The sequence below is a fragment of the Grus americana genome, chromosome 3 (assembly GCF_028858705.1).
Source record: "Grus americana isolate bGruAme1 chromosome 3, bGruAme1.mat, whole genome shotgun sequence".
NCBI lineage: Eukaryota > Metazoa > Chordata > Aves > Gruiformes > Gruidae > Grus > Grus americana.
In genome coordinates, this window is record NC_072854.1 from 120,364,158 (window position 1) to 120,601,022 (window position 236,865).

Consider the following 236,865-nt stretch of genomic DNA (forward strand, 5'->3'; position numbering starts at 1 on the left):
TGTTGAAAGGCAGCAGCTTGGTCCTGCTCCCTTGGTGCTCGTCACAGCCACGTCCCAACTCCTGGGCGAGGAGTTGCTGGGAAACCCCAGCAGTGGTGACGGTGACAGCGTTGAGCTCCAGTACCGTGAGGGCTTGGGGTTACGCCAGCCACTGGGTCCCAAATAAAACCTGAGCCTACTCACCAGCCACAGGAAGCTGACAGTCATGGCCGTATGGGCGCACAAAAATAGGTTTGGTTTGTACTTTTTGATTGTATTTATTACTTTAAGCTACTGGAAGAGTGAAATGCTGCTGTCCAGCTATAATTTTCCAAATTAAGAAGGTAGGAGTAAGACCTCAAAAAAAGAACATCTCAGTGTCAATACATTTTTCATGCACAATCACTGCATGACCACCTATGATAAACTACAGGCCATGCTTGAGGTTGTGATTGTGCATCTACCCAAAATGAAGAAGATAAAAAAAAAAAAGACTTAACAGTTGTCCCAAGCACATCAGACTTAACAAACGAGGACCAACAGGCTGGAAGAGGCAAAAGAGCCCCCACATGACTGAAGAAGAAAAAAAAAAAAAAATCATCTTTAATTTGCCATAAGGAAGAAAGTGCAAAGGCTTAGGGTGTGGCAAAACCAGGCAGCCTATGAGCTAAATACCCTAAATACATCACCAGATACCCCCCAAAGTGAGGGGAAAAATAATGGGAAGAAATAATCATTCAAATCCATATCATCAGCCTTTGCAAAACCCTTGACATGGGGGACTGACTGGGTTTCTCCCTGGGAGCTTCCCACCCGTGAAGAGGCCTGATCAGGCCCAGAGCACCCATTTGTCATGTACCAGCTTCCCCTCTTCTCTTTGCACAAAAAGAAATTTTCTCCCAACAGAAATCACCAGTGTGGTTTGTCAGGCTGCAGCAAATGATGTAGTTAGAGAAATATTAAATACTAATTTCAACCCAAGATACCGTGACTCAGCCATTCCAAGAGCCCCCCCCAACCACACACCCACACACCCACACACACACAAACTTACGTTAGAAAAATACACACCTTCTCTACACACAGAAAAAAAACCAACCACCTTTCATGGCTCAACACGAGTTGGCAATGCTGGCACTTGAAAGAAACACAGACATCCCATTGTGGTCATATAGTACAGTAAATTTTGAGAAGTGAATAGTGCACCCATACAGCTCCACTTCTGAAGTACTCCAGAAAGCCCATACCTGCTGAAACATCTCCACCTTCCTTTCCCTGTCCCCCCCTAAATAATCCCTTTTTTTTTACTTCCCCTTACTTCCATTTTTGGCTCATAACCAGTCAGCTCTCATGTCTACTGAAATCATTCCGCCCGGGCTTCCCAGTAGCATCATCAGTCAGCTAACGAGTCTACAATATTACTTGCTCTCTTAAGCAGCCTCAAGTCTTATAAATGAGGCATTTTATTACTTTTGGTTGCTGACATCAGTAAATGCTTCAAAACGCATTAGCCATCACTCAGAACAAAACCAGCTTAGCTTTGGCTGTTTCACCCATAGAACTTCAAATAAAGCCAGAGCCAGGCAAAAACGCAGGGAATAACCACGGGCTGTTACCTTGGGCTACACGGTTGACTGAGCCATGTTCATCACCCTCCCTGCAAATTTGTTCCCTGGGTAACCTCCACAGGGTCTTCCCAGGTTTCGTCTCCTGCAACCCAATGGCTCTCGAGCCCTTATCCTGGTCCCTGCGGTGCCTGCACTGCAGAAGCCGTTTCCTCCATCACTGTCACCTTGTGGGCTGTGCAGTCTTGCCCTTGTTGGGCAGCTCAGCAAAAAAATACACTCTTTAGTTTTAGGTTTTTAGATACCAGATGTTGGGAGCATCCATTCACCCAGAAGACGTCTTCATCTGCTGCACCGGCTGAGGCTGAGCTCCGCATATGGCCGTTACTCCAATGCATTTATTCCCGCCTGTCACTAAGGGATGATGGTTTTTTCCTGAGGTCACCAGTTCCAAAAGTATGCACAAATACTCATAATTTTAGTAGCAGAGGCCAGGTCATTTACTGGCTACGTAACTCCCCTCCTCAGCAATACATCAATAATTTATAATTAAAGTTCTAAACATAAGTGCTTTGTAAGTCATTAACAGCTGCTTTAGTAAGTGCTTAATTATTACAGGTCCTTACAGAGCTCAGTAGGTTGATAAGTTTCTTGTATTTATCCACCTTCTACTAGTGTGTTCATAAACATCTATAAAGCAAAGTGTTCAGGTTTGCAGCTAGCTCATGATAAGCTGTCGATGAATGAAAGCTAAATATAAAATGAAGTCACACTAAAAGTGCTGCCATCCTCAAGATGCTGCTGTAGTTTGACGGGCAAGAGGGAAGTTGGGTGGCTTTTTTATTCTCCCTCATAAATAATTTTTCAAAAACAGGCTTGGAAAACTTAAATCAATGGAAAATTCAGATCAAATTCAGTAAATAATTGTTAGCAAAAAGATGGAAAGAATTGAAAGATTCAAAAGGTTTTCTTTCAACATCTTAAATAACTTTTTCTTTAAACAAGATACATCAGTCTGGGGCACAATGCAAACTGTCACTGAGCTAAAATTAGTGTTTCTGTATCCTTTCTTCCCCAAAAAAGAGAGAAAAACCATTTCAGTCCAGCAAGAAGTTATTTTCTATCTTAATTCAGAAAGCCAAGAAATTAATTACTGTATTCATGCAACTCTGTTCCTGATAGCTTACAGACATGTTCAACCTGAAGGTGATGCTGAGCACTAGCTAAGGGAAACCTCTATCACCCGACATGAAAAGCAGAAGGTATGTGGGCATAGCCTTGCCAAGAGCTGCGTCAGCTTTCGGGGGGGTTGTCCTCTCGTCAGATGGCCGTTGCCACCACTTCAATGCATTGGCCAGTGCTCAAGCAGTGGGATCACTCAAGGACAGTTTCCTATGAGCAGTGAAGACAATGTTCTCCTTGCGCCCATCTGCTATGACTGCCCCTACAGGGTCGCTGCAGGTTGAATTAAAATCAGTTTGCAAAGTCCACCATAACTTAGCATTTTTTTCCCCATCTCAAATACATGTACATGTTTGAGAGAGTCTGTTACACCAGGTGGGTCTTGCCTTCTGAAAAGGAAGAAGCAACAACATGACCTACAAGGGGCTAAAACCCACCAGCAGCTTTACTTGAACAAGACACAACAAACTCCAGCTGCTCCAAAAAACCAGTCTGGAGATTCGTTCAGTCAGCGGCTCCATCCACCAGCCACTGCCTCTCCTAACTGTACCACTAAGGCAGCTAAGCCAAGCCCCAGGTTTTGTTGCCTTCAAACAGTTCCATGTAAACCCTAAACAGCAGCTTCCAAGGGAGGCTAAGAAAGCTTAAGTGTAGCCCGTCAAATGCTGCAGGGGTGCAGAGCGGTGGGCTTCCCATCTCCTGCTCCCGTTTTGAGAATTATCTGCCAACCCCTTACCAGCTACGGATGATCCTTCCTGCCTCTAAACCCACTCCGCAAAGTATGATTTCTGCAGAATATAAGAAACTATAGTGCAAATGGGATTGCCACTGATGGCTTGTGTGAGGAGCTGTCACATGAAGCAAAAGCAGGAGGCCAAGAGGAAGGAGCATGAAGACTTTGCTCAGTTGCGTATTTTGGAATACTCCGCAGCTACCCTGCCCCGCCACCAGCTATGCGTTGGCCTTGGTGCAAAGCTGGATGCACTCACAGGTCATGGAAAGTAGCTGAGACGTGCAAGTCCACTACTGGTATGGTCACCCCTTCTTCACGGGGTTAAAAAATTTTGGGGAGGGGAAATCAGAAATCAAAAACACACATAAAAATGCTGCGATGCGCATTTCCTTATCTCTGGAAAGCTCCTACTAAAGGCAAGTGGAAGGGAAGTAGCTTTTTTTTGTGTCACTCATTTAAAATTTTGATATCCAAATGGATATGCAATGAACTCAAGTTTCGCAAGAAAGAAAAAAAGAAAAAAGAAAAGGAGGGATAGATGCTGATGAATGTGAAAAGAGGGAGGAAAAAAAAAAAAGCCCTACTGCGTTGTCCTAGAGAAACCCACGGCAAAGAGGAAAAACACGATTCTCTTCCTTCTTTCCAGGCACAAAATCCTTCTCTTGCCTCATTTTTCATAGACAACCTCCCGACTCTTTTATATGTCTAATTATACTCAACTGAACCAGCAGAAATTCCTCCTACTGCCACCAAAGACCTGCAGCTCATCGGGAAGAAACCAGCCGGGCGGGGAGCAGCCTCTTATTGACTGGGATGTCTCCAGTTTGGTGCAATTTCCATTCCATCCTGTCACCGTGTCCTGCCCCACCACTGCTCAGCTGCACAACCGTGCCATCCCGACGGCTTGTTCCTGCAGCCACCTTGCCGAAACATGCCGAGAAGAAGACAAATGACAACAGAGGGGCTCCTCTGGTATCAGTAGTTCAGCTGTTTGCTTCCTTTTTTATTTTATTTTCTTTTTTTGGATGTCAAATACAGGAGCAGATGCTCCAGGCTGATGGGAGCTGGCTGGGAGAGCCTTTCGGCTGGAGGGCAGGCAAGAGCAAGGCAGGACAAAGCCGATAACTATGGCCCCTCTCTATTAAGGATGAACCTTTAATCCTTTTATTCACCCTCCTGCTACCTATGGCTTTTTCTGGCTGTCTCTAAAAGAACCTTTTTTTTTTTTTCTTAAATAATAATCAGCAGTGCGGTGGCACTTGGTCAGCCTAAAGCCCGCCCAGGACACTTTTGCTGGAGTTTTAAAAGAAAAGGGCAAAGCCATAAGCATCATTAGTGCCATAATTTTGCTTCTTACATCCAAATGAGAAAACAAAAAGGCAAACTTAACATAGAAATGAGACCAGGATGATGAGACAGGACTAAAGGAAGGCTCTTGCTGCATCCACCTTGGTTTTCACCCTTGACAAGAACAACTCATCAATTTTTGGAGGAGGCTGCAGCATTAAAAAGCTGTTAAGTTTCTCCTCTTCCACTTCCCAACATTGAAATTACTATTTTTCTTGGTCTATTATTCTGTTTTAAACTGAAGGGGGACAGTTTGTACGAGTCCCTGTTTGGATCAAATCAGTTCAAGAAGAGCAAACTCTCTTGTTGTGATAACACCGGAGGCAAGGGAAGTCAAAGGTTTCAGTGGGAACCAGACAGGACCAGAGTGAAAGGTGCCATTCCCCACAAAACACGTAAGAAAGAAATAGCTGAGAGATTAAAAAAAAAAATATTAGAAATAGCCGACAAATCACAGAATACTGAGCCACCATCATGTCTTCACCAAACCATCTGCACCAAAATACCGCTAGAATCAATCCTACATTTAACATCCATTCAGGCTATGTATTTGTGCACCAGTTCCATGAGATATCATACAGTTAGTAAAAAGCATTACATCATTTCAAAATAAGGCGGCAAATCATGTATTATATATGTACATGTTTTAATTCATTTTAAAAATGGTCTACATTTAAGGACAGATTTCAAGGGTTTCCTTATATTTTTTTCTGTTACATTAGATTACACCTGAATAATCTGCATAGTAACTTTAACATTTCTGTTTTCTTTTTTTGTTTTGTTTTGTTTCTTTGTGGAAAATACCAGTTGCAGGTAGCAATGTAACATCTCAACAACAATCACAATACGTGCAGGATGTCCAGCCAGAAGCATTTCTCGGTTGACTTGCAGTAGCATGGCACTTTATAATTGGTGTATCAATACTCTATTATTTTATTTTTTATTTTTAAGTTTAGCTCAGGTGTGGCTCAAGAAGCAAAAACAAACTTTCCTCGCTCAGCCTCGAGTGTGGGGTCAGCTCCTCAGCTGGCTGCGATCTGCTGCGCTGGAGTTACTCCAGTTTATACCAGCTTGAGGTTCTGGCCCTTATTTTAGTTTTTCAGACACACCTGTATTGCCTTCATGCTTTCCTTAACATGAGTGCAAACTCCAGGGATGTGGTCTGAGTCCCTTCAGCAGAGGACCTTTAGTGAAGCCTGCGCAATGGCTCTGTCCCCCAGCCCTGCTCCCTGCACAGACGTGAACGGAGAGGGCTGAACGCTGCCAAGAGCGGCGTGCTGGGGAGCTAAGAATCCCGGGGGGGGGAAGGAAAATAACTTAAATAACAAGCTAATTTTGCCCCCAGTGTTAAACGTTGATAAGTGAAGCATTTCTGTCTGCAGATGCCGGGCCCAGCGGTTAAGAAGGTATTCATACCACCTCCTGCCCCAGCCTCCTACAACCAGCTGCTGAGTCTCTTGCAGAGACAGCAATGTCTCCGCACTGACCGTACCAAAGCCTAACCTTACCGTGTGTATCCCCACAAAATACCCACGATCAGGTGTTGTGAATACCGTCTTTTGCCCCCCCCCCCCCCTTAACATTTCCTCACCCTTAGAAAAAAGTGCTTTTGCTTTTTCTACCTGATAAATATTCGGGCTGCTCGATCCTGTCCCCTAGCCCATATGTTTGTACTGAGATCTGTCGCGAGGAATTTGCACCTGGTTGGCTGTCAGCTTGTGGTGGATATGGTAAACGCAGAGGGTTATCACGATAACCAACCCCAGTATCAGGCCCAAAATCAGAGGCAGGGTTTCTTCTAACTGCTCCCTCTGGTCCACCGGGCACTTGTGTTCTGCAGAAAAAGAACGAAAAGGAAAGAGAGAAAAAGAGAAGTGAACGAGATGTTGCAAATCTGAACTCCTGCTGCAGTAGCGAACCGACCTCCCCGGAGTCACGGCTCAGCATCGGGGGTCCCTGCGCAGCAAAAAATAGCGGCAGCGGCAAGGAGAGACAGCAACTGTCATCGGAGTCCCAGGGAGAAAATCAATCGCTTTGGAGGAAAGTGAAATCACAGTCACAACGCAGGGTTTGGAGGGAGAGGCATCTTCTGTCAAACCAGCCGACGCGGTGGGACAAGAACGCTTTCATGCCCGTCAGCTCCTCTTCAGGCCTCTCTGCCACACCAGCACAGCAACGGCCTTGGTGGGAATGGGACAGCACACGTACAAAATAACATCACGAGCCCTCAATGTCAGGAAGTTTTTAATCCTGCATCAGCCTCACCCTGCTCATCGTTAAAAGGTTTTTCCCCTTTACCTGCAAGTTGCCAGAGATCCAACAGCACCTCGGCCCCGTCTCCGGCAGCTCCCCGAGGGGAGTTTACCAGCGCTGGCAGAGCACGTGTGTGTTTGTGGCCAAACAGCACCCTGGCACCCCGTGGGCTTTGTCAAACACGGCAAAGGATGAGCAGAAGCAACACGAGCCTCCCCGGGGTCTTACTCTCTGGCCTACGAGTCCCCGTCACAGGCTGATAACCCCCTAGAAAATAATGACAACCACCACAGCTACAGTGGGAAAACACTTTTCCATCTCGCTTGCAAAGGCACAGCCGCCGAGGGCAGGAACCACGTTACGCTGGCAATCCCGGTTCAGCTCCCTTACACTTCCAGAGTCTACCGCAGGCCTGACTGGCAGGAGCACGATTTGGTTTTCCCGCCCACAGGACTGTTGCTTATCCGTGCTGACGGACAGGCGGAGCCGATGCTGCTGAGATGGGGCTGCCAGACCAAAAAGAAGAAAAATGCCAACTCCGGAACAAAAAAATAATAAAAGGTTATGGAGTACAGGAGGGACAGTGCTCTGGCCCCTGGATCATCATCTTCACAGTACTAGAATTGTGCTGAAAACAATGAAAACAGCAATTACTTAAAAAGAAAAAAAAGGTAAAAAAAAAAAAGCTGCATGTTAGATGAGCAAATACAAAGGGCACCACTAATTTCTCCCATCGCTAAAGACCGTCCAGATGGGTTCCCCAGGCAGCTGACTGCAAGATGCAGAGATCTGCTATAACCACGAACGGCACACGCTCTGCAAATCAAAGGGCATGTGGCAAAGAACAGGCAAAACTCAGAGACCCCCCAGGCCCAGGCAGGAGGTGACAGCAGGGACGTATCTCCAGCGGTGCCGGCACCTCCGGGAGCTCCGTCACCTCCCAGCACGGAGCCCTCCTCCCAGCACCGGGCTCGCAGAGATGCCATCGGGAAACATTTTGAGCTGTAAATGAAGTGAAACAAAAAAGCAAAAGTGAGATGTAGTCTAACAAAAAAAAAAAAAAAAAAAAAAAAAAGTCCTTTTCGGTTCCATTTGCTCACTGTTTCACCAGAGGAGTGATTAATCACCAGGACTGTGTTACAGGCGATTCAGCAATTGCTGCAATGCAGGGGTTTTGTTTGTTTGTATTAAGGAGAAAGGCAAAAAAACCCCTCCTGATTATTATTTAGCTCCCCAAATTGGGTTTCTAGAGCTTTATGGAATTCTTCCCAGTTTAGGATGCTAAGGCCTGACCAGAGTCGCAGCGCCAAGGCAGAGACGCAGCGGCAGGTTGGCATCTCCAGACCTGACTGTGGGAAAAGCCGCGCACGGGGCAGTGCCGTGGGGCCAGGGATGCTCCGACCCCGCTGCCCACGTGCCGGCACAAAGCAGCACCCCTCCTACGGGAAGGATCCGTGCCAGAGGAGCTCCGGTGCGCTCACCACGCGGCTGCAGCACCCGACAGGCTGGGGCGTGCTGATGTGCCAGTTAGCAGTGGTTTAGTCCAGCCGCCGCAATCTCCTCCCGCGAGCACTAATTTTTGCTTTGAAAGCGGTTTAGCTTAAACCCCACAGAAAATTGAAACGGTTCTGCTGTAAACCTGACTGAGGGCGTTCGCTCAAACACGGCAGGTTTGCGCATGCGCCTTTCCTTAAACGAGAAGGATGTTGCGTTTGCAGGAGAATGGGGCGAATGCAAGGGTCTGCAGCCAGCGGAGAGGGCAAAACTAAAAGCACCAGTGCTGCCACGCAGAGGGCTCACCCAGCTCTAACACACCTGCTTGCGATATTTGAATTCCCATCTTTTGCCAAAGCAAACCTCCTGCAGAGCACAAAACGTGCCAGGGGACACGGGCAAAGCGCCGGTGCCCACAGAAAGCCGCGGCTGTATTTAAGTTTCTGACTCACAACTCAAAAAGGCGTCAATTCTTGCAAGCAGCCAGGAAAGATAGTTCTTTATCCTGACACTTTTTAAAGAGGATTAAAAGGGAAAAAAAAGCAGCCCACAGGAAAGAAAAGAAAAAAGAATAAAATCAAAGCAAAGCTCACAGTGTCCAGCAGCAGAGCCACAAACCGCGCTGCTCCCCCAGCTGCACTCTGCCCCGGGCACAAAGGCAGCCTGGCAGAGCAGCCGCCTCCTGCCTTACCAGCACCCTCTCCTCGCCAGACACATCCATTTTTCTCCTTTTGGAGCAGACTGCCAAAGTCTGGGCTCTCTGGCGAGCGTAGGGGGAAGGGGAACGGCGCTGTGGGGGACCCAGCATGGAGACGCAGGCAAGTGCTGAGCACAAACACGTTTGCAGTGCAACTAAGGCCCTCCAGATGCTGGCTGCTAGGAGGATGAATTTTGTATTTGAACATTAATATAATGTTAAAACACATCATTTTATAACAAAAATATTTTCCCATTTGTAACAATGTACTTTAACATTTAGACAGCATTTTTCAGCCCAAGAGTTCAAAGCATTGCGTAGGCACTGAGGTCCACGACACCGCGGGGAGGTAGGTAACCGGTATCGCTGCTGGTCCACCAGCAAAGGAAGGTGCCGAGGGGGAGCAGAGGGGAGCAGGCTTTGCATGAAGTCCACGACAGACACAAATTCAGACACTCAACCCCATCAAGCACGGAGCGGGCAGGTGGGCTGGTTGCTGTATGACACACCATCGCACTGGGAACTGCCAGCTATTTTAAATCAATGGCTTCTGCAGGAAAACAGCACCTTCCATCAAATTTTCCGGAGTATTTTGTCTCAGGTCACAGGAATCTCAGCATTTGCCCAAATCACTGGGTTTTACCCTCAGTGCAGTAAAGCAAAAAAGGTCCCTGGCAAATTTTAACTCTGTGAAAAGTTCAGGTGACGCTGGGAGTTTTGCTGCATCGCGGACCCGGCGGGGTCACCCCTCTGCCAGAGAGGCGCCACCCCGCAGCCCCAGTCCTGGCCCCGTCGACCAAAGACTGCGGGCGGATACAAAGGAGGCATTTAGGTACGGTCCGCATTGTTCTTTTGTGCTGTGCTTCCTCGACACCGCGCAGCACCCAGGCTCACGTACCGCCACGGTTTCTATGGTGAGTGCTCGTCCAATTTCAGTATTAGGCCACGAAACCGCCCGACAGGCCCATTTTCTTGTTTCAGCATCCTTCTGCAGAACAAATAGCAGCAAGGCAAAAAAAAAAAAATCAGCGGTTTCCCGCAGTCACGACGGCAAGCCTGAGGACCGGTGCAGGGGCTGTTCAAAGGGACGGAAAACCAGCCCAGTTGCATCTGGCATGATAGGATGGATTTTTTGAGATTTTGAGATGGGCGTTGATAAGTGATGAGCTTAAAAAAGCAAGGAAAAATTCAAGACTCAATGCTTTTTTAAATGTGGCCACACAGCTTGCAAAGAAGAGCTACTCGGTGCCAAGGACCCTTGAGGAGATGTGGCCCTCGTCTGGGGTGGCCCAGAGGGAGAGGAGACCTCCCAGGATCCTGGTCCTTAATTCTCAGCCTTTGTATCCCCTTCAGTATTTTCCATTATTTGGATTAAAATCAAAAGAGCTGACAATTTCTGTGGTGCTCTTTCACCAATTTAAATGTTCTCCTTGCACCCTCTTGATTGAACTCTCTTTTTACTGATCTTTTAAGCTGAAAAATGTAGACACCTTTTCCCTATTAAAAAAAATAAATTTCCCAAGCTCTGAATGAAAAAAAATGTTCCGCTGCTTCTGTATTGAAAGAGGTAAATATATGTATTTATGTATATTTGTATATATATATGTATTTGTAAGGGCTGGAAGCAGTGTCTTAAAAAAAAAAAAAAAAAAGAAAAAAGATATTCTAGCATACGAGTTTAAGCACTCAAAAAAATAAAAGCAATCCAATCACTCCCTACAAGCTTTTCGATCTACCCCAGACAGGACAGTGTCAGGACTAACGACAAAACCTTTCCTGCCATTTCTTTGTGGTAAAAGGGCCCTGACCCTCCTGCGTCCCGGCGATTCGTCTGCTCTAGCAGGTCTCCTTCTCTACTCTAAAATATTTTAAAATGTTCTGTAGCTTGTTCATAATTAATAGGAATTTTACCTAATGGGAAATTAATGAGCCAAAAAGGAGAAGGCTAATTACTGTAATTTAAGATTGGCAGTGATTCTCAGACCCCACAAAGGATCATGTTTTGCCACGCATGTGCCGAGGACACGCTGGGCTGCAGGGCTGGTGGGGACGTGCCGCTGGGCGAAGCGGCAGAGCCCCGTGTGAAGCGTCACTGATCCATGACCTCGCGGGCATTTCTGACCATACTTTCCAGGTGCTCTTTGCTATTTAATGTCCAGTGGAATCCAACAAAAATAAGCGTCATTGAATCGCGAAAGCGACAACAAAAAACCAGAAAGCTTGACAAAGAAAGAAACTGTGCTTTCCACAGAAGGACAAATCCCACGCACGCGTTTAAAGATTGCTAAACCAACTGGGGACTCCTCACGTCCTGGAGAAAAAAAAAAAATCCAAACTACAACAACAAAGGGGGGGGGGGGGGAAAAGTACTGCCTGATATGAAAGAGCGTATCATGAAAAAGGCAGGCAGAGCCCTTTGGCAACGAACGCCGAGTTTGGTTGTTTTAACCGTGAGCTCTCGGACTTGACGAGTTTGGGGTGACAGAGACCCAGCAGCTAAAACTGAGCCCAGACTTCCATATTTTAATTACGCTTTTCCCAGCCTCCAAGGTCTGCCCAGCCAAACACTGAGTGCAGGAAGCCTGGATCCACAGGAGGGAGAGGATAAAGACGTGCCAGCAAAAAATGATAGGAACCTATTAAATTCTACCTTTTTCTCCCTGTAACCAATGCAAAATTTGGTACTACTACGATAGAAAGAAAAAAAAAAAAGATTTTTTTGTGCCAACAGTAGGATAAAACCTACTCCGTGCTACACTGGCCTTGCCATGAGTAATTCAGCCACGCAGAGCTCTGCCAGAGCCAGCGTACATAATAGCATGTATTTACTACATCAGTTAGAGGAATGTGAGTCATGAGCGTAAGTGCTCGGCTCCGTAGTCAGCGCTGGATTTTTATTGTGTTCTAAAATATTTCCCACATGCAAAATAATAAAGCCCCACATTGTTAATGCTAGGCTTGAAAATAACACCACCATTTTCTAGCTCATTATTAAAAGATTTGGCTATTACAAATATTATTTGCATCTTGTTACAGTAACGGAGTTAACCAATTTGCTGAGACGGCACTATGAAAAAGGGACTAGTCTTGAAGCCCTAATTCAGGTGAGCATGTTTTACACTCCCTCATTCAACCTGACGGAAAAGGCAGAGGGAAGTCACGGAGGAGGAGGAGCACCACGGGTTCCTCAGGATAAAGGCAGGCAAAATCTGCAGGAATCCTGCCCCATGGCAGTATTGCTGCTGACTTCGGTACAACCCTTTGATAGGAACAGCACGTGTCAACGCACATTTTCTTTTATCCACAATTAACATTAAAGCAACCTAGGAGGAGGAACAGCATCCCGTGTGTTTGGCGCTCAAGGCGCCTCACTGAAGTCCCTGTTACGCTTCCTTCACCCTTGCAATGAACGTTAATCAAACCGAAGCCAGCAATGCGCGTTGCAAGTATTTCCTGCCACCGCAGCCCCAAGCTTTCCTCAGCGCGCAGCGGCCCCACAAAGCCCTGGAGCTGTACCGAAGCACCTGCTGTGCCGCAGGAGAGACGCCTAAATGTTGGAGGGCTCCCCAGGGACCAGGCAGTTCTGGGGCCTCCTGGCAACCTAGCTAGAGGAGTCCTTACAGAAGCCACTGTACATGGAACGATAGCCCATGTTTTGACCAAATAGCAGCTGGGTTGAATTTGTAAAGGCTTTCGGGGGACCACAGAGGCAGGCAATGGGTTGGAGGGACCGCAGGGAACACTGACAACCCGCTGGAGGAAGTGGAAGGTGCTCTGATAAAGGCGGGACCCAAATTCCTTCAGTACATTGTGACACCCCCAAAGGCGGTGGCAGCGTCAGCATCTTGGGGATGCAGGACATGCCATCACCCTGCACCTTACCTTCACTGAAGACAAAATCCGCAGTGATGTCAAAGGGCTGGATGCGCACTTCCGACAGCAGAAGCTGCACAGACTTCTGGTGGTCACTGGAGATGAGGGAGATGGTCTGCTGCGCCTGGCACTCGTAGGACTTCCCAGCCGGGGTGACCAGGGCAGAGAGCCGGTGGGAGTTGGCCGTGTGCTTCCCGGCTGGCCAAGGGGCAGAAACAGCAGAGGTCAAGTCCCATCTCTGGTGGACCAATGTGACTTTATTAACAACGCTAATGAATTGAACACAAGGGTATGCAGGCGGTGTGCAATGCAGCGGCTGCACGCTCCACTGCTCTTAAAGCAGCATTTTCTCCTGGGCTGGGACCGTGCTTTTGGCACGACGCCCCCCCGTACCCTGGGCAGTTCCCTCACTGGGGTCGCCTTCTCGCGCGCAGAAATGGATGGCTGCACCGCACGGTCCTGCCCGCACGAAGGGGAGAGCTGGCTCTGCTGCTGCCAGATATGCTCGTGTCACAGGACGTGAAGTCCATAAAGTCAGGGGAATGGTTTCTATTGATGTATATGCAGCCTTCAGCCTCGGGCTGTGCTCGTACTCCCTACATTTGGGAAATAGCAATTCCTGCGGCTACACTTGAGCTCTGAATTCAGGTGGGAAGGAGCAATGCAATTTGGCGACCTCACTACAAAGCAAAATGGGCCATAACATCTTTCCTGAAAATACAGTGTGACCATTTCACCCAAGTATAGATTATGAGAAGATATTTTCCCATCACATCAAGCTTGTTTTATAAACGAAGGGCGAATGTGGCTCGGCAAGGTGGAACAAGGGATGCCGTCCACCTCCCGCTCTTCTGCAGCCCTTTGTTCCCCTCTGGCAGCACAGAAAGGCAATCAGCGGTTTGCATTTGTGGAGGGTGATGAGGCATGGCCACCACCGTGTTTTGGGGACACAAACAGTAGAAACACCAGTGGGAAAAATAGCTCCACATCCAGCGTGTCTTATGCCACAAAGTCTAATTGCACCATTCACTGGAGTTTGAAAATCTTGTGGAAGATCAACTCGCAAATGACAGTATTTCAATTTTCAGTACAAGACAACTCATTTCTGAGCAGAGATGAAATAAAAATAAAATGAAAGCCAAAAGAAAGAAAACCCAGTGAGAAAAGAGGAAGCTGTTAGGTGTGGAGGCGTGCAGGGGTATGGATATTGATGTCGATATCATCATTATCTTGGGAAACCGCTGCTTTTCCACCTATTCAACCATCGTCACAACCGAGGAGATAAGTAACCTTAAAAAACATCTCCTGCAGGAAAGGAGATGATTTTTTCCAGACCAGGGGGACCCTGCCCGACTGCCCACCCCCTTGGGCTCCTGGGTCCCGCCTGGAGGGCGCGGGGCAGCGCAGCAAACGGGCAGAGGTTGGGCTCTCACGGCAACTGCGGTGATTGAAGAACAAGAAACAAGAATAAAAAGCGGGGGGGGGGGGGAGAAATAACACGCTGTTTAAAACTGGCACCTGATCCCGGCTTTGTCGGGTGGGTTTGCGGTTTCTTTTTTCCCCCGTTAAACTGCATTCAGGCGAGTAGCCCGCGGGGTGCTCATCGCCCCGTTCCTGCCCCCTCAGCTCCGAGCTCGCCAGACCCCAGGGATCCGCTTAAAATCCCGTCCCCCCGGGGCGCTTACGGCTGACGGCGTCCTTGAAGTAGGTGCGCTCGGTGGTGTCATAGGTGAACTGGATCCGGCTGAGCCTCCAGAAAGCCTCGGGGCCCCGGGACGTGTTGTGTCCCTCCTGCCGAGACAGGAGCCGGTCAGAACCCCGGCAATACCGCCGCGCACCGCCCCCCCCCCAGCTCCCGGGCGTGCGGGGGGACCCCCGTACCTTCAGGAAGAAGAGTTTGAGGGTGTACGCTTGCTCCAGCCAGGAGATCTCCAGCTCCGACTCGTTGGTGCCGCACTTGCCCTTCATCTCGGCTCCCCGCGACAGCGGAATATCGGCTTGCTCCGTGATCAGCTGGAAACGGGGAGCGGGGCTCAGACGGGCGGCCCCGGCGCCCCCCTCGACGCCCACAGCCCTCTCAAAGTCCCGGCTCAATATCCTCGGAGGGGATAAAGGACTTTCCAAAACTACCGGCGGATTTCCTCCTCCCCCCTCCCGCCGCCACCGGTCCTGCCGTGACAACGTGCAGCGGCTCCGCGGCTGCAGCGCTGCACACCCGAGCCCCGGCCGCCCTCCGGGCCGCGCCGCAGCTCCCCCGGGCCCCCGTGTCCCGTCCCCCCCGCCCCTGAACCCCACACTCACATCCACGTAGTTGCTGGCCCACACGTCGTAGGGGACGATGAACTTGGCGGCGAATTCCGCCATGAGACACGTCGTCCGGTTTTCCCGCACCACGAAAATGTCCTTTTCGGGGTTAGGGGAGAGCCCGGAGAGATTTTCAACTTCTTGCTCGGCAGCCAGGCGAGCCGCGGCGTCTGCGGGCAGAGAGGCGCTGAGCGGCGGCAGCACCCGGGGCCTTTTGCCCTAAGCCTCTGCCGGCTCACCTTAACACACACCCCCGAGCCCGCTGGAGTTAAGCTCCTCTGTCGCGACGGGGCGTCCCCGTCGCGATAGAGAGGGCAGTAGAGATGGGGCAGCCGGTGGCGGTGAAGCAGGAGCGGTGCTCTAACAGCGCTGAGTCTGTCTCGGCGCCAGTGGCTACCTCATCGCGACAGGGCTCCGTGTCGCGACTCGCCGCCGCTGTACTCACGCAAGAGGAAGAGCAGTCCCGGGAGGCGCCCCCCGGCCATCCTCCCTGCTTGGCCCCGGCGTGTCCGCGGCTGCTGCTGCTCCTCCGAAAGGGTCTGCTCCAGAGGAAAGAGAGAGAGAAAAAAAAATTAAAAAAAAAAAGGAGGAGAAAAAAAAAAAGCTGAAACACCTCCTTTCACCTCCTTTCTCACGAGCTGCACAGGCTGCAAAAGCACGCTGCTGCGGAGTGGCGGGGAGGAGGGATGGGGAAGAGTGTGTGGGTGTGTGGGGAGGGGGAGGGGAGATGCCGGCGGAGCTGATGGAGGCGCCCACGCCGAGGGACGGGGCGTACGCGGAGGCCGGGCGGGGAGGAGGGATTCCCCCCCTCCTCCGGTGTTGGGGGGCCCTGCCGACCCCCGCGGAAGGGCTCTCGGGGATCCCCGCGGGGATGCTGGCGGAGAGCGTGGACCTCGGAGGAGGGAACCGGGGGACCCCTGGCCAGCCGGGCCGCCCCGACGTGCCGCTGGAGCGGGGCCGAACCGTAACGAGCGCTCCCCGCTTCCCCCGGGCAGGAGAGGGGCTGGGAGCGGGGCCGCACCGCGGGGTGAGCCCTGCAACGGGCTTTGCCGGGGCACGGCGTGGGGCTGGGTCCCCCTTACTCGGGGGTCCTGCCACCCCCCCATCTCCCCCCCCTTCCCTCCCTGTCGGTGCCGCGCCAGGCGGCTGATCCCCGGGCAGCACCAGCGCCACCGGAGGGACAAACGAACCGCTAAACCGGGACAGCAGAGGGGATGGAGGAGGGGTTATCTAGTCCAGCGCCGGCTGCTCACGGAGCATCAGTAATTTCGGTGAAGGCAAACAGCTGCTTCGTGGTTTAATTTAGAAAGAAACGTGCAGCTATTTTTGTGTGGCAAGGTCAGCAGCAAACCCGGCACCCTTTTGTAAACGGCCATCAACACACCTGAGCTCTTAAAATACCACGGCAAACCATAAAACATAGCTTAATGTAAAAGATACCATCCCGCAGCAAGGGGAGCGGTCCCGACAGCACCGGGAAGGTGCATTCAAACAATAAAGGCCGCGTCCGTGCGGAGCGTTATTGGGGGGGGGCACACTCGGAGGTGCGACACGGACGAGCTGTGCCAGGGCGCTGAGTTTTGTCCCCGCCAGGCTCGGGGCTGTGGGGCGCGCAGGTACCGCGGCCCGGCGCTGAGGGCGCCTGGGAGAGAAGGGGCTGCAAGGCGGGGTGAAGAAAAGCAGCCCCGGGGCGTGCAGTGCTGCGGAGTCCCGAGCCGGGCGATCCCCTTTATTCTCTGTGCAGCCGCCGCCTGCGTTTCCTTCCCTCGCAAGCCGTGGGTGTGAAATGTCGGCAGAGGGGTCTCCGGGAGGAGCAGGCGTGTTCCCAGCCCAGAGCGCCCGGGTGAGCCGCCGCTTTCCCCCGGGGGGTGCGAGGCGACGGCCGGCACCGCCAGCGGGAGACGGGACCGAGCTGCGCGCTCCGCCGCCCGCTCCCGGGGCAGCGCTGGCCCCACCGACCCCCCCGGGAGCCCCCCCGGGCACCCGCGGGTTCGCCTTTCCCTTTTGCCGGGCCATGCGACATTAAAATATTTTTCCGCCTTTCATTGGGAGTTTTTATGGTCCACCCTCGACCCATCCGAAGAGCACATCCGAATATTTATAATTTCCAGAGACACGAGTCCCAGGAGCGGCGGGGAACGGGAGCCTACTACCAAGGATATTGTTTTTGCAAAAAGCCAAAGGCACGGCAGCTATTTGACGTGTGTGGCGTTACACGGATTCACTAGCAATTCGTATTTCTAGTTCAGGAAAAGGAGTCTGGAGGAAACGGTCCACGGTTTTGCAAAGCAAGGTATCACAAGGTGAGTTTTGATTGTGGGAAGCTGCCCTTTCTCTGCCAGGGCACGCCTGCAGAGAGGGGTTTTCTTGCTGGGAAATAGTTCCTTAAAAATAAAAGCAGATACTGAAGGCACACACTGAATTTTCTAACTATTCAGCTGAAATTCCTTTCCTGTTTGCTGTACATATTAAATACTATATTCTGACCATTTCTTCTCTCTCCTGTTTTGTGACAGAGTCATTCCTGCCCCCCAAAATAGAGCCAGACCTGTGTCAGTTGTGAAACTAGGATTAACCTGCAGATAATAGTTTCAGGGGACTGTATAAAGGGGAAAAGAAAAATCTGTATGAGGCTCTGACTACAACAGACTGCATTTCTGTTGTGATTTTATTGCCTTACTTCCTCAGGTCTTTCACTGATGACCTCAGTATTTAACTAGCCTCTATTTCCTCCTCTAGCCCCCTATTTAATTTCCAGGTTTTTGAGGTTTCCAGATAGCGTCTAAGTTTCCAAATAAATATATGATCCTGAGCATCTGCCCCTGCATCCAGCCCGTGTAGGAGGGTACCACAGGGAGCTACTGGGAGAGAGCAGCTGTGTTAGAGATGGGGACAAGCCTGACCTCCAGCCCCCTGAGCCCCACGGCACAGAACTGCGCTCTCCCGACACTCGCCAGCTGCACAGCACAACAAAAAAAGCCTTCAGCTCTGGCGACAATCCCCACTTCCAGCCTACAGAGCCGTGTTTATCCTGCTCTCCATGGCAAAAAAGGGAAAGGCCTAAGATTTCCTACCACCGACCCCCAAAACATGGACAGAGCAAGAAAGATCTCACCTGAGGGAGCCAGTGCAGCATTAGCTGACCTGAAATACTCTGACTAGGGCCAATTTATGGTCACAGATTGGATCACCTGGAGCCAGGCCTCCAACCTGCCCTTACCCCCAGCTGTGGAGACTGCCTGTGTATCGCCAAAGGCTGAATCCCCCCGTTCCAACTACCAGACAGCAATAACTCCTACCAGCCTCCTCGCAGGGAGCATGCAGCGCAGGGACCACTGCTGGTGCGTCCCTAGGAGCAGGGGGTTTCGGCCGAGCGGCTCTGGGATGTGTCTGCTGCTGGCAGCCAGTGGGCGACGGCCTGTGGAGTCTGCAAGGGAATCAGCCCCTGAGGGGTATTTTGGGTGTCCAGCAATGCAGTTTGCACTTGAGTGGGGCAGGGGGTAAACAGATCCCCACTCGGAAACAGTCAAGTTAACGACCAACCCCCAAATCACTGGGAGCAAAAGAACAGTTGGCTGTGAGGCAAGGGTGTTATGACCCTCCCCATCACAGCTGTGCTGAATTTATCTGAAGAGATTCAGAGAGGGAGAATCTGCCACTTCCCTCCATGAAATTTCACTGAAGTGGAATCCATCACCCCGGTGGAGAATGACATTTTAAACTGCTGTAACTCAGTATCAATGTTCGAATTGATTAGTCTACTTCATCTCAATGGAAATTCTCACCTCATTACATTAGCGGCCAAACTTCAAATAATTTTTGAATCAAATACTACTTAAACACTATTTCAAAATACTTAGCTGACAAAATTCATCACTTAATTTCAAATTACTGTCTGTGTTTTATGCTAAATTGTCAATGGATGAAATACGTAACAGTTCTGGGAGCTGAGCCTGGAAGCCGAGGCTACCCAGGCTCTGCGGTTTCACAGCAGCACATTTTCTCTCTGACTTGATAAATGTCTCGCTCCTGGCTGAGCAGCGAGCACAGACTCAAAAGGATGCTATGGACGGTATTTTCTAGCCTTCCAGAACCAGCGTATTCTCTGATGCCAGGGAATTAAGACAAGCAGGTTTGATTTTCCTCAGAGAGGGATGTGAGCTGAACCCACGTCCTCCATTTCCAGTTATTTCTCTAACAGGTAGGGCAGTGGTTTGCAGCCAGGCTGGAAGCGAGCCTAAGAAAACTAGCAACGGTCAAAGCTTCACCATCCAGTTCCCTCCGTATCTGGTCTGTCATTCGTTTCTCCTTACTGGCTAGAAACCACTGTGGTGGGCAACAAGGTGAAATTCCAGCTCACAGCACTGTCTCTGCCAGCTGTGTTTTAGAAGACATTTTTAAGTAAAAAAAAAAAATAAAAAATCACTGCTTTGTTCGAGATGCCGGATCCTGTCCGGCATGGTCTGAAAATGCCGCTGCTCCCAGCTCCCTCCAGCACTCGAGCCAAGCTCAGAGAACTGGGAGAGCTGCTCCCAGTACAACTTGTCTTTAAAACATTATGGATCATAAGGAGCAGGAGATGCCTCCGTAGGTTAAGCAGCATCAGAATGGAAATTCTGAACAGGCATCACAAGTTTGTTTAAATCCTGTCTTAAACGCCTACAGACTTCACTGACCTCTGTCTCGGTTGCATTCTCAAGGTAGTGCTGCTACACTGTACTCGGGCTGCTGCATCTCACGGTAACGCTGCTACACTGTGCTCAGGTAGTTCTGTGCTGCTGCAAGGACTGATGCTGCACAATTCTTCTATCACTTAAAAGAAATAAGACTCCTTTGAATAAGCAAGCTGTGATAGAAATATATTTACACTATGCACATTTTTACAGGAAATACAACTTACTAAAAATTTTTTTGGAAGTAATAATACCACCACCCTACAATTCACTAAAGTCAAAACTAAAGGTTTTGAATTTTTAACATTTTTATTAGAGAAGTTGAAAGTTTCATCTCAGGACTGACAATAACATAATTATCTCTTTTCATTTATTTTGTTTATAGGAATATGTAGAATTTGTTTGTACAAGCATATACAACAAAGTAATTGGTGCTTAGTACATTGAAATCAGGAATCTGATTTGTTCTAAACTACCAGTTTTCCATGCAGTCATCTTTGAAATGGCAGCATGGACAAATTCCGAGCGGAATGCTTACATGCATTGTTTTGCGATATAACTACAGCAAGCTCTGGAAACATGCAAATTAACACATTAGCAAATTGGGTTTATATCTCATGGACATAAAAAGGTTAATCCTGATATGAAATTCTGAAAATCTGCATAAATACTTCTGTGTAAAATTAAATTAGTTATGTACTTTTCTTTTACTACAAGTATCAAGAATGCCCACGTAATTAATATACACACATATATATATAGACCTTGTTATGCTAAAAGTCTTTTTTTAATTAATCAAACAATATTCTGTGCCATACATTTATTCAGTATTTACCAGCTAGTAGAATGACTGTGGTCATATAGTAGGCATCGCAGTCTTAGTAGCATTTGTATCACATGCAAACATACTCTTAGCATTTCTTTTTACTAATTTTATCACGTGGCAACATGTATGTGATTTTCTACAATGCTGTGGTTCTGAAGTGTATAAATACTTTTTACATTTTCACAGTTACAAACTTTTTGCCAAAAGCCATTTAAACAATCTTTTAAGTTACAATGAACTGTAGTATCTGGGATCTGCAGCAACGGGATCAAAATGCAATTTCTATACAAGCAATGTAGGATGTAAACTTCCCTTAAAGTGCCTAATACGTAATTCCTTAGAGCACTGATCAGTTTTGGCACAAATACACTGTATTTCCCTCACGCTAACCATCGCAGTAACTTTTACAGGATATCGGCTTCTTTTGGACATGAGAGAGTTGACGTGGCACTTGTGAATGACGTCACTGGACTGCAGAAATACCCTGTCAAGTTACTGTCACAGTTGAAAAATTTGGCCGATGACTTTGTACATATTGTACTTTTGAATACAGGCAGTTAACTTTCAACTGCCTATTAACTGTATGCTGCCTGCAAAATACTTTGAAATAGAATCGAAAATTGCCCAAACTCAGCTCCTTACTATACTGATTATTACGGTGACTTAGCAGAAAATCCAGTTCAGCGGGCTCGATGACATCAGGTGCCCAGCATCTGACGAGCTCTTGCTTGTCGGGATCTGGCAGCAGGGGGTTTTCTACACAATATATCACAGGTGAGAACACAAATGGTAAATAACATGACTACAGTTTCGTTGCCATTTGAGATGATGTTAAAAATATCTGTTGTGTTTCGAGGCTCTGATTGAGTAATCCTGATGCAGGCAAGCTGCCTGTTGAGATACAGAAAGGAATACAGGACTGGGTTTAAAAACTGTCTTCATCTTCCAATTAGTGTTTTTCTGAACAAAGGAAATTCTTATCATGGAAATCCAACAAAGGAAATTCAGTGCCCAGTGTTAAAAAAGAAATAACGCAAACCTTAAGACTTGGTGGTCCGTAGCTACACTTTACATATTAAAAACAAAAAAACCAAACCAACCCCCCCCCCAAAACACAACAAACAACCAAAGCAAAAAGCCCACTTTTCAACCTCAGCAATGTTATTTTGAATTTTGCTCTCATTTTAAGGATGCTGCGTTCTCCAACTTCAATTTGCTTGTTGAGGCTTTAGACCACTGTTGCTGGCCTGCGATCCATCTCTGCTTCCAGCTTCACCATCTGCTGCATCTCCTTTGCCTGCGATCCAAAATAACCGCGCGAAGCGTTGCGTTAGACCTTTTGTTCAAAATGACGCACGTGTTTTATATGATAGTGTCTGAGTGAAATACAGGCAAAACACACGGAAGAGATATGTAATAACATTATGTTTAACACACACCTCCCCCCCGGTGTCATTCTGTTTTCAAAATGTAACGTACTCCAAAATGATGTAATTCTTATCTCTACGCACTCTTGGGAAATATTTTGATCCTATTCCAAGACCCATGGGTGGACTTTCTGAAGATATGTATGGTAAAATGCAGAAGCTCTAATTTTGGGGAGGAAAACCAGGGAGATGCCGATTTGACTGTTTTTCCTGGAGGAACTGTCTTTGGGAACGTATGCTTCCCCGCTGCTGTGCGAGTACCGCCATGCGTTACTCCCCGAAACGTTCTCGGAGTTCATACGTGATCTGGACTCGTTTCTTTTATAAAAAGACAACGAATGACAAAAATCCACCAGTGTAACATCTTCCTTGCAGTAGGCGAGATTTTTTTTAAGTAATAATTTTTTAAATCATATACATTTTTTTAAATAATCTCCAGCTGGCCCGGAGATCCTTGTGACTACAGCCGTGGTGGTTTTTACCTCAGGATTAGACTACTGCTATCTGCTCCATGGGATCGCACACGCTGAATCCACCTGACACTGTATCCAAACGTGTTGTGCAGAAGAGAGCAACGAACGCATGCCAGATCTCCTATGACCTCCGCATGCCTCGGGCTTTGCAAGCGGAGTTAAAGCACTGTACGTAAATGCTAACTGGCCTGGGAATCCCCTGCTTAGAGAGCACTGTTTTAATTCCCTTCTCTCTCACCCAAACACGCAAATTTACTCCTCCTGTGGCTCGGTTACAGAGTAGAAGTTGCGCTTTGGTTTGAAACTCTGCAGTTTAAAGGACCTGGGAGTCACCATCTCTTCATTTTCTCTGAAGGCTCTCAATCTGGGAAGTTATTTAATTCCATAACCCAAAGGCCTCTAAGTTGACCCAGAGGGCAAGATAACCCATCTACCTTTACATCCAAGCTCCTGAGGATTAGGACAGGTGTAGGAAGAGGCAAGCCAAGCTAGTATTTTCTTTGGTGTAACTGCTTTGTGTCCATCATGCAGGGAAGAGTGGTTACTGGACTTGATGTACGTGAACTATGTTCCTCACTAAGTTGTAAATGGTGCTTAGACAAGGAACTTCCTTATGCAAGCTCCTACTTAAGGAGTCACCTCTTCTGGATGTGCAAACACATATTTGCATGTGTGAAAATGGGCAGATGTAGATCTAAAGTAATGAGATGCACAGCTATTCATTTTGCAAGGTAAATGTGGGTTTGTGCAGATGGGCTATACATGCCTTCCTGAAAAATCTAGCCCTGTACTTTCATCATCATCATCATCTTGGGGGAAAAAGTAATTATGATAATAGCAAAGCAACTGTCATAAATATGATTAAAAATTAATCAACGCTCTCCATTTAAATGAGTTAAAAGCTTGAAAGTAATGAAGAAATAATTTTAACATGAAAATATGGAAACATAATAAATAAATCAATATGTACAACCTCTTCTGAAATGTTGGCTGGATTTTGCCTCTGTGTGAAATGAAATTCCAGATAAAACAAAACCCTGCGTTTGTTTCTCAGTGACTCACACATTTCACATTTTAAACTTGTGACTTAACTATGGGTGCATAGTGTCCTAGAAATATTCTGCATGCCAATATATGCCGTACGGCATCGTTTTAGAGATAACTTGGTTTCAAAGAACACCTTAGCATAGGACCCAGATGCCCAGTTGTGCTAGTCTGAGCCTGGTTCAGACGGTGCGTTCTGACGTGAACACACAAGCACTTGGTGACGAGCCTTCTGGAAGGCAGCGCGGAAGCTTCGTGAAGTGAGTGGCAGCTAACGGACTCTGCTTTCAAGATGCTTCTCTTTAGTGAGATCTAAGACAGGCTAAGAACTATATACAGTAAAAGAATATTTTTTTCCCCTAGCCTAATGAATGCTTTTTCCCCTCATTATATGTCTAGAAATAAATGTTGTTAAAGCGGGTGCTGTCAGCCTGGGTGGTGCAAGATACAAGTATGTTATCAAGTCAGGAACATACTTCCGATCAGGGAATACTGCAAAACTGGATGTTCAAGCCTAATACAACTATTGCCCTTGGTAAGGCAAGGGTTAACAGAGATTTCGTGTGAGTAACGATTATTTAGGAAGCCACGGCAGCACAGCCACATGGTAAATGTAATTGCCATACCTTGGAATGTCTTGGATTTTGAAGTGAATTTCGAAGCGCTGGAAGCCTCTCTTCTTTAGACACTAAAAAGCTATTTCTAGCCACCTGTTCTATATTTTGCTATTCTTAGTGTCGAATTACTTATTTTATTACCATATTGATATACGTGGATACTCTTTGTCTGCCTATCAGCGTTAGCAGTTAATCATATGAACGTTAACACTAAAATAGTGTTCTTACATCAACAGACACCGCTCAGTCACAGTTTAGAACTCTAAGCGTTATCTTTCAGTAATGGTAGGTAATGTACAATACAAGTTAATCTCTAAATAGTTCCTCTGCACATCACTGCTCATATGCATCTGAATTTGGGATGCTAAAGCACAAAATACTGTTAATATTGTGTCAGGCTCAAATATCCGTGTGCAAACAAGATTAACATTGTGTTCACTATGTCAATGGTACTTCCCAATGGTTGCATTTACAAGGAGGGCTCCAATGACAATGATTTAATTTAGAAGGAAAGCACACTGAAATAATAGTTTGCTTATTATACGTCCATCCTACCTTGTGTTTGAGACACTGCATGACAGGATTTCAAAAGCTGTTTGTACAAAAATAATAATGTCAAAATTGAGGATTACAACAAGAAGCAAATTAAATTAATGAAAACTGAAGTGAGATTGAAAAATTAATGCAAGAAAAACATACATAAACCAAAATAAATTTAAATTCATAACAGTTTGTATTGAAGGCTGTTTCCACCCATAATTCTACTTTTTGACATTGTATATTTGGATGAAAAAAATTCTTCTCTTGTTTGATCAGGAAAAAAAAACCCCCACTCTTTGAAATTCTCATTAAACAAATACCACCTTTATCTTGGTCCAACTAGCTTTCATACATCAACGTGCGTAACAAGGAAAGCTGACCCAGCTGGGGGTTTGCACTGGTGCACTTTCGGGGCTCAAAGGAAGTGGTCAGAACGGCAGGGATGAAAATATATGCTCTGATGGATCAAATTAGAGGGAGTTAAAAAGCCGTTAAGGACTACCGCTGTGGTGGAGGCCACCGCAGCCCACACAAACGTGGTAACCAGCACGTGAATGATCTTACTCCATTTAATCACCAACGGTTTAAGGTGGCTTCATCTCTGCACTGAAATGGAGGATAAGCAAGCTCAGGTAGGCTGTTACCATCTCTCAGCTGCGGCCCCAGGTGAGGGCAGTCTCTAATTGCTGAAAAAGGTGACTCCTTTAACAACTCACGCTTATTTCCCAGCAACCTCCCTCCCTTATACACAAGGTGTTTATCGCATTGTGGTGAAAAGCACAACTATTATCTTTTCCTCTTGTCCTTATGTTTTTAAAAAAATGGATCCAAAGCCCTCTGAAGCTTTGAAATTGAAAGAAACCCCGATAACTCCTATCTCTGGATGAAGCCATCCGGTTTTTGCCAGCGAGCGCAGTTTACAGGCAGTTCTCTGTCGTGCTCTCTACAGTGACGCTACGGATCCGCTGGAGCCCAACTGCCTCCCCGGGTACGTGCCTCCCCTGCCTTTTGGTTACGTGCGGGTAGTGCTCAGGGGCAGACTGACTGACAGATCCATTCCTGCTGGATGTTAGAGACAGCGTCTACAGAAACCCTGCGAGGGAACAGACTGGGAATTTTGGTTGTTGTCCAGAAGGGAGGTGGGGAATGGGAAGACAGAGCCACGTGGCTGGGGCTCAGTGGTAGCAGCTGCCTGCCATCCCACGTGCCGTCACCTCCCTGGCAGTTAACTAGGCTGCAGCTTTTGGGGCTGTAGGACTCTGCCGACAGTGGAAATATTTGATTTGCGTGTGCTCTTCCCTTCCCTCCTGCTCTGCAAGACGGCTTCAAGTCATACTATAATGTCTGTCAGAGAGTTCAAGTTCTGAACATTTAGTAACAAAGTAGTACATAACCCTTGAAAGTAATGAGTATTAAATGCACCCCTCCTCTCTCATCTCACTGAACTGCTGGGTATATTCCCCTTGCAGTTGACGTTTGTGCAAGTGCAGTACCGCAAGCCTGTGCAATTATGACAGCTCTGCTGGCTCAACCTTCCAGCAAGGGAACCACTCAGAACGTAGCAGTGCTTCCACCAGAAATAAGATTGGAATTTTCCTTTCCTTGCCAAGTAGTTTTTCAATTAAAACAAAAAAAAAAAGCAGCTTATAAACTAGCAGAAAATAATAAGGTATTTTAATTAGGAAAGGGTGTACTAGTACAGATAAAACTCCCCATGCTACTATACATCTCTAGAATTCAAGTCCATCCTAACTGTCTCTTAGAGTTCAGAGATGCTCTGTGCAGATGTTTCGCCTCTACTTTCCAATCAGCACTAGAAATGTGAGCTCCAAAATGAAGGAAACCGATTTGCTTGAAGTGCTTTATGGGAGTAATTAAAATGGATATGCTGGGCCTTTTATGACTGTCGCATCTAGCTAACGAGTACCAACATGGCTGAACAGCTGAAAGGATGGATGCTGGCTAAGCAGCCAAGCTTTCACATGCTTATCTGGAACAAATCTGGTTCTCTACCATTATTTAAGTCACCTCACCTCTTCATTTTAACTCCCCAAGTGGGTGAGTGACCACGAACGAGGTCATTTTCCCAAGTTCGGTAATGACCTACATTTAGAAGCATTCTACTCAGCCTGATCCTGGTTACTGTTTTCACTAGCTTGCTTTTCTTTTAAGCCTTTAAAATAAGATACCTGCTCATTCTGCTTCTCCAAGACTTCTAAATGTTCAAGCTGAACTTTTTTCAACTGATCCATTTCTTTTGACTGCTTCATTGCCAGCTGTAAGCAAGAGAAAATAACGGGGGGAAATGTAACACCTTATTAACAAGCAAAATAAAAACTTACTTGAAATATATACATATATACACTGTCTTGCCCCATTGGAATGGCACAAAACATTACAGGAGGCTTATATCACTCAATCTTAAGAAGAGCTATTAATAAAATATTTATATTATACATATTATATATATTACATAAAAGTAGCAAATACACAACAATGAATAGTAATTTTATTCATTTAAAATAGCTTCCTCCTATATAGATACTAGATCTTTGCCACTACAAGTATGCGGAAAAAAGCAAGGACAAACATCTGTTTGTTTACTACAGCTGGATTCTCAACACAGAGAAATGAAAATGAATATCCAGAAATAGTGCCCAGTGACTTTGTCAAGGTCATAGTTACCCTTTTTCTCTCTTCCAGGAACTTTTTTGTGTTGCTGCTGTTCAGTTCTCTGACTCGCCTAAAAAAAAAAAAAAATAACGCAAATGTTGTCTGTGAAGACTCACTGGAAAAAAAGAAACCCCAAAGCAACAATAGAGAGAATCACAAACTCGTAAGGTGTATTTTGGTTTCTGATCATCTGTACCATGGGGGACTAATGGCAAACTGAACACTCCTCTGGCTATGCACCTTTACACTTAAAAGTTTCCAAGTACACTGACGGTACCATTGAAGACCTGACAAAAAAAACAGACCATGACTGTTGTGAATGAAGTTTGCTTTTTCCCTTACTCAAGAGTGGTGGACAGAACTTTAAAAAAATGTTTAATTCGTTTGTGTACCCCTTACTGCACTCTGCCCTCCATTTATTTTGGTATATAAAAAGTGCTACGTCTCTTCACAGTGGTAATGGCAATATCATCTGATGATCATAAGAAAAGTTACAGCTTACTAATGCTTTAAGGTTCTTAAAGCTGTTACTTACGCAAAAAGATAAGCATACAATTAATATTTACATAAAATACCTAACTGCAAAGTGTTTCTTCCTAAGATTTCCATCATGAAATATACCAAAAATAGTTCAAAGAACTGAAGCAGACTAATTGCAAAGCCTGAACTGCGTTCAGCCTGCTTTCAAATCTGGGAACAGATTTATCTCCGAGTCATTAGCGGAGGTCTTACATTAACTAAGCATCCAGTTACCAAGGGCTCCAACAACTCGTCTTCCCGATGAGCTAGGAGTCTGTAACACTCAAGGAACTTAAGTTCAGCAAGAACAAGTACGAGCCTTTTGACCAATATAAAAGAGGAAAGAATGAGCCAGATGGCAAGCCCAAAGCGAAGGGGAAACCCTGAAGGCTTGTCATCATGCAGATGTCATCATGCAGACGCTGCTTTTATCTATTGAGTTGGAAACTTTTAGGATAAATAGAAGAAACTTAAAATAGCTATAATGCAGATCAATCCTCCAGAAAGTCTCAGTAGCTGGTCCTGGCAAGTGTCTCTCTAGGCTCTCGAGTCACTTAAGGCTGTCACCCCCACAGGCGCTGTGAACAACCCAGTGGTGCCAGTGCAGCAGCGCCCTTGGTGTGCTGAGCCCGGACGCTGGCCACGTCATAACGGGAGAGAGACGCACTTCAGTTCAGAGTGGAGAAGCAACACGCGTGCTGTTGTACCGTGTATCTCCTGCTGCTTCACTCCTACCTTCCATCACCCTCTCCACGGATTATCATCACTTCTAGCACTCCCTCCTTCTGTTCCACCTCTCCTCTGTGTTATCAGTAGATGAAGGAGAAAGCCTTTCACCGGCATCACCTCCTGTGTTTGCAGTGGTGGTGCCTCTCCAGTTACTCTAACTCCAGCTAGAACCAAAGCTCAGCCTCCCTTTTCAGCATAGCCCTCATTTCATTTAAAAAGCAACAGCAAAAAAAATAATGCATTCTAAGTACAATCATTAAAAGTCTTACAGATGTGTTTCAATTTAATAGTGTGATTAGACCTACAGCAGTCAGTCACAGCTGATGAGTATGAAGTTAAGGACCTTTTTATTTCCCTGATCAAGGCATTACATGTATTAAAAGGACAGATACAAGAAAAGCAACATTTTTCCTAAAATAGCAATCTAAAATAAATCCAGCACAATCATTAGACATTGTTTCCATAAATAAAAGCACGATTTTAACAGAATTAATGCACGAGTTCACCTATCGGCCTTTGACAGCATTCTTCCCTTCTCCAGAGGGGAGAGCTGATACTTACCTCTCTCTTTCAGCTTTATTTTTGATAGACTTGTCCTGGCTTATGGCTTTGCTGTTCTCCATAGATATTTTAGCCTGGTTGGCACGCATTTCCTTGCTTTCCCTAGGCAAAACCAAACAAAGTCATCAATGCCTGAAATGCAACTGTCGTTGAGGGTGGTTTCCTGGTATTACTCTACGCCATGGTTAATTTTGTCCTGGAGGCATTAAGGAAGAGGAAAGAACAAACCATATGACAATTGCCTTCCTCTGGGGGGACTTTAATACAATCTGAGCAAGCATTCAGAAATCTCCATTTGTTCCAGAGAATATAATCTGAAGGATCAGTTTTAAGCATTTTTACACTTTGAATGTTATAAAAGGGTATAAAAGCCTCACTTTTCTCCCTACCATATAAGAGTTGTCCAAGTACGTGCTACCATCAGTCATTTAGAAAATGTGATTTGTCTTTTAAAATTGCTTAGTAAATTTACAAATCCTGCACTCAGAACATGACTGCGATATGAATAGTAATCATATTTGCTAGTTGTGGTATGAGCTGACAGACTTCCTTTTAAGACTTGTACTTTGGGCCTGAAGAGAGCCCCGTGGTTTAGCCCACGGTCAGACTTGCGTTTGGTTTCTCGTTCTGGTCTTGTGAACCTCGTAGCCTTCTCTGTGAAGCGAGATAGTTTCAGCTAGCGTAGTAGAAAACCAGAAAATAAGCAAATAAATACCCTGCTGTTGTAAAAAGAAAGAGATCGTGATTCTTTGTTGGGAGTAACAGCATAGACGCTGACTTTCAGCAATGGCTTATGAACTGTGAGCGAGCGGAAGGCTTTTTGTCACACACAAGCCAGGCAAGCTCCAAAAAGGCTGTCCCTGAAGGCTAGCTCTTGCTTTCCGCTTGCTTAGCGTTCCAGCTCTTGCAGCTCCTGATCTTCAGTGCTTATTTAAACAGAAATTATATATGGAAATCAGGCAGCGAAGAACAGATTGTAAAGTCCCCAGTAGTGCATAAGCAGCTCAAAGTTACCCGTCGCAAGCCACGGCAGCACCTTCGTCTCTTTTTCTGGACATGATCTTAAGTAGAGCGCTAAACGATTATTGCACTTATTAACTCCAAATTCTAAGTATTTTGTATGCACAGAAGAATTCATAAGGTGAAACATTTCCTGAACACAGATTTAAAAGCAGTGGTATCACAGCAGAAATTAGACTGGGTTCTAAAAAATGTTGTGTCGAGAGCACATTTCATTCCAACAGTCCTTTCTCCAAATAAAAGCTTTTATTTTCTGTACTGAATTTGAAGTAATTTTCAAGAACACTCTCTTAAGAGCAGTCCTGAAATAATTAATTTTTATTACTGTGCTCCAGGATATAAAAAAAGTTAAGTGTAGGTGTTCAAACTGATTTAGCCTATTTGCATAAGATACCATTTTAGAGTGAAAGAAGTTAAGAGGATTAGAGGACTACTGCACATCACCGATGATTTCAAAATGAGACTTTGGCCATGGATATGGCTGGAAGAGCCAACGCATCCATACGCAACTGTTTCCTTCTTGTGCGAACTATGCTCTAGCTCTGACTTGCGCTGCTGCTAGGTCTTTCTGCGTGTGGCGGGTTTTCAGCGCTTGCAATAAATAAAAGGCATTAACAGACAAAATGAAAAATCTTATCTTCTTTTTAAGATCACCAAGAAGCACTTGGAGGGACCACTACTTGACCCTGAAACAGCACTTCTCAAAGAGGGGGCCAAAGTTCTAGTGTCAGCTCGCTGCTCGAGCACCGGGCACGGGGCTCTATGTTGAGTGTCCAGTTCAGCCCGTGCTGCCCTGGCTGGCAGTGCCACGCCACCGTTACAGAACGGCCTCCCGCTCACAAGCGGTGCTGACGCCTGTAGCCAGAGTTAACTGGAAGAAGTAGATAAGCCAGAAGGGTACAGAAAAAAAAGATTCTGCAAAACATGCCACATGAACTGCAAGATTTAACTGCTGATCGCCTACTGTACCGTGCTGACTGCAACTCTGAAATTTATCCAAACGTGTCTTTTAAAGGAATACTTAACTTCAAGCATGTAAGGCTGTCCTTGGAATTTTTACATATATTTAGATGACATTAAAGTGCATTAGCATTTCATTTTATGTCACCAGTATTGTTTGAATGACTAAAAATCTCTTTTGTTATTATAAAATCCAACAAGACTACACAATTTTTCTTTCTCTCCCATGTTATTTTACCTGGAGCACGTAACGCTTGCGAATAACAGCTTCACGTCCCCAGTTTCTGAAATGCTGCAAGCAACGTCCCAGTCAGTCAAGCTAACCCAGTCTGGGGAGGCAGGGGGCACGGCACCCCTGCAGTTCAATAAGCTTCAGATTTTTTAGTAGTATCTGCTGCCTTCTGCTTTGTTGTTAAATGAGCTCAAAGCACAAACCGTAATTGCTTTTTGTACTGCACGCGGAGGGAAAGTATCTACCCTACAGCAGATAACTACATCATTTTAGATTACTGATCTTTCCCGCTACCCCTGTGTCCTCTGTTGCGATAGCTAACTCATTTCCTCAGCTTGCAGAGAGGGAAGTGGCGAGAACAGCATGCTGAGAGCACGGCCCACCTCCCACGCTGCTCTCAGATAGATCCTTTTTTTCTTATCGTTACCCGAGTTGTCTCTCAGCTATCACATACACCTATACAGATAAATGCATATGTATTCCTACACACAATATATTCTATTAAAAAGTTTACAAATTAAGTCTCTTTGGGGCATTATTATTCACTTTTCAATATTTCGCATTCCAAATTCTTCTGAAATATTCATAGATTCAGACCCAGTCTTAAATTTGTTTTAAACAGGAAAGTCTCCAGTCTGCAAATTTGGGGGTTACACACAAATTCCCAAATAAGCGGAAATACACTCATTGCAATGAATAAAGCCAAATTTTAAAGGTTATTAACTCCTAGGACAGCTGAGAAAAAAAAAAAAGTTCTCAGTATTTATCAGGATGTAGATTTTGGGGTCTGGTTCTTAGCAGCTCTGAAAATAGAACAATACATGGACTGAACACAAGTTATTTCTGATAAGAGAGCAAGATCTATTAATAAGAATATAAGAACCATTTACAAGAAATTATATAGGGCTGTTTAAATAATGTAGAGATACAGGAATTCTCAACCTAAAGACAAAAACTATGAGAAAAAAGCTTAAAAACCCCCAAACCAAACCTTGTCCTAGTGTAGCTATAAGAGCTGCCTACAATGACAGCCTTTAGTTAGGAGAATAAGAGATGTACAGAAAAGAAAACAAAAACCTACTTTCAAAAAGATGAGGGGGGGAAAAAAAAAGTCTTATTCCACAAGCAGGCTATACTTTAGTAAATTCTCTTCTAAGCATTGTAGTGAATTTCAAACAGGACAGAAAACACGATTCTTAAAAACAAAGTGATGGGATTTCTCCAGGCTGATGCAGTCGGGTACAATTTAGAGATACAGTACCAAGGACTGCACCTTCCTCTAGCTAGTATCTTTTGAATGATGCATTTGCATTATAATTTAACAATTTTTGGACTTCATTTTTGGACCGGGTATTTATTGCAGGACAGCTTGAATATATGGGTTAACGCAGAGATTAACATGAAGATGAGCTCACTAAAAGCCTTTTGCTGGGACAATTCTCTGTTGGATGGAAAGCTTGCAGGTCCCAGCATGTGTTCTCTCTGATGCAAAGATAAGCTGTTTTTTCACTCAGGAATTTAAAAAAATCATTTCAATTCCTTCTTCAAATGCAATTTATTTATTCCTTTCCCCCCATGCTTTTTATGTGAAAGATGCTGAAGACAATTACATATGAATATATATATATGTATGAATATATATGTATGCACACACACATTTTGCATTCACGTGCTTTTAGGCTGCTTTGCATAATAGATCGCAGCATAAAAAAATGATTCTTCTACGTACTGCCATTTTTAACACTGTGCATACGACGTGTATTTAATTTTATTTAATTTCAAATGGGCAGGATGGTTAATTACAAAAGCAACAAGACAGTAGTGTCATGCACTATCTTCTGTCTTCCCAGTGATTACGACGGGATATTGTATGAAGATAATACGTCAGTTTAATGTAGCTTATCCCACTACCCATTGTTTTTATGATCTTACTTTTCATAGATCTTTCTTATAATCACCAATGCTATAAACACTTGCGTCTGCAACCGCTAGCAGCTCCAAAGGGTATTTCCATATTGGATACTTCTCAGCTTCCAGCCTCTGAATTGAAGTTCCTGGGTGAAGTCTAAGCATCCACAGTTGATGCAAACTATCATCAAAACTATCATCAAAAACTATCATCGCATCCGCTGCCTTTAATGAAGTTCAGATAATCTAAACCAGCTACGCCGCCCATTCCTGCATCTACCTAAACCTTGTCTGATCACTTCTTTTACTTTTACCATGCACGCGGTATCTTTGACAGCAGTACAGGAGCTATCAACACAAGAAACTAAAACATTATACAAAGCAGACATAACCCACCCTTTGTCACCAGGTAGCGCTGCCCCGCTCACCTGTCATGGGAAAATTTTAGCTGCTGGGTTTGCTGTTCATGAGCGTTAATCAGCAGTTTCTTCAGTAGTTCACACTGTTGGTTCAAGTGTAAATCACGGATTTCTTGCTCTTCGGCACTGTGCGTATTGATCATCTCAGACCACTCTTTAGTGTGCTGCGCCACAATCTCTTTGACCTGTAGAGAAGTAACGGCAGCTTTGCTAGAGGTTCTCAGCTAGGTTTGGAGATCAACTATTACTACTGCTGAAGATGATGTAAAGACAATTGTAAAAAAAGATTATAAAGAATGTAGCTAAATTGTGAAAAATGAAGTTACACAAAAGCAGTTGCTTCACAGGGTAACAAAGCCGCTGAGGACACTACAGTATATTACAAAACCAGATGTAAAACAACCTCGACTATTAGGACTCTATTATCTAAAGTGCCCTGAATAAATTGGCTGCATTTATGCTCTTGACTGTACTACTCTTATTTTAAAACCTTCTCTAACACTGAGTTCATAATAAAACGGTTTCACATTTTTGGTTGCCAAGAAAAAATATATATTAGAAAGTACTGAAATTAACAATGGAAAAAACCTAGCGAGCAGGATTTCTCTGAGGGCTTAAATACAGTCCTTGATTTTGCAGAGACACTTTTACAAACACAGGCGGTTTACAGAGAAATCCTGCATTTAATACAACCTGATGGGCTACGTATCTTTGTTTTATATTCATTAAGGCAGCAGGGAATCTGACAAGTATTCTTCTCTTGCTTATCTCCCAAGACTCACAAGAATAATGAGATTAAAGTTTTGGAAAGTTCCCAAGAGACAATATGAAGAAGTCTAAAATCACCAGAGCTGTTATTGTAAGAATATACTGCACTCAATGATTTAGAAAAGAAGCTAATAGAAAGCTATATTTTCTTATCCTTTAATAATTATCTTTGGGTATTTTGCCAAGCTATCCTACTTTTCCATAAATGGTCTACAAAATATGCCTCAATAAACCTATTTTCAGGGAGTCATTTCAACTGCTACTATGGTAACTAATAGCATCTGGGTCATCTTCCACGAAAGGTAAATCTTATTGTTCAAATCAAAAATTGCCACCATGTTGCTCAGAAAGCGAGAGGCCAATGCCAGTATTTGAGGTGTAAGGGATTTGCCAGTATTTGAGGTGTGGGCTCTGCATAATGCCGAACAGACTCTCCTACACACACAGATGATGGTGAAAGAAGAGGGGACCTTAACACCCCCATCTCCATTCTGCCCTGGAGAGGCTCCTCTGAAGGCCCTCCTACACAAAGCTCATGTTGTGTAATAAAGCTGGACTCCTAATGAAGAAAAAAAAGCAAAAAAAGCAAGTAATTCAAGTGATTTTGTAACAGATCAGGGTGACTACCACTACCTGAAAGCCAGACTTGCATTTAACTACAGTTAAATAGTGGTGCAATATCGAAACAGGTAGGATTGGAGGCAGAAGCAGCTGACAGAGAGCTACCTGGAGTCTTCTGCAGCTGTCAGAAAAAAACAAAAGCATTTTGAGGCAGGACGACTAATATAGTTCTAATTTATCAGGGTGTTTAAGAGTGAGTGTACCTCCAGCAAAATGAGCCGTGCTTATTTTTGTGCGTGTGGGTAAGCGTACTACTGAGCCAGAGCCTATCAACTCTGAAGTGATAAATACACTGAAGGATGTGGAACAGTTAGTGGGAGCAGTATCTTTAATAAGATGTTCATAAAGCAGTACTGCCTTCGGAGCCAGAAAACCACGAGGATTCGGTTTTAAAATGGGTCGGAATAAATGCTTGGATGTTGGTAAGGAAGAGATGCTCACTTTTCAGATGGAGTCTTTGGAAGGTTGAGGGGCGGACACTCCAGCTCACCTCTGGCACCCACCTAAGGCACTGAAGTTAGGACCAAGTTTAGTCCAAGCTCCTTGTATTGCTGATGCAAAAAGGTGAGCAGCTTCAAAGCAGGATTTATCACACTGAAACACTGCCTGGAGATGCCCCTCTCATATCTACAGCAACTAGATGCTTCAGTTAGGTTGCATCTCTTCTCAACAGTGACCCCACCTGGCTTATCAACCCCCAGGGAGAACTAGAGTGGACTTCAGGGGAGCTAAAAGCAAGTCATGGCTGAAGTTCTTGGGAAAACCCATTCCTTATGTATTTATTTTCAATGCAGATGGAGTCAGCTCCATCCACAATTTGGAGACAAAAGGTACAGGTAGATCCAAAGTCCTGAGTAAGTGGGTGTAACTGGGACCACAGCAGAAGAGGGACCACATACTCAGAAAACTTCTATGGTCACCACGTTAGACAATATTAATTTTTCAGAAAGAAAGACAAGTGTCATTATGTGGCCCAGGAAGCAGGCAGAGCCAGCAGCAAATCACGCCTGTGTACCATGCATTTTGGTACAGGAGCCCACGCCTGGTTCCTGACGCAGATTTATGATTCAAATTCCCTTCCTGCTTTGACTGGGCTTTGCCACCTTTCAAACACCAGTAAAATTGTAGTGGGAACTGTGACAGAGCTGACCGAGCATTCTCCTCCACCACTTGCTGCTGTGCAACTCTTCCATACAGTCTGCCGGTTTTAGGACTGGATTTCAGGCTAATCTGAAGTATCAGAAAGTGCAGGAGATATTATCATAGGAGATCTGATTCCTAGGCACACAAAGAGTGTTTTACATTGCCCCGAAAGGACAGGCAAGCATTCCAGTAAACAAGAAAAGAGTTTGCTTTTATTTAAAACTTCCCGAGGCTGCAGAGGAAATGCAAAACAATCTTTGCATAAAAAAAGAATTGTGACTTAATAAAATAGTGAAACAAGTGTATAAATAGCGGAAGCCACGATGAAAGTGAGAATTTATGACTTAACTGCAAAGAGCGTTTACAAAGCCCACACAAATGCAGAGAGACAAAGACTGAATGGCCCCTTTGAAATGAATAATGTGATCACTGGTTTTAAACGGTTAATGTTACGCACTACAGAGGAACAGGAAGACAGGAATCCTGTATCTCAGAACATTGACAGCAGAGAATCACAGAGTATCTCGAGTTGGAAGGGACCCATAAGGATCATCGATTCCAACTCCCAAAGAAGAAACCTGCAAGGAGACTTAAGCATGGCAGCACTTTAAGTATTTAATCTGGGAAGATCGGAAGTAAGAATCATAAAAACCTGCCTGAGTTCATGGACGGATGTGCTAGTGATGTGCTACTAATTTCAAAATCAGCATGCAGTCGAAGCAGCAGGTACAGCTCCTCGTAAAACAAGGTTTTCTCTAGGGGTGGGAGAGAAATGGAAGATTTCTTTTCTTAAATATCCTGCAAGCTAGAAGTCTCATTTCAGGTAGAGCAAGATATAACCTGATGAGGAGGATGTAAGGGATTTGCCAAACACCAGTTACGAGACTTGAAATACCCAATTTGATTCAGATTCAGATGACCTTAGAACCCGAGACCATTAAATCATCTGAAACCCAATTTTGCTGCAGATCTGCGATACACTTCAAAGCCCAGATGTGGTAAATTCAGTGTACATCCCTGCTTTTCTCCATGTTATTAGCATCATAGTTACAATAACTATTTCATTTGCACTGGGCTGTGCTCTTGTCCTACTTTCCCCTATTAAGGCAGCGTTGCTTATCCAAAAGGATAAGAAAAATAACCATTAGCTAGCTTCTTGCTTTCCTGTTCTACAGCCTGTGTTTGCAATCCTGTCCTTTCATCTGTTCCTACGCCGGGCCTAAGAGACTAATTAAAATCGTGATAAGGAACTTACTTTTGCAAGGCATATATGCAAGATGTTTGTTTAGTCACTAAGTTCAAGCAGGAATAATCTCTGAAGTAATCTTTCCTTTTTTTCTTTTCATCCTCTGCCTGCTTGGTATTGGGACCTACTTTTCTAATGCAGGGGAGTAATTTGCATCTGCTAGGTTAATTGTGTGTGAAGTACACATGGGGACATTCGGATCTAATTTAAATATTTTATGCCAAACTTGGGCTGGATGTTTCCTCGTGACAGGAAGACTTTCGTAGATGAAAAGGTCTCTTTGGTGCTAATAGTGCACATGCACATTATGACACTGAGCTGCACTGGAGGACGTGAGCTGTAATTAAAGCTGAATTATGGTACATTCTGATATCAAAATTGGTGGGCCAAATGCTGAGAAATGCTGAACAACTGTTAATTAATCAAACTCCCACTATATCAGTGTAATGCATTCAGCATCTCAGAATTTAATCTAATTTAATTGCACCTACCTCCATCTAGGAGAAAAGTTAATTTCCCTATGGTCTTGAGCACTGTTTTCCAACCTGCTGCTTGCAAACCTTTGAATGATCTCCAGGAATAATTCAAGGGTCCACGCATGGCAATTGAAACAAAAGAAGTCTGTGAGGATACTACAATCGGTACGTAATCCCGACAATTTTGATGGAACCACAGTGAGCAAGATACTGAAAATCACTGACCTAGAGAAAACCACAGAGGTAGATGACTTGCAGAGGAGTTCTTCAGGAATTAGCCAGCACACAGAGGCTTGGCATTTCAAAGGAGCTTACATTTAAGTCTCCTTTGGAAATGCCATCCTAAAACCTGACACGGGAGTGGACAAAAATCAATCTCTTTTCCAGGTATGGATTAAATTGAAGGGAACCAGTTTGAAAGTAGGATTTTAAAAGGAACAGAGCTCAGAAACTGCATACATTTGTGGAAAGGGAAAACATGAGTCATATTTATTGGATTTGGAAGATTAATGAACGCTTGGATGTCCCTTGTGTACAGATCACACCTCTCAACTCCAGACTGCGGTGAGAAGCAGAGATCACAGCAAAGAATTTTCTACACAATCTACCTTCCAATGAGTTTTGGAGCTTATGTCCGGATGACAGGGAGCTAGTGCTCCTCAGAGAGTTTATTTCACTAAGAAATGAATGAATTATCTTTTTAATAAGTTGTCAACAAATTTACTTTTATTTAAGGAAACAGATCTGGACTTTTCATAGGACAAGGAGATAGGGAGATAAGACAGTACACTAGGTTTGATTCCTGGGCATTTTCCTACATCTTTGGCTGAGCACACAGCAACAAGAAAGAAACCTTGTTTAGAAAGCCAGGATCTTCTCCACATGAAATAATGACACCAAAGAATAAAATTAGGAGAAGAAAAGATGGAAATCACCTTATTCTAGTCTCAAAGATGTGGCTGCTTTTGTTTGTATTTTCTATACTTGTCTGATTCTTTTCACAGGTTTCAGCTTTTACAGTAACTCTCCCGTACTGCGGTCAGCCTCTGGGACTCCTCTCCCTCCAGATCATTCTGTACGTGGATGGGTCTTCCAGTGTACCTGCCACCCTCCAGTTTGGGTATCTTTCAGAAACTGGAAACCGTATCAACAGGTGGCAGATAAAACTTTCAAAGGAAATATGAAGTTGGTGAGCGTAATAGTGGAACAGAAGTACAGAGGAAGCAGCTTTAACGACTCAATGTGAACCACGAATCACAGCTTGAGAACAGCTTTTTCAAATGAACTGAGGCTGAGTTTCAGAGCACTTTTATTCTCCAGCACCTTGGAGAAAATGACGCAACAAAGCAATGGAGAAAAAAAAAAATATGAGAAATGAGAAGGCACTTGGTTCAAGAGTGACTTGGAAACCTCATTCCCTAAGAGACAGACTAGCAAGCGTTATTCATGTTGACAATGAGGGAAAATGAAAAAGAAACTTCTTTATGTATGTATTTTGAGACAGTATTTAGCATCCAAGTTTCACACAGAATATATTCGTCTCTTTGTTTAGCTAGAACTGACACAAATGACCAGTTTAGTTTCATGAGGCATGAATACGGCCCTTTCTTCAATAATTTGAAAAGGGCAGGAAATTGACGTTGCTTTTTAAAATTTTTTTTAAGAAACACTTTTAGACACTCAATTAATTCCATTCTTGTCAACATATTATTATTGCTGAAAATCATTCATATGCTTCCAAGAAAAGTAACTACCACTTGGGTCTCAAAATCTCTCTTTCAGATGTTGCATGTGTTAAAATTGGCTGTTTGCTTACCTTAGATTTGTGATCTGATGTTAGCGTCTGAATTTTAATTTCCGTTTCTTTCTTCAATTCAAGACAATTGCTTCCTCTAAAAAAAGGAAAATTGCAAATGTGTGCCACAAGTTAAACATCTTCCCATTTAGTCAGCTCTTACTAATTAAAACGTTAATCAAAGTTGAAGTGCTGTAGCGTATTGGAATGAAATTATTTCTTCTGGCAATTTATTCACAACTTACAAAATATTGTTGGATTAGTGATCATTCAATTCAAACACCACATGATTAATTCTAGATTGGCCCAGCAATTACTGAGTTGCTGAGGATGTGTCAAGCATCTCCATTTATGGTACTTGGCTCCTTTTCCAGGCTTAAAATACCTTGCCAAGAAAAAACCAGTGTCTGCCCGAAAACTTACAGGCATATGCGTTGCCTTGCCATGATTTTATCCTCCGGTTTAAAAGAAATTTTTGCTACTTATTTTTAGTTTGAGGCAGAGAAAAAGAAGTCATTTGAATAACTACCTCGCAGGGCAATTTGGGCATACTAAATTTGAACACCTATTGAACGTGGAAGTTCCCCTCTCTGAGAAAACGGAATTGGATGGGTTGCAAAGAAGGGGGCCACATTACCCCTGCAGACCACACCAACCCACGTGGACGAATCCAAGCCATTGGACACCTTACATGACTCGGAAAGCAACAAATGTTGAAGCCAGCCCACACTCCTGTAATAAGCTGAATACGGCATGGCCTTTGTGCTTGGGGAAAGTTAATGGGGTTGAATGCAAGTTGCAAAGCTTAACACCGCAGGAGCGCGGGATTCTAAGGAACGGGCTGGTAAAACGCCTGCAGAGGGCCCATGCTGAAGCTCCCCTGACGTGCCTGTGGGTTAGGAGATGGATGACCTCTCTCTCACCCACAGAATTTCCTTCACTAAGCCCAATTACTTGGGCCACACGCTGCATGGGACAGATGTACAGAAAAACTATTCCATTGCAGCTACAACAGCAATTTCAATTACTCTCTCACCCAAGTCAATAAATTTTTGAAGGCTGACAAGCTCCATCTTTACCAATCTTCTAGCTCCCTTCTTTGCAGTGAAGCGTTTTTACAACAGAATACAAATTCACACATTGGAAGTCTCTGGGGTTTTTTTTGGTTTGGTTTTTCTTTTTTGAATAATACAGTATATTGAGAAGAGTCTATTTTAACATGACTGTAATATTTCTGTGTCGGATCATCCTCTGATGTAAAATGGCGTAACGCCACTGAGTGGATGGAGCCACATTCATTTCATCATCTGAAACCAGGCCTAATAAGAATGGTTACTGCTTGACTGCAGTAACATTAATCCATGTTTGCTCTAGAAAAGGAGATTTATGAAACTCGTAACAAGTTTAAATCCTATTTTAATATCAAAGTACTGCTAAACTTAGGGAAATTAGCAGAAAATTTTATCATCAAACAGTACCACGAAAGCCCTCACTGAAAGCAGTAGTGTGATGTGCCTTGTGTTCCCAAGGGCCACCAGAAGGACTAGTCATTTAATTTCTAGTCATGGCAAGGAAATCTCTGTAAATATTTCTAACACTCTTTTGACACTTTGGAAGTGATATAAAGGCATAGAGACAGGTTCTGACCACTGTTATCTCTGCCTGGGTAGCTGGAATTGGAGTCTGGCTATAAATTGATATATGATTTGTCATACACTGTGAAAGAGACTGCTGCTTAGGTGAATCAAACATATTTTATCCCAAATTAGTCTAATTGGTTCAGTCACTGGACTTTTCAAAATCCCAGACATGAAAACCACCAGTTGATCACTTCTCTGGAAATGCAGCTTTATTGTATCTCAAGGCACCTTCCAGCCAGGCTGGACACAATGAGAATTGTCCCCAGCTGCAGTGACACAGTCCGTGGTTAAACCATCGAGTCACGGTTGGGAACAAATACCCAGGGACAGCCCAACCCAATGTCACATGTCCATGCTCATGCACACACATACACTTGAATTTCTGGACAGTCTTGATAAATCAGAAGGATCTTTATGTGCCCTCAACTCCATTTCAGAGTGGGAACACGAGCATTCATATTCCTATAAGCCCCTCTGAGATTTGTAAGCATTTGAAGTGTACAACAGAAATAGCACAGGGAGCAAAATCCTGTCCATCTGTCAGTGAATTAGCATGTGATTAAAAAATTCTACTTTGCTGAACAATATACAGTTGACATTTGTCACACCATGTGGCAGAAATGGACCATGAAAAACTGCACAACAAAATCAGAAGAGAAAGCCTTCTATACACCTATCAGAAAGCCCTTTTCTTTTCAGGAAGTATCTGACAATTTCAATATGAATGCCTTGAAAACACATTTTACATGTTCTTTTACACCTTTTGTTGCTTGTAAAAGTTCCAAAATGATAGCCAAGGAAATGGAGCACGTCCTGTACTCACTGATCCCAGGACCCCTTATTCATCAGATCGTTTCAGTTCAATAAAGTCTTTAAGTCTCAACCAGTGCGCTCACGTTTAAGCACGTCCTTAAATATACTGCACAGCTGGGGTGAAGTCTGCGTGTAAGCACCTTGCTGTGGGCTTTCAGGGCTGCATACGCAACGATCCTCAAGGAAGCCCTTCAAACACTTTGTTACAGAATTTAAAAAGGGTTTTCACAGAAAGTCTGTGCTGATACTGGATTGGATTTCGCTGTTAATTAGATACCGATAGTTATTCTCGTAACACTGAAGAGCCAGCAGATGACTGAGAGCTCGGGAGTCCATGGAACGTACGGAGTCACAGCGAGGAACAGTGTTTGGCTGTGTATTGAATCTGCTTCTGGAGTAGTCATTTCCAACTTTGTTTTGTTTTTTTTTTTTTTAAACCTTTTATGATAATTTAAAACTATCACAAAGGCTTTGGCATCCATAAGAGAACTGTTACAAAATTAAAAGACAAGACACTGTAAGTAGACAATGAAGTGATCTCAAACTGGGTATCAAATTCTTTGTGCCATGTGGGGTTACCCTGGACAGCACTGCTACCCAGCGCTTTCCATTATTTCCTGCACAGAGACAGCCATTACCACCTTTAACTGTCTGACACACCTGCATTTGCTGCTTTGCCTAGGCAGGGAGAGGCACCGGCTTCTTCTCAGGCCGCAGGAATACTGATTCATTCCTCTTCTGATACGAGATTCTTACATACCAGAGCACAGGGAAGCCTTTCTCCCTCCACAATAATTCTGGTGCAATGTCCAGGGCTTAGTTCACTGCCACTGTAGTAAATACCCTGACTGTAACTATAAATCCAGCTGTATCAATAGCCTTCTGCTGTGTTATATTCAATGGAAATTGAATCAAAACCACATTAAATTAAATAGTCCTGTAGTTGTTCCCTCTCTGTTTGGAGAAGTAGTAATTTTCTGGAAGGAACTACTTCGATGAGAAGTATTTGGGTGCTTACAGTTCTCCGTTCTTGGACACAAAACCAAAACATGAGCTTTTTAAAGAGTTTGTGAGCTTTTAATAATTTAGTGAGGAAAATTCTCCTTGCCTTGTTTACTTCTGACATTTTGATTTCTGTTCCGTTGCAAGTTTATAACGTGCACACTCAAAACCCACTGCCATTCCAAACAAATCATAAAACAAAAAGTATTCGTGGAAGAATCCAATGCCAAAGAGGCATCTATGTTCAATATTCAGCGAGCTGGTTGCGAGTTGTTGTTGCCAGATGACAACAATATGAAATTATTGGCTAATTATTGGCATAGCTTGACGCAGAACTAAATAAAGTAATTCCTGCTTTAGGTCACGGTATTATAGTATAAACCGCTGTGCCTCAATGAAATGCCAGTCATAGCGTGAAAGGTGGAGAGGAGAAATTGCCGCCAGATTACACGATGGCAGCAAGGCAACAGCAAGTCCTGCTACACAATTCCAAATGGGACTGAGAGGGGGACATTTTATTAAAGTCACCAGTATCTTCCAGGAACTTTTCGGGGACAACTGAGAGAGTCACACAGATAATGTCCCAGGCCACCAGCTAGTGCAAACCAAAACAGCTTAGCTCAAGTCAGAGGAGTAATACTGATTTATCCCAGCTGAGGATCTGAAGGCTTTATTGTTAAAAAAGAAACTTCAACTTGACAGGAAGGCAAAACTCCACTATTCTAAAACGTTCAGGATTTAGCAGCCAGCTTTTTCCCTGAAAACAAATCATTGCTACTTTCCGGTCGTTAGAGCTACTGAGGACATTAGTCCGCTCTCACTGAACACAATAGTGATGTTCCCTGGGGAATAAAGTGGGACTAGATCAGACTACAGAAATAAAAATTTGAGGCAACTCCTTTGCTTTTACTTTTAAAACTCAGATAGTAGATCACCAGAGAAAGGCAAAGTGAGTACAACATTTATGGCCCGTTGCTAGAGCCTTCAAGCAGCTCACGCTGTTTGATGTATGATGCTGGTTCCAGCTGCAATTCATCCATCTGAATGACCTTTTTATGAATGTTTTATTCCAGACCACAAAAGCATAAAAACTTTAAGTCTAAAAAAAAATTAAAATAATATCTTACCCCTTCTTCTTGACTGCCTTCTCTAACATTTTCTCGTATGATACCTTTTCTTTATCATACTGTGCCACTATTTTGTCAATTTGTGTGCAGTGCAACTTCTGCATAGCGCTGTGCTCCTGGAAAACAGTAGGACCTTACAATTAGGTTGCTGGATTTTTTAATGCTTAGTTTTCTTACAGTGTAAAAATATCAGTGCATGGATAACTTTGACAATGGAATTTAATCTAGTTTAGCCATCTGGTGTTAAAGGTTCCAGATATTCCACCATAAGCACTAAACCATTTCTTGTTTGAAAAATGAAAATCTGTAGTGGACCTTAAAAATATGGTCTAGCTTAAAGCAAAAGAATGATGGGTAAAGACTTCATCTATTTGAATAAATGTCCATTTAAGCACAATGTAAAAAATCAGATTTACAAGCTCAGATCGTATCATTCAAAGTTTCTGAATGCAGAAGAGAATAAAACTCAATCTGATCCCCCCTTCCTCTACATATCTCATACTGAACACAGCGCTAGCCCCTTGGCCCCTGCAAATCAAATAGCTCCAACTCCAAACATGAGCTAAAAACCAAATCATTAACAACAGACATTCTGAAGATCTGGACTGTGACCACTAATGACAGCAGCAATCTCATCATTAAGAATTTCCACTTCATTGCACATTCGCAAGTGGTAGTAAGCTGTGCAACGCGACTTTCAGCTACACGTAACTGCAAATGACCATCGCCCCGTTTCCCCCCCCCCCGACAATACAGCACATGCTGATACACCGGGCATCCAGGGCTACCTGGGGAGTACGAGACATCAATGCTAACCCGTTGTCACTGCTGTAGTTACGCGGCTTACGTTGGTGAAGTGGCAGAGGAGGTTATCTATGGAAGGGGAGGAAAAAACTGTTCCTATGCCAAAAAGATGAATCATTAATGCATCTGACACACTTGGGTCTACCACACAGACGGTTCCTTTCCATTACAATGGAATACCAGAAATGACACGCTTCACTTCGTGCTTACATGTAGACTTTGTTATTGAACTTGAATTCATATTCTCCTTTATCGGAACAGCTGCTCATAATGATGCTAATATTTAACTACCACAGAGAGCACTAAATATTAAATTTACATTGCAATAGGAAAAATTGTTCTTAAATTACATTAATTAATTAATTTCCATCCACATTTTATCTAATCGTGACAAAAAGCCTTGCATTAATTAATATGGCCTCTTCCAGGACTTTATCTCTATTTTGTTTTATAGCTCATTTTGCCTTTATTCTACCCTCACTATTCTATTGCTCTTTCTTATTATTTTCTATACACCTGTGTTTGCCTTATCACTGTTTCTTCCTCTAAAAATACTAATTAAAGACTTTTACATTCACTTTTACCAAAACTTTAATATAAATGTTGTGATGCTTTTAAAAATCTAGCCCTGGGCTGTAACCAAGCACTCCGACATCTGCCAAGCACTTCCCCGGGGAACGCGCACCGCTTCCAAATTTTCTATTTAGAGTGGGGAACTGAATTTTCTGTTCTACAGAGGATTTAAAGGGAAACAAATAGACTCTGTCAACGTTAAAACACGCCAGCTTCACCAGGGAGTATTTACACTGACTAACCAGGTAGGAAAAAATACGGCCAGTGAAAAGAATGCCATAAGCTTGACAGCACCAGCCAGCCACAGGTGAAGTGGCTGAGAGCATCCCTCAAAGTACCCACTCTCCCCCAGAAGAACAGAACAATACAATCCTTGCTATAAAAGATGAAGCGCAAACACAGTTCAGTCTATTGAAGAGAAGAGGAAGTAAGCTCCTATCATACAAACTCTTATTCCTGCCTGGTATCTCCCTAAAGCAACACAAATACTCCTGTGTACAACTGAAAACTGAAGTCTAGAGGATTCTCATTATGGAATACAAAAATGAGGAAATAAAAAAAACCCCCAAACTATAATTTCCAAATCAACAATCCATTTTGCAGAACTTTATTAATCTAGAGTCCCATAGTCTTTTGTACTGTTGCTTTTGCATTTTGAAATGGAGATTTTTTTAATGTTTCTTTTTTTCTTAGGCTTTATTTCAAACAGTACATATATTCAATGTCAATATAAATGTGTAGGAGATGAATTCTGGGATTTATATTTTTGGGTGGTAATTATGCCATTCTGGTTACTGTCTCTGGCCATATTAAATTCCTTAAGGGGGCATTTGTGAGTATCACTGTTTTGTCTGAAACCGCTAGAACTACATACCACAATCATCTGTTCTGCTGCTGACTGTTAGAGAATATATCAAGATAATCCCTCACTATCCTTCCTCTTCTAACCCAAGAAGCACAAAAACTACGTGACAGCCCTGCAAAACATTAAACTTCAGTCGGGGCTCATAGAAGCAGGCTGCTAAGAAATGCAATCAGTGACTGAGACTCATATATGCACATCTCCTTGTCTTTGTAGCCCATCTACCTGCAGTGCCACCCCAGATCATTTACCTAAACAGTACTCAAGATCTAACTCGATCAAAAAAAAAAAAAAAAAAACATATAAACCAACAGACAACATTCAGACACATCAGCCATTCTGCAGTTGCACAGTAACATTCATACTGGGAGATGAAAGTTACATACAGGAATGTAGGCAGGAAATACTGTATTTTAAAAACTGCCCAGTGCAGGTGTTTTTATGAATGCATTGGTTAAAGACAAACATTACTGCAATATGCACAAGTGGCTGGACACGTTATTTTAAAATCACCAAGGCACATGTTACCAGACCTAAGATTCACGAGAAAGTTATTCCTAACGCAAATTATTTTTTTGAAAAATGGTGATCATCACATTAATTTGCCATTGTTTTTCAAAGTCAAACAAAAGGAAAACTACAGCATCAGAGGCTGATAGCTCGCAAAATAAGTGCCACTACAACAGTATTCTGTTTTGTTTGTTGGCAGCCCTGTCTCCTGGCATCAAAAAGGAACATTTTACCTAGATTGGCCTGGATTTTAAACAGACCCGTGAAGGACAGAACATCTTCGTTGCTTTCTGTACTTTTGAAGATCTTGCCGCTACTGCCTTACTGTCCCCTTAAATAATGTCAGTATTATAGACACTACAAAAGAACACCATCCATCCATGGGCAACAGTTTCAAACTCCTCACAGCAGCTGCTAATCCAGTTTAAAGTGACGGAACGTGACCGTGATGAAATCTGTCACGTAGACAAGATCCCAGGGGCCTGCTCTTTCTGGTACCAGCTTCTCGGATCCCACCGATTCTTGTGGCGCCTCAATATTCTCAGGCAAGAAGATAATGCTGACAGTCGTTTCTTTAGAAGTGATGTTTCTTCCAAATTCCCTCTGTGAATGTGAGGATTCTTAAGAAAGCTCACTCATTTCTTGACAGGGCACTTACTCATTTTTGACCCTCCCTGTCCCAGCCACATACGCTATTAGTTCTCTACACTGGGTGGATGCTGTCAGTTCTGCTGTCGTCTTCCTTAGCTAGCTCTGCCCAGGGCTACCAGGTTAGCTTCTACATCGCTTAGGTCAGAGCTCCTTCCTATCACCCTGCTCTCTCTTCCACACTTGCATGCATTCATTTTCCATAACATATTTTCCAAGGCCAACTTTAGATGGAAAAGTATGAGACTTTTCTTTCTTCAAACAACATGAACAATTGCCTTCTGTTTACTTCTCCAGATCTCTGGAGTGTCTACGGCTAAACGAGAGCCAACCTATTTCTGGAACTTTTAAGTTCAGTCTGCTTAATACAGAGGCTTCCTCAAGCTGATCGTGGATAACTACCTGCATAGCTCTCCTGCTCCGTCGCAGCTAATAAAACGCATTCAAAACAGCGATGAGTACACCGAGCACTTCCCTAAGATCACCTGTGAGCTAATACGGCCACACTTTTCTACTCAGATCTCCTCTCCAAATTCCAGAAGCTGCCCTCACTGAAGCCTTCAGCAAGGCATGCTCCAGACAGGCACTTTCTTCTTAGGACAGACTTGCACTCTGTACTGAAGACCAGCAGGACACAGGCTGGCTCAGACCTAAAATAGCTGTGCTTGAGCTCATGCTGAAAGCCCTTCTGAGTGCACAGCACTTTTCGACTGCGGCTGGTAATTTTTTTTCCTCAGATTAGAAGAAGCAAGTGCAAGCCCGAACAGATGGATCAATTTTTTAACATTAGCAAGCGCAGTCTTGGCTAAGATATCCGTACACTACTGTGGGTCACAGGTATCGGGGTCAGAGACCATTGAGTATGGCTGGGTTTTATGTAACCATGGTACCATTGTCGTTTGCAAAAAGCTGCTCCACCAAGCTGCTGGGTGTTGTCCAATGAATGAGAAAATAAACAGCTCCCTAAAAGATCAACCCTATGAAGGTCTAGAAACTGTCCATGCCCACAAGTGTGGATGACACATTTTTTCACAGGCTTTGAACACAACACTCAAATGGAGAAATCCTTCATTTCCCTTCTGCATAGTGTCAGCAAGGAGTCTGAAATGCAACTATTTAATTTGCTTATACTACTTTTGATACTAAGAGCTCCACAAAAGTGCCAATTATTGAAAGTAGTTTCTTCATACTTTGTTGTACAGACATAGAGTCGCACGCCCAAACAACAGTCATGAAAATAAAGACTGATATTAAAAATGCCCAGGCAACTACATTACATCAGATCTGCAATGAAACCTGCAATCAAAGAGAGCAAGGGAATAACTGCCCCAAAAGCCCAGAATGGATTTGTATGAATTGCCAAAATTCAGAACTTAAGATACTTTCTTCACTTGTTATGCCTCCTTCTGTAACAAGAGGAATGGTTTTCTAACGATAAAGGGCCCGAGAAAATTGGCTGTGTTTTTCTAATGTAAAATATATTTGTGATAACGTTGTACGTATTTGGGACATCACTGCCAACAGGACCAAGGAAAAAGATGACTATAAAGTGGTTAACATAGATATAAGCGAGGAGGAATAGGGCGTTTTATTTTTCAATTACACATTCCAGTTCTCTTCGGCAATTTTGCAGTTTCTCCAGTGCCTGTCTTCGATGCAGCACCCTCTCGCATCTCTACTGCCTTTTTTTTCCAAGCTGCCTGTCAATATGTCATGCAAGAGAGGAGCTAGAGAAAATCATTACCTGAAAAAGGTGAGCTTTGGATGCTTATATGGGTCCAACAAATGTGCACCGAAACTCAGGCAGACATACAAAGGGTTCTAACGGGAAAATTTGCTCACTGGAGCATGTTTCAGTACATTTAAAACACATATGCCTTTCTTGGTGGTCCAACTACTGTTCCTTAGTTTTGCCGTACAATTTAATTAGGAGCTGTCTGTTAGTGAGGGCGGCAACTTTTTTCAATTGGAGCCTGTTGCTCAGAGAGGTCTTAATGATCATACCTTTGCATGTTTCTTCTTTAAGGCATTCAGCTCCTTCTGCTGTTTCTTTAAATGCTTTATATAAGCCTACAAAAAGAGAAGTTGGATCAATTCTTCTCTGGTCATATTGACTCTAACCAGATAAAATCCTGGCTAATTAAAACAAATAATTAGGAACACATCTTGAAAAGCTTGTGTCTATACTTACCTTCATTTGCTTTAAATCTTCTATCTTCACTTGAGGAATAAGGTCTATACCTAGGAAGGTATTGATACAGTTTATCTAAAACTTCACGCATACTAGGATATCTCATACTTTTAAATTTGAGTTTTACCACAGAAACCTACATTTAAGTTAGCAATTAATTAATGTTTTTTACCACATAAAAATGGTCATAGGTTAATGAGAAAATTATTCATCAAGATATAGCTAAGATACAGTTAATCTCCTTTTCAAATCACTACTCAATCAAGTGCCAAAGCACTGCTTAATCAATTGCCTTGTGAAGAAAGAAATGAATCAATGAGTGTATTTTAATCCCTTACAATTCTGGACTGAAGTGTTAAAACACAGCAATCTAAGTATTGAAAAAGTTCCTTTTCTGAAAACACAGCAACCCGTTTATGTACATTAAAACTGAACCACATAAACTTCAGAATTTTGGTCCATAGCTGGAGATTGCTTTGGCACCGCTCGTTTCGGGGGGGAGGCTTCTTGGGTAAGCTTCTACATGACTACATAAAGGGTTAATGGAGGCTAGGTATAACTAATTCTCCTCAATTTAAAACACAAAAATTATAGGAGTGAAAATTTACCTGTAGCCTGTATGTCAATGGAGGTAAAAATGTGCATTTTGGTTAATACCAGGCTATTAGAAAAGGAGCAACAGTACACTCCAAGAATAAAGGAGAGTTGAAAATGGAGGAGAAACACAAAGTTGTAAATGAAAATTCTAATGAAAATTCAATACAACAAGCAAATCTATCATACAAGACTAACAGTACTATTTAGATGAATGAAAATATATTTTGATCACCTTAACTGCAATGCAAACAAAACCAAATCTCATTTCATCTTTATGCTTTAATAAATGTTTTGTGACATGATTCTTTTTAAACTACTAAGCACATCCTGCATGTAATCATTAATAAAAACATCAGTACGATGCCATGAGAATTGCATATGTCTTTTTCTGAATTTTTACAGGAAAATGTTCGCCTGTACATAAACACACTGCAAACGTATTTAGGTAACCGCTCTTAGTCTGTGGGCTATAAGATTCCCCCTGCCTTGAAAAAAACTTTTTGCCTTTTAAGATTAATTTAAGTGGAAAATACTCAGGTGCTGTAAAAGAAAAAAAAAAAAGGGAGGGGAGTGGGAGGAAGGTAGGCAATCTCCTTAGGGAACACAATTTTTTTTATTTTCTTAGAAGCGTAAGATTCTGCTCAATTATATGGTATTAACATTAGTCTAGTAAATGAGACCGGAACAAATTTAGGTACAGATAGAAGCTTAAGTTTTCAAAAACACAAATCACTTAACTATTCCTGAAAGTCAGAGAACAAAACTCCCCAACATTCTTGTGTATTTGAAAGCCTTCCCCAGACACCTTATCTTGCTGGATACTTTCTAATAGTAAAGTGAGTTGTATACTGTAACAACGGTAGAATGATTCAGATCTTAAAAGATCATAGAGATAAGTAATATAAATGGATTGTTACATGGGATATAAAAATAAACAGCTCTATTTTAACATGCAAGAACATGGATAAAAATGGTTGCAGACAAGAATGTGTAAGTACTGAAATCTCAGTTTAAGACCAGGGCCGCCTCAGGCATGCTTTGTTCTAAACAAACTTCCTCAGGATTTTATTTATAAACACAGACTCATGTACTTTGTTCACCAGGTCTGACTCCATGGCAACCAGGAATGAGTTGCCAACCCCAGCAAATTTCATGCTTAATTAATGCACGATAAAGCTAATACTTGTCTATCTCGGTGATGATACATGAAATATGAAAACACCTCACTGCATAAAATAATCTGGGTTTTACACCAGGGGAGAACTTTGAAAGAGTTCAGGTGCCAGAGAGGACCTGTTTTATTGCCAAAAAGTGACTCCAGAGACATGGCATCTTGTTTCTCAAGAGATCCCTTCACGTGTGTGTATTCAGCCGTGTCTGCTTAAGTTTAAGAACAAGAGCAGTCAGTGCTCCTTTTCACTCCTATCAATCCCTTTGGGCTAAGGTGGATGAAAAAGAGTGAATCAGATTCTAATTCTTCTGGCCCATTAACAGAAACATTTATTGTGTTTCATTCAGCCGCACAAATTTGTTTTCTCACTTAATCTTCATTACCTATGATACGTGAGAAATAAATAATCCCATTTGACTCTGTAAGATGATTTTGTAGAGTGAATGGTGAACAGTGAGGAAAAATTACATATTTATAAATGAGCATTTAATAGGGGTATCTTTTACAACAAACATGCCATTTCCATAATCACTATTCAGAGTAAAACCACACATTGAAAACATTTCTAATTGTTGGGAAATCTCTACAGAATCCAATGAATTCTAAATACCTTTAATTACTTAAATCTGCAGCTCTGCCAAGGGATTTGTGGAGGGAGGAAAAAAAAAAGCAGAAGAGTTTCTGTGGAGTATACCAGAAAATAGTCATTCCTATTGATGTTCCTCCAGCAGATCTTTAGTAAACTACTCCCAGAGTCATGCAAGTTACTACTGTTGCCAGTAGGTGTACAGCTATGTGAAGAGGCCACTTAGTAAAATGAAGCTGTATTGGCTTTATATAGCCATTTTAGTAATATACAAAATTTATTTGCAATTAGACAAAGACCACTCTCAACAGCAAAAGTTGTTACCTTCTAAAAGGGAAAGAATGAATAGAACTGCGAAACAAAAACTGAGTAATGAGTACTTCTCTGTGACTTTCTGAATCACTTCAGAACCGAGGGAGTGGCACGGGATTTTTTTTCTACCTTTTTTAGCATCGGTCCCAGATCCAAAGCCTGCAGTGGTACTTGGTCGAAGTTCAGAGCTACTCTGAGGCGTTACGTTGGCTTTGGCATTATTGGCTTTTCCTTTTCTATCGTTCTTTGAAGTGTCATTTGGTACATCGGCTATATCACTCTGAAAGAAACATTCACATCATAATAAATTAATTGTGGTTTACTTGTAGTATAAAAGTTGGGCTATGGAAAATTTCTGAACTTGCTTACTTTAAACATAATTAAGAAAATTGAAACATACTTTCATACAACACTATATTCAGTAAAGTATTTGTAGGCTATTTTAAATGGCTACCTACTAAAATACGGCTCCTTTCCTGTTTCTTAAAATTTCTACTTCTAAAGGATGTGTTAGTATGATCCATGAAAAGTCAGTGAATAGTATTTCAGTACCTTAACTAACATAAGCCAATGTATTTCAGAGCAGGACAAAGAGGCTTATATTTCAAAATGAGAAATAATAGGTAACATGCATTGATTGGAGAAGGACCAGTTTACTTTAAAAAAGAGCACAGCATGAACATAAATGGGCTGTTTGTCATTAAGTTCTACTTACAGTTTCGATACCCATAGCTCTCATTTGGTCTGCTCTTTTTTCTGTGATAGATAAAAATTTCTTTGGATCTGATAAAGCATCCACAATATCTGTAAAAACAAACAAACAAAACCCCACAACAATTTTTTATGATCTTCAGAGGCATTTGGAGATTAATCTTTTACAAGACTTTTATTTTACCCCTCTTGTTACGAGCCACGGCTTGCAACAATAGTCCAACTTCCCATAGTGAACTTGGCAGGACTGAAAGTGGTCATGGCCACAACACCTGAACACGCTAGAACATGAATCAGTTTATACCGCAGCAAGGGACTGGTATTAATCCAGGTACGTTATTTAGGGAAAAACCACTGACTCCATCAGACCGATGTTACCCTAACTTACTCCCACTTGATGATACTAGAATTTGAGACCAGAATGGGATCTCCTGAGCCACAAAGCACTAACAAGTTTGTCTCTTGGTTATTCGAGGGGGTGCTGACTGACTTGCTACTGCAGGAAATTGTAGGAAATGCTGTTATATTTCTTAGCTAAATAGGAGTTTCAGATGGGTGGCTAAAGCAATCGGGGAAATCTGTTCTCCCTCGCCTTTGTGATGCTTCATGTCTGGAACATGACAGGCTGTGAAATGGCTTTTCTGTGGACCCTCATGACCAATATTTGAATCTTGCACATGATACAGCACCATTAGTGGTATCATAGCACTACCCTGCACCGGATACCATACAGACTATTGAATGTGTTTTCCATATGCAGTGATAAATGTGCAAGTATAGTTTTACAGGAAGACAAAGACACATGAATCTGCACCCGCATATTGAATAATCCCTTTCCATGCTTAATTTCAACAGTCAAAGAATTCACAAACAGCAAAGGAGGCACTCCACACAGCAAGAAATGATTTTACAAATTAACCTGATCCAGCACCTACAATAACAATACATTCAGAGACCGCGGCTTTTAATCTGTTTTGATGATCCCTCTGAAACTTTAACTTCAGTATTATAGAGAAAAGAGTCGCTGGTCTCAGTTAATAAACCTTCCTTGTCAGAGCAGTAACTTAAGAAAGGAAGTCTGAACGCTGCAGCCCGACTGACTCATCATTCCCTACGCAACATTGTCCTTTAATGAACTCCGGGTTTTTGCCAGGACCGGTGGCAGGACCCTGGACAGCGCTTCACTCGCAAGGGAGCTGCTGCGTTGTGGAGCGCGGCAACGCCCTGGGTTTGGCCGCTTACGACTACAAGACAAATGCTTTTGTACCCTTATGTTCTAGATAGTCTAGATATACTAGCATAATAGGCCATTATATCTGCACTGACAGTTCTAACGCTCGTGGGTTTCATCATCATTTGAATTTTGCCCGCATTTCATGTCATCTCTTCAGCCATTTTCCAAGTTAGCTTACAATGATGCACGACAGAGAAGGTGGTCCATTGACCAGATCTGTAAAAATATCCAACCCATCAAAAGCTTTGGTAAGAAATTTGCTATCCTTCTTGTGCAAAGTAGGGGTTGGACTATATCATCTCCCTTCCAACCTAAGTTCTTCTATGAAATATTCCTCTGAAGTCACCAGATGCATTTCTCAAGCAAGAAAAGCACAGACAGGGCTCCCATTCTAAAAAAGGTTCTATTAAATACATAGCAGTACCCTTGACAGCTCTGTTTAGCTACACAAATACATTGTCTCCAACATGTCTTCTGAAATTTACTTCACATAGACAAAAAACATGTAAAATTTATTTTCAGCCATAACAGTGGCCTTGCAGCTCAGCACCGACTGTATCCCCTTTCCCTAACTTAGTAAGCACGTCTTTTTGTCCTTAGCACGGACCCTCCAGTGAAAATCCAGGACTACCCTGCTAACACGATGCGTCATTTGAAAATGGCACCTGATTATCATGCGCTTCAAGGTAAAAATGACTAACATGTTTGGGAGAGCGAGACCTTTGTAGATTGTATTACTAACCATAGAAGCACATCACCAAAGGCTCAGCGTTTCTACAAGGGGGATGTGACTCACCACAGCTTCTCACATTGTCATTTGTCCTCTGCTTACGTTTTTCTTTCTCCTCAGTGAGGTAAGGGGGGGGGAATAGCATTTTGTAGAAGAATCACAATTAAATCTAAAACTAGGAAAATCACTGGAAGAGTACATTACAGTGGACTCTAACCACTAACCTAAGTAGCCATGCTTATTTACGTACAGACTTCTATTATAGAAGCTTCTCTTCGGAGAATGCTACTTCATTTGCATAAATTTGTGTCAGTATTGTGTTTTATTGGGAACAGAGTAGCTGATGCAAATAAACCACAAGAAATTACTAAGTTATTTGAAAAATAAAATTATGCATCTTTTAAAGCCTACAATACATTACCCATTCTAGCAATTATTTGGTGCAAGTTTCTAAATCTTACTCATACAGGTTAAAAAAAAGAAGTAAAAAAAAAAGTAGGCAGCTATCGAATTGAGCTATACCTTCCTACAAGTTTGCTAAAACAACCATGGAGATCCTAATGACAGCTCATAAAACAATGAGAGGTTCACTGCAAATGATAAGTAATTAAAAAACACATGCCAACAGAATACTAATGATTCCACCCGAGTACAGAAAGTTATTTCCCAGTTGTTCATCATGCTGCTGTTCTGTAGCCATGAGAAAAATAGATGAGAGACATCAAAACTATCTCGGAAGGGAGAGGAGAACTAATAATTGGACTCATTTAATTCACGTTAATATGGAGTCTGTTTTTCCAAACAGTGACAGTCCCTACTTTAGAAAATATTTTAACCGAGTCATTTACTGTCAAAAGCTTAAGTTCAGGAAAGAATTAAAGCACATGCTTAAACACATCCCTTAGATTCATAGTTCGATTACTGCCTCGAGAATCAAAAGCTTAAGCAGAAGCTTACATCTGTCGTGAGACAAAGTCCCTGAAGTTAAATACTGTAGATGAAACTTGCTGCATAAAGGCATGGTAGTGCTTCAGGACCTGTGGCAAAACTCCAGCTGACCTGCAGCAACCAGGATTTCACATACGAACACCACAAACGCTTCTATAAATGCTTAACTTTTGCCACGAAATATTGTTACTGAAGTCCAGGCCTTTTTAAATCCTGGATAAATACCAGCAAACAGACTTGAAGATACACGATCTATTATGTTAGGTAAGCCTTCCCCTCCTCCAGAAACGACACTCAGAAAAGCGGCAGTAATTCTTTGCATAGACAGCTGGTTTGAAACAATTTTTGCAAAGAGCAAAACATTATCTTTATCAATAACATTTCGCCAATCAACTCAAAGGTGAACTTCACTTTGCTGCAGAGTCAGAGCACTAACTTTTAGCACAATTTCTATCTTACAGTTTTAAATCGTTTACATATTGCCTAACGTCTAAGCGAATTTAATCGGCAGTGAAGAAAACATTTCCCAGAGGTACACCCTCAGGGTGAACTTACCCATTACACTGATTTAAGTGGTGTAATGATTGTTCTCAGCTGTTTGTTCCTATCCACATGTGGCAATTTGCCACCGCTCAGTATAAACGACCATGGCCCTGCCAACCCGGTCATGGACATGGCTCGCATTAAAAAATACTTTCCTGAAAACCCAGAAATAATTAAACCACACTAAAACCATGTAAAATTGGGAGAGAAAAATGCAAAAAGGTTTTGGATGCTAAATTATTTCACTGTCCATTTTTAACAATATGCCAATATTCTCAAGAATACAAAAGTGATTCTGTTTAAAAAAACACGTCTAGATTCTGCATGAATTGTTTATACCTACAGGCCAAACAATATCCCTAAAGTACATGCTAACCTTACAAATATTTGTGTCAGAAAAAAATATAATTAAAAAAATTTAAAAGACGACTCTTCCTAAATGTCAACAGAGAAAAATCAAATTAGTATTAGCTTATTTCCAATATTATTTTGTCATGTAACAGATGCTTGTCATTAGCACTAAGGCAGGCACTTGGTCTGAAAGCTGATTTGAATACGCAGGGTTTCCAAGCAGTTAAAATAATAAATCTTTCCAATCCTCCAGCATTGCATGTTTGCTTCTGGCTGCCACACTGACACCGCAGTACCTCAGTACTTCCACGACACCACTCAAAATCTACAGCACAGGTTTATCTCACCTCCAAACCCGTCAGGCACGTATGTTTTAAGCACAATGTTGCAGAAAACCGTTGGGAGAGAGAGTGGTTTGTTGCCCTCGTTCCGAAGGGAAATGTGTCTGTAACCTGCTTGCAGACCATCCAGAGGCAGGATCCTCTGACCGATCAGCTTATTATTGTCATCATACACTGCTATTCTCAGGACAGCAAGATCAGGGAGAATAACCTGGAAAGTCATAAAATGAAGATACTCAATGACTCTAATACAGTAGCACCCTCCCCGCCTCCCGTGTTTGAACCATTCACTTTGTATGCCAGAAACAGACTATTATCACTGTAAGATAATGTCATTCCCTGCAAACTGCACACTTTAAGATTAATCTTTCCTAGAAATGCTTTTTTTTCCACCCTAAATAATGGTAGATTTCAGAATATGCAAATCCTGCAGCTTACAGTTAGACTGGCTAAATATTTTGGTTATTTTTTTTTCATTACTGAAGACCAGTGACATCGATAAGGCGGCAGGTAAATACTACCTGGGAAATGACAGATACACTGGCAATCAAAGGGTAGATAGTGCCAAATCAGGAGGAACCATGACAGAAAGATGGGATTTGGGATGTATCCAAAAAGGCAGTGAAGAACGGAAAGAGTACAAGCACAAGCTGATGGGGATGTACGCTGAACTACGGGTTCTGCAAAGGGGAGAAGCAGACAGAGGAGGTCAGGACAGGGCGACAGACCTGCCAAAATGGCGTGCTGCCAGCAGAAGTGGGTGCGCCGTGCTCATGACATGAAGGGTACATGGTACACATGGTGGGCAGGGATGCTGCCAGCTATCTGCATCTGTCAGCCCCCATCTGGACCACCGAAACAGTAACAAAAAAATTCCCTGCTTTTCCTGGAACAAAGATGCTGCCTCTGTGTACAGAGCAGTGAGGTACAGACAGCCTAACCGAGAGGTGTGCCCTCTCTGCCAGCTTGAAAAGGTCTTCCCACTCCTTCTCCACCTGGCTCTATTCATTAATGCTTACAGGACAAAAGGAAAGACCTAAGTAAAACTGCATCTACTATCTGCTGTAGCCTTTCTCCCTGCCACTTTCATTTTCAGTCTTAGAGGGCACAAAATAAAGTACGCTTTCGGTCTCTGAACCCACTGGAGCTATTCACTGACATGCTGCTCCACTTGATGATAACTTAGCACTCCCAGGAAAGGTTCCCACCAGCACTCACCCCCCCTTCCCCTCACACAACAGAGTGACAACACAGAACTCGGGTTAGAATGACCGAAGCTTTATTTTACTGAAAATAAAAACAAGAAACATGACAGAAGACCAATCAGGCATGTTACCTGAGAGCAACTGTGTAGGATTAAATATCAGCTTGAGGAGAACACTGCAGCCCAAACAGGGCAGGCAAGATCTCTCCTCTGCAGGCCGCAGATCAGCACATCTTTCATTACATGATGGGCTCAGATATAGATTTACTAGGGAGCAGGAGTGGGGACTAAGTTTACCGTTCCCCCTCCACTAATTTGTTCTCAGGTATGACGGTAGGCACTTCCACCCTCACAACCTTTTAGCGCTGTACACCCCACGCCTTCATTCCCTCCAGCTAGAGGAATTGTTCCTGCTGTGTTTATGTCACTCATTTGCTTGGTCATCAATGTATGTCTTGATTACAATGTTAAGCCTGATATCATAAGGGCCTGAAAGGAAGAAAAATAATCTCTTGGCTGACTTACAGTACGAGTTATTCAAAAGAATGTGCGACCATGTCATTGTTCATTGCACAGTAGAGCAGAAAGTCTGAAGAATATTGGCATCAGCCACTGTAGCCATGCCACGGTACACAAGTACCCCCCTTTTAGACCGAAGCTGTACGCATCCTGAAGGTTATGGGCCTTTTGGTTTAAGAAATCAGAAAGCAGCAGATGCTGGCCATACGGCCAGCAAGCCACGGGCAGCATGATTGCCTGTCATTGTACCTAAGCATCTTCCCTGTGCCTCCTCATACACAGAGAAAAGCCCTTGAAGTCACATTCATTCCAGAATATATTGGAGTCCAGAAAAAACTCTTCTGCATTAACTACATTTCTATTAAAAACTGGTTATACTCTTAAAAAAGCAGATTATGTGTGTAATATACCCAAGTGTGAAGTGTTATCACCACTTGGCAAAGTCTGTCACTTGGGAATAAAAGAGCAACAATTGTGCATGACAACAAAACAGGTGTAAGCAAAACAGACGTTATCAAAGACGGCACTGCTAACACATGTGGTCTGGATGAAACTCCAGTCAACAGAAAAAAATAAAAATAAAAATATATATATGTGTATCATATATATAAAGACTGAGAGATAAAAAATGAACATGGACGACTGATCTCTCTCTTTAAATCCCCCATACCAAGAAAAAAAGGTTTGTTTTTCTTTTGTTATTAAAAAAAATGAAAAAAGGTACACGATGCACATGGACTACTGGAGGAGGGAGCTGGCAACACGTCTGAGGAACACAGCACCCTTCCGACTTTTCCATGTAATAACATTGACCTTAGCTTTGGATGCAGCATCTCACCTGCCCTCTGGGCTGAAGGAACAGTGCAAGATAGCAGCCACTGCCAGGGCAGGGAAGAAGAAATCTCCAAGGAATGATGGTCTCCACCAGCGGGGGCTCATTCTGAGCAGACTGCATACCTTGAACACAGGCATGGCCACGGAGGAGGTGGCTGCCTCCAAGTGGGAGGAGGAAGCAAAGGGGAGGGAAAAGCCAAACAGAAACAAAACAAAAAAAATAATCATGTGACAGCTACAGAGGTTATCCATTAGAAAAATAAACCAAAGCAAAATTAAAAAAAAAAAAAAAAAACCAAAAACCAACAACCTCTTGAAAGCTTCTTTCAGCTTTAGATTGTTTACTGTAGTAAACAGGCACCCTACAAACCCTTTTTCATGGGAGCAGTACTTATTCATGTGAGCAGTCAGACTGAAGCAGGGAGGGGTGGCTCAAGTGAGCAAGGACGCTCAAGTGCAAAAGGGCTGGCAACCGCAAACTGTGCTTTCTAAATATCCTACCTTTCGGAATACAAATGATTCTTCATTGTAAACAGGGTTCAGACCATTGTTCATCACCATGCGTGTTCGAAATTCTTTACGTATCGTGTCCGTGGGTAAACCATACATATCCACTTCTACATACGTACCGATTTTTTTGTCTGATAAGAACTGACCAGATATTACCTGCAACATAATAAAAGAGCAGTAAGGAAAAGCAATACAAAGTACAAAGCATTTTATGAATAATGGAAATATTGATCTTTTTTTATTGACAGCAGTCTGAAAAATGCTTTATACAGAACAGATATATTTATTTCATCATATGAAAATGGTATATTTAGTGCTAAAACTGTGCTTCTTCAGAAAAGCTGTTGTGATAAGACCTAAAATATATCCTTAACTGGAAATGACTGCGCTCATTGTGCTATGGTATTACCAGTTGTAAGTCAGTCAGCCCAATTAGCTGACGTCTCACAGATGCGTTCACAATATTACTGAAAACCACTGATTGAAACAACCAAGATTGGCACTGCTATTCTGTGACTTTAAACTTTCTGTTCAGAAGTAGTAATCTATTCTATGTCTTGACTACAAAGAGGTGAAAGGAAGCTATTGCTCTGCTTTCACTTAAAGGTTTTAAACTAATCACATGTCAGTCTGACTCCGTATTACGTGTCTGGGAAATGCTCACAAAGCAAACAAACAAAAACCCCACACGAGTCCTCTATATTGTTATGTATATGAAGATTTGTTGCAATTTGGCTCTAAGTCATACTCCAAGTCAAGATTAATCTAGCCACAGCAGGTCATTATTCCAGGGAAAATTTTTATTCCATCAAGATGATCTACTACTTAAAAATACAGCTAAGGTTTTCATTACTATGATCAAGGAAGGAAAAAAAAAACCAAAAACCACTGAAACACGATTTAAGCTCATTTCAAGTCCTTTTCTTTTCATGATCTAACATTCTTCCAGGGAACACTCTGGATAACAAATCTGAAAAGTTATGTGGCTGAGGGGTACCATCACCGGCTTCAGTCCACTCAACTCCTTTATATCAGAATTTATAGGGAATTTTATACTAGTTTTAGTCACACAAGAAGAGCAAGTGACAAAATACATGATCTAAGAACTACCTCTAGTGATACCTCGAACTTATGTTCTCACCACCAGATCCCACTTCCATCTTGGAGGGACTGTACTATCGTTAACATTAAAGAAAAAACATTAATAAAAAGTTTTTGTTCTTCTGGAGGTGCAAATGAAACTTAGTTGTATGTCTAGAATGCACAACAAGCCCTTGGTGGGAGAGTTGGAAACTTCCATTCTGCACGTAGAAGGTGGTAACTGAAAGCTTCAGTCTTTTGTTAAGCTACAGATAGGGTATTTGAGCAAAGAGAGTAAAGTCACAGAACAGGTTTTACAATTGTCAGCCTCCTTCCAAAACGTGATGCCTAACCATGCTTTAGAACTACAACAGAAGTTTTATGGACTTTGTTACTCATTGATAACTCCAAAGTAATGGCCTTCATCACATCAACTGTTCTTCTCTACTTATTTTGAAAATATCCTGTCCCTGTGTGCCCATGTTCCTCCTTGCTCTTTGGTGACAAGTGATGTTTGCATAATTTCATACTGTCCACAGAAATTGACTTCATTTATTCATTTGTGCAAATCAAAGTGTAATTTTGATGTAATTCAAAAAGAGCACGAGGGGGGTCAAAATTAAGTGATAACGTATTTTTACAAACCGTTTCTAACCAACTCAGATCAAGTAAGCATAGATGTCTTAGCCAGCAACAAAAAAATAAAACCACAATGGAAACAAATTGACAAAATCCACACAATCCAAACACATCTGTAGATATCCTGTTTCTATTGACATTCAAATGTGATTTTGGATGTGATAAGATGACGGAAGTTTGTTTATTGCTGTTTTACCTGTACAGAACATGTTGCAGCAATTACACCATCTACAGGAGTTTCAGAGAAAGGGTCAAATGTTCGATCTGGTCGTCGCATGAAATCTGGTTTAAGTAGATACCTTATTTCAAGAAAAAGAAGAAGAAAATTATTCTTGTGTGGAAATTAAAATTGTATTAAATACAAATGAAATGGATGTTTGAGCTTTAACCAATGAGCTCTCCTACAGCACTGTAAAATACAGACTATCACTCTAGCTGCAAGTGTGAGGACGTAAAAGGAAATATCTCGGTTGTCCAGAGTACAGATAAACGTTAATCTTAATTTTGAACTGCCAGCTACTGAGAGGTGAAATCAACCCTGAATTTCAAGATGAAAAGAAATGTAATATAATCAAGAACATTTCAAAATAATTTAATAATACATTTTAAAAATACAGTGAGTTATCGCATAATAAAAAGTAGATGCTCTCATTTGTTTTAATTCTTTAACACTTTGGAAAAATACAGAGGGCTTATTCAAATTTATGTTTTCAAATGAAGCAGTTCCACAGAGTCAAGATTCATACAATAAATTTCAGCTTGAAGCTCATTTTTTCATCTCGGTTATAAAACCTTGGGGGAAACAGCTGATAATGTCAGTGCTGACAGATTGTTAATTATAGTAGCATGAAAGGTACTACCATAATAACACTTACAATACATCCCTGAGGACTATACCCTGGATCAACATATCAATGAAGCCGATACGTGCTCTGATGAATCAAAACCCAAGGATTCTGCCACCAAAATGAAATAGCGGTTGATCACAGAAATGACAGGGGTTCTCTTCCACTGGTGGATGGAAACATGTAACGGGAGTCATCTTGCTAATTCTGCAGCCCTGACAGACAACAGCTGCTAGAAGGTCATTTTTTTATCCCCCCTTAGTCTCTCTAGTGAATCACTGGTACACAATGTTAATAAAGGCCTAGACGGAATTCAGAAATAATTAAAAAATGCTGGAAAAATTCCAATGGAGAGAATGTCAATGATTTCCCCCATTTTTTCATAATGTGGCTTCTGTTTAGGAAAGTAATATTCCTCATTTTTCTGACATTATAAATGTGTGTGATTTCATAATATTTTATTAAAATAGGTTATGGGCAGAAGGGAGCTATCAGAAACATCCTTAGCCTCTGCTTCAGGCCTGCTGAAATAAAAAACGCTGAAGCTAGAGTGACTCCATCTTATTTCACCAGCATGAAAACTGTAAATCAGAGAAAAAAAGGAGTACAGAGAGAAGGAAATGTATTTTTTCATTGCCCTGCATGTTTTCTGTGACTGAAACAGCGCTACAATTACAATGCATATAAAAATATACCACTCTATAATACCAGAAGACTGACATAAGGATCAAGTAATTTAGTCGATAATGATGCCTGTCCTTCAGAGCATTTGGCAATAGTGAATATGTGCTCTTTCACTAGACGTGTGGGTCAAACAAGGAAGGAATCATACTCTGACAAAAAAACAACTTTGGTTTTCTTCTGGTTTTGCTATTCTGACTGAAATGACCAGAGACTGCACTTCTGTCAAACCCAACAGCCTCTATCTGAAGAGTTCAGAACTGAAGTCAAGGCATGGAGTGGCAAAACACTATGCTGCCTATTCTGCAGATGAGGAATTTTACCAAGCTTCATCTTCTCAGATTTTCTTTCTGAATAAGATTTGCATTTGTTTTTTCCCAGGATGAGTTTGCAGATTTTAATGTGATTCTGGACTGTAATTTCCTATAATTCATCAAAATTCTCCTTTCTTGTGATGTTAACGATCAGCCTATCCTATTAAGGTATAAACTCAACATTTCAGAAAAATCTGTCAACGTCACTTGAGCATCCTTTTTCATGCAAAAGTCATGGGTAAGAACTAAAGAGACATGAAACACTTCAGGATGCTCTGTGAAATCTGCTCTACAACTAAAGTACACAGATTAAAAAAACGTTGCCTACGTATTAAGGCTCAGCTTGTCCAAGTAAATTTGGCAATTCTGTGAACTGTGCAATGAATCTCCATTCTGAGGCGTATCTTCAAAGAAAGCTTGTGAACAGAAGATGAAGATGTATTTAAATAACTGTGTATGGTATCCATGATCATCTTCATAATTTGCACACAAATCCCTTTCTAGCTCATCTTTAAAAACTGGGCATAATTAAAAAGCATATTCGTCACAATACCTCCTTGCAGGGGATAATTCTCCCTGAATTCTACTAATTTCTACTCTTCACCTAACATCCCATTTTTCTTCTGTAACACATAATTAATAGTGACAAAATTTTATTAAAACCATAGTAAAGGATTCTGATAGACAGTGACAACAGTTTAAATCATATCACTCACCCGCATGATCCATTATATTCAAATTTTCCTTGATTCAACTGCATTGCTAAATCTGTCACGAGAGAAAAAAAATTACTTTCCTTCTGATTAATGCAGATCATGAACAATCCTTTTTAGAAAAGAAAATAAGTTTGTCCAGAATAATCAGTTTAAATAAAAATTAAATTTAATGCATATAAAACAGACACATTAAGAAATAAAAGGAAGCAATAGGAAAACTTCGGATTTCTTCACAGTATTAACAGCTTTATTAACCCAGCTGAAGTCTACACTGTGCTTCGAAAACACAGTCTCTCCCTGAATTCAAACACACTTGGTAGGCAGAGAAGCATCAGATTGTGGTCGTGTGAAGTGCCTGGGATGGGATTTCCATCATCTCACTTTTGGTATCTACTGTATAGGTGTCTCCATTTCCGCTAGCGAGCTAGAATCACTTTGAGTAACGGAGGGATACGAGCACTTAAACAGTGCAATTAATCTTAGTCTAAGGCAGACATATAAAGCATACTTGATGAGACATCCTAGAAGTATGTATTTCTCTACGATGATCACAGACAACTACTTCCGATGAAGCTGTCTGTATTCTGATGTCTTACAGAAGGTGAGATATCACACTGGTTTTCTACGGGCTTAACTGAATAAAATACCACAAAAAAGCAACCACAAAGATCACAGCAGCATTGCCTAGTTTCAACATTTAAAGCATCTGAGGTTTACTCAAATGCATTATTACGGCACTTGTATATACAAGACAGATTGTAAACACATAATAAGCCCCCTCCCACCAAAACCTCTCCCAAACTTTGTAAAAAATAAAATGTTTTCTTGCAGGTTTCCAGTTACACTAGAATACAATATCCTTGTTTAGCAATAACATGGGTATTTTCTTGCCCAACAGACTCTACCTTCAAAAAGGAACAAAATCTTTTCTGTATGTTCTCTGTTACACAAAATATAAGATTCTCATATGCTCATTATTATTTGCTTTACTGGACAGCCTTAACTTGTATTTCCTCAATTATTCTTCAGCCTGATACCACAGCTGGATCATAGACGACTAACACAGGAGAGTTGCTCACTTTGATTATACAATTACCACTCTTATTATATAAAGGGGTTGAGAACGACATGCAGTGGGCAGAAGCAGTGCTGGGAGAAGACTGAAGCTTGCATATCTGCTCCAACCTCCGTATCGGGTCCAGTGGAGCGCTTTACGAGCAGTGTATTCCAGGACAGTCTTCCCTTGCCTCCTCAGCTAGTGAACTCGGTGCAAAGCTTTGCAGGACAAAACTCGCGGAATTACCATTAGGAGTGTCTGCAGTACCACAGACAATTTTTGGGGGGGGTGTGTGCGCGAGTGTGTAAAAAAAAATGGAAGCACAAAAGCACTATCGCAGCTAGAAAAAGAAAATGGAAAAACTGGTCTGTTACATACATGACTGAAAACACTCCTAGATTAATTAAAAAAAACCTAAAATAAACCAAAAAACCCTAGCCTGTTATACTCACACTTTCACTGAACAGGAACAATACATCTCCTCCCAGTTTACGCTGTGGAGAAGCATTTACATTCCCTGCCATCATTCTCTCAGCTGGGATCTCAGACCCCATTCTCCGATGCTGAACACGACTTTTTAACACTTCACAATAACTGGTCTAGAAATGCATTTGGCGCACAGTCATTACTTTTTATCATCTTAATTTGTACACTCCATCTTTACTTTGCAGACACGCACCCAACTGTGCCAAGCTGTGTTTTGTGAAAACAGTGATTTCCCTGTAATTAATACTTTTTATTAATAAAACATTATCATTTATGTGAAAAGTTACAACAGTCTATTATTTTTCCATGAAAGGGGACTGAATTTTCCTTCTATGTACGGCGCTTTTATTGCTCCTTTTCTTACGCTTCCACAATTCCACCCCACTGTATTATTTAGCCATATGTCTGTTTCCTCAAAAAATGCCAGAAGCAAATCCATGGCATCTGTTTGAGAGTTCCTGCCCAAGCCATTCTTTAGGATTGAGGTTCACTGGTCGTTGCTGCCTACCTGGGGTCTGATAGTTCAGTGAGACCATCTGGCAGCCAGCGTTCCAGAAAATCTGAGGCATGTAATTACTGGAATCCACTCGGCCTCCCTTTGGGTATATCCGACTCATTTGTCGTTTATTATAACTGTATAATTCATCAAGGAAAATGAGATAAAAACATCATAGAAATGGATGGTCGTCTCCTGGTATCTTCAATATTTCTTACATTAATCTTACTGTTTCTCATCCTACGACCTACTTTCCCTTTTCCTTTACAGACGCGGAACACTGTAAATCTAGAAAGGTACGCTTATTGTTTATCTGTAGCATTAGTAGAGAAGTGGTATGAGGAGGTGAAAGGATACTTCACAAACTCAATAGCATGGGTCTTCAAATACCCTAGTCCGACTGATTCATTGAAAGAGGACATATTATGATGAATATTACGTTCTAGAAAGAAAAGACAAGACATTTTAAAATACTTCTGTAATGACAAATCCAAATTCAAAATCATGCACTATATGTAATAGCAGCATATAGCAAATTCTGGTCTCTTTCCCCATTATCTGTCACTCATAGAATCAAATTATACTGAAGACAAATTTCATAATATTTCTGACTTTCCTTTTTCTTTCACTTCCTGGGAAATCAACAAAACTTTTTTTTTTTTAAGGACAAAATTGTTGTTCAAAGTCTGTGTTGTATGGCTAGATAAGGCAAAAAAACACGATAAACGGTCTAGTGTGCAACATGAAAGCATCAGCTAACTGCTGACCACTGTGACGATCACGCTAACCTTACTTTACAGAAAGATGAACTAAAAAAGGCAGTTTAAACGGAAAGGCATATAGAATAGAATCAACCTCAACCTCAACAGCTTCGTATTCTCCCAGTAATTTAGTGACTCCGTGTGGATGACCAACGGAATAACATGCTACTTTTACATCCAAGAAAACAGATCTAAAAATGTACTGATGATGGTCATTAAACTATAAAAGTCTTACACCACTTCTACACTCAGGAAATGTAGAGATTAAAAAAACTACCTAGAATAAGCAGACAAATACTTTTATTTCATTCAACCTTTTATGTTACCTTCTGCTACATCGAAACCTTGAAATTTTACAGGTTGAGCATAGTTGACCATTGTTGATAAATATGGATGTATATTGGTTGTGGCACCTACATATTTGTAAGATGCCATCCATGCTTGTTCATCTTCAACAGTTACTAAACCCTGAAAACAGACATTAAAAAGATTAATCACTATTTGTGCGTGCAAACACTATTGTTGGAATTTTCAAGTGTGATACACAATTACACCCAAATCTGAAGAAAGTTAAACAAAGTGCAAATTAATAAAAGTAGAAATTCAATGTCACAAATTAAGATTTATTTTCTTCCTGATATAGGCACCAAACACTCTCAATGTTACAGGATGCATGCAAGAGGACTGATGATAGAAAAGCTCCTAAGCAGTGGGTAAATATTACGTGATGTTAGTGGGACAGCTTTGGGATAAAAGATAAATATTTCAACAAACTGAACAATGGTGGGAGATAATGATCTACCTTTGCCAAATAAACTTCTAAGAATTGTGATTTAATACAAATTTTCTCATAGCAACTGCGGTGGGGTAATGCCTACTTGGTACCAAGTAGAACCTTCTCAACGTTAAAACACAAATAGGTTCAACTGCTAAACTTTACTAATAAAAGTAGACCAAAATATAGGGATTACAGCCTTCACTGGACAAACAGATATCACAAGACCAACAGCAGACAAAGTACCAAGCTCATATTCCTGGACATTAAAATGATAAAAATCTGAATCCATCATTCACATGAAGATACACTGTATTTATGAGAGAACTGCAAAAGTTTTCTACGACTATCTCATCTGCTAGAAACCCACAATAGGAAGCACTTCCCATGTGGATCTACCTGTCCAACTTTTTCCCTTCCCTAAACCAGGTCGAAACACATTCTTTTCACTGAAAGAAAGGAAAGAAAAAGAAAGATCTCTGTCAATCTAAGCAAACTCCGCAAGGCTTACTGTTCACGGCATTTTTCCGACAAATATTTTTGCTTGTTCTCCTATCAGTGAACCAGTTACCAAAAAAAAAAAAATCTAACCTACTGTAGACTGACAGTGAACTTCTGCAAGAAAGTACTAATTATATTCCAAAATTCTTACAGTACAGCTTTTTATTTTCAGAATGCAACCTGTGTTTGTCAGAAAGTTCTCCTCCATTTTTCTATCGGGGTAACCGGAAGCACTGCAAAGTCCTTTCTTGGGCAGTAAGCCTCAGCATGTCTAACAGCATCAGCATTAAAGCATGGAAGACAAATGCAGTACACAGTACCTACACTACTGCAACTCATTTACTCAGGACACGGGAGAGGAAAGGAAATGTGAAACTACTTGCCAGTATTACGGGCATGTGCCTCTACCTCCTATATAGTGTGGACCCATTTGAAAAAATGAATTCCATGTGAACTGAAACAATGTACGCCTTGATATAAGATGATTATAGTCACAAGGAACATCATTTTCTGACTGCATGAAATAGCTGAGTTATCAGAATGAGTCCAGGTGCACATGGTTTTATGTGCGTTTTAGACTGAATGAACCTTCCAGTGGTCCATGAAATTTTAATGCTGATCACCAGGGCTCAACACAACTGCTTTTCAGGAATCCACATACTGGGGATTCACAGATCTGTTCCCTAAATATGCCAAATGGTACACCCCTTTATTAGTAGAATACAGGCATTTGTTTGTTACTAGGTCAATATTTGTTAAGAGAGTTTAGATCAAATTAAGGCTACACTTCTTCAAAGGACCTAGTCCTTTCCAGTGTCTTCATTTTGGGAAGACCAATAATTCAGGGAGAACTGACCACTCATCTTCTAAAAACCAGGCTCCTTCAATGTGCCTCTTGTGGAACGCTCAGAATTGTTAATCGTATTTTACTATCTTGGTCCATAAATGTCTAAGTAAAAGGAAAGTCAAAGGGGATTATCTGTGCCTTAGCGCCAAGGCAACAGTACCCTGCAGACTATAGCTGTATGACTGCACTACTGACATACTAGCTGCAAGACAATCTACACGTTATGGATTTTATCTTATTTACCTGCAGACCCATATTTTTTAGAATAAATAGGCTCTACTCTTTGCAGCGTTCACAACTTTAAAACTATGAATTAGAAAGGGGTAAGGCTGGAATGTTTCTTAAAAGCCTAGAGAAACGAAGGAATGGTTACAACAGCGCATGACCCTTTTAAGGGCTAGAGAAAACAAAGGGGGAAAGTTGATCTCTCTAGGTTATTTATATATCCCCACCCCTCAAGAAAAGTAGCAGAACCCACTTAGAAAACAACACAGACTGAAACAAAGTGTGGTTAGGAACAGGAGCAGCTTTAATGAGAGAAGAGAAGGAAGAAGAGTGGAAGGAGGTGGGAAGAGTCTTACAGAAGGGATTCCTGAGAGAAGATAAATGCAGAAGTCCCAAGGGAAAGCAAAAGGAGGAAAAAGAGAGAGGAAAACAAAGTGCAGTCAGGGTAAGGGAAGAGGGGAAAAAAAAAGAAGCAGGGATGATACATCTCAACACCATTCAAAGAACTGCTATTTCCCAGTGCCTCGCATTGGAGACTGAGATCAGACACTTCTAAGGAGGCAAAAGTCATGCACTCCTGTCTGTCCCCAAATTTTCTGACAGCCCTAACCCCAGGATAAAAGTACAGCAGAAGAAACCCTAGAGAAGAAAAGGAGGTAGAGTCACTTTCAAAAATACTCTGTAGGTGCAGTGAAACTGTGCATAAAATTGTTAAACCACTAAGAATGCATGGTAAGTAATGTGTGTTATATATAAAGCAATAAAACAAACTACATAACATCCTATGTGTCACCTTTTTATTGTTTTCTTGCTCAGAATCTTCAACAGCCTAAGGGAAAAAAATATATATACATTACCCAAAGAAAAAGCAATAGGAAACACTCACAGTAAGAAAAAAAAAATCCTCAAAAATTTATGCATTTAGCAAAAAGTATACCGTTTTCCACCTTCCTTTGTGGCTCATCTGTCCCATACATTTGCAAATATTTGCAGTTTCTTTCAAATCCGGGTACACAAGATATGAAATTCAACAGCTCACTAGCAATGGGACTAGGACGGAGGATGCCAGACAGTTAAGCCCAAACCAGCGCTATCACTAGATGCTGGGGACAGGAAGTTTCAAAGAACGAAAGAATGACACACCCAGACAACACAAAAAATCATCTGATCTGGATATGCAAACCGGCCAGGCTCTGAAAACTTGCGGGTTAAGACTGCTGTAAACTGTGCTTTATATGTCCACATTTGGAAAAGGTCTATCTCAAGATGTTATTTGCAGCGGGACAGTCTGCTGTCTGTCTTCGATTACAAGCTGCCACTACTGAGAAACTTGGACAGATAAATGTTGACTTGGCACTGACTGTACATTCCTAAAGAATAAGGATCAAGTCACTGATCAGCAAAGAAACAGAGAAGTTACCCAAGGGCATGTGCTGAGGATGAGTGACTAATCTGACAAAAAAAAACCCCAACAACAAACCAAACCCCAAAGCACTCAGGTAGTTAAGGACCAGCTGACTTAGTAAGTGAAACCGGCCCTAGAGCAAAGAAGTTAAACAACACTTCAGTGGGAGGATTCGTAAAAGTCCTGAAGAAGTAAAGATGTCGACATGAAGAGATACCAAGAAGGCAGGTCTGATGTCTCAGTGATCTAGTAGCTAGAAACATACTGCCAAGGGGAATCTGTGCAAGGAAAGATTTTCCATACCTCTACTTCTATCTGGAGTAAGATCCAAGGTAGCCAAGCAGGAGAAAAGAAGTGGCTAAAATACTTGAGCGACAGAGGAGCGTGATGTGATAAGGTACCTTAGCACTCACATGTGGGGTTTTTTCTGTAGCAAGCAGTAATAATGCCTTCAGTGCCAGAGCAGCCTTAGTTCCGAATTCCAATATTCTGTACCTACTATCAAGTAACACTCAAGTTACTGAGCACAGACTGACAAACTGTACTAAATCACGTATGAGTGGAATAAAGGGGACTCTTACCCTGTCTGCCAGCTGGCTCTCTGGTAGAGCCCCACTGCCATACCACCCCACTGCCATACCACCCCACTGCCGAACGATCGTCGTATTTCTCCTTCATTACTGCAGGTGGAAGGGAGAATCTATCCTGAGAGTTAACAATCAAAAATGACCCAGGGAATCCCTACAATGAAGACAAAGGATGCAACCTTCCAAAAAAAATCACTGAACGAGGAAGCTGATATTCCACCTCGTATTAGGGCTCTGCAACTGAGACGCCAAGTGAAATATCAGAGGCAGGAGCAGGAAACTGCTCGCTGCCTTTAATTAGCATTTTTGATCAAATCCTCCACTCCTTGTATATTCTTTCCCTACATACTGATTCTGTTTCCTCAATGAGTATTCTACCTGAAAAAGCAGAGAGTATCTTCAGCTACAAAATTTTGTCTTCTCATGACCCTAAAGGTTAGAAATCTGGTGAAGATCTCATGTTTGACTCTTCTGACAACATGTGCTGTTATGTTTCCACAAAACACAGTGTCTTTTACACCCACCTCTGTGGAAAGCTTCTAAAGAAATATATTTAAGAAGCAATCCCACCTTTTTGACGCTGATGGCAACAGCTTCTTTTTGACTGTAATCATCTACAGTAAGGTCACTTCCAAATTTGTACTCTGGATGAGCTTCTTCTTCCTGGTCAGCTGCAAAGAAAAGAAAGAAGGATCAGTGCAAAAAACCACAGCAACTGCTGGTTTCGTGAGAGACATGAAACAACTGACAGCTGAATACATAGCTTTGGTTTTGGTATTTTTTAAAAACAGAAGTAAACCCCAGGGGTTCAGATTTCCAAGCATTAGTAGTAAATTACAGCTAAGGCATGAGATTCTTATGGCTTTGACGTGGTTAGTAAGAGAAATTTTATTTAGTGTAGTTTTGAAGGAATCAGCAATTTGCTTAGCAAAAGTGTAAAAAAAACCCAATAGGCTTGGGGAAATAACAAGAAATGAAGACAGAGATCTTTAAATAAAGATGTAAGAAGTTGCTGGTGTCCAGACTTCTCATGCGCATTGTTAGAGTCTCCTTACTGTCTTCCCTATTATAGGGAATAATTTTCCTTGGCTTTTAAGGTGATTTTCTGTTAGAACCTAGTGTACTCAAAGAATCTAGAAAGTTCTCTTACAAAAAATCATTAATCACATTATTCATATGGATTTAAAAAACAATTTTAGAAAATAATTATTTGAGCCTCTTGGTAGTCTAGCATATAATTTATAAACACAGCACAATAAAAGCCCTATTAGAAATAAGCATTCCAATGGAAATCAGCCTGCAAAATAACAGAATCTCATCTGTGCTCCTTGAGCACCTGAAGAAAGATACTGAGGGCTCTCCAAAAATTGTTGTACTTCAGTCTTTTTTAGCATTGCAAGGACAGATACTGGATTTGGATCACAAAGAATATCTGTCATGAGGACCTTTACTGACAGCAACAGCAGTGGCTTTGTGCTAGTGGGAAAAAAAATAAAAAAAAAAAAATCAAGGAGAGGACCAAGGTGTAGGCTAAAGCCAGAACGTTCAGTATGACAGGGGTCACAGGCCAGTACCTTGGTACAGACACTTGCAGACAATGCATGATTTACCTCTTCTGATGGTGGACATTTAAAACAGACAAGGTGAATCACACACTAAATATGTCTATTTTTCTCTGTTGGCCATAAACACATTCTACATCACTGGCTCAGTTCTAAATGTTTACACTCAAGATATCTGAAGTTTGGCAAGAAAAATCCTATCCCTCGTTTTTTCCTTATAAAGTATAATGCAATAATCCAATCTGATGTTGACACAAATATTAAAAATAGTGACAAAATGTGTTTTCAAAGCAAAGATCACAGCTTCCCAGACTCTCTCACACACACAGTGAAAATCTCACTTGGTTGCTGTGCCTATAAGACTTCTACACAGTAAGTGGAAGTTAAAAATTACCACTAGTACCAGCAACGGCGCTCACGTTCCTACCACAGTCTGTCCCGGAGCTGTGTATCCAGACAAGATGCTAAGGCTGGAGGTCTGTATAAATGGTCCTGCACTGAGCACAGACTTACGGCCGCTGCCACAGATTGCGGGCACGTGAGTAACGTGCATACTAGCTGCTCATGCTGGCCTACTCATTTACCACAGGCAATGTTTGAGAGCCCTTCTCTATGAAATCCTCACCACTTTCTATTTCTTCTTCATTATCATCCTCTAAGATATTTACAGGAGCAGCAGTTTCCCCAGCCTCCATCATCTTTTTCAGAGCGTCAAGCTGTTCTGTTAATAAGAAAAATAAAAATAAATTAGTCATGACATGAACAGTTTGTAGCACAAAGAAATAAATGAAAACAATTATAATTGATTCTCTAATCCCGAGAGCTACTTTTATTTAATGGGTTCTCTAAGATTAAGTTTTCAGTTAGCAATAAAATTTTAGAGAGTAAGAACATCTTTAGACATAAACTGTTGTTAGATCTAAAAAGCAGTCAGTAAGGGCTGTATCCAAAGCTCACTGAAGTTAAGAAAAATATTTCCATGGACTTAAAACATCTTTGGAGCAAGCATATTACTTCTTCAAAGAACGGACAGCTCTCTCTTTGGTGCCTGATCTATGCAAATGGAGGCAAAGTGCTTGGATTTTCAGTTGTGTTCCCACGTGCATTTCGGTTAGACGGTATGAACACAATCATGTATGACTCAAGTCAGTGGAAGGTCAGTACACTTATCTTTGAATGGAGAAGGACCAGGGTTTATCACTACAGCCATACTGGAAACTAATAGAGCAACATTATTATTACTGAAAGAAGATAAATATCAGAACTGGCAATAATACCAAGAGCAGCAATTTGAAATTCCATTTCATTTTATGCTTATCCTGGAAAAACAGAGCACTGCAAACATACTAGTGCAGGCAGACTTTACAAGAGATTCTATCTGTGTTATATTTTAGCTCAAACAGCAATCTGATACAAGTCCCAGGATTACATTTCTAGGTCTATCTATGCCTAATGCTATATGCTGATATCAAGGCCTAGGCTCTGGCATTCAGACAAAACACAAGGGCAAAGTGTCATTTCCATGTAATTCATATTGTTCCAACACTAAAGTACAGGCAATTTGGAAAATTTAGTAACAAAGCCTATTCATACCAATGTGGACTTTTGTTTAATTTAATACTCGACAAGCTTTACTTACTTTTTTCTACCTCAGGTTTCAGCCTTTTATTCTTGATGAGAATCTTTCTTTTGAGGTCATTAGGGGAAGGTAAGGCTTTACCTGCATCAAGCTGTAAAATAATTTAAAGAAAAGGCTTAACAACAGCTGTTTGGCCTCTTTGTATCCCTATTTGGGATTTTGACTTTAGGACAGCAATGGTAAGGGGCGGTGAACAAGCAGTGCCACCTCAGGCACAACCCTGAGAGGTAGTGTGACTGCAGTTATATTGTCTCCTCTGCTTCCTCCCTGTCCCACGGGAAAGCTGTGCTCAGATAAATGTTGCTGGCTGAAGCCAGCATGTTGGTCTCCAGCCTACGTCATCCTCAGCTGCACTGGTCAAAACGTCTCCCCCTCTCCTGCCTAGCAGTGGGCACAGCTGTGACCTTGCAACTCTTCATGGGAGGACCTGCTACCTTCCCTCTCCCTGTGGTTCACACGCACTCCAAGTCACAGTTTAGCCCATTATCATTTGATCTCTAAATAAGTCACCTTTTACGGTCCCTTCAAGCTGTAATAAGGCAAGCAAGGCAGCCCACACATAGAATCGTTTTGGTTGGAAAAGACCTTTAAGGTCGTCCGTACAGAGTAGAAATGGGCAGGCACTGGTGAATGGAACACCACCCAGTCCTTAGCGAGGTAACGAGGACTGTTTCTGCCAGTAGGGCTACAGGGTCCCATCTTCGGTATTTGTGAAAGGCTAATGGCAAGTTTCACATACGCAAGGAAGTACTACTAAAAGGTTTGTTCCAGTTTGGGGAAGGAGAAAAAGTGTTATTGAGGAAAGAGAAAAAGTGCAAAATCCTTTGATTTAAGCCCCATCACATCATTGAGGCTAAGAAACAGGGATTTGGGAATGGTAATTAGCACACTCTCCACCTCAGGCTGGCTAAGAATATCACGCAGGGAGTTGCTGCTATAATGGACTGCGGTTTCCAGTGAACCGCAAGTGATATATGAGTAGAAAACATTTCCAGGGCCAGTAAAAATTCTTAGAAGAAATATTCAGATAGTCTTATCCTTAAATCCATCTCTGAGTTATGCAGAAGCAGCATTCTAGATGAAGAAACACAGGAACAAAGCACCGCAACTTGAAACCAAATAGAAGCAGCAGAGGTGACAAGTAACAATCCAGCAAAAGAAACCAAATCAACCCAACTCAGCCCCACAACAATGGGTGCAAACCTCCTTGCGGGAGGGTAATGGTTATCCACAACCACCAGGCTAGCTGTCATGGGAGTTTCAGCATGTTGGATGAAGAAAAAACACAATTGTCTCTGAGCGCGCTTGGGTTGTAATTCCACTAGATGTCAGTGCCGCAGAGCTCATTTATCCCCAGGCTTCCAGGATGCCAGCCTGCATCCTCAAGCACACGGCACAGCTGGATGCCCATTTGGACAAATATTTGCTTTTACTTAAAACCAAATCTGCTTCCCCCAGTGCCAGGTCTCTCTCAAGTCTGTCCTCAGTCAGTCGCGGTACCAGAAACCAAACACTCATAAAATACACGTTTCAAGCTCCTCCTGCCGTTTCCGCAACGTTTGCTTTGTGAGTAGCTGGGGTCTGAATTCGCCCATGAGGTAGCAGCATGGCAGCCTTTGGCCAGCTCTATTTTAGGCTTCCCTGAAAGCTGCTGGAAGGTGCCTTTTGTGAGGAATGTGGCAGGGTGCTACACACATTACAGGAGAACACTATAGATTTCATTCTCTGGTATGCACTTTTCAGGGCAACAACCTGATATTCACCAAGCCTTGTGCGTTGCTGTCCCTGCAACATGTGAGGGAAGCCAAGAACAGCACAGCTCTAGAGATGGTAATGCCAGGAGCCCCCTTTGCTGGGACCACATGGACAGGAGCTGAAAGGTAAGGCACGGTCCTCTCTTCCGTGGTCCCCCACAGCACTGAAGACCATCTGCAGGTTTTGGGTGTCTGCTGGCAGACAGTGAGCACATTGCTCAGGAGAGTAAGGAAGGCCGGGAGGAGTAGCTGCAAGCAGTGGGTAACAAGCTATTAAATTCTCAAATATTGTGTTTGTGAAGGAGTGTCTGTTGTTATCTCCTGCCACACAGGACAGTGAAGTGCATGCAGATTACGGTGCACTTGATAGTCCAAATGAGACTGCAGGGAACTCTTCATGCTTAATTTAATTCTTAATGCAGTAGTGGGGGATACCTAGACTGCAGGACCTGATCTGGAGCATGCAAAGTGCAGTCGAAAGAAGAGGTTTCCTCAGCTGAGACCATGCAATTCATAATTAATTGGTTTTCAACAGCGTCTGGCAATTTCAGAGTTATGTATGATCTGCAAATACAATGTATGTGGTGTATTTTATATAGGTGCTGATATTACGTCACACATCGAGGGGATGGATTTCCCCAGGCTGCTCACCAGAGCCCTGCACAGAAGAGATTAAACAAATCAGATAAGGACCAAAAAGCGTAGACAACCAAAAACCACTAGTCATTTTTGAAAGCCCAGGGCTGGCAGTGAACAGCACTATAGGTGATATGATCCCAGTTTATCATCTCTATTAAATATAGGTAATATTAAAAAAATTAGAAGACTGGCAGAGTATAACATACGGGATGTGTTTCTAAAGGCTGCTTCAACAGGAGATCTCCAAAAAGATCTTCACAGTATTTTGACATCTTGTACTGTTGATATTTGCTGGAAAAGATGATGTTGGTTAATTTTTAAATATAAAAAAAGAAATCACTATTACTCAGCAAAACAGACTAATACTAAGTAATGTAGACATCCCAAATGATATACTGCCTACTTTCTCTCAACTGAGAAGTATTACTTCACTATAATTAAACTGTCAATAAAAGTCTATGATCTGACATAGATGAATTTAGTAAGACCAAAAAAGTAGATTAACAGAATCCCACACAACTAATGGAACATCCAAATACATTTCACAGATTTACCACAGTTAAAAATATTGGCATTATTAAGCTAGCTAAAGATTAACTAGATATTAAAGTATAGTCTCTTCCAAGTGACATTTAGTATACCTGCATGTCCCTACACAGTTTTCAAGTGAACTCAAATTACAGCATTTTTGAGCTGTATCATCTCTCTCACATATTGCACTATTATTAAAAAAAAAAAAAGGGCACTATATACCTGCAATGATTTTCAAATGAAAGAATGACAGGATACTCTGACGTAACAAATGCTGTTTCCTTAATGGCTTGAATTACATCCTTTAAAATGCAATAATAGGATTCAAATTAAAACAGATCAAATTACAATCATAATGAAAGAGGTTTTTTGTTCTCACCCCACCTTCAGAAACACAGAGCTGAGACTCAAACGTGCCAAGTGAAGCCAAAACTAGAACAAAGTGTATGCACATTCTTCCCTGTTCCCCCCAACAACCCGGACCCAGCACCCAAGAGGTGCCTCACAGCACCTGCAGCAGTGATGGCAGCTTCACCCAGAACCCATCAATGCTACCCCTGGATCTGCTCCCATCTGCTCTTGCCAGGGAGGATTTCTACTCCCACAATAACTCCTGCATCTTCAGGCTGTTTCCGTAGCTAAGGAACTTCTCAGACAATGGAGAAGTGCCAAGAGCCACAGGATGTGAAAATATGGGGCAAAAGAAGCAAGTCTACTCCCTGCAGTTTCTGTGGAAAGGCAGACATAACACAGGGGTGTATGATGCAAGTCAGAAATGAGCCCTAAGACCTGGGGCAAGGAACGGTGCCTATGCGATTTGTTAGTCTGTCACAAGGGAGCAGCGTCTGGGTGCTGAGGAGGGGAGGGTGCCCTGCATGGATTCTTGTCCAGGGGCTCTGCTGCATTTACCTTGAAAAGAATATCTGTACACATTGCTTTTCCATGCGTTATTATTGGTTCTTGGTCTTCACCTTTGCCATCCCAACAGTCCAGCTCAACACACCTAAAGACCCAAGAAAAATGATGTCACCTTCCTTGGTGTTTCATTACAGGCGAGCTACTTGGGACAAGTTCTGAGCAGCGATGTTCAGAGCAGTAAGTTAAAAAGCTGTTTTGGGCATTACACAATTCATTTTAAGCTGTAATTTCAGACTGCTTTTATGACTTTGGGTATACTGCCTTAAATATAGTATGTGTGAGTCAATATATTTACACCTGAGCAATAATGTTTTTAGCACTGTAACACACTTCTAATTTATTCTCTTACTCAGTTAACTGTGACACATTCTAGTATGTCAAGAAATTAAGCAGAAAATCATAAACTGATTCTCATTTACATATAAAAATCTTAATTACAAAGCAGAAAGCCCTCTGAAATTCTTTAGCTGTCATTTTGAGATCAAACTTCTGTTATCTTTCTCACAAACTCTCTCTTGACATTAATTTCTACATTCCCACTGCCTTCCAACGTTTTTGTAAGAAAGTGTCTTAAATATGTATATTTTCATTTACCACACTAATCAATTTATACATTCAATTATGCAATATATCACCACAAAGGTATGTTATCTAGGTTTAAAGTATTAGATACACAAATATTAAAGGCTGTTATCTCCTGCTTCCAACCTGCATCCAGCCAATAGCACTTGTCTGTACATCTCCACCGAAGACTTGCCACCAAACTGCCTGCCTGTTAAATATGTATTGTGAGAGGAACTGATGAAATAATGAGCCAAAGGATGGTCCATTTCTTGATATAATTCCAAACGGTCTAGGAAAACTGGGGCATTTTCATCTGACATCAAGTATCTGCAAAACCCATCACTTGATATGACACCTAGAAGGAAGCAGAAAGTAGGGTAAATTACTACTAGAAATTTATAGCGGGCAGGAATCAAACTGTCTCACAGAGCAGGAATCTTAGCACAAAAGCTATGTTTATCTAGGCTTCTGCAAGCAAAGAGAAGCTCTCCCCTTCCAGTGCACCAAGCTGACCAGCAACTGCGTCCCTGGTGCAAAACCTGATGCTGAGGTCCCAGGTAACAAAAGAAAAAAATCAGGGGCCCACCTAGCTCAATATCCTACATCCAACACTCACCATTAGCAGACCTAAGCCATCAAGAGGATGTGAAGGTGGCAAATAAGTAGTGATATCTCCTCAGAATACTCCTAATAATTTTAGGCTCTGGGACTTTGTGAGCCAGAAATTGTGAGCTTGCACGTACCAGTCTTCTATGGTACGTTGCTCCCCTCTTTCCTATTTAGTCCTGCCCTGCCTGTGCTACATCAGTGTTAGTCAGCTTGCAGCATGTGCAGAGACTGTTCCCCACTGACAAAAACAAGTGGAGGTGTACCTGAAAACGTTTGCACGTGTTCATTTGCAAAGTATTAGGAAAATGTAAGATATCTTCAAGTTTACTCTTTGAAATACAGGTTTATTCCTTTATAACAAAAAGCAAACCATTTTCTACAATGAACATGGGACATACAGTAATTCAGAGGACAGAATTTCTCTTATTTCTCTGCTGTTATATGCTTCATAAAGTATAAAAATTATAAATCGAGGGATACATTTTAATGAAAACAAAGTAAGAATAATCAGTACTGCAATATCGGTTTTAAAGTGGCCAAGAGACTGAAAAAGGATCTGTGGTAGGGAAGAAGGGATTACTTACAAAGAGCCACTGCAGAGAATAGTTTTCTGGCACTAATTTGGAGATTGCTTTCCCTAAAGTCATATATGAGCACGCAGTTACTGTTAAGGTACAGGTTGCAGCAGTCCTACTTTTATTTTAAGACAACTCTTCTCTTATACAGAGAAGTCCGGTAATCCTGCTTCTCATTCTGCTCCTAGCTTTCTGAAAAAATCCTCTGCTGAAGCTTAGATTTTTCCATGCTTTGTGTCAGCCAGAGGTGAACTGTTCTGGAATGTCTTATTCGAATCCTCTCAGCTGATTCTGAGTTTTAGAAGGGTGGAAAAAGGAGGCGAAATGGAATTTTCAACTTTAAGATTTTTTTTTATTTTGTTAATCACTGAGAACTTAAAAGCAGCAGCACAAAATATCGCAGATGATACGTGCTTCTACTGCATCATCTAGTGGGAAAAAGTCACAAGTGAGCAGGCGTCCTAGACAAACAATGGTTGAGACTTCAGCAACTTAAGAGCTCTATGTGCTCACCAGACTGGCCGTTGTATTTTTAAGGCATTGACCAGGTGGAAGAACCTGCTTTTGTAGTGTTCCTGAGCAGACTCGGGTTACTAAACTGCACAGCATTAACTTGTTCAGCTTTACCTACTCCTTCTGTTACTGAAATGTAACTGAGGAAGAGTCAGCTGCTTATTGCTACTGTCTTTGTTGTACATCAGCCTTCTTTCTTAAACTACGTGATTTAGCAAAAAAAAGATGTTGAGCTGCATTATATATTTTGCTCAACTGCAAAGCTGTAGCTAAGAAGGGAAAAGAGACTGCAGAGAACATCCACTGTTGAGATAAATTCTTGCCGCCTTTACATGCTAAGGTTCAAGACGTTATATGAAATCATCTCTATCCTACTGACTGCATTGGGATAAAATCTGCATCAGTGAATACGATCAATGGAGGAACACTGTAAGAGGACACTACTGCTGTTCAGCTGTTACTCTCCATAACCCTATCCCTGCAGGAAGTTTACCAGATTTATTTAAAATCTGTTTGAAATATAAATCAAAGAAAGAAGCTAAATGATGAGCCAAGATTCAATTATCGGCTAAAAGAATAAGCCAATATAATTTCCTTGCTATAGCCTGGTGCTTGCAAAATCCTCCTCTGTGTGAATTACTGAACATTGTTTTCCAGTTCTAGATTAATTTCCACCTTCAGAAAACAGGTTTTTGCATCTTCCATCCTAAGCAGGTGGCAGCTACGTTAGTACACCTTCCTCATTTTGGAAAATATGTAAAATACACTGGCATCAAGAGGAATCACAGATGAATGCTTTTAAAAAAAAAATAAAAAGGACAGAGGTGCCTAAAATCAAGTAATTAATACTTGGATAATTCTACTGCATGCAGAGAGGAAGAGAAATAAGCTACACTGCTTGTGAGTGGAAAATCCTCGTAACGTTTATCAATGACTCCTAGATGAGAAATATCTCCCTCTCTCCCAGGTGATTCCTGGAGAGTCCATGTTTTCACAGAACTAAAAGAGCAATACTAACTCAGCACACAATGCAGCGGCTGGAGTAGCATGCACAGTCTGAGCTCTTCCTCTAGCCATTTGGTCAAAAGGACTCCAGTAGGATAAGGAATGGTGAAAGCTACACACCCAGCTACAGAAGGATTCCTTAAATTTACAGACTGAGGAAGACAACCGTAAACTCTTCTCAACCACTGGCCCAGAGAAAGTGAAAGGGGCAGGTATTGCTGTGGAAGGCACCGTCGGTGTCAACGCCTGTGGTGATAAAGCAGCATAAAGGCACACATGGAACCCAACAAGGCTGCAGCACCGAGCGAGAGCTGCCTCGGGCTTTATTGAAGCCGTTTAAGATATTGCCACCTCCTGTTGTCTGCTGTGTGCACCCTCCATCTGCAGGGGCAGCACTAGCGGATGTGTAAAAGCTATTCAGCTTCTCCAGTGCTAGCTTGGTCCATTAGCCTAAATGTCTAGTGAAAGTGGCCTCCTGTCAGGGTGCCTGAAGGTCTATGGGCTTTGCAAGGCTGCAGTCTCCTCCTCTGCATGCTAGGATGACAGTAATTTCCAGCAAAAGGGCAAGGAGGACAGACAGGGACGGCAACAGTTTTGATTTCTGCAGTTGATCCCAACACAGCTATTTCAGAAGAATGGAAAAGAGCTGGAAGCCAAGTTCCACCACTTACACCTCCAACACCCATAGCAGCTCAGGACACGAGCAGTCCAAGAACGGCTTGGAGACACTCCTGCAATCTTCTTGCTCAGAGAGAACTTTTTTCACTGCACCCATGTAAAATACCCTGTTCTAAGCTAGGCTGCTACCCTCAAGCACTATACAGATTATAAGAAGGTGGATGCATATCCAATAGCGCACATTATTTTAAAAAAAAAATTATTTTTACACAGTATCTGTACAGCTTTGCAGTCTCTCTGAAACCTTGGCCATAGCCACATGCATGTTGTCTTGTTACTAGGAGTCTCCATGTTGACCCCTGTTTACTCAGTCCTAGCCTCTCCCATTTTCTATCAGGATGGCTGTCTTTGCAGCCACACTGTGCCCTGGATCAGGGAAATAATCCTTCTAAAAAAATCACTAGTTTTGAGGGGGGAAATATTTTTCAGCAGATCGGTTTCCTGATCTAGTTCACTGGGTGGCCACACAAGTGCTCGCCCCCCGACCACAAGGACTGTAAGCTCCCTTTTAAAAGTTTGGATGCTTCGGAACAAATTCCCCAAATGCCTAAAACCAGTGAATACTGAATTCCCTCCCACATTTACCTTTACTCTTCAAGTCTTCATCTGGCTCATATGTCTCAATTATCTGCATTGCTCTTTTTGTGTCATAAAAGGGAAATAAAATTTCATTGAGCCGAGGGTCTCGTTGATGCTAAGGTTAGAAAACAACGGAATTCAGCAAAACAATATAGTGCATGGCTATCATCCAAGAGCATTTCATTACTGCAGATGAGAAAGAAAGAAGTGGACATTTAAAAGAAAAAAAAAAAAAAGAGCCCTAAAACTTACAGACTATTCAGTAGTAACTTTAGCTTTAGACAGAAAACGAACCGTATCTATCATAAGAAACCTAGGCAGCTTGATTATAAAAATATTTCAAAAACACCCCAAACAAACCAGTATAACTGGTCTTACTCTTGCTTGTTGATGAAAACAATGGCTGCACGTGGTATACGTGCAAATGAAATGTTGTAAACAAATAGCTAAATCTCTCTTCTTTGTAACTTCTCTCTCTTCCTAATCTTTTTTGTAGGTCATGTAAATTGATAGACTTGACTGATGGCACTGTAATCACCTCTGCAAAAAATGCATGTCTTCAGCAATATCTACCGCTAAAGTAAAAATTAAAACTAAAATAAAGCTATACTATAAATACAGAATTTGAACATCAAATTTAGAAATATGCAACTACTGATGTTTATTTGTGAATCATGGAAACACTGTGTTATTAACTATTCAAAAAACAGCGTAGGTTCTTAGAAGAAATATGTACAACTTAAGAGCTTCACGGTATCATCTCTTCAATTCACAGTAATTTACAATATTAGGATTTCATAATATATGTAATATTGAGATACAATTTAGCAGTGATTTCTAAAACACTACTAAAACTCAGAGTTTTTAAGTTTTCACTTAATAGTGTGCTATGTAATTTTTATTTCTCTCCATGCTGGATTAGAGCTGCACACTGTGTGCCTGATTCTCCATTAAAAGAAAATTAAAAACAGAATTGAACGGAGTAGTGGCATGTAAGCAGATGCAATAAAACATAAAGAAATAAATATGACTGTGAAAACACTCTTTTACCCCAGTAGGTGCATAGTTTTCAAGCTTTAGTTTAAGCAGAATTCAGAAATGTAACAGGCCACCCCCATATTGGTGATCAATAATTTGGAGTGGACAGGATGGTGTTGATATGGCTCGGCACAGCACTGTCAGCATTTGCTGTAATTCCTTATGTGTAAACTTTTGGACATTTTTTCATGGAAAAAAAGCAATATCCAATCAAAAATAGGCACTTGATCTATTTTCTTATAACCAATACATTGGTGCATGTGCTTAATCAATTCCAAGAAATTACAACCAATGCCAACTTAATCATGCAATTAAGAAGGGATCTTTCAAGTAATGGTACTGACAGTCTGCAGCATCTAAAATATAGCAGTTTCATTCACTACAGATCGGCTGTCTGGATATCTAAGTAAAACTCAGATGAAATACGGTATGAGAGCAGATGGATGCAGGACATAACTTGCTAAGCAGTACACAACAGCAACGCAACACTGGCATGCAACAGCACAGTCTACTGTGACAAATGACGAGCTTTATACCATTAGTGACAATACACCACTTCAAAAAATTGTAAGAAACCATAGGGAAGGTTCTTAACTCAAGAAAAGTGCTCTTCCCCACTCTCTCTCTTCTACAGTTAGTCATAAGCAAACAGAAGAAAATAAATGGGATAAAGCAAAAAAGTCTCCTCTTGAGAAAGAGTCTCAGAGTTATCGGAAGGAGCTAAGAGCAAAATATTCTTCTTGCAGCAATGATCATCGCTCATTATTGGTTTTCCATTTGAACAAAAGCATGTCTTTATATTTCCTTAGATTAAAAAATAAAGCAAAAGTGACAACTGACAAAGTTTTACTTTAAAAAAGGAAGAACGCTTACTGGTCTCTCTTGAGGAAACATTCTGCACTACTGAGCTTCGTGGCACAGGAAAGTTGTAACACAAAAGCTGACCAAAACTAAAAGCATGACGTTTCCTCTAGAAAGACAACATGCCCCAGGCCTAGTTTTGTATGTCCAACAAAGTTGCACTTGATTGTTCTAGTTATCATATTAGACACCCTTATACCAGATGTTCTTAACCATAGGAGGGTGTACCATCTAAAAGTATGGGGAGAAAGAACGTCTGTTTGGTTCCGCAAAGAGAGAAGGATCATTTAGCCTCCCCAACCTGGCCTCCGGTCTCCTCTTTGACAACAGTTAATAATGTGCTGGAATCAATTTTGCCTCTTGAATTTGTCCTGTGCAGCAGCGAGAAGGGTGTCCTTTTGTGGAGATGAAACATAGAGGGGGATAGAAAGAGCAAGTGAGAGAACGGGAAGGAGGGAAGAGGAGCGAGCAAGTGAGTGGAAGGGAAGGAGCGAGGAAGAGCAAGAAAGTGGGAAAGAGCAGGGGGCAGTGGGAAAGAGAGGAACAGAAAAGGATCTCCTCATACCTCCTTCCCAGGAGAAAGGATGAGTCCTGGTCAGACTACTGAATTTCCATTTTGACAGTTATGTGGGCTTATTAATTTATTGCTGCAAATTAATGGCAGGAGCAAATCTCAATAGTAGTGATGCCAGTTCTTTTTCTACCACATTTTCTTTTTTCAAAATTTGACTTTAAAAAAAGAAGACCTAGACAAAATACTCAGTGCCTGACAATAATTAAATTTCTAAAATCTTCCCAGAAGCTTTAGTACTGATACACAATTAAATCAGCTGTCAGCCAGCAGCATTTAAAAGTCAAATAGAGACAGCAGTTTGGAAGAACTCCAGGAAAGCAGCTCACTCTCTACTCATACCCAGTAACGTATCCTCATGCTTCCTTAAAAACCTGTAACACTTAGAGCTTGTGCAGCATGCCTTGGACATTACTGAATTCAAAATAATTTAGGTTAAAGACTCTCATGAAGAATTGCTCTGCCAAGTAACTCCCCTCTCCTATATAATGATAATAATCTTTTTATATTTTCCAGCATTAAACACCACTGCTAATTGCAGTGTTGGCCAGCTGTCAAGGAGACAGAAATGATCACTTCAGGAGGGAGATTCTTGATCATTTAGTGCCTTTCAAAGCATGACCAAAACTTTAAACTCTATCTGGAGACCTAAAGACCTTCAGCACAGAGCCAAAGGCATTAGTTTCAGTCATCGAAATGAATGTCCTGCTCTATACAACCACTTGACTAATACTTCCCAGCTCTGGGCACCAACTAAAGAGCCAACTACACGATTTCCAATTGCAAAATGTGTTGTGGCAATAAGAACGTAGCCAACAAGATGCATCTTTCTCCAATACTGCCCATAAAATAAGGCTTCTAATTCTGTAAAAAGAACTGCTAAAACAATACAAAACTGAGAGTACAACAATTGAATTTTAATTTCTTAATCAGTTACTGGAGATAGCTAGGAAGTTCTTACAATTGCTGACAGCTCTTCTTCAGAAGTTTGGGCTTCAAGGAAGCACACTTTAAACTAAAACAATTACAGAGATAATTTTAAAATAATGACAAAATAGTAATTTACTGAAAAATGAGGATTAACACTAAAAAAAAATCAGAAGCTAATATGGCTCAAGGTGAGGACAGGGCTGTGTGCTTCAAGCGGTGAGGTGTATCTATCACTACAAGTGACTGGGGGGACTGAGGTACTTTAAGGGGATAATTTATAATTTAAATCACGTTATCCTTTCTCTCTTTGATGCAGAAGAAAAAATGACATGCCTTAGCTATGACCCCAGTCCTGCAAACATTTAGACACTGAACTTTGTAAATAGCTGTGAGAAAAGAACATCTCACAGTAGTAAGATTAAGCATGTGCTCCAATTTGCTAATAGAGAGAACTATGTGGATATGAATTAAGGCCCCAGGTATGTAACTATTAGTCCTGAATCTTCATATAGCTGTATTGGATAAATAAATAAAATAGATTGAGAACCAGTAAAATAATTTTAGATGGAGAGATTTTTGGTAATGCATCCAGTCCCTAAAAGATCATGCAGAGAGGTAAAGCAGTTATCCATGTTCCAGATGACAAGAATCTACTGGTACAAAACCAAGTAGAATGTGCCTATTTTCCATGTGTGTATTCTTATCAAAACTACGCAGTGCATTTATTGTTGCAATTCTGAAGGAATCAGTCTCCTATAACTTACTGTGCTTTAGGAATAGAAAAAAACCCCAACAATCCTGCACTGTTTATTGAACATTCATGATATTTTTAAGAAATACTAAATACTCTTGCCAACAACTGTATTCTGGAAATATAGCAATAAAAATATTTCCTCTCATTCTGCACACATATTATTTTAAAAATCATATACAAACTCTTAAAATATCCTCTTAGCTCTTATGATTTGTAATAGATTGAAATAATACTGTCGAGAAGAATCAAACCACTGTTTATAAAAGCCTACTTCATTTTTTCTATTATTCAGAAGGATTAGCGGATATATTTAGCTGTGGCCTACGGGTAAAATAATTGCTTCTCATAAAATACTGGGTGTATTTTAGTTGAAACTGCATTGAATGTAACAGTATAAAATGTATAAAACATCCATAACACACAACATAACACAACAGCAAGTAATCAACAGATGCAATCTGCAAAGCCAACATGTAGAAAGCACAACAACATACAAGGCTGGAGCTGATTTTTGCACCTGGATGTTACCATAATGGAAAGATCAGCGGATCAAAAGCATAGCAAATAATGGCATGATTCATGCAATGGAAAGACTGGAAGAAGCAAGCCACTGCAGACAGACTTGTATGGTAGTTAATGTATGAAAAAGCTTACTTCATTTAGAAAGCTCACTAATTGGTCTACCGTTAAATAATCAGTTTTGTCTCCATTGCTGAAAAGAAATTTATTAGAGAATGTAAGTTTTCATATACGATGCTACAGTAGGTATGATTTACATGTTGACATTGTTGATACTTTTAAACCCTTCTACTTTTCTACCTGAAGTAGTTCTATAATCTCAAAATGAACACAGAAAACATGCTAACTGTCTATGCTTGGCACACTATATATCTCCCGTACCTCCTATAACTTAACCAACATTACTTCATAAAACAACATGTAAGTCCTCCAGCTGAGAATAAATTGAGTGAAGAAACTTTTAAAACTTCAAATTTCTTATTTAATTTAGTTAGTTCACATACTGTGTTAATCACCTAAAGTAGCAAGTTACAATTACCGTAGTTAGTAAAGCCAATGCAAAAAAAAAAAGTTCCAGGTGCTTCCTCTAACTCATGTAAAAGTTGCTCTAAAATACAGAGTGAACTTTTACATTAACAATCTGAGAAGGAAGGAAGGGGAAAAAAACATAGACTTGAGTTTGTCTTAAAATACTGCTGATGCTACTAGGATTCAAGGTTAGATAATCTTAGTGTTCTGTCACTATTAGATATGGAGTAAAAATACAGCAAAATTAGTTTAAAGCAAGATTATACTAAATTTGAACTTACATCTTCTTAAAGAGGTCCTCTATGTCAGTTCGGGGACATATCTTTTGGGTGAGCTCATAAAATTTCTCGTAAGTAAATGCTGCAGGCTCAATTTCATCATTCTGCAACAAAATGCAAAGGTACATTTATCCAGCAAAAGAGAGCTTATATGCTCTTTCCCCAAGAGCATCTCTTACATCAGAAAAAGCAACTGAGAACTGGTTTAGCTCTTTACCTAGTATAATTTACCTAGTTTCTTTTGTATTTTCTGAAAACAGTTTTTAATTCATCTTTATCATAGATCTGATGTGCTTATATTCTGACCTCACTGTAACAGTTCTACATAAACACAGAACTGGAAAACAGTGTTTTTTCTCTGAAGCTTAAAAAACCCAAAAAAGTCCAAAATACCGTACAAACTTCAGGATCTTTATACTGAAGCCAAGGAATATTGACAAAAAGTCCCGCATTTGGTGCAGTGGTTTTAAAAAGCAAAGCGGCTCTCATACAGGTACATGTAAAATGTCCATGAGCTGACACATTCAGTATCACGTCCTCCTCCGAACAAGATGAGCGTTGCAGCAGTGCGGAAAAATTTAATCTCGGGTGCCAGGCACTGCTATGGCTGGGGATTCATGTCTTTCTAGACCCCCTCTCCCCAGCCAGAGACAGCGAGCTGCTGAGCTTGCAGGGCTGCCCCTCACCAGCCTCTGGCTGCTGTCACGCCAGGAACCAAGGGCTGGAGTCTCCGAAATCATAGAAGGGAGACTGGGCAGGGAGTAAAGCCGAAAAAACCAACTGCAACTGCAACCAGCCATCATCTCTCTGGCAGGGGCTCCCGCTGGAAGCAGGATAGAGCTGGACAGCAGTTCTCCAATGGAAGGGAGCAAATAGCTGGAGGAGTCCAAGAAATGCAACTGAGAGGACAGCATGCAACAAAAAAAAAGTATTATGTGCATATTCTGTGCTCATATACTTCATGTAAATGAATGAAAGGTAGTCTGTTACAGAAAAGAAGGGAAGCGTCATCTAAGAGGTTTAAGGACCACTATGTCACACAGACTTAATGACATTTTGGTTTTAGTAAACAACCTACAGTGATTAATAAGTTACTCATGAACAACAGGCATGTTTTTATGTGATGCAAATGACTTAGATCACAGCTACAAATGTGAATGATTCATCAATTTATTAGTATACAAAAAAGTTATTCAAAACCACTAAATACCTTTCCACTGGGAAGACCTAATTCCTTAAGTGCCTGAAAGATCACTTTTTCTGTTTTACCTGATGCAAAGGTTCTGGTAATGCTAAAACAAAAAAGAGTGGGGGGGAAAAAAAAGGAGAAATATTAGTCACTTTATAAACAATCAGTTCTCTCTCTCTTGCTTTTACTGCCAACATTTTCCTCTGGCTTCAACTGATGAATGTAAGCATCTTCCAAGTAATAGTGCAGTTGAAAAAGTGCTCTAAGCTTCACAGAGTAGCACAGATAGCTCTGCCTGCAAGCTATCCATTAGAAAATATATCAAAATAATGAACCACAAAAAGAACAAGAGGGGTTTTTTGTAATACAGTGGGACAGAGCCATGCAAAGCATTATTCCGTTGGCTCTTTTAAACTCTATGCATAGATAGCTAACTGTGTTTAAAAAATAGCGGATTCTACAAGCAAGGAGACTCACATCTCCAGCTGTTCCTGGGTGTTGTGACTTCCCTTTCTTTCCTAGCACTAACCTGTGCCTCCCAGGTCACCAGAAAGGTAGGCATGAACCATTCCCAACGGCAGCTTCCTTCCTCTTTCCTTTTCAAGCAGCCAGTGCTAGTAAGCAGCTCCCAACCGCACACCAAATCTCGGTCCCTGCTCCCTCACCAGCTGCAGTGCTCGCTCCTCCCTTCGAACGCTCCCCCCCCCTACAGCCATTAGGAATATCCCTGTTCTAGACGTACTATGCATAACTATTTAGGTAGGTCTCAGCTGCTACTGAAATATTTCCACCAAACTGATTAACATCCTCTTCCTGCCACAAAACAGGGGTGATTTCACCATGCGTGCGACTGACAAACTGGTTTTACTTGAAATGAAATAAATCCCATTAAAGCTTAGCCATTTGGTATGATTAATGTGAAAGCGTATGGTCTACTTCTGTTTCCATTTGAGATGAGTTTGAATAATCTCTAACTCTGGAAAAGTAAGATCCAAACTTCACAGCTCTCTCCTTCTGTTTAGGGTCTAAGCTAAAATGATGCGGCCTACAACCCCTTGATTTTGGTATCTCAGTCTGGAGAGAAAAACTGAAGCCTGTACATTGGGAAAGACTCTATAGTTGCCTGATAAGAACACGCTGCACTTTATCACCAAGTGAGACGAACATTTGCTGAGACTTTTCGTTAATCTCACGCATACTAAATAATTTCACGTGGTGAAGGATGGCGAAACAAACTGTTGCTGTTATTTGTTGCCATAGCAATTCACAGTTGTTTTACTCTCCAAAACACTCTAAACTGCCTATGTAAATATTTTCATAATAATAAAATTAAGATCAGGAGGTGAAAGATCTAAATGATAAAAATAATATTTTAACAGATCTTGGCCCCCCTTTTTTTTTTTACTGGATTCTTACAACAGTTAGATTTCTATGTCCCTGTTTAGGCACCTATATAAGTTATTTGATTTTCCAAAGCTGATAAGTACCAAGATGTTTTCACTAAAATATAGACTCAGTTTAACTTCAGGCACTTGTTTCTTAAAAAAAAAATCTCAGGCGTCTATTTTTCTGCTAATTCTAAAACACAGAGTAATGTGCTCTACAATTTACAACCTATCTCCAGCCCTGTAAAAAATTCTATGTCTGTTCTAATGAACTGGGCCCCAATAATAAATGTCATGTAAAATGTGTAATATTGGCATAAGTAATTAATCAGAAATTGTAAGCCAAGATTCCATGCCTGCAGGGAGCTTATTTTTTATGCCAAACTATTTTTGATTTCACCAAAGATGACAGCAAACAGCAGTGATTTGTAATGAGAGCAGCAGTCTAGAAAACACTGCATGAATCAAAGATTATAAAAATACAGCATGATACTTTCATTTTGTTAAGAAGAAATAAAAATAAATAAAGCTATTCCCTCTAGCAGAAGAGACCTCATCCTAGCAGGTTTACATTCACCTTGTCGTACAGCTTGGAAGAAAACTGGGCTACCTCAGATGCAGGGAAGTTACTGGTCAACAGATACGTACAGGGGTTTACTCCTCATGTTCTACAGTGGTTTGGGGCTTTTTATGGTAACATGTCAAGGCGCTTCCTCATAAATATTTAAAATACGTCCCAAATCTGGGACTGAGGGGTATGAGTCTATCGTGCCTGTTGATGGATTGAATGACTTGGTTACTTCAGACCTTCACCACTTCCAATAACTTCAAAAATCAAGCTAACACATAAACAGTTCAAATCAATTTTATATTATGGCTCCGCTGAATTTATCAGTTTGGCAAGAACTGGAAGTGCCTATTCTGTACAAGACATTATCTAAAACTATGATTTCTAACCATCATTTAAGTATTGAAACAGATTTATTTCTTCCAGGCACTCTGGAGTAATCGATACAAAACATATTTAGTAAAAAAGCAGAATTTCAAATTAACTTAATTACACCACTGTAAAACAGATGCAAGCCTCATTTTTCATAGTTTAGCTTTTTCATTTTTATATATTTTCATAGTTAGGAGCTAAATTAGCTTAAATCCTTTTAAATGTAGTTATACAAGGGATAAGCATAGATTGAGCAAAGCTAATTTGCAAACAGGCTCTAGCTGAACAGGTGCAACTTGCACATGTACAAATCCATTTTCTGCAAACCGAAAGCTGCAGAAACCAAGCAGTTTGCTTTTTCAACAAACACTGACTTTTTTAGTCATCTTTTACAGTAGTGTTAAAATCTGAAAATACAAAATATCTTACCAAATGCCCTGGCCTTGTAAGATCTGTAGATATAGTTCTAGACTCAGACTGCTAAAATTTGTTAAAGCCCAAAAGACAAATCTGGTGCTCTCCTAAGGTTTTCGCACTATGAACTGCCAGAATTTCTTCTCTCCCAAACACAACAGTTTGATAGTGATAGATATACGCCCCACAGTACATTAAAATCTAAAAGTAGTTGAGAAGAATCTTCATGACTTCTGAAACCCCCACCTGCACTAAGGAGGAGTCACTCAGGGCTCATCATGTGCTAGCTGCAAAAATCTGCCTTAAACCTGAAAAGAAACACAAGGAACTCTGATTTCCCAGGTGAGATTTTTTTTTCTCAGTGTTTTACTGCACTTCTGTGTAAGAATGAAATAAAGGTGATCTTGTGACACACATTCCTACAGCTTAACAGATCTGCTGGGTATTCTGAGAGAATAACCTTCCCATCTGTATCCCCAGAGCTACGGCAATTGCTGCAGGGGTCCCTGAGCAGTGGGAGGAGGGAAGCAATGAAGTCCCCCACATCCCAGGCTGCCCAGTGCTGAGACATCCAGGTGCCTGTCCCACTTCATTCCTGTTGCTGGATCAGGCTGATCTCATGATCTTGCCATCCTCCATCAGGGCTCGGATTCAGACTGATTTTATTTTTTTTTAACTTTCATTCACATTCCTCCTCTACAACTTTCCTCCAGCCTCTCAGTGACCTCTCTCCTAGCCATTTCAGCAGGCGATACACTGCTTCCTGGATGAGCCCCCAAAAGTTGCCACGTTTCACCCACAGCAGCATAGCGCATTCCTTGGAGCATCCAGACGTAAAGAAGATTCAGCTTCCCTCTGCACAGCATAGAATACTAGATGCCTTACAAATTTATAAGCAAACTACTTTTGAAATAAATTAAACTGCTAGAGACCGATTTGTAACAACCTGGAAATAGCGCAAATTTGAATGTAAAGGTTTAATACGCTGGAACCAGTGGACTGGACTCTCTTCAGCAATAAGCAGGCTTGTCTGCATATGCAAATCAGTGTGCTGTAGCACAACAGACAGAATTTATGCCTTGCTAAATGAGAGGTAAAATATTTCAAGGTAGAAACAGTTTCAGACAAGCTAGCACACCATAAATTCATACTAAGGAATAAAGCTCTATGTTCAGACACAGGCGTAAAGCTCTAAAGTCTTGAAAATGAATTTGCCCCCGTAGTATTGTTCCCTCATCTTTACACTTCACTTGATATTCCTCATGGGACTTCTGCACAGAACGTGCCTCACAGCAGTTTAGTTCAAGTCTGAGAAATAAGCAGGGGCTTGGCAATGCGAAAGTCAAAAGATTAATACACTGAAGCAGCCTTAACACTGTCGAGGTGTCACTTGAATCATGAAACTAAAGGAACCTGGAAGGCAGTATGGCAGGCCCTTTGTCTTCCTGCAGATTCTACAGATCCAAACCCCTCTCTTCCCCTTGAAAAAAATCTGTGAGGCTTATCTTACAAAGTCCTCCTTCTTGCTCCCTTCTGGGAGTTTCTGTTTATGAAAAAACAGCATGCCCCAAGAGAGAAAAAACAGCATGCCCCTCTTCCTGCATGAAGAGGAAAAAAGCTCAATGTATCAGCAAGAATTAACTTCCAGAGCAGGAGGGGGGAGAACTACTGCCTAGGCAGAGAAGACTGAAAATCAGTGACTGGTAATAGTTAATAGCTGTACAGAAAGAAATACGCTGTTCTAGCTTTTCTGTTACTGACAACAACTAACCCAACAATTCCTTTACAATGTGGAGAGGACCAAATATTATCCTGGGGGTTCCTATAAAAGCAGAAGTATTTTTGGCAAAGCTATATCTATCTCTTTTACAAGGAACTACATTTTAAAACATACCTTTGTGTCCTCTGCTTAACTGGCCTGCAAGTTTTTATGGTTCTTTTGATAAGTATTTTATGAAATTTTACAACTGAAAAACCCATCCCAGAGTTTGAGGAGTTTTACACTGAGAAAACCGATGCTCTTAGCTCTAAATGACTTTGAAAACAGTTACAAGCACTCATATTATCATTACAGCGGACTAAGGAAATACTTACTAGGCTGATGATAAGTCCTGCCTAGTTTACCAAGGAGGTATGGAACTCAGCTAAGTAGGTCTAGTTCTGTAATTATTTTTACATATGTATTAGTAATAAAATTGATATTATATTTCATTATTAAGCCACAGAATTTTATTAACATTATACAACCAGCACCTGATAAAAACTTGAATTCCCAGTTGTGCTTACCTCCGAACTGGAATTTTCCCATTTGTGTTTGTTAGAAAGGCCAACTTCATCCAGCTGAAATTAAGAATGAAATATTTTCAAAATACTCTTTAGTAAAATTGCTATCTAGACACTTATATTTAGACTAAGATTATTGCCATGTCCGTGAAATGAGTACAAACAAATAATTGTTCTGTAATAAAAACATTTTTCTGTAACCTTTTAGTGCTTGAGGCAGAGCAGTTCTGTAAGTGTAAAGGCAAAAAGCAGCCCAAAAGAATCAGTACATCAATTAACATGAGTGTGAAGACAAGAAAGACTTGTGGGATTGTTTCACATGCATCAGTGAAAGAACAAACCAGACAATAATTAAAACATACGATATCAATAAACCAAATGAACAGTTATAAATTCTCTTATAATCTCTCCTGGGCAGGTGCCAGACATAGACTTGAGACCTCTTCTGGTCACAATGAAAGATAAAACCTAAACTAATTTTCTTTATTATGCTGTTTTGTGATTGCACATGTTGTGAATGCAAACTATGGAAAACAAAACATTTTTTAAAAAAAATCCAAGGAGGAAAATACAAGGACAGAAAAATAAAGGAGAGAGGGGAGGGAAGAAAGATAACTTACTGTTTCTTGAGACATGTCATTGGACTGACATTGTTAGCCCTAAAGTTATGTATGATGGATCCAAGCCCTTCTACCCATTGCTGAAAAACACGAAAATACAGAAACACCAAATCAGGAAAACTGAGGAGGGAAAAAGTAGGAAACTTTGTCATGGGGGAAGCCTCTTCGTCCTTGCAGCTGTGGATAACGTTAATAACCTGAGCTGAGGAAAAAACCTGCCCCCTTCACAGCCTATAACATCATGGCAAAGTCCAGCCCCATTTTACCATTACTGTTTCAGCCTTCATGAAACAGAGTGATTGTGCTTCCCATTCTTCCAAGTACTAGAGGTATAGCATCAGCGGTGCTATTAAAACAGTTTATTGCCAGCATAGACAAGCGGTCCAATGATTGATTTATTAAGCCTTCTATTTATGGCCCATATAAACATATGCCTCCCTTTCAGTTGCGGCTGGCAATATTAGCTATTACCAGGCAACGTTATACAATATGTATTTTAACTGGTCCAGTTTTAGAAAAGGCATGAAACAAAATATTAATAAGCTAGAGCAAACCACAGGGAGACACAACAATTGTTCTGTGACGCTGACCTCATCTAACACCCTCTTACGTATTCACGTCCTGCTTGCTTTCTGGCTTTCATCCTTAAAAAGCAAAACATTCCAGCAATCATCAGGATGACTTTCAGCCAACAGCAGCATTACAGCACGCACTTAGGTAATTCCTTTTTATGGGTATATTTTTCTACCATATCTTCTACCTAGACTTTGCAGTACTGTATAGAAGAAGCTTAAGGATTAGGCCCTAACATGAACGCTCATTGATTTCAGCAAGAATCCTGGCAGGATAAAGCTATAGGAAGAGAAAAAAAAAATGACAGCACTACAAGCCAAGTTTGATCTCAATTATGCCATTGTAATGCTAGGATTACTCAACAGATAATTTACACTGTGGAACTGAGACGGGATTTGGTCCATTGCTTAACATGAACCTTATGAATAAAGAAGCTTCTTGCTTTCGGCCAAATTCTGTGCATGCAGCTTGAACTGACTTGGGCAGGATCCAAAATTTGACACTTATAAATAGATGCAGATGAGTATATTTTTCTTTTCATGAATGAGTGCTGTACATCTGCAAAACAGATGAAAAAAAATCATCATTTATAGAGGAGGAATACTAACATCTTTGGAAAATGGCATATTGTAAACTGCAAGCAGTAAATCCCTATGGCTAAAACAAGGTGTAAGGTGTCAGGTCAGCAGATAAACACACTTAAGCAGACCCTTGGACTCATGACACATTACGAGCACATCACAAACTTCTTTTTAAACAAGAAATTGTTAATCAGACTCCCTTAAAAATGGATCTTATAAATCTATTTTGTTTTAGGAAAAGTAGCCATTAAGGCATTTATTAATATTTAAATATGCCTTTTCAAATTATCCTTTTGAAGAAGTACTGCATAAAATATGCATACAAATAGAATAAGTGTGTATCTGAGTATAATTTGAAAATAGAAGTCTAACTTCTGAGAAAAGCTAGCATTTGGGGTTTTCTCAGGTGTATTTTTGTGCTTGAAAACAACCCACTGGTAACAGTCTGCCCTCCCATTTCTCTCTTCCCAACTGCATGAATAAGATGACTTAGTAGTCATAGTATGGCTGTGCTGTCTAGGGATATAAAGCAAGCAAGGTTCATGTGGAGAGATAATATTATTTATTGGAAATGATATAACTGGAAGCCATTGACAGACTTAGGAAATGCTCATCTTTTCTTATCTCTCACCTTAGATGATACAGGAGTAGTGCTTGTGATAATTTCGGGATAAATGCCTGAACAAGTTTTATGTATATTCTGATCTCCTACAACTGTCGAAATTCAACTATCGTCATTCAATTATCACCAACTATCTATGTTGGGGTTTTTGCGGTTTGTTTCATTTTGTTTTTAAACACTAAAATGTAACATTACTGTAGCATTAACACTGTCACAGCTATACAAAAGTTTATCCTTGTATGATCTGGATTAGTCTGTAGTCCCTTAAAAGCTCCTCAACCTTTCGACACTGACCCGTACGGTAAAATGACACATGCACTGCAAATAAAAGACCCTTGCAAAATTAAATTATGTGAAATGCATGTTGTGAATAAGCTTCAGTCTTTCAAAACTCCCATTTTTTTCCTGCTAAAAAAAGACATTGGTGCAGTACTGGCAATGTCACCATTTCAACAGGAAATAAACACAGAGATCCATTCTGATTTGAAGGTAATCGATTGCAACTCCACCAGCTATAACAAAATCTAACATTTAAAAGTAAGGTTACCCAGCACTCAGTTCCGAAGTTACTTCTGTACATCAAGAACAGCTGCCAAAAAGGAACACTGCTAGGAAAAAAAACCCAAGCGTATAGAGAAATCAATCGACTAACCACTTAAGAAGTAATTTATTTGCAGGAGTTGTCCTGATGTTCCCACTTCAGAGGACTCCCTAATCTTTTTTCAATGATAATGTGCTGTCCTGATAGGGATGCCAAATCAGGAACCGCATTCTCTTACACCAAAAGACCACAGAACTACAGCCAAACACTGATAAGCCCCAAAAGCATCACATCTCTGCTGGCATCAAGCAGGCGAGTAACCTAAGAGTCTCTGTCCATCTATGAATCATCTTTACATTGGCACGATGTCCCCTGGGCAAGACATGGCAGTTCGAGAGACACACGTGCCTATCTGTTCCACACCACGCAGCTGCACGACAATGGAGCATCTGGCTGCCTGCACTTCAGCTTGGGGCTAAAGCAGTTTCTGGAGCATTTCATCAGATATTCCCCACGGTTACCAGCTGGCTCCAAATTAACTAGGAATAAGAGAGCTAAGGAAAAAATATGCTTCTCGATTGTGAACATACTATATAGAAGCAAAATGACATAAAATGAAAAGATTTCCTCATCCATAGATTATAAAGGCTCACTGCAACACAGAATAGTCTCCAAATAATGACTATCTTCATAATCACTTTTAAGGCACTGTAAGCCAGTGCAGATATTCACAAAATATCCAAAGCCTGAATAGTCTGACAATGTCAAGCTGGCAATATATTGCTTTCCTGACAATAAACCATTCCCAGATTTAATGTACACTTGTCTGATGACCTTGTGGGAGGGATGAAAGAGCAGCTCAGATTTTTCTCAGCTAAAATGCTATGAAGAATATAGCAGCAGCCTTGCTTGGATGCTATGACAGCACTCCTTACAGACAAAGCTGAAAGACCTGTAAACCTATGTAAGTAAACAGGGATAAAGATCCTCAATTCTCTTCTTTCGTGCTCAGCATTTCCAAATCACCACCTCTCCAAAGAAGGAAAATCCTGTAACAAGATGAAATCCTGAAATGAGGTATATAGGAAACACTTGATTCTTACAGAAAGCAGAGTTACAAAATGTTTTTTGATAGAAATACAGGATGTGTTTGATTCTTACTGATGCTAGTGCTAAATATTTTCAAAATATGGCTCAGTACCTTTAATCTGTCACTGTAACTCCTGAATGGCGCTCTATATACCAAGAATTATTCCAGATTCATATAAAAGAGGAATCTGGGCCCTGCTATCAAATCCTAGAGAAACACCACCCATGAAAAGAAACAAAAACAAAACCAAAGACAAGTGCAGCTTAAACACAGACTCTTAGGCTGACACAAGAGGCCAAAATCTAAGTACGCTGCAGGCTGCAATAAGCAGACTTTGTTGTTTTTCTCTAACAAGATCTAACATTGCAGACTATAAAGGAGAAGGTGCAAGAAAAATTGATTGAAGAAGCACTCTCTCAGCTTTTGCTGTAGCACTCAAACACTTCTGAGGCACTTAGTGACCTTGCGTTAGCCGGGGTTCATCGATGAAACACAGGCAGCAGTGGCAGGGCACACAGATAAGTTTGACCTCTCAGCAATCTTTTACACACCAACCTTTCATTTAGAAGGGTTAAAAAGGGCAAAAATTATAAAAGGCTAAAAATCACTGTAACCTACAGCTCATGAAATTCTAGACAAGGTCATCCATGGCTTATTTAGAGATGAGGTCAGTATTACCCAGACCTCTTGAGATTTTACCTTCACTTTTTCAGTGCAGTCTCTCCACCGATGCACTCAACTTAATTCAAGCATCGGGAAAGCTGGGGAGGCAAGGAGGCACTGCCCTCTGATTTTGGTTGTCAGAGTCAAGGGCATGATAGCTTGAAGGTTCAGGAAATCCACGGAGAATAGAACCATGTTTCCCAATTCTTACCAAGACCGACAGGGCCTGGCAGGATTCCCCGGTACCTGCCACCATTCAGCGATGCTGTGACCAGTAGATGTCCCTCTTCTCTCAACGCAGATGTCTCAGACGTAATTTCTGTTCTATGAAAATTACCGTATCTCTAACGTAAGACAGCAAAAGCAAGGAGACTAGACTAGTGACTGTAAAACCTATCCCTCACCTGACCAATTGCAGCACAGACTTGCGGGATATTGCTGTGAAAATCCTGTAACAAAGATAAAAGGGCTCTTCTGACTTTCAAGTATTTCATCAGGAAAGCTGAGGCTCACACAGACACTCTGTATTGGGAGTTCCCTGACGTGTCCAGACAGCTACCACCCTTCAGCAAAGCTTTCCACCCCAGAATGACTTTTCCAGCATTGGAGGGGTCTACTCAAAGCAGCTGGAAAACTCACTTTGGCTGCTTTTTTATACGAACTAAGACAAACATAGCAGAGCTTTACACAGTGAAATCAACCAGGGCTGAAGTTTTCAATTTACTGATAATTTCGCAGTGGCGTAGCCAAGAAAGAACATGAAAAAGCAGAAAAGCAAGCACATTGAAATCACAGACACTCAACTGCAGGCTGGCTAGGATATGAAGATTTCTCTAGAGAACATGGTATTACACACTTGGCACAGGGCTACCTGAACATGTGAGACAGTCATAGTTTACAAATCTTTATCACATAGGCTATGAGACATAAGCCATATACTAACATAATGAGACACAGAGAACAGCAGTAGACTTCTAGAGTTCTGTTCAAGTATGTTCTGCAGGTTTCTTGGAAAGTTTTGTTTTGAAACATCAAAACAAACCAAAGCTATGGGAAAACAGAACTTTTCTGTAATGTGGCTGTGGGATATTCCCATGGGAATCTTCTGCTACCTTCTAGTTGCCCTCATAGCAATATGATTTGGGCAAATATTTAATAGCTTGTTTCATGGCAAAAAAAATCAGGGTCAACTGAAACAGAACTTTTTTGTAAGTCAAAACGAGCCATATAGTAGAAACAGCAACAAAACCGATCAGCCTGAAGTGCTTCATCTCACCAAAAACACAGTGGTCCATTTAACCATTTTAAACAAACTGAAATAAATTTAAAAATGGAAATTATTATTCCAACTGAAAAGCCAAGAAGTTTAAGAATGCCAAAATGAAATGCTTTCAACTGCAGTCATCTTCAATGCCATAATATTATGAGCTGTATGATAAAGCTTGCATTTTATTTTTCTGTTGTTTGTCAGCATATGAGTAATAAAGCATTTCAGCACATGCTGTTCGTTCTGGTCCTTCACAGGTTAGCCATCAACATGTGATTCATCGTTTCAGTCAGTAACACACCTGTAGAAAATATCTATTTTCTATCAAATCCAGCTATACCAGTGTAAAAGGGTACTCCACTCTCCTTCCCACCCTGTGTCCCCTGTGGCAGCTCCCATCCCTACCTACCACCAGAGGAATGGCGTGCGCCAGCACTTCCCAGAGCCAGGATATCTTAAACACTGGTGTGAGCTTCGCCCCTGGATATGTGACATGAGCTTAACGCTATGGCTCTTCCTTGAAGTGAATTAGGAGCGCTCACATAAAGTCCTCTGCCAGCAGGAGAGTGGGAACAGTACTTTGTGGCAGAAGGGCAAAAATTATCAGCTGGAGAGATGGTCCTTCCCAACAACACAGCTGGATCTGGGAAAGAACAACCATCAGGACAAATTTACCCCTGATACACAGTAATGTTAAAGAATGTTAAAAGATCTGACTTGACTTAGGTTAATCTTAAGTTAAACTCCTTAATGCATTGAAGTGGATGAGCAAAGAAGACAAGTTCAGATTTTGGGTTGCTGAACTACAACAGCTTTATTGGACTTATGCCAACTTTGCATAGGCAGCCTACCTGCCATGTGCTACGGCCTCACGTCAGCACTACATTGCTTCTGCACTAAGGAGATTCTCCCCCAAATACTCGCTGGCCTTTTCAAATGTACTAGATTGAGGAAAGCAGATTATCAGATTACTAGGTCACAGAAAGTCCAGAAGTAAAAAAGAAAAATACACACATACTCTCACACCTCTAATATGTGTGTGTTTTAATTTTAGCTCACAGTAATTTATATAATCTGATTTAATCAGGATTCCAAACATTAGAGTTTAAATTCCACCTTTTACAGTCACTCTCTACTACCACAGTGGAGTTGCTTTAGGAGTGGACCATGACAGCTGCTTGCAATCAGAGACAGAGTACACCCTATTTTGTGGTTGTTTTGTTTTAAGAGTGGAAATGAAAACCAATTTCTCAGCAGAAAACACCAATAAAATTTAAGTAGATAGAATGTAAATACCAGAGTTGGAGCTTGGAGACAAGTGGAGAGATAATAAACACACTCTTGTTGGAATAGCTATACTTGGAGCTCAGCGATGACTTGGCCAGACCTGCTGAGTATGTCGCTACGCAAGGCAGAGGAACATGGGGCTGCCCCGGAGCAGAGACGGTGACAGATCACAAGGGACAGCCTGTGATGAGCCCTGCCTGGAGGGGAGGGTTCACCACTGCCCACAGCAGGCAGCAGCTTGGCACGTGCCCATCTGCCACAGCTGGGGCACCCCTAAGGGACTGCCCCCATACTCTGCCACCCCGTCCTACGGGACCTGGCAGAATCTGCTTCCCACCTAATTCCACCTCAAGCCAGGAACTTGCATTCATTTTCTTTGTCATGGTTATGCAGTTCCATTACAACCCAGCTTTCAGCGAGTAACAATTACTTCTTTTCCAATTGTAAATTATTATCCTCAGAAGCAGAATGCTTCTTTTGCCCTTGTTCTGGGCAGAAAGGTTCTCAGCTTTTGTATTTCGATCTGTCACTAAATTCCCTTGTTTTATAATACCCCAGTTAGGTGCCAACCAATCCTGACCTTGGTTTATCTGAGGAAGGGACAACATGGCAACGGGGGGCGGGGGGAACAGCAGAAACCACTACAGATGCATCCCTTGCACATATCTGGGCTGCTTACGCTACAATCCTTGCCCTCTTTTCTCCCAACTCTTGCCTCTGTCGTTGCCCAAGGGGGCTTACTTTTGAGCATGGGTTAAATCAAGGCCTGTTTTAAACTGCAGTTAGCAGCCGCACAGCTCCTTAATGCCACGCAAAGAGACTGATTTCTTCTAGGGGAGATTTACTGGCCCCAGAAGAAAGATGTCTTCTCATGAACAAAACAGGAAGAAGCAAGCAGGAGCAGCTCTTTGTGCAGATTAACTCCTAGAAAATTTTATTTTAGCACAGAAGCATAGTAGCAAGTTGATGTACTTACCGTACACAAAAGGCCAATATAATACAGGCCAAATTACTTCCCATATGCCCATATCCCCAGCGAAGACAACTTAGAAAGCTCCACGTTGTTTTTGGCTTGATATACTTTACTCTCTCCGTTGTGCCTCAAACGGATCAGGGGGACCACCATTGTTGACAAGTTCTGGATATTTTGGTGGAAGGACTCCCAAAGGCAGGAGACATTTATGGGCCTCTCAGAGCCAACCCACCAGCTGACTGCAGCGTGACACACCATTTTTGGTAAGCATCTTGGTGGTTAATGAAGCAGTAGATCTTTTAGACAGTATAATTAGCTCACCTGTTGTGACAGTCTATGGAACTGGCCACCATACTCCTCACAAACCAATTAGTCTAATACAGTTTATTGAGATCTAAGGTGGCTAAGAAACTTATCTCCAAATTTCTATTTTCAGAATAAATCAGAGACACTGTTGGGTTAAGTATAAAAGTGAATCCTGCCAGCACCTCCTTTTCTTTGCTTCTTAAATGTTTTCAAAACATAACTGTGACACATTATTTCCCTGAAAGCCTGCTGAAAATACACACGGTAAAACCAATTTAGTGTACCCATGTAAGTTATACAAGTATTTCTCCTATCATGGAGTTTACTCAGTACTGCCAGTGTTTAAAGATGTAAGGATCCAAAGTAATGAAAAATCAACCAGGTCTGCCAAGGGATTTAGTGATGCTGCATTCAGCAAACAGATACTCAGTTTTAAAGGAAGGGATTTAGCAGGTGTGTGTTACTGATCACTATTCAGTACTTATCTCACAGGCAAAACAGATTATAACACGCTGTAGGTACAATCAGAAAAGAGAAGCAAAAAATGGGTATTTTTAAAATCCCTTGAATCTCTGGATCTAAGCTAGTAGCATAGAATCAGTAGTCAGGATCAAATTTCTCAGAGCAGTTTACAGCAGACAGATCGAGTACCAGGCCTTGGTGGAGCCACAGCATTTGCTTTGTGAACTGCAATATTAAGCTCTCAGGAAAGATGACGCGTAAAAAAAGCACTATTGTTCTCTTAAGACTGTTCCATGTCAACGGGAAACAGAAAAGAACCTGGGTGCAGTGGAATCCCTTTAACTGTAGAGAATTTTCTTTCCTGCTTTTGTCTTTCCAAATAATATGAACCACAGAATACAATTAGGCTACTGCTGAACAAAATTTTGGAGGGCTGAGCTCCACCCACCAGGAAAACAAAAGTAATTGCCCTTGCCTTCAGTATCCCTGCGTGTTACAGATCCACTGTGTAATGGTCACACAGTCTGCTGCACAAGGCCCACACAGAGACACTAAACAGCTGAGGGAATGCTGTGTCCCATATTTCATGGTCTCAGCGTCTACTTTTGATAAACCACCATGCACATGGAGCCTGATAGGTCACTACTGCCTTTCACCATGGCACGCAGACATGTTACAGAAATGTTTGCTGTCCTTTTGTAGAGTGTGGCAGCAGGCATTAAAACAGGTATTTCGGTCAGCCAAGAAGGCTGACTTACTCAGGAAAAACAACTGAGTACTGCTGAGGAGCTCTCCTTTTTTTTTTTTTCTTTTTTAACTCCCACACACTGTTTAATTGTGAAATACCTTGGCTATTTCTGTGTTTTCCGCTACCATGAAAGTGAAGCTGATGTTCACCAGATCTGTGCCACTGCAAACACACACTATCCGTCCTTCCAACTCATTTTCCGATTTTCCAACAGCCTCAAGTGCAGTTAGTATTTTGGGATCCTGTTAAACAGAATAAATAACTTGTTACATCTGCCATACTTTTGTTATGCGATGCACTATGGTAAAGATACATTTCAATCTCCATTTACATTAACACTTTTAAACCTTTGCCAATCACCTTAAATGAGTGCTTTCACTTAGAATTATTGTGTGTAAACCTGAAAACCAATACATTCTAACAATTAGGAACATGATTGTAAAGACTCAGAAGTAAATGAAGTATTATAAATATATTTTAGAAAGTTAAATTTGAAATTACATATATTTTCATCATGAAAAAGAAAAATTAATCACTCCAAGGACTGGAAATAGAGGAACAGTGTTAACCTCTAAGTAAATTATTCCAATCTATTGAAGTCCATAGTTACTTTGAGTTACGATCTGTGTGATTTTTTGGCTGTTTCTTAACGACACGTCGTACAAGCTGGTATCTCTGCTGAGGTCAAGGGCTATAGATTTAATGGGCATAAAGAGCAAATTACCTATGTAAAGACAGAGGTGAAGTCTGAAGCATATTGGTATGGTTGTCAGCACATGAAGCATGGGGTTGTCTGCACCACCACTTCTCATGCCCCTTCTCTACGGGGGAAAGATTTTAGTCTATGGATTCCCAAGAGAACTACTAAGAGATAGTTATCTACAGTTAACACAGAAACACTTAACACATGAAAGTGGAAATGCAGAGGTGTTAACAGATATCTTGCTTCACAACAAATCTTCTAAAGGCCTGGAGGAGGGAAACCCAGAGTTCACTTCAGAAAATTCTATGTCTTCCTTCCAAAGAATACCACTGAAAATATTTCCAAAGTTTTGGGTTTCTCCAGAACTCCTAGCTAATACTTCTGTTGATATTCTTCAGAATGGTAGTGACCAGCTGCCCTCTCTGACCAGCTAACTCTACAAGAGGGATGCAAACAAAACCTTCTATGTTTTATGTCAATGGAGCAAAAAGATGAACCAAATTTTAAACAGATAGGAACAAAATCTGGAATACGAAACATCTTCTTCCAGATCCCCAAAACAAGTATCACAATACACTGTAACAAAATAATTAAAAACTCCTGATACATGCTCTTAATGTCTGTTGTTCGGCTTTCACCACCTCCTGAAAGCTAAGCACTGTACTACATCAGAAAGACCAGATGACAGAACCTTCCCACTGCAATCACACCAAATTACCTGACTTTAAAACTTAACATTTTAGACTGTGATTGCCAAATAAAAGCTGTGCTGCTGATATTTTTTAAATAAAATGAACTTCATCCTGCAGTTCACCTTCAGTTTAAATATTCTTTGTTTAAATGAAGAGTATAAACTAACTATAGAATACCTTTGGTACAGCTCCAAAACGAACACTGTTGATCAGGGAGCATTCTAATACCTGTCCTTCCTGAAATGGCAAAAAAAGGTACAAGTTCAAAGGTCTGTTGACACACGGCTCCATTAGGAATTGCAGCAAAAATAAACAATGAATCTTATTTGCAAACACTGTTAATTAACACTAAACAGTATATTTCTCTTTTATATCCGTTAATTCCCTCTTAAATACTTCACTTCTATCAATTCTAAAAGAATAGGACTAAGGTTAGTTTTGTAAATAAACTAACACAGTATTTGAGATTTTCAGAAACTAGCCAGAATATAAACCAAGTGCAATAATACCCAATACATATTCCTGACATAATTGTAATATACCTTTCCTTCACTTTTCCAGCTCAGAAAAAAGCCAAATTCATCCACTTGGAAGAGACAGTTGCTTTCAAAGACAAAAGATTCCTATAGAAAGAAAATACAGATCATTAGTTAGTTAGACAAATGTCATAAATTTATTTATTGTTCAAGTATAAAAGATTGTTACATTTCTTCCCAGATACCTTCCTGGAGAATTTGCTATTCCCAAAGCAATCAGCAATGAGGGAGGCACGCTTGTAAAAAATGATCATTTTAATGATTTGTCTTTTTGCTGCCATTTGAGACATTGTGATGCACTTAATTAATATTTTCTTACTTCTTTGCAACTACGAAGATTTGTTTTGTTTAATAAAAGCAGTGATTCTTACCTAAGCAAAAACCTTAATGAAATGGAACTTCAAAAAATTATTGAAAATTACATGCTTCAAACTATGTAAACGTTAAAAATATGTAATTTGCCAATACTGCCTTCAGGATCAAATGACCACATTTCATTTTAACACTCAGAATTTGGGAAGCACTTTTCTGTTAGACTATCACAGTATGCATGCCACGAGTATTTTGTTGCCAGAGTATCAGGCAAGCAGAGTTTGAAGGATATTGATTTGTAGATAAATGAAGAATGGCATACCAAAGAGACTAGACAAGGCAAAAAATCAGATTAGCTGAATTAAAAAAGAAATTTCCTCCACACACCTCCAGCCTCAATTAATGCATCATAAATTAAGCTAAAATGCAGGATAACACTGTGCAGAATCAATCACTTTTCAAAGAAAAAAAGGATCCAGGACTTCCTGACTTCCTTAATTGAAAACCATCAAGCATGTGTGCAGGCTACAGCCCTGCGTACTGTTTCAGAGATCAGTGCTTTGTTCTGTGTTAAGGGCTGAGGTACCTTTCCGAAATGCCATGTCCTCTCCTGTGCCTACAACAAGGGCAGCAAGGACACGAACACACGCAGCTGTTTTCAGATTCTTGCATACAGGACAATTTGAATTTAGGTAACAGAACCAGGTAAAAACTCCAATGTGTTCAATCCACGGAGCACGCTTTTAAGGCAGTAAGTCTCTTCAGGCCAGTTCTCACTGGGTTACTCTGAGACAACCCCCCTGCCTGACCCGGGATGCAGGACATTGGGGGCAGCCACAGGTGCTCGTGGTGGCCTCTGCCACAGAACAAGGGCATCGGGTGGGCTAAGGAATGGTCATGTTCCAGTCAGGTCTTATTCTGACTTGACACTGGGCATGAAGGCAAGCAAATTCCTGGATCCACGATTGAGTAATGTCCTTGAGCCCTTCTAGATGGGCACAGCCAAAGGTGATACGCTACATTTGGGATAATCGCTCCTTTTCCCTGGAAACGTTAATTACTGAATGGTGTCTACCACTTCTGGACAACATCTGAGGTCCTCAAATGAGATTTATGTTTTAAGGACTGACGCACTGCAGTTTTCCATCCAAGTAGCAAACAACTACGTTAATTTTACAGGCAGGGGAGCTGAGATAGAAAGTACAAAGTTGCTGCAGCTCAGTCTGAGCCAACACTGCTATGCATGAGTTTCCAACATGCACTGCTCTGCCCACCTTCCTCCACCATAGCTTCACCCTAGCACTTGTCCCTCATGAAACCTACTTGTTCCCAGACACCTCAGATTTACTAGTTTTACAGCCCTTGGAGTCCTGTTTCACATTAAAATGCAGCTAGCTGCTAATCAAAATGAGGGCATCTTGCGTTTCCCAGTAAGATTACTTGCAAAAAAAAAGGCAGGCAATATTGGTCATTTATTGTGTCCCCATCTATCAAAATGCTCTTGATATACCAAAGATGTTGTTTTCACAAAGATGTCTATGTAAATTGCACTCATGTTGATGGTCCACCCCAGTCTTGACTCTATTCATGAAGCAAATTAGTTTTTCTGCAATTTGTCTTCTTGCACGGTAAAAAAAGCACCTGCCATCAGACCATGTAGATGCAACATGACCAGTAAGAATCCTAATCATGTCTGATTTTTAGTACCCATATTCTGCTGAGATAACCCTGTTCTAGACTCAGACTTTTCAGCAAACATGATAATACTTGACTCAAAATAAATTTCCATAATGTTGGAATTCTTCTGGTTAAGGGACTCATCTATCAGCAAAAGATGGATCAAGACATCACTCTGCACGGCGATGACTCGGATTTTTCTAGCCACTCAATGAAACTTGGGCACATAAAAGACCTCTCGTGCTGTACTACAACTGTTCAGTCACCCAGACCCATACCAGGATTCCTGAGCCCCAGTTCTGCACTGACCTGCTGTATGACGTTAATTCACTTACCACTTCTCTTTTCCCCAACATGACCTTTCTGTTAGAGTGAGGAATTAAGTACAGAATTTCCATGAAAATTAGAAGCCTAGATGTGAAACAATTTTCTTGAAAATTGCAAGCCCTACAGTATAGGGATGAGATCGTGCTATGTTTGCATAGTATTTCTAAAACTGGTCTTTCTCTTGGGTGGGCTATCTAGTTACTACCACAACACAAATAATAGCATATGTATATCATAGATCTGATAATATCAAACAGACACACCATTTAATGCTCACTGTTTACAGGCTGCAGATCTTAACTTCTGAGCCACTGGTTTTTTTACAGCCCTTGATGATTCCTATAAAATTGCAGCTAAAATATACAGTTAGCTACCTAAGTGAAAGCCTTTTAATGTTTCCAGAAGAGTCCCTTCAAGAAAAAAAAACAACAACAGGCTTTCAACTGTACCATAGCAAAACTTGCAGTAAGCTATGCAGCTAGAGAATATCGTGTGGATGGACAAAAAGCATTTTGCTCCACAGGTGGCAAGCCGGACCCCCTTTCTGCAGGGCTTTGGAAGGCAGTAAATTCAGCTGCAAGTAGCGAGACTTCTGGTGCTACCATCTCGCCCACGTCTACCCAGCATCATCTAGTCTCGCACAGGTCCCTCCTGTGTATGCTGACCTACAGTGCAAAAGTATGACTTTTTGAGACATCTCATTCTCCCTATCACTACATCAAGGACCCAGGTGCCTCACCGAGCAGTCTTGATCTCACATGAAAATTTGAGCACTTAAACTCTTTTCTGTATCTGCCCATTCTCTGTTTCTCATCTGAGGTGCAAGAGACCAACCATAGACCATAGCCCCTCACTTGGATTCTCAGAGGCTGAGTTCCTGAAGCAATATTTGCTGAAGAAAAATAAAGCTTTTTATGAGCCTCCTTTCTAAGGAATTCAGTGTCCACTAGTATCTTTTTAGTTTATCTTCGCTCAAAGCTGAAAATACACGATAAACCAACTATTCCTATCTTGGCAGGCCTCATGATAAATAATACCTTTTACCTACATTTCACAAGATAAGAGGAAAATACTAATATCCCTGAAGGCGCTTACTGAGATACCTTCAACTTTTAGATATTTCCTGTCCAAACAAGATTAAAAATAGACACCGATAAAATTATTCTCACAGGCATATCAATGCTGAGTATAAGGTAAATGTCTTAGCACTTTATTTCAGCTATCTGTGTAAAATGTCCTGTTTTGCATTCCTTTAATAAATTTGGATTAAAGCACAGCTGAAAGCGGGATCATAGTAATCGTATTTCAGATAGAGTACAGGTTGATTTTCTAAAGTAGATAAAACCACTCCAGATCTCAAATGATTCATTTGAATCAGAATATAAATGTTTTGTGTTCTCTTACTTTCCCTTGTGAGATGCAGGTCCTCAGTTTATTTAAAAAAAAAAAAAAAAAGACGACACATTTCCCCCCACTCCCCCCCGCCGCCCTCCATTTGATGTACAAAAAATTGGAAGGATTCACTTTGTTCGGTAATGTGCTTTATGAATCTGCAAAGATGAGAGCTTTATGCGTGCTACAGACATTTTGATCCAAATCTCCCTTTCTCTTCCTCAGGGCTTATTTCAAATCAGAGGGATTAAATATATTTTAAAGTTGTTTCTTTTAAAAGCAAAAGTCTGTATAGCAATAAAGCATGTTAGTATTTCCTCCCCACATACATTTTTGGAGTTATTTGAAAGTTTATTTGTGTACAATGAAAGCAAAACATGAAATATTCTGTAACATCTACATATTTAAAAGAGAATAGCAAATGAAATGCAACTGGCCTCTTACCTCTTCGTATCTATCAAACACAGCTCCATCTTGCATAAAAGAGGGAACTGGCTTCTGCCAGTTAAATTCATAAGGTTTTGCCATGATTATAGAAGAAAAACCTGAAATGGAATGAAAAAGCAGAGTTCAATTACTGTCTTTTAGGAGGAGTATTTCAAAATCTAAGCAGGCAAAAAGTGACTTTTAGCTTTTCCTTTCACACAGAAATATTAAAAAGTCACACTGCATTTCTAAATCAAGAGTTTTCCTCATAACAATATTTTTGTTTCATAACTTTAAAATAAAAAATACTTGTAAAATGTGCGTCTGAATTATTTGAAAAAACACTTGCACTGTAACATTGCTTTAGCTTAAATATCTGCTACATCACTTCTAGAGTATAACGAGGCTGGGATTAACACAGCCCTAGGTGACACAGAATACCACAATCTGTAATATAGGAGTGCTTCTTTTTTACAGGAAAACATCAGATCCTACATAGACAGATTTCATTTTCTTTAACATTCTAAACTGTGTACTACATAGGCAAAACACATTTTCCCTCTGTGTTTTGTATTTCAAAATCCATTTATATTAAAGTCCTGGGTATTTTCAATGGTATTTTATACATAACTCAATATATGGATAATATGTAGGTCAAAATTCACAGAAAAAAACTGCTTAGGGACACAGGACATTAAATAAAATTAGCTAGTAGTATTGTATGTTTCTGCAGTTTAGGAATGTGAACAAAACTGTTAATTTAGAATTTAATACAGAAGTCATAACATATGGACCTTACAATAAAGACTATCGAATTATTCAGTCTCCTTTCCACCACCTTGGTGCCTTCCAGGTTATGCTGCTTTCCGCCACAAAATGTCCCAACTACATACTCTGAAATACTGAAGTTTATTTTACCTGAAGTAAAGCGCATCTGCATTGTTCCTGCTTACTAACACCGCCTAGGACACACAGTATCTTGTTTATTGCTTTTATACACTGGATCAGAAAGTCTTGCATAAGAGGGAATACACGTGGCAGCAGCAAGACAAGACTGACTCACAGATGTCAGTAAATCATTCTGCGAAACGGTATATTGAGGATGAATACAGCACACGGTCACAATAATCTGACCTCACATGTTCTTGCCTGTCTCACAGACGAACGCTGCCTTACTCTGTTCTCGTCTGCTTGCCCTAGCCTTCCTCTGACAACAGTCATCTACTATTGACTGTCTCTAGCAGCACGATACGGGGCTAAGCGTAACCAGCACAGTTCGTATGGCATTACAATGCAGGCACCCGGTCCAAGCCAAGTTTAAGTGCAAAGAATAAAAAGCATACAGAAAATTCAGGGGAGAGCGTGACAGGCTGCGTAATCTATGCTCTGCAAACCATCTTTCTAGTGGTTTTGTATGCTAAAACTCTGAATAGAAGACTTAAAACATTACCAGTTAGTAACAATGCTTCCACAATGTTCTTAGACAGAAATGTCTACTTTGACTGAACTTTAAACCCACAATAGATGCAAGTGTTTAGAAAAAAAAAATTAATAATTTTCTAGTGTCCTCCTCTGTCTTGCTTTCATTTGTATCAAAAATGTTCTACCAAGAAAAAGTACAAGAACAAAAGAACTCGGAGGATACTTTAAAAGACTCTGTCCAACACTGGCCTTAAGAACAGTTACTTTTGATAGTTTTCTACTGAAAAAACTATCCTTACTACTAAAAAATTGCAACATACATTTTGATGCTGCCCATCACCGATACAGGAATATCAAAAATACATATCACATTTCCAAAGCCTTAGAATAAGACAAATCAACTCATTTTCCATAACTATCAAAAATACAAGTTGACAGTTATATATATATATATATCTCTATCTCTCTCTCTCACCATTAAGTGCTCACTTTTGTTGAGAATGGGATGAAAACTCAAAATAACGTATCTGTACTCTCCACTTAAAAAAAAGATGTTAAACAATATTTAAGACTACTCATCTTCTGTACTATTTTTTTCTCCGATGAAGAGATGCTTTCAACAAAATAGAGGAGACAGAACTAGGGCCAAGAAGCGTTCAGCTACATTTAGTATCTTCTCAAAAGCCCCCTTTTCTGTTTGCCAGCCCTATGCATTTGGCTGTTACCACTCTGTAAGAGAGTAGTATTTTCCTCATGAGGACCATGAGATGTTTTGAGATCCTTTCAGGGAATGTGCCAAATTATTGATTTTTTTAATTTTTTTTTTCAAACCTATAATTTTAGGGTCTCTTCCAGTTTAGATCAGCACAGAGCTGCTTCTTCCTCATTCCACGGAGGAAGCTGCATAATAGGACAGCCATGTCATTGCAGTAGCATGATGGCGTCTTCTTCTATACAGCTCACAGACTTCACACAGTAGCTCGGTATGATCACAATGTGAAAACTTAGTGCTTGTTCTTACAGCAAAGCTACATTTAGAGAAACACAGCTTCAGAAAGCTGTGCTCTGACTTCACGGGCTTTATTAATGGCAAAGTTGAAATCAGAACCAACAAAACCCCATACTATACCACAGATTCCCAAAGATCTTGGAAAAACATCCCTTAGATTTAAAGAAAACTTGAAACCTATATGCCTGAAGTGATAAACACTCCCTTTTGATCATTCCCTTATCTGTTTAAATGAATTTTACTATCAGAACATTCCCAAGAAGAAAAGTTACTACGACAGGTAGTTCATGAAGCAATACATGCTGCCAGCATGGGAAGTCCTTCTGGGAAAAGCAGATGCATTCTGTGCTAACATATAAGAAATGTGATGACACTTTTAAGACTGTGAAGCATACTCTTTCACAGTCCCTAGCCTATATACATGGCCTTTGCCCTTTCTCATTGACATTGAACCCCATACAGACACAGATTTTATAATCTACAAGCTCTGCAACTGCTCTGACTCCTGACACATCATAACATTCCATCCAGCATCTGGCACCATGAATCCTGAAAGCAAAGAGTTCTTGAACAGACACTTATCTTTCAGAAAGACTAATTACCTTAGCACTACAAACATGCAGTTTATTACCAATTTGAACTTTGCTGAGTTCATCATCCAGTCACAGAAATATGGCTCTGTAAAAATTCCTCCTTTACAGATATCTTCTCCTCGTCTGGGTACTCACACAGTATGATGAAGTTGTCTCGTTACTTCATCGCTGACCAATTAAATAGATCGAGCTCTTCAGTTTCTGCTGCAACGCACATTTTTCATATCCTGGAGTCAGCCTGAGCCCCCTCCGCTTTACCAGCTGCCTTTCTAAAGTCAGGGGTCTGGATCAGGACACAGTAGCCCAGCAGAGCACTCTGTCATACAAACCAGAGTAACAGTCTTTCTTCTTATTTACATAACCTTACGTTTAGCTGCAAGTAAACACACTTGATTGTTCATAATTTATCAAGCAATCAAGCTGTGTCTCAGGGACTCAAGCTCATTGTTATTTACCATCTTACCAACCTCTTCTTTAGCTCTGCTCTCTCACAGGTCAACATAGTTTACAGTTGAACTGAGACAGATGAAGTGTGAGGGAAAGATGGCTTGAGTACACGGAGCAAGGAGTCAGAGGAATTGTAACAAATGAGATTTTTAAGCCATACACTGTGGCAGCTGTGCAGAAGGTGAAGAAAATTCTCTCTGCCTTTAGAAAAGCTCTTTTCGGTCTCTCACATTTCTCACACTCCTCTCAAAAATCCATTCTAACATAACCCTGTTATCTTTTAAGATCACCAAATTAAAATACAAAATATTCCCCTATCACTCTTTGGAGCTCTATTAATCTTCATCAATTTTTTAAGCAGTACAAAACAAATAATAACCAAAACCAAAACCAACGCCACCCACCAAACCCAAACATGATATTCTAACATTCATACGGTTGCAAATATATGCATGCACATACTCTCACTATGATGAGAATTAACTCTCTTTAAAGAAATGTAGTAACAAAGAAATGTGTGAAGATTCAGCTGGGAAAGATAGAAGATTTAGTAACTAAATTTAAGACAGTAAAATTTTAATTCTAAAACTTTTAGCTTTTAAAAATTAAAATCAAAATCTCCCACTGATTTAGGGTTCTTAAAGTATAAAAATGCCTCTGAATACATACCGTTCACAAAAGCAGAAAGAATACTTATATAAAACACCCCTCGGGACTTAATCAATGACCTCAAGGGAGAAGTAGGTGAAGTCTCTCAAGTGCAGTAGTGAAATGCCTTTTGAGATATCTCCATTTCTTTCAACACTGACTTATGCCTGAAGGCAGGATTTGAATCACATGGAAAAAAAAAGTACCTTTTGATTCACCTGGAGTACCCAAAGAGTGAGGACATAAAATTAACCATATCCAGAATGGCATTATTTAACACAGAAGTTTTCCTCTTTTGTAAGCTTGGCTGTACTAAACTAAATCAGAGGTGTGGGGGGTGGAGGGACTATAAATCCTGGTTTTTTTCATTCTTTGACCAAAAGAAGGACAAGGTGTGGCTGAACAGGAGGAGGAAAGGATTCTGTTAATACAAAGCAGACAAATGTTTGGGGAAAGAGGTGATATTCTAAACTAACCCACAGGGCTGGCTAGCATGATGGATAGGATACTCCTTGGATCCCATAAACATCCTGTCAATGTTGAGACACTGTTGGAAAGGACGGCAGTATTCCTCAGAGCTGATCCCCCCCAGTCTAAAACACAGTAACTCACAATTTCCGCAGTTTGCTTAGCCCCGAATATTAAAACAATACCTGTAAAATTTTTTTTTAGTAATTATTATTTTTGCCTCTGGAATGAACCACTATTTGCTGAGTGAAAAGCGAGGCGGCTCCACACTCTGTGCTTGCCATTTCACCACTTACCTCTTCGAATCACATCACCTAAACCTGCACCAGTTACTGTCTGCGTGGGTTTCGAGGGCCAAGTATAAGCACCCACAGAACACTATGATGAGTTTAGTAACCTTGCCCAGTATATATATCCTTCACCACCACTCCTCTTTGGTAAACGTGATTCTTCATAACAAAGACAACCAGATTTACATCGGCAGACCTCTATAGCTTTTTGGGGTTTTTTTTTATGGAGTTCATCCCAGTCCAGAAAGTCTACCTGCAGTGCTGTGGACTACAGTGAGAAACTAGTTGTCCAAGGCTAAACAGGCAGCGCAACACTGAAATTCTTATAAAAATGCTCTCTTCATTTTTTATGAGGTTCTGAAGTACTTTCATATTCAAATACTACAATTGTTTCTAGAGATTTACAGGAGGAAAACTCAGATCTTTACACATTTACTTCTCAGCGTCAAATTTATTTGGTCGTAAATGTACCAGCATTACCATACGCAAAATGCAGAGACAGGGTGTTTTTTAAACACAAAACTCTGGTTTCGACACTAGAAATTAAAATTCGGAGTAAATTTTAAGAAAATTTAGAAAACAGAAGCCACTACAGCGTGAGTCCTATGCAAAAAGTAACAGTGAGAGCCGCGCTGCTGAATTTCTGCAGTATCCACACTATACTGTAAAGCAATTCCAGGATTTCACAGCTCTCCAGGCTCTTCCACAGTCAAGTTTTGTTTTGTTTGGTGGTTGGTTTCTTCCTTTTTAAAAAGAGTGCTTTTTCAGCAGGTTATTTTTAAATGCATTATTCCCACAGCTAATGCAAGCAACTTAAACCAGTTCTCTCAAAAACAAGGTCCAGAAGCAATAACAGACATACAACAGAGCTCAGGCGCCTGAACATGTATTGTCTAGTAATGGTTTCAATTTCTATCTTGTCTCATTTTCCATTTCATTTTAATTGCTGGAATGCATTGGCACGCAGGGGCAGCTAAGAGGTTAGACCAAAACAAGAAGTGGCCTGTTCTTAACTAACCTCCTCTTTGGCATTCCAGGCAAGTTCAGCAAGGCTGCCCGCTGCAGAGCTCTGCTTCAGGCTAAGACATGAGTGTATCTGTTGCTGACAGCAGAAAACAATTGCTTATGCCGTAGTGCTGAAAATGAGACGGTCCTGCCTTAACTTAAGGTCTGAACTGTGTTTCAGTCATCACCTCTGATGACAGCCATTATCTCTAACAAGTACAATTCCTAGAAAAGACCATAGGACCCAAACATCAGCTCCCAGCTTCCTTAGATGTTTTTTGTCCTAAGGCCTTCCTGGTTTGTTAATACCTATGGTTTTCCTCAGCCTTCCCATTCATTCTAAAACTCTCAGTATCTGCTGTAAGTACTTACCAACCATCCTTTTTTTTTTTTTTTTTGTTTTGCGCGGGGGGGACACACAACATGATGGGGAGGGACACATAATGTTAAAAGACAGCTTAATGAGTCTAACGCTAACACAGAACCAGCAGAAAAATCCAACATGAGAAATTCTTATATGTAACTACCAAATCCCACCCAAAATAGAAAACAAACCAATACCAGTAACTACAAAACCATCTAACTTTTGTCACCTGCTCAAACACTAATCCTACTGATCATGGTTGCCTCTTCCATCAATGGAGCTGCATTATCTGAAACTAAAGGCTTTTCTTTCCATTCTATTCTAAATTTGATGGCATGAATATCACTCCACTGAAAAACAATTAACGCACCTCACTCTCAGAACAAATACTTATAGCCCCAAGAAGGTAAATTATTTCTACGCTCAGCAGCAATACAGAGTCACTGGAGCACATTTTTCCCCTTTGAATTGATCCCAATTGATCACCAAAGTCATCTGGACTCATCGCATAGCTTCTGATAGAATTGGGATCAGTGCTCATGTGCCACCACTATAAACTAATGGTATTAGCTTCCCTTGCTGACCAAAATGAGTCTTTAGATAGGTGCCACTTGAAATACCTGGAAAAACAAAAGCAACTTGGCAATTTCAACAGCAAAGTGTTAAAATAAAAAGGTAAGTTTTTACTCATAGTCCACAAGAAAACTCCTACAGCAATACCAAAAGCTCATCTGTACACATTCCTAGGAAAAGTATGATTTGAATAGTAAGCCAAAATGCAGAGTTATCATAACTGGAAGTTAGTAAAAACTTAAGTGATAAAAAATAACAAACCATACATACAAACCCATAAACTTTACTGACTAAGTAAGGTTATTTTTATTGTTGTTCTTTCCTTGTGGTGATGGAAAATTTGGCGTTGACATTTTCAATTTTGTAACAGTAAACGCAAAAGGCAAGGGGAAAGACACAGATCTTCCCAAGGGATGACTTCGGGAGGGGTCGTGCTCAGAATGCTGTCAATTCCACAGAGAATTTAGCAATCTGACTCATGAAGAGATACAATAAATAACAGATTATTTTTTATTTACATGTACTATTCCATATTCATCTAAGAGTAACTTTTTGCTTTTTGACCTGTCAAGTGAACTTCATCTCATAACGTGAGCATATGACAAAGAACCCTTCCCTAGAACTTTCCCTGTTTTGTCTCGTTCCAATAATAAACACTAACAATATATAAAATTCAGTTGTCTAAAAATGTGGAAGATGTTACAGTTTTATCTTTAGTTAAGCAGAAGTGTTTAGAGACGTTCAAGATTTATTTTCAGTAGAATGCCAAGCATCCCATTTCCTGGAAGCCATCTCCTCCCCAGGTAGTAATAGAGAATGAATTGGACTTTGATGAAAGCAATGGTTTGTATAATAGTTGTGAAGCTATTTCTGAATTGCTATAGCATGTGATGAATGTATACAATGTATCTTGATTTAACCAGCAATGACTTTTATTAAGTTTAATTACTTCACTCTGTGGCTTTCAATTGAGGACAGTGTTAAAATAAATGCTACTTCTTGGAATAATAATAAAAAATAAATCGCAAATACGTAGCACTTGCAAAACATCTCCAGTATTTTCTGAATTACTTAAGCCCAAATTCTCTCTTTATAGTTTTGTAAAATCTGACACCTTGTATAACTACAGCAATGAGTCCTAAAGGAAAAAGACTTGTCAGATTTATTAAAAAAAGTCTTCAGTATGGTTTTTGGGCAATTAATACTGTACTTACTTTCTACTGTTGTTATTTAATCTGGAGCTGACGGATAACACATCTTTTAAGTCAGTGAGTAGTGTTTCTCTCTTTTAGGTACACCTGTACAAAGTATTTGTGTCAATTATTTTAATTGAAATCATAAGCAATTTTTACATTTAGAACCTCAGCTGCTTCTTTTTAGCCTCCTTCCTCGGCTTATTACTCCAAAAGATCTCAAGCAGAAGTAGCGATTCCTGTACTTTAATGTGATAGGAAGACATAAATAAATGTTTGAAATTAAAATTCTAAGAAAAATTCAGGTACGACTACAGATAAACACCAAATAACCTTAAGTGAGCATCATTCCTGTTATGAATGCAAGAGGTTCAGGGATCCTAGGACATAAAACAACTGCAAAATTCTAAGATCAAATTATTAACTACAAATATCATAGAAAAGGCAACATAAACTTCCAAACCAGATTAATATTGGCAGTCTTCATTTTTAAGTGCAAGGAAAAGTTTTTGAAATAACACATTAGTACCTCAAACAAAAATAAAACAAACTACAAATATCAGCTGCTCCATGACCATGTCCTGAGGACACAGTTGACTGTTTCCGAACAACGACACAGACTCAGACCTTGTATTAATAAAATGTAATGAAAGGTCAAGATCACATTTTTGTAATAACTTCTAAATCTTTGTGTGTTCGAAATAATCCCTTCTATGGTCAGGTACTTTAGTTCAAACCAAACTTTATTAAAGTTTTGACATGACTTAATAGGATCTTGCTCAAAATACACAGATATTTTAAAAACTAATAAGCTGTGAAGAACATAAACATTACTTTAAAATCTAAAATTAGGAAAGTGTCATTCTAACTTACAGGGTTCAATTCTGACCAGTTTTCTAGATGATTTCTGAGAAAACATGAGTGAGCCACATTGCTGGCTTAAAATTTCAGACAAAGTTAATGTCATCTTCTTCAGCAATTGTTCCAGTGGTGTAAAATGTATTAATAGCAAAAAGCAGCATTAATTATTTGACATCTGGGAGTGTGTTAAAAGCAGATATTTGTTGAAAATTTAAATTAATTACAAATTTCTCAGTAGCCTAGATAAAGCCTACAGACTACAGTCACTGTGAAGATACAAGGGGTTTATACTTTTTAGGTGTGATTGTCATTGTGCAATTTAGCCTATGTTACTAAACAGAAATTTTTTTTATCTATCATAATCCTGCTCAGATTTCATCTCAGCACCCACCTTACACCCTAGAGAGAGCAGGTTTTGCATCCCCTTATTTAAACAAGAGAAGATAAAATAGAATGAAAAGCAAGTAACATAGACCTAGTATCTGCATTTAATCAGTATGCTCCTTCCTTCCTTGCACCCGATATCCTTTTTCTTGTTTTCATCACCCTCTACTTCCCCTGTTATCCTGCTCCCTCACATGGTGGCTCATGTGACTCAAGTCTCAGGTAGGAGGTAGGGGAACACAGGCACAGCATTATCAGCTGGTTGGGATGGAAATCATCCTTCACCTTTCTGACCACCCAGCCCCAGTGGCTGCAGTAAATCCAAATCCTAGGTAGCAGAGATTTGCAGGCACAGCCTTTCTTCCTTTCCCAGTTCTGTGACACAATTTGAGCCCAAAGAAGGGCAGCAGCAGGGCAGCTGCGACCTGCCCTAGCTCATGCGTGGCTGGAGCAGGCTGCAGCTCCCTCAGAGCTTTAGTGTTAATGGGTGGTTGGTTTTATTTTACTTTTCTGCCAAGATTTCACGTTCAAATCAGAAAAAAAAAAAACCAGAAAGAAACAGAACATACTAATTGTCTTTAATAAAGGCTCTTTCTCTGATTCTTCCCAAGTCAGTAACAGGAAAAGAAACACACACGGTGCTCATGGTGTGCACTTCAACATTACTGTGCAAGAAAGCAGATCTATGAATCAGGATGACATTTAACAGATGGGGAAAAAATAATCATGAACTGCCTGGCCTAAACACTGTTGTGCAGGCTCAACTTGTCTATCTTCCTCACTCCCACTCTACCTGCTGTATGCAGAAACAACATTCATTACCAGTTATTCAGGAAAAACAAAGCCCCTTTGGCTAGCTGGGAGTCAAGGGATCTGGGTTACAGTTGATGTTCTGCCAGACTGCTCTGGAGTCCTGGAAGGACACTTTGCCATTTCCCATTTTTCTTTTTCCCCCCTCTAAAAAATTAGCCTAGCAAGACTTGTCTTAATTACACACTTAGTGATGCTAATTATTTATCTATATAGAGCGTTTGAAAGCACTGACCGCGAGGTGTCCCAGAGCTAAAAGTCATTAATGTTATACACCTTTAATCACCAATAACATCCAGTGTTAACTCATTAATAAATAACTGGTCATTTTTCTCAAGCTGAGATTGCCGCAGTTCTAAACACAATGTATCACAACTAGGTAAGGCTAAAAATAAAATGCTGTCTATAATTTGGAAATCTAGAAGCCCTCTTTCCAGCAGGACAGCTGTCCAAATATGGAAGCCATGTTTGAGCTATAGCGGGTTATCAGCTATTTATAGCTTTAATTTCCTAAAGATTCAAGAGAAAAAGCAACTGGTTCTGAACTTTATTATCATTACTTCATTATCGTAGGTAGGTGGCAGAGTAAGCATTTCTTGTAAATTTGTTTCGGCCAGATTTCTTATTTAAATGGCTGTCGCACCACTGCCCAGAAGCTCTAAAAGTAACGGTGACAAAATAAGAAAGATTGTGCAGGTAATGGGACCAAGGATAAAAAAAAAATGTCACCAATCTTTTAGCTAAGTTCATAGTTAACCATAAACAGAAGACAGGGATGCATAAAATATGGCATCACCGTCTCTTCCACTAATCCCTGCCTCAGAGAAACAGTGCAACCTGCATATACATTTCTACTAATCAAATATTAAAACAACTCTTTTGACATTGTGCTATGTTTCCTGTCACATCAGTCACTATCGAATTGACATTTCTTGTCTCTTAGGGTAAGATGAGACTGTGTGAGACATCTGAGAAGTTTATGTGATAAAACAGTTCAGAGTGCTAATACACTCATTACTGAGGTATTCAGTTGTTGACATTACTTGAGAACAATGTCCCTAAAATGTCTTTCTAAAAATTAATATATCTCTTGTTTAAAAAATGGGGCATGCCTACTATTAAACAGAGGGGTGGGAGAGTGTTCCAAGCCAGCACCCTCCCCAAATCTTCCCGTGGATGCATTTTGGCTTGTTCAACTATTCATAATATATATGAAAATTTCTGGAAGAAAGGCATCTCAATTTTTGTATTGCTTCAAATGGGTGATTTGACACAGTATTCCAAAAGGGATAAAAATAAAAGTGTTGGTATGTAACCTATTTGTCCAGTATGGAGACAAAAAGGAGAGCCAGTCTGCCAGTCAGGAGCGCTGGTATGGCATGCTGGCACACACAGCCCATTTTGAACACTTATCTGACCTCTCATAATAAACAGCAGGCTTTACAGCATGCTGAGAGGTTCAATTTATTCAGTTTTTTCTGGACCAAGTGGAGACCCCAGAGTCAGGGGACTTACTTCCTCTCAATTCCTAACATTAAGATACAATTCAGTGTCGAACAGCAAGAAACAAAAGGGGGAGCTGGTATCTCTCCAAGCCTCCTCATCACTGTTCTTTATTGTCACCGGCTGCTAGGACCTCCACTTCTGCTGAGGTGGAAAGGGACACAGGTAGTGTGAGCAGAGGATACCTTTGCCCTCATGCTGAGACAGGTATATAATGGAACATGCTCACATAGGCAGGAAGATAAGCAGCGCTTTTTCTTCTCTCCCTGGAAAGGTATGCACATCTTGCTGGAATATCAAGACATTCTTGATTCTGGACAACCATTCAGGGAGAAAGAAGTGAAACAGATGTGTGGGGAACAGCACAAGAATTGAAAAGAGGAGAAGGGAACTAACAACAGAAAAAAATGCAGAAAGCAACGATGGGATGTCTGACACCGATGTGGGCTTCAACAGAATAATGAAGTGCCCGAGCAGGCCAATACAGCTCAAATGAAAAGGGAAGGTGGCAGCATTTTCACAATGCTAGAAAAGAACAGTGGGTAGTTTGGAATAGCCGAAATGGAAATGATTTGGGAGAGCACAAGCGAGGCTATTTTTAGAGATTATTACAAGTATGAAGCTGGGTTTCTGCAATAAGGCTGGAAAAGAAGGAACAGGGTAGAATATACACTAAGAAAGACCAACAAAACAAAACGCTGGTGTCTGCGTGTGGGGTAAAGAAGAAAGAAGTGGCAAGAACAGTGCCAACATTCCAGGCAATAGCAGAGTGGGGTAATTTATTGTGACAGCTCGGGAGTTGGGATGGCAGGGCTCCCGGAGACAAGTTCAGCATTCCTCTGTGCTGCAGACAAACCAAGGGACGCATGGGCAAAATGCCTGGGAAGGTGAAAGAACTGATTCTAGATGAGAGGGTGGAGGTCAACAGCAGAGGAGTCTGTTTGGAAGCCATCAGATGCAATGGAAATCAACAGATGCAACTTGTTACACTAGGAAAGTTGATAAAAGGACTCTAGCAGAGACAGAAAGAAAACGTTTTGCCATTTGCACTGGTTACATGCACTGAAGTGTTCTGTGGTGCTTAACTAATGCTGCCACTATCCACTCTGGCCTCCTACAACTCAGTTACAAGTGGCATACACACTCAAGTACAGTGCTCATCAAAATCAAAATCAGTGTCACATGCAAAGCACAGCAAACCCCACAGAAAATGAGGGTAACATTTTTGCATGTCTAAAACCAGCTTTGCTTCACGTATCACCGTTAAGCATTTCCAGCATAATAATTAACATTGCGAAGAATAAAAACTTGAGCCCAGCAGGCTTTTCTCATAAGAAAACTGGTCAGCTAGTTCAGACTACTTTTCTTCCTGTAACATACCTATTAAATGCTCCAGACTGTTTAATGTGATAAAAACGTCTAGACTGTTTTTTAACTGAAAACTTAAAGAAGAGAGTTCTTTGACCTTGGCTAGCAAACCCCTTTGCTCCTTTCTTGGTAAGCACGATAACGTGCACACTGTAGTTCTGCAGACCACACTTTCCGTATACATACAATAAATGCATTTTTGGTATCTTTATAAATCTTCTGAGATTTTACATACTAGCCCAGGGAAATGTGAAGAATATACACACACTATATACATACAATACTGTATAGCGTTGCTTTGCAAGGAAAAATCTGGAGGTTATAAAAAAGTGCAGATATTGTTGAGGAAAAGATGACAGAGCACATCCCACAGTCCAGTAAACAAGAAAAGCAGAAAACTAACTCAAGAAGCTCTATTAAGATTGATAAAGAGCAAGATGCTTGGCTGAAGCAGGCAGTAAAGGTAGAGTTTAGGCAAGAACTCCCAATGGGCACATTAGAAAAAGTGTTACACATGTGAATCAGTGCATTCGATGCTTTGTGGTCCCTTGTTGCCCTCACAGTCTTCAGCAGCTGCTTGTTTTTGTATAACAAAACTTCTGACAATTACAATCACTCTAAACTTAGTTGCAAGTACACAATTTATACTAAAAATATCTCTGGCAGTGAAATTACCCAGCTCAACTGGTACATACCCTTCAGCCCTTTCTTTTTAGGCTCTATAAATCTGCATCTGTGGAGTGGGTCATGGTCAAGGAACAGGTGCATCTGATTCTTGTCAGCATGTGCGACTTGCATGTTGGAAACTAAGCTGCATACCATGGAAAAAGCTTGAGAAGAAACACTATCCCTGGACGCCACTCATTGTAGCCGACTCTCGTAGGAAATATAACTTGCCAAAAGAATTAACGGACAATGTGATGTGACAGAAACATTGCTTTGGCACAGTCACAACTGGACTGTCAAATCATGTATCAGAGTCCCACTTCCCATCTTCCTGTACCCCATTTGTTCCCAGAGCAATCTTAACATCCTGTGGATAATTTTTTGTTTAAAATGCTCTTCATCCTCATTCAAGACCCTAACTAACTCTTGTTCTCTGTGATCAGACCATAAAGTGCACTGCCAGTCAGAAGAGCTGAAGAAGAGACAACTGACCGCTCTACAGGAAAACAATGAAGGGCTTGGGAATATCTATGAGAAGGTTGTCTCAAGGGAAGAAATGGCAGCTTTTCCACATTAAAAAACTGAGGGCAGAAAGATCTATACAGTGAAGGTACTGGCCCACCACCGAGCACTTCTGGTTTCCATTCTCCTTAAGATACTATTTTTCCTGAGCAAGTCACAATGTTCCGCTCTGTTAAAAGCAAGAATGGAGTTTTTCAGCATCACCGGGGAAGGTGATTTTATTGGTTTTGAAGCACTCTGATACTACACAACTACACTATGCAATGGAGAACAGACCGACCAAGATGCCAATGTCTAAAATGAGTCTTCCGTGAAATAACTACGCATACAAGTTAAAAGCTTGGAGAAGGAAGGTTGCAAGCTAGGGGTTTGTTGTTTTGTTTGTTTGCTTGTTCTTTTAAAATAAACAAATATAGGTTTTAGATCAATAAATCTTTTTGTCAGCACACTCTCCTGCAATCTTTTTTTCCTGTATAGTTCCCATCCATGTCAGAGGGTGCGCTTTGCATAATCCTGGCACTGCTGAATTAAATCCCTTCTTTGCTCCATATATGCACAGTTCCTTTGGGCATCTGAGTGAAATGGCACATGTAGGGAAAAGGGAATATGCCCAGCCAGTGTTTCTCTGGAAAGCCCCGTGCCATCCCAAGTAACACAGAGTGGTCTGCAAGGTTTTTTTTATGTTGAGCAGCTGGCAAAAGTCTTCTGAAGGCAGGCACTCAGTCTGTGCTTACTGAGATACCAGGTTGTTGGCAAGGTTTTTTTTGGATGGGAGACAAGAGCAGCACAGGGAAGAAAGAGGCTACTGCTTCTCCTGAAACAGAAGTAGCTGGCACAGAAGCAGAAAGAACAGATTTTATAGTTATAGCCTTCCCTTCCAAAGCTGTATTTCTACTGTTTTCTCCAAAATCGTGATAGCATGGGCTAGTTAAGGGTTAATCAATACTATTGTTCATTGTGCAGTATGCAAACTAACATGCATTAATATTTGTGTTTAAGAAAGTGTTAACTAACTGTGCTATCCTCAGAGTACCCTTGATTAACCACATTAAGGGCCCAGGTATCTATTGGCTTTGTAAACAGGCAGAGTGATGGACACCACTGTCCCCAAGTTAATTGTTACCAGTGTGTGCTGGAGACAACCACTTATCAGAGGTAACCAGAGTAACCTAACTGCAGAAAACCCAGGAAAATGCAACACAGCTGCTTGTTCAGAGTGCCAGCAAAACATGAGCCCTTTTGGAGTGATGAGGGATGACAAAAGGAGCCGATCCAACACTCTCTCACTGAAAAGAGCGGTCTAACCCCTCCCTTCTGCTTCCTTTTGGATGATCCCATTCCTGCTAGCCCGAGTGATCCCAGCTTAGCCAGTTCCTCTCTGTACAGCGGTGGAAAGCTATTCACTTGGTATTTTCTGCTAGCTTCATGCACTGTATCCTGGTCACACAGGAGTCGAGTCATGACCAGAACCAGCAGAAAGGAAAGACTGGCAGTGTGTGGCTGAGACAAGCAAAAGTAGCAAGTTTTCCGGTGGCAGCAAACTGCGATACTGGGCCAGCCAAGGTGGTGTGTCACACACTACTGGGAAGAGACTATTGTGATTTTGAAAACTTAATGACTTTGAGTACGCTTTCTCTCAGCATTGATTCTCTGCAGTCCATTTTGTCAGGACTGTTGGTCTGATCTACTAATTCTCAAACAAGTTTGCTATTTCTGTAAATTTTACAACAGACTGCAAACTCCGCTTTAAGTAGAACTGTACCTGTTTACATAGGGGTTTAAGAGCTTGCTTACTGTAACATAAAAAAGCAAACCCACAGCTACAGCTACCATAGCTGGTAAGTTGAAACATATCTTCGAGAGCTACTTTTTTTTTTTAAATAAATCCTGTGTGAACATAAAGAAACAGCAGAACTATTAAGCAGAACAGAGACACAAAAGTAATTCTTAGATTGTTTTTGAAGCTATGGTTAAAGGAGAGAACCTAATTTTAAAGTTTAAGATGACAATACATGAAAATCAGGTTGAATATAAGATCATGCAGGTGCTGGATGCGATAAGCAGAGAAACTGCACTTTCTGTCAGAAATCCAAATTCATGCACAAGATAAGAAATAAGTTACTCAGGCAAACCCATCACTGGCAGAACTATCAGATCTAAGGAACAAAGGCCACTCTTCAAGCTTCTGTAATGGACAGTCCTCTGTTAGAATTGAAGAAATCAGACTTCCTTTTGCTTTCAGACTGGGTCCCAATAGGCACATGGTAACATCATTTCTATGCAAACCTGCCTTTCTTAGAAGGTGTGGCTTTGTTTTGGAGTAGAAGTATGAAACCAGGATATAAACCAGGTTTATATACCAGGATAAAAATTGCCACAAGATCCAAAGCTAACAAAAAGGCATAACTATAAATAAGAGCTACTTGAACCTCTATGACTCTGGTCTCTGGCATCTGCCACAAATTGAACTCAAGGAAAACAGTCTCATCAGCAATACTACACTGCAGAGCAAAGCCACCCACTCTGTAATCATACCCGCAGCTGAAATTGAGACATGCCCCCACAGACCTGCTTTAGAGATGACATGCCATAAGACCAGTTACTCAGTGTTGTTTATAAAATACTCTTGAAAAATTTCAGTCAGTGTTAAACAAGCAAACAAAAAAATAATAAAAAATGAAGCCTTTTTCCCCCCATAGAGGGGTATTAAGAGACAGACTTTTTCCTGCATCAAGAGTACAGAGGATTCTTGGAGAATGTGATGCCTCAAATCCACCATTTTATTCACACAAAAATCTTCTGGCATGAATTAAGTGATGTTTCCAACTGGAACTTGGTGGTCCCTCTGTGATAACACTGGTCAAAGACCAGACATATCTGATACACAGAGAAAAAGCAGCTCAGGCTACAATAGCACATGAATGTTTTATTCACGTCTTCAGTGGGCACAATTACTCTGTGCAATGTAACACACAGACATGCGAGTCAGCCCTGAGCTGGCAGTGTTTTGCCATACTTTCTGGGGTGCTAGAAGCAACCTCACTGTGCAGGTTAATTTAGTCTGCTGCTCAGCCACACAGAGCTCCATGTTACTGCAGCTAGGCTGCTTCCAGCTCATTGAGTGCTTGCTCAGGGATCTTGGGGATTTCTACCCATTACGGTATGTAGGGCAAACATACCTTCTGCTGCAACACTCTAGTGTGAATGCTGTTTCACAGTACATTTGCAGTCACTCAAAACAGGCTGGCTGAAAGCCTTAAAATATCACAAAGCAGTCTGTGAAGCAATCAGAGATGATTTTAGACTGCAGTAATATTCTCAAAGACTTTTCATTAACACTTGTCTTTATTCTGAATAACAACCTGCAGTTACTGATCCTCCATAAATTACTCTGTACTAGCAGTATGGCTGTAATACTCATTTTCACAACGTACAAAAACGGTACCTGCTCCCATGTAACATATCAAGATGGTGAAAATGCAGGTCTCTAATACATTTCTGTCTTCCAACTATGAGCCTCTCCAGGTAGGTGCACTACAAGGTAAGATTACTTCAGCAAAGCACAGGTGAAATCCAAACTCCAGGTTTGTACTGTAACCTTTAAAATTAAAAGTTTACTTCAATAAAATTATTGTTTCAGTTGAAACAAACTCAGGAAACTGAAGCAAATTCAACTGTGAAAAAGCATGCATTCTTCCCCACTGACTCCGACCTGTATTCGGCTTACATATCACTCCTTAGGAAGGACCCAAGCAATGTTTCAAAGCAAGCAACCCACTTGCTAGACTCAAGTGACCATCTCAAGAATATCACCAAACCTATTTTTTTTTTTTGCACATCAAGCCTATTTTTTTCTTATTCTGTAAAAGACATAAGCAAACAATTATAAATGATAACAGTCAACATACAGAGATAAAACAAAACTGCTCAGTCAACTTCAGGGAAGAGGCCGGTGCCTCTGTTCGGAACAATGTGAGAGAGAAGTGGGATGGTGGGACACCTGGGAGGTGCAAAGGATGCAAGTCTCGACCATTCTGTTGGTAGAGGATCAGCCAGTATCACTCTGTATGACACACTCAATGTTACCACAATTTTCACAACACTTCTGCTTCTCCCAAAGGCATTGACAGCACATGGTGGTTGCAAAGAAAACTTGGAAATATGACTTTATTGTCCCTGAAATATCAGTAAGATCAGAGACAAATAAATGAATGCAAACACGTACGCACAAATTTTAGTTACTTCTTTTGGATACTTCTTGAGCATTCAGTTTGCATGATTTCATACAGCTCTGGCTGCCATAAGAATTTGAAGCTCTAGCAGTAACAGACATTTCTCATCAGTATAATGTACTCCGAGGCACCTTGCATGTCTCAAGTGATACAAGCCATCTGAAGCAATGCTAGAATTGTATTTTTTTTTACATCTTCTTATGGAGGAGGAGGAAAAAAGTTGCTTGCCAAACATTTGAGATAGGTGCAGAATGAACCTGACAGAATACAGCTTACAGGTTATAAAAAAAAGATTTTTTTTTTTTTTTTTTTAAAAAAAAGCACATAGACCTAGCCAGAAGGACAAAGGGATGCTAGATCCAGAATCACTAATCTGGGAAATCTCCAGATAAAGATTAGCCAGTATCATTTGGTTTGGCTGTGAAAATTTTGCTCAGGTCTTAATTATATACCATTTATAAAGGTCTTTGAACAGTTTGAATGTAAATACAGACAATAACTTTTTTTAAAAATAGCGTTCTGATGCTGAAAGTACAACAAGAAAACATAGTTGTAAAAGGCACAGAGACTGAAAATCCAGTGAATGTATACCTTGATGAAAAACCAGATGATCTGGTCTAACTTTCAATTTTCTTCCCAGGGCAGTCCCACCTGCTTAATGAAATGCAAATTATGCCTTACTAGCAAGTCTTACTAATTTGTATTACCTGTTTCATGTAGGATGAATACAATAGAATGCTAGCTCAAAACATATAGAGCCTCGAGATTCAATTTCTGCTAAACCAAATCATAGGGACTATTTTCTTGTACATAACCAATAATAAAGAATAAGCAACAGCAATAGATTTTGTTAGTATCGGTATTAACCAGCTGTAATAAGCAGAAAGCCAGAAGAACAGTGAGGAATATTGGTGGAATGAACTGAAAGTGATAGTACTTAAGGAAGGTTTCTGTGTATTGTGGACATCAGGACAAGCTTGAATAAAGATAATTAATGAGTACAGGCTTGGATACATTACACTTTCACCCCATTTTAACATCACAGAATCTTGTTTCTTTGTATCTTACAAAAGAAAAACATTTCAGGATTAGAGAATGTTGTTTAGTAAACAGTCACTGAGAAATAATACATTAGGTTTTTTTAGAGATTAGCAAGGTAATCTTATATAACATCTTCATTTCACCTTGTTTTTTCTTCCTGGTCATAAATCATACACCTGATGTGTACTCTTCCTAGAGTAAATATAGCAATATATATATATATAACCTCTCGGAAAGACGGGACAAAAATTAAAGCTAACTTGTTTCATTTCCTACTCTTGTATAAAATAACATTCTCCTGTTTCATCGCAATACATAGTGCAAAATCTGTGCTTAAGTCTTATGTTGTTTATTGATAACCACTGAAATAGATTTCTGATGGGCAGAAAATGGCAATAAATGGTAAAGCAAAAATACCCCAAAAATAAATTGAAGAGAAAATATCAGAGAATGCTAGTGAATTCAAAGACATTTTCTCCACCCAAATCTTGTAATAAATAGTATAATTTTACCTTTTTCACAGACTGCTAATCTTATTTTTTTTTAAGATGTACTGACATATACTTAATCAGCTTCTTGAAGTTAAAATTTATGTGTAGAGCAGGAGGAATCAATGATCTTAAATGAAAAATGCACCATTCAATATTTTTACCTTAGTTTTCAGCATATTGTATATACATTCAACTCTTCCTTTAAAAAAAAGCAAAGGAAGATTAAGAGGTAGAAGGGAAAAATTCCTCTTTACATCTCTTCAGGATTTAAAAATCAAATTCTAGCACTGTAGTAAACTCAACTACATACAGCATTGTTCATCAGATGGTTGGAAAGGTCCCCAGAAAAACAGACCCCTCTCACAGACAAGAAAAAGGCTACGAATGGCAGAAAACAGAGATGATCTAAGAGAATAATTTTATTTATTGTCTAACAGATGTGTAACGGTATTAATTTTATATACCAGAGGGTCAATTTTCACCAGAACATCTAATCTGACATTGCACAACTACTACATTTGTGCTTTCAGTTAAGCACCTATACATATCCAAACAGCCAGCTGGGAGAAGTTGGCTCATTTAGATGTATACAGCTCCTTGAGCTATGGGTTTGAAAACCACGAACTACACTTCCACAGGAGCACGGGAATAAAATAATAAGTTTAATGAAATGGTCAGAATCACCTCAGACTCAGCTAACTCACTCTTCTGTGAACTCCAGTGAATCATTACTTGCACTATTACATGTTTAAATATGCTTGCAAATCTGGTCGAAGTAATGTGTGAAGTCAAAACCACATCAAAGCACAGCTAGGTCCCTGAAAATCTGGTTCCCCTGAAGGTACTGAGGACGTTACCATTTTGTTCCCGGGGTCAAAGTTCTACCCACATCTCCTGGTCCACTCCTCTGAACGTCACAAATGCTTACTAATAATTTTCCTATGATTCTTGACTTGTTCATAAGGTCAACTTTCTGAAGGTCACACGCTGCCGCAGTACCTATCAAATTCTTCTAGGACAGCCTGGACGCTCTTTCCAAGTATAAAGCATACATTTTTGTTTCTTGTCATCACAGGATTTTCCCCAATCTATTTTGAGAATTATTCCCACAGAAATATCTAACAGATTTGCATTACCATACAAGTTAAAGATGAAATAAGCGCCCTGCTTCTACTTCGTTACTTTTCAACCATAGCTAGCAAAATTGCCATTCCTAGTAGCTGAGCCAAAGTAAAATTCATAATGTCATCATGTTGGATCCACAGTATTTTTTGTTAATTTGCAGGTTTCGTGTTCATTCTTATTCCATGCTTTGAATATGCTTGGATCCGAAAACCATTTTCCTGAGATACATTCCAAACATTCACAATCTAAATGCTGCAGAGGAATCTGTAATTTATAGTAAGACTTAAACTTTTGCTTAGCTGTGTAATTCCCTCTATCTTAAATCACCTTTATTAGCTACTTTTACCATGAGTGCTTTACTAGAATGGTCATTGCTTGAAAATATGGCTTCAGTAATATTAAAGGTAGCAAGTCTCCTACTGTTCTTTGCAGTGATCCCTTAACATAGGGGGAACAATACAAATAGATTGGGCAGACTTAAAAGGACAGATTAAAATCAGTATGAAGATGTCATCAAGTATAGTAGCATACCAAAGTGAGTGTCAGCTGCAAAAGATGTGACTGGTGGTGAACTACAGTTACGAAGAATAACCACAAGCTTCATTTTAATCTGATTTTTTTTTTCTTCAGCATGAACTCTTGCTGTCTTCTACATGCTTGGAAAAATTCACAAGTACATCATCTAGTACTAGATAAGATCTTAGCTTTTGGGTAGCTTTCCTTCAAACTATTTCTCTCTATAAAATTAGTAAGCTTTTCTAAATTTGACATTTAGTGACTAAAAGGTCCAAAGTAATCAGAAAGATTTATCTTCTGATGTGCTGCCAACCATGTTCAAAATGGCCTGTGTCTTAAGTGCAGGTTTTAAGATTTTACATATATATATGTGCATACATAAAGATAAAATATATATATATATATAAAACTTGCATCATTCAGTGCAGAGAGACTATTTTGAGATACCTCATTATTTCGTTAGTTAAGCATATTAAAATTTTTGTGCAAAATTTAACTGTTTTTAACGGATTTAGAAGACTGCAAGTCTTGGGCAAAGGGGCACAGCTGTTAATTTTAATAACTGATTGACACATTAATTACAATAAGTCAGTAAATATCTGATTTCGGGCAGTTTTGCAGATCTCTGATTGTTAATGTGTAACTTCAATATTTTTTGTTAAATTAAATAACAACATCAGCTTCATGAAAGCTGTTTTTAAAAGGTGCGTGCATCTTTTCAGATAGAAAGCCACCAAATTCTGCAGTACTAAATAGATAGAAATGCACATCTTCCTTCCAAAAAAACCCCCAAACCCAAACCAACAACAACAAAACACCATTAGTCCTTGTACTGGAGAAGACTCAGAATGAGAGTCATCTACTGCATTATCCAGGCCCTGGAAGAGCCAAACCCATTGCATTCTGATAGACATGACTGCTTTCACGTAAACACCTTCAGTGCTCTGAAGGCAACAAGCAGTCTATTCAAGTGCTTCACTATCCTTTACCTTGGAAAAAGTTTTTCCTAGTTTAAATTTTCATAGATTTCCATATTTCTTACCCTAGACACCACGGCACATGGGTTTTTCCTCTTCTCTTTGCAGAAACCTCTCGAATATTTAAAGCCCAGGGTTAACCAATGATCAATTTTCCAATGATCGCTTTCAGAGACTGTAATCTGTTTAAAAGTTATTCAAATGATAAAATGATCTAATGTTAAGGATGACTAATGAGAGAGGCAGCTGACAACACGCTCACTCCACACAGTGTTTAGGACAGGCAGTTTCATCTGCTTCATAGCCTGGTTGTTACTTTATAGAAAAATTAAAGTCACAACTTAAAGACAATAATAATGAAAAAAAAATCAGTTGGAAACTTGGAAGCATCTTGCAGACAGCAGAGAAACACAGCAGACAATTCCTCATAATGCTTTTAAGTACTCAGGGTAAGATACTGCATTGATTTTTTCCTATCTTTTTGTTGTAGAGTGCTGGCATCTTATCAGAGCTTAGCATCCAAAAATGAATGATACTTTGGAGCCCCAGACATAGCCCAGACCATCTCTGGGAGACAAGCAGGCAGGCAATCAGAAAGCAGCATGCTGAAAATACACTTCTGTACTGCTCATGGAAGCACAGGTATTTTTACCTGTCTGATGCAATTCATCAAGTCTGCCTATAAGAGCTCTAGGCAGCTGATGGAAGAGAAGAACGTTCACACGGGAGATTTGTTCATGCATCTGCAGGAGACACCTGCAGATCCCACTAGCACTGTCACAAAGTACAACAGATATGTGGACAGGTCTGGCAACCTGCAACCTACCTCACAGCACAGAGGGAGGTACCAAAACTGGACATGGTCTGTATGAGCTTGCAAAGATATGTCAAAGGTCTGCCACACAATATAACAAACAGGACGTCTCAGAGAGGTCTCAGGTAGGATAATACCGAGAACAATCTTGGTGCAAAGTGAGCAATCATCACATCTCCCATGCACTACAAAGGCAACAAGTAGCAGCCATGGACATCAGTAAAAGAAATGTAAAGCTGATATCCAATGGATCAGTACAGTTTTGCATCTAATGGCCACTGAAGAAATGAACAGTTATGAGGCAAGGCTTAAGGAAGGAAAACCTTAAAAAACAAAAAAGGGCAAAACAAGGTGGTGCAGTAACTGCAAGACAATATCTAAAGGCCAATGATTACCTCACTTTTAGAACAGTTGGGGGTTTTTTGTTGGTATGTGGTTTGTTTTTTTGGGGAGAGCGTTGTTGGGGTTTTTTTAATGAGATGCATTTTTGAATCACAAATTAGAAAAAAACTCTTGAGGCAATGAAGTTTTTCAGTTTCCATCCATTTCTGACTAGACGCACTGTGGGTTGGTGCCGCCCTTCACATGAGTCATGCTGTAGATGTGTAAGAGATGAAAAGAGCCAATGAACATGGCTGCTAAGTGAATGTTTACTGCTACTCAATAGGTATTGTCCCTTAGCAATGTCAGAGCACATGCAAGTATTGTTAATGTCAAAGACAAAAAGTAGCACTGGATACAGATACGTTGCTATCAGTTTTTCTAATGGATGACTGGATGCAATCAGAAGTCCAACTGGCAATCTGAATATGAAGACTTTATCGTTTCTAGGCTAAACAATCCTGGTTCACTCAGTCTTTCCTCTTTCCTCATACTCTAATCACACCAGCTCTCTCCTTTTAACTCTGTCCAAGGACCGCATTTCCTCCGAGGTACTGTGCCCAACACTGGGTACTCCAACAAATCCTTCCTCGAATTTTGTTACCATAATCAATCAGGAAGCACACAACCTCCAGTAATTACCATTCATTCAGAAGTCACAGGGAGGACTATAATAAAAAATACACAATCCAAAACAAAACCAAAACAGGCATAATTGTTAGCTTTAGTACTGGACTTGCATTAAGCCCTGCCTCAATTTCTTGAAGACACCTAGAGAAGCTACGTTCCCTTCAGGCTCTTTGAAAACCCAGCACTAGATATTAATTTAAGAATTCTGACAAGTTCACAGTACTTTAAATGATTTTTTTTTTCTCCCCTGAAATACACGCGGTAATTAAAAATACCGATTTCCAGTATGACCTATAATCAGAAATTCAGATGTGCAGACTCTGACAACACATGCATGCTGTGACAGCTCAGGTATCGGCACATGCTGGGCCAGTGGACAGAAGTGATCTCGAAAGGCCAGCATCCCACTTCACACAATTTGGATGGGAATGTTTTGCTTAAACAATAAGCCATTACAAGTTTGAAAGAAAACCGGTAAATGGTTTTGCTACATAGTTTCCAGTTTACACAATTTTGAAATACTTCTCTTTTTTAAATTTAGTCTAACTGATCTGAAATTAATTATTATAAAAATAAGGATGCCCAAAAAGTAGAAACGCAATTCTTCAGGGGCTGCAAAATACACTTAATTTTAGCTTAGTGCCAGACTGCTGCTTTTAGCCATTTAAAAGAGAAAACAAAAGTAGGGACCAAATCACTTTTCCATACAATCCTTATTACCATGTTTAGGTCACTGCAATAAATTATAGTACTTGCACTGAGATTTACTATCTAAAATTTTCAATCCAGCTTCAGCCTGGATTAAAGATATGCAAGGAATTAAGGAAGAATGAGAACACATGAGCTTTCCAAGACACTATGTGTAGCCCATCTAAACAAGGATTTGATTAGCAAGGTCTAGCTATGATGTCAGCACTGTGATCCACAAATACTTTCAAAGGGTTAACTACACATATTACAGCTAGTTTCACATATCAGCTACTCTGTGTTTTGGGGGGGTTATTCTGCTTATGCTGGTATTTATGAGATTGCTGCTGTTGAAATAAATTGAAATGGGGCCTTAATCCTTGATTGTTGAAAGACACAAAGGGAACCTCTATTAAGCAAAGAAACACATACAATACACCGATCTTCTGAACTTCCAATACATACTTTTGTTCTAGTTTACCATTGTTGTTTAACTATTAAACAATGAAAATTAAATCAATTTTCTCCATTTGAAATTGTGATATCTCTGGTCATTGAAACACTACAATAAGATGACAGGCAACCAACAACATATTAGTTGATCTACAACTTCCTCTTGATTGCGAAGGCTTATTATAAATAACACGTAGACACTATTCCTTCCTGCCCCAGGCTTAAGGCATGCTTTTTTTTATTATTTTTTAAAACGGTATCTAGACAGCTAAAGAATGCAGCTACCATTAAAGGAATCTTCAATGACATCAGCATGCTTCAGTTAATAGAACTAGCTGGCTAATTCTTGCCAGTACTTATGCCTATATTTAGATTTATTTGATAGTTGCAGTAAAATTAATGAGTTAACACATATTGAGAGTGTTTCTAGGATTCGGACCCAGCTACTGAGGAGAAACAGAACCCCTTGACCAAATGCCTTTTCCTGTTAGCCTGGCCACATCTCAAAACTTTTTGTGATTTAAATAATTTACACTCAGCCAGTCAAACTGTTCCTGTACCCTACATACAAACTCTTTCGCAAGCATTTCAATGGGAAATTAAAGCACACTACTACTGTCTCTGACAGCAGCATGTATTTCAGAATAAGTACAGTGCAAAACTGAAAAATCACCATGGAAGATAATCACACTCATTTACTAATGTAACCGAGAACTCTATACAGTCTCTTTTTTTTTTTAAGCATGATGAATTTGCAAAAATTAAGATTCATATGATCACTTCACCTCACTTTAATTACACTCCCAAGAGAATACCACATGCATAACCAGTGCCAGCTATACTCCCTGATTCACAGTTTAAACACTTCTGTAAGCTCATCTCTATTTCTGTGAGAGAAGAGGAAAGCCCGCATTACAGACGGTAAAATTATATGATGCAGGGAAGGTGACAAATCTAGGTTTATCAACCCTTGAATTATGCTGAACGGTTTTTAACTTGAACTCCTTTTGGAACGCTGCCAAGGATCTAGTATCAAGGGATACTTTAGAGCAACATACTCTGCATGCAAAAGTGCCAGGAGAATATGTTAGGGAAATTAAACCATTCTGTTCCACTATTCAGCACTCATGGAAGCCTGAGCAGAGGCTGGTAATTAGCTAATTTGCATGGACTCTGTGCAGAACAGTATTTAAAAGAATTCCAGCAGTATAATCTTTAAGGGGCAAGACAGCCTGGCCCGACTGGCTAGCTAGCTTGCATATCTTGTCACCCCTCTGTCTGAGGCAAGACAAGCCATTTTTAGCTGTACAAGAATGGGTGGGTAGATTTCTGAAAATGGCTATATCTGCAGTTTTACAGTTAAATATGTAATTTCCTGAAAGAGTCTAATCAGACTCCCATTTCAGTGGATTGCAAAAGTTGGATCAAGACAAGCAATGAATCCAACCCTCATTCCAGTTCCCCTGTAGGAAAACAGGTGGTGTTCTTCGGTTTATCCCACTATCTTTGTGATTGTGACCAGGAAGAGCACCACGGCAGTCAAAGCTGAACTCAGGAGGAACACTGCTTTAGGTGCTATAGAGCAGCACGCAGGCTCTCTGGATGCTGTGAAAGCCCTTGGAGATAACGCAGACTTCTCCGTTTACCTATTAAGGAACACTAACCCCTAGCCCAGTAATTCAGAATTATCAGGTACCAAGTACTGCTTGTTCATAACAACCTCATTTTCAGGGACTATTTACATTCCAACAGCAAACAGCATCTCCTGCAGGCAGAGCTGGAAGAAAGCCATCACCAGTGCATCCGCAGAGCTGTGCCTCAGCAGCAGAGCTTCTGGCTTGCACTGCTGGTGACCAAGCCTCACAACAAATTAGAGGCCTGGTAAAATCTGATCCTCACTTCTCTGTTACTCCTCAACGCAGTGCAAGTCTCCCAGATAGTGTTTTAACTACAAAGTCCTGGACACTGTTGGGGTTTGGTAGGCACTGTGCTGACCCACCTCACAGCAGATCTGCCCCCCAAAGGTTTTGCATTCAAATGGATAGTGCATTTTAACACCCCTCCTCCACTTTTCCCGCTACCACCACTTCGCTCAACTTTGCTAACTTAGCCATCAACTGGAAAAGAAGAAAGTGACCCTGCAATCTGAAGAACCTCTTACAGCTTGTTGCTTAGACATTTTCTTTTAAAAGAAATGGGAGGCTGAAGCCAAAGCATTTCTTCAGTCAGTTTTCTTTGAGAATGAGTATTTTGGAATCATTTCCTACAGGTAGTAATTTATATCTCTACAGATTTTCAGATGTTGCAGGTAAGGGTTTTATTTTGAAATACCACAATGACTTTTCCTGTATACGATGTTTTATCTTCCCAAGCTCTAATTCTCCAGTTTTAGGCCATCTCCTTCCGAGGTTTGCAATGGTAAAATCATAAGCCAAGCATGAGACCTTAGCAACAACGGATCATATTTTACATAGCAAGGAGTACAGTTGTAACTGCACATACCTCTGTTTTTATACTACTAATGTTCTGCACATGGCTCTTCAATCACTATAGTACACTATCTATAAGCTCATCAATTCTGTATATGCAACCCGCATTTGAGAAGTCATACTCTTTCTGATGAGACAACTTTATATCCTGCTTAAGAAACACCATCCCGAAAGCTCTTTTCAAAGTTACACAAATATTACATCTAATCTACTATGCAAACATCTATTTTGGAATCTTGACAACAAGGAACTAACTTTTAATGCTTCCATAACATTTGCAAGTTGGAAAAAAAAGAAAGAAATGTTCTGCGTCAACAGGATCCTCCCTCTTCATGGAAATTAAATGCCAAAAATAAATATGGAATTCCCTCATGTGGCCCTGCTGTTTTCTTCACTGTTTTCCCATAGACTTCAAAAAAGAAGTCTACGCATGGATTTTAAAGAAATAAAACACATTGCAGAAGGAAACAAAAAAGTGTTATATAATTCTACCAGTTTTTAAGGTTTCAAATTATCTGCATGAGGTACACTGATAAAGCTAGTAGAGCACTTTAGGTGAGATGAAGTTTACAGATATTACCCAGCAAGTTTAACTGAAAATAGCTGAAGAGAACACAGACAAGCTTTGGACACAGAAGCCGTATTTTTAGGACTGAAACAGAAATAGCAAAGTTGAAGCTAAATGCAGGTTACATTTGAGCTTTTTTTGCCCTTGATCTGCTGATCTTTCTGACAAGATTGGCAGCCACAACTCACAGTCTCTAGGATGAAGAAGGCAATTCTCTAGAGCAACAATAACAGTGGCACAGAAGAATGTTCTGGCTTAACTGCTGGGACTCTTCTGTAAGTCACAATTCCAGCATGATGAAAACTAATTTTCCCTCATTATCACCAAACGCCACTAGGTAGGGCAGCTCTCCTATTCCCAAGCTCTGTATGTATAAAACCCTGGTGCCCTCTCTGCACCTTCCACACACACCCCAAAAAATCTCCCTCTTCTGCTTGTTCTCTCCTCTGTTCAGACATCCCCCAGCTCTTCCCAGACTCCCTGCTTTGCTGAATTGGTGAGCTACCCTGGTGTTATTCAAGCCACTTTGCCTCCTTTCCAAACTCTCATACCCATATCATTCCTTCTCCTTTAGCATCATACTTTCTTCATCCCTTGTCTCCTTTCTCTAAATACAAGTTGCTCATGTCCTTCAAATTCTGACTTCACCATTTATTCCAATTTCTGCCCCCTCCCCCCATCTTTGACTGTTTGTGAACCATTTAAAACTTGTTTATCAGGCAGGGAGGCTCCTCCACAGGCCATGCCTACCAAGATTCAGTTTAAATCCAGTTTGAATGCAGGTTCTTTGCAGCCCCAGGCAACCCTGCTTATACTGCAGTTCTACAGCAGTAATAGTTAATGTTTTCCTACCTCAATATTAGCACTAAGAGGATAAAGGGAGAAAGGGAGAGGCTGTAAGATGCTCACTGATTCAAAATCTTTGGAGAATTTAGGCATAGAACTCCAAGTATACAAGGAAAAGTCTTTTGAAGTCTAAAACTTTGTCAAACTTGGATGATTTTCTATGCAGAATGGACATCTCTGACTTGATACCACTTTGACCACCTTATGGAGTACAAACTGTAAGAGACAGAGACCATTCATTCTGCATGTTTAGAGCACCTTCAAGGCTCTTAATATGGAACAAATTCTAAAAAGTAACTTTTTTACTAACTTCAGGGGTTTTTTTCTCCATGAAGAAGCAAAACACCCATTTCTATAAACTGAAGAACATCCAGACACATCAGGGATTTTTATGCTACTACATCAAAACACAAATCAAACAATACTGAATTAAAAATGCTTCTTTCTTAAGAGTATGTAAAGAGCTGGTAACTTTTTACTTTTCGGTATTTTTCGTGATGTAGGCAATATGAAAGTGTTAGTCTAAAGTGAATTACTTGATCCTAAAAATGAAAACTCCTGCAGCAAATAAACAGTATTATGGTGGCATAGCAAAGTTGATTAAAAAAACCTCAGAGTATCAGATATCAACTTTCAGGGCCCTGTTCTAAAATGATGGGATGGCTGAAGAGCGTGGGAAAAATGTTTGCGTGTTGGCTGCACCTGCAAAACTCTGCATGCAGACGTTCATGCTGAGGGTAAACAAGTAGTCAGCCATACAGCTATTTGCAGAGTGTGCACTTACAAACATCCACTTCTACGTATAAATGCTGGACTTGAACATTCATGCCTCTGGAGTGAAAAACTGAAATTGTGAGCCTCATACTGCAGGCTGTCCATGCGAGACATCCAAAACTCGAAGTCCCAGCTCTCATTCCTACACGATTATACTCCCTCCTTATTCCTGCCAACCAAGGTCTGACATGGCTACAGTTTAAGGCAGATGATCTAATGTTACTTTTTAGTTTGTACTTCATGCATCTACCTTTCCAGTGTCAGTTTTGTGAGGTTACTCTGCAAAATAAACTCCCTCGTCCTTCTTGGGAGAAAGGGAAAGCAGTTTTTAAAAGCAACAAGCAGCAGCATTGAAGGATTTGCTAAATGTGGCCTAAGCAGAGGGTTCCCCCCCCCGCTTTTCTTCTTTTTCTCTCCAAGATCAGTTGTTCCCAAGAGGCATAGTGCCTCCCACTACCACTAGCAAGCAATCCACCAATAGAGGTGTGGAGGTCAGCACCTACTAAAGGCACTGTCATTGCCAAAGCTGCTAGTGCAATGGGCAAAGAGAAGAGAAAAAGTAGACAGGTCAGGAGAAGATAAGGAGGTGGACACAGACATCTGTGTGGGGTTTTTTTGTTGGGTTTTGTTTCGGTTTTTGTTTTGTTGTTGGTTGGTTGGTTTTGTTGGGGTTTTTTTAACAGCAAAATATTAAAAAAACCCCCAGCAATATTAAAAAAGATGCTATGCTCTGCATAGCGATTCCTATCTCTGTATATGTCAGGCCATTACTTCATATTTGGTTAAGTAAACTTTGGTCAAGTAAACTCAGCATACCAAAACATTGCCAAACATGGTATGCTAGTAACAGAACCGAGTCAAAAGGCATTGTTTGAAGGGAGAAATTTAGATGGATGGGTGGATACTTGCATATAAAAGTCAATCAGTTATGTAACCATCTGCATGACTCAGTAGATGTGAAAAATTACTCTCCTGAAGGAATATGCTTAAAAACATATGGAACAATATTCCTTCTCCATAACTTTCCTCTATTCTGCACTTCTGTCCATTTAACAAACACAAAGGTGCTTCAATATTTATGGATTACAGAATGTTTCATTAAACCTTAATCTCTCACAGAAAATAACAAGACTGCAGCCTGTAGCTGTTTCACCCAGGCTTCATTTCCCACACTGAGATAACTTCAGCTATCCAAGTATGTAAATCGCTAACCCGCTAAATCCAGACCTGCAAAACGACTGTATTGCTTCATAGGACATAATCCCATAACAGATTTTCCCCCTTGTTTTAAGTCAAGTAATAGACAAAAGCTTCAGCCCTCCAGGTAATGGTCAGAACTTATAACTGCATTACTGTAACACAGTCATATAGCGTATGTTCATATTACACATACAGGGACCAATTTTCGAAACGGCTCAATATTTAAGACTTCAAAAGAATTTCACTCCTTTTTAGGCTCGTGAGTGAAGTGTGTGAATTTTCAAGTGCTCAGCACTCAGTGAGAACAAACAGTCCTGCTCGTATCACTTGTACAACAATTGGCCATTTCTCAGAGGACATTATCAAAAGCTGTTCCAGCTTTGTTCTTTTCAACAGCATTGCTGCCTAATGGCACCAAACATTTCCTGCAAAATAAAGATAGGCTTACTTAGCTGTTCAAAATAATCAATTTGAAAAACTGGGGCAGAGAACATGTGGAATGTATTAACTTGGCCTGATTTTCAGGAGCAACTGTCAGTTGATCTGTATGAGAGTAAGCCATTCTCTCACTGTGTAAGCTTTGCATTTCAGGAATTTAGAAACTGGCCTGGGGGAAAAATAATTCCTTTTCTGCTGAACTCAGACATAAAAGGATCTGAGCTCAGAGGTGCTTTGCCACTTTGCTTTATAAAAAATAAATTCTCTAAAATATGAGTAAATTTTGATAATTTGTGTAAATCATAAAAGCTAGTTTACATAGTCTGGTGCTTCCCTCTACAGAAAACATACTTGTTTCTTAACAGTAATTGTAACAAGAGCCAAGAATGGTGACTGAAGCATAGTAGATGCTCCAGAAAAGACTGTTCTCTGTTTAATAACCTTCTGAGAAAAAAGCAGAGACTTGACACTGTTTACCATCATTACTGTTGTTCTGACTATTGTTCAGTGCGTATGCGTGTATGCACGAGCACCTTCCCATAGGCAGTGTTACAGAAGCAGCAAGTGGCTTAGAAATCCAACTGAATTCAACTTCAGCATAAAATCTTAAAGACTTTTTTCCCCCATTTTCTGTTCAAACCTGAAAAATTGGCCAAATTTAAGTACTGCTTCTGGACTTTTATTTTAGTAAACTTAACTTTACAAGAATCCCTCGGTGCATAGCAAGACCACAGTCGTGGAACTGAAAAAACCCTAGGTAATAACAGGGAACCAGCACTGCTTGCAGAGCCTGCTTCACATTCAGGAATTGCTAAAGAGCTACAAAAGTTCAGTGGGATTGAGGCAGCTTCAGATCTCCTAATCCCTCCCTCTGCAAAAACCCCTTGCAAAAATGCTACACCCTCACTATGGTTCTAAACACTTGCTCAGAAATCGCTCCACAGTGGAGTGGCATTTTAATCTTTGTAAAACTGCAAGAAATGGTAACAGTTCCAATTCAGCTTCAAATTATGCCTCTGTTAAACTTTTATGTTTTCTCATTTTGCCACTTCTCACCTCTCTTACGCCTACTATCTTTCGTGGCAGCTCCTAAATTTCAGAAAACTCAGCAGAGCTGTAACTTACTTTAATTTTGATACTCATGCATTGGAAATACACTCACAGGGAAACCTGGGCATCACCCTTAAGACAAGGCAATTCAGTGCCAACAGAGAATGCCAGAACCTTTAATAAGGTAATATAAGAATACACAAAATATACAAGTAAAGAGAACAGCAATCAAAGCTAAAACAGATGGTACTGAAATCATCACAGCACCAAGGTAAACTGCAGGAAAACCACCACTCTGCAAAAGCATTACTTCAGCTCATGTTCAGCACAAATCAAATTGCAATTCACTGAGAAAATGTGCTTCACTATTCTATGAGTCTACAAAAATGCAAAGACTTCACTTCTCCACTATAACATTATAGCCTTGTTTTCCAGCAAACTGCACTCAGATGTTGCTCCTCTGACATCATTAATCTCCATGGAAACTTCAGAATGACTGTTGGCCCAAAATAGGTTCTGTCATCCCAGATCAACTCAAAAGTAGTCCAGCAAAAGATCTTATATCTCATATTGTTTGGCTGTACGTTTTTACCAGTGAGCACAGCTGAAGAGTCCCAATTCCTGCGGCCGCTATGAAACAGAGCTTTCATTCCTAACAATCAGAACATACATAAGGTGAACTATTTTTCTAGTTGAGGCTAAGATACAGAGATTCAAAGATCACGTACTTCTAGAGTAAGATGTAGACTTGAAAAAAACCCCAAAAAATGTGTCTGTATTGAATGTCAGAAAATTAAAGTTAGGAGACCAGACTCCTAGAAATCCATATATATCTGCACAGTACTATCCCCTTACAAGAAGGGAACAGGGCAAAGCAAAGACTCCTTTCTAAAGGTATTTATTAAAATTTATTTTTGGGAGTCATTAGGGAAATGCTTGTTTTAAGTGGAGTGCAACCAGATGGAGTGTGTTGGGGTTTTTCTTCCTCCTTCTCCATACCAATGCAGCCACTCCCTGTGAGTAATGTCCCCAGCACAAGGTGAAGACAGTTACTCAGAGATGTTTTACCTAGCAAACAGGTCATCTGCAAATGAGTTTTGTACCAAGTTAAACTGACATACTGAGACATAGACATATACTAAATATCAGGAAAGCTGTTTTCTTGGCAAAAAGCCACGTACACAAATTGTTTCTACAAGGGAAATATACTGCCTGGGTGTATACAAATGCATAATATGTTATACATATACATAAATAATTAGACATCTCATAGACCAAAAGTGTCACGCTGCACTAAAACTTGCTTTCTTGAATGTAATTCAGTCATTTTTGTGAATTTCCAGGGATAATTAACATAAATTGCCATATAAGTTTTTCTGAGACGTGCAACAAAAAAAAAAGGCAACAACAGACAGGCAAAAGAAAACAAGGGAAAAAATTAAGAGACTACATAAGGATTTGTACTCAATTTTCAGCAGTCCTAAAAGGAGTTACCTCCACTTACAGGTGCAAGTACTCAGACATTTCCAGGAAAAAAAAAAAAGAAAAAACCCCAAACAACTACCTTACTTCCTTAGGTCTGACCTTCCCAACTTTAATTCTTACAACTCATTCCCTGATCACAGTTTATTTCTGTTCTGGGCAGAAAACTTCTTTTATAGTGTATTTGACCACTTTCAAACCCAAGGACGACCTGGAGCACTCTATATGGCGGGGTTTTTTTTAGACACTACGGTAAAACAGAAATACCTTAACACCAGGTTGTTAACAGGCTCACTAACTCGAGTAACACTGCTGATTGCTAATAACATCCAAGGTACACTGTCAAATCTGGGGTTTTTTTGTTTGATTGCTTGTTTTATCTCAGCAGCACGTTGATGTGCACTATGCAGAACTGCCTGAACTTTGTAGATGACTTACTGATATCTTTAACATCTATGTTGAATTTACGAGTTCATTTGTTAATGAGTAAGCTGCTAAGTGAAATACTAGAGACCCACGGTGTCTGTGTAGAGAATTCCACATCAATTCATAAGGGGATGCAAACATGCCCTTGAATGGGAGCTTTGCTGTATTTTATAGGAAACCAATCTGAGAGATCGCAGGCCCTGACCTTCAATAGCAGGATATAGTCTTTGCTAGCACTGGTCTCTGGACATGTCTCAGTTAATCCTCAACAAGCCCTCCGCATGCTTCATAAATGTCAGGCCTTTGGCATACCTACTCTTTTATGAGGGAAAGGGCAAAGAGGATGGGAGGTAGACATCTGATGAATCAGATGCTGGACTGGGACCTTCAGCCAGTAACTCAGGTGTTCAAAGCCACACACTCTTTAGTTTTGTCCCTTCCCCAACCAACAAGCAGAAATAACAAGGCAGCTCCATGGTGGCATCCTTATTAGTGAAGTGCTGGGGAGAAAGGAGTGAATTTATCAAAACCTAAAGACTGAATGACGCCAGTTTTACAAGCGCACATCTTCAGGGGGCACAGCAAGCTCTCACCTTTTTCTCACTATGGAGGAACTAAACACACTCCTCTGTCTTTATGCTCACTACTGATTACAGGGATGGAGTCAAAAGGATGGCAACAAACAAAGCCTGTCTAATATGAGAAGAGAGGAAAGCGAATACTAGACAGCAATGTCTTTTACTCCCTCTGGGAGTTCCTTGTAGTTTGGTGTACGCTGTGCCTTACACTTGCTAACAATGTCATGTCACCTGTGCTGTTTTGATTTTTGCCTGGAAAAGAAGAGAAGCAACAAAACACTGGATTTTAACTCTTAAAGAAGCATCCTTCCAATAACACAATGATCATACAAGGCTTGATCAAAGATTCTACCACCAATGGTGGCCATGAGGTGATACTTAGGGGAGCATACCTGATCAGACCAAGCATGTAACTACACTTTTCTCAATTTGCAGTTTGGTGCTCAAGAACTTTGAGCTCTAAGCAGTATTTTTGTGTAAATGCTTTTCTTGATGAGTTTTCCTTTCATGAGTTTGTACAATCAACTTATTTAATTCATAAGAACAAGTTCTTAACAACACGAAACCAAGCTAATGGATATATAACCTAATCTACTCTGACTAAAATTCCACCCTTGGAACCCAGGCACAGATGTCCAAGGAGAGACAGCAGTGGGATTGCTGCCTACGCCTATCTCTCTATCTTTTCCTCCAGGCTCCCTTCATTTTTATGATGGCCTCAGAACTATGGAATCGCAGTGCAACATGAGAATACAAAACCTTTCAACCAGAAAAATGACTCAGTAAATTAGATTAGAACTAGAGCAATAAAATTGCTGCTTGTGTTTTTCTTCCCCCTAATTCTGCAAGTCTGGCCCACCTTCCTTTTCTCTGGCTCCTACCTCTGAGAGTAAGAAGTTATGAAGCCTTAATAACCCTGCTGCTAGCATGAAGGAGAAATTGCTTGGTTCCTTCTCCCAAAGAGGCTTTTATGAAACATTTAGACTTCACCAGCTCAGCAAACAAAACAAAACACTGCCTGTAGCAGAGAACATCAAGGTATGACATACTTGAAAAACAGAAGGAAAGGGCAAGTAATTTTTTTTTGTAGCAAATGATGTTAAATTTCACAAAGGGGGTACTCAAGTTTTTGTAACAAACAACACATCCTGGTTGCTTTTGTTGCTCATCCTCACCACAATAAAATGTCTCATTCTGGTCTTATAACAATTAACTGTGACAAACAGAAGCAGCAGGGGGAAAAAAAGAAAAGAAAAAATCCACAAAAGACGACCAAACTTCCAAGCATTTATGAAAGAGATTGAGGACCAAAAGAGGTAACATCTGACAGAAAAGTGACATACGGATCCTTGCGAGGCAAAAACTCTGGCTGTATCAGCAGCCTGACATTGCTAGGCAACTCACACTGAAGCACTAAGGGTATATCACAACAAGGAGTTTAATTGCTGTAAAGTCACTATGTCATTTTATTATACAAGAAGCACCAGAAACAACAACAGCTGAAGTGTTTTAAACTCTGTATTTTTTAAAAATTGCTTACTGAATATGAGCTCTCATTCCCAGTATTTCCAGCAAGCTGCCATGCTAAAGAGATGTCATCCACTGTGCAACCTTGTGTACTTCACTAAAATAAAGTTCTCTAATACCTGTTCTTTCAAGGATCTCATGTGCAGGTTTTTACTTTCAGGATTGCTGCAAAAAACCCATTTCACTCCCAAGAAAGGTTCAAACAGGCTTTAAAGATACACAAAATATTCCAAGCCAGCAAGGCCATCCTAAGGCTTAATTACAGAATACAGACGCAGTTGATGATGAGCCTTCATAGGTCACAGAATCTCGTTAGAGGTTTAGCACTGGACTCCAATGATGAAGTTTCTTTTAGTTTTAAATAAATACTTACTTATACTTCTTAAAGAGCACTTTAAATTAAAAGTAAGTCCAAATGTAACCTGATCGCTTTTGGTATTTTGAAGTTTAAATAACTGGTGTCACGTTTTCATTTAGGATATACAAACACACACATATGCATCCATATGCACCAAACCACCACTGCTGTTCAGTAACAATACAAATGCTTTCTGAACTCCAGGACAGCCTAGATACTGTTGTTCAACCATAGCAAAATACTTCATTGTCCACTTGATTTCTGAACAGCATATATTTGCTTTGGCCCCGTATGAATGCCAGAAAAGACTTCTGTTGCTGTTTGTCAGTTGCCACGCTATTGTCAACTATTTCAACCCTTGCGAATATAACCACCACCCACAATTTCTCAAGTTGGTATTAGTAAGCTCTGCCTTGCACTATTTCCAGGAAAACAGTAACATTTTTCAACTGTTCCAGTCACTGATTTAAGCTTTAAGAGTAGCAAACAGATTCAGTTTAGGCATTATTGGGGACACTTGAATCACATGCAATGACAAAGGGGAAAACCAAAATAGAGCAATACTCTGATATATCCATGGAGAATATGGAGCTGGGAGTACAAGATGAGAGAATGCTGAGTTGTTTGACATGGAGCTGAACCTATTTTATGGGTGAAAAAGGCAATTTCAGGCAATGCCTGTACCAGGTATTACTCCCTTTTCCCTCACTGCTGGATATGTGTAGACTTTTCTGCACAGTACTGATTGCAGAGAAAAAGATTGAAACATTCTCCATTGCCCACTATGAGATTCACTTGGTTGATCCAGAGACCCTGGTGACACTAGTCTAGCAGAGGAGAGCATTTAAGCAGACTGGCCACTCTGTAGCGACTGTTACGCAGTTTACCACTGAACCTCATCCTAATTTCTGTAGGAGGATTTAATAGATTAGAGACCACAGCAATGAGCTCCCATAACACACAGATATGCATTAAGGAGCAAGACATTCAGGTGCACCACATGGAATTGTCATGGGGAATGGCTACTTTCCTTTGGGGTTGAAATCTTGGATTTTCTGGATGAAAGCAAGTACTTCTAAATGTAGGCCACTGATCCAATATTTCTTATTAGTCTACAGGCTTTACACCTCAGCAGTTTCATCTGTTGCCAGCGTTGCATGATGCTCATCCATGGCAACAGATTTCAAAATTCAATCATGAAGATGTCTCCCTTTTCGTGAAAGCAAGAACTAGATGGAACATTTGGCTGATCTTTTTGCTGGCTTGGTTTTGTCGTGACAATTACTGAAGTTAGTATGAACCTACTAAGAGCTAGGCAAGTGCAAAAGCTACATTACAGTTTTGTTAAGCTGCAATTTGGGAGTGCTTCTGGAATCCCAATAGCTCCTTAGGCAGCCCTGCTGTACTGAAGTGTGTTTCTACCTGCTACTTCACGAAGTTCCTCTTCACAAGCTGGTCATCTACATGTCATGACCCCCGACTATTCCCTCACAAACTGAGCAGGTTCTCATTGTGGAAATAATGCTACTAATAGCTATCTCAGAATTTACCAGTCGTCGGTTTTCCAGTGGCAACAACCTGTGCCTCACATGCTACAGTTGCTCCCCACTGTTCTCCAAGCTGCCTCCTCAATTAATAAAGCTGTCTCTTTTGGGTCTTGGCTATCTTAAGCTATTGCATCAGGTTACAAAGACTTCAGTGACACTACCAGATCCCTGACCTTCCTTCCAACATCAGCGAGTTGTTCATATCTCTAACACATATGCTACTCCAGTAGCAATTACACCACAATACAAAAAAAAAAAAAAAAAAAGCACGTGTGTGTGTTTTCCTTTGGTCTTTAAGAACAATATTGGCTCCTGTGAGATTCACAGTCTGACATCTCCACAGAAACCAGTGAAAGATGGTGGCAGGCTAAGATTTAAAAATATTGTAAGCCAATACTTCTGTGAAACACGTAAGACCTAGAAATTACACACCAAAGTAACAGCCTCTTTGCTCTCTGATACTCTTAATCATTTTACTAATTACTGGATAATATATGTGAAGCCAAGTCATATACCTATATATATATACACACACACACACACAACTGATTCAGAGTCATACAATAGCAGATGGAAAGTTTAAACTGATACATTGAGAGAAGGAGAGAATCCATTAGCACCACATTTGCAAATTCTACTCAACTATAATTTCCAGTTTACGAGCAACTTACAAAGCAGTTCTGGACTGGATGGATAAACAGTGGTCTAATTAGACTGATGTGCAGGGAAACTCTTCCTTCTGTGAAGCAATAAAACAAGATGATCAGTATAAAACCTGCTGTTACCTGCTAGATTTCACTATTGGCAAACACATCCCTCCCACAGCCCACAAAAGTACAGTATCAAGACGAACACTTCAGAACAGGATTTGGTTACATCACTGTTAAATCTTTCACGGGAAATGTTTTGCTGTATAACCTTGCATAGAAAAGGGTAAGTCGTGGCTGGTAGTGTTGGAAGCTCTGGATGAAGCATGCCATTCCCCACTGCACCATGCCAGGACAGTTTTTAACATTCATAAAGCATCCTGCATGATTAATAATCATCACAAAGGAGCAGCTGAACAGTGCTGCCACATTTATATCTTCCCAGAATAAATGCTAGCTGATTTTAATTGTTTGTGTTTCATGTCTTCCTTAGATGAGCAACATAAAGTTGGGAAGATTTCACTTCAGGATGAATAACAGACAAGCACTAGTAACGCAGGACTAGTGCATAGGCATTACAAAATATGAAGGACAACAATCTTCCTGCACCTCCATTCCTAAGGTTTCTAAACATTCTGCCTGCAATGCAGCCAGGTTTCACCAACAAGTTATTGCAACTAAAACGTTTAGCAAGGGCATGTTAGTATCATCTGTATTTCCACACCACCTCAGAGCTCCAGTTATAGGCCACATGCTATTTTGTCTGGCATTGTACCAAAACAGAACCAAAGTTATTCTGTGTCCCAAACAGCTCATGGGAAAAGTTCCCAGAGATACACATAGCTAAACCAGAGGGGTATGAGGGGCCTTGGAAATAAGAAGATAATGCTTTCTACACGAAATTCTCAAAACAGTGAAAAAAAAAAGAGACTTTATATGAGGAACTGAAAGAGGACAACGAGGCAGCTAGGCAGCTTGTAAGATGTTATGGTGGCATCTTTTGCTGCAAGAGGCTGCAAAAATTAGACTATAAAGGTCTTGAGTTGAGAATGGAAAAAAACTAATAACAATGGCTTGGGTCCTCAACTGATCAGGGGTGAGAGTATGTTTCTTATTACTGAGAGAAGCAGAGCAGAGGTGACAGCCACTGGGAATCATGGTGAAGAGCCTTTAAAGTACAAAAGGGCAGTTGATGTTTGATGTGCAAGAAGCCAGGACAGGGAGAAGCAAACAGGGCAATGACACCATCAAAGGAACAGGCTAAAAACTGTGGAATCATTTCAAATTGTTATGAGTGAATTAAGACTGCATTTATCAAGGCAAGTTTGTTACAGTAATGTGATATAGTTAAGAATTTGGGGAAACAACTGATGTGTGCACAGATAAGAAGCTTTTTCCAACAGATGTTAAGCGTCTGGCATGCAATCCCCTCATGCAACAGTCTCCAGTCTGTGACCAGAAGAAATTGAGTAACACCTAAAATTGTCAGTCAGAGAAGTGTCACAGTGGTGCTCACATCACTTCAAGTAAATCAGGGGCAAGAGGGAAGTAGCAGAGAAATTTGGGGGTGATCAAGGAGGACAAAGGAGGTATCAAACAGCAAGAGTGCATGAGAGGTGAAAACAGCTTTTAGCTGTGTGTGTAAGTTTAAGAGAAAACTGAAGATGAAGACTGAATATGACCAAGTGCACCAACAGTAGATGGAGCTATGAGATAAGAGAAAAAACAAACCTTTAAAGGGACTAGTTAAAATAGCAATTCTGAAAATGAAGGCATAAACCCCTACCTTCACGTTAAATCATGAAACCCAATCCATAAGAGCTGAGTTTGATATGAGTGTGACAGCCATACCACGTTAGCAGAAGGAGCCGAAACGACCTGTCACTTCTTTTTCCTGCCCTTAGATAAGCAAACATCGCCCATGCCTAATGCAGGCTAAATCCCAGCCAGCTTGCTGTCAACCAAGTGCCAAGATCAGCCAAGCACTACGCAAACACAAACTCGACCTGATTTAACCACCATATTGAGGGGTTGTTCACATTCTTCACACTCCGCAGTCTACACTACATGCTAATACCATTTGAAATTTTTCAGAAGCACAGATGAGAATTTTGTACGATTTTCTGAGTTCTCTTAAAAATAAAGGAATTATTTATGAGAAGTCTGCTGATCTCTGGAAAGGAATAAGTAATACTGTGAGGTAAGGGCTAATGAATCAACAATATATAACTAGACCTGCAGAGAAACCTGCTATCACTATCACCATAAGAACGTCTATAAATGGACTTCAACACAGGCTCTACTTCATATCCAGATTCAAAACAAAGCTGGACAACTCTAGTAACTCCAGATGGAACTATGAATTTTACTTGAAACTTTTCTGTAAACAGGGAAAAAAAATCTAAATCCTGGTCCTGCATAAAACGGATTCCTGTATTAGGCAACATACAGTGAGTCTGTCAAGCATAAGAACAAGCTTTATTTGTCAGGGATCTAACAATCGTTCTTAGGACAGATTTTGATATCTGAATCTTCTGTGAATGTTCTCCGAAAGAAGCAAGTTCATGCTTACATGAAACTAAAGCACAAAAATGGAATTGCTTCTAGCCTTGTTCACTGAAGATCCCAGTAACACTCCTGTGAGAAGCAGCAACAAAAGGGAAAATTTATATTATCTTTAATCTCTATTTGCATGAGGAATTCCCAGCCCCCACCCCGCCCCAACTTTACAAGTAATCTCCAGTCAGCCTTTCAGCCTTTTTCAAGGAAAGAAGAACTGCAGCCACCACCACCACGAAGTTTTTTGGAGGACTGAACACGCAAATGATCAATCGGCATTATCAGAGCTATTTTTCAGAGACCTGGAGAAGAGCCTGTGTCCAAAAGCTGGTTTGCTGGTCTCATCGGTTAGCCTGATAAAAGATATCATCTGCTCTTACAAATCTTGCTTCTCTCAAGGTAAAAAAAAGAAACAAATATTTTATATATGAGCACCTGATTGGCAATATTTACTAACAATTCACAAGAGGTGGCACTGAGGCCAAACAATATCACATGGTGCTAATTGCAGTCTGGTCCTACTTAAACAAGCTATCAAATAGACTGTCAAATGGGAATTGTGTGCATAGCTACAGGATAATAAATTACAGTATATGATTAATTTTATCAACAATAACAGACTTGAAGTACAGGGTAAGTTTCAGTTTGTAATTACATAAAGGGGTCCACAATCACACAGCTGGCCTGCTGTACATCAAGCAACGTGTATCTCTTATTTTTGTGAAGCTGAGCTTTAAATCATGTTGTGTAATTTATAAATCACCACACTGAAACCTGCTGATTGTACTATGCATGCCAGTACTCAGCTAAGTAATTTCCAGATCCAGTGGAAAACACAAAACTGTTCTTGGGCCCTTCGGACTACTTAAATACATGCTAATTATTTGCTACTTAATAGTAATGTATAGCTGGATATAAATTACAAAATGGTAGGGCTGGTTAAGCCCTTTGTTATTTAAAACATTTTTACATGTTATCTTTTTTCAAATCAGCATCACAGCAAAGGCACAAATGGCTCTAACAATCTCATTCAACACACAAAATAAAACTGCCACTGCCAGACACCGTTCCTTGCTGCTACCAGCGTAGAGGCTGATAGCAGAGGGAATCCAACAGGACAGAATCCATCCTCACTTCAACCAGAGCATGGCTTGCTGCCTCAGCTACCCGTCACACTGACAGGCAGTAAATAAATCCCTTTTCACCATTGCTGTAACAGGGACAAGATAGACACAGACCCTTGCTTCACTTCTACCTGTCTACCTCTAACCTAAAGGTGAAGCAACAAAAAAAAAATCCATGATAAGCAAATGTACAGCTGCTGCTGAGATGTTCTGCATCCCACTGCAGAGCCTCTGCATCTCTCTATACTCCGTGAGCCTTTCTCCTGAAGGCTCGATCCACGAAGAGAGAACAATGAAGGGGTTAGAAACACAACTAACAACCTATTCAAATGTGAATGGCACTGCTAGTATACGACCAGGAAAAGTAACCCAAAAGGGAGGGAATAGCAAACAATTTCTATTTGTTTCTAAAAACTCAAACATTCAATTGCTGTAAGAGAACACAATAAAAAAAATGCAGGAATGTTTAGATCTAACAATTGTCAAAGCCAACAACAACAACAACAACAACAACAACAAAAATAAAATCTTTCTGGTCCCCAGTGTAGCTAGTCAGCTCCACGGTATGCTGAAAGTTGAAATATTTTATTGTTGCTGAAGCAAAAAATTTGTGACTGGAAGCACTGCAGCAGAATTCCAGGCAGAGCAGCAATTTCTGCCATAATACAAGGGCTGCTAGACCATTTGGAAGATTACTAAGAAGGCCAACATTCACAACACCACTGCTGGATGGGGATACGGGAGGGAGGGAGAGGGGAAGGCAGTGCTGTTTTGTTTTCTTGAAGAAAAGTAAAGTAGTCTTGATAGTTTTTATGACAGCAAAGTACTTCTGGACAGATCAAGTTGATCAAATCTGCCTAATTTTGGCACCTAGTAGAAGCCATGTTCTTTGAGAAATTCCTACAAACTCTGTAGCAAGCAAGTACAGAAAGTAGGGGGTTTGTCCATCCAAGTTCAAACACCTGCATTAGGTAGATGTAAGCTTCCTCTGAAGGCCCTCCAAAACACACACATGGAACGCAGGAATTATACAAGGAAACACTGGTACTTATTTTAGGGAGACATCTTCATCAGGTGCAATCTAAGCTGACCACAACAATTTCCCAGTAGCAAAGACATTTTGCAAGGTTCCCAAGACCTTTTGTGCATAGCTCAGTAAATTGGCAGTGTGCTGCTATCCTACTCACATGGTTGCATCTGTGCAGTTGTTTGAGACTCTAAAATTATTTTAGGACAAAAACCCACAACTAAGCCCTACCTCTTTCCTTCTTTCTTTTTTCTTATTTTTTATACTCAGTTCACTGATGAGGGTTAAAGTTTGAATTGACAAACAGATACATGAGCACAGCTGAGGGAATAGTAAATTACAGTTGAATAAGGAGAAAAAGCAAAGTGAGTTGGGACAGGAAACTGCTAAAAAAGCTTTATATCCAGGGCATACAACATAGACCTGCATCATCACATTTCTATTTCACGCGGGCCAGACACATACATCTTTTTCTTCAGCACTGCCTTATGTGTGCTTTAATTGCAGCATGCTAACAGCAGTTGTCATTTTACAAAATGCTGGAACTAAGGATTAATGTTTTAAAGGATTTAAAGGCTGTGATTTCAAGCTGTTTTACAATTGTAAGGAACATAACAGCAGCAGAAAAAAATCATGTCCAAATGGATATGGGGAAGAAAGAGTATTTAAAATGATGAGATTTTAAAAATCAGCATAATGTGCCACATCTAGAGCAATACATGGAAAATAAAGAACTAAAAACTCTTTTAACTATTTGCACTTGCTGCTTCTCTTTGGACTCTGGTATCTTTCTGTTAGTTCTGGTGTACATATGTATTGCAACCAGTGGTATGTCCACCATTATATCTCTAGTGTGAAATCCTGGATTCATATTTGTCAACGGGGATACTTGCACCGATGCCAATAAACTATAGCAGAGGTTCTACAACTGGGGTAAAGGAAATTACTTTTAAAGGGTACAGAGAGATGGCTCTTCCTGAATAGAGGAAACACTCTGCTTTTAGCTTGGTCTCCTGTCACACTGATTTTAGCTGTGGCCTCAGGGTATCTGCCCATATGCAGCCTTCTCACCCGAACGCAGTAAGCACCTGTAGGCACATCATTGTTACTGTGAGTTCCAGCAAAGACACTTCCCCAACCAGCTGCTCCAGTATTATCTAAGCAAACCCAGTTTGAAGATCATTGCTTCACTGAAGGAATTTAAATTGCATAAGCATGCAGCGGTTAGAGACGCTTACGTCTTTGTTCTACAGCTACTTTCTGTAGACACTGGCACAACGCTAATCCTGTGGGCCCAAGGCCACACCCCTGTATTCCACGGAAGATCCTTGGATTCTGGGGATGTTCTTGTATATGGTTTTGGCATCAAAATCCCTCACATCCCTCTTTGCAAAGGCTCAAGCTTTAAATCTATATGCCTACTCAAAGTATCCAGCAACGAGTTTGTTCTGTAGCCTTAAGTCTTAGCTGCTCATGCGAACTCATTCTGTCTTGAAATGATAGTTACACATCACTCCTCTTTCCTGCAGCACTGTACTCAATCTATTACCTTCTCTGTTCGCTTTAGAGCATTTAAAATGTAAAATAAGGAGGATCTCCAAAACCACAAGGCCATTTTAAGAAAAATGTCAACATATACCCATACCCCAATTACAAAGATTTGCAGAACGGTCAAACAGAAGCCCACAGTTGCCACAGAAAGTAAACAAAAACCTTCTGTAAGACAGGCTGTGGCACGAACAGAGAAAAAGCTAAGAAAATACTTTGATCACAGCAGTAACTGCCTCATTCAGCTCTATGAAACCTATTGTTTGTCACTAGAGGCATCACCAGTTCCCTCACCAATGACTCAGGAGTGATACAAAACTGTCACTACATAGCAGCCACACTGAAATCATTGTGCCAAAGCGATCAGCCAAGATTGGGGGATTAAAACAGGACTGTGCACTCCCTTCTCCACATTCAGAAGGTGCCAGTAGCGAAGTCCTCAGACCTTTTCCATCCTTCCCACATACCGCAGGGTTCAAGGAACATCCTTCCCAGAGTGCCAGGCAAAGAGAAGTGGTGAAGAGGCAAAGTAGGTGGGGATTCCTTGCAAATGGACCCAAGTTTTGTGCTCAAAACTAGAAAATACACACATGGAATAGAAATTAAGTGCTAAACCCTAGCTAGTCTGCAAACAGTGAGGATAAAACAGTTGTAAAAAATTATTTATACTTGCTGATGATCTGGGTGCTCTGAGTAGCACAATTCTATGAAGGATTGCAAAGAAAAAAAATTAAGCAGAAATACCAAGTGATGATTCCCAAAACTTTCACGTGATGTTCTTAAGGATTAAACCTGAAAACAGAAGAATGTGGCCCCAGTGTGGACGCTGAATAATTTATGAAGTTTTTTCAACAGTGGCAGTTTGACAGTATAAAAAGGTTGTGACAACATAAGAAAGTCACAGTAATATAATCTCAATAAAATAAGAAGCATATTTTATTTTTAGTATTTCTGCCTATTTTATTTCCTTTTTCTTCATAACTCAGAATAAAACAGATTTTCTCCTACATATCCTTTCACTGCTGATTTGAATGAAAAAAAAGAATATGGTGACTCTCATTATAACTTGCTTGGAGCATAATAAAGTATTTTGGAGAGTTGTAAGTGTCCATTCTTGGCTCATGGTGATGGAAATAGAATTTATCATGACTTCTATATATATTCTACTTAGTGATATTTCTCATTTTGCTAAGGAAATAAAGGAAGACTTTCTTAAGAAACATTGAAAGAAATGCTATTCTTTCTTATGTGAAAAATAAAGAAGTGACAGAGTAACTCTTTTTATTTTTCCAATGGAATACTACCTTCAATTTTTCTATTCACTCTTTGCTTTTTGTTTGTGTCCAAGTGATTAAATGACTATGTTAATTTCCCACATATCGTTTACACAGGCCAGATTTGAGTTATTTTTTTACCAGAAAAATTTCAACAGCGGTGTGTCTTTAAACCTTCAGGTTTAGGTCCACTTTCATATTTACATAATGCTATTTATTCATTTCTAAATACTGGCTGTAGAGTTCAGTGACAAAAGATGTTTTAAAAACAAAACAAACCCCACAAATTAGGTCAATATTTATAATACCTGAATAGAAACTCTTACTAGAACACCACCTTTGCTCTTGTTAGCATATGCATTTTGCAGATTATGGAGATTTCTTCAGTAGAGGACAACGACTCTGCCACCACTTGTTAACAGGGACTCAAATGGTCTGTTCTGAACTCAAATGATCTGAAACACAAACTGATTCTCAAAGCCTTGTCTCAATGTGGTCATACCCTGATTTTTATTCCCGAGTAGCACCTAACTAATGTTTCACAGTAAGGCCACATGCTGACTTCCTCGTGGCTAGTGTACTGACAAGTGAACAAGGTACCTTCCATAATTAGTAGTCTGTATGAGACGGTTTCACAAGGCAAATGACGTGTGCCACAACAATGACATCTACACTCAGCTACCTAGTATATTGTGGAGTTTCCTGCCAGTAAGCTGTGATACAGAAAGTCTCAAGTAATCTAAATTTCTTCAGTAAATGCTCACAAAGGTACAGAAACATTCTCTAAGATTTTAGATTTTAAACTGTCTGCTACATCTCTTAATGATATTCTTCTCTAAGTTTTTATTTTACCATCTAATAATGAAACCTATCACCACCTTATTTTTTCCTTTCTCTCATTCTTCTCTCTTAACCTGAATGATTTCAATTCTGCATGTCATGTGCAATATGGCTTAATCCAGTATATCACCTGGACATACACTTAGCTTACATACAGAAGTAGGGCCACTGATTTCAACTGTGTAATGTATACCTGGTCTTGAAATGGAATCTGTAGTAATTACATATTCTTTACCATAATATATAGAAATATTATGAACCAGAAATAATAGGGGAGCCATTATTTTGATCAGGAGCAGCAAGATGAAGCATACGAGAATTGTACTTTATTTATATGCAATTGTTATTCCTTTTGAGACAAGACTGGGGCACTGACACAGCCTGGACAGTCAGTACATGGGGGTCGCTTAGAAACAGACCTCAAATGTCATCCCCTGTGCTCTGCGGCAGGACCTCTCTCCCCCAGAAGACCATGCCATGTCTGTTAACAGTAGTTAATCGCTGCCATCCCCATGGATGAACAAACATGTAACAGGTCACCTCTGGCAAAACAGCACAAGGAATTATGTGAGGTCTTCTGGAAAAATCTCACACCAAATATGAACAACTGTGACAAAGTTTGTTTTCAATTCCTATACCTTGGGTGGGGACAGGGAAAATCCCTCTGCAGACCTGACCATGTTGCTAAGTCTCCACCAGTAGACTTTTTGAAAAGAGCAATCCGATAACCACCACTAGAAAACAAGACGACCTTCCTAATGCAACAAAATGTTGATTTCTTACGGAAATTCCAGAAGATTCCAACAAAGTTGTCTATTCTGGACTTCTGGAGAGTCTGAGTATTTACATTTCTCAATGTATTCATAGGAGCAAGGCTCAGAGACTGAAAACCACTATGGTGGTGATTTATTCACACATTTCTTCTACTTGAAGTCAACTCAAGTTTGCTACTGGCCCAATGGCTGATAGCTCATCAGTCCCAGGAGTATTCACACTTGTGCACATATAGGCACATGATACTGTCCTATTTATATTTTCATTTTAGGTCAGCTAGTACAAGATACATCTGTAACAACACAGTATTCATGGATCTTAATAAATTTTCTGCTATGTTACCCATTTTAAAAAGCACTCCTTTTGGAACTTATACATGATAAATGAGCTTTGAATATTTTCACGTCATTTGAATGGTAACGGTTTCAGCACTGGAAGCTTCTTATTCAAGTAAGTTCATGAACACACACAAATAGACATGATCTCACTATGGTCAAATGATTCTGTTTAGAACTGAACAAAACCATATACAGACATTTAATATACAACTGGTGTAAAAAAGTTCCATTCTTAAAAACATAAAGTTAAATATTGCCAGTATCAACAATGAAAACTAAACTATGACGACATTTTCAGTTTGATGTATTTAGAGATATGAATAGATTATAATACTGAAGAAACAAAGAAGTATAATTTACAAAGGAAATATGCAAACTCGCAGAGAGTCAAACATATACCTTCATCCAAGTGGTTGGACTCTATGATGTAAACAGTTGAAATTTGCATTTCATTTATAATAAGACAGTTTTGGCAAAGATTTTAATTCAAAGTTCACTATTAAAATGATGAATTGTCATTCATCATCTAAATGCTCTAATCAATTTCAATGCGTGAATTAAATCTTACTCAAACTTTACGCTAACCCTTTTTCATTTTGTAATGGTTACCAGTAAAATACCACAAAAAAACTTGATGGATCATTGCTGTTTACTACTGTTCTCTATGAATTTTTATATAGAAGAAAACATCATAAAAACACTACTGAAGTTGGCATGTAAGATTATTTACAAAAAAGAAAGAAGAAAAAAAAAGAGTGGACTGTCAAGTACTTCTGTCACCTTAAAAAAAAAAAATCAGTCTGAAGTATCCTGCATTGAAATCATGAGAACACAATGAACAGACAACACAACAAAGCCTTATACAATAATTTCATTTAGGACTTCTAGAAAGACTACTTGCAAGTTGTATAAAGTTGCACTCCAATACAGAAAGGCCTTGATCTTTTACTCTTGCATATATTTAAGCCTATGACTGTACTCACTTCAATGAAGCTTGACATGGAAACATAGTAGGGCTAAAAATAATTATTTGCTAAAGAGAACAAAATCCTCAGTCAGTCCATTCTATGGGAAAACAGAATAAAAGCCAGAGCTAGAAACAGAGGAACATTCAAGGGAGCTCTCGTATGGAACAAGATTCAAGACTTTGTTGCAGAGCTCCAGAAAAACAAACAATGAGAAAAACCAAAGCAAAACAAAAAGGGCAAATAACCTAGAGGACAAATGCAAAAATTTCCATTTTTCCTTGATATGATTTTTTTTAATATTTCTATGTCTATATACTTATATAATTTGCTATCATTTTGATGAGACAAATTCTTCACTTGAACTTAAAGTAGCTTAACAGTAACATTTTTGTGTTTTACTTGTAAAATACAGGCAACAGTCTGAATAGTCACTATACGATTTCCTTGCAACCTAAATCTAAAAGTTACAAATAAATTATTTCCAAAAGAAAGATGCTTTTCTTCAGGCATGCTTAGAATTCCCCATGATCATTACTGAATAGAGAGACTATTCATTGTGATCTTATCACTTACTCCCACGTATTATATAGAGTCCAAAGTTTGCTTCAGTGCAGGCAGGTGGAATGCAAGTGATTTCATCTGGACTGCATTTGGCCCTTACAGACCTAATTACAAAGCTGTATGGAATGAGCTTAGAGAAAATGCATGAAATAATTTACAATACAGTTACTTTGTGATTTAGGAGGATCACAAATGAAGCTGCATCAGACTTCTTTTAAAGTTAACCAAATATCTCTATATTTGCCATATATTAAGACTACAGAAAGAAACCAATGAATTCGTATTTGTTACTGTTTAAAAAAAGTTGTATTACGAGAGCTGTAAAACCACAGCTGAGCTGTAGAACTACAAGCAGCTTTTTAGAACTGTTCTGTGGGCTTTTACTAGCCATGCTAAAACTGCCCTGTGTAAGATAGTCTACCACACTTGTTCACTCTCTCCTTTCCCCTAGACTCCACAAGACTCTACAACAGTAACAACTGCATCCCTGGCTTTTGCAGGCTACACTTTCTTCCAAGGACATCATTTTTTGAAGAATTTTGGTTATGAATCAGACAATGAGTATGATTTTGATGTCTATGTGAATTCTGTCACTGACTGAAGAAGAGCTAGGACTTTATCCAAATAATGTTACCATATGCTATTTAGCGTTATCTGTAATGTAAACTGTGATGTGAAATACAGTCTGACTGTTAAAAGAACCAGAAAACTGTCTAGCAACTTCCTGGTTCATCATATTTCCAAAATTTGTCTGCTATAAACTCAAGCTCTTGTTTTCTCAGTCTCTACAAAAGAAGTTTATTAATAATGAAATTAAAAGGCAGAAGAAGCTAACAAATTGTTTTGCCATGCAAACCCAGGAACATTCCTAAGCATAAATTTTCACCAGTAATGTACCTGACTGGATTCAAGTTATCCAAATGATTTACTTGATGAAGACTGGAAATAGGAGTGACAGGAAATTATACAAAGAATGCAATTTTTGACACTTTAAAGACAGAACTTCTTGACTGAAAGTGTCTGATCATGAATAAATTGACTCACATGCAAAGAGGTAGTCAGCATGACTCTTCTAGGTATACAGTTGGCCAGATAAAAGATGCATTTAAAGTCTTTAAAAATAGAAAAGGGAACTACCTGCAGAACAAGATTAGTGGTTTATCAACACAAGAAGTTTGCTGTTGGAAAGAAACAAGGCATGACAAGCACTGTGCATCAAAATAAGGAGACTATACTTTTCAGCTGGCAGTGTCCCTGATTAAAAGCCATGCTACAAAAATGCCGAAGTAATTGCAACCGGCCTGCAGAGAAACTGCGCCCACATTGTACACAGAGCAAGGTCTGAACCTCAGCAATACCGGAGTATCCAAGGTTTCCTTGCCTGGAAAGTCAGCTGGCTCACTGCAGGCTCCAAGGACAGCACCAGACCTCATGTAGGTAGCTTAGACCACCAACATGCTTAGGTTCAGCTGCAGACTTATGCCTAGATCTATGACCAGCTGTACAGGTGTAGCCTATCTGCAATTGCAGATTATGTGGCATAGTCTTCACTACACCACAGTCAAAAATGGTGATTTACAATGGAAGTTCTTCACATAGATAACTCCCTACTAAGCATAATTAGGATATCTGTTCTCATTCACCCAAAATTCTCTCTGAATTTTATGACCAGACAAACAGTGAATTTTGAAGGAGGGATGCTTTACCAGATTCTGTTGCAAATGCTGTTTCATATTTTGTATATAATGTTTCTATTCTTAACATTTATGTAAAGGTTCTTGCAATGTTTCATAATTTTTCTATGGGTATCTGAACCATTCTGCTTATTTTAAGAGGACTACATTACTCATGTAATTCTGTAGGTTAAGCTAAAATAGATAAATGATATTTCATTACATTTTACAGGATTCCAAACAGTCTCTGAAAAGTTTTATCACATTTTTTTCAATATAGAAGAACAAGAATTTACAGAAAAAAGCCTCTTAAATACTTTGGTATTTCAAATTGTTAACTTTCCTATACTGTAATAGGCACGTATGTGTGGCAAAGAAAGCCAACAATTCCTCTGCCAAGAAGTTGGAATCAGTTACACGCACAACAAATGAAAAATAAAATATGAGCTGTTATCTGACATGCAAGATATGGTCCAACTGCAAGTTAGAATTAAAGTGATGCTTTATATGAATCACTGTGTATTAGGTTAATATTGCCTTTTATTTGTGTGTGTGTACCCATGTTATTTGCAGTTCTATAAAACAAAACTGAATAAACAAATGGTTCACAACTGATTAATCCAACTCAACTGGTACATATTTTATGTAATTTATTTTTAAAAAGGAAAATGTCTTATGCGTGCCCCAACTATGCTCACCATAATTTAACAGTAAGGTATCCAGGCAGCCTCTAAGTTGATGAACCTTCGTTTTTCATCAATTTGCAATCCACTGCTGTTCCCTACCAGCAGCTCCGTGCCATCCATTCGTATCACTCGTTTCCCCACACCATCAACAGTCTTCCACCCATCCATAAAAAGCTCTTTGACTTTATGCCACTAAAAGATGACAATTTGACACTTCTCCCTTAATTAGAAGGGCTGTTAATTTAGGAAGATATCTTTAACAAAGTCTGTTGCATTTCAAAACAGTCCCCTCATTACAGCTGCAATCTATCAGACTGCTGGCCCATTTTTATGATTTTATAGTAGTATTTTTCAATGTCTTATGCTTTTCTTGCATGCTATTGTATGAGTGAAAGACAATTTAACTCTCTGCCACTCCCATAAATGTTCTCCAGTTAAAACTAAATCAGACAAATAAACAACAAAAATACAAGTAACAAGGAAAGTGACCAAGCGTGCAACTTCACACAGTGGAACTACTCATGAAGGATGTGCTTACAAACCCTAATTGAGTGACTATGTAAAGGAAACATTAAAAATAACATTAACCCCTGTCAAGGTAAAAGTCTTCTGTATTTTACTGGGATTTTTATTTTCTGCTATCTTTCAATTACAGCATACTAACACTAGTCCAGAAGTGCTTGAAACCAACTTGTGACCTTTAAGATACCTCAGATATTCTGAAGGATGCAAAAATCGCCTGACAACAAGAACAGTATTAGGAAAAAAGGCTTCTTAAAAGTTAGAATAGTCAAAAAAAAAAGTTAAGTCTTCCTTTGCTGTTTCTATTTCTCAAATGTTGTAGTTCTTTCCACTAAATAAGGCCTAACCTACACTGGAATATTGATTTATCTTAGCACTATCAGTTTTGCTTCATTAAAATACAAAGTACATATCCTTTTGTAGAGTAGATAAATCAATTCATACTAAGGCGACTGCTTTCACCCTTGGGCTTGTACTTGTTCAATTATATTAGCCAGTAAAACAAATAAATAAAAAGTGTTACAATATTAACTGGCAAAATCATAATCAATACAATTTAAATTCAAGTGAGAGTTGAATTATATAAATCAAAACCTACCAGAAACTAAAATTTCAAAATTTTTTTCTGATCCAAACAAGTATGAATTGCACAAAGCAATTGTATAGAACCATTAATTATACAAAATTATTCTTAAATAAGTAAAGGATGTTTGTTTACCCTAATGCTATTCTCCATCTAACCATCCCTTTATACATCAGCTTCTCTGTGAAAAAACAAATGCCACAAGAACAAGCCTGAGAACGCGTGTGTTAAATCTGTCAACCTTTTGCACTGGGTACAGCTAACACTGCTGCTGGAGGTGGGATTGCCGCATGCGCAGACACGCTCAGCCAGTCTTCTGCCTGCCAACATTAGGGAGACCCATCAGTGCGACACTGCAGGTGGCTGCCTCTCGGCGTGGGTACCCAGACGTAGCCGCTTCTCCAGTGATGCTGACATCTCTCTCAGCACTGCTGCATCGTTACTGGCACCCACCCAAGCAAGGCAGACAAGAGCCACTTCAAACTGAACTCCTGATGCTGTGCTCACACAGCTAGCTACAGGACAGACATAGCATAACCACAGCAAGAACTAACTCCAGCAGTGCTATTCTATCCATCCTCCTCCCTGTGAGGAACCAATTCCTTCTCCTAAGGACTGAACTGTCTCACACTATACTGCAGGGCACAACAAAATCATTATGCCAGAATGACTTGTACAGAGCACAGAGGAAAGAAAAGAAAGAAGAGAGGGGAAATTAATTGCTCTCTGCCTCCTCAAAGTCAGGTACTTCTGCCCACGCACACAACTGCAATCCACGTGCTGTAGTACCTTATCTTCTCTTACCAAGACGCTCTACCAGTTGATCCAGTGCCTGTCACTTCTTTGGCTGCAGCTGACCCTCAGAAACAGAGGGCATTCAGTACTCATCATATCTGCCATCCTGGCACACAAGTAACTGGCCCTTACTGCAAATCGGTGAAATGATCTGTTAGCACATGCCATTCTACCACACCAGCCCTCTTCCCTCCACATCTCTCTATTGATTTTTAAGCAAGCCAAGAGTGCTTTAACAAGGCACAGTTTCTGCATTAAAGACAGGCTAAGCAATGCCTAAAGTCTGCAAGCAAAGTGCTAAATTCAGGACAGAGATCCTGTATTTCAAGTGCTCCCTGATAAATACTGCATAAATAAACCACAGCATAATTCAAATAAATACTTGTGTCTGCATCATCATACAATACTAGACACTAGATCATCAATGCCTGTTGCTCCATAACACCACCTAACCTAGAAACCAAATTATCTGGTGCTGTCTTTGCAGTTATTTCCCATTTTGCTGATCCAATAAAACCCCCAAAACAAACCAATCACATAAAAAAAACCCCAGCCAAAATATGCCAAAGATGAGTTACTTGCCTTCTGATTTTGCCAAAATCTTCTTCTAGGAAATGAAATAAGAATTTCCTTGTGTTGTACTGCAAATGGAAATAGCATGCTATAAGAGCAGTAAATGAATGCTATACTGCAGCTGAACAAGACAATAAAAGCATTGTGACAAATGGTTTCAGTGCCCCACCATATATACTGTTTTCCAGTTGTGATTAAAAGCAGAGACAAGGCAAAAGGAATGATAATATTGATTCTGCTTGACATACATTTCCTACCAGACAGCAAACTACTGTAAAAGAATGCCTGGTGACAGATTTTATAGTCAAATACAAACCAACCCCACCCAGCAGACCACCCAGATCATTAAACACAATTCTATCATACATTCCCTGAATATACTTGCAGATCAGATTCATTTTATAAGCAGTATTTTTATGGCTTAAATTCCAGAAAATAAATAATCAAAGTCATCATGTATCAGCCCCAATCTATAAAACTCTATGCCTGTCTAGAGCAGAAGCTGGGCCTTGTACTGTTATTAAAGCAAGTACATGTATAACTAATATAATATATCTCTTACACAGACATTCAGTATTCATTAGTGTGCACTATGGGGTAGTGGCACTGCACCCACTACTTGTGTTACTTGCTCTACTTTTTTTTTTTTTTTGTAACTGCAACTACCATGTACTGGCAATAGCCTCTTGGTACAATGCAAGCCATCCACAACTTCCTTCCAATACAGGTCATGCAGCCTCTCCTGACTAATTTAGGTCCAGTCACTCCAATGTTTGCCATATAAATGGATTAAAAATGGCCTCAAAAGTCATCAGCAGCCCAATCTCTCCTTTCAGTAGTAGAAATACTTCAATATGCCAAGTGTAGAGAAGGGAAATGCACAGGAAAAGGCAGTCAATTTTTAACTGCATTTTTCTGTCTTTGGAAAACAGAAAAGAATTTTAAAACACTCATATGTTTATAAGAGAATAGGAGAAATGGGAAAGTATCTGCAGACACAGTCTAATCAATTTTTTCCCTTAAGTGGATATAGCCTAGAGCAATGCACACACTCCCAAACCTCCAGATCCCTAGCACAATAAAGCATGTGAGTTGATAAGCACACAAAAGAATATCCCAACACAAGAAAATAAACATTTCTTTTTACTAATCTTAAAATACCATATCTACAAATGGTGCTTTTCAGGGATGGGGTGTAGTGAAAAGCTTCTAAAAAAAGCATTCAGTTTTATATTTATAAGAATCTATTCATTCTGTAAAGCTCAGCTGATAAGCTCCTGTTAATTATAATGCTTTCTGTACATGCCTTTCATCTGAGGTTCTGGAATTGCTTGGAAAATCTTAATTAGGTCTCAAAACACTACTGTGAAGAAGGCATATTCTCTTTGCACAGAAGACAAGGTGCAGACAGCTTACGTGCTTTTACCAAAGGTCACCACAAGGCTCTGGTCCTAAATGGCACTCAGCTGACAGCAGCAGAGCTGTTCTTTCCCACACTCTCATCCCTAGTTGCATCTCGTAACCACCACATCACATACTTCTGTCCCTCACATAAATATCATCATCATCTTTGATTTTCAGTCACAGATTGAGTCGGAATCTACAGAGACTGAAGAGTTTTTCCATAGAAGGTAGGCTTCCAGTTTGGGGCAGTTATGTGAATTTCTCTTCTTTAATCTGAACTGGTCCACACAGACACAACTGTTCATTAAAGCTAAAGCAAACTCTGGCTGGTATAATTAAATGTTGTGCCTGGAAGGCTGGAATATCTTACAGCATCAAAGGTTTAAAATCTCATTTTCAGCCCCGCCTGATTACTTAAACCACTACTATAAAACTACAATGGATAAAATCTCATCTGAACCTGATTCAATCTTTACTGATGTAATGGAAGAGTAGCAAACAATCAACTTACATTTTTCTATGGATATTTACCTCTACGGCAGCTTTCGATTCTGCAGTGAAGCATATTGTTCGCCAACTTCCTCTAACTTAAGTCCAAAGCTTCCATTTCTTGCTGCCAATCATCTGCTTCAACAAATTGTACTCAAACATTAAAACATGCTTTCATTTATTTAAAATCAAGACAATAATTAAATTTGAAAGTATTTATGATAGCTGTAATACAAAAGTGAGGTGATGAGATGACAAAGTTGTAAAAGAAAAGATCTATCCTATAAAAAACTAGAAATGATAAGGCCAAAGATGACCGATTCTTTGAATTGCTACCTGAAATATATTCAGCTTCCTACACAGCCTTGTACCAATGTGTCTAGCTGGATATCTGATGAATACACACTGTGTACCCATAACTAGAACCAGATCCACTCAGATACCTCAAAAATCCTCACTTTTCAGGGGTGATCAGCATGCACAGCACGTAACCTTCGTGCTCACCAACAGATTTTCAGAAGAGCAGATTCCAGTGACAGCAAACCTGAGATGAAAGCATACTGCTCTCCTGAAAAGTTGACATTTACCACGGAACCTGACTGACAGCTCAGCTTTAGGGGGTGAGGGTGGAAGTGAAAATCAATTTCACACTGTCAGTATATATTCAACCAACTTTAAACATTACCGAAAACAAAGCAAATCATGAGTAATCTGTGTTTATCACGAAGATAAAGCTACTGCAGCTGGGGTATCCAAGATACTACTCATTGATTGGGCTGAGATAAATTTCATTTTTGAACAACAAACTGACCACTAAAATCATTCCCCTTCCTTTCACTTTTGGTCACAGTTTAGGCTATTTATTTGATCACTCCCTGCCAATATAAGACACATTTTCATTCATATTAGATATTATTCTGCTGCTTCTCACTACTCATTAATTTGAAACTCTTACACTTGGAACCATCATTTACCATTCAAACAGTACTTGGTGACACGCAGAGACTAAAGAGTTGTCAAACGGAATGACACACAGTTTTTAAATGTGAACAAAGCAATAAAAGCTTTTAGAAAAAAAACAGCCTTGCAAGTAGTATTTGGAAGTTGTAACTGTGGGCACAGCCAGCACTATCAGAAAAAAAAAAAAGAAAAAAACATCAAATGAAAAAACACTTGAATGCAGGCCAGCAAGAAGTGTGATGTGCAGTGCTTCTACTAATGAAAGGGTGGAAATAGTCCCCCAGTACATAATAAAACTGAGTTAAAATGTTTCTCACACAGGTCCCATTGATGAAAACCCTGACCAGGAAAGTGAAGACCTGATTCTAAACTAAAACAAATACAAATGTGGTCACCCCAGTACTTTCACATACTAATAACAAGAAAACTGGAGTTGTAACACCACCACTCCACTGATATTGAGAAGGACCACTGCCAGCTCCCCAAAATGATATGCATTCCAAGAGAGCATACTTCCCTTGAAAATAGAGATGTTTCGATTTACTGCTGTGCTTAGAGATAAGCCCAACTGGAAACAAAAAACAAAAACCCACAATGTTACACATATATGAGTGTGTGTTTGGCCCTAAAGAGCACTGCAAGTTGAAAAAAAAAAAATTAAAAATCCAGTCTTGTAGCCCTCAGGCATGGGAATAGCTCTCATGACAGTATATGGACACATAATCCAAAACAAGTCAGTCAATACTTGGAAAACACACAGAACACACTAATTCCCCGAAACCACTTGCACAACCAGCCAGAGCCCCCTGTTTATAGCTCTTCAGATCGCAAGGAAGCTGAAGACAGGCTGCGTTAATTTTGTATCGTGTTTTTTAATTAAATCTTTCTGGCTAGTCAGAACCCAATTTTCTCTTCATAATATGAATCTTTATTGGATGTCTGTAAATAGAACACAGATTCATTTCCATATAAAGAGATCTAAATATACTACCCTTCACTAATGGAAAAAAAACAGAAAACCTCACGTTAACTAACAGCCCATCTAATCTTTCACAAACTTTACACACACGTCCATAGAAATCATTAATACAGCTCATGCTGCTACGAATGAGTCCCTCTGAATAACACACAGGCACTAGTAATGGATATCGCTGACATTTCAGTCCGGCTCTCCATGGCTTAAGAAACACTTCATTAAACCAAATGAAAAGAAGGAGTATCAGGCTGGAAAACAATGGCTTTTGAATTCCCGGTTTTACTTAAACTAGACTGGCATTTTGCCACAGATTTTAGCAGAGGCTGAAATCACAATTCTGGAGAGTGCCAGGGAAAGCAGCAGAATTTCGCCACTGTGCCTACATGAAGCACAAATGCTCATTTTTGCACAACAAGGTGTCAGTAGCAGCTGTGACAGCATCACCTTGAAAGGAACCTCCCCTCCTGCTTTTTAACCATGAAAGAGTCTGGGGGAAAACTGGAAGAACTGACTGGTAGAACAGGCCATGAGATAAGTGAAGAATTTTGGGGTTGGGGTTTGTTGCTGTTACAAGGGATTTCAACCTTCATGGTTTCTCTTCAGTCATAATTGGGGTTTTTCCTCAGGTCTTCAGAACTAATTCAACTTGTACATTGGGATTTGCAGATGTATCTTAACAGTCAAAGGGTTAGGCCTACTCCTGGGTCACGTCAGGTGGACAATCCAGTGGGTTGTCTGTACTCAGGTTGCTCCTTCTGTCACATGTAAGTTATCACAATTTCTAGTACAGTGGTCACACTGCAAAAGACATCATGCATTTATAAGCCGTAGTGTAATAATGCTAAAAAAAAAAATCTGTGAAGTTTTACTAACTATGCATGTTTTGAACATACAAAATAAGGCATTGTTCATTCTACGTATTATCTAATGCATACATCTTCACCAGGGAGAAATAAAATGAAATGCTTATTACTCAATATATAAAAATGTTTATTAATCTATTTAACTGCTCATTTTGTTTAATAAAAATCTATTTTAGCAATAAAGTGCAAAATTATGAAGAAACCATTGGCTTTAGAAGGTAAAACAGCAACAGGTAATTCTATTTACCTTTCATAAGATACACAATAAGCTAAAAAACCAGAAAGTTTTGCATATACTGCTTTCAAAAAGTGTTCTACACAACAAAAAAGGGAAGGCTGATTTAATTTCCAGACATTGCCTGTTAAAAGCTTGAGAACTAAATATCTATTGTGAAATTCTAGCAACTACATGACTCAATTGTTAAAATGACTGCAACATCATTCAATAATTTGATTGTCTGTACCAAGAGCTGTTAGATACAGAATGGTTTTGAAAATATGAGACTCATTCAACCAGGAATTGATATCTTCTCAAAATCTCACCAATTATGAGGGAAGAGTTAAGTTTTAAGAGCTTTTGACAAGTGTAATGTCTCGACTTCTAAAGCCCAAGCCATACAACAATTAGCTTATGATTCTGATGCTCAGTCACCTTAGCAGGAATGATAATGCTTGATTTTAATTATCATATAGTATCACAAAAGAAAAAATAGCTAATTTATTTTAAAAATTAATAAGAGTATTTAACAGGCAATCAGGCAAAAGCCAGAGTCTCAGACAGGTAAGTTTTCTTGTGTGCAGAATCACTGCAAGCAGTTAACTTTTACAGAGCATGAATTGTATGCGTAACACTCCATGGACTCCTAGTGTGTCTTTGGGTATTCATTAGCAGCTCTGGAGAATGAACTATTGCCTATCCCTTGCGTCAGGCCAATATGATAGTACTTGCATCAATGATTTGAAACACATTTCAGTAATTTTACCCCTTCATAAAAACCAAACCCATCCACTCAAAAAAGAAACAAGAAAAAAAGATTAAAATCACTTTGAAATCCAATAGCTCTGCTGCTCATTTAAGACAGGTTTAGGAAAAAGGTTATTTTTTATGATTCCCAAACTATGCTTTGGTCAAGCCTGGTAGGTAAACCTCCTCGAAGTGGTATGTTGGTAACACACAATGGAGGCTGTTCCTGACTCTTCCATACAGAAAATTTTATAGGGAATCACAGAGAAAGCACATCTTGCCTCCTGCTACATCCTGCACATAAGCAAAAGTCTAGAGCTGCTGCTGCCGTTGCTACAGCCTCATGCAAAAACAGAAGTTGGCAGCTGCAATTCTGTGAAGCCAGTTGGTTTACCTCTGCTTCAGGAACTGTGCCAGCCTGAGGCAGGAATCATGCTCTCCCCGGTCAGGGCTGTGGGAATGTGCAACCACGGAGTAGGAAAACTTGAGATTAAGGGTATAAGCTCCTAGGCTACACATGGGAGGGTGTGTACTATGAAGGTGAAGGAGGTACAGAGCACAGAGAAGGGTATACCTCAAGCTGGAGCAGAAGAATCTCATTGTAGGATGGAGAAGATAAAGAACATGAAGTTATGGATGCACAGGGGGAGAACTGAAGTTAGAGAAAGCAGGGGAGACAAATTTCAGAAGTCAGATGCTGTACACGGCAACCTGCGAAGCTGAAGCTGCTGCTGGCATGAACAGTACTTCCTCACCAAGTTACAGCAAGGAACTTTAAGGTTTTACATAAGTTCCACAACAAATACAGCTTTTGTTAGCATTTCCTTGATCTCCACTGTTTCCAGCAGAGGTACTCATTCTGTACAGTCAAGACTCCCTAAATCATGGCACATAAAGAGAGAGAACTCGGCTTTGAGACAGGGGGAAGGATACAACATCTAACTTCTAAAATGGGCAAGGATAGGCAACAAGCAGTTAGGACCATTAGGATCCCCAAGCAGCCAGCAGTAGAGGTTCTCATTCTCCACCTCCATTAACTCCTGGTCTGTAACAGGAAATGCCTCCTTCTACCTTCTCTGGAAAACAAGCTGTGACTGAAAAACAGAGGAAGATAATTCACTGGAGCATGGGACTGTGCAACTGAGCAAGCAGAACATTTCCAGAGCAAAAGGCCCAGACAGAAAAACTATTGTTCCCAGCTTTTCACCCTGTCTCAGCATAAGGAGAGATTTACCTGATGAGAGAAGTAGTATTCAGTAAGGAGAAAGAGGAAGGCAGGGACCAACATTACTAAAGCAAGGGTGAAGGTGGGCCATTTACCTTGCACTCTCAGCAACGTGGGAAATGCCCTGCCAAACTCTCCCTACCTTAATTTTGCATGGGAGAGCAGGGAATCTAGGTTACACCCCTGTTCCTACCAGCAAGCTGACACACCTTTCAGGAAAGTCTCTGTTCTCTCATTATCTGTCCATGTCATCCCATTAGCATTTTATTGTGATACACTCTGATGCACTTTCTTTCTCTGCCTACCACTCACCTTTTCACTTCACTCCTCAAAACAGCAATATTGACAATACTACCTTGAAATGGTAATAAATTGATGAAAGCCAGCACTAAGTCTGAATTAAACTAGCTTCCTCTTCGAATAGTTTTTTCCTCACTTAATCTTATCTTTCTTTGACCCAGATTATTAATAGATTATTATTTAATAGTTTAAAGTTTTCTACTCAAAACTGAGCTTTTATGGAAAACATGCATTTGATTACATTAATTTTTTCCTGATCCCCATTCTCTTCAGTGATTGAGTTCATGGGCTGTCATCATCATACTGACATTATCACCAAATCTTTTTTCTGAAAAGAAAAAAGTTGTGATTAGCTGTATTTCCACACATTTCTGGGTGGGGACTCACGTCTTGTGTTTGTGTGCTTGGCATCTCAAACACTGCATACAGCCACATGAAAGCTTTTGTCAAGTCTGTCACCACAGCTGTTTTCCAGTCCACCTCATTCACATACTCTGCAAAAACTGATGTGCATAAAAGGAACATAAAATGTAACAAGTTACACTAAACCAGAAAATACCAGCTTTACTAGTCCTCAGGTTATTTCCTAACAAAGTCAAATGGTTAAGGAAATTTGTCAAATATTTTATTTCCAAATGAAATCAAAACACAGATGACCCCATTTGCTTATCATAACCAGTGGAATTCTCAAGAGTTATATTACTTAGATTTCGCAGAAGAACTAAACTAAAAGCTGTCAGCAAACTCGGAAGAGTTTTACACTGGAAGTATACTTTAACATATCACAGACCATTTCAGAGACAAAGTTTTTAGAAAGGCTTGTAAAACAAGCACCAAAGCAAAGGATTTTGTCAATGAGTTTACTACACAGTACTTTGTTACTCAAAAATCTTCTTCCTTCCCCTAAGATCCTCAACAGAAAGCAGATGATTTCATTCACCGTGACTTGCAAAGAAACTCAATGAGGGCAGCATTCCAGATTGCCTTCCGGACGCAACATGACATCCCCATCACCCCCAGAGGAAACACACGCCAACGTTGAAATTCCTACTGGAACACGTGCTCCCTCTTCACTTGGAAAAATCTCACTAGTCAAAGAGCCTCAGCTGCTGTGTGATACCACATGCCAAAACAGAGATAAAGTCTTTTACATCATTCAACCTCAAACAGGAGAAACTCTTTATATAACCATGAGTAGCAGTTTCAAGTAGCAAAATTTCTTAAAATGACACTTACATGAACAGCTCTTGAACTTCCCTAAACTCCTTCTCTTCCCTTCTTCCCCCATTAATGCTGTCTTTATATGTATATCAATACCCACTCCTACCTGCCTCCATATTGGCTATGCTAAGGAAAAAAACCATGGCACTATAATCTTGTTCTTAGTATCTACAGGCAAAGTAATAGTATAAAACACTGTGTTTTAAAAGAAAAGCATGTGCTTACATCTTGAGTTAGCCTGGCCAGCACTAAAGGGACAGAATTTATTACCTACTGTCTTCTGGAGACTTACAATACAAGCAGACTGGTGGAATGCTCTGTTTTTCCCCAAGGATTGTCTCATACAGCAAGATCAAATGAGATGAAAAAGTTGCCTTACAGAGTAAGTATCAGCAAATTTCAAAGCACTAGAAACACAAAGTGGATTAGAACATGACCCTGTAAAAAGGTCTGGGTTTTAATCTCTGATCTGACAATGCCTAGCAAGCTATCCTTGAACGATACACAGCCTTTGTGTTCTATCCTCTGTAAAACGGGATAATGCCATCTCATGGGACTGTTTTGAGGTTTAATTAATTATTGCTCGCAAAAGGACTTCAACTTCCTCAGCTGTAATGCACTTATTTCTGTATTAGTATCATCTATAACATAGATACTTGTAACTTTATGGCCTTAGTAGTCAGTCCTGGCTAATCAAGCCAGACTGTTACGTATGTAAAACCTGTGGTGCCACTGCATACAAACAGCTGTGCAAGTTATTTAAATTAAGCCTCAGGCTCTGGGACAAAGGAACCTATTTGACCTTCCCACACAGGTAAAGTCTCCTTATCTACATGCTGCAATAAATCTAACAGGAATATTCTTGTATTAAGCACTAGTAGAGGACTCAAAATGTTTTAGCCTCTAGGAGAAAGGCGCTAACAGCTCTAACATAACAGAAAAGTTTTGTGCAGAAGGTACAGGTGGTTGTATAACAAGCTCTTTTCTTTTGGGGCTGCCATCTGTCCCCTCCAGAAAAAGGCTTCTGGTAATCCATGGGAAAGAGGTGGGGCTGCTCCCACAGTACCTCTAATCAACCTTTGAGACTATATTTTCACATGAAAATGATACAGTCCTTCCTTACTCTGATTTCACAGAACAATGGCTTTATTCTGAGCTACTGTAACTATGTCATCTGACAATCTCATCTAGATATTCTCTTCTAGATTATGCCAGTATGGATGTTCAAGGTATCAAGGCAATCCCTACCAGAAGAGACCCTACTCCCCTTTGAGGTAGGACTGCAGCAGAACATGATCATCATTCAACCCAGACATCCAGGGCTCCACTACACCTCTGCAGTACACCTTTGCTTCCTCATTCAACTCTTTATGCAACGTAAACATCTGAAGTATTGTTTCGCCACAGCTCAAAATGTGGGGCCAGCAGAAGGAATCCTGCCCAAAATCGTTATAGAGTGAATCCCTCGCATGATTCAGGTACTGCTCTGCTTATTTAAATGGATAAATATGATATAGCATGGATTAGAAAATTAATATTCACTCCACACTGTGGCCAAAAACCTCAGTACAGAATTCTCTATTTAATAAATTCTTCCAGTTCTGATAGTGTCTCTCAAGTTTCAGAAAGCCAAATGAGAATGTTAGATTAAAAAAAGCTGATTCTATTATTCAGAACTATATTTCAGAAGAAAGTGTACTACTTTCAGTTCAGGTTTTCTGTTATGAGCATAGCCTGCTTTCAGCACAAAAATACAACTACAAAGCTAGCTGTGACCATCAGCAATTCATTCCTTTCCACGTACATTTATAGTTAAATGCCGTACCCTATCAATATGAACAAGTGCTTTTCCACTTCAAATCTCCGATATGAAAGAAAGAAGGACTAGTTAGTTTTAATTGCTTTTAAGAAACCAGTGAGAATCATCAAAATCAATAAAGATTCTTATTGACTTCACTTTGCTCTTGCACAGAAATATGATGATCAGCACACACTGAGACGAAGCTTCGTGCTGAGAAGTAAGACTTTTGATCTGTCCTTGGCAGAGGAGTGAGAGAAGATCCTGTCTCTGCAGTAGGCTGTGGATATAGGCATGGAAAGGACATACACACATGTACTATTTTCTCATAGTAATCAGGAGGCTGTATGAATATCAGCCAATCACCTGTAACTCGGGTTTACTTCAATCATTTATAATGTAGTGATGAATAACCAAGAATGAGGTGGCATTGTTAGACAAGAAGGCTCGCACACATTTAATGCAAGTATAAGAAAACAAAAGAAAATTTATTAGTTAATGAATAGGTTGGCCTACTCCTTACAGTCCAGAGAGGTAGACAACTAAGTGGGTAAACAACTAGATGGTTGGACTCAGCAGCTCCACAGAAAAGATCTGGTAGTCCTGACAGCAAGCAGAGCACAACCCAACAACATGCTCTGGCAGGAGACCGCATCAACAGCATCCTGGGCACAGCTAAGGGGTCAAGGGAGGTGATTATCTCCTACTCAGCACTTGTTAGACCACATCTGGAATAGCAGCTAGTTTTGGGATCCCTAATACAAGACAGACTTTGATAAACTGCAAGTCCAGCAAAGGCCACGAGACCGCGAGGGACTACAGCACTTGCCCTGTGGAGAGAGACTGTAGGACCAGGGTTTGTTTGCCCTGAAGAAAGGATGGCTTTAGGGGACATCAACAGCTGCTCCACTCGTACCTATGATGGTGTTGTAGAGGAGAAGGACCAGGCTCTTCACAGTGTTGCAAGGTGGGAGGAAGAGAGACAATAAGCATGAATTGACAGAAGACAGCCTTCCCTTTTCTGTTCCTAGATCTACTGTGGCACCCTAAATAGGAGAGATAAGGCAAGGCAGGCCACAGGAGGATGAGGGAGATGGGATAGAAATGAAGAGGCTGTGTAGTCTGAACACAGTCTAGCACCAGCACTGAGGCTCCCCCCAGGTCCTACAGCTGCCTGAGGCTGAGAGGATTCAGCAGACCCACCACAATAAACTGACAGCTGCCTGAGACGAGCAGGATAGAGTGAAAAGAAAGCTTCCTTCAGTGGCAGCAAAGTGTGTGAGACAAAATTTGTGCTGTCTTCCATTGATGAAGGTTTTATATAATAAAAAGCTATAATATTTTTTTAAGCCTCAAAAATTAAATCTGCAAAGGTCAATAAGCAATGCACAATTACAAACTATTTAAAGGCCAAAGAGACTACTGTGTCATTGCCGAAAGTTGGTTGCTGTTCTGTAACCTTTAGAATGACTTTCTGTTCAACAGTGAGTAATCGTGACCTTTCTCATCAAAAAAGTGAGATCAAATTCTTAATCCATTATGAAGAACACGACTGAGAAATGTCTTCCCCCTTTATTGTTACAATATTTATGCAGGCCATAGGCAAGTGAATAGTTTCAGATGATACTTTGATGTGTGAGGATAAAGCCCAAATGGATATTTTTGCAGGTACTGTCATTAGGGAACAAAGCTGTGTTATGTACCTTCAGTTTACTTTTCAGTTAAGGTTTTATCAGCTTGGTTGGAGAAAAAACAAATACAGCCTTTTTCAGCTATTCTAAAATTAAAACAAATGCCTACTATTTCCATTTGTTAATTACACAAACCACAAAGTGTTAATCTACATGATAATATAACGTTGAACAAAATTCAGTAACAGATTATACTCTGCATCACTTCAAAATGACTAATTTTTTTAGCGCCCTTGACAATTGCAAAAGCAACTACTTGAACTAAACAATAACATAAGGAAAAAAATGATTCTGTGCAAACCTTGGACAACAGTACATGTGGTAACTGTAAAGATGAAGGACTACAAATCATCTTAACTGCAGAGTTAGCTTTACAGAGAAAATCAGAGGCTGGAACATGACTTTAAACACAGCTGAAATCTCTCTCCCCTACCTCAGGAGCCTAAGAGCTATGTGCCCAAGCTAAGTTGTCTGTTTAGCTCGCTCTAATCAATGCAAAATGTTAGATACCTCCAGAGGACAAGTCATACCATCCTAGGATATTTGTCTAAAACAAGACAGATGAATCATTCCCCCAAAGGTGTCTTATTCTCTCCTGTGACTTTAGAAGGAGACAAAACAATAGCTTAAATAGATGCCTAGCTTTAGGCAGCCAGAGCCAGGCAAGATAAATCCTACCTGTAGAGCTAGACAACATATCTCCTAATACTATACCTACACTTCTCTGTGCATGTAAAAATTGTCATTTATGTGTCCTTTCTTCTGTGCTGCAACTTAATACTTTCTTTCGGCTTAACTCATGCCCCACCTAACCTCTAATTTTACGCCTTCTCCTGCAAACATTTTCTGTTTCATTTCTCTCTCACAGCTCCTGTTGCTTTAGGGTTGCTTTGGGTTTTAAAGTTGGGGAAATCTCAGTTTAGACTACACTACTTTAACTGAAAGGAATTTTTAAAACATCTGGAAATATCCACTGCATTATAAGTTTACTTTATGCAATGAAATAACTTCTGAACTTCCTCTTCATAAAAAAATGTTGTGAAGTTTTTCCTTTATGCATGTTAATTAACTTATTCTATAAAAAATTCACCTCATTTCCCCAATGTAATAAATTATGAAATAATTAGAAATACTGCATTTTACTGGAAGGCCAATACACAAAATATAATCAGTGTAGCAATGAGTACTTCAGAATGTTACTCATTACAAAAAGCTTAATATCAATCACAGCTCTTTTCTAAATACTCAGTATGAAAATGTGGGCAGAGAAGTACAGAAGGCTCAGGAGAGTGCAGGAATAGGGATTTTTTTTTTTTTTAAAGCACTTCTGACTGTGTTCACCACTGGCTTGATGTGCTATTCTTTAATTTAACCAAAAGTACTAGAGAGGGAAAGACAATTTCTGAAGTCAATTGAAAACAAAAACAGCAAAACAGCGTAAGGCCTTGCGACTACTTCAAAATCACGATGTAAGTTAACTACAGAAATTAACTCACGTGGAACATTTTATGATTACAAGTGATCAGAACATTGGCAGTAGTTGTTATCCAGTGAATACCAGGAAAAAGTAATCATATGAGAGCATAGTTAGAATAAATATCTTCCCTGATAAGTATGAAAAAGGGAAGGAACAGATGCATGTCTATGATTCTGTGAAAACTAGAAATTTTATTGAAGTTACTGGCATCTGAAGATGTGAGCTAACATTTGTTTCTAAGGGGAAAACGTACAGATATTAAAGAACGTATTCCTTATTACGCAAATACCTTTTTTAAAAAGTTATTTTAAACCAAGAAGGCTGTAATTCTGCTTTACATCAAGCTATGAGATTTGACCCTAAAAATGCTGTAAGGAGTTTAGGTGTAAGAAGTGACCTACTTTCATATGACAGCCTGGTGTGAGCACCCATGGACTTGCAATTCTATCAGAAATAAGAGAACAATACAGTGTTCTCAGGCTACTACCTGGCTGGTCACACAGTATTTCCTCAAGTATTCCTGCCATTAAACATGCACAAAACAGCTGAAGTAACCTCCCTTTTTACAGTACTGAGAGTCTCGAGGAAAGTATTTCAAAAATGCCTTCTGCCAGTTCTATTGCACAGCTTCTGTCCTGACACCAAGGACAGTCTGATTAACCAAAAGCAGATTTGCCTGGGCCTTGCACAGAGCTTCCTCCGTATAAGCAGACACATAAATACATCCCATATATAAGAGTGCATAAGCAGAATCTGGGAAAGGCTGACCTTTGTAAGTGTGTTAGTAGTCAGCTATGCAAAAAGAGCACCTTTTCTTTAAAAAAAAGCCTAGAGTTCAGAATAGAATGAGAAATACAGTATCTGGTTTTTTCCTCTCTATTTTGGGGAAGGTAGCAGAAAGTACTGATTTAAGCAGATTTTCTGAATTTGCAGCAGAGTTTCTAGTCTATGCTTTAGATTTAGCTGATTTTACTGAAAAAAAGTTACTGTTATAAGTGAAGGAACAGAACAAGATTGCCTTGTTTACTACGTTCTCCAAAACTTCAGATGCGTAGCGCTCTCTCCTAATACCTCACTTTTGTACGTAGGAACACAAAGGTGAAACAAGATACTTTTTTCAGTTCTCAACTTCCTCAACAGTGACCAAAATGAGTTAATCACTGAAATCGAATAGCTGGATGACCCAAACCACAGAAAACACGCACTCTGCCTCTGGAAAAAGTCTGTTGTCAGAATTTGCATGAGCCTCTCAGCAAAGATTATGCCAGTTCTTCAGTGGTTATTGCCATTACAGAAAAAACTGAATGCATTTACAGTTTCAGCAAACATACAGGTCTTTTATATTTCTTACTGATATGAACTATGTTATTGGATTATCATTAAATTTCCCATCTTAAAGTAGGCTTATTTTTAAAATGTAAGGTGGAATTCAAGTTGAAAATATCAAGTTTAAAAGAAAAAAGCAAAAAAAAACCTACCAAAAAAACCAAAACAAAACCATCCCTTCACTCCAGGAAGTAAAGAAGGAGAGGTAAGAACCACAAGCCACCACATACTGCATTTTATACTAAAAAACAAAGGCAAAACACATGCACTCAGTGGAGTAAAGCCAGGGGAAGATGGACAGACTTCAGATGCTTGTGCCCCAGGGAGCTCAGACAAAGAAACCTTATCCCAGAGACATGTTCTTATCACCAAGGGCACTCCGAAGCCGACAGATGAATACCCTGTCCTATGGAAGAGGAAAGGGAAAGTCAAGCCTATAATAATGGACAAAGTGGGATATGAACTCAATCACATCTGCAAGAGAAAACAAAAGGAATCTACAAAACATACTCTGCAGTAGTCCTTTGATAAAGCTCCTAACAGGTACCTCTGAGAAGCTATTCTGTTAGCTCACAGTTAAAAGAACAGACAAGAATTACTATATATTCCTCCCTCTCCCTAATGCTAGACTAGCAGAAGACTTACTTCTATTTCCCTAAGCACAGGCTCCTTAGCAAAGCCCGTGGAAGCCACAAAAATGAGACTTACAACAGTTTTCCACACATTGAGCTTATTAAGATTCTGATTCAGCAAAAGCAACCACACAGAAATAAATTCAGGAAAGCAGTTATTCACACTGCCATTAATGAAAACAGCCTCTCAAATAACATTGCATGACATTCAACAAATCAAATTCTCTCCCTGTAAAATCATCAATTGAATAAAACACATTTAAAAGCCTATTCTAAAGCCTCTGAGTGGAATAAAATAGGTTTTGCTGTTAGTGAGATTAATTAATATATTTATTTATTCAATTAACAAAACCCCAACCCTACGGCGAACATTTATCTAGGAAGAACAACCCTGCTCTTGGCAGAGCTGAAAACTAAACATTCATCAACTGGAGTTGAAGTAACTCCACTAATAACAGAGATGTACTCAGAAAAATCTTTTTGTGCTCTTTTCCTGTCGCCTACAAATAAATAAAGCATGGGAATATGGCCGGGCAAGCTTGAACAACGCCCTAATAAACAGTCATAAAGCATTTGTGCTGCAATACAATCAGAGTTTACAAGAAGCAAAACTATACCACTGCATATACCTGTCATAAACCTTGAAATATGTTCTCTTTTAAACCCTAAATTGACAGCAAAGGTGTTTAGTGTGTACATTACTACATTTAACAAATCAAAAACATAGCCTCTTATCAGCATGCTATCAGAAAGAAAGGCAATTTGTTTTACTCTAAAGATGAAAAGAGCTGGCACTTCTAAGAGAAGCGACTTAGTACAAAGAAATCTTACGCAAATCTCAAATTATAACTAAAACAAACAAATAATTATAATGTTAAACTTGATCTGGTTGTCCAATACATATTGAGCATGTTTCAGAAACCTGTATCTTCATTTTTCATACAATTTCATATGTTTACAAGTAGCATTTTTCCTCCATAAATCTACTGATATTTCTATTACAGCTGCACAGTATGAGACAGTATCTAAATAATGCAGAACAGCCACTATTCATACTTACAAAACACAATTTTTCCATGAATTGCCTAAGTTCCCAAACTAAAATAGAAAACTGTACCTCATTAACACTGGCAAACCTCCATGCCCTCCCACTTTACAAAACTTAAACTACAAATATGGAAAGAAAAAACATAATAAAACAAGATTAATCTTAGTTTTATAGCAAAACATGTTGCAGGTCACAAAAAAAAATCCTTTAAAGCCTGAACTATATTTTACTGGAACAGTGAAAAATCAAAACAAGCTATTCCTTATAGATCACTGTATGGTACCACCAGGAGTAAGCTGGTTTGTAGCTGTTAATATCTCAAAACATCCTCCTATGCTGAAACATGCCCCTCCTTTCCATACCTACTTTCTCTTCTTTGCATAGCTTTAAGCTATGCTTACAAAACAAAAATGAACAAAGCGCGTTGGGCACGTACAAGCATATCTGGTTTTGTCTTAAGCTAAGACAGACCCTATCACCTAAGTACAGTGCAGGTGCAAGTCTGAAATTTTAGGTTGGGACCAAGAGGTGTAATGTGTTAGCCATGCAGAATATACAGCACTGCTGGCTCCTTGCACTGAGCCATTTCAGACACCTGCCCAAGCCATCTTCTGGCATCTAGGGAAAGACAGCTTTATAAATAAAATTTTTTGCATTTCCCCCAGGCAACACACTTCCATCCCAGCCTTTTGCTTTCAATTTGCTACCATAAAGGTATCCGCAGACAAACTTTGTTCAATTGCTTTCTCTGTTTTCATACCCTAATTGAATAGGAAGGGACAGAACAGGTAGAAATGAAAGCAGCAAGCTCTTAAAATAGGAAACAAAAATATGCACCACACTAAGACAGCAAGACATGTTTCTAATAGCCAGTTTAATTAACCTCTTTCCCCCACCTCCCCCGAAAAAACCAACCCTAAAGTCTTGCGCTTCCAACCAAACTGCTATTTCAACGAGTAATTTTCTTACATTTAGACACAGCATAAAATAAATGTTGCTTTTATTACTACTTTTTATGAAGCTGTGACATGAGCAAAACCAAACAAGAACATTACCAATCTGAAAATAAGTATGTTAACAAAACAACGCCAAGAAATTTCATTTTACTGTGCTTTCCCTGGTTCCGTCCAACAATTTCTTTTGTTTTTACTATTTCCTTTTCCTTTTTTTTTTTTTTAAAGCATACTTCTCTCTCCTAGGACTAAGTAACCTTTAAATGGATCTCCAGCACAAGTGAAACAGGAACACACCTGACTGACTATTCCAGAGAAAAAGTGGAACTATGATTTACAGAGTACTGTTTAATGCACAAAGTAAACAAACTGGGGAAAGGATGAAAACACCCCAGTATTTATTTTGTGGTGACCTTCTGATAAATATAAATGGGAAAGTTGAAATCTACCAGTGGGAAAGTGACTGAGGAGAAATCAAGGTGTTTCAGCGTTTTGGTCTGAAACATTATTGGCTTACTAGGTTTTGCAATTTTTCTAGAAGCTGAGGGAAACCCTCACCAGGTCACACCTCCTTTAGCCAAACCAGCCAGCAAGACTACAAATGGAAACCATGCAGAATGTCCTGACCAGGCCACTTTTCCAATGGCATGTGAAAATTCCTGAAAAAACCCCAAAGTGTTTTATGAAAAAAAGTCCATGTCAGCAAGTTTTCCACAAGCAGTTTTCACGTGCCTAACAACTTTTCAGGGAAGCAAACATGCTCAGTGTCCTCCAACACTCACAAAGTACTTCCAAGAGCCCCATTCAGGGTAGGACAGGCAGATCTTCCAGCTCCTCAGGCTGGATTCAGAAGAAGCCACAGATGAGAGCTCACCTCAGCCCCTGAGCATCCATGGAGAACTTGATCTTGAAACTACCAAAAATAAACATTGGAATTATTTTCATGACATTCTACTCAGACTAGTTTTGTTCCAAAACTGAACAAATATTTTCTGTTTTGTTTTGGGGGGGGGGGGGTTTGCCCCCCCCACCCCCGCCCCGAAGACGGGGTTTTCGTGTATTTTAGAAGGGTACCTCTACATAAGCCTGCATATAACTATATATAACCCCCTATGTACAAAATATATGTCTTTACACATAGTATAGAGAGTTTTTATATTGCTATTTTATAAACATTTTGGATATAAGTATTATGTATAGTTATACATATTGTATACATACACATATGGATAGACACATATTTACAGGTAAGATACAGACAGATACAGATAGATACAAAATTTGTTGTATTTTTTCATCCTCCTGAAATTAAGCACTTGTAGTCTAGCAGGACAACATACCACTTGTCTAACTTCGGGGAGTGGGGCAGGAAATCAAACCAAAATATTTTTTTATTTATTTTTCACATTTTTTTTTTCCTATGTACAGCATTTACTTCATTGTTAAAGAATGTTTCTCAAATAGAGTGACATTAAGGATTAAAAAAATGCATCAGCATATACTCTGGAGCCTTTTCTTTTTTTAAAAAATAGTATTATGGACACGTGTTATGGAAGAGGTGGCATTTTTGATTGTATACATACAACACAGAGGTGAATGTCAGTCCAATAGATGTGCTTACTTAAAAATAAGTAAATATCAAGAACTTAAGAATTCTATCTCACTGACCAGCCTTTACTATGCACACAGTATTAATCTGAAGCACATTTGTATGGTTAGAGATTTTACTTTCCTTAAGCCATAAGCAAAGAAACAGCGTAAGAAAGGATTTTTAGACAAAGCCTCAGTGACTGCAGAACACTCTAGTCATGCAGGAAGCAGCAAGGAGGAGACCTGAACTGTGGTCCAAAGTTTCACCAGATCCACCCATCTGCCCTTTTATAGGCAACTACAGAGCTGCGTGATACACATTGTAAGAAGAGTTAGCAATTAATTGAAAAAATATTTGGATTTATATATTGAAATTTAAAAAGGGAAAAAAGAGAGAAAGAAGATTGGGAGTCCTAAAGTGGTTCAGCTTTCCACAGCCAGCATTATGGTCCTTTTCACTACCACTTGATTGTCTTTTTACCCCTCCACAAAATAAAACCAGGTCTACATGGGAGCTTTTAAGGCATAGCTGTGGAAAATATTCCACTGTCACTGAGCTAAACAGCCTCCCTGACTTCATTGTGCAGGTTTGCCTCTGGGTACATTGCATGGTTGGATGTCTGTCTGCCTGCGAGTCGTCTGTTAGAGGCGCATTCTCTCTTTAGAGAGAATACTTCACTCTCCTTAGAGACAATAATCTACCATTTCACTGTACTTTGACTCCCTTTGAACCAAAAATATGGCATTCGTGCATGTCTGTCTGAAAATAAGACATGCATAATAAATTCCTGAAAATTATGTTCAAATTAGTGGCCTATCTGCAATCCTAAGCACACAGCTCCTTGTTGCTGCTTTGTGGTAAATGAAGCCCATTCTTCTTGCTACCCAAATATACAGCTTGCATTTTGGGTCTATCAATTAATTGGTTCATTTGCTGTCACTCTAAACTGGCCATCTAAAGTTCAAAAAAAAATAATCGTATTTTTCTACTTATACATCAAAGATTGTACTAATATATACAACATGCGAACTAGCACAGACAAACAGCCTACTGAATTTTTAAATGGTCAATGTAAGATTTGTTTAGCATCTGCCAAAGCACTTTCAGAATAGCTAGTCCCAGGTTTGGTTTTGTTTTCCTAATGGAACCATAAAATCTTGCCCTTGGACTTACGAGCTCTTTAAAAATGTAGTCCCTTGCTAAGCCAGGTATATGACACAGCTGCCATCCTCCCTTGCCTCTAACATTATAGCTCTGCCAAACTCTTTCATCTCTTCCCTGCCTTCCCTCACAAGCATCTTCTCTTTGCCTTTGCTGCTGCTCCTGACTCCCAGGTTGCTGTTTCCAAGTGACCCTTCAGCATTAACTTGCCTTTTCTTCAAAAGGAAGCCTGGCAGAGTTAGATGCCTGCAGGCTAACGGGAAAGGGACTGAGATCTACCAATTTTTGGTATTCAAGTTACTAATGTCTCAGTTCTTCTGTCACAGAAGTGCAAGGGACACGCTCTCTTGCTTTAAAAGAAACTATTGGTTATGTCACAACCTGTAGAAATCCAAATCACTTCATCTTTGCCGGCAGGAGTACAACTGTAGGGGCATGAAAGGGAAAGAACAATCTCTTTTCCAAAAGAAAATTACTTTTCTGTATCATGATACTAATGCTGTTTACCTCAGGATAAAGAATGAAGCACAAACTATGCATTACACTGTAAAACTAAACGTTGCTCTCTCCAACCACAGAAAGCTGTTTCTTGCCTCAAGTGAGTGCAGCCTCTGGACCATAAGATGACTGCTGGCCTAACTGTGACTATTGCCCTTCCTGTAGTTGAGGCAGTAGAAGCACAGCAGCATCACACAGGAGTCTCATTCTGTATCATACCACTAATAACAGTGTGATATACAACAGCAAAATCTAGGGATTTAACAGGTCTCAAATACAATCTAAGCTCCCATCATTTTATTTGCATAATTCTTTAATAAAATTAATGTAAAAATGCTTTCTAGGGGAAGTCAATACCTTGGGTAGTCATGCAAATATTCACAAATTCAGGCAAGAATAGTTCCAGTCTCTCCTACATTGTACTAAAATATCCATGGATGATGGAACATAACCAAGATTTTTCAAGTCCATCTGCCCTAAAATGTTTTGTATTAATACAATTATTTTAAGTCATTCAACAGCCCCACTCGATGTTAGGTTTTGACGTATCACAGCTCACATTCTACAGCAAGTCAAATGCAAACTACTTCTTTTCCCTGAAGCTGCCTTGCTCAAGAGGGGATTTTATTCTGTAGTCTGTAAGTGCCCTAGAATTGATATGTATATGTTAATGGAACAGTATATAAAGTCACCTCAAAGGCAATTGGTTTAAAATTGTAAACCCCTACAGATAGGATGTAGGGTGACAAGTTAATTTAAAATTAGATTCCTAGATATAGTGCACACCTGATAATTGAGAGAAGTGGGAGGAGGGAGAAGAAGGTTACTGTTCTAAATTTGAAAAGGTGAATCCCTCCTTCATTAGAGGAGGAAAGGAAGGAAATCCAGAACCATACCGCAGTGGAGATTGAGCTGCCGATTGCAAGCATTTCCAAAAAGCTGCAGGGGTTGAGCACGGATGTATTGATGCTTAGGCCTTTTCACTATAGGTGAAATCCATCCAAATTCAGGGAAACAGCCCAGCTCTTTGTCTTCCACTGTCTTCTCCCTCTCCCATGGAGGGACAGCAGCAGAAATAACCCTGAGGCAATATTGTCTTAATCCCTGTCCCTGCTCAGAACTGCCCAAAATCCACCCTGTGAGAATGGTCCCTCCATGCTCTCCTGCAGCACAGAGGCACTGCACCCCAGCTGGTGCCCAGTTACTGAGTAGTCTCAGCTCTGAGACTGAATTTCCCACCCAGAGCCCATACAGAAATCTCAGCCCCTTCCCAATGTTTCACCAGAAAAACCTACTACAAAAGCTGAGACTGAAAAGACAGGGTGCGTGTGCTGGGGACAAACAATCACCCTATGGAGCATTCTCCCAGTGCACTCAAGGAATACAAATATTTTGCCATTCCCACTTCTGCAATGCCAGAGGGTTTGGTGGTGAGAGTAACACAGCATTGCTGCAGACTATATTCCTACCTATGGTAATTATAATTTGTGGAATGCTACTACTGTGCGAGACAAAACGTAACACCAAAGAGAAGCAAGAAATACTTCTCTGTCAGCCAAGCATACCGCTTACAGGATGAACAGAAAGAACAGAGACAATGAGCAGAAAATACAGTCACAGTAGCTTCCTATTTTAAAAACTATTCTAATTGTTGACATTCAATTATTCATACACAGCTACATGTTCCTTTTGTGCCAGAAGCAGTGTAGGGGCTTTGAAGGTAAGAGTTGCCATCCTGCACTTAGAAGTACTTTGTCTTAAAAATTACTTAGGCAAATACTTGTGTAAGAAATATCTAGAAACATACACAGCAATGCAACATGCACAAGTGTGCCCCGTTCCTAGCTCCTGAGGCTCCAGCATTTTGCCTTGTAATTTACAGGAACCCCAAGTTCATTTTCACAACTGACATAAGAACTGCAACTGCAGGTAAGCACACACACAGGTTCACACACAGCCACGAAGAAAGTGAATCTGCAAGCTGGACAGAACATCTCTAGAGATGTTTCATGACTAAAAGAAAGCAGAGGCAGCAGTTTACTTCAGTTATAAAAAAAAAAAATCACAAAAATAGAATAAAAACTATACATGGAGCTCACAGAAAACAACAGGCAGCTCTGACTCAGAGCTGAAATAAAATCTAAATCAAATCTTTGTATCTCCTTTTTTCCACTTTTACAAAAGGGTCAGACTAAAAGCACAAGGATGTAAAAATGCTCTAGTTTGGAAAAAAATAAATAATTCGCATGCTATAAAAACCCTATTATTAGCTTTGTCACTGTTCCATTTGTCTTCAATGTCTTTTCTAATAAAACCTAGAAGAATGAAGGGCAATATAATTATTTCTAAATCTCTATGTAAACAAATCTCTATGTCCCTGTTTATTGTTTAGTACAGAATTAAACACCATATCAGTATTAAATTATTTAGGGAGCGGGCTGTGTTTATGTTGACCTTACCTTCCACTGATCGAGAATTTTCCATATACCAAAAAGGAAATAGCTTACAGGACACAAAGGTGATTTTATAGCGTCAGACAAATTCACTTTTCTTTCTAAACTAAATTTGTACAACAAACCTTATGGCCAGCCTCCAAGAGGCTTTTGTCTTCTCCGGCATTAAGAGGAGGTACTTTAAGTGGTGCCAAATTAAGCTTTTTAGACTACACACCTTGAAACCACTGAAATACTATGGAAACAATCAGTCACTTTAACTCCCTTTATGCTAACAATCAACCAACTACAGCCCTGTCTGTTAGCTAAGCTTGCAGCACATTTTTCTTGCATATTAGCCAAAGATTATTTGGAATAACTTTTCATCTTTATCCTCTTTGATTATTAAATACCCTTCAGCCCCCCAGAATCTGAGTAGCCTCCATGAAAAGAGCCCATCCTATTCTTTACTGTTGCTATAGAAGAGAGGAAACTGAGGAAAGAAGAAACAGCCGACGTATTCTCTCCCTAGTGTTATCATCTGTCAGCAAAGAGAAAGGAAGGGTAAAGGAAATCGTATCACAATAATCCCCAGGGCCCTTATCCACACAAACGCACACACCCCCCTGTGATGCTATGGACTTGAGAAAAAGAGATCATTGGTCACAAGCACAGGATGTATCACTGGCACACCTAGGGACCAAAGGACAGGCACATATTTTTAAGACAATTCCTGCCCCCTGCTAAATCACCTGGTCTTCGCTCCCAGTCATGAAGTGGAAGATTCAATATCACACACTGCCCTCTACCCTCAGCACCTCTGTCTCAGTGAGACTCACCCTAACCTTTTCACTCGGCAAGTTACCCATGCCACTGGTCTCCAACATAACACTCTGTACTACTGCCTCTAAAAAAGGTCCTCTTGTCCAACAGGGCATCACTGTTACTCTTCTCAAATATCTTTATTTACAATTTCCACGTGTTTTTGCCTTTAAATATTCAGCACTATGCCTTCTGGTTCCCCAAATTTTCCTTAATTACTGCCTTCAAAAGCCTGCAGACCTAATTTTTATATATATATATTAGTGTTTTCCTCATATAACAGCTTTCTTCAGATGATACACATAAGAAGTGTCTTTGCAAACCAGCATTTATTCCTCCTATCAATGAGAATGCTTGAGTTTCTTTTTCAGGCCTTACCTGCCATCATCAAATATAAATGGTTTTACCTGTGAGACAGAAACTGGACTCAGGTTAAAAAGCTCTCAGTTTTAGGTTTGATGAGTTCTGGCTTGAGTTAAGAGAAATTAATCATTAGCAGAAAAAAAAAATTAAACCAGTGATATTTCCCTCCACTGTTTGTACAAAATGGTACATGCCACTGTTTAGACTGTACATTAAAACCATTTTTACATTTAATATCAGCACAAAAATAAAAATCAAGAGTCATAAGATACATGGGTTTCCAGCTGGCACCAGCAAACCACCCCTCTCTCATTGTTACTTTTCCGGGTCTGGTACATATTTTTTTATGTCTGCAGAAACAAAACCAGAATCAAAACACATGTGATGCTTTGGACTTTTGAAGGCATTCTGTGCTTTGCTGTCCTTTAATTTAGCTCTGAACAGTGACTACTGTAGTCCAACACATCTACTCCAACTCCAAAAAATGTTTACGTACATGCTGCCCTGTTAGTCATCAATTCTGCAACAAGTTTCAATTCACCAAACCCCTGGGAACTGTTTTTAACATTTCTCATAATTCTAAGGACAAAATGCAAATTCAGACACTTGAAACACACTATGGGAAAACACTGTACTGAAAAAGGGCTGAACGACCATTTACGTAGCAGCAGTGGATTGCACGTGGTCAGTAAAAGGAGGAGAGAAGAACCCATTCATGATGAAAAACCCATTATCCATGATAAGGCCAGGAACTAGTTCCAGTAACACTAGCCTAATTGTAACCTAGAATTAGCTTTTAATTAGTTTTAATTTCTGCAGCCAATATGCTTAAGATAGGCACAGCTGGTGAAATTCTGGCATCCCAACTGGAAGAGCAATGTTCCCATTCATGTTAAGATCAGGATTTTCATCTGTTGCCACAGTAGCAAACAAATATGGTATTTGCTTCTTCACTTTGAGCATGCTCTCAGCAGAATAGGGAAAGAAGCAGCCACATCAGTTGCGTAGTTCAACAATGTACAGCAACTTCTAACGCGCTTAGCTTTTGTACTGGGATTCATTAGAGAAGCCACAGGGAAGGAACTTCTCTTTGTCCTTCTGCACATACCTGGAAAGGAACAAAATCTCACTCTCCACAAGCCTCTGCCTAACGAAAGGGCCTGATACAGCTTCCTCAACATTTACTGTTTTCTGTTACAGGGCAGACCCAGAGACCTGTTAAACAAAAGTTGACTATAAATATTTCTTAGCATACGAGCCCTGTGGAGAAAACAACGGCAAGACTAGCTGCAACCATACTAAATTCAGAGTAAGATCCTGAGATACATTTCTTCATATTTTCTAAGAAATTGAAATACTAATTTGGCGTCTTAAAATTCACACAAACCCTTGACCCATTACTCTTCTGCCAACAACTGTGTTCTACCATATTTTTTAATTTTCATATTAGCTTACTGATTGATAAATAAAACTCTGCCACTTTCTGAAAGTGCTCAGTACAACAATTACAGTGAGAACACCAGCTCTTGCCTGGCTAAAAAATTAACTAACTGTTCAGCCAATAAGAATCATTACTGTGATTGACACATCATTGCACCAGAATGCTCTTACAATGCTGTTTTCCTAGCTTCCTTTTAATCTTAGCACATCTGGGATGCAAATAGAAAAGCTGAGAGTAAGAATACTTCAAACAGGACAGTTCCTGCAACAAGAAATACCAGGAACGCAGAAGTACATCATGGTACCAGCAAAGATCCTAACTTCACTGTGCTAACTGCTCTGCTGACAGATGGAGGGGCACATTTCTTCAAAGAGTTCTTAAGTGGTGGAAAAATGGTGCGAGAAAGCGATACGAGCAATCCAAAAATCAGTCACTGAACAAAACTGACCTATTCCTGCATCGCAGATCAATGCTGTCAGCACTGGGCCTGCCAGTTGATAGATTTACGGGGGACTACAAGATGATAGCAAAAGCCCATCACTACAAGAGACGAACATGCTTATAAGGACGCATATATACGCGATACTTAAGAACCAAAATAAAGCATTACTTGTAAAACAACAACCAAAACACTGATGCTATCAAAAGCTGTGCAGACTACACAATCTGCCACAGGACCTGCAAGACTTTGTGAAAAGACCCCATAATATCAACAGTTTTGCCAAATTAAATGATTGAAGCAAAAGATGAGAGACAAGGGGAAAAACCCACCCACAACAAAAACAAAAAACCACAAAACAACAACAAAAGCACCACAACAAAAATCTATATAGTTTCTCTCTTAAAGCCCATTAATGCAACTAGAAAAACTGATCCCACTGATTTTAGTGGGCTGTGTAGTAAACTCATGAATAACAAATCTTCTTTATATTTCATATCAGGGGAGACTCAACCAATACAAGATGTTACAGTGCCTGTGAAGCATCCCGGCTAGAAAGCTGTCCAGGGATTAGAACAATTACACACTATTCAGGCCCTGCCCCTTAAATCTGATTCTACTCCAACAAAACCATTGGATTTTTTCTGTCAACTGTGAGAAGGATTTGGCCTTAAATTACAATAGTCTGATAGCTAAATTTACAGAACTAGCAATACCCTGAAAATACAGAACCTCAGAGAGAAAAGAGAGCTCATGAAAAAATAAACCTTATGGGATTATCAATTAAGATATTTTAGCTTCCAAACTTAAAATAAATGGAAAATATGCCATATGAACCTCTGTAGATATTAAATCATTTTATTTTTATTATATTGAGACCCATAATTGCACCTGGAAGGAAGGAAAAACTGGATCACTTTGTCCCCATTGGTCTAAAAGCACAAGTACCATCAAGAGACATACCTGACTCACTGGCAGAGTGAGCAGCGATGAGACCTGCATTAGCAAGCTTCATATAAAAAAAAATAATTAGGACAGAAAAATTTCAGAGGATTTAATTGTTCACATAGCTATGAAATAAAATCCACATCGTTTTGAAGGTTTAATGAAACAATACTCAAGTAAGGAATACCGCTTCTAGCCAACTGTAAATACTGCCATCTCTTTTACTACATATGCTAAACAAACCTGCTTTTGGATCCTAACTTTATCTTCCGTTGTGTGCCTGATACTTAAAACTTAAGATTTCTTTTGGAAAATTTGTTTTGGAATGTACAACACATTTTGCAGGGAGGCTACAGAAAACAGAATTCTTCATTGAATCACCTGTGTATGCATTTTACCAGATAAATTTGACAAATTTGCCTTTATCCCTTCTGCACAGGATTATGTGTATTTGCATAGAAATGACCTAGGTAAAAACAGGACTGGCTTGACTGGAGTTAATAATGTTCCCTCAGAGAACTGAGGTATTTATGCTGAAGAAGAGTGATTTGCCTATGGAGAGAACTTACGTATAAACAGCAAGCAGAGACTCAGGGTCTCTGCACTTAGTATTAAGCATGTATCACAAGTGACAATGAAAAAATAAACACCAAAACAGAAAAATGTTTACAGGAGGACATAAGATTCAAGTTTAAGCCTACCAACACCTTGCTCCCATCCTGCTCTTTATTTACATTGTGGTCAGTTGCACCAGAATGCAGTTAATACAGAAGAAATGTTTGCATGAGAAAGGCCTTACTAGTGCTAGCACTGCTTTTTGAAAATTTGTTATAAAAGAATGTTCTTATAACAGACATTTCACGAAGGTAGTCTTGCTATAACCCTAATGGCTGCATGAAGCAAAACAATACCTTCAGTAAAGCAGAAGCCAGCAGCTTTCCTAATGCAGCTCATAAAATCAGTGTATGCAAATTTCTAACAACCCTCTATTTCAATTTCCATCCGTGTCAATATTCCTCATTTACAGCTCATCTAAAAAGACTAATAAACCATCTGCATCTCTGTTGCAGTAAAGCTTACAGAAAACACTTCACTGAAAAAAGGAGAATATTTTAAGCTAAACCATGTTTAATTAAAAATGTTTCTACACTTAAAAAAATGAGATGAGTAAATCCGAGCTATTTATTTCATTGCCTTTTCTATCTTTTCAAAGTATGTTACAAAACATGCATACCTGATACAGCCAGACCTTTAAGTAGAACCGACATTTTGTTTACCACAGACATTTATAATTCAATTTGGAGACATTTGCAAATGTTACCTTTCAGACTGCTCTCTTAATGGGTTCTTTAACAACTCAGTAGATGCACAATAACTGTGGGTATATTAGGATAATCAGTCTCAGGAGTAAATTTAGCATCTAGCCTTTTACTAATGTTTTAACTTCAAAATTACAAAAAGAAAGAGCCATTTCAAGTAACACAGACCTTCTGGTTCAAAGGAAATCTGTCTGGTGGACATGTTACATAAGTGAGAAAATCCAGTATCTAATAATTTCTAAGTAATTATATCCTGAAAATTCTTTCTTATGTTTGGAAAATTTCTGGGCAGTTTAGTTACTCAGATCTTTGAAGTGAAGTGCAGATGTGCAATATCCCTCAAAGGAAACAAGGAAAATTTTATTTGAAAGGTAAAAACAAAATTAAAGTTTTGTTTGCTTTAAAATTCTACTTTTGGGGGGTTTGTAATAACTTTTAATCTTTTTTTGTTTTAATTTTTTTTTTAAATAGCTTCAGCACATTCCATTTAGGAAAAGGATCAAAGTTTATTAGACTATACTGTCAAATTCCAAATAAAACATATAGATATTTCCAAATGTCAAAACGTGGTGTCTTTTGCAACCCTGGGCTCCTTAAAAAAAAAAAAAAAAAAAGATACTGACTTCACAATGGAAAAAATGCTTTTAAAATTGTTAAAAAAAAAGAAAACCCACAAAACCCCCCCCACAATCCACACACAAAAACACCACCAAAACAAAACAAAAACCACACCCAACATTTCAAGATCCTCAAGTCACTAAAAGAATTTAGGTACAAACTTCAAAAGCTGCAGAGAAGGAAGACTTCTTTTTTCACCTTTCTGTAAAGTGTCAAAATGCAATATTAATTCTTCCATTCTAAGAAAATCTAAAGAGGACTACCAAGCTATTAAACCTTCCAGTGGATCATTTGTGGTATGAGTTATTAGCCTAATTGGGGGCACACTTTATTCTGACCTTTGCAAAACTTTCATTTCCCAAATGTGATAGATACAAAGTGCTTTTATAATACCAATAATGATTATTTCCTATGGGAAACTGCCAATTATAAGTTGGTGAACAATGCTATACCGGATGTACATTGAGAAAATGAACACACCTACCAAGAGTCAGCCTAATTAAAGTCATTCTTCAAATATTAATAAAGCTTTTCACTTCCATGAAATATAACCTTTACATTTTAGTTCAACTGCATCCTTACCAGGTCATTCATTCAACAATAATAAATGTTTGATTGGTGTTTAAATACAGAATTTATACTGAACATTCACCTTTCCCTGGCAGTAAACCAATACATGTGGGAAGCTGTTTTAACCACTTGAGTCAAGTTCATATTGTTGATATCAAGTCACATCAAATGACAGCAAAAATACTCAGATACAGAAACAAACCCCTTGTGATCTGGACACAAGTCTTAAAAAAAAGGCACAAAGATCACATATAAGGATAAGCAATAAACTGTCAAACAGTGTGTGTTTTATTTTTATAATATTGACTCCAATATATTCTGCTGAGGTCACAAGTACAACAGGTAGCAGATTCAATAGCATCATTTCCTGCTGTTCTGTCACCTGGTATAACCTGCTACCAAGTTTCAGTAGCTCATATGCACCACAAAGATAAGGAGGGACAGAGAGGGTACAGCTGGCCAAAATTCCTGAACACGCTAACTTGACAGAGGACAAGAGACACCTGCCTTCCCACCAACACACCCTCAACTACCCAGCGTGCCCAGCTCTACATGTGTGCATTAGGCATGCCAGAGTAGGAGTGCGTTTTAGCAACACCAGTCTCAGGCATCTTCTTTGCAAAGCATCTTTTACAGCAGTGAAACCATACCATGCAGAAACAGGGAAGCCTTCCAGAAAATGCAGTCTTAAGGGATATGGTGAATTCAATCTCTTCACAGGTAGCCCTGGCTTTTTACAGCTCTCCCTGGATCCCACTGGATGAACAGATAGAGTTGGTAGGCTGCAGAATCATACCAGACAGTAAAAGAAACTCCATTAAGGAATACTCAGGACACAATCATGTGCTCCCACATCACAGAATAGGCTCCGGCTCTTACTGATTAGCCATTCTGTAAAATGTTGCTTTAGCTATATTACCTCATAATTAAAAGACATTTGCTGTAATATCTTTGCTTTGGACATCATAATTTTTGAAGTTCTTAGGGTCTGATTCCCATTTATGCTCTTGCTACTTTGCAAACCTTCACAAGATTCTATGATTCTAAGATGAAATAGACATTAAAGTGAATGTAAAAATGTGTTACTACACTTTAACAGCACCTGTAGATTCACACAGAAAAGTAGAGTATTAAAAATGATAAATCTGATTCCAAATTTTACATGACAATGGAAAACACTCCATGTAGACATATCAGTGAAGAAAGCTTTTGATTTTCTTAAAAAGATTCACCTGGAAACTGCCTCAACAGTTTAACATTTTAAAAGCATAAACTCCCCAGTTCACCAATTGTGTATATATACAATCTACAAACAAAAAAATATATTCTATAGAGTCCAGGCAACAAATTGCTCAATTAAGACATGTAGAAAAAGGCCAGTTAAACCAAAAGAAATAATTGAAAAAACACCTACAGAAGTTTATCATTTAGGTTTTTCAGAATATCTTGCTAGTTACTTGCCTACATCATTAAAAACAAATGTATTTACACAAAAATAGGTCATAAAGGCCTGCACAGAAAAAACCCAACTATTTTTCAGGCAGGCAGACCCAGATGACTTACAGACAGGCTTGTATGCCCAAACGTTTTTTCTGATCCCCCTCCCCACCCCCCCAAGATGCAGCTATATTACTGGGTCAAACAAGAGACACTATATCTAATTAAAGATTTCACCTTGCTTAGTTCCAACACAGCTGCAGCCAAATACCATGCCAATGTTTGATATGAATGCTTCAGAGTTAAGGCAGGCAGAAGTGTCTTTCTTAAAAAAAAAAAAAAAAAAAAAAAAAGGAAAAACAGGTACCAGCTTCAAATTCAGCAAACTGCAGTTCCAATTGATCTGAACCAAAAATTTCCTTCATTATAACTCAGGAATTAAAGAATATTTAATCTGCCTTTCAGAGAAGGAGTTAAATTGCTCAGTGGACTATATGTAAGGCTCAACATGTGAAAAAGCACACCTTACTAGGTGAAATTTAAAAGCTCATTTAGTTTTCAAAGAGAAAGATTCAGAAATAACTTGAACAGAGTAACCAAGTACTAATGTGAGGCAGGCATGCCTGACCACCTTGCTGGAAAGGACCTACTGAATTCATAGAGCCAGCTGCTCAGCCTAGCTGAATTCAAACCAAATACAAGCCACAAATATTTTAATAGCTAGGTTAACTGGCTTTTCTCCTCTCATAAGGTCTCTAAAGAAGGAAAGACGGGGTTGCTTTCTCAAGGCTAAAATACAGCTCAGCAAGAAGAAAATGACTGAATCAATTTTTGTCAGACTGAGCAGCCCACTTCCTCACAAACAGGAGCTGGATATACACACCTGACCATCTAGACCTGATTTAATAAGGTAAGTGAAGCACTGCTTCCTTTGTATAAGAGTCTGATCAAGCCATTTATAAAAATTCACTGCAAAACAATTATAAATGGTCAAAGTCTTCCAAATGTAGAAATGCCTGAGAGAAGGATTGCAGATCTTGAAAAAGCAGCCTACATATCAGAACAAGAAATACTTGTAATATCTACAGCAGCTCTAGAGATGCACTCCCAACTGCTAACCCAGACTGCAAAAGATCCCATAATGATCTTGTTTACAATCCAAATTTTCAGTCTGGTACAGATCAAACAGCAAAAAGTGCAGTTATAAAATCTAAGTAGATTTACTCACTACTTTTCACTGTAATGTTTAACAAGTCTTACTAATTTTGAAAAGAAGAAACAACAGTTAAAAACATAAACAACTAAGAAGTGCAATGTGTGTTGTTAAGCAATAAACAATGTTCCATATTTCTGTCTTTCCCCTTTGTTTCACAGAAAATAACTAGACAGCAGTCTCATCGCTCCACATACTGTAACTTTCAAAACTTGGCAAAGCAACTCTTACACATCGCGTTTCAGATCCAATAACTCATACGTGCTTCAAAAGATCTGGCAGCAGTTCTTTTGGGAGTTATTTCCTACTTTTCTGGCTTATGCAACCTGTCGAGTTTGGAAAATTTACACTTAGTAGATTAAGAGGATGTACACAGAGAAAGAGGAAATCATAATAACCACAATAATTGTAAATGAAGTTTTGAATGCAAATTTGATTTGCCACAGATATTTCCACTGCTGCAAGAAATCATTCTGATGTGGAACAGCACATGCCATATTCTCAGTTTTCATAGGTACTGTGATCAAAAAGAATTTGTTTAGGTACAAAGCTGCCAGTAGGGCAGACTCCATAACTATCTCACATGGGCACACCCCCTGTTCTCTAATGCAATACTCATTTTAAGACCAACAAAATTACAACAGATAAGATATGAACACTAGAACAAAAGCAGGTTCTGCAAAAGCCACAGGATGATGTGGAGTTTTGCCTTTGATTAGGATCTGTTTACTTAAACACTCAGTCAAGCATTGCTCCTCTAAACCAGATCACAAGTGTAATTAGAGAAAACATCCCTCTGAAATTTTCCATAGTTTTGGGGTTTAGAGAAGTTGAAAATACTGGAAGGGAAGGAGAGGAAAGAAAAATCTTTTCCAAATACAATGCCTTTTCTGGCAGTAATTTAGTAATTTTCTTTTTGGCTTCACCAGAAAACAGTAAGAGCTAAAGATGAATGCACTATTCACGTGGTATAAGACAACACATCAGTTTAAAAGAAAATATCTACTGGGCAAATAATCTTGGTGTATCAATACTAGGGCTTGGCAGATAGTTTCAATGGGAGAACAGTCAGAAATGAATAAACATTTTCTCCAAACTCAGCTGTGCACACGACCTCTTGCTTTCTTCCCCACCACATATGTATTTCCTATATCTGACAGTTTTATTACATTTCTCACTTTTTCTATCTTGCTTCATTTTTTTGCAGCTCTCCCTATACCTTCCAGATTGTTCTGCTTATCCTTTAACTCTCCATTTCTTTTTCATACACTTGGCCTCAGCTGAAGTCAGTGGCAAAAATCCCACTGACCTGTATGCAAAGGAGTCTTTTGGGAACATGGGAATGTCACTCACCATCTCTCCCTCTGCCACCACCGCCCTTCAGCTTTCGCACAGAGTCATGCCATCTGAGTTTTGGTCGAGAAACTAGAAAGGCAATAGTTTCTTCCACTCCTTTCTACTGTACTCTCTCCATTTCTAGACACATACTCCTGCTGGTTAGTTAGAGCAGACTCTTGTGCTCTGGTTTCCTCTTGGAGGCAATTTAATTCACTACTGAGGAAGAAAGCGACCCAGAGAAAAAACAGAAGGGGGTACAGTGGAAACCACAAAGAACCCAATATGTCTTTGTGAGCTCAGCCTGCACACAATAAAATGGTTTAGAAAACCTCCACTTTCTTCAGGTTTTATCGAAGCCTAACAATATGAGCTGTCATTTTGTGTCTTATGTTTTCTGACCAGTTCTTCCCACGTTGTCCACCTTTGCATACAAGACCAGGTCTTTCCACATTTTAGAAGAACAAGGTTCTAACTTTGGGCACTGACGAAATATAAATTTTGAATAAAGTAACACCATAGCCTAGTTCCTTATATAACATTCCCATACCTTTTTAGAAAAATAGCAAATAGTCTTTCCTTCCTGGGAAGTGACAGATAAATCTTAAGGGGAAAGTTTTACAAGGCAGTCACTTAAAGAAAACAACCTTTCTCAGCCCAAGACAACTCATATCATAAACAACCAAAATATAGAGGAGCCAAGATTTGTTTCCTCCTTTTCCCACATTAGAATGTCTGAAGATACAAGCATGCTTTAAGACAGACTTACCATGGAACAATTTGAGGCAGCAGTCTGGTAAACTTCAGGAGTCCTCTCCAGCAGTCTACCAGTCACTCATTCTTTCCCCACTAACCTCTGCTCTGCCAGCACAAATGAATCATAGAATGGTTTGGGTGGGAAGGGACCTTAAAGCCCATCTAGTTCCAATCCTCTGCCACAGGCAGAGACACCCTCCACAAGACCAGGTTGCCCAAAGCCCCATCCAACCTGGCCTTGAACACTTTCAGGGAGTGGGCATCCACAACTTCTCTGGGCAACCTGTTTCAGTACCTCACCATCCTCATTGTAAAGAATTTTTTCCTTATATCTAGTCTAAATCTACTCTCTTTTAGTTTAAAACCATTTCCCCTTGTCCTATTGCAATAAGCCTACTAAAAATTCTATCCCCATCTTTCTTATAAGCCCCCTTTAAGTATTGAAAGGCCGCAATAATGTCTCCCTGGAGCCTTCTCTTCTCTGGGTTAAAAATAACCTTTTAGAATTTTATTTTGCAGGTGCACTTTTCAGCCAGATCAGTTACCTGATTCACTAGTTAGTTACATAGGCTTTTGGTGTGAACAAGCATCCAGGGACAAGAAATTAGAGGCTGGGAGTGAGACTGGGGACTACTTTCTTTATCAGAAGTGTCAGTTTAAATGTACGTTGAAACTACAGGGAACCTGACAACTGAGACAGTAACTACTGCCGTAAGTTATCTGAATGCTTTTGTTATCACTTGCTTTTTAGCTCCCAGAGCTCTGCCTCCTCTCTAAACCACCAACCTTTCTCAATTTGAGACCTTTGCCGGTATATATTTTCTGCTCCTTCCATGCTCACCTTTCTCACCAAAAAGGTCTACCCATCACTGGATTTTGCTGTAATTGAACAGAACAGTCTTTCAAAGGAAAGTATGAAGACTACATGATCACAAACAGCAGGGAATGTTTGGAAAACAATACTTCATCTGAATGCAGTAAGCTTCATTTATTTTTCTTTTGCCTCTCTATTTTTGTTTTATACTGTTGACTCCAAGTTTTAATGACAGAAGATATTTTAAGTATTCCTGACCTAGAAATGTGCTAAGAATAAGAGAACTTTTATAAAGAAAACATTGTCCATCTGAAGGGAAACTCAGTGTATACTCCCACCTAAGCAAGCTACACATGTTGCTTATGAACAGCAGATAACTTTTCAGACCTAAAAGAACTCAGTTTCCAGAAGCCAGAGATAACATGTATAAAGAATCAGACAGGTTGTAGAATTCAACAGACCTGATTAAGAGAATAGTAGAAGGATTCATGGCCAAAATAGATGCTACAGAGCAAAAAAATCAGCTCAGGTGGAAAAAAAAAACCTTAATTGCTGTACTTATCAGGGACAGTAAGAAGACAGCCAGTGGGGACACAGTTTAAAGCTAGGATTGAAAACCTCTTTATTTCGAGAATAGCAATCTGAGCAAATTGCACTGGTCTCTAACAAGAGGGCAACTTTTCTTTATTCTCCCCTATCAAGTATCACTTCCATTTTGGGAGCAGTTGCCATGCTCCATATAATGGCCAGGAAGCAAATACTTTAGGACTAAAACCCATCCTCAATTAAGTCAGTGCTTGTGTGGATATACTCAGCAGGTGTGACAATGGAGTTAGTGTGGATCCACACTGGCATAAGGAAAATGAGTGCAAAATATTTCTGATTGTAGCAGATAGATTACATAGAGGGAAGTTCCTCAAGGTTTGGTCTTTTCAAGTAAAGCAAGTAAACAGTGTAACATTAGAAATTACAGTAAATACTTCTTACAAGTACATTTGTGTGTGCAGTGCTACATTAACAGTGTTTGTATATGCAGTACTTTCACAGCTACAAGATGTCATCTGTGGCTTTATGGCCATAGATTTGCATTAGCCATGCAAATCTACCAAGTACACCCTCAACTGTTAAAGCAAAACTAGTAGTTGCTTCAGCTATAAAGATCATAGCAGACATATTCTGTTAAGCTTCAATACTCTTAAGAACCTACGTTTTAGAAAAGCCAGTAGCCAGTCTTCTATTTTGTAATCACAAAGGGAAGGGAAAACTTCAGCAATGGTATGATTAATGATCTTCTTGAACACAAGACAAAGTTGCATCGTTTCACCCCTACGCTCTATCAACTTTGAGTTTCAGCTGCTCTGCCCTTTGCCCCAACCCTGCCAGAGTCCATCAGAGCACACAGACCCCTTGATGAACAGGTTTCAATCTGGAATATACAGCAGGGTGGACAAACACTATTTAGTGCCCCAGAAGGACAACGCAGTTGAGCATATCTCTCCCTTCTTTCACCTTCATTCAGTCAGGAAGGTATTTCAACTTTTTCAAAGCAGGGGGGAGTCACACAGCAGTTTGAGAAAAAAATATTAGTGTTCCTTCACCATAGTCTGATTCAACTATTGCCTGCCTATAGGATAAACAGAGCCAACCAGTGACTGCTCCAGTGTGCTGCTAAATCCTAAACAGAATTATTAGGAGACTCTCTTTTCCACAAGGCTGGGCTGTACCCAAACCAGAGACTGAGGCCTTTCCTCATATTTCCCATGTAAATTACCTTTTTTTCCTGTAACGACAACATACACAATCACATAAATAGGATTAACACAGGCAGCACATAATTGGCTCTTATTGAGTACAAGATACAGCCATAACTAAGAATCCCCTTGGGGCTGATAATGAGGGTGGGGTGAATGCTGCTCTTAGCTCCCCATCTGAGAGACAGAGTGGCACATGAGTATCCACACAAGAGCACAGGTAATTTCATAAAAAAAGACACATGCCAAATAATCTGACTCTGTCCTTTAACCCACCAAAAAAAAAAAATCTGCAATTCTAACCTGCAAAAATACCACAGGGATCTTATTTCACCTCCATAAAAATGAGGTAACTGTGATAATCAGTACATTGTTTTAATTATTAGTCCAGTCAGGAATGCCCAGTGAACATTATGACCAACTTCACATTATAAACTTTGACAGGGATTCAGCACTCCTTCCTTCCAACAGTGTTAGAAACCATAGTTTATATAAAAAAATTTCTTTAGTTAGTTCTCTCTTCAGCTCAATCTCTTTCAGAGTAGGAAACAGGTCAAAGTTCCTGTAGCTCCTGATGGCATTAAAGGGAGCATGATTATAGGTAACAACGTGTTACTATAAAAGCAACATCTCCCATTTGCACACCTCTGTCCTCCCACAACAATGTAAACAGAATAAATCTCTAAGACACACTGGCTGACCTCATCTCCTGAAGAAATACTGTCTAGCATCACACTGTAATGAAACAGAGAATAATGCATGATGATCTCAATCTTTAATACTATGTTTTAGCATGCTTGCTACCCAAAACACCTCTTCCCAGGCATCCTCAAGGTAACTAGTATTAACTACAATATGCTGCTCACAGACCCTACACAGACTGTATAAGTTGTGACTGCCTAGGGCTATTTTTGTTTTGTTGTTGAGCCAAATTCTCTTTATATTTACTTAATGTAAATTCAGAAGTTCTGGAATTTGCTTTTCCTTTGTTCCAAAAGTTTTTGAAGTCTTTGACTTTCAAGATGGTGTGTAAAACTTATGGCATATAAGGATCCATGCTATGTTTAAATGGTTAAAAATGGGTCCAAGTGGAAAATGAAAAGCAACATCCCTAACTTTCTTCACTTAACTCCATATGTTGTGGCTTTTCGCTCTATTATTTAGAGCTTTACTTTGAAAGCGTGCAAGATGCTCAAATGCAATAGCTAGCTACTCAAGATAAACTGATTCATCCCCTACTTCATCAATTTTAACAAATGAGCCAGTTACCCCAGCAGTTCTGTTACTGCTGTGATTTCATTCTAAATCTTTAGCAAGAGTTCTACTGCTTATACCTGGATAAGAAATTAGTGCTATCTGTATTTTCAGACTTTTGCTCTAAGAAAATATTTCCAGTAGGTTCTACTTTCCAAAAAAAGCTATTTCGGGTCAATGTGGGCTTAACTTTTTCTTTTTTAATTATTTTAGAAAAATATATTTGTGCCCACAGAAGAATTATTTTTATCAGTTACAAATAAACAAAGCAATTGTGATAGAACACCAGGTCACAGTGCAACAAATTCCCAAATCCTTGTGGTATACAGCATAGGGATAAACCAACAATCAAGAAGTGAAAACCAAGGAAAACAGAAGTGCATTTTAATGACTAATGCCCATGTTATGCATACGTAAAGCACTGCCTGCAGCCATTGTACCTTTACTTCTAATTCTAAAATTCTGGAAGACCACTGCAACCATACCCTTTGGTGACAATAACTTTTTCTGCACTGAAATTTTCATGTGAACGATCCCTCTAGAACAGATCTATCTGCAATTGGAATCCTCATCTGAGAAATCATCTCGGATTATATCAAAGAATTCTGATGTGAATGTAGATACATTTTTGTATTAACAACAACAAAAAGTAAATATACCATCTCGACATAGTCGCTTACAAAAATTTCAGTAGAAAGAATAGTGCATGAAGTTCTGCACTCTACTTGTACATGCAGTGCTCTGCTCCTGTGCAGTAAGGATGGGCAAAGAACTCACTTAAGCTAAACTGCATGGCTTGACCAACAGGGCAAGATTGAGCTTTCACTCAGGATTAGTGAGAAAACTAGCATTTTCCTCAATAACCCTTTTCAGCCTGCTCAAGGCCTGAGCTAAAACAAGTGGAATTTCGTGCCAGTCTGGTGCTTCTGGAGGAAAAGTAGCTTTCAGATTGCCGAAGCCAATATGGTAAGAATCCTTGATGCCAGTGGGATGTATAAAAGCACACTCGGACTAGGAGGGTATAGAAGTGAACGTAAATAGATGTGCAAGTGACCCAACCCTGAGTATTAAAAAAAAGGTAACAGTAATGGTTTTCTACATATTTAGGGTGAGAAGAATCTGCTGGAATCATCTAGAAACTAGAAGGCTTTAATTGCCTTTGCAACACTTAAGAATGACTCCACATTACCGCTGTAGTTTAGTCAGGCTGGGGGGGATGACACAACAAAAGATCAGTTTATCACTCACCCAAACTTCCCAGAATGTTAGGCTACTAAAAAGATGATGCCACTGAGGACCTAGAATAGCCCCATCTGTCTGTGTCACTGATCATCCTCACATACACACTTCTTAGTGTCAGGGTATCTGACTTTCAGGACAGTGCAGCATACTCTGAATTTGCAGAGTTATGACCTAAATTTCTAATAACTTCTCTCTTCCTGTGAGCCCCAACCATTGTTTTTTCAGAATACATTTCTCATTATACTGATATGGACAGCACAGCACTGAAACATTAAATCATATTTTAAACCCGAAGCAAATAATTTCATAAAAAATTTAAAGTGTGAAGAGAAAAACACATACCTTTTGAAAATCAGAAATTACTCCGTAGAAATTTCCATTGTAGAGAATGTCTTCCTCTCCCTAAAGAAAAAAAGAAAAGCCTTAATTGTGCATACTAATATTTAATTACATAATAAAAATACAGTGAACTACTTCAAGACCTTCTTTTTCACCCAGAAATAATTTCTCCTTATGGATCAGAATAAGTACATTATAGCAAGTATAAATATTGTACACTCCGAGTTTTTGTTTGAAGTTAATTTTACTTTGAAATTCCCTTCTGTCTTTGTTAGCTAAGCAAAAGCATCATAGCTGCAGGTGAAACTAACATGTGGTATCCATTGTTCCAAGCATTTAAAACCAGAAAGTAACCCTACACAATGGAGACCAAGAACCGAGCAGTGTGTCAGGAGCAGAGCAAAAAAACTACATTTTATTCTGAGGTATATAATCAGGTCTCTTTCTTATTCCAGCTTTGGGTAACAATGGCATAATTTACTTTTTATTAGTGCTAAAAACATACTTCGCCCATTGCTTTTGCCAACGCTTTAGAAGGATGAAAGCATCAACTAATTCACTGACATCCACTTCTTCTGTCTTTTCCCCTTCTATTTGCGTGAGGAAGAGATTGGCAGCACATGGGCATTTGACACTTCCGTGCCTCTGGGCAGCACAAGCAGGTAAAGGCATTCATACCACTCCCCTCAGCTCCAGACATCAGGGCAGCAATAGGTTCACAGTAGAGTCCTAGTGACATTCTAGTACTTCAATCTTGCGCCATATAGTCTCTGCATCATAAAATTGAGTGCTTCATGTTAAAACTGACCTTTTCCCAGGCTTCCTCTGAGGAAGCACTGGTACAGGCCCTGTAGCCATCACACATGTATCAATAATCCCAACTGCTTTGCTGTTGTTACTTTCCCCCCCTCTTTTTTTTTTTTAAAATCCACAAAACCAATTGATTTCTAGATCTAAGTCATTTATATGAGGGGTTAAAATGGACATGAGTCCAATAGCCACTCAACAAGCAAAGCAGCAGATTTACAGTAACGAGAATGAAAAGGATAAAAGTGTTCAAAAAATTAAGTCAAATCCAAATTTAGATTAGAAATAGATGTATTATAAGTGAAGATGTTTTAAAAGAAAAAAACCAAGTGTATTCAGCATGGAAAATAATATGAAATTAACTGTAGCTTTTTCAAATTAATGTCTATCAAGAGTTCTTGCACATTAGGACAAAAGCTGTATTTTTCTCTCATTAAGCTTCATCTTTTTTCCTTTAAAATAAATTGAAGCCTTAAATTGAGAGCATCCACTAGGCACACATTCAGGATTAAATCTGACCTGATACCTTTTAAGTTTTATACGGTACAGGAGAAAGAAAAAAGTAAAAAAAGGCCTCAGCAAGATTAGAAACAGAGAGATTCTACAAAACAAGTGTCTCAGGCAAGACAGGCATGTTGTAGGTCTGGTGTTTGCCTTGAAAACTCACGGTGCATGAAATGTCCCAAGTAGTATACTAGAGTGACTGAGAACGGCAATCACAATTACAGCAATGAGAGCAAAGAAAATAGTTTCCTGTTCTGTTGAATTCTTCCAAAGTTGCCAAAAACTTCCACTAAACCAGAAGTTTTTCCAAAACATAAATAGCAACTCTGAGAGGATGATGGCTAGGTACTTTGCTCTCATTAAATACTGTGTACTCCTCTAGTAAAAGGCTACACAGTGTCTTTGATTATTTTTTTTTTTAATGCCTCCAACTCTCTCACTTTGCTTGTGCACTTTCAGGCTGGCCTCAGTAGCTAGCTCATAATTACATGACAAGATATCACTGGGTCTCCACCACCTCACAGCTGCACAGAAAACCGTCTTTATACTTACTTCTGGGGTCAACTAAAGCCAACTTAATGCTAAAATAAACTCACTATTCAGAACAAGTTTCTGTTGGAAAAACAAAGACATTACAAAAATATTTTCAAGCACACAAGCTACCCTATTAGTCTGCAATGAGAGATACACCTCAGATATTTTTGTTCTCTTGCAGATTGTGGTCAGATTTCAACACAGTTACATCAGCGTAAAATCCAGCACAGCTCCACTGAAATCAGTAGCATCATACCATACCTAATGCACATAACAGAAACAGAATCTGTTTCTCTACTGGTTTTAATCATTTACAGCTTTCTGGGTAAAACTGCCATTGGGCTCTGAAATTACTCATGTTCCATGTAAACAGATGAGTACAATTCTCATAAATTTAATTAAAATCACTTTCTTTTTAGTTATGCAATTATCAAAAATCTTCTTCTTTTCAGCAGTTAAGTATTTCTTCAGAAGCTTGTTTGTGTTCAAAATCTCCAATGGCCCTTTTAGTAAGACTGTAAATTCTTTGAGGGAAACGCTCAGAGCCAGAGTTAAGTCTCAGTTACAGAGGTAGAAACACTGAGCAATCCGTAATTCACAGTAACCTAACTACTGATGGGGTAACAGACAGCAGCTGCAGCCTCAGGTTTATCCTTTGTGCCAGAGCTGGTTGTAAAGGCTAAAATTGAAAAACCCTACAATTTTCATTTCTCTCCTGTTTCAAAGAGAAAGAAAAAAGCCACAATTTTTTTTAAAGAGAGGTGAATAAGTTGGTCTTAAGTACCTCAATACCTACTTTTTTGCATAGGATCATTAATTTTATGTTTCTCACTTCATGAACACCTAACCAGATAGATACCACAGGATCTCAGTTGCAACTGAACACCTAACCAGGTGAGGCATCAGATTCTGAAGTCTAGAATGTTCATCATTGGACACAACACAGATTTCTTAACTACTACTCAGTAAGGCAAAACTTGTTTCTTGACTAGTCACCTGAACTTTCCTATCACCTTAAATATACCATATGAGTTGCCCCCTCCTCCCTCCCTCTTCATGTGACTTAACCCCCAAGTAACCTACTAGAAAAGGACTTAAGTTTTCATAACCCCCAGCTAAATCATGATAATCCTTCAAAAGGATGGACAGCCTTCATCAAGACTCTGGGCTTGTCACCAGATTGTTATTTTTTAAAAATTTTAAATGAGAAAATAAGTTTTCATCAACAGGGATCTAACAAGTTTCCTTTTCACCCGACATTCTCTGAAATGATCAGGGAGAATGGCCTGACAGGAACACACTTCTAGAAGTTTATAACTGTTTTCCATCTATGGACATTTGGCACCTCCTTGAATTACCCACTGGGAGACTGAAACTTTAGAATTCTAATCAGGATCTTTTGCCTGATCCTTAGAAGAGAGGTAGAAGTACCTAATTTAGAAAAGACCATTAGAATCTTAATTTAAATATGACAATTTTAGTCCATCAATATATCCTGAAACAGTCACTACCCACCAAACCTTCATTCATTTTGTGCCAATAGGGAACATCAACCATCGTTTATCTGTTTATTAGTTAGTTTTTACACACACTTTTTAACTTTTTTCAGACCTAAATTCCCTATACAGCAATCTGGACATGTAGTTTCTAAAAAGCTCCTTTCTTTCTTTGTAAATTTTTTCAGGATCTGGAGGGGGAAAAAAAAACCAAACCCACAACAAACAACAAACCCAAAACACCCACAAAAACACAAAACCAAAAAACCTAAAAAAAAAAAAAAAAATCACTCTCACTCTAATGCTAGGTCTTTGATAAGATTGTGCCAGCTGGTACACACTTGTGGGCAGGAAACCACACTTACCAAAACAACTTTATGTCAGCACCCTGCCTCATAACAGCACGTAGCAAGGCTATGTGCTGCCAGCTCCTGCCTTCAATGGGGCAAGCTGTTCTCGCAAGGGCCACGCTGTCAAATCGTTCGTTCTCATTTGAAGCCTTTGAGAAACCTCAGCTCCTTCCTGGAGTGGAGCCTTGCCAGGGACATCAGTCTGTTGCTGGTGACACACGCTACACACAATTGGGTGGCTTCCTGCTCAAAGCATTACATAATTTGAGCCTCTGGCATATCTTTCTGGAACATTTCACATATGAATCCACAAGATCAGCAGCCTCTTCAGTTACCAGATAACTCTGCACCTTTTCTTCACTGATACTCACCTGGATGGCGCTGAATACGGGGGCATATGACAAATAAAAATTGGACAGTGTGATTTATGGACACAGACAAAAGAAGCAGCTAAATAGACAGTTACACACAGTTATTGGTCAATAACTTCATTGAAGAAACAGTAAAAAAATAAAAATCAACAAAGCAAATGATGTTTCATCCATTTCTGCCAAAGGAATACCATGATGGAAATCAAATTCATAAACCACATATGTTTTTATTAAGGACTGTTGCATTCAGCTTCACTGACTTAAGTCAAACTTATTAAACAAACTATACAACCTGCTGCTAATGCCAACACAACACACACTTAAGTACTAGTCCTACAGCTGACTCCAGCCATGCAGTCATGAGTCAAGCAAGTTCTCGACTCAGGATCCAAGTGCATATACCTGAATTGAAAAGTACTTATTGGTGTTCAAGATTCAGCACACTGGATTCCTGAAACAGACACACTATTTCCACAGAGACACCAAATAATTTGGAGCCCAGAAATTCTACTTTATAAAAAGCATGTTGATCAATAATGGTTAAGTACACGCTCCAAAATTATTTGTAAATAATTTCTCAGACTTCTCCCTACAGTGAACGAATTGTATTTATATGATAAAACCACATAATTTAAGCCAAGCCATAAACAGCAGCATTTGTGCAACATAAAAGTTACCACAAACTCTCATCAGTATGCAAATATAATAGGTCTAAGAAACACAATCCGAATCACAGAATTTCAGGGTATCTTGGATGTAACAACTACATACTACCCTAAAGTTCCTGCAGGTAGTTATACCTATGTTTTAGCACAGTCTTTTTTTTTTTTCCAGAGGGGGGAAAAAAAAAAAGAAAAAATACTCTATTTTTACAGTCACCTATAGTAATTCTCTGGAACCAAAATTATGCTGCAGTTTACGAGGTTTTTCAATCTATGATATTACTCACTGCCAATGAAAGCATTAACAATCCAAGACTTCGTTTACAGCATTACAAAGAATCCAGGTCAATTACAGGTAAATGCTTTTATTCTGCTTGGGCCAATGAAATTAATTCTTTTCATAAAAACCTGCACTCCGACTAAGAGTAAAGCTTAGGGGTGTCTCACCATAATCCAAAGAAAACAAATGAAGGGGCTATCCTAGACTCCAATGCACAGCCAGGGCAGCCAACGCAGGCACTGGGGAACACGCAGCAGGTGAGAAGACAGATACTCCTTTCAGGTCAGCAAGCCACCAGCTGCCAGCACTTTAAATCACTAAGATAAAATGTAATCATCTAAGGTCTCCAGGGAAAGATCAGCATAATCACAGAAATCCTATTGCAGCTCAGTCATTCTTTATGGGATGTGCCCCTTGTTCCAGAAACTGGGAGCTTGCTTCTTGTCATTCATGTTTTGAAACATAGACCAGCAACTCCAACATAGCATGTCCTGATCTACACTTTTATTATCCTAATCATCCATAAGAGCAAGAGAAAGGGATTAAGCAGCATTTTTCACCTTGAATATTTATGAGATAATTACATATCAGTTATAATTCAAGATACACTGCATAGTGCAAAATAACACAGAACAGGCATGCCATTTTATCCACTCCTCTTTGTGCCATAACACACAGGAGATCACATAGCTGATCATATCAAGTATGTTCCTCCAAGAAAGTATAATGAGAGCAAACTCTTCCAAATGTACCAAATAGATGCACAGATGCACTCAGCTTTTTTATACAGTCCCTTTTTTGGCAGTTGTATTAAGTTATACTTTTTTTTAAAAAAACTATTTTACAAAACATTATTAATTACTAAAGCCATCTGTGCTTCTAGAGAACACTCCCTTCCATCCCTTCTTTCCACAGCAAAGATGCAGCAGTATATTTACAACCATTTTTATGCTAGCAGATGTTACACCACAACAAAACTGCCTTGCTGCAAGTTCAAGAAGAAAGTGGTGGGAAGAAGTTTACATAACCAGACATTATCAACAAAAGCAACAGAGGATGGCAAACCACAGGCCATAGACATTCAATTCATACAAATCTCTTCCTCTTTCTCAGTCTGCTTTCCAATTTGTTTTAATTCCATAGGAGAATCTGGCTGGTAGTCACTTCATAAGGCAATACAAGGCCCAAATGCCAGCAGCTCTTCTTGTCTCAACAAAATGGACAGAGCTGCAATTAAATTACAACTGGCTTAAACACACTTTTATTTTGCTTCTACCCACCTAGAACACATACCCTGTTCAAAGTAAACATGTTTAGTCACTGAATAATATGAAGTATAAAAGAAAAATTTACACTGTAATAAACAGGGATACATTTCAAAACAATTTTGATCACTATCTCTGAATCTGGCTGCAACCAGCTAGCTAAAAGTGGCATTATTGTGATGAAAATAGCATGGTATTTCAATGCAAGAAAGTAAATATATACTACCAGATACTAGCACAGGAGTTGAAATCCACCCAAGAAAACCATTTGCATTATCGGTTTGCATTATTCTGCCATAACATTTTGACACTGAGTTTAAACATTAAGCTGCAAGTACAATGCCTCTTTTTTAAAACTGATGCAATTTCTTGGGGCAAAATCTGATATGGCTAGCCAGATTTCCTGTCCACTAGTTTCTCCCAAAGAAAAAATGGGAGACATCAGTTTAATTTTTTATATGTCCAGTAAACAGATCAAAGCATTACACATCTGCAACAGAAGTTTACAGAGCCTCGTTGTGCAAACATCCTGGGCCCGATGGTGCAGGCTTTATTGAAACAAATCTCTTCTGATGGTAGCCAGTACTAGTCTGTGTTAGGCTGTCCAATGTAAAAACTTACACTTAAAAGGGAAGCCAATAACTTTGAAGTCCTACATGTCCAAAAACTATTAAAACATGCAGCTTGAATTTTTAGGCTGATCTTTGCCACATAAAATTAGAATTGTTTCACACTTACATTCTGTTCCCTATATACTAAAAATTGTGTTTAGTTCTAGGCTCCTCCTATACTGGTGTTACAAACTCTTTGAGGGAAGGAGCATTTTTAACAACTATGTACAATGCCTAAAAAAAGATTCCAGAACCACTATTCGATCACTGCATATTGTAAGACTGCAAAGTGTCAAATAATTTTTAGCACAGCTGAAACCTCTTTCTTGATCTATGCTTTGTATATTAGATTGCAATTTCTGCCTAGTATCTTCTATTTCTTTTCTCATCCAATCACGTAGTCGAGTTTCTTCAGGGTTTGTTCTTTGTCGCCTTTCACAGAACTAAAGGAAAGAAGGAGGAAACAAACAACACAATGCATATAAATTAGTTTTAAAACTGACAGGGATGTTCAGTGCTAGGCCTGATGTCTGCAGTTACTTCAGTTCATAAAAAAAAATTATACATATATATGGTTTTGACTTGAGTGTCCCTTTAAGCATGCTTTGCTGATTCAGACTATCTCCACACAGTTGCCAAAAAAAAAAAAAAGCACCTTTGAGTTATGCTCTGACTTAAAGGTTTACAGAGGGAATCCTCATACCTAGAAATAACACTAAGCAGCACATAAGCACATTTACATTTTGCTGGAAGACTGGTATCAAAGATTATATGAAAAAAGACTGCTTGATAAATACCCTATATCAGACTATACTTTAAAACTGAAAAGAATGAAACTTTGCTACTGCTGGGCTATAAATCAAAACTGGATCTGTTCTTTAACAAAGGTATTAAAGACAATGGCCTCTAATACAGCATGACATGTCAATCTAAGCAGTATGAGCAATGTCTTGCTTCATACATTAAGCTGCACTCACGGGAGTTCGTCCTGGTATAGTATGTCCATGCCCCTGATTTGCTACATTTTGATTTGCAAGTCAAGGTCAAGAAGCAATTTACCAGAATCCCTGTTGCTAACACATACGCTGCAGGCTTCTGTAAAGCCCTCTTACCACACTAAAAAAAGTCTCAACAATTGGAATATAAAAAGATATATAATTGTCATAATCATTCTGTAAGCTGCTTTATACCTTTAGACACTTCAGCATGTTGAACTGAACAACATGGATGCCATTTCTTTTTAACTGGCATAAAATAATGTATATATATATTCTATTTAAAAACTGTGTTGCAGCATATTAGCTCATCTGAGGTATCCGTGAATGGGCACCAATCAGGTTAAAAAAAAAAAAGCTGCATTGTAATAAATGCCAAAAAATAAATAATGCAAGGATAGTTCCTGCCCCAGAAATCTTGCAATTTAGGACATGACAAAACAATCCTTAAGGGATCATATGAAACCTACCTAACATTCCTGAACTGACATTTACGTTGTGCTGTACTTTACTTCATACATAAGCTGGAAGTATGCACATTGTTCTGATGTGCACTGCTGAAGGCTGTTGTGTGTCTCATTGTTCACAAGACAACAAGCCTTCATGTCAGGCATTATCGTGACATTTAAGATAGGTGTTGAAAAAATACTATAATCAGAACGCGGGGTGGTGGGAGGTGTGTATGTCTTACTCTATTTAATCCAAGTCCTGGTTTAGAACAAAGAAATCTAATTTTAAAAGTCCACTACAGTGAGATATGCCTATGCCCAAAAGATACAGGGAGGGGGGAAGGGGGCTAAATGGTGGAATTACCAAACCAGTATCAAACAGCAAAGGAAGAGCTTTCAGGCTGGGTCCCTATCATTCCTGTGTCACAAAAGGTTATGTATTCCAATCCAGTAACAGCACCACACTACAGGATCAAATGTGTCCTAACAGCCACTCCTTGCTTTGCTGAAACTGAGCCAAAAATTAATTTTGAAGAAATTATAATCAGCCTCAATAAAGGCATCTACAACTGCAGCAATTTCTGTCCATCCTGAAAAAGCACAGTATTTGATGTCTGATCTCACAAACTAGGGAGCTGTTTTTTTCTGAAAAAGAGCATGTTTAGCAAGTACATGTCAGCCTAGCACTACAGTCAAAAGCATCTACATCTTGAGACAACTTTATGGATATGCACTTCACTGTGGAAGGAACAACTGGAGGCCTATTGGATGTACAGGCAATAGGATACTGTTGAATACAGTCCTGAAGCCAGTATTTAACCTGGAAAAGCTACAGACTGATTAAATCAAGCTCTGAAGGGCTGGGTTTGTGCAGTCACAGCATGCTGTACTTGTGTCAGTTTTATTTCTCGTAGATGGCATACCTCCCACCATGTAACTCCTGACACTACTTAGATTCTCATTACCTTTCTTTTGTCAGGTCAAATTTCAAGATTAAAAACCCTCAAACAATAAACCACAAACTATTCAATTATCTATCGGATAGAATAGCCTTCTCCTCCTCCCTCCCGCCGCCTTTCTAAAGATGGGAAGACACAAGCAAGGGAAAAATTAAGTGACTTGCTCTAACTTTTGCAAGGCCAAAACATGGCCCAAATGGAAAAGCAATACTAGCAGCATAGAGTTAGGCATGATCTACAAAACTACTTACCATATCAAACCCAAAGAAGAAAGAGGTAAGAGGGAAATAAACAGTAAAGTTTACATATCCTGCTTCTCATCAGTTCTTCAGCGAACACCACCTCACCAATCCTTACTTCATGGGCTTTGCTCAGAATGAGCTGCACTGAGAGCAAAACAACCCACACCTTCAGTGATGTACTCCTCACACAGTAGTTTTTTCTGTTATTTTCCCTTTTAACAATAAAAGGAATAGACCAGTAAGTGAATACAAACAATTTTGGCCTATGAATCTTCCTTGATAAAACTGCAGAGGCATAAACCCAGTCACAACAGTATTACAGTAGGAGAGAACAGAATTTGCAACAACCTTCTAAAAGGCACCTTAGATGAGGCACAAAGTTATTTTGAGTTGAATACAAGGCTCAAATTGACTTAGGTTACATGCTTGCAATATCCACACTTTGCCAACAGCCATTCCTGAACTTGAAGAGCCGGCTTTTGTTAAAATTATGTTTCAGTCATTAAGAGATGTGCTAATTACCAGCTGAACTGAAGACTACTTAGCTAAGCAATATATGCCCTGCCAAAGCCTTTAAGACAATATTCTTTAGTTTCTAAAACCCGAGATGTGATGATAGCATGAAGAAGTGGAAGGAAAAAAGATTCGTCCACTTTCAGTCCTCTTTTAATAAGAATTCCTTTACATGATTTAATATTAACTGAAATAATAAGCAATTATCATTTAAATTACCAATTACTTTTTAAGGAAGAGATGTACCTCACCTAAAAAATACCACAGGTCCACAATTTTACAACTTTCAGGTATATAGTTTTATAGCTCTTAACAAAACTGACACCTTACTCTGACAATTACTACCTCTAACCCTTTGAAGAAATACTTCCACAGATCTTTCAGATGAACCAGGCAAAGCAACACTTCTGCGATCCAAGTTTTGGTTAAAATTTCAAATTACTCATCAAGGTCATCATAAGTATTTAAATGCTGCTAAAGGTAGGGGTTATTCTTTTAGATATCATCAGCTTTTATTAAGGGAATAGAAAAAATTGCATAATTCAAAAACTAAGCCCACAAAAAGCCTAATGTAATTTTATACCACTGGAAAATCTCTCATATTTTGTTGTACTAAGATTGTGTTCTGTAAAGAAAACAACTCCCTTTAAAAGAAAAGGAGAGAATGAAAGTTACATGAAAATACACAAAGAACGTTCTGACACTAAATTATAGCGAGATGGAACCAACTTCTTAAAACCTTATAATGTCACAGTTAACACAGCAATGTAATTCCCTCTCCCATTTCTACCTGTAAATTTCAAAATCTGTTTTCTAGTTTTCAAAAGCCTTAAAGTAATCGCCACGTTGCTCAGCACCTGAATCATGGAAAACTACTCACTGTATCAATCATTAGATGATTCAAAATTACCTGAAAAACTACCTGTATATCTTTCTCCAAAATTTCAGGTCAATTCAATAGATGGTTTCTAACTTATCAGATATCTGAGAGCTGCGATTATATCTTTGTTTTCACAATATTCATCTTCAGTTGTTCTACTGTGGGGAGGGGAGGTGGTTATAATAAATTAAAGTGAGCGTCTCTTTTCAAAGATAAATTAGAAATGAAAGCAGGATGAGATCAGTGAAGATTACAGGGCACTGTTTATTTAACTGAGCGTAACTAAATCAAAAATATATAAATCAGAGCATGTATTTCTTGACAGATTGATTCAGTTGATTTAGTTTTGAAAACTGAAGTGTCAGAAAGATCATTATTAAAAAAAAACCCTATCCCCAGCAACAAAGCTCACCATTTTAGAAGTAGTCTACTTCATGTTGACTCACAGCTACTCATGTAAGTATTGCTTTCACCTCGTGTTTTAAAATACACTAAGTATTTACAAAATAAATAAATGTGTTTGTATAGCAAAGAATTACTGCAAACATATACTTTTGATTTCCCTACATCTGGAAATGCACTTACATTACACAATGCTTTTAGTTTCTAACCGCTTGCCTGTGATGAATGAACACACAAGCATCTGCACAAAACTTAGAAAGCACCATTTATCTACCTTTAACCCCCCCCCAAACACACAAACAACAAACAAACCCTGAATAAGTCAACTGGTAGACTGTCACTGTAGCCAAAAAACCAACACATTTTCTTGTTTCTGAGGCTGTAATTCAGTGGAAGGATCGGCACTGAAAATGAAAATGCAGCAGAGAAATGGTGATTAAGTTTTTATATGCGATCTGGACTACCAGATAAAGGTCTAAGTGAGCTGTGATTCCTCTATCCACACAGGGACCACAATTTTGCAGTACAGACTTCATTAATAAGAATTCTTCTAAATGAACTCAGCCAGCCTAGCAGAAATGAAGATTTATACCTTCCAAACCAATCGAACAAAAACATGCAAGAGGAACAACACTCAACATTTCTCCCTAGTAATGATCACACAGCTCTCTAGAGAGATAAAAGCAAAATGCAGAAGACTGGGGCCGATGTTTCTTTTTCCTATCCATCTAAGCACCTGTACATCTTTACTACCAGCTCCCTGCAGAAAATTAAGGTATCATCAGCTGTCTTCTTCAATGTAAAGGTAATTAACAGCTAAGTTTGCAAAAAGAAATAGGTGGGGTAATCTTTTCTAGAGCACAATCCATGTATCCACTCACAAAAGTACCAATACAGGTTACCAAAGTCACCAGCACTACCTAAGCTTTTTAAACGGGCTTGCCCCAGAGAGACTTAAATATCATAAGCTTCTTCCAAGGTGTCAGTCTTCGTTAACTCAACACAGGAAGAGATGGCAATCATTCCTATAAAGCAGTGCAAATACTTCCATTACCTGATGCAAAGACTAATTTAACTGTAAGACATTTTCTTACCTAAAGATACACACACACGACATGGCACACAGTTACAAACTATTTTTATGTGACTTTTCCTAGTCAACCTATGGATTTCCTAGTCAACCATTAGGATATCTCAAAGGAGACCATTTTATCAATACCCACTGGCCAGGCTAAGCATATATGCCAATTCCAGTACTTTCTCATTCTGCAAAGAAGAAAAAAAATTTAAAAAGCACACAGGGCCAAACATACATAATGCTTTAGGATGCATACAAATAGACCTCTGCTTGAAGTTATCAAAATTATACCAATGATATCTGAATGCAGGGAAGCAGCAACCTGTGCAACTAAAAAAATATGTCCATTTTATTCTGACCTGGGCCAAGGTCTTCTGAGAAATTATTTCTCTTCCCTATAGCCACCTGCTATAGTCATGGGTCAAGAAAAAGCCACTGTGTATTTCATAGCTGAAAACCACAGTATCAGCAAAAAGAACAGACAGACTCTGCCAGATATTGCCAGATTTGAAGGATTTGGAAAAAAAAAAAAAGCAAAGCACTGTATCAGTTCAGTTGCAGCAGAGAGATTACAGGACCAACAGTCCTTCCCTAGGGTAAATGTAGATACACAGCAGGGGCTACTTCTCCTAGCTTTAGAGCAAGCAGAAGAGCCTGCCAGAGTCTCACAGCCCCAGCTGTTGTGCCTGGGAGAATATGGCATCATCACTCCCCAAGACAACGAGCAGCAGCTGAATCTCCTCCCCACTCAGACTGTCCTATTTGAGCCCTCAGTTAGTCTCCCAGGTCACATGTTCCCCCTCCTCTTCTCCCTGCCCCCAGAAACCCCCACCTTCTGCTTCAGCATGGGAATTCACCAATCAAAGCAGATAAGCACATCATGTGAGGGATGGCAGACACGCTGAGGGGAATTTCCAAGAGCTCCCCTGCACCTGCAGCATACACAGACACAGGAGATTTCCAGTGTGAAAATTACAAGCTGAGCAGTGATGCCAAAGTATTCCCGTTACCTGCAACTAACAGCTCTTGTGCCAGACTGCAGCACCTAATTTGCAATCTGCTCTGCTATACCTGCAATCACATTTCATCTTCCCTTGTCATTTAATGTATGATAAATATTCCTAAGCATATTTTGCTAGAGAAGTGGCACACAAGTAACACAGACTGAAAGACCAGAAAGCAATAATTACTCAGTCTATTCTTTGCTGATGTCAGACATGCAGTACAGCTCTGCAAATCCATCAGCAAGCCCAATTAATCTGCACCAATCCTCAAGAACTATATCTGAAGAAAAAAAATTCAAGCCAAATCAAATAATCCAACAGCCCCTGTCTGCCTTGCAGTCAAGGTTTAGAAGCAATACACAGTCCATTTTGTCACCACACCGTGCCACCCAACCTCTCCTTTAACAGTTATGCTTCGTTGTCATCTCTGCAAACAAACCTACCACAAATTCATCAGCCTCTCACCCCATCTCTCCCCCTCCTTCTTCAAAAGTTCTTTTCCTTCCCTGATCAGGGTTCTTCATAGAAAAGACTACACAAATTCTGTTTGGTTCAATAGATCACGTTAGCCTAGCCAGAGTAGCCACTCCACAGCCCTATTTCATACTTCCCAATATGACATTCATCCTGTTTCCACTCACTCTTTTCTGAGAGAAACCCTGTAAGAATTAAGAGTAACGTGTCCTTATCATGTCTACATAACAAAAAAAGCAAATTGCATGAAAGTATCAATATTTAAAATTGTTGTTTCTTGGGTTCTTTTAAGAACTTTTATCCTAAATTGTTTATTTCAAAACAAGTAGGAAAGGAATTGATAGCTGTAGTAAGAGCCTATGTTTCCTTTCAGCAGCTGCGGCAGCAGTACAGATGCCTAATGGCAGAGATAGGAGTGAGCACCCTGGATCCAGAATACAGCCTCTGCTAAGAGGAGAGAGGAGAAGATCTGTATGTGCAATAAGTATAGTACACAGAGCAACATCAATCATGAACATCTCCACAAGCTCAGGAAGGAAAACCAAAAAGCAAATGTGAAAAACATGGCAGTTTCAGGCATGGGAAAGAAATATGTTCAAGAAGGAGAAAAATGGGAGTAGAAAACCCCGTACAGTTTTGGAATGGCCTAAAAATTCAAGGAGGAAAAATTACCACTTTGTTACAAGAAGCTCTTTCATCCAACCTATCTTGTTCAAAACCACAGCTTACATCTCACAAGACCTTTCTTATTACTTGTTATTTTCCACAACATCATACTGTTCACAGGATTATGGAAACTCTAGATCACTGGAATCCAAGAGATGCTTCTTATTAACCTTTCAAGTCCTTACTCTTTTTGCCCCCTTTATTAGTCACTAAACTCCTGACTGATTGCTTCCAGTCTGCAGGAGCGTGTGTGCGCTCAAGTTCAACATAGAAATTGTTAGGAAAGGAAATCTATCTCTAACTTCAAGAATAAACAGCCTGCTCTTTAATACCTTTTTCACATCCATTTCCTCCTTACCAAACTGCACACAAACATTTCTGAAGTTGAATATATATTCTCTCTGAGATGGCATATTGCTAGACCAACTGCAGATATAAAATGCTTTTATATAACTATTTGATAGGTGGATGACATCTGTAAATTTTTTCTCTCTTCATATTTTCAGATGGTATTACACAAAAACAACAGAATACAAACACCAAGCCTACATTAAAACTTTTCAAGTAAATGATCTATTAGTACAACGTCTGAAAAGGAGCAATGTAGAGTATTCAATCTGAACAATCACTCTTGAACATAGTATCTATAACGTTATACATCTTCTCATGGCCTTCTAAAATTGCCAATTGCAAGGTTAGCTCACAAAGAAAGTTACAATTTGAGACCCCCAAAGTCAACTGAATAGAGCCAGCTTTTTCAGAAATGAGAGGGCAGAGGTACATTGTTACTTCAGCGATACTAATTTCAAGAACTCCACAAACAGACCTTACAATAGTCCACATTCCAAACAGACTATCTCACCTCATTTGCCTAAAGTTCCTAGTTATTGTTATTGGTTAAAGAAATAAGCTCTTATTTTCAGGAAAGACCAAGCAAGTGACCCTTAACTGTCCAAGGATAGGGCCTCATGGTGGTGCGGTAACAGCTTGTATATAAAATGGAAAGCAAGGCTCCAACTTTTGATGTATGTCAGCTGCCAATCACCCATTTAACTCAAGTTTTGATCACTTGCTATTATAAAAAGAAAGAGACACACAACATCAGTAACTAGCAGCACTTACTGGTCATGGAATGGATTTTCTATCGGACAGCATGCAGCAATTGCAGAAAGTCAGATTATGGATTCACCTACTCATTAAACGAGTTGGTCATTAAGCAGGGGAGGACAAGTGAGACTGCTCCACACCATATCTATGGTCTTTGTGATCTATGCTGTCTGTCCCATGACCAGCTATTTTAGCCATTGGTGGGACAGGATCAATTCTGAGCAAAACACCAGTAACTTGCAATGGGAAAGAATGGGAAGCCATAGAGAGATCAAAGTAATAGGCCCATCTGCCACAGAAACCTAAACCATGAAAAAGGCAAGCAGTCTTAAAATCTGGAGACCTTCTATTTCTCTCTTTTCATGAGCAGATACACTACATTAAGGCACATTCAGTGATACCTGCATTGCTCCCCAGGAACAGGTTCCCTCTCACAGAAAGACTGACTGGTGCTTTCTAGAACTCCAAAGGCAAAACGAAACATTACAACTATTCACAAATACCATTTATTCAAGTCTAGTAACAAGGCAAACGGGACTTTTGACAAGGCCAATAGTATGACTTCGTAACAGTCTGCCTAACAGCTGAGGTCTTCAGTGGAAAGGAAGAGAGAGTTTTGCTTCATTCTTCTCCAAAAAAAAAAAAAAAAAAAAAATCAAGATTCTCTTGCTGTTGAGCAGGTACAGCTTTAATGAGTTCTTCATTCAGTGGATGATAGCTAGAATGACTTGTATAGCCAAACTGACAAAAGAAACCACAGCACTTCACTACCCTATATAAGATAATGTAGGTCTTCAAAAGGAGGGGATATAAGTATTGATTTCCCTCCAAGATCCCAGCAGCGAGAACCTCACCAGGAAGAGATCAACAACTCATCATCCAGAAGCCTGCTGGAGAGGAATCTCTAAAGCCACAACTGTGCTGCACCATCTATTTCTGTGCCTCACATCAGCCACTCGGGAGCATCTTGCCCTGAAAACTACAGAGTCACAGCATTAGTGCCGTTGAGCACAGCTGTGAAAGGGTTGTTCTGATACTCTTCTCCGTGTTGTGGTCCTATTCCAGGCACTCAGATACCTTAGCACATCTTCCTGGAATATCAAAGTTACTACTAGATGCAATTATTTCGTTAATTCCAGAATGGCTGGGAATCTGTCATCTTCTACAGTTTCACAAGCCTTTTTATCCATATTTACAAAACTTCCAGAAACCGCTAACATAAGAAGATGGGTGAGGACCAACAAGACAGATTTTCATAGCTTGGCAAGAGCATAAGCAAAGCAGTCTGGTTAATGTCAAAGCTCAGTATTTTCAGTATTTATACTATTGCCATTCCATATATTCAAATCCTCTACAGGACAGATCTTTGGGAATACAAAGTCCAAAAAAATCACATGATAGAGTCAACTCACACTTTTCCTGCAGCAGCAAGAGGACCACAAAGCCTGCTCTCAGAAAGTCCCACTGAATAAAATTTATTTGAGCCTTTGATCCATGCACTTCGGTAATTTTGATGTGGTGTTACGCATTCATCTTTCATAAGAATAAGATGTCCTAAACAGCATAATCAAAAAACTTTTGAAGAGTTAACAGTCTAGGTCATAAACATCTCCATTATGTGCGACTTCTGCAGACATCAAAGAGTCTTCCCCAAACTGGATGTATTACATATCTTGCAAAATTAGTAAATGAACTCACACCATAAATGTTGCAATTTTTGAAGTAGCACAATGTATCTATTTATTATAGAATGGAACTAAGCCCAGGCTACTGATTAGCCATCCTGCAAATAATGCTTATGCAACCTTTAATAATGTTTTCCACTAACAACCAACCAGAGATTTTATGATTTGGAAAATTTCACTTCTGAACTAATTTACAACAATTCCCCAAATCTAATGAGAGAGATTATTGAAACTACAGAGGAAACCAGCCTTCTCCAAAATCAGTGAGGTATCAATTTTCATAACTAGCCGCTCTTAGGTAAACTGCCTATATTAAGATTTTGATCTCATTTTTAAAATTCTGGTAAGTATTCCTCTGTCCCTGGAAAAGGGATTAATTCAATTTTAAGGAAAATATTAAAACACAAGTTTCAGACTTCTGTCTTTGGCAACTCGTGAACAGGAAGGAATACCAATTGAGCTGTTAAAACCACAAAGGAAAGTAAACCACTGAACAATGCAAGTAGACCACAAAAAATGACAAGTTAAAAAATGAAAAAGAAATACAAAATAAGTCACCTCAGTAAGCCTGGAAATTACACCCCTACAAGTTTTCAACACAGTATATGCAAACCTGGTGAAAATAAAGCCATCAGTTCCTACAAAGCTGTAACAAATACTTGACAGACTCACAGCATAGCCCCAAGTTCATCATCACAGCCAGATATTACTGGAACAAATGGCCCAAGTCTGGAACAGAAGTCAGCAGCATATATCAAGCCCAAACAACTTGCCATTATTTTAGAAAAGGTGAAAGCAGAACACCACTAGTGATTCTGGGTGATATATAACAAAGAGGTATTTCCTCTGTCAGTAAGGGAAATTCATATGAATTCTTTCTCCTCCCCCTTTTTGGTCTTTCTCTCTTCCCCCTCAAGGTTCTTTCTTCCCTGCATGCTAAGAAAAAGCAGAGAGTGTAGGTTATGCATAAATTCATGACAGAAAATACTGTTTTAGAACAAAGCTCCTGTGCGTGGGCGCATGTCTATAAAATAAAAGGCATTGTTACTCTACCAAGTACATATCCACATCCAGCAATCAAATCAGATCTTAAAATTTTATTTTGACAGCTACATGCAGTTATATTTTCACCAGAGGTTTGACTTTCATATTAATGCCTGGGTTTTAATGATATCATCAAGAGATGAATCAAAACTGACATTTGAAGGCAGAGTGGTATTAACAGTCGTGGAAGAAAATTCTCATCCCTGAAATCTGTAATTTATTTTTAATTACTTTACAAAGTTATCAGTTGCAGAGAAGAATAAATCTGTTCCCAACTCGTATTTAAAAACTGTCTCTGTATAATGCAAAATTGCTCAGCTTCATATAACAATAATTATTTTGTGGTACATAGCACCATTAGGTACCCTTGATCCAGAGAGAGCCTGCAAATACTGTCAACATTACACTTTTAGAAGTTAAATAACCTTAAGTAATATCATTAGCTTGCTAAAACTGCTCAAGTAAACTACAGAATACAACCATCAACACAAATGTGTTACGAAAGAATCTGCTCCATCCTCTTGCAGAATCAGAAATGCGACATTTTCTCTAGGATCCTCATTAACTCCAATTACTAAACTGAAAATTTCATGGTGCAGCATCAAGTGAAGTTTGGAAAACACAAACATTATGTATGTATTAAGAGAACATGATGCATGCGTTACTGAAGACTTATACTGTGCAAGACACTGATTTTGTGTAGCCCATGCTCCCTGCCTTTCTTACAGATGCATCCCCATGGACGCTTTAACATTATATAAACTCCTCCAGAAATAAAGATTATTCTTTAACTTTCCAAAATCACCTCCCTTTGAGAAAGTATTACCTAGCAAACACACATTATATACCTCACAAATGCACTGGATTCCTGGGTTTCTACTAGATGCCAGCATAAAAGAGTATTTGTAATTCATTTTCAGATATTAAAAAAAGAAGACCAAGGCTGGCTAACTGTAACTGGAAAGGATAAACAGGATTAAGTAACAGGTGTCTGACTGCACACAATTCAAAGTCATGCATCAAATACGGTGCATAGCCTTGCTGGCAAAATGGAAACATTGATTTTGCACCTTGCTTTGAAAATTACCACTAAGTGATTTAAAAACATCCGCGTAAAGTACATACACACAGACAACACAAGCACTTGTATCCCGAAAGACCTTTCAATACATCTGAAAAAAAACAAAACAATCTTCAAAGGTGAGCTTTTCTGTCTCCAAGAAAAAGAAGGGGGGGGGGGGAACCACACCACAAGAAAGTTATACTTAACTACACAGAAACATTTGTCACACCGCCCAGCACTGACAAAATCCGGATACACTCAGAAACTACAGCAAGCTGCACAGCTGGCAGTGAAGATGAGAAGAATAATTCAATCTACAGTCTCTCACACAAATATATATATATATAAAAAAAAATCTCACACACGTACATACAGACATGCATGTGTGCGTACGTTCATCTCCTCTGAGGTAGCGGGCCGGTGCGCCGAGGCCGGAGCCGGCAGAGCCGCCCGCGGCTGCCCCAGGCGGAGCGGGGAGCCCAACGTTACGGCCCGGAGCGGAGGGACGGGTAGAGCCGCTACCCGTGAAGGACGCGATGCCGCCGCCAGCCCCGGCGGTCCCCAACGGTCGCTCCCAACGGTCGCCCCCAACGGTCGCGGCGCGCGCCGCCACCGCCCCGCGCGCGCAGCCCCTCACTGCCGCCTTACCTCAGCCGCCGCCGGGGCGGGAGGCAGGGCGGGCGCCGCCGCCGGCCCCGCCGCGCTGCGCAGGGTGCCGGGGCTGCGCCGAGGCGACGACCTCCTCCTTCCTCCTCTGCACACTATGCCTGTATGTGTGCGTCTGTGTGTGCAACCCGTCCGCCTCACAGCGGCGGCGGCTCCTCCTTTCCCACCACCCCCCACCCCCCTTCTCTTCCCCTCCCTCCCCCGCCCCGGCGGCCCCGCCGCCGCGTCCGCCTCAACCCCCGCAGCGCGGAGAAACGCAGCAGGGAAGGGGGAAACCCCACCGCCACAGCCGCCGCCTAGGCTGGGCGGGCCGCGTCGTGCTCCCCCCTCTAACCGGACACAGACACCCGCCTCCCCACGCCGCGCAGGGCCGCGGGCAGCGCATGGCAAGTGGGCGGCGGGGCCGCGGGCGCGGAGCTCCGCCTGCGCGGCCCCGGGCGCGGCCCCCGCGTGCGGCTGTACCTTACTCTTCTACACCACACACGCGTATATACACACACATACCACGCAGGGGGCTGCACCGGCGTGCCTGTGTTTACTACATGTATTTAAAGGGCAGCTGAATGGGTGAGAAGGAAATCCCCCGTGTGCTTCCAGCTCCTGTCAGGCCCTCTGTCTGTCTTCAATAGAGAAACACACAACCAAAGAGAAAAAGCAGTGTTTCAGAGGCTGCCGGAGGGTTCCCAAACTCTGTTTTTGTCTCAAAATTACAGTTGGACTCCTTGAGGTTTATTTGGAGTGAGCAGTAGAGGAGACTCAACACAGGGCAAGCAAGCTGAGCTAAGCACCCAGCAGTCCGGAGCACGGGCTTTCCTCTCCGAACGTCTTCCAGCCCTTTGACAGCTCACGACTGGCTGCCAACCACTGTCATGGATTGCCCACGTAGCACCCTGCGCCCCTCTGCTGTCATTATGTGCCTGGTCTAAATTTTCCCTCTCTCCTCATGATTTTACAAGAAGCGTTTTCCTCCGTGTCAAGAAAAAAAAATATAAAACACCCACAAAAACAAAGGGCTGAGTTTTACAGCTGAAGCAGGTTCCCCATCCTTTTCCTCCTACAGCCCACCGCCTTGGACTTTGTTAGTGAACTGTGGAGTTTGGCCACCTGGGGCCTGCAGCCCAGCCACCCTGAAAGGACGCAGGCACCAAGAGCTGGTGACAGCACTCAGAAGTAAGGAGAGGCAGCAAGCTACAGCTGAAGAAGTTATCTAGGGTGAACTGAGGAAGCAGTGGAGGAAAATCTAAAATAGTTTTGCTAGATAGTCATAATAAGGGTGTTGCATTGTTATGAACTACACGATCTGGTAATGCAGTGGCCAGAGTTCATGCTGTATTATCCTATACCATAAACTGTAAAAATCCAGCTTGGAACAAGACCCCCTTCTGGCGCCAGGTGCTGTACCAGGATGTGATAAAAATTATTCTGCCTTCAAGAGCTGACACCGTGCTCCTGGAGCTGCCATGGAGAAGTAAGCAAAGGGCTGACTGAGAACAACAGCAACGATGACGCATGATTCCAGGGACAGCCTGTCAGCGCAGCAGACCTACAGACTGAGGGGTTTCTGTAATTGAGGCAAGTGTTATTTTAAGCAGATGTTCATATTTGCTTATGTCTACTCAATTAGAAATTCCTCATGGGCATGGTGGTAGAGGTAGGTCTTTAGAAATACACAAAGGGGAGCAAGGCTGCAGCTAAGGCTCAGGGTGGGTGTATCATGCAAAAGTAGGTGCGGGAAGGAAATAACAAAGGAACCTGCATGAGAGGCACATGAGTTGGATGAAGGCCAGTATTGCTGGCAGGGCTAAAGGGATTGAGTTAACACACATGATATAGGAGCAGCAATTATAGCCATTAAAGATGGAGGGCATCAGCTTGAATGTGAGATGGATGTGGGGCTAGTGAAGAGGTTTTCGTTTGTGGTTCCAGAAGTGTTTGTTTCTAAATGAATGAAATGGATACATTTGTGGGTATACAAATGAAGTGCTCCATGTCTTTTTCATTGGTTTTTTTTTTTTTTGCCATTGGGCTGCATGTAAATTAAGTAAATTATTATAAAAGTAGTAATGAAAAATATTTTAATTCCAGTGAGGCATAATGGCTTACTCACTAGCAAACAGTATTGGAGTCTCCCTAGGAATCCCTGTGTGGTTTGTATTCAGACCTCTAGAGCTTCCACTGGCTGTAAGCATGGACACTGTTGTTCTGGTCCATAATGCTGTCTGACTTTTACCATGATTTCTTATCTCCTTTCCCCCCAAAAATGGCTTCTGCATGGCAATAGGTCATGGCTGCTTGCCTGCGTGAGAGGATTTTGTTCCAGGCCTATTATCTTAATTATTCTAGTTCTTAACACAGTTTTAGCAAAATGTAGGGACTTGAAATGTTTGGGTAACTGCATGAAATGCAGACAGGTGGTAGCATCTCAGAATTTGGGGAAGTATAGTTTCTTTAGAAAAAGCTGTTCTTTGTTCTTTCACAGTCTTTCCCTTTCTCATGTCAGCACTCTGACGTAACTTGTTCATTGAAAGAAGGGCAATCATCAAAGGAACACTTCTCAGGACCATGGCTCTGCAAAAAATTAGAGGTACTGACAATGTCAGTTTTAACAGCAAGTGGACTTCACATTAGAAAATGTTTAAAGTCGTAGAAAGTAAGGCCATACGGAGGGTCTGAAACTCCCCACGCAGCCATAAGTGGCAGGGTCAGGGCGGCATATCAAGATCAATTCCCGCATTGTGAGTTTCATTGTGCTACAACTCTGTTTCCACACTTGGACTTCTAAGCACAGCACAACCGATGATGATGCTTTCAACTTTGTTTCTCCACTGATTTTCTCCTGACTTCAGTCAGTGTGACTTGACACCAGTAAGGGATGAGTTAGGAGTGAATCTGAGAACTTCAGTTTTACAGCTAGTTCTTAGGTTGACTTGCTGCCTTGCTGTGGACAAGATACAGGTATACTGTTTCATTTTCTTCCTTGTAAATTATTAGTATTTCCCTCATTTACAGTACCTTGTCAGTACAGGACAACACTTACTACTTATAGTTTTAGAAATAGTACATATAAATGTATGCAAATGCTAAAGATTTCACCCTTGTGACTTAGAAAGACTTAGGAAAAGAAGAACAATGCCAACAATTCATGTCGGTTAAAAACAAAATGCCCCAGGAAACACAACAGAAAAATCCTAACCTGTGAAGTGCTCACCTGAAACCTGGTGCACTTAAAATGGTTGCCCCTGCCACACCATCTGATCATAGCAACACAAACCTACAGCTGTCTTCAGAGGAACCTGCTCAATCTGCAGCATATTCAGATTAAAAATTATTTTTCCAAAGACATTGAAAGTTTGGTAAAGTAACATGATCTTTTGCTTTTTTCCCATATCTGATACAAGGGTGCAGGACATTTTACAATCACAACCCCACTATGTCTCAGAATATCCACACAAAGGAGTTTGTTCTCAGTGTTTTATTTCCAGGTTGTCGAAGGCAAAATTTTCCTTGGACATCAGCATGTGTAGTAATTGCAAGTATGCAGCAGGTGTAGAAACACAGTAGGTATTTAAAGTTTGAACATGCAAAACTCAGTGAGAATGTTGAAGCTGTGGGTCTACACCATTACCTCACGGTCAATCTCTGATACAGCCCGTGTTGATCTAGCATGTGTAGCGCTTCTTAGCTATTTATACCACCTCTTGGTCGAACTATTAATTTCTTTAGTTCTAAGCCTGGATGTTCCTAGTTAAATATGTTGACATGGAATATTAAGGAAAGCTTCATGTGCATAATTAAGCACTGTTATAAAATCCTTGAATAAATGCCCTCTTTGGAGCTTTTATTTTGGTCTCATACATAGATACTATAGCGTGGCGACACAAGTCATTTCAGAGCTAGCAATGAAAGGCGTTTTTCCTTGGTCACAGTCCTTAACACGTGCAAGCTTAAGAGGACACTTTTCATCTTTTACAATGCTTATCTGCTGTTGTCCTGCACATTGCACAAGAATGGTGCTCTACCTGTGCTCAGAGCTTCCTGGAAACTGTATCAGGATGGCGCTTAAGCTAATATTCCTCACAACATGGCTTATTAACCTGGGCTCGATGCTGTACGCAGTAGCCACAGTGCATGTAGCTACATGGCTTTTGATCTGCACACTCCCCAGGGAGGACTTTGTTGCTTCTTCTGCCAAAAGGCTCTACTCAATGCGTTATCATCTGCCACTAATGGTACGGCAGTTGATATTGATGGGTAAAATACTAGTCTCAGTAAAGTCAATAGCAAAGCATGCACTTACATGAGTGATTTTCCAAGTCTTACATTGCAGCCAAATGTGCGCGTCTTTAACGTGAAAGGCAATCCAATGGTCACTCAAGAGGCAGACTGTAGACTGAAGCAGACATACATTGATTTCTCATCTATTTCCAAAAAATGTCTGGGGCAAATAATTTTGATTAAATATAGTGGGGTTTTTTCATAACCGTTTTCATGAACATTGCTGGACCATTTTGTTACAACTTGAGGCAGCCAGCAAGCTTGGAATATTTTAGTCTGGTAGTTAAAATTTTGGCAAAATACTGAAAGTGTTGGCAGTTTTAACTGTAGATGTCTCTACCAGCACTCCCTTGCAAAACACTTGGCTACACAAATATTTTGGTTAGGCAAGACAGAGCAAAATGAAAGAGATTTTCTTCTTTAAGCTTTCCTTTTTTGCAGGGTTTTTTTCACAAGGTCATTCGTTATCCACACCTGTAAATACCATCCTGTTCCAGACCGTTAGTGGTTCCAATCATTTGTATCAGCTGTGATATTTTTGTGTTGCAGACCAGTATCCTATCAAATGCTTTGATTTAAAAAAGCTGAGCTTACCTTATTTTAGCTTTCTTGACAAGCTAAATTTCTTCCATTATCAGATCCTTAATTATAAAATAATCTATGATAATTTTTCAGAAAGGCTGTTAGCTTCTTCCTAGGCTTTTCAGGAAGCAACAGACACACAAAGATGTACGTAATAGGAATGAGTGGGAACAAAGGGAATGTTTTTCCTCTGCCTACCATGTAATATTAATGACAGACATTGCAATTATTATTTTTGAGGGTTTTTTTTTTTTATTAATAGGAATGAATATTACTACTCAAAAGTGCGATAGTAGATCTATTCGGGATACTAAATAGTCTCCTCATTATACTGGGATATGTTTATCTTCAGGCTTGTGCTCCAGATCTTCTGAATGCAGCAGGACAGAAGCATGGGGCTGAAGAAGAGTTCCTCCAGAAGCTGGATAATGCAGCAGGGAGGAAAACAGAGCTTTCAGGATAATGCTGCTAATAAGATTGTGTTTTTCCGTTTGGACTTTAGAAGAAAAGATTTGAGTTTCTTTGCCCAGTTTAATGACAAGAAATTAAATTTAGCACTGAACAATACTTTTTGAATCTTTTAAGGTACCAATATCTCCACCTTCCAAAAAAATGGCATCAGTATCAAAACTATCACAGTACTATTAAGCCTTCAGACAAGGAGCCAGTCAGCTTTTATGTGTGTGAGACAAGGATCTCTGTCCTTTATCAGCATCCCTGTCCCCATCTACTGTCACCTGAACAGGGGCAGGAATTATTTCTGCCTGACTTTACTATGTGCTAGAGGCAGTAGCCCCGGGGCTCCTTTCTCGCTTTTGAGAGATTATTTCTCATTACTGTCTTAAGAAGAGCAAAGCCCCGCTGACCCCAAAAACGTATCAGAGAGTACATTTCACCTCCAGTCTCTCCCTCTGTGTATTTACGCATCACTAATAACACTAAGATTGCCTGCTGAGCTCTCGAACCTGCTTGTACTCCCCCCTCTCAGCTTACTGAGTATGTCTCTGCAGTGGTGCAAATCAAGTTGACTTTTGTCTAATGTTCAGGCGAGCTGAAGGGGTTGGGTATTGCCTGCAAGTAAATTGTAAGAGTATCAACACAACTGCTGCTGAAACAACAATATTCAGTATTGTAAATTATATATAGAAAGACAAGCAGATTACATTAAAACTGCTTATTGGAATTCGTAAAGGAAGACTTATTAATCAACTGTAACAAATGTGTGCTCACTCGGAAGTACTCTGCTTTAATTATTGATGCACAACGCAAGGATTTTTCAGTCTAAAGGAAATCTTCAACCATAAAAGAAGACAAAGCAGTCCAACCCATGCATCTTCCTGTGTGATTTTTAATTTAGCAGTTGACTGTCTTTTGTTTTCACTTCCAACAGATGTTATTCAACACCCATTTTCCTACTGTCTCAATAGTTGTGTTTGGTTTATAATAATGGAGGTAAATTCACCATTAATAAATTTAAGTGGGAAATCCAAAAATGCTCTCTAACATTAAGTGGCAAGTTTTTGCCGTAACCCTTCAATGTAAACAGTGAAGTCTAGAGACTTCAGTTTGTGGTTTTTATGTTTTTAGCATGGATTATATGACACAGTGCTTGCAATGGAAGGTCCCTTCCAGTCCTCTGTAAGCATTTTCTGAATCTGCTTCTCTATTTTTTCCTTCAAATCTTCTAGGAAAAGTAACTTAACTAATAACATTACCCTGTATACCCCTCTTATAGACATACCTTCCTGCTTTTCCTTTTCCAGGGCTCAGATTGTTTTCCCTTTCTCAAAACTTCCCAGAGAAATTGTTGCATGGTGTCATCGGTCTTACTAAAGTGCAGTAAGCTTTTTAGATGTCATCTGAGTCTGTACATGCATTTGTACAATTCAAGTCCTAGTGCATGCAGAGTACCCGAAGGCTTTCCATACTGCTTCAGCATCAGAGATGTCCTTTGAAAGTGGCAGCATGTGTAATCAGACCGTGATTCTGGATAGAATAGTGAATAAACAAAAATCACATCAGCACACTGTCTGAATATTCTTGATAATTCATCTGCTGCTTGACACATTTCTCATCTGATACCATTGGAAAAAGTCAGTGACATCGAGCAGATTCGCCTGTCTTTCCTCCCCACCTGGGGAACGTGTACCAGCTCTCTGGGAGCCAGCCAAATGTGTTTTTTATGACAGCGACTGCGCGTTGCTTGCTTCACCTGACAGTCAGCGACAAGGTGCAAGGCTGTCTGCTGGCAAAAAGGGAGGGTGGGAAGGACAGTGCAGGGCACCTGTATGCCAGAGGGGCCCGAGTATATTAATGCCACCCACTGCTGAGCCATCTGCAGGTTATTACACATGATAGTGACTTGACGGACAGCAAGTTATTAGAAAGGAGTCAGAGCACATCCACTGTGCAGGCTTAAGCGCATCTCCTCCTGCTGTGCTGTTATTTATCTCTTCACCTTATTTTCAGCATTTGCTTTTAATTCATATACTGGCAGTGACACATGGCAGGAGTCCACAAATGCATAAGATAGCAGCTGGTTGTGCCCCAAAGGAACTGTCTTTTGGCAATAAATCTGAGAGGCAGACAGCAAACCACACTTTAGTAGGTACAGAATGCGATATCAATGCAACACCAATGGCAGTGTCGTTCCCTGGTGACCAGTGGGTGGGGGTTACAGGAGGTCTCTTTCGAGGGACCTCTTTGACAGTAGTACAGTATGGACAGCCAGTGGTTATCCTGCATGCACTGAGCTTGCGCAACAGAACTGCAGTTACCAGCCTCCTCCCTCCTTTTGACGTGAATAGTTGCCACATCCTCTTCTTGAATAATTAAGCTACAGCTGAATAATTTGGAGTATTTTGTCTATTGTCTGGTGTTGAGCAGGGATTGGCTTTCTGCAGCACCACACAATGGTGTAATGTTCTTGCTAACTCCAGGAATAACTTTTTTTTTTACTAGAAGGCCACCAGTGGGCTTTTGGGTTTTTATCTCCCTTTCTTCTCTATGTTAATACTGCCCTTAACCCTGTATCTTGAGGTACCACTAACCAACTTGCCCTTGCGCAGAGCAGGGAGCAGTGTCTATCATCAGACCAGTGAAGAAAGGACTTTCTTCAAATATCACCTGGACAGCAAGCTGCAGCAGAAAAAATATGTGGTGTCCTTACTAGCGGTCTCAGTCAGTCAAGCACTAGGAAGGCTCTGGCTTTCTCCTTGGGCTGTGTAACAGGATTTTATCGCCTGGCCCTAAAGAGCTGACAGCGGATGGGCTTGAAGGAACTGGAGAGAGGCTCATGTGATTGCAGTCAGAAGGAGCTGCGATGTAAAGGAAAGTTTCCACTTCTTTCAACTATGAATCTGCTATCAGAGGCACATCTCCAATCTTCATCCTCACCATTGCCCCAGTGGGGTGTGCTTCCCCCGCACTTGGGGTACAAGACCTTTTCCTGCTTGCCAGCTTGACACGGGGTTGAATCAAGGGTGCAAGACACCGCTTGAACTGAAAACTCAGCATTGCCAGCCTCAAAATATATTCAAAACAGATAGTAAAAAATACTCTTTGTGTGTTTCCTTTTTTGTCATCCTCCACTCCCCCTCACTTTCCTTCCCACCGTCTGCTACTACTGCTGTCTACCACTCCAGACCGCCCACCATGAGCCTTTTCCCCCCTGTCCTGCTGGCCCAGCAAAGGAAGGGGCTCTGCCTGTGAAGCACTAAGTCTGCCTCAGCAGCACAAAGGGATTTGCAGCAGCAATGCCACGTACTGACTGGCTGCCTCACATCTCCAAGCACTGCCAGGAGCAGAGGAGACACGTACCAAGTCACCTGGTCTCAGCAGAAGCTGGAGACAGAGCACAGGGGATGTCAAGCAAGCAGTTTTGAGCAAAGAAAGTCAAATAAATTACTGATGCAATTTCACCAGTTTCACCAACTCTGCCAAGGATGGATTTGGCCCAAGGAAGCAGCAGGAGAAAGACCCTGGGAATTAGAGTCCCGTGCCCTACAACCCACAGTAACACAACACTGTGCACACGTGAGGACAGCCATACAACTCAATGATTGCTCATCTTCAGTTCTCTAACTGTAGTATCACTCCTCAGACTAAAACCTTAATGAGTGCTTGCCAAGTTCTTGTAATCACACCAAATTTCATAATTTAAACATGTTTTGAAGCTCCAGAGAAAAAAATGTACATCAGTGGGAACCAGCCATCTGGAAAGCATTGGAGTCTTTTTTTGCTCATTTGTTTGTTTGTGATTCAGCTATTCCAGTACTGTAAGTGTAATTTAGTTATTTATTTAATTTTAAAGTTTTTAGGCTGCAACATGAGTTTTAACTAATAGATGAAGGCACAACTCATGCAGGGATAATTCACCACTACAAAAGGTAAATGATTCCTGAATGATGAATGAGGTTTATGGTTATACCAAGGTACCATCCATACCATTATGACCCATTACTTCTTCCTAATGCTCTTTGCACAGTGGTTTCTTGTAATGTCATTTTTCTTCTACCTCCCAAGTTGTAAGCGAGGGGTAGGGTCTTGAACTTAGGGTACAAAGGAAGATATAGAAGCAGCCTCACCAGCCATGAGCTATTAAAATATTATTGGTCAAATCATCAAAAAAAGAGAAAAGATGGTGGTACAAAGTGCCTTCTAAAAACATCCTTTGGAATGTGCCATAAACCCAGCCCAGGTGCACTGTACATTATGTATTACAATATGTGCTGACTCTGCCTTCATACAAAATCAAACCTGCTTTAAATAAGTGATTAGGTTATTCCCCATGTTCTCACCTTTTTTTTTTTTAATTATTTATCCTGGCTGACATGAGTTTATGTACCATAGTATTCCTTTCTTGATACAAGTCTATGGATGTTGCATAATTCTGTTTAAAGAAGAAGAAATCAGAGTGAAAAAAATAGATTTGTAGAGTATGCTTTGATCTCAAAAAACCTCCCCATTTTTTTCAGATAGCCCTGCACCCTTCACACACTTCTGTTCACATTGTGCAGGGAAAACATCAACGTCAGTCCTGCCAGCATTGGGAATGGTAGACAAAGCCCAAAGTGAGAGACCAGAATAACTCTCTGTAAGGTGGATTGCTTCTCAGCGCTGCCATTGTTAAATAAAATCACAAGAATATCCATATCATATCGATATTCACGAACCAGCAGTAGCATTTTTAGAAGTAAAACACAACCTGGATGTACCTTATGGGATGTCTTAATGTTACCTTAACCAGGACAAGCTGATATTATTTTTCATATTTGATGCTTCAAATATGATCCTCCCCACCATTAAGTCAAAGAACCCAAACAAACCATAAAAAGGCAGAGTGAATTGAAGATCTGCACCATATTCAGTATAGCTGTCCCCAGCACTGTATGACTGCTGCTCGAGGGAGCAGGAGAAGGCTCTGTCCACCGAAGATCCTTGTACTCAGGGGGACAGATGGACATTCACCACCTTCCTGCCCAAACCAGGAGGTTTCCCAGACAATGAGGGAGGGTAGAGAAAAAAAGAATTAAAATACCTCTTCCTTGTAGCAGCTAGATAACCTACAAACCCAGCACCACACACGTAGAGGTGGCAAAAACCAGCTAGAGTCAGGCTACAGCTCCTAATTACCAATTAAACCATCTTTCTTTCTATT

General features: G+C 40.0%; 2 protein-coding genes across 6 annotated transcripts; both read right to left on the reverse strand.

Annotated features, from left to right (window-relative positions):
• Window positions 1-5,438: 5,438 nt before the first annotated feature.
• Window positions 5,439-16,300, reverse strand: LAMP5 (lysosomal associated membrane protein family member 5). Its single transcript, XM_054821106.1, has 7 exons — window positions 16,051-16,300; window positions 15,873-15,966; window positions 15,425-15,597; window positions 15,005-15,136; window positions 14,809-14,914; window positions 13,133-13,321; window positions 5,439-6,640 (listed from the first exon to the last, which is right to left on the reverse strand). The coding sequence occupies exons 2-7, from the start codon at window positions 15,910-15,912 to the stop codon at window positions 6,462-6,464; spliced, it is 819 nt and encodes a 272-aa protein (XP_054677081.1). The 5' UTR covers window positions 15,913-15,966; window positions 16,051-16,300; the 3' UTR covers window positions 5,439-6,461.
• Window positions 16,301-20,367: 4,067 nt separating this feature from the next.
• Window positions 20,368-226,480, reverse strand: PLCB4 (phospholipase C beta 4). Of its 5 annotated transcripts, XM_054821816.1 has the most exons (40): window positions 226,332-226,480; window positions 206,242-206,305; window positions 150,755-150,819; window positions 111,346-111,446; window positions 107,200-107,280; window positions 106,835-106,894; window positions 105,361-105,504; window positions 96,150-96,229; window positions 95,533-95,586; window positions 90,529-90,610; window positions 89,322-89,422; window positions 88,648-88,705; window positions 83,846-83,954; window positions 80,025-80,235; window positions 79,308-79,401; window positions 78,621-78,700; window positions 78,074-78,158; window positions 75,475-75,565; window positions 74,461-74,556; window positions 72,844-72,944; window positions 71,075-71,110; window positions 68,260-68,401; window positions 67,530-67,614; window positions 67,185-67,309; window positions 65,134-65,185; window positions 62,774-62,876; window positions 60,850-61,014; window positions 57,798-58,002; window positions 53,649-53,737; window positions 53,063-53,213; window positions 50,268-50,317; window positions 50,081-50,146; window positions 44,680-44,795; window positions 40,119-40,194; window positions 34,058-34,233; window positions 29,510-29,611; window positions 27,713-27,770; window positions 27,217-27,303; window positions 25,043-25,079; window positions 20,368-22,223 (listed from the first exon to the last, which is right to left on the reverse strand). In XM_054821816.1, exons 4-40 carry the CDS (start codon window positions 111,427-111,429, stop codon window positions 22,135-22,137), a joined length of 3,621 nt encoding a protein of 1,206 aa, XP_054677791.1. In that variant the 5' UTR covers window positions 111,430-111,446; window positions 150,755-150,819; window positions 206,242-206,305; window positions 226,332-226,480; the 3' UTR covers window positions 20,368-22,134. The 5 variants fall into 5 exon arrangements, with proteins under 5 accessions (XP_054677791.1, XP_054677792.1, XP_054677793.1 ...); XM_054821817.1 differs by lacking the exon at window positions 71,075-71,110; XM_054821818.1 differs by lacking the exon at window positions 25,043-25,079.
• Window positions 226,481-236,865: the final 10,385 nt, after the last annotated feature.

Bases quoted from the DNA above. Each gene is read 5' to 3' on its own strand.
- PLCB4 (XM_054821816.1), bottom strand. From the start codon at position 111,429: ATGGCAAAACCTTATGAATTTAACTGGCAGAAGCCAGTTCCCTCTTTT. The intron at 105,505-106,834 runs GTATTCTATAGT...TCTGTTTAACAG, and splicing joins GTTTTGGAGCTGTACCAAAG to GATCCCAAAATACTAACTGC. The intron at 90,611-95,532 runs GTAAGCACAACT...TTTTTGTTTTAG, and splicing joins GGGAAAATTCCAGTTCGGAG to CATTACCAGAACCTTTGCAT.
- LAMP5 (XM_054821106.1), bottom strand. From the start codon at position 15,912: ATGGCCGGGGGGCGCCTCCCGGGACTGCTCTTCCTCTTGC. The intron at 15,137-15,424 runs GTGAGTGTGGGG...CCCCGTTTCCAG, and splicing joins GGGCCAGCAACTACGTGGAT to CTGATCACGGAGCAAGCCGA. The intron at 13,322-14,808 runs GTAAGCGCCCCG...CCCCTTGGCCAG, and splicing joins CTTCAAGGACGCCGTCAGCC to CCGGGAAGCACACGGCCAAC.